This window comes from Thalassophryne amazonica, chromosome 3, assembly GCF_902500255.1.
Source record: "Thalassophryne amazonica chromosome 3, fThaAma1.1, whole genome shotgun sequence".
NCBI classification, from domain to species: Eukaryota; Metazoa; Chordata; class Actinopteri; order Batrachoidiformes; family Batrachoididae; genus Thalassophryne; species Thalassophryne amazonica.
In genome coordinates this window covers 68,684,906-68,973,263 of record NC_047105.1, presented here as the reverse complement: position 1 = coordinate 68,973,263, position 288,358 = coordinate 68,684,906, and the positions used below count along the sequence as shown (strand labels likewise).

General features: G+C 42.7%; 2 protein-coding genes, 2 long non-coding RNA genes and 1 other non-coding gene across 5 annotated transcripts; 1 reads left to right on the top strand and 4 right to left on the bottom strand.

Annotated features, from left to right (window-relative positions):
• Positions 1–29,739: 29,739 nt before the first annotated feature.
• On the bottom strand, positions 29,740–36,776 carry ip6k2b (inositol hexakisphosphate kinase 2b). The gene is made up of 5 exons (XM_034166638.1): positions 36,198–36,776; positions 32,068–32,299; positions 31,785–31,948; positions 31,485–31,660; positions 29,740–31,392 (listed from the first exon to the last, which is right to left on the bottom strand). The coding sequence occupies exons 1-5, from the start codon at positions 36,409–36,411 to the stop codon at positions 30,796–30,798; spliced, it is 1,383 nt and encodes a 460-aa protein (XP_034022529.1). The 5' UTR covers positions 36,412–36,776; the 3' UTR covers positions 29,740–30,795.
• An 11,610-nt stretch (positions 36,777–48,386) lies between these two features.
• On the bottom strand, positions 48,387–68,405 carry LOC117507928. Its single transcript, XR_004559893.1, has 3 exons — positions 68,374–68,405; positions 52,991–52,993; positions 48,387–48,604 (listed from the first exon to the last, which is right to left on the bottom strand). It is a non-coding gene; the product is annotated as an uncharacterized LOC117507928 (long non-coding RNA).
• Positions 68,406–130,535: 62,130 nt separating this feature from the next.
• trnaf-gaa lies at positions 130,536–130,608 on the bottom strand. The gene has a single exon. It is a non-coding gene; the product is annotated as a tRNA-Phe (tRNA).
• A 15,952-nt stretch (positions 130,609–146,560) lies between these two features.
• On the bottom strand, positions 146,561–277,649 carry LOC117506962 (G-protein coupled receptor 22). The gene is made up of 2 exons (XM_034166637.1): positions 277,409–277,649; positions 146,561–149,855 (listed from the first exon to the last, which is right to left on the bottom strand). The coding sequence occupies exon 2, from the start codon at positions 149,728–149,730 to the stop codon at positions 148,042–148,044; it is 1,689 nt and encodes a 562-aa protein (XP_034022528.1). The 5' UTR covers positions 149,731–149,855; positions 277,409–277,649; the 3' UTR covers positions 146,561–148,041.
• On the top strand, positions 232,652–250,930 carry LOC117506963. The gene is made up of 3 exons (XR_004559590.1): positions 232,652–232,663; positions 248,944–248,946; positions 250,705–250,930. It is a non-coding gene; the product is annotated as an uncharacterized LOC117506963 (long non-coding RNA).
• Positions 277,650–288,358: the final 10,709 nt, after the last annotated feature.

Genomic DNA, 288,358 nt, shown 5'->3' with positions numbered 1-288,358 from the left:
TATCCTTCACAGAGAGTTGGTTTGTCGTGTCCACCTGGGGGGTGTTTGGCGGTAATAGTGAGTCCAGAAGCGCCGGGCTTCGATCCTTTTGGGCGCTGGAGAGCGTGCCAGCCTTCACTCCACCAGAATGACGCTGTTTTAGTTTCTACACTTTGTTTAGCACCAGAGGGTGATTCAATAAATTGTTTTTGTTATTGGAACCGCTTTCTGGTTATTTTAGCACTGGGTTCCGTCAGACGCAGGTCCGCTCCTCAACCCGCGTCGACACATAACAGTAGTTCCCGGCCATTCCATAATGGACCCAGCGGCAGAGGCGGTTCCTTTTGCCGAAAAAGTTCAAGAACGCTTGGAGAAAATATGGGAGCAATTACAGCATCTCGCAAACCAAATTAAACAAACAGACGCCCGTGTTACGGAGCTTGCAGCGCAAGCCGTTCCGCTTCCTGCTGCTCCAGCTGCGGCACCATCGATACCGGTGCAGATAACTCTGTCACCCAGAGATTTGGCGTCCAAACCGATTATTTGTCATCCGGAGCCTTATGCGGGAGACGTTGAAGCTTGTGCTTCGTTTTTGATGCAATGTTCTCTGGTTTTTGCTCAGCGACCGGCTTCCTTCTCTTCTGATGGGAGCCATGTTTCATATGTGACAAATTTGCTCCGAGGTGACGCCTTAGCTTGGGTCACAGTGTTGTGGAGTAACAACTCGCCATTGTTAGGATCCTTTAAGGATTTCTCCCGGGAGTTCCGACTGGTTTTTGACCATCCGGTGAAAACGAATACCGTTGCCCAACGGTTGCTGAATCTCAGGCAGGGGAGGCGGAGTGCGGCGGAGTATTCCGTAGACTTCCGGATTTTTTCTGCTCAGTCAGGTTGGAATGCCGCAGCTTTACGAGGAGTGTTTGTAGATGGGTTAAATGAGTCATTAAAAGACGAGCTGGTAGTCTGTGACGAGCCAAACGATTTAGATGAGCTAATATCGTTGGTGATTCGTCTAGATGATCGGATGAAGGAGCGTGGACGCGAGAGAGGGCGGCCATCAGAGCGGGTTTTTTCGTCTCAGGGCTTTCCCCGACACAGATCTGGGCCGCCTCTTCTTCGCCCCACTGAGGCTCCTCCGACGGGACCTCTGGCTCCTCTTGCTGACGAGCCCATGCAGCTCGGACGAGCAGAGACCACTGTATTGCCCCGACATATAAGCGTCAAGAAAAATAATGGTGACGTATCTCCAGGTGTTCTGAGACAGGCAAAATAACACATACACAAAAAAAAACAAAAAAAAAAAAAAAACTTGTATGGGTTAATGTTTTGTTTTCTTTGAATAGGGGTTATAATTTGTTTGGGGAGTCAGAGGCGTGTCTGGTGGAGTGAACGTTAGGCGGTTAGAAGCTGGGCTCACTTGATCGTTATTTTTTTATGTGTTTTTAGGTATTTTCTGTTTGGGTTTTTGGGTCGTTTTATTTTGTTGTTTTTTTATTTCCCTACATCCCTAACCCCAACCTCACTTGCCCCAAGACCGTTCGTCTTGTGGGTTGTGGGGTGGTGCAGGTTGGTCACGCTGAGCGTTCTCAGAAGCCCTCTGCACCTAGGGGGGGGTGTTAGGGGCGTTTTTCTTGGTTTGGTTAGGGCCCGGTTCCACTCCAGCCTCGGTGAGCCTTTGTACCGTTCGTCATTGGTGTTGCCGGGGTGTGGTGCAACGGGAACATACCTCAGTCGGAGGGGTGGGCCGATCTGTTGCCGTTCGCCATTTCGGTAGTTCCACCCCTCCCGAGAGGCTGGGGTATGGTCGAGTTGGGGCACCGGACGTATTTCCGGTTTTCCGCTGCGCCTTGGGGTTGGGGCTTGGTTAGTTTTTCCTGTTCCCTTCCCCGGCTTAATGTTTTGAGCCGTTCGTCAAAATTGAGCTGCCGAGGGGCTCTGGGAGGGACCTGGGGTCTTTCAGGGTGCCGGGGAAGGTAACAGGGTTTATGGTTGTTTTATTTGCCCCCGGGGTTGTTTTAAGGTAGTTCCTCCGGGGGTTGGACTTTGATTTTGTTTTGTTTCCTTCCGGGTTCCACCTCCAGGGTTGATGGGACGGTCCTCTGGGGGGGAATTGGCTTGTGGGGCCGACTAGCCAGCTGTGGCCGGGTCTGGGGTTCCGGGGTTGTGGGGAGGGTGCCTCCTGGGGCTTGATGGTACGGTCCTCTAGGGGGGCGCCGTTTGCTCCATGTACACCTGGGGACCTTTGTGGGATTCCGGTTCTGGCTATTCCTCCTGGAACCGGCGGTAAAGGCCTTCTGGGGGGGGGGGGGGGGGGGGGGGGGTTGGGCTCTGCAGGTCGTTCTGGGGGGGTTGTTTGTTATTTTTCTTTTATGCATTTATGTTTGTATTGTGTTTGTGGGGCTGTGTTGGGTTTTTGCGTTTGGGAGTTTTTCTTTTCTTCCCGGGGTTGGATGGGACGGTCCCCTGGGGAGGTTTTTGGGTGGGTTTTATGTTTTTTCTTGTGTGTTGGATTGTACTGGGGACTATTTTGGGGTTTTTGTTGATACCAGCCGGCCTTCCAGCTGCGGTGCCCTGTCCTGCTGTCTGTGGTGGACCTTAGGAGCGTTGTGCTGTCTGCTTCCTGACGAGGACCCCAGAGGGAGGTGCTGTTCTCTGGCCTGGTCTGTTCGGTCGCCGGGAGGCTTCCCGTTAAAGGGGGGGTACTGTTGTGTGTTGGGGGGGTGTGGCTGGACATTTTGGTGTTCTTTTCTTTTCTTTGCTCTCCAGGTGGTATGAAAACTGATTTGTCTGTGGAGAAGGTGCTGGCTGAAGAGTCCTTCACCCTCATCAACATCATGTGCAGCACCTGTGGATGGTGCTCACATGCAACCTTAAAGACTTTCAGCTGAAGCAGATAATTGGATGGCGTTCTGCATTTAAGCCATGTGTGATTCAAGCAGAATTGCCGGGAACTCGACCTTGTGATGTTCGTTTGTGAGACGCTGAGGACCGCACCTGGGTTTGACACATCGTGCCTGTGAAGCAGGAAGGGTGAGGGACACATGCTGTCAGCACACATCAGAGGTGATTAATTGTTTGACTACTTGTTGATAGTAACTTGGTATTTTGTTACGCAGTAGATTTGAATTGTGATGAGAATTGTGCAGCTCGCTTCTCACTGCTGTGGCGTGCGGACAGGTGGATCCTCCACCTGTTGTGAGAAGCTGCTCATTTGCATAAAGCTTAAAATACAGACCTGAATGTGTTGCTGATGGTGTGTGTCTTTTGAAGGATATTGGTTGTAACTGCTGACTTACCTCACCTCTTCTATCCTTCACAGAGAGTTGGTTTGTCGTGTCCACCTGGGGGGTGTTTGGCGGTAATAGTGAGTCCAGAAGCGCCGGGCTTCGATCCTTTTGGGCACTGGAGAGCGTGCCAGCCTTCACTCCACCAGAATGACGCTGTTTTAGTTTCTACACTTTTTTTAGCACCAGAGGGTGATTCAATAAATTGTTTTTGTTATTGGAACCGCTTTCTGGTTATTTTAGCGCTGCGTTCCGTCAGACGCAGGTCCGCTCCTCAACCCGCGTCGACACATAACAATTTGGGTGTTAAGATAAGATAAGATAAGATGGGTCACAGGTAATTTCAAAACCTCACGCTTACTTATAATGCAGAGTAGATGTTACTCAGCAGTACATCAGCACATTAGAAATACTGCAAAGCATTTTATATCACCTATCCAGTAAATCATATTTTTTATGTGTTTTCAGCAAGTCAGTATGGGTAAGTTTGCAGCCCAGTAAACCCCATAGGCACTGGGGTAATGCATCCTTAAAAAATAAATAAAATATAAAATAAAACAAGAGCAAACAGAGATTTCTGATGTCCACCAAGTCCAAGCCGGATCACCTCCAAAATTCAGTGGAGTCTTCCATGCCCTAATATCTATCTGTGGTTCAAATATGATGAGAATCCCTAAAGTACTTTGATGTAATCCTTCAAAGCCTATATAAAGTGAAATCTTGATCCATAATCTGGATCCGGATCCATATTACCTCCAAAATTCGGTGGAGTTTTCAGTGCCCTAATATCAGTCTGGTGCAAATTTGGTGAGAATCTCTGAAGTAGTTTGACGTAATGCTTCAAAACCTCTGTTAGAAAAGTATCGGACCTTTTTATTTTTTTCAAAAAGCATATGGATTTGAATCACATGTGATTGCATCAGCCAAGCTTGAACTTTCGTGCGCATGCGTGAGTTTTTTTCATGCCTGTCGGTTGCGTCATTCGCCTGTGAGCAGGCTTTGTGTGAGCACTGGTCCACCCCTCTCGTCGTTAAGGAAATGTCTGAACGATATGGAGCTTTGCTGCATCAAATTTTTCCAGAAACTGTGAGAGACCTCCAGGTGGACACCATTCGGAAAATGAATATGGCTTTCAGGGACGATTTTATGGGGATTACACAGATTAAGGAGTGCTCCAGCCGGTTTAAAGACCGCCCACAGCGTCTGAGAGTGCGGCGCGCTCCGAGCGCCGATCGACAGGCTCAGACCCCGCTGCAACAACCAGATCATTTCCAACGTGAAGGCTTTGTTGATCCGGGACGTCATCTGACTTTCACAAAAAGGCGGAAGGCGTGGACATCAGCACTTTTTCGCCACATTCCACTGTTACAGGAGTTTTTTCATGGAAAAAGAAGCGGATGAATGCGCCACCGTGCCGCTCATGGCGCGGGACAAAACCACCTCCGTGTTGGTCTCACAGGACGGCTTTCAGGTGGCTTTCAGAAGGCTTCTTTTCAGTCGTGTGAATATCTGAGAAATTGAGCATGAGCTGGACATGCCCCAACATGTCCTGTGAGGCTTCATTATGGCTTTGCTTTGCGCCATGCGGCTCCGCTGCGATGCGTGGGATTCCTCCGCTCCTCTTTCCATGACAAAAACTCCTGTAACAGTGGAATGTGCCGTTCATTTCTAAACTGGACACTGTCTTGATCTGGTATGTCATCTGACTAGCACAGGAATTGCGGAAGATGTGGACATCAGCACTTTTTCGGCACATTGAGACAGACGTGTGGAGGAATCCCACGCGTCACGGCGGAGCCGCATGGCGCAAAGCAACGCTGGGATGAAGCCTCACAGGACATGTTGGGGCATGTCCAGCTTATGCTCAATTTCTCGGATATTCACACGACTGAAAAGCAAGCGGAAGCCGTCTGAGCCATCTGAAAGCCGTCCTGTGAGACCAACACGGAGGTGGTTTTGTCCTGCGCCAAATCGTTCAGACATTTATTCGCAATAAAAAAACGATGAGAGGGGTGGACCAGTGCTCACACAAAGCCTGCTCACAGGCGAATGACGCAACCGACAGGCGTGAAAAAACTCACGCATGTGCACGAAGGTTCAAGCTTGGCTGATGCAATCACACGTGATTCAAATCCATATGGTTTTTGAAAAAAATAAAAAGGTCCGATACTTTTCTAACAGACCTCGTAAAGGGAAATCTTGATCCAGTATTAGATCTGGACCCAGATTACCTACAAAATTCAGTGGAGTCTTCCATACCCTAATATCCGTCTGTGGTGCAAATTTGGTGAAAATCTGTGAAGTAGTTTTGACAGAATCCTTCAAAGCCTGCATGAAGTGAAACTTGATCCAGAATCACCTCCAGAATTTAATGGAGTTTTCCATGGCCTAATATGTATCTGTGTTGAAAATTTCATCAAAACCCGTACCAGTAGTAGTGATGTAATCTTGCTAACAGACAGACAAATAAATAAACACTGATAAATTTATTTTATTTATTTATTATTATTAGAGATTTTCAGATTTTATACAATTATGTCCAAGGATGTAATTATATAAAATCTGTCTAATATCCATGAAGTGGTTGTGTGCCTTGGTGGTTGTCATCCAGCACCCATGGTGGTTCCTTGGTGTGGTGGATGAGACGACCTAAAGCAACTGGTTTCTCTCCCACAGTCTGTGGGGGTGTGTGACACAGAGCACACACAGCAGCTCAGTGGGTGGTGCTCCAGCCCAGCTGGGTAAGATTACAGTGCTGCATGCCAGCAGGAGCCTGATCACACGAGCAGGTGGTTACATATCTGTCTGCCTTCATAGCTCCACATCACCACGGCCACATTCGGGGGCAGTTACGCACAGTGCCAGAATGTGCAGCGTACTGAAGAAGCCCAGAGTGTAAATAGTTTTTATCCTCTTAGCTTAGCTTGGCAACGCATCTTACCTGTTCTGGGGAGATAATATATAGAAACAAAACAACTTTTTTTAGGGTGTTTGTTCATGTTTGGTGCAAACGCTGAACTCCAGTGTTTTCTATTTCTATTATTTTGTGGTACTTCAAACCCATTAACTGACTAAAGCAGCAAATTTAAAGTCGGCTTCTTGTCCTTGTTTACAGTGAGGTGGGGTGGGGGAATATCATCTTGGTCAAAATAGCTTGTAGGCCAATTTATTTCCCATAATTATTATTTTTTTTTTCTGTATCTGGCTTAAGTGGCACATCGATGTGCAGCATTGTTGCCGGTTCCAGACTTTATGCAGAAAGTGGGAGTTCAGATATGTATGTACTACTGTGACATATGTTACAGATTTGGCCAGAATTGTGCACTTGGTGGTACAAGCATCAGATTTTGGTATGAATGTTCATCATAAATCAGTGTTTGAGAAAAAAGTGCTGGCCACTTGAAAATCCAATATGGCGGCCAGGTAGGGGTCAAAGAAGAATTACACAGGGGTCAAAATTTAAAAATGCTCCATTCATATTGAAAAGTATAACACATTATTTGTCTGATCATAAATATTCCAAAAAGGTATAGTTTGGACTATCTATGATGGAATGTTATGGAGTTTTGGGGTAAAAACAACAAGAATGGTGATGAAGGTCAGCTTCAAAAATGTTTGTACAGGTGTTAAAAGTTAAAGCTGCTCCAGTCTTTGTAAAATGTTATGCAAATTATTGGTTGAGTTAATATATTAACATATGTGCCATAGAATCAAATGTACGTGGACATTGTTTGACATGTACTTTGCAAACCAAGCATTCAACACAGTCAAAACTATTCCATTTATTAATACTATTAGTTCAACCAATAATTTGCACCACCATTTACCAAACTGGAGCAACTTAACTTTTGACTCCTGTACAAACTGAAATTGACCTTTGTCAGCATTCTTGCTGTTTTTACCCCATAATTCCATAACATTCAGTCATAGATGATCCAAACTACACCTTTTTGGAATCTTTGAGATCAGACACATAACGAGGTATAGCTTTCAATATGATTGGAGCATGTTTAAACTGTGTCCCCTGTGTAATTCTTCATTGACCCCTACCTGGCCGCCATATTGGATTGGATTTATCCAGAACATCATGACATATCTGATGCTTGTACCACCAAGTGAAGGATTGTTTCAGTTATTCAGTTGTTCAGTGATTTTGCACAACATGACGTGACACCTTAAAAAAACCAACAACTTCTTGTTGTAAGATTCACTTGATAAAAACTAAATTTGTAATGTGATAATTACATATATTCAGGATTTTATGGGGGATGGAGTGCATTGTCTCAAAACTTCTCTTTATTAGTACACACAGATGTGAACGTATGTAAATAAAGACACATATGTCGCATGACAGTGTTCTGTAACTGCCCTGTTTTCAACTCACGTGTCGTTATTTCGCAGAACTTCAGCATTTCCACAACAGGTTGACTTTCCACTGAAACTGGATACCTCACCACACCCATCTCACTGGTGATTACCATTTGTAAAGGACACACTCAGCCCTTGTTTTGTTTTGTTTATCTAGAGAGAGACAGGAAAAAATGCTGGCAGACTGAAAGAAGAACTCAGCACCACATTTTAATGTTCCCGTGGACAGGACAATGACCCACTCCATGGAGCAAGCACATGGTTACCTGAGGGCAGAGGGTTTGGTGCAGACATCAACATACATTGGGGGGACACTAAAGTCACAAGACTGACATCAGAGCAGGATGTCACAGCTGTTGTGGTTCTTGCAATGTCTGTCTTCTTTTGTCTGTGTCTGTCTTTTTCTATTGATCTGTTTTCATGTTGTCAGTCAAACAGATGTCAGATGTCTGCTGCAAAGGTCAGGAGTTGTGGTTTGGATTTATCGGTTTCTTTAAAAAGACAACTCTATAGTGCACGTCTATAATTTAGCAATAATGCCACAAGAGTTGGTCAGAAGCTGCAGCAGCAACACCTTACAAGACTCACACAGACTCATCCAAATTCATTCTTTGAGATTCCATAATTACATAATGTTATAGTTCTGTGTGGCTTTGACATTTGATCAGTTCTGTCCAAAATTTAACTACTATGTTTACTCAATAATGGCTTCAAACATTTTGAGTTAAACAGCTATGACCTGGGTTTAGACCTTTAGGGTCACCCAAGGTCAAAGGCCATATGATCAAGCAATCGTTGATGCATACAGTACCTCATGCTGTAGTGACCCCCGCCCCCCCCCCCAAAAAAATCATTTTTGTGATCAAGTTTGCGATCACGATTTCCTGCAGTAATTGACTGAAATCCATAAACTACTTAAACTGAAACACACACATATACATATATATATATATATATATATATATATATATATATATATATATATATATATATATATATATATATATATATCATGAATGATATTCACATTTTGCAAGACCTGCGTTCACGTTTTGGGAGATATTTTTTCAGTATTCACTTTTTCCAATTAATGACTTGCGGATAATTCATGATTTGCAGCCGATTCACGTTTTGGGGGTTAACAGAGCGTTCATGTGTTGTGATATGGACACATTTTTCCTTTTTTTTCATCCAAATGTTCAGGAAGGCTTAAGTGCAAGAGAGCAAAGAACTACATAGTAAAATCACCAGTGTAAAACTAACACTGACAGTGTTAAATTAACACTGTCGGTGTATATGGTCCTACTCTGGCCAGAGTGGGACCATATACACTGACAGTGTTAATTGAACAATGGTGATTTTACTGTGTATGTATCTATATATGAAGTATTTAAATGCACATCTATTTTTCTTGTTTCGAGAAATAATAAAAAATTATCTCATTGGTTGAAATTCAGGTACTCCAAATCCTCAGGTGGAGACATGGCACAAACAAACAATTGATGAGCACATACATGGAAATGGAGCTTTATTAGATGAAAAAAATACAAAATATTCACTGTTACTATCAATTACTGGTCTACATTGGGTGCCACACTAGTCATTTCTTCCTAGAAAGCCCGAACATTTTTGGTCACACCAATGCTATCAATCAGCTTAAGTACCCTCGGGGTTTCTTTTGCCTCTTTGACACAGTGGACCATTGGAAAAACACTGGGCTTAAAAGTTCTCCAATTTTTAGCCTTTAAATTCACCATGAAACCCAGGTTTGTCACTTCCAGGGCTTTTCCTTCAGTTCTTTTGAATTCACATTTCGTCTTTGTGAAACGTTTGACCTCGTTTGACATGGAGTACTCTGACAACAAAAAGGGTTGGCAGATGTTGCAATCTGCAACAAAAGACAAATCAGAACATTTAATTCAATTCAAATTTATTTATATAGCACATTTAAAACACAGCTGCAGCTGACCAAAGTGCTTCACAATAATAGCAATACAAAAGTGTAAAACATTAAAGGAAAAAAATAAAAATAAATAAATAATCTAAAAATACAGAGCAAAATAGCAGAGCAAAGCGTACACCACTTAGCCAGTGTTGAAAGCCAGGGAGAAGAGATGAGTTTTCAGTCTGGACTTAAACTGTCCCACAGACTCTGAGAACATGACAGTCAGCGGAAGATCATTCCAGAGTTGTGGCGCTGCGACAGAAAAGGCTCTATCACCTCTGGATTTAACCCTGGCTTTAGGAACAGCCAGGAGAAGCTGGTCAGCTGGCCTCAGAGCCCTGTGTGGAGTGTACAGCTGCAAGAGCTCACTCAGATACATCGGGCCTATACAGTGCAGACACTTAAAAACAATCAGCAAAACTTTATATTTAACATGAAAGCCGACAGGGAGCCAGTGTAAGGTGCAGAGCACAGGGGTGATGTGCTCATGCTTCTTTGTTTTAGTCAAAAGGCGGGCTGCAGCATTCTGTACACTCTGCAGGCGCTGTAGGGAGCGCTGGTCCAGCCCAACATAGAGAGCATTACAATAATCCAGACGTGACGTTATAAATGCATGGATGGCTCTTTCAAAATTAACTTGAGTAAAATAAGATTTAATCTTGAAAAGAGTCCTCAGCTGAAAAAGCCTGGTCCTGATGACAGAGCTGATGTGCTTATCAAATCTGAACAATGGGTCAACTATCACCCCTAGATTTTTTACAAAAGGGCGGCAAAAAGTGGACAGTGGACCAATAACGCTGTCTTGTCCTTGTAGAGGGTTATTTTGCCCGAACACCAAAATCTCAGTTTTATTTTTATTAAGATTCAGAAAATTAGCTCTCATCCAGACTTGTACATCATTTAGACAGTCCTGTAGTATTTTTACAGCAGCCTGGGTATCACACAAAATTACAGGAAGGTAAATCTGAATATCGTCTGCAAAACAATGAAAACAGACTTTGTGCATTTTAAAAACAGACCCAAGAGGGATCATGTACAAAGCAAAGAGAAGTGGTGCTAAAATTGAGCCCTGGGGCACGCCATATTTAAGAGGAGACACAGAGGAAGAGTACTGTCCTACATTAACAGAAAAACTTGTGTTGGAAAGATAGGACCGAAAATTTAGCGCTGAACCCTTAATACCTATGTGCGTCCCGAGGCGAGTCACAAGGACACTGTGGTCCACTGTGTCAAAGGCTGCAGATAAATCTAAAAGCAGAAGAACCGCAGTTCCCAGCATCAACAGTTAAAAGAAGGTCATTAAAAACTTTTAAAAGGGCTGTTTCAGTACTGTGTCTTAATTTAAAACCAGATTGAAACTTCTCCTCTATTTCATTAAGATGCAGATAAGCCTGCAATTGGTCATAAACAGTTTTCTCTGAACATGGCTAGTGCAAGGCTTAATTAATATTTTGACTAAAAACTTGCATCATTTTTGGATTTCTATTTTCACAAGCTGGGGAAAAGAGGTTTTTTTTCTCTATTTTGACAAGATGGCATATGGATCATTCAACTGAATATATACAGACCATCCAGAAAGTATTCCCAGCATTTCACGTTTTCCACATTTTGTTGTTACAGTCTGATTCCAAAATTGAGTAAATTCATTTTTTCCCCTCAAAATTCTACTCACAACACCCCATGAATACAACATGAAAAAGTTTTTTCTTGCTATTATTTTTTCTTTGTTTTTGCAAATTTATTAAAAAAAAACAAAACAAAGAAAAAACAAAAACTAACAAACCACATGGACGTAAGTATTCACACCCTTTGCTCAATACTTTGTTGATGCACCTTTGGCAGCAATTACAGCCTCAAGTCTTCTTGTACAGTAGTGTTCAGAATAATAGTAGTGCTACGTGACTAAAAAGATTAATCCAGGTTTTGAGTATGTTTCTTATTGTTACATGGGAAACAAGGTACCAGTAGATTCAGTAGATTCTCACAAATCCAACAAGACCAAGCATTCATGATATGCACACTCTTAAGGCTATGAAATTGGGCTATTAGTCAAAAAAAATAGAAAAGGGGGTGTTCACACCTAGCATCTGCTGTTGACGCTACAAACTCAAAACTATTATGTTCAAACTGCTTTTTTAGCAATCCTGTGAATCACTAAACTAGTATTTAGTTGTATAACCAGTTTTTCATGATTTCTTCACATCTGCGAGGCATTAATTTTGTTGGTTTGGAACCAAGATTTTGCTGGTTTACTAGTGTGCTTGGGGTCATTGTCTTGTTGAAACACCCATTTCAAAGGCATGTCCTCTTCAGCATAAGGCAACATGACCTCTTCAAGTATTTTGACATATCCAAACTGACCCATGATACCTGGTATGCGATATATAGGCCCAACACCAAAGTAGGAGAAACATGCCCATATCATGATGCTTGCACCACCATGCTTCACTGTCTTCACTGTGAACTGTGGCTTGAATTCAGTTTGGGGGTCGTCTTACAAACTGTCTGCGGCCCTTGGACCCAAAAAGAACAATTTTACTCTCACCAGTCCACAAAATATTCCTCCATTTCTCTTTAGGCCAGTTGATGTGTTCTTTGGCAAATTGTAACCTCTTCTGCACATGTCTTTTATTTAACAGAGGGACTTTGCGGGGGATTCTTGCAAATAAATTAGCTTCACACAGGCGTCTTCTAACTGTCACAGCACTTACAGGTAACTCCAGACTGTCTTTGATCATCCTGGAGCTGATCAATGGGTGAGCCTTTGCCCTTCTGGTTATTCTTCTAACCATTTTGATGGTTGTTTTCCGTTTTCTTCCACGCGTCTGTTTTTTTTTTTTTTTTTGGTCCATTTTAAAGCATTGGAGTTCATTGTAGATGAACAGCCTGTAATTTTTTGCACCTGCGTATAAGTTTTCCCCTCTCCAATCAACTTTTTAATCAAACTACGCTGTTCTTCTGAACAATGTCTTGAATGTCCCATTTTACTCAGGCTTTCAAAGGGAAAAGCATGTTCAACAGGTGCTGGCTTCATCCTTAAATAGGGGACACCTGATTCACACCTGTTTGTTCCACAAAACTGACGAACTCACTGACTGAATGCCACACTACTATTATTGTGAACACCCCCTTTTCTACTTTTTTTTTTTACTAAGAACCCAATTTCATAGCCTTAAGAGTGTGCATATCATGAATGCTTGGTCTTGTTGGATTTGTGAGAATCTACTGAATCTACTGGTACCTTGTTTCCCATGTAACAATAAGAAATATACTCAAAACCTGGATTAATCTTTTAGCAAGGGCGTAGGTTTGGTCTCAGCTTTGGTAGGGACAATACCACCCCCACCCCCCTGCCCACCATCACCCCCTAACCCACTCATACCATTAGACGCACAAGTACAGCATAATACATAACATATGATGACATAATGCTGAATAATTTAACACTTTATTTACAATATTAAGTGTGTAGGCAAACAAACAAATAGCTTAAATAACAAAATTGCACCCAAAATCACGAATCTATTCTATAGGCCTACACCTGAGAGAACAAGACAACAACAAAAAATATACTTGTGGAGCTAAAAAAAAAAAAAAAAAAGTTTTTGCAACCAAGATGTATAATCTATTCTCTTCATCAATAATGCAGTTGTAGGTATCTGGCAACCTAATTTGCCAAAAAAAAAAAAAAAAAAGGGATTTCCAATAACATATATGGTGTATTACGGTAAACGTAAGCCTGTGATGTCATAACGCAGAGGAAAAAACACGGAAGTTTCACACTAGTGCGCCGCTGATTCTCATTACCGTAAGTTCTCATGTAAGCCCTCACTCTGAAAAATTTCAACACTGACAGCAAGCCAAGAACCCGTGCTTTCCAACAGTGTGCTATATGTTGCATATATTACGGTAAAGTGCGTTCGGTGACATTTGAAACGAGGGAAAAGTATGAAAAAGAGTGCAAAAGTGACAGAAAAGTACATAGACAGACAGCAAACATAAATGTAGTAATTTTTGAGGAAAAGGCAGGGTGTTAGTGTCATTTGTGAAGATGTGTTTGTGTGCAGTTTAAGTGTGGCGCACAGCATTGTTCGCAAGCCCCGCCCTTCTTGTTTTTCTGCACCGGAGCAGTGTTGCCAGATATGAAATATGAAACTATTGTACCAAAACCGCAAAATTATCGTATTTTGGGAGAAATTATCGTACACAAACAAAACGCATACAACGTAGCTTTTTTTTTCTGTGAAGGGACACAAACGTGTCAATTACCAGACTAGAAAGAGTCGAATTCAACCTTGAGGTCGCTGTCGTCATCCGATGCCATGGCCAGATTTTGTTGAACACAGAAAAAATGTTGACACCTCCATAAGGAACTTGAACCTTTTTTCTTATTTTTCTTGTATATCTCTTTGCTCTTGTGTTTTGTTCGTTTGTTATTGCATTTGTTGAAATAAAGTTTCGAGAAAAAAAAAAAAGATGTTGGTTGGGGAATCTTCCTGTCACGGCAGAGATTGGATGGGAACTTTTATAGAGAGGGGGCGGGCTTTCAAATGACTTTGTCCCGGCAGCCCAAAGCCAGCAGCAGCCCTGTGTGTGGTGTGTCTTTGATGCCGCCTGAGTGCAACACCTGCAAAATGATTCTTGGGTGTCAGAGAGAGATGCGTGTTTGGGCAACCAACAGAAATTATCGTACATATTGGATTTTTTCCCATTATTGATCGTACAGAGGGCAAAACTATCGTACAAATACGATAATTATCGTACATCTGGCAACACTGCACCGGAGCCACCCATCCTCTGCGCTCTGGGACCTCCAACTTTACAAATGAAGCACTGCCTGCCACGAGATGCGCTTTGTTTACATCCATGTGAGAAGAACGTGAGCCAATGAAATTGCAACATGGGTAACCCTGTCACTCTGTCACATCGAAAACACAAAACGTGACGACTAAAATTATAGTATCAAGTTCGCAAAAAAATAGTGAATGATTTTGATATATAAAAAAAAATGCTAAATATTGGTAGGGACTATTTTGCCATCCCAAAATATTGGTTGTGACTTGTCCCTATAGTCCATATGCAAACCTACGCCCCTGCTTTTTAGTCACATAGCACTACTATTATTCTGAACGGTACTGTATGTGTTGCCACAAGCTTGGTGCACCTATTTTTGGGCAGTTTTGCCCATTCCTCTTTGCAGCACCTCTGAAGCTCCATCAGGTTGGATGGGGAGTGGCGGTGCACAACCATTTTCAGATCTCTCCAGAGATGTTCAATCGGATTCAGGTCTGGGCTCTGGCTGGGCCACTCAAGGACATTCACAGAGTCGTCCTGAAGTCCTTTGATATTTGGGTGAACCGTTGCTTCAGTCTGAGGTTACTGAAGTTATTGTACTTGGCCCCACAAATCTTAGAAACATGGTGTCTAACCAGATCCTTACTCTGGATGGCATTACCCTGACCTCTAGTAATACTGTGAGAAATCTTGGAGTCATTTTTGATCAGGATATGTCCTTCAATGTGCATATTAAACAAATATGTAGGACTGCTTTTTTGCATTTGCGCAATATCTCTAAAATTAGAAAGGTCTTGTCTCAGAGTGATGCTGAAAAACTAATTCATGCATTTATTTCCTCTAGGCTGGACTATTGTAATTCATTATTATCAGGTTGTCCTAAAAGTTCCCTGAAAAGCCTTCAGTTAATTCAAAATGCTGCAGCTAGAGTACTGACAGGGACTAGAAGGAGAGAGCATATCTCACCCATATTGGCCTCTCTTCATTGGCTTCCTGTTAATTCTAGAATAGAATTTAAAATTCTTCTTCTTACTTATAAGGTTTGAATAATCAGGTCCCATCTTATCTTAGGGACCTCATAGTACCATATCACCCCAATAGAGCTCTTTGCTCTCAGACTGCAGGCTTACTTGTAGTTCCTAGGGTTTGTAAGAGTAGAATGGGAGGCAGAGCCTTCAGCTTTCAGGCTCCTCTCCTCTGGAACCAGCTGCCAATTCGGATCAGGGAGACAGACACCCTCTCTACTTTTAAGATGAGGCTTAAAACTTTCCTTTTTGCTAAAGCTTATAGTTAGGGCTGGATCAGGTGACCCTGAACCATCCCTTAGTTATGCTGCTATAGACTTAGACTGCTGGGGGGTTCCCATGATGCACTGAGTGTTTCTTTCTCTTTTTGCTCTGTATGCACCACTCTGCATTTAATCATTAGTGATTGATCTCTGCTCCCCTCCACAGCATGTCTTTTTCCTGGTTCTCTCCCTCAGCCCCAACCAGTCCCAGCAGAAGACTGCGCCTCCCTGAGCCTGGTTCTGCTGGAGGTTTCTTCCTGTTAAAAGGGAGTTTTTCCTTCCCACTGTCGCCAAGTGCTTGCTCACAGGGGGTCATTTTGACCGTTGGGGTTTTTCTGTAATTATTGTATGGCTTTGCCTTACAATATAAAGCGCCTTGGGGCAACTGTTTGTTGTGATTTGGCGCTATATAAATAAAATTGATTTGATTTGATTTGATTTGAGGTCACGAGCACTCTGGAGCAGGTTTTCATCCAGGATGTCTCTGTACATTGCTGCATTCATCTTTCCCTCAATCCTGACTAGTCTCCCAGTTCCTGCTGCTGAAAAACATCCCCACAGCATGATGCTGCTACCACCATGATTCACTGTAGGGATGATGACTGGTTTCCTCCAAACATGACACCTGGTATTCACGCAAAAGATTTCAATCTTTGTCTCATCAGAACAGCAAATTTTGTTTCTCATGGTCTGAGAGTCCTTCAGGTGCCTTTTGGCAAACTCCAGGTGGGCGGCCATGTGCCTTTTGGAGTGGCTTCTGTCAGGCCACTCTACCATACAGGCCTGATTGGTGGATTGCTGTAGAGATGGATGTCCTTCTGTAAGGTTCTCCTCTCTCCACAGAGGAATGCTAGAGCTCTGACACAGTGACCATTGCGTTCTTGGTCACCTCCCTGACTAAGGCCCTTCTCTCCCAATCACTCAGTTTAGACAGGTGGCCAGCTCTATAGTCCTGGTGGATCCAAACTTATTCCATTTACGGATGATGGAGGCCACTGTGCTCATTGGGACCTTTGAAGTAGAAATGTTTCTGTGCCCTTCCCCAGATTTGTGGCTCAAGACAATCAAGATACCGCACTGAACCCTCAAACTCCAAGGTCTCTGGTAGATGACCTGAGCTTGTTCCTTGGGGGAGGTGATGGTCTAGTGGTTAAAGTGTTAGGCTTCAGACCAGAGGATCCTCAGTTCAAATCCCAGCTTGACCAGAAAATCCCTAAGGGCCCTTGGGTAAGGTCCTTAATCCCGTAGTTGCTCCCGGGGTGACATCGGGGTGAATGTGAGGCATTGATGTGTAAAGCACTTTGAGCGTCTGATTCAGACAAAAAAAGTGCTAGATAAATGCTGTCCATTTACCATTTAACACACATACCACCCTCCCCAGAGGGGGTGACAGGGAGATTTTTTTTAATCCATGATTTCTAAGAAAATGAGAACCAGGACACAATCCATAAAGTATGATTTAATAAACACCCATACTGAGCTTAACCTGTTGGCTTAGCTGGTTTGAACTTAGTGGTGTGTGAAGATAGGAGTGTGTTCAGGCTTTTTTCCTCCCACCCAGGTCGCATACAGTGTTGCCAACACTCCACTTCTTTATCCATTTGTCAGTTTGTCATAATGTAGGCAGAGTAAGTGTTTCCAATGTGGCGCCTCCCTGAACAGCAAATTCTGAGCTTCATATCAGCTCTTCTGGGTCACCATAGAAAACCTATTGGTGGCACCAACAGGGTTTGTCTAGTATACAGTCTATGGTTAAAAAGTAGGATGGAGATACCTTTCATTTCAAGATTATAAATTTTATTTTCATGACCCTTTGAATTGTCAGGTTTGTTTGATTGCACGTATTGATTGACAGATCTGTCTAAACTGTTATGACAAGCCAGTCTAGTTTATCTTTCTGGTGAAATGACAGCGAGGGGATACTTTACATTTAGGGATTCTAAATTCAATTTTCATGAGGCTTTCTGAGATCCAGGTTGTGATACAGTTCTAGACTGATACTGTACCAAGAGTGTCCCTGCTACTCTCGAGGCAATGCTGTGACACATTAATATGAAAATGAGAGAGCACCTGGAAGGAAAGAACACAGTGTTACTCTCCACTACAATCTCCTGTTGACCATCTGTCATTTGATCTCTTCTCACAGACCTGGCAGCTAAGTGTTTTTATCTCATTGATCTATTGACCAAGGTTCATCTTGACAATGAAAATTACACAATAAGCTTTGACATAATATTATTAAAGCATATGTGAAGAAATTCTGACTAATGATGAATTATTATGATGATTCTTATCTTAATTGTATTTCAGTTGTTATCTTAATCTATTCTTTTCAAGGGCCGTCAAAAAAAAAAAAAAAATCAGTCTACATCAGCTCAAACCTCCATGTGTTCTGGTGCCTTGCTATTTTATGGACACATATATTACTTTCAAGAGATATGAAGAGATATGCTTCACTGTTGTTCCTGCGGGGAAAGTGGAGAGTGCATGTGTTGTATTGCACAGATACCTCTGGTAACCCCGAGTGTGCCTTGATAGAGAGAGTGGCGACATGACAAGTCGAAAAAAAAAATGGTCACGTAACTCATGGTACCATTTTGGGTTCAAAACAGTGTTCACTGTTAATGTGTCTGCATGTAAATCCAGCTATTTTATTTTATTTATTTGCTGAAAATGACGGGTTGTGCGTTTGGATGCACAAATAGATACAACAAGGGCTTCAAGATGTACAGATTCCCTTCAGATCTGAAGAAAAGAAAATTTTTGGAAAATAAAGTCAGCCGTGTGGGGTGGAAGCTGACATCATCGTCAAAGCTTTGTGAGGTAAATTTATTGTTCAGTCCCATGTCCGTAAACAATTTCAGCTAAATGATTTTACTTACAGTGATGAATTACTCGTAAAGACAATGTGTCTCTGCAGTGAAACCCTTACATCTGCTGCGCATTCAAATAGACCCTTTGGTTATATTTTTTTGCAGCTCCAGAGTGGGAGAGTACATGTGCCTGTGCCCACATGACTATAGAGAACAGGCTATAAGTCAACAGAGACACAGTGGGTAGCTTTTTAGCCTTGGGTGCCCTACAACAGGTAATCAGGCCACAAATCAGGGGTGTGTGTGTGTGTGTTGGGGGAAATGAAAAGAACACAACTACATCCCAAAATGAGTGATGGACTAAGTGCAAGCAGCCGCCATTTAAAATCCAGCCTTAATCCAGCCTGTACCTCGCCCTCCTCCCTAGCTCCATATAGTATTATCCGCATGCAAGCCAGCGTTAAGAGGTGAGACGCAGACAGCATTGGAAAAAAAGAAGAGAGGGGAAATTAAAGTATACTCAGAAGGAGAGATTGTACAGACACGTAGAAAAATGGAATAAAAGAAGAGAGGGGAAATTAAAGTATACTCAGAAGAAGAGATTATACAGACATGTAGAAAAATGATTTCAGAGGAGGTGAACGCTGGCAAATTCGTGTTACAGTATTCATGACACACAGCAAGTTGCTGTCGGCAAGTCTCAGCTCTACTGGTGTGGACCATCAATACAAATAAAGATGGACGTAGTGCTCCTGTTCATCTCCACTCATGGAAAATGAAGCCAATTTTGAGAGAGCAATCTAATAATCCCTAATGAAAGGTGACAAACTGTGCAGAGTTTGTGTAGTTGACAAAGGATCTTGGAGCAACACCTACCCCTCCTCCATGTGTGGACTGCAGGAAATTATCAAGCTACTGGCTTGCAATCTCCCTCACTCACAAATTGCAAAACTGGGAAGATAATAAAGTACCTAATAACAGATGACAGACTTCAAGAATTAGAAAAAAATTGTCATTGACGGTGCACAGCAGCGATATGATGAAAATGTTATCCCACTGAGCACCATGCTTCCCAGAATGAAACAGATGATTGAACTCTGAAGATTATTGTACTGAAGTGACTGGTGGCTATGAACCTTCCAAATCAGAAAAGTTTGGAATGTAAGCTGTGTATATTAAACACCAAAAACCTAACGAACAGGGCACAGTAAAACTCATCTAAACCATCATATAAACCAGATATTTACAGTCACCGGACAAAAAGTCCCAAAGTTTTTGTATTGTTTTCTATGTAATAAACACCGTATATAATGGATTTTTTTACAACAGATTTTTTGCTCACATCTGATAAAATGTCCCGTCCGATCGCAATGTATTTCCATTAAAGCCCTCACATGTGGAATCTGAGTCATTTCTGTGATTAAAAGGCCGACCGTTTGTTATCACACCGTACTCAGACTCACAGCCGCAGCCTGACATGCACATGTTAAATCAGAGAGCGCAAAAGGCTGTGATTTGACACTTTGCTGCTTTCAAACCTTCGTGTGCCATCATATTATAACAGTTTTTACAGTGTGCATGCTGATAAATGGATCAGAAAAGTCCGCACATTTACAGCACGAAGTCGGTAAAAGAGAAAAATGTCCAGCTTACCTTTTTTCCCCTGTCTGCATATATAGTAATGGTAAATGCCACACTGGCAGAACCATTTATGTACATTAATATGCAATTTATTCTTGCAAGAAAGAAGGTATGTAGTGCATGAGTGAACGTGATGTGTGTGTGTGAGACCCCCATCCACCTTTCCCGATCAAACTACAACATCCTACTCAAAGCCAACCAACAACTTCTATCAGGAAGGGCCGACCACCCAAACAACACAAAGACAGACAAGAACGAAAGACAAGTGGTGAAGGTAGTAACTGAAGTGAGACACCAAGGAGATGGGGCCCCAACCATACAACTTACCAGGACAACCAACCAGGGCACAGGGCACTGGCATGGGCACACAAAAGGGGGGGCCCCAGAACCACACCACCCGGACCACGGCCCCCAAAGGGAGGAGCGAGCAAGGATGGGGGGCCCAAGGAGCCATTGGAATCGAACCCAAAGCGCGGACAGGGACCACTGAGCCAAATGAGGGTGGGGTCCGGCCCCCAGACAAGAGGCAGGACCCAACCCCCCGGGCCAGGAAGCGCACAAGACTCCCCCAGCACAGCCAGCAGGACCCCCCCAAAATCATCCCCCCCAGCACCCAATCCACTCCCCCACCTCAGACCCCACACCAAACACCAAAGCCCAAGATTGGGAGACTGCCCAAGCGAGAGCGGGGCAACACCCCACCCCACGGAGACCATGGCCCGCTAACCCCCAACAGCTGCCCACCATCTGCTGTCATATTATAACAGTTTTTACAGAGCGCATGCTGATTAAAAATGGATCAGAAAAGTATGCAACTTTGCAGCACAAAGTCAGAAAAAGAGGAAAATATACAGCTTACCTTTGATTTGGAGGTGATGATTGTAGAAACAAAAGCTTGTTGAGGGTCACATTAGTCCAGAATAAAGCATAACCCAGAGACGGAGAACTTTAAAACTGTCACGCGCGTCATTGAATGACAGAGTTACAGAGCTGCAGCTGCATAAATCAGGATTTAAATTAATTAAATAAATCATCATAAATTGTAAATTTATGTAAATTTGATAGATTAACTATTTTTGTATTTATTTTGATAGCACCTGTACCTGGATGTGTTGCAGTATGTGGTTACATGATTTTAAAAAATGTTGAAAACATTAAAGGTTCAATTAAGTTCATCAATGATCTATCTAGGTGCTTGGATCATGAGACATACACACACACACACACACACACACACACACACACACACACACACACACACACACACAACACACACACACACACACACACACACACACACACACACACAAAAAAGAAGAAAAAGAAAGAAGGTGATTTTGGGCCATGTTTTCCTTGACCTTTGACCAAACTACTCCAAAATCTAATCACCTCAAGACATCAATCCAAGTAATATTCCCACTAAGTTTGAAGGAAATACATCCAGCCATTTTTGATTTATCTTTTACACACACACACACACACACACACACACACACACACACACACACACACACACACACACACACACACACACACACACACACACACACACAGTTTGTATCTTTTCTTTAAAAAGAAAGCAAAAAGTTCAATTACTTATTTATGGAACAATATTTCTTCACCAGCACAGAAAACTTTGGAGAATGAATATTTTATTCTTTTACTCTTTTCTAATTAATTTATTTCGGGGCTGCAGCATCAGAATTGTGAACGATTTCAAAACGTATGCCTAGCAAAGAAAAAAAAATCTGTTTGAAAAAGGCAGTCGATGAGAAGCAGCTGTGCAGTTATTTTTAGATCTGAAAAGAGGAAATGTTAATCTCTCTCATCACGTACATGACACTCTCTCCAACAAGGCAATCTCCTCCCTATCTTTTGATGATGAAGGTCCTTCCACCAACAAATCCAGCCACTGTCATGCCGGGCAGGACATCAGAGAACATTGTCATATTGTGGAGAATCCCCTTTTTTAATACCTTACACTTCAATGTGGTTGGAATTTAATTTTTAAAACCCTCAAAGTTTCAGAATTCTATATCTGTGCATGTAGAAACTGCTCCGGTATTAAAAAAGATGTAAAAGTTGAAAATTCTTGTTTTAACATTCTGTACCTGGACTCTGATTTGTTCTGGCCCACTGAAGGTCCTTTTTTTCTGCACTGCTGTAAGTCCTAGTTAGAGGGTTAAACTAGACTTAGGTTCTAGATAACTCCTTTTGTGGTAGGGATGACACCTCAACTGTCGTGAAGCACTTTGGAAAACTCGGCAACGGAAAAGAAGAGCTCTTGTTTCCATATCGACAGGAGTAACTCTGCTGGTGCCTTCCATTGGAGGGGGCAAGTCAAAGGGATGGGAGAAAGTCATGTGGGGCCTCATCGCTAGACAAGATGAAGCCACAGGAGAAAACCAATTGTCTTATTTTTGGATGTTGCCGACTAGTGAGCTTGCTGGACCAGAGGTGTGTGGTGATGCTGATACCTTTACAGGAGAGCTGAATGCTAACCAGAAACTTGAGGTGATGACTGATGTCTCTTTAGAAGACCCTTGCCAATGTCCTCAGGAGCACTGTAGCTACTGGATTTAGCTTCCTCACATCATGGAAGCATTCTTACGAAAAGCCAATGAAACCGTGCAATAGAGCAAAATGTATGACAGAAAAATGTACGGCAAATAGTCCAAAAATACACACTAGTGATGTCACCTATTCAATGGGACAAATAATTAATACCATGTGACATATAATCCACCAGTCAAATGACAAGGACATATTAGGTGTCATAAAATCCTTTTTATATAATGGCTGAGTGGATCCTTGTCATTTGATTGGTGGATTGACAGGCATTATTCGTACCATTTGCCATTGTGTTTCACTGACCGTGCAATAGTGCTTTTTAGCGTGCAATTTTGGTGCTATATGAGATGTGCTATTGCACGCTCCGACCACCGCGCACACTCACACTGTTTAGCTAAACATGGCGGAGTTTGTTTTGCTGACAGTCCATGATTTGAAGGAGCTAATTGGCTAATTCTTCTAATACACACACACACACACACACATAAAACCAAATCCACTACGCTGTAAGACATCTGGAGGCATGAAGAGCTGTTACGATGAAATTAGGATGAACAGTTGGATTAATTTCTGACATGATTGTCCGCTGGACTGAGGAAAGCAGACAGCAGTCTGAACATTAACAGTCTACATCGTCAGAATTGTTTTTGAAATATCTGACTGTTTTTGCAAGTTGACTGAGAACAATTTTGGACTCCTGTTTAAAGTTTGTGTTGGACTGTTGACGTCAAAGCACCAGTGACGCACCAAAATGTAAGTCCCTTTTCTGCCATTTATCAATTAATAAAATATCAAATGATAAGGATCTATTTTAGCTGTTATATAAAGCAGATAATAAATGTTATTTCATTAATTCAATGAAACGAATATTTACTTTGGTAAAAAATGGAATGTTCCATCTTTCACATCATGAAATATTTGTACCATTGAACTCATAATTTTATTCATTATTGGTATAATATGCGAGTGGCTGAGACAAAGAGCTAAAACATATTTTCTTTTCTCCACCTCTCTGATGAGTGTCTCCAAGAAATTCTGTTTCTTCTGTTTTTATTTCAGTTTCATGTCTAATAACTTTGTGCACGCAGCAGTTTTATATGCATATGATTACTTGAGGGTGTTTCTACTTCCATTCATGGCTAAAGATGAAGGTGAAAAGCAGACTGTATGTGCATAGCAATTGAGCTTTATAAAGGAGAACTGTGCATACACTTGGCTTCGGTGAATGCACATGCACTTGCTCATGCATTTCTGCCTTCGTGCATACATAGTTTTAGTCGTGACTCCACACAGTTTTATAAATGAGCCTCCTGTCTGATTTTTTTTTTCCTGCCGTATGGTGCGCACACTGTATACTGTGGTTATGTGGGTCTCTGCTTTCTTTACAAAGGTAAAGATGAATTTGCTAACATCACACTATATCTGTGAGCACATTCGCACAGCTCCACTAATCTGACACATCAAGTAGTTTAATGAGGTAGCAGCCAGGTGTATGCTGCACCACCTGCATTTAAAGAACGCACTTTTTTGTCCCCAAAACATCCCTACCGTTTTATGTGGAGCAGGTGTTTCAGGTTGGTGAACAGTAATGCAGCATTTTCAGCATTCTTTCCACACAGCTGGTGTTTTCACAGACTTACCCTCCTCAGCTCAGCAGGTTTTGTGGTGCTGGAAAATGGATTACCAAGACCAGGGATGCTGATTTTGAAATATACCAACTCTTGTTGTGGAGCTCAGAGTACACAGTTTGCTCACACAGTAGTCATCTGAGGTTGACATTCTTGTGTTGGCACCTATTGTACTTCCTGATTAGTGTTCTTTTTGCATGTTTTTTTGTATAAAATGTTTAATCTGAGGAAAGCACAGATTGGGGACTGAAAAGCGGAGTGATCACCAACGTCTCCACTGAACAGCAACTGGGGCGAAAGCCTCAGTTTATGTGCTTCATAATGAATAATGATGCCTGCAAAGACCGGTTGTGTTTGTCACTTTCAGTTGTATGAATTTTACATAAACTGTGAAAATTGCACAAACAGAAGGAATAAACAGTAGAAGCTTTTAGTTCATGCATGAACAAAAAGGTAATCAAACATGTCAGCTTTGAATCACAGGTTGTTTGTTTTTTATTATTTCAGCTGTTTTACAAGTATTCAACTGGGCTGTAACCTACACTCATGACACTTACATATGACATCATCAGCAGCAATATCATGTTCCATCTTGCTCTTATCAATGAGCCCAGTCGGAAGAAATTCTTGGAAAGCCCAACCTGTAGTGTTGAAGAAAAACCAGTTCCACACTTGCATCTAAAAGCAAGCTTACACACATTTAGTCTCCTTTTGTAACTTAAATGTGGGCAATGTGCCAAATGGGGGCAGAGTGTGTGACCTTTACCCAGTGAATTCTGCAATTCATCAGAGATGGGACCTTGACTTTGTGAGTGATGTTGTGACCTTTGTGGAATTCACAGATGCCCTGACTGGAGTACATCAGAAGCTGAGTAATGTTGAGAGATTTTAATTTAACCTGGTTAGTCCCATTAAGATTGAGATCTCTTTTGCAAGGGAGAGCTGGGCAATTTTTAAAATTTCCAGTTTCACCTAACTGCATAGGGAGGAAACTGGAGCAACTCTGGAGGAAACCCACGTAAACACGGGGAGAACATGCAACTCCACACAGAAAGGCACAGGTGGCAATCGAACCCATGACCTTCTTGCTGCGAGGCAACAGTGGTAACCACTAATCCACCATGCCTGGATAGAGCTTATGGACTTTGCAGGAGAACAAAGGTCTAAATCTTTAGGGTCTTGGAGCTTCCTGTCTGACTTTGTTACAGTGAGACTTGCACTCTATCCACTGACTTTAAGGTAAAAGCTGGATGTCTGTGAAATTTGGTTCCTTTGGAAAATCCTTGGGTACAATTGGAATGCCTGTGCCAAATGTGCATTTACTGAGACAGACATGGATGAGGAGTTTTACATGCATTGTGAGGGAATGTCAGCTACTATATTTTGACCATGTGGCATGCTTCTCTGGCCATGATCAGCATATCTGATTAGACATGATTTGGAAAGGCACCCACCCACCTGTGTACATATAAGGTCCCACAGTTGACAGTGCATGTCATAGAAAAACCAAGCATGAAGTCAAAGGAATTGTCTGTAGTGCTGTGGATCAGGCCAGCTTGGGTTTACAACTCCAATTCCAATGAAGTTGGGACGTTGTGTGAAATGTTAATTAAAAACAGAATACAAGATTTGCAAATCCTCTTCAACCTATATTCAATTGAATACACCACAAAGAAAGATATTTAATGTTCAACTGATTAAACTGTTTTGTGCAAATATTTGCTCATGTTGAAATGAATGCCTGCATCTACATCTACACGAGCTGCTCGCTGCTGCATTCACTGCACCGCCGTCATTTCAAAGCGTCTCCGATTAGCGCTGTTTCTGCTTAAAAATGACTTTAGAATGATTTAAGAGGTTTTAACTTCTCATCTGATGGTTAACAATCCCATTAATCCATTTGATCACTTTGGGTGAAGAGAGTCCGTCTCAGATAAGATTCTGAGTTCCAAAATGACACATGCGCAGTGGAGTCAAGGCGGACCAATTTTTAGGAGTGGCGGGGTGTTCGGTCTGTGACACCAGCTTTTCCATTGTCTCTGATTTTACACCTGTTGTTCATTAGATGAGTTTGTATTTAAGCAGCACCTTGACTTCCTAATTGGCCGGTCAACTGTTTTCCGTCCCATGAATTGTTTGTCTTGACCTTGCACTCTTGTTTGTAAGTATTTTGCACCCCGCTGTGTTTTTGACTGCCATTTTGATTTTTCCCTCCTTCAGTTCCTCACCCAGTTTTTGATACAGTATATTGGATTGTTTGTCACGGTGGATTGCCCTGTCACTGTTGTTATATCACTGTCACTTTGGGTTACTAAAGCACCCTGGTTTTTGCCCATCACACCTGCTTCCCAGCTGTCTGCATTTGGGGTTCTATTTGACTCAATTTAGCTCCAATAATAACATGTAGTTCTCCGAGACAGAATTGTCTTGAGGCACAAATCTGGGGAAGGGTACAAAAAATTTCTGCTGCTTTGAAGGTCCCAATAAGCACAGTGTCCTCCATCATCTGTACATGGAAGAACTTCGGCTCCACCAGGACTCGTCCTAGCGCTGACCACCCATCTAAACTGAGTCATCAGGGGAGAAGGGCCTTAGTCAGAGAGGTGACCAAGAACCCGATGGTCACTCTGTCAGAACTCCAACATTCCTCTGTGGAGAGAAGAGAACCTTCCAGAAGGACAACCATTTCTGCAGCAATCCACCAATCAGGCCTATATGGTAGAGTGGCCAGATGGAAGCCACTCCTTAGTAAAAGGCACATGGCAGCCCGCTTGGAGTTTGCAAAAAGCCACCTGAAGGACTCTCAGACCATGAGAAACAAAATTCTCTGGTCTGATGGGGTAAAGATTGAACTCTTTGGTGTGAAAACCAGGCACCATCCCTACAGTGAAGCATGGTGGTGGCAGCAGCATGCTGTGGGGAAGTTTTTCAGCTGCAGGAACTGTGAGACTAGTCAGGATTGAGGGAAAGATGAATGCAGAAATGTACAGAGACATCCTGGATGAAAACCTGCTCCAGAGCGCTCTTGACCTCAGACTGGGGCGACAGTTCATCTTTCAGCAGGACAATGACCCTGAGCACACAGCCAAGATACTCGTATCAAAGGAGTGGCTTCAGAACAACTCTTTGAATGTCCTTGAGTGGCCCAGCCAGAGCCCAGACCTGAATCTGATTGAACATCTCTGGAGAGATCTGAAAATGGCTGTGCACCAACACTCTCCATCCAACCTGATGGAGCTTCAGAGGTGCTGCACACAGGAATGGGCAAAAGATAGGTGCGCCAAGCTTATGGCATCATATTCAAGAAGACATCAGGCTGTAATTGCTGCCAAAGGCCAGTCAACAACGTATTGAGCAAAGGGTGTGAATACTTATGTATGTGGTTTCTTAGTTTTGTATTTTTAATAAATTAGCAAATATTTCTTAAGATTTTTGTCATGTTGTCATTATCAATAAGGCTGTAACATAAAGTCTGGAAAAAGTGAAGCGCTATGAATATAGATCCTGGTCCAGAAAGTGACACATCTGGGCATCTCCACCCCCATCTGCCAGTGGATCAAGGACTTCCTCACAAACTGCCCACAGTCCGTGAAACTTGGCCCCCACCTTTCCTCCACCATCACACTCAGCACCGGTTCCCCTCAAGGCTGTGTACTGAGCCCCTCCTGTTCACCCATTACACGCACGACTGCTCTCCAACCCATCCCACAAACAACATCATAAAGTTTGCAGATGACACCACCGTGATTGGGCTCATCTCAGGGGGGGATGAGACTGACTACAGAGATGAGGTCAATCGACTGACAGCATGGTGTTCAGCTAACAACCTGCCACTGAACACCACAAAAACAAAATAAATAATACTGGACTTCAGGAAGAACAGGGCTGACATGCTGCATCACAGAGTGGTACGGGGAGTGCTCAGCAGCAGACAGGAGAGCGCTGCAGAGGGTGATCAAAACGGCCCAGGGGATCACTGGTTGCTCTCTGCCTAGCCTGGAAGACATTGCCAGCTCTCGCTACCTCAGCAGAGCTGCCAGCATCAGCAAAGACACATCCCACCCCAGCAACCACCTGTTTGACCAACTACCCTCTGGCCGACAGTATAGGTCAGTCAAAACTAGGACAGACTCAGGGACAGCTTTCTCCCCAGAGCAATCACTGCACTGAACAATAACAAATCACTGTTATCTGCACCTTTCAAGTTTCTTGTGCAATATCTGTAAACCATGTGCAATATGATTCCAGTTGTATATAATTCTCGTTTTACATTTTACTTGGTCCACATTTTATTTTACCTTATGTTTATATTAGTTGTACATACACTCTGAATAATTTACCGTTAAATTTCACTATCTTTTATTTGGCTAAAAATTACTCGCACCAAGGAAAGCACCTTTTTGGAGTTGCACTCAAATCTCGTTGCAATGCAAATTACAATGACAATAAAGGTGATTCTGATTCTGAATACTTTCCAGGTGCATGGTACTTTTGAGAGGTTGGGATAGACTATGGTTGGTTGTCTATTGGGTGGCTGTCATTCAGAACCCAAGGTGGTGAGCTACAAAAACCCCCTCAATGCAGCTGTCATCTCCTGTCTCTATGTCCAGAAGCACGTCAATTTCTGCCATCTTGGCCTTAGACAAGGTCTAACAGGCTTAAACTGCCTCAATGAGTAGCCTAAATTTCAGACCTTTGGCCTAGTTTGATGGGTCTAACTTGCCCAGTCTGTCCCATAGCATTCCACCATTTTGCATTGTGGCAGTTTTGTCCATGACAGTATTTGACCCTCAGTGGTATTTGAGAAGTGGGCTGAGAAAACCTGCTCCAAATCAGCACACGGCCAATTAAAATGGTTCCCTCCAGCATCTTTTCTGATTGTGTGAAGAAACCGGAGGGCCCAGATGAAACCTAGGCAGACTCCACCGAAAGGTACAGGCGGGATGTGATCCCACAATCTTCTTGTTGTGAGAGGGATCAGTGCTAACCACTAAACCACCATGCTGCCTTTTTTTTTTTGTACCAAGTGAAAAGCTAGATCCAAAACATCTAAAAACTGACCTCAGGTGTACAAATTCCGACATTCTCCTTGAAGGCAGAACTAAGCATCCATGTGTAACAGTTTGTCGCTACAAGTCTTCACTCTAAAGGATCATGTCAACAACTGATTTCACTGATGGATCCTCTGTTCACTGTGGCAAAGCCTTTAGCTGGAGAGAAAAACTGCAGTACTACCCTTTAATGCCATATGCTTATCAATCTCTATTAAAGAGAACTTTACGACACCAAAGTATTCAAATAACTTTATTTTTATCCAAAGTATCACACCATTATCGATCTGCTTTGACATTACTATCGTGTGTTCACTGAATACACATCATTCACAAACATGCTATGTACTGTAAATGAACACAAGATGGGCTACAGATTACCACAAATTAATGCCTTTATTTTCCAGGACACTAAACACACAGGTATACAAGAGGCATCTGCTCTTGCCATAACAAAATAAATCAAAGTTCATGTCACAACAGCGCACATAAAGTGGTAGTGTGGAATGTAATGTCCTTTTCTTTTTTTTAAACAAACATTTCAAATAAATAGTCTCTATATAGTCTTTGTAGCTTGGTTTATAAAATCAATATATTCTCTTTGCTTCGTCAGTTTTGGGAATGAAGCAGAGGAAGTAAGACAAAAAAAAAAGTGACAAAACAAGGAAAACATCCCCTCGCAATCCCCTTTTAAACATGTTTTCTGTTTCTAGGCAAATACAGTACAGAATAACATATAGAAAAAGGCAAATCCCTTCTAGATGCAAACTTATTCTTCCACCAAAAAAAAGAGTTGATGCTGTAAATCCACTTACCCAATGGACATGCACACTGTGTGCGTTATCAGTGTCCCACCGGACACAAAGATAAACACAAAATACCTGCATTCAAAGCTTAAATTGTCTATTTGGTACAAGGCTACTGACTTAGTTAGCCAAGGTCAGCTTCTACAGTCAGCATCCCCATTATTTTGTGCTGTGCTGTTGGGGATCATCAGTCCAAACATCAAAGAAAAACAGAAAAAGCACCTTGTCAGGCTCCTAGAACTACATAAGCTTCAATAGTCTCTGCCACAGTCCTTCTCTCTCAGAGAGAACTTACATTGAAGAAACATGTCTGCCTTACAGAACAGGGGGAGGAGAGTCCTAGTGACAGAACTCAATCTCACACAGTCCTAAATTAAAGGAGCAGTTCTTAGAAACAAAGAAAAGTGCAAGTGAGGGCAGAGGCAGCCCTGTTTTCTGGCAGGTTACGGAGAGTGCAGGAACGACCACACTAATCCTCTGACCCAGAGTCTTCTGAGTGTCCCCTGAGCAGAGGAGGGTCAGACCCCCATGCAGGCGTGAGGACAATGCACCTTGGAGACGTGGGGTTTCAGCTTACTGAGCTATTCCCAGGTTTGTAATTCAGACCGTGTTGGCTCGGGCCCACCCTCACTCAGTACTGTGATCCTCCAGCTGGGAGATGATGGTGATCAGGTTCTGAAGCCCAAAGATGAATCCACTGTCCTGACCTTCATGAACCACACTGTCTTCTCCATAGTGTCGACAGGTAGTGTGGGCAAAGTCAATCATGCGCACGTCCACCATGGAGCTGCTGGCTTCTCCTGTACCGTGAGATGAACGACTGTTACCACTGTTGTTGCTTCCTCCAGCCACACCCGCACTGCTACCTGCTGAGGATGAACGGGAGACACCGAAGGCACCTTCCTCCACATCATCCTCATCATCTGACAGCTCGTCATCATCACCCTCTTCCCCGCCACGATGTCTTGGTCTAGTGGAAGTTCTGGGGTGGTCTCCATCGTAGATGATGAGCAATGAGCTGGAGTAGAATCGGTAAGATTCACAGCTCTCCAGACCAGCCTGCATTTCTCTGAGTCTGCGAAGCACCGGTGACAACAGCTCACGACGCAGCCGCTGCCCATCATGGAAGAACTGGTACAGGGCTTCCTTGAAGCCTGCAAGAGTCAGCTTACGACCATGGTACTTATTCATGAACATGAGCTGGCCTGAGTCTGACTGGTACACCTACAGGGATCAAACACATGCATGAGCACCAATTATATGAGCACTCCAAGATAACATCAATTCACAGTAGCAGTGTTCCATCCATGTTATACCTGCATGCCACAAAGTCGTACTCCAATGGAGGCAGATGTACTCTGTTGACACTTGCGAATTTGATTGGCTTTCTTCTCCTCAGATGCATCATCACCATGTTGGCGTGTTCCCATCTTCAGGTCTAAGACACATGGTACTGTATAACGCCATGTCAGGTTCTCCAAGAGGATAAATTCTGAGGTAGCGTCAAGGAACAATAACAAAGCACTAACGTACATCAATAACCAAGGTCAATCCTTCTATTGCTCTGCACAGAACGGAGACACTGAGATGTTTACTCTTCAGTCAAGAAAGGATACTGTATTGGTTGCGGTGCTTCGCGTTCTCCTTCATCCTCTGTAAGTGCTGCTGGTGACATTTGAGACTCCAAGGGTTGTGTTTGATCTGTGGCACCATATTGCCTTTCTCGACGCTGTAGTAGAGTACTTCTGCTTGCTGCTGCTTCACCTCATCACGATTATAACTGCAAAAGCATCAAAATCAAAACACTTTACTGCTGCTGTCAAAGAACTTAAATCCCCCTGTCTCTTTGTTTCCATGAACGTCTAAGGTACATCAGTCTGCAGCAGTCAGCATTCTCACCTTAAGATCTTGTCGTCCTTACGGCTCTGTCGAGCTCTGTCTTTGCTGTAATTGTCGTTCTCCAAAAGCAATGAAGACTGCTTCTTCTTGCTCCACTTCAAGATCTTGCTCTTGGGCTCACAGTCCTCTGAAAGGTCCTTGTTTTCAAAGCCCCCTGGCTCATTGTGGAGAGGGTAGGCAATGAGGCACAGGTTACCCTCCTCATCTTCTTCAAAACTGACTGACACTACTCCTGAGAACAGACAGGACAAAAAAAGAGCCATTAGTGCTGCACAGTAGACTTCCAAGTAGAAATGATCGTAATAAATCTCTTGTCCCAAACAAATAAACCTCCAACAACAACCTCTAGGTTTAGTCCCATCTTTAAAAATGCATGTTCGTGTGTGTGTGTGTGTGGTGAGAATGCAGATGCATTACAATATAATATTAGAAGAACAGAAACTGAAAAGCATTTTATGTAAACACCATGGCCATTTAACTGCAAAGGGTGCCTGTCACTCATTACCCACAAACACTTAACATGAGCTGAATTCAATAAGACACTTAAACAACTACCAAATCTCTTTTAGGAATGAACATATCAGAGAGACAGTATAGGTAAGCAGTTTGGAGACAGTCAGAGAGGCAAGACTGAGATGGTTTTGATGTGCAGAGAAGGGACCCAGTATAAATAGGGAGAAGGATCCTGAGGATGGAGCCACCAGGCAAGAGGAGAAGGACGAGGCCAAAGAGGTTTATGGATGTGCTGAGGGAGGACATGCAGGTGGTTGGTGTGACAGAAGAAGATGTAGAGGAACAGGGTGAGATGGAAATGATTGATCTGCTGTGGTATCCCCCAACAGGAGCAGCCGGTCGAAGAAGATGATGACTGCTTTGGTATGCAATAGTTTCATGGAAATGGGGCAGGAAATTTGTATTTATAACTCTTTAAAATTATTTCAGTTTCTCAAGGGATCCTTTCAGACCTAAAACAATTAATACGATTTGAGCCAGGTCAAAATTGTCCAAAATGACAGGATATATACTACACAGGATATGCTTAGAATTACAATTTTATTAAAACAAAACATTATACCCTAAAATTATTTACATAATCTATAAATGCCACATCTGAAGATTCCCCCACCACAAGCTGCCATAGGAAAAGTCCCCAGAAAGGCCTGTGTGCAGATTGGAGATTGGTCACAACAAGAATAAACACACAAGCAGGATGGATGGAGGGGTGCAGAGGATGAATTCAGGAAAAGTGACCAAAATTTACCTACAGTATTCCATTTAAAGCACGCTATGATACAGGCCATAAATGTCACATTACACAACAAACACTAAGAAACAATTAATGAAGAAAAAAGTGACTAATGATAAAATGATCCAGAATATGTTCATATAATGTCAAGCTTGAGGACGTAGCACCTGAACTTCTTCCTGCAGCTTGAGGTGTGACTGATGTCACGTGCTGTTATCACGCACCATCCTGTAAGAAGCCCTGCCTTTTATGTCTTTCCTGATTGCCTTGTCAGAGCTGCACTGTCATCACACCACCTTAACGTGTGTGGGAATTTATGAGTCACTGATTAAATCTGTAAAACATGCTCAGAAATGAGTGCTATGTGAACGTGAGATTTTTAATGCCCATTTGTATAAAATGATGAACAACAATAACTTCAGGTTTCCCATGTTGTTTTCAGTATACACACTAAAACTCATGTTGTGACCAATATGAACCCTGTATTAAATAGATAATTGGAGAAAAACCCACAATTAAATTATGTCAAAATGCTGAAACCCTTTAAAATGCTTGCCCCTCAGCTTAACCGGGAAAATAATTGAAAAAAAACTGGATTTATGTCAGACGAGTGTTAAAATTGCAGTCTGTAAACAAGCCTGTTCCTACATTACTCATCCATGACACTGCACAACCTGCCAGAAGCGAACTGATACTGTTGAATTTCCTAAAATGCTGAATCAGAAACATATCTGTTCATACAAAGCAGCTTTTTGCTATTCTCCTTCAGTGTTGCGCACACCGCAAGACGCAGAAGGGTGTTACTGACAAGGAAAGCACCAGAAGTCTACTAGCAACTCTCCTCATCCTGGGTCTTTTTATAGGCTACTCTGCATTACTGAGGAGTCAGATACCATTATATCACCGTCACACAGACGTCTGTATCTGTGTCAGTCTGTACTGGGTGTCACTGTTTGTGGATGAAACCATGGTCTGCGACACAACCAGAAACAAGATATTCTACCTGCAGGATGTGTGCGTATGTGCATTTGGTCAAAAATGATGCATGTCTCTGTTATAGTCTTGAAAGCAGACAAGGAAAATGCATCAATTGATTTGTTAGCGACAGGCCATGTACTTTTAATCCCCATGTAACTGTACCCCATATTGAAACCATAGCCGAAAGCACAACATTCTAAAAGACCTCTGGCTACCCATCATCCTGGGAGGCATTTAGGAAATCAGCATGAAGGTTACTGTCTGAATGAGAGTGCCACACTCAGTGGCTGCAATGTCATTTGTTCAGACGTGACATGATCCACAAGTTATCTTACTGAGAATGACCTTTTTGAGCCACAGAAACAGCACTTATTAAAGTAGTTAATGATCTTCTGCGAGCAATGGACTCGGATACTACTACAGCATTGGTGTTGTTGGATCTCAGTGCTGCGTTTGATACAGTTGATCATCATATTCTACTTGATAGGCTAGAAAACTGTTTCGGGATTACTGGAACTGTTATCTGTCTGGTCGTTCCCATTGTGTTTTGTGCAATGACACTACCTCTGACTTTAAGGGCATGAAGTTCGGGGTTCCGCAGGGATCCGTTCTGGGTCCCTTGCTTTTTTCCCTGTATATGGCACCCCTTGTGAACATTTTGCGGCGTTTCGGGGTTGCTTTTCATTGCTATGCTGATGATACTCAGTTGTATATGCCGATAGCTGCTGGAAATCCTGTCCACATAAAATCTTTACAGGACTGTCTTGCAGCAGTGAGAAGTTGGATGTCTAGCAACTTTCTACTTTTGAACTCTGATAAGACTGAAATGATGGTTCTTGGCCCAGCAAGACATCGGCACCAATTTGATCAGCTGGCGCTTAGCCTAGGTTCATGTGTTATACATCATACTGACAAAGTGAGGAACCTTGGGGTAATCTTTGATCCTACGTTGTCCTTTGACCTCCACATTAGGGACATTACGAGGACTGCTTTCTTTCATCTGAGAAATATAGCAAAGATTCGCCCCATCCTGTCTATGGCTGATGCTGAGACTCTGATTCACGCATTTGTCTCTTCTAGATTGGATTATTGTAATGCTTTATTTTCTGGTCTGCCGCAGTCTAGCATTCGAGGACTTCAGTTGGTGCAGAATGCTGCTGTCAGAATTTTGACACAAAGTAGAAGGTTTGACCACATTACTCCCATTCTGGCATCCCTTCATTGGCTACCGGTTTCTGCCAGATTGGATTTTAAAGTTTTATTGTTGGTTTATAAAATTGTTCATGGACTGGCGCCTTCCTACTTGACGGACTTGGTTAAATCCTACGTATCTGCAAGGCCTTTGCGTTCGCAGGGCACAGGGCTTCTGTGTGTTCCGAGGATGAACAAAAAGTCTGTGGGGTATAGAGCCTTCTCCTACCGTGGTCCGGCTCTTTGGAATGATCTACCTGCTGTTATTCGGCAGTCTGACACGGTGGAGATTTTTAAATCAAGACTGAAGACCCACTTTTTTAGACTGTCTTATCATTAATTTTTTAAATCTGTTTGTGTTTGCTTTGTAATTTTTTTATTCTACTGTGTTTTATCTTTTAACTGTGCTTTTCTTGCTTTTAATTTTGAATTTAGATTAATTTGTGTTGTTGTGAATTATGTGAAGCGCCTTGGTGCGACTTTGTTGTGATTTGGCGCTATATAAATTAATAAATTAAATTATTAAATTAAAGTCAGTGATATTTTGTACGTCCTCTTGTGTGTAGGGTACATTATGTTCTTTGACTGCTTGCAAACAAAGCAACATCATTATTGCATATGCATATTTAACATAAAAAACAGCAATGAATGCATGCTAACATGAAACTAAATGATCAAAGAAACAGACTAATGCTTTTTTTTTATGTCCTCATACCTTTATACTGAGGCGTGAACTTCCTCATCTCTGGGGGGAGGCTCTTGTAGAACTGGTGCTCCCTGGGGATGAGGGGCTTGCAGATGGCTTGATCCCCAAATCGGAGCACACAGGAATGGCCTCCTACCTGGTGCACGAAGGGTTCAAGCATCACTCCTTTCCTGTGACAAGGAGTCCCGTCCGCCTGCATGAGGGCTTCCAGAGCGGGACTCATCCTCACTCCGCATCGGACAGCTGAGCTGGAAGGACCCACTGCGTACAGGACACGAGAAGCGCCGCTTCAGCTCCCTATCCTCTTGATATTCTGGATTAACTCGCAAGGGGCGCTGCTGCTCCAACGCAGCGGTGAAAACACAAAGGGCTAAACCAGGAGGAAGAGACGGAAAGAAATCCTTTATTTCCTTCCCTTGTCCGAAGATAGCTTGAAAAGGTTTTCCCTTAGGTTAAGATAGTCTTCGTGTGTACTTATAAAGCTTAAAAGAATGCTATAAAACTGCCGAAAACATTGCTTCTTAAATGTAGGGGCATAAATATACACCACCTACTGTTTGACTAATCCCGAAACTGACGACAGCAGCAACGAGCCTGCTGGTATAACAGTAGAGGCTCCTCCCTCTGTGCTACCAGCCAATCACAGCGCCGCAACTGTCGCTGGGAGGTGACAACATCAAGCAAACAAAGAGGAAGGCGAGAAGACCGGGGGGAGGGGAAGAGAACAGAGAAGTACTGCGCGCGCGTGTGTGTGTGTGTGAGAGAGAGAAAAAAATTTGTGTGTGTGTGTCAGTAAAAATGTTCTCAACTCATACGCACTAAAAATTTTCAAACATATTTTTAAATTTTTGATTTTAATAATTATGGTGGATAGCTCCTAAAAATAAAAATCACATTTTAAATGATTAAAAGGTCAATTAAAAACAACACCAACAATGAATATAGAAATGCCAAACTTCTTTTAAGTATGTTCATTTGTGCACTCAATACTTGGCAAAGCATGGAGGCGATGAGTGAAGCCTAGGTTGTTTAGACGACAGCCTTCAGTTTGTCTGTATTGTTGAGTCTTTTGTCTCTCATCTTCCTCTTGACGTCCCACTGACTCTCTGTGGGGTTCAGGTCAGGCTGGACAATCAAGTACAGTAGGGTTGCCACCTTTCAGAAATGAAAATAAAGGACGTCCACCACAGCTCCTGAGGGCCACTAGCACCATTAACACGAAACTGTTAATGATAAATTGTGCAGTCACTGAAGTGTGCAATAAAAAACATAAATAATATGTATATGTCGCGGACATGAAGGAGTGAAGCTTGTCAGCATCTCACCATGTCATTTAGGTCCTTCAGACTTTATTTTGAGTAAATGCTTCAGGGGAGCATTAGCATGACAAAAACTTTTCAGCTTCTGCCTTTTTAAGCATTTTTTCTTTATTTGCCTCTCACATGCCTGGAAAAGCTCCTCGCCATCTAAGCATGTCCTTTAGGTCCTTCAGACTTTTTTCAGTAGAATGGTTTTTGGGAGCATGAGCATGACTAAAACCTTTCAGCTTCTACAGCTGAACCCCCCACCTTAAGCATTTTCCTTATTTTGCCTTTCAGCTTATGGAGGGGCTCTGCCCCCTATACTCCCCACCTTTTCAAGCATTTTTCTTATTTTGCTTTTCAGCTACCCCCCCCCCCCCGCCCGCCCCCAATTACAGCCCCCTGCCACTTTAAGGATTTTTTTAAATGTACATGTAAATTAATATTCAAAGTTTTCAGTGAGTTGACAGTAGGGCTGTACAATATGGTCAAATTATCGTATTTCAATATTGTCATATAAATTGTCATGTAAATGTCACTTATATAAATGCTGTCCATATTCTTGAGCCGCTTAGGTGGGTAGGGAGAGTTCCCATGGGATAAAACAGCTTTTCAACCTACCATCCATGGTTCTTAAGACCAGGCACCTAAGTGACTCTATTCTCTCTCTCTCTCTTTTATTTTTTAAGATATTTCATGGACCTGGCGCCACAAGTGGGCGTTTGGGGGCGACGTCCCCTCACGTCATCAACCTCGCCCCCACGGATACAAAATATTATTCAGTAATATCACGTATTTAACAAATAAACCAAATTAATTAACTAAAGTAATAAATTTTAAAACAGATGGATATGGCGTGTGTCCGTGTTCAAACGATTTAATAGGTTGAGGGTTGCGCTTGTCAGTGCGGCAGAGGGCAAACTCGATTTATTCAAGCAGTGTCAAGGGCCTTTCACACTGGAAGCTTCAGCGCGACGCTTTAACGCTTCCCAACGCGTCGTAACGCCAGGCCGGTGTGTTTCCAACGCGTCGTGACGTCAGACGCTTCGCTTCGGAAGCGGCAAGGGGGCACAGATTGCGGCCACGTCACACTCTGGCTGTTTCCACAACCTGAAAAAAGTTCAGCATTCGCCATCTTGAATTTGGGTCACCTGAACCACAAAATAGCAGTAGAACGATTCTCCCATCATCCTGCTGGGAGAAGCTTTTTTTCAGCTACTTTTCGGAGTGACGCCGACCGAGTGAGGACTGATGACTTGGTGTGATATCGATCGAACCGCGACAGCGGGTCGACTCGCACAGAGAAGCCGGCCTTCAGGCATCATTCCTGGGCAGACCGAGGCAGGCAGCCGGGGTGATGGAGCAGACCCACTCAGTCCAAAATCTCCCACTTTTTGGGTATATGCGAAGTCTCAGTTTTCCCAACAGAGGTTAGTTCTGCAGCTTTATCGAGGTGAGGATAAAATAAAATGTGACGTTTCTGCACTGCTGTGAAGGTTTATTGATCGGCTAACGTTAGCTTAGCTTTTTAGCACAGTTGATCCGAGTGAACACTTTAATTTGTAGATGGTTCAGTCTCTTATTTTTACCAAATAAAGCTACAGCTTTTTTCAGACACCACAAAAGCTCAACTTTAAATAACTTATTTTTTCTTTTTTTTTTGCCGTTTTTTTTTCCCCCTTATTTATATATAACTGTTTAGTATTTCTTTATATTTAAAGAAATATTTTTATTTGTCCCAATCAGGAACATTTGCTGTGCAGACAACCAAACTTCCATTGATGAGCTGAACACCATGAAGTCCAGTCGAAAGAAAACATCTCTGCTCTTCAAAATAGGACAAAAGTGTCTTCAGCAACACCACCAGAGTTCAAAGCTGCAGAAGAGACCTTCATCTGGTCCCGAGAATCCAGCATAACATCACCTGCTTCTAAATAAAAGGCTCTTTCAACAGCACCTATTTTATTATTGTTTTGACGCACCTCATCTCAACAGAACACCGGCTCTGTGTGGTATGCAGGAGATCACTTCACCGAGGGTCTATATTTTCAAATAATAATAATTTAAAAAATACTGTCATCACTCTTTACTCTTAGTCAGTCTCTTACAACGGTGTAGCCTAAATACACGAGCTTCCCAGGAGCGCACCCAATTCATTATGCAGGCTCAGAGGCACGTCCCCTCAGGTGCGCACTTTTTTTGGGGGGGGGGGGGCGACCCCACCCCCTGTGATAAACTCATCAACCCCTTACTATTTTTTTTCTGGCGCCGGGTCTGATATTTCAGTGTACCTTAGTAAAACACTAGTAGAGTTCTACCTTATATTTCCTTCCCGCTGTGGCCAGGTGCTTGCTCACGGGGGGTCGTTTTGACCGTTGGGGTTTTACATAATTATTGTATGGCCTTGCCTTACAATATAAAGCGCCTTGGGGCAACTGTTTGTTGTGATTTGGCGCTATATAAAAAATTGATTGATTGATTGATTGATTATATTTGGAATGTATAATAGAAGATATACCTTACTGAACTGTCATATCAATATGATATATGATATGACTATGATTTGACACAAAGTGCAGCAACAGTGAAAATTAATCATTCTTAAACAAAAAGATAATAATACCACACTCATTTTGCACTCATCATCATAAGGTTGGGATACAGTGCACCTCCAAAAGTATTGGAACACTTGGAATTTCACACAATGTAATTTGTTTATGCCATTATAAATACAAGAAATACAAAAAAATAAAGAATAAAATTTCTAAAGTTATCTTCCTCAAACTCAAACTGAAAGCAAATGTCTAAAACTTAAATAATAATCAGTTTTATTGCCAGTTTTCTTTAGACAAGTCAGGGGATGGAAACATGAACATTTCCAAGTCAGTGAATATGTCTTGGACTTTATTTACATCAATTATAAAGAAATACAAAAGTTTCTTTCACAAAAACATCAAATCTAGGCTTTCATCTCAAATGTACTTTCTGTCAAATTGTAGCTGAAGTTTCAGGTCTTCTTTTTAACAAAATCCTCTACACCACTTCATCAGAAAGCTGGGTTTTATATTTTTAATTAATTTATATCAAGTTGTAGAGATTTGCTTTCAGTTTGAGTTAAGGAAGATAATTTTAGAAAAAAATGTATTTGAAATGGAATAAACAAATTCAAATGTGTGAAATACCAAGGTCAGTTTCAGTTTGTACAGGGGTCAAAAGTTAAAGTTGCTCCTTTAATTTTGCTCCAGCTGTATTTGTGCTGAATTTGATGCTTATATCACCATTTGAAGGATTGTTTCAGTTATCTGCTGCATTAATAAGCCATCAGAGCATGAACCAGGTGTTATCTTAAATGTGTATAAATGTGTGTATATAAGGCAACCTGAAATAAAGGAGAAATGCTGCTTTTAACAACCTGGACCTCATTTCTGGCATAAAATACAGTCGTTTACTCACCAATATAAGTTTGGTGTGATTAGAAGTCTATAGTTCAAATGACGTGTTCAGTTCAAATCTGAAGCAAACATTTTTCTTCTTCTACTATGGTGGATTAGAACTTTTTGTGGTACACAACACTAACTACTGAACAGGAGGAACCTAGCAGTCAGTGTGACTCACTGTTTTGAAAATGCAGGTCTTTCAACCAGACGTGTGGTGCCGTGACATGTCAATCATCTGTGTCCAATCAGACTTCAGGAGTCCAGTGAAAGCCTGGCCTCCACTCTAACTCCACCCATGCCAGGAACTGTTCAACAATGGATATTTCCTGTTTCACTGTGACTGAGAATTCTGCACTTCGGACACCCCAGACAGTTCTTTCTTTTTTTTTTTTTTTTTCTCATATTTATTTCATTCATTTAAAAGAAAAACAGAAAAGCAAAAAACAAAAGCACCACAATACCAGAATGAAAAGGAGCAGAAAGAAGAACAAGTCTTATGATTTCTGCCCCTTTTAACAATACAATCTTTCAATATACAGCATCATAGTCAACATTATTTAACAGATTGCATTTCTTTAACTTGTCACATACCACTGACCCATTTCATAATTATGACCATTAATTAATAGATTACATCACTGACAGGTTACATTTAAACTTAAGACACTCCAAACATTATTAACAGTTTACTTTTTTTTTTTTTTGACTTTCTTGCAGCCCACTGACTTACTTCATAGTTTCATACTTACTTAATACATCTAATTTAATATGTTTTTTAAATAATTTAAGCGACCTTAATTCTTTAATTTCTTTATTAAGATTGTTCCATAATTTGACACCATTTACTGCAATACTCCTTTCCTTTACTTTGGTTCTAAATCTTGGTTTTTTAAAGACTTCTATTCCTTTCAATTTATAACTACTTACTCTTTTTTCAAACATATTTTGAATGTTTGTTGGTAAAGTATTTTTATTAACTTGGTACATCGTTTGTAATATTTTCAAATCAACTAAATCATGAAATTTAAGTACCCTATACTTAATAAACAATGGATTAGATGGATCTCTAAACCACTGTTACTAATCACTTTTAAAGCTCTTTTCTGCAAAATAAATAAAGGTTGTATATAGGTTGTATATGTTGATCCCCAGATTTCTACACAGTAAGTTAAATATGGGACAATCAATGAATTGTACAATGTTAATAAACCATAACTATTTAATGAATATTTTACTTTATGCAAAACAGCAATGGCTTTCGCTATTTTTCCTTTTATGTAATTTATGTGCGACTTCCATGTAAGATCTTCATCAATCATGACTCCTAAAAATTTCATTTCTTTTACCCTTTGTATATCCATTCCATCTATTTGTAATGACACATTATTTTCTTTCGCTCTATCATTAAACAATATGAAATTTGTCTTATTAATATTTAGTGACAATCTGTTTATATCAAACCAATGTTTAACTTTTTCCAACTCTGTATTTATCACTTGTGCTACTTCCTGTATATCTGATCCAGAGTAAAACAGCATTGTATCATCAGCAAATAAAATGCTGCCAAGCACATTGGATACATTCACAAAATCATTGATATACAAAATAAACAGTTTGGGTCCAAGTACCGATCCTTGTGGTACTCCATAAATAATGTTACACAATTCTGATTTGGTATTATTTATCTGAACAAACTGTTTTCTATTTTCTAAGTAGCTTTTTACCCACTGATGTGCAACACCTCTTATTCCATATTGTTGTAACTTGTGGAGCAATCTTGAGTGGTCTATAACATCAAAAGCCTTTTTCAGGTCAATAAAAATACTTACAAAATAATCCTTATTATCTATTGTTGTTGATATTTTCTCTATTAGTTCCATAATTGCCATAGCTGTCAAATGTTTTGTTCTGAATCCATACTGAGCATTATTTAAAATATGATGTTTCTCAATAAATTTATCCAATCTTGTTACAAAAACTTTTTCCATAATTTTAGAAAACTGTGGAAGCAATGATACTGGCCTGTAATTAGAAAAATTATGTTTGTCTCCATTTTTATATAATGGGACTACCTTAGCAATTTTCATTTCATCTGGAAAAACCCCAGTTGACAGAGACAGATTACAAATATAAGTAAATGGTTCAATAACAATTTCTATTATACTTTTTACAGTCATGTCTAAATCTTCATGGTCAGTTGATCTTTTGCTTACACAGTTTTTTACAATATTTCTTATTTCATCTTTTTCCACATTGTCCAGGAAAATACTATTGACCGTATTTACCAATGTACATAATTTATCTTCTATTATTGGTTTATTTCCCACCAGACTTGACCCTACATTGAAAAATAATCATTAAACCCATTTGCAACTTCTTTTATATCATATATCTCTTTATTTTCCTTAACAAAGTAATTTGGAATAGTTTCTTTCGTTCCATCACTATCAATCACACTTTTTATAATTCCCCATGTTACCCTCATATTATCTTTACTCTTATTTAGTTTTTCACTGTAATAATCTTTTTTTTGTTTCCTAATTATTGTTAATAGTTTATTTTATATTTTTGTATTTATGTTCTGATTCCTTTGTTTGCAATTTTAAAAAGCACCTGTATAAATAGTTTTTCTTTGCACAAGCATTTTTTATTCCCTTTGTCAGCCATGGTTTATTTACTCTTTTCTTACTAATTTCAATTAATTTACAATTTTTATTGTATGATTTCATCAATATTTTCATAAATGAGTTATATGCTACATTAACATCACTGACATAAACTTCTTCCCAGTTTTGATTTTTAAGGTCATATTTTAATGCCTCTAAGGCTTTTACTGACTTATCTCTTTTAAAGTTTATATCAGTTTTTTTGTTGTACCTATTTTTATATTTAAATATTGAAAAAATTGGTAAATGGTCGCTAATATCTGTCATGAAGATCCCATTCTTGATAATTTCATCTGTTCTGTTTGTAAATATATTATCAATTACCGTTGCACTTTGCAATGTAATTCTGGTTGGTTTTGTTATCAAGGGGAATAACCCCAAACTATACATTGTATTCACAAAATCACTTAATCTTTGGCAGCTGGAGCTTTCTATGTTAATATTAAAGTCCCCACACATAAAAAGCGTTTTGTTTTTAATTTGATGGAATAATTCAATTATTTTATCTGTAAATTTCACAACACAAGAATCTGGTGCTCTGTATACACAACTAATTAAAATATTCTTAGATGTTTCATGTACAAGTTCCACTGTTACAATTTCTATGACATCATTCATAATTGTCATTTCTTCAACAATTGTACACATCAGATCTGTTTTTGTATACAGAGCAATACCACCGCCTTTTTTATATCTTCTGTTTACAAAATACAGCTCATATCCCTCCATTTGAACTTCATCCATGAGATCATCTTTAAGCCAAGATTCAGTGATTGCAACAATACTAAATCTATTTTTAAACTGATTTAAATAATCTTTTATTTGTGACATTTTACAATACAAGCTTCGACTGTTTATATGTATGAGTGACAGGGTATCTTCTGCAATTTTTTCACTATTCAGCTGTTCTACTGTATAATACTCACAACCAATCGTTTTTAAGTCAAATATACTTCATCAATATTAGTGTCTATGTCATATATTTTATCCTCTGTTTCTATGTTTGATCTGATTTTTTGTTGGTCCAATTACCAACAGATGTTATATTTGATTGTCTATTCAGGTCTGTATTTCGTAAGGTCCTCCATGTTTTTGATTTGTATACCGTTTGTTCCTTCTTTCACTCTAATCCACACCCTACAATTCCAGACCCATGTAGCAACAATATGTTTCTGTTTTCTTAGTAGTCTTGCTTCCCTAGCAATATCTGCATTTTTTTTGTTAGATGCTCATTTATATAGACACTCGTTCCTTTCAAATTCTTTACCTGTCTTAATAACTCATATTTATATTTTCTGCTTGTAAATCGTATAACAATGTTAGATAGTTTATTTTTTCTATCTTTAGTTGGAATAGTATAACAGTCTGATATTGTGTCTTGATGGATGACAACACCTTTTTGATATAAAAAGTTTGTAACTTGTTGTTCCAATGATTGTCTTTCTTCAGGTGGTGCATCCTCCCCACTGGTTCCACCAGAATCCACCACCCTTGCATATGTCCGATGCCTTGTTTCTAGTCCAGATATTATAACGTCATCTTTTCTAGTAAATTGTTCAAGTTCATCTACACGTTGCTCAAGTTTCTTAATGATCTTGTCCTTCTCTTTAACCAGATTTTGGAGTTCTTTAATTTCCACCATCAGTTTGTCTAGATTAGACATGTCTTTTGATATATGATTTAATGAGGTCTTTATCTCCTCTATATCTTCCTCGAGTTTATCTGTTTTCCTGGGTGGTGCCATGCCGACTGTCGTGGCTCAGTATGGCCACCACTGATTACAAAAACAATTCTCACCAGTAGCCTCCACCACCACAGGTCCGGTAGCCGCACCCCAACCCTCCCCGTTGCCAACCTCGTTCACAGCCGCCCCAGCCACGGTCGTAGCCGCCGCCAGCCCTGGATGTAGCCGCTGCTAGCCGCGGATGTAGCCGACGCCTCGGGCCTGGATGTATCGCCGCCACCGATGCCTCGGGCCTGAATGAACCGCCTCCACCGATGCCTCCGCTGCTAGCCTCGGACGTAGCCGCTGTTAACCTCGGATGTAGCCGACGCCTCGGTCCTGGATGTATCGCCGCCACCGATGCCTCGGCCTGGATGAACCGCCTCCACCGATGCCTCCGCCGCCAGCCACGGATGTAGCCGCTGCTAGCCTCGGATGTAGCCACTGCTAGCCTCGAACGTAGCCGCTGCTAGCCTCGGACGTAGCCGCTGTTAGCCTCAGATCTAGCTGACGCCTCGGGCCTGGATGAACCGCCTCCACCGATGCCTCCGCCTTTAAGATTCTTTGCACACTGTAAAGGGCCTTTCACATTGAAAGCGTCAGCGCGACGCTTCAACGCTTCCCAATGCGTCGTAACGCCAGGCCAATGCGTTTCCAATGCGTCGTGACGTCAGACACATCGCTTTGGAAGCGGCAAGGGGGTGGAGATTGCGGCTACGTCACACTCTGGCTTTTCGAGGGCGCGGACGAGAACTCCGACAGTCGCCATCATGGATTTGCTGCAGGAGAAAGCTTTAGCGCTTGTTCTGCCCTGTTCATCAAAATGATGTTCGCGAATGTTCTAGTGACCTGGAACGACCTCGCGCTGGAGTCATTCCACCACTGATGCTACCTTCATGAAAAAACGGGAATCTCACGTTTACACGATGAGCAACCAGAAACTGGTTGAACAACTGAAGTCGTACATCAAGCAAGAATGGGAAAGAATTCCACCTACGAAGCTTCAACAATTAGTGTCCTCAGTTCCCCAACGCTTATTGAGTGTTGTTAGAAGGAACGGTGATGTAACACAGTGGTAAACATACCACTGTCCCAGCTTTTTTGAAACGTGTTGCAGGCATCCATTTCAAAATGAGCAAACATTTGCACAAAAACAATAAAGATTATCAGTTTGAAAATTAAATATCTTGTCTTTATGGTGTATTCATCTGAATATAGGTTGAAGAGGATTTGCAAATCATTGCATTCTGTTTTTATTTACATTTCACACAACGTCCCAACTTCATTGGAATTAGGGTTGTACAGTGATAGCATGGTCAGCAAACCAGGTACTAGTAGTTTTACTGTGGGCAGGTACCAAGTCCTGATGGAAAAGGAAATCAGTATGTCCATGAAGCCTGTCAGTAGATAGAAGTATGAAGTGCTCAAAAATCTCCCAGTGGACAGCTTTGTTGACTTTTCCCTTAATAAAACACAGTGGACCAACAACAGCAGACAGCATGGCATCCCAAATCATCACCAACTGGAAATTTCACACTGGACTTCAAGCAATTTGGATTCTGTATCTCTCCACTCTTGCTCCAGACTGTGGTACCTTGATTACATCCCCAAGGATTTAATAAAATCATGAGCATTTATTTATTTATTTGTCTGCCTGTTTGCAGAATGGCATCAAAACTACTGCATAGATTTTGACGAAATTTTCACCACAGATAGATATTGGGGCATGGAAGAGTCCACTTAATTTTTGAGTGGATCTGGATCCGGATTCTGGACCAAGATTTCACTTTATATAGGCTTTGACGGATTACGTCAAAACTGCTTCATAGATTCTCACCAAATTTGCACCATAGATATTAGGGCATGGAAGTGTTGTGTGGGCCGCTGAAGACGAGATACTGCTGGCCCACCACCACCAGAGGGCACCCTGCCTGGAGTGCGGGCTCCAGGCACCAGAGGGCACTGCCATCTCACAAGAGCAGCCGGGGTGACAGCTGTCACCTACGACAGCTGTTACCAATCATCTGATCCGCAGCGGTATATCTGCAAGACGTCATCTCCACTTCTCTGCCGAGATATCGCTCTACCAAGGAGGTAACGTATCCAGCCAAACAGATTATCTTTTGACCATAAAATACTTTTTGCCTTTACACAGAAAGAGAAAAGAACAGCAGGAGACTGTATTTTGGATAAGTACTCACATTCCTGCACTACAGTGTTTTTCCTGACGAGAGGTGGAGGTGGTTTTTCCACCATACGTGTTGCTGGGTGCAGGCGCACCCACATCTGACTGTTTCTGTTCCTCGCCAGCAGTACCGGATCCGACAAGCGGAGGCAGTGGCCACCTGGGAGTTCGGGACTTGGCGGCTCCAGTATTCCCGGGGTTCGGTGGCGGAGGAAATCGTGTGGTTCCGGTTCTGCTTTGGACAGACGTCTCCTATCTTCGAGCCTGCCCACAGGACACCTTTGTGATTCGGCTTTATTATCTATTATTGTAATCGGTTGTGTTGGTTGTGCTTATTTCACAACAGTAAAAGTGTTATTTGACTTCCTCCATTGTCCGTTCATTTGCGCCCCCTGTTGTGGGTCCGTGTTCCTACACTTTCCCAACAGGAAGACTCCACTGAATTTTGGAGGTGATCCAGATCTGGATTGGTGGATGTCAGAAATCTTGGTTTGAGCTTGTTTCTAAATGAAATGCAAAATTTACTTTCATCTGAAAAGAGGACTTTAGACCATTGAGCAGTGGTCCAATTCTTTTCCTCCTTAACACAGGCAAGATGCTTCTGTTGCTGTCTTGGGTTCAGGAGTGGCTTGCCATTATAAATAAATAAATAAATAAAACCCTTAGTTGTCCATTTTCTGGGCATGCCTGTGTGTGACGGCTCTTGAAGAAGGAAGACTGCTGAACTAGTGGGCACGGGCCACTAGTTCAGCAGTCTTGAACTAGGAAGGTTCAAGACTGCCTGTGCCCATTCTCCATGTAATGTGGAGTTGTGTCAGGAAGGGCATCCAGTATAAGAACCTGTGCTAAATGAACATGCAGATCCATATTGGATTTGCACTGACCCTGAGTGAAAAAAGGGAGAAACTGAAGGGACTTACTTGTAGTACTCTGTAAACAGCCAGCTCTGTCAGCAAAGACCAGTTGCTTATCCTCCTTGTGGAGGGTGCCAATGACTGTCTTCTGAACAACTGTGAAGTCAGCAGTCTTCCCCATGATTGTGGTTGTGTGGACTGAACCACATTGAGAGATTCATGGTATTTATATTGTACAAACAGTGAGTTACTCAAAGTTTAAAGAGTTGATTAAGTACACACACACACACACACACACACACACACACACACACACACACACACACACACACACACACACACACACACACACACACACACACACACACACACACACACACACACACACACACACACACACACACACACACACACACACACACACACACACACACAAGTTCTCTATAACCAAGCCTTCAGTTCTTGTTTATTTGTATTGCTACTGGATGTCTTCATTTGCTGCCTTCTCTAAAAACCAGCCTGGGGTTAAAAACCCATTTATGTACCTTGCTTTAATGAATGTCTGTTTATTAAAAGAGTAGAAATTAGTTTTACATTTGAACACATTTTTCTGCTGTGTCCACTGCCTGATGTCAGCTTAAAGAACTACTAAAATCAATAAAATAAAGTCCTTGGTATTGTGTTTTTGGGTTCCAGTCTGCACACATTGTTGCTCAATGCTCAAAAAAGTTGTGAAGTTTGTTGTGTGACACAGCAGCCTTCAGTATTTGAGGAACCTGATAAGATTTGTTATGAGTAGTAGATGAGCTCATGAGTCTGACATGTGCCAGGCAACTCAACGGTAAGGTTCTATGGGAAGTCTTGGGGCACTGTGTCCTAATCGTGCACAAATCTTTGATGTTCCAATTCTGCACTGGGACAGGAAGAAATGTTGCAAAGAAAAGATCCTGGCAGGGAGGGTATTATGTGTTTTGCTCTTCTGCAGAGCATATCTGCTTCTTTTGCCATGGTTCCATAGACTCCCAGGTGCTTCAGTGTGAAATTTGGGTAAGACTACGTGTGGAGAAAGTATGCTGTGATATGTATGTTTACATAGTATACACTGAGTTTTATAGGCCGACTAATCCCAGGATCAACAGAACAATACCAGACTAATCATGCTTGTTCATCCTTCATGGTTGAAATACCTGGGTGGGTCATGTTACAGCGTAAAAGATTTCTGAATGTGATTTTAAAGGAGAGTTGGCCTCAGCAGTGAGATCAGGCATAAAACAGGTACAAGTCAGTTACAGAGGTGCAAAGCCCATTTTAAATAGGCTTTAAGTACTGTAACAATTACTAATGTAAACCATGGAAAAATTGAAACTGTCATAAAAATAATATTTTACACGCTTTTTGGTACATTGCAACTCATCTACCAAATGAAACAGTCATCAAACATCACAAGATGGCTCTCAAACTCTTGTCTTCCATTAGTCTAAAAAGGACATGATTTATTGAATATCAGCTATTGTATGCGTGATCTGGACATTCCACATGTGCACATGTGATGGAGGCCAGCAGGAGTCGCTGTGCAATAGAAGTCAGTAAAACCCTACTGCCTAACAGCCAAAGCCTGGATGTTATGCTTCTGCTCAGAGCACCTGCCTCCCATACCTTGTGCAGCAGCTAATTGAAACAATCCTGCAAATGTTGATAGAAGCACCAAATTTGGCACAAATACTCCTTAGACATTACTCTTTTGAAGAAAAAAAAAAAAAATGATTGGCCACTTGAATTTTCAAAAGGCAGCCAGGTAGGGGTCAATTGAAGAATTACACAGGGATCAAACATTAACAGATGCTCTAATCATATTGAAAACTATACCACATCATTTGGCAAAAATAAACAAACAAACAAATGGTGCAAATTACTGGTTGAGCTAATAGGATTAATAAATAGAATAGTTTTGACTGTGTTGAATGTTTAGTCTCCAAAGTAAAGGTCAAACAATGTCGACGTCCATTGGATTCTATGGCATGTGACATATGTTACCCCATAACGTGATAACTAAGCATGACACATGGTGCAAACTATTCCCTTTAAAAACCCTATTAACCTATAACTTGCATCACTTTTGGCCAAAATTAGAGCAACTTTAACTTTTGCCCCCTGTACAAACTGAAATTGACCATTGTCACAATTATTGCCGTTTTTACCCCATAAATGTGTAACATTCAGGCACAGGTAGTCCAAACTACACCTTTTTGGCATCTTTGTGATCAGACAAATAACATGCTGTACTTTTCAATATGATTGGAGCATCTTTTAACTTTGACCCCGGTCTAATTCTTCAACTGACCCCTACGTGGCTGCCTATTGAAAATACAAGTGGCCAATCGTTTTTTTTTTTTTCCTCAAAAGAGTAATATCTAAGGAGTATTTGTGCCAAATGTGGTGCTTCTATCAACATTTGCAAGATTCCCCTGTAAATATTCTGTTATCTGCTGCACTATAGTTGGAGATTGTGTGTTCATGTCCCAAGTGGAGCCACAGTGAAGTGAAAGTACATACAAAATGCAGAGGTTAAACATACAAGGTCTGTTAGAAAAGAATCCGACCTTTTTATTTTTTGCAAAAACTATATGGATATGAATCGTGTGCTCGCATCAGCCAAGCTTGAACCTTCGTGCGCATGCGTGAGTTTTTTCACGCCTGTCGGTGCGTCATTCGCCTGTGAGCACGCCTTATGGGAGGAGTGGTCCAGCCTCCTCGGCGGATTTCCATTGTCAGGAAATTGGCTGAGCGACTGCCGCTTTACTGCATCAAAATTTTTTCAGAAACTGTGAGAGACAGCCAGGTGGAAACCATTTGGAAAAGTCAGATGGCTTTTGGTGAAGATCTTATGGGGATCACACAGATTAAGGAGCATTACAACCGGATTAAAGACGGCCCACAGCGGCTGAGAGCACGCCACGCTCCGAGCGGCGATTGACAGGCTGAAACGACCAGATCATTTCCAAACTGAACGCTGTGTTGATCCGGGACGTCGTCTGACTACTACAGAAATGGCAGAAGAGGTGGACATACCACTTTTTTGGCACATTCCACTGTTACAGGAGTTTTTGTCATGGAAAGACGTGCGGAGGAATTTGCGCATCGGGACGGAGCCGCATGGCACAGAACAAATAGCAACACCGTGATGAAGCCTCACAGGACATGTTGTGGCATGTCCAGCTCGTCCACAATTTCTCGGATAGTCACACGACTGAAAAGCCACCGAAAGCCGTCTGAATCTTCCGAATGGTGCAAGAGCTGGGCATGTTACAACATGTCCTGTGAGACCAACATGGAGGTGCTTTTGTCCCGCGCCATTAGCGGCTCCGTGGCGAATTCCTCCGCTCCTCTTTCCATAACAAAAACTCCTGTAACAGTGGAATGTGCCGGAAAAGTGGTATGTCCACCTCTTCTGCCATTTCTGTAGTAGTCAGACGACATCCCGGATCAACACAGCGTTCAGTTTGGAAATGATCTGATCGTTTCAGCCTGTCAATGGCCGCTTGGAGCGCGGCGCGCCCTCCGCTGCTGTGGGCCGGTTGTAATGCTCCTTAATCTGTGTGATCCCCTTAAGATCTTCACCGAAAGCCATCTGAATTTTCCAAATGGTTTCCACTTGGCTGTCTCTCACAGTTTCTGAGAAAAGTTTGATGCAGTAAAGCCGCAGTTGCTCAGCCAATTTCCTGACAATGAAAATCCGCCGAGGAGGCTGGACCACTCTTCCCACAAGGCGTGCTCACAGGCGAACGACGCAACCGACAGGTGTGAAAAAACTCACGCATGCGCACGAAGGTTCAAGCTTGGCTGATGCAAGCACACACGATTCAAATACATATAGTTTTTGCAAAAACTAAAAAGGTCGGATTCTTTTCTAACAGACCTCGTACAATCTGTAATCTTTTGCCAGATGGGCAGAGCCCTTTCTTCTGTCACAATGACATTTTATAGAAGATTAGTATTTACTTACCATGAGGCATAGGTCCTATACATTTGTTTAATCCAGTAATAATAAAATGCTTATTTTACCTTGTCTCTGCTCCAGACATTTCTGCAGCCAGAATGATCTGTGACACCTGTACACAGAGTGACAGAAGAGCTGCTTTAATAAACACATTTAATTTTATTCCTCAGCTACAGGCCCATTTCTAGCATGATATTGTAGAAGTAAAACTGTATTTTATATGTCAGTATTTGAATTTTTGCTGTATGGGTCTACAACTGTCAAGAAAATCCAGACTTTTATTAACATCTGTGTGTTACTTTGGCCTTACACCATCATCAACCAGGATCTTTGGCACTGGACCAACCAGACCTCAGCAGAACTGGAAATTTGTAAATGAAGATCAAGGTGTCTTTGCCACATGCTATGCAAGCCAGCATCATACACCACCAGACAAGCACTCACTTGGAATCTACAGGTCAAGAGAAAAAGAGGCACCAAGATCAGCAGACATTCACCAAGAGGTTGGGATACATCTGGGGACAGATTGAAAACGTGGCACAGGATAGAAATGCTTGGGGAGCCATTGTCGATGGCCTATGTCACAGACAGGGTAGTGTGATTAATGACAGCATTTAACTTCTCACGCATTTTGAAGACTATCTAAAATCAGTGAAGGGGTAAATTTAACATTGGGGAAAACACAACACTTCGCATTTCCTGACCCTTGGAGAAAAATACAAAAGGTAAATATCATAAAATGGGACAAAGGACTAGGACACTTAGCCAGAACTAAGAGGAAAAGTGTCTTGGAAATCCTGAGAGGGGAAAACCACAGCCCTGCAGACGGATGTCTTGTTTTCCAGTGAATATGTTGGACCTGCCCCACATTGCCAGACATGTGAGAAAAAAAAAGGGTGAATATGAGAGCACAACACAGACAGGGATGGGCCCATGCAGTTCTTCATTTAGACCACATCCTGCTCTGTTAACTGTACCCATGTTTATTGTAATAAATGCTTCAGGCACTGATGTCCAATACTAGGTCAAAGACAACCTTGTTTTTTTTTTGTTTTTTTTCTGAACTCCACCACATTACTCCACATATCACTCCCTCTATCTCATCCTTTGGTTATCATGGAAAACAGGCTCATTTGATCAGACAGTGGCCCAATTTGATCCCTATAACCCAGTTAATCATTTAACAGTGTGTTCAGTCATCAATAAAAGCCAATTCCTCAGTTTTCACCCCAACACTGATGCAACTACAATTCACAGACTAGATGCCCTCATGTCCCAAAAGTCAGTTCTGGAATTCAAAGAGTTCCATGTAGACTTCAAATGTCTCAGTTCATAATGATCATATTCAGTCATGATGTGGCATTTCTTTGGGTCTCCCATGTGAAGTCTCCTATTCTGTTAGTTTAGTCAGGAAACTGTGAACCTCACAGTTCTTTTGCTTCTTTCTTGAGAGCAGCTGAGGAGCCTCCTGGTCCTGATGGCTCCTTGCCACCTACATGCTATATCTTCATCCACTAAGCAGACCCCTGAACAACTCCAAATTCTACAGGTAGGATCTTGGATAGAGAGCAAAGAAAGAATGAAAGAAAGAAATCGGTGAAATCCATCCACTCAATCAAAATGCTATTTTCTTCAACTGAAGGACAAGTTTGATATTTTAGCAATATATATGTATATATATATATATAGACACACACATAATATGAACATTGTGGATATAGAGCTATAAGGCATGGCTGCAAACAGTCTTACAGCCAACAGTGAGTATACGAGTATACCAGTAACACTTCCACGTCATTAACTAACTTACTCCAAAGAAAGTGAACTTATTCCAAAGTGTTTATACAAGAAGAGCTTATCCAAGACAGAAGGGAAAGGATAAAAATATAAACAGGCTCTATACACATCCTGGTAACTGTGAGGTCAATGGATTAATATAAACAGAGTAATTGTGTGAGTCATAGGTGCTAGAAGTAATTTGAAAGTTCAAGGCCAACACATTTACAAGCAAAGGGCAGAATTTTGAAATATAGATGAAATTAAAAAAACACCAATGAAAGTGCCCAACTAACTTCATTGGTGGTAACTTTTTGTACTTTTTAAAAAGGCTTTACTATGGAGTAAACCTCTAACGTTACGTGTTCAAACCATTTTTGAAGCCTGTTAACACATTCCTAGAGTGCATTCTTGAAGTTGAACATGGTTCACTGAAATGCAGTATATACCTGTGCACAAACTCTTTATGGCCACAGGAAGAAAACCTATTGGCCTGGCTGATTCCTATAAATCAGGGGTGCGGCGCTTTCAGCCTGTAGATTGTATAAGGCCCGCAAAACTGTTGGATCAGGCCTGCAAGGCAATTCATGAATTCACTTTTGTAAATACAAAATCAAAAATGGTGAAAGCAGTGATTACATTTTCTGAGAGCTGATATCAGTCATTAGGCATACATCATGAATCAAGGAGCTCAACATTCACTCAACCTCTCTCTTCTTGAATTCCATTAACAGTAAGTAATGGGAAATAATGCCCTATAGTTTGTGTCTATGATTGGGACAACATATTACTACTGTATTTACTCCATTAAAGGTGCCCTCCCTATTAACCCCCCCCCCCCCCCCCCCCCCATTTTCAATGGCCTGATAATGCACTTCCTCTCCCTACCAGGTAGCCGCTTTGCTGTTTTGGCCAGGGTTGCTAGCTTGTCCTTGTTCCTACACCACTCCCGCATGCATTTCCTATCAACATTTGCACAGAGCCATTTTATGTAATTGTGTACCAGCTACTGCATGCAGAAAAACATGTGTTTTGAGGCTGCACTGCTTCTGCTATATGCATGTCCGTACGTACCATAAGGCTGTACTGTGTACAACATGCATGCAAATGAGTCAGTAAATGCCCCCTTCATGAAAATTGCAGTATTAGTCCACAATTAAAGGAGTAAAACTAGGACACAGTGTAATACTGATTGAATGTTTTAAGTGTTAAAAATATATTCATTATTATTATTATTAGTAGTAATAATAATAATAATAATAATAATAATAATAATAAAAATAATAATAATAATAAGAAGAAGAAGAATTGGGGGCTTCCCACCCTCGGCCCTGCCTACACCAATGCCATGGACAGTCACAGTCTGTGAGCAAGAAGAAAACCCACATAAGGATAAACATGCTTACTTATGTGGAAAATGCAAAAGTAGAAAGTTTCCATCATGTGCCATCCAAGAGAAACACATGCAGTGCATATCTGAAGAAAAAGAGAATGATTATATATATAAAGTTTTCACCCAGGGGACAATGCCTATTATTTTTGCATCGTCACTGTGCTCTGAAACAGCAAACAGCACACTGTCTTTCAGCCGCTGGTGTGCACAAATAGCTGTTGCAACAGGTGTATAAGCCGTTGGAGGCAGCTACGATTTTACACGTATTGCATATGATTCCTGCTTCATGCATAATTCATGTGCAGTTTGACCACATTCGTACTATGTGTGAAGGGGCCCTTACTGTTGAGCCCTGATTTGAGTTTCATAGTAACCTTTGGTTTATCTGTAACCAGTTCCTCAAAATAGGCATTCTAAAAGAATTTAATATTTCAAGGGCACCCAAGGTCAAAGATCACATGAACAATGGAACAATGATATATGATTTTATATGTGTTTAATTGTAAGAAGATGCACATTTATTCCTTGAAATAATCATTCTAAATACCCTTATAAATAAGTCATGGTTTGCCTTTTGGCTGCTCCCATTCATTCAGGGTTGCCACAGGGGATCCAGCACAGATCTGCATTGGGATTTGACACAAGTTTGATGTCAAATACCGTTGACACAACTCCAGCTTTGCCTGGAGAGACACACACAGCCCCTGGTCTTCTACCCAGGTACTAAGCGGGCCCACCCTGTTTAGCTTCTGAGGTTTAGCAGGATCAGACTTAAGGCACCTTGACACTTGCTCGAAGTTGATCCCTGCACTGGCACGCATCTGGCGTGCCAATGAGTAAACTCAATGTAAACTGTTGTAAACTCTGCGTGACTGCATGCCAGAGCGCAAAGAAAATTTTGAAATGTTCAAAACTTCTGACATGCATTATTTTCATGAACTAGTTGTGAACATTGCGCAAACGTGCAGGAAATCTGAGCGATTATGACGAGATGTTACATCTATAATAATAAACATAATTTTACAGATACATTATCTAACTCATAAGAAGGAATGAAAATGCAAGTTATATATATATATATATATATATATATATATACATATATATAAAAATAAATAATTACCTTTGAAACAAGATTCCAAATGCATTCTCCACCGCACAACACATATGAGACAACCTGCAGCTGTAGATAATTTCTCTGTAATTCTGGGAGTGATGAGAGAATGCTTTCATCAGCCAAGTTCTGAGAGCAAATGCATCATCGGCTATGAAATGATTTTTTTATATAGTGTGGTGTGAAGCGGGACAAAGCGCGTCGTTGAGCTGGACAAAGCTGGATGCATTGGCACAACGAATTGTGCGGCAGTGCGGGGATCAAATTCGTGCAAATGCCTTTACACAGTGCATACTGCACAGAGCAGCACCTTTATAAATAAGTATGAGACCAAAATCTTGACCTTTGCCTGTGACCTTGACTTTTAATAGACTTTAATCAAATCACAATAAACTTTGTGCTTGACTGACCCTCAGTAATGTCACCAAATTTGGTCCTAATTGGGTTAAAACTGTGAATTATTTTGTTCAAACCCAGACAGAGGAACATAACGATACCCCTACATGCACTGCTTTTTACATGTGTGGTGGTGCATGCAGGGGTATTGTTATGTTCCTCATGTGGTTAGTCGGGTTTGAGCATACAGTTTAAACTGTATGCTCAAACCCGACTAACCACAATGTTAAAAACTTGTGAATGTGATCATGTTCAAATTTTCTCAAGTGAGAAGCAAATTTGGCCATCACATTAGAGTTTATAAAACACCTAATCAAAACAGGTAAACAAAAATTAATTATTCTGTATCATGCGTGAATAATGTTACAAAACCCAAATCATAAAAACTGAAAAGGCCTTTCAGCATTTTTTGATTGTTGAACATAATAACATAATACTGTGATGTCAGCCAGATGCTTTCATCCTGTCATTAAACAACCAGCCTGTTCTCTGGCTGACCCATTTAGAAAGAAGCAAACAACTGATTGGACTCTCACAGACTGGTTTAATTACCTCAGGGTAATTGTACACTTCACACTTTAACACAGAGCTATGCTAAGTCAATGTAATCATGGTTTAGTGAGCGTGTGAAAAACCAAATACAAGAATAGTCACTTTGTTTAATGTCTTGTGTATTCAGGCTATCACTCTCATGTTTGTGTTGAAAATATTGACTGTCTGACCATTGTGGTTCCATTTCTATACCAACTATATCAAAGCTAGCACATCACCACAGCCTCCAGAGGACACTGTTGATGTGAGCAGTATGGCAACTGATATTTGAGGCTTTATCGAGTTGTAGGCTGTTAAAACTAGACAGATTTTCTGAAGTGAAATTCATATTCCCAAGCAAGTTTTACAGTACTAATGTAGAATATTCAACAAATAGTTTGCATTTTGGATGGACTTGAGTTGGCTTGACATCAAACAACAGCTTACTTTATTTTATCTTGCAGCTAAAGATGCACAGAACACATCTCCAACACACAAGTCCAGCTCACGTTACAGTATACAGCACTTGTCACTTCAAACCAGTGATCAGTTACACACTCTACTCATATACAACCTGCCAAATTAACACCACACACCTTGCAAGACTCTGAAGCCCCAATGTACTGTATAACTCAAAGTGGGATTCCTTGCAGAAAAAGGTCATTTACTTTTTCAGCCAGCTAATACAGGTTACCAGGGGCATCACACACAAAACTGTGCAGAATCACTATTAAAACTGTGTACACAAAGGCACGAATGTGCATTTATGTTGTTTTCACTATACTTATAAAGCCATACATACACATGGTTCTCATTATGACACTACGCACATGCATAAGCCTGCTTTCTACTCTCATCTTTAGTCATGAATGGCTATAGACAGTGTTTGTAATAAAAATTTGCATATAAAACCTCTCTATGTCTGGCCCTGTTAAGACAGACCTGTTTCCTCACACAGTTCACTGAGAACAACACACTAATTAAACAAAGTGCAGAAGAAGTGCAATTTCACCAAATGTGAAAATTCAGAAGGTCTCCTGAGTGGGGAAAGTAATGGAGGTAAATAACTTACATGCAATGTACGGCTGCAACTATTTATAGCACGCTCAACAAAACAAATAAATACATCAATTACTAATATTAATGAGAGGACTGACGATATTTTTTCCATCACAGATTGCTGATGTAGAGAAAAATAAAATAATCAGCTGTATAAATGGTAAATGGACTGCATTTATATAGCGCTTTCCATCTGCATCAGACACTCAAAGCGCTTTACAATTATGCCTCACATTCACCCCGATGTCAGGGTGCTGCCATACAAGGCGCTCACTACACACTGGGAGCAATAGGGATTAAAGGCCTTGCCCAAGGGCCCTTAGTGATTTTCCAGTCAGGCGGGGATTTGAACCCATGATCTTCTGGACTCAAGCCCAACACCTTAACCACTAGACCATGTATAATTAGTGAATATCACTGGGTTGATATAAATAATAAATAAAAGGGGAAGCAATACAGAACCCTGCAGTTAAATAACCCTCGTTAAATAAAAAAATAAATGCCATGCATGGGATTCAAGCCTGCAAGCTCTGATTACCAGATGGAAACTTTACCACTGCGCTACAATCACTGTCTTGTAACAAGAGCGTGAAATGGCTAAAATCAACAAGCAGATAAATTAATTTTTTAAAAAGAAAGAAAAAAACACTGATAACTAACCAAACGGTTGTTACGGTGTATTTCCAAATTCCATTTTTTGGTAATTAATTGCATGGCCCCCAGGGAGTTAATTTTTTTCAACTGTACATTTTACATAAACTTTAAGACAGAATAAACAAATTCTGAAAATATCAAATTAATATCTTTTCTAGTTTTTGATTTATGGCCAAGTAAACATGGTCACAAACGGAACACAGGGGGTTAACACGGCCACGCCCCCTTTTTCAAACCCCCCACAGAATCTAAATGAAACAAGACATTGAGCCGCCACCAAGACCATTCTTCTTCTCTTAACATGAGCTACAAAATATATCAAAACCAGGCAATTCTAAAACTATAAAACTGGGACTTCCCCTTATTTTGGATGATTTCATATGGAATGACCCTGTTGGCTTGTCATATGGTCCTGCAGCACGCCGCTCACAGACAGACGTGACATTCAGATCACCTGCTGCGTGTCCACATAAACTGACGGTCCATTTCTCCAGCCCATCGCAATAGTGATATATGTTTTTATGTATTTCCACGTGAGGACAGCAAGCAGACACACGTGCATCACAGTGGACAGTTGTTAGTCCATGTTTGTCTCCAGCTGGGACGTCCAGAACAACAGATCTCCACAGCCACTCCTGTCGGCGGCCACACCCTCTGTCAGTTCAGCTCACACACCCATGTGTCACTGTGTTTGTTATGTGAGCTTTCAGTGAGTCTGTGGTCAGCAGCTGACAGGTGCCTCCCTGTGCTGTGTGCGCTCTGACCTGCCTGTCCGGCCCCCATATGATCATGTCTATGCAGCATATATATCAGCATTTTATGCAAGTGTGCCCTCCCCAGCACGCCACGTGTTGGGGGAACGGTGGGGGGGCACGCATTGAAGGCAGGGCGGACCAATTTCTAGGGGGCCCGTTCGGTTGGTGACACCGGCTTGCTTTGGGAGCCAGCCTCAAGCGGCTAGCCAAACAACTCCAAACTACTTGTTCTGGGTGGCCTTCATGTGAGCCCATCGACGCTTACTGCTTATTTGCAACGGACTCCTATTCTTTCTCCTTCAGTCTTCTGCCCATGCTGCAAAATGTGAAAGGCAAAGTATGTTCTTTGTGGGCTACTGTATGAACATGGCAGCCAACACAAGAAGGCTCGCTCCCATGTAGCTATGAAGGGATCATTGTAAGGTTATAAAAACACATCAGTTCATTGTTCATTCATTCACTGCTCTTGCTTGCCTCTACTGGTGGTTGGCTCTCACTGCGGTATTGTATCACTTCCTGTTCCGGAGCACAGCGGTGTTTTGCTGTATCTGTTAGCTGTTTAATCTGCGCAGTTAGAATGATCTAGTTAACTAGATAACGATTTGTTTCACAGTGTAATCTTCACATGCCTTAACTAAAGCACTCCCTCTGCTGAATCACCTCTAAATTATTTACACATTATTCACTTTGTGTGTTTTTAGGAATCCGCTAGCTTAGCGCAGCTACTAGCTCTTAGCCGGTTTAGCATGGCGGCTTCTCCTGTCTCTCCCGCACTTTTCTGCTCTGGGTGTGAAATGTTTAGTTATTCCTCGGCCTCCTTTAGCAGTAATGGTACTTGTAATAAGTGTAGCTTATTTGTAGCTTTGGAGGCCAGGCTGGGCGAATTGGAGACTCGGCTCCACACCGTGGAAAATTCTACAGCTAGCCAGGCCCCTGTTGGTGCGGACCAAGGTAGCTTAGCCGCTGTTAGTTTCCCTCTGGCAGATCCCGAGCAGCCGGGAAAGCAGGCCGACTGGGTGACTGTGAGGAGGAAGCGTAGCCCTAAACAGAAGCCCCGTGTACTCCGCCAACCCGTTCACATTTCTAACCATTTTTCCCCACTCGGTGACACACCCGCCGAGGATCAAACTCTGGTTATTGGCGACTCTGTTTTGAGAAATGTGAAGTTAGCGACACCAGCAACCATAGTCAATTGCCTTCCGAGGGCCAGAGCAGGCGACATTGAAGGAAATTTGAAACTGCTGGCTAAGGCTAAACGTAAATTTGGCAAGATTGTAATTCACGTCGGCAATAATGACACGCGGTTACGCCAATCGGAGGCCACTAAAATTAACATTGAATCGGTGTGTAACTTTGCAAAAACAATGTCGGACTCTGTAGTTTTCTCTGGGCCCCTCCCCAATCGGACCGGGAGTGACATGTTTAGCCGCATGTTCTCCTTGAATTGCTGGCTGTCTGAGTGGTGTCCAAAAAATGAGGTGGGCTTCATAGATAATTGGCAAAGCTTCTGGGTAAACCTGGTCTTGTTAGGAGAGACGGCATCCATCCCACTTTGGATGGAGCAGCTCTCATTTCTAGAAATCTGGCCAATTTTCTTAAATCCTCCAAACCGTGACTATCCAGGGTTGGGACCAGGAAGCAGAGTTGTAGTCTTACACACCTCTCTGCAGCTTCTCTCCCCCTGCCATCCCCTCATTACCCCATCCCTGTAGAGACGGTGCCTGCTCCCAGACCACCAATAACCAGCAAAAATCTATTTAAGCATAAAAATTCACAAAGAAAAAATAATATAGCACCTTCAACTCCACCACAGACTAAAACAGTTAAATGTGGTCTATTAAACATTAGGTCTCTCTCTTCTAAGTCCCTGTTAGTAAATGATATAATAATTGATCAACATATTGATTTATTCTCACAAACTCGCAGCTTAAAGCAGATAACCCGTAAGTTGGAGAGGAAATGGCGTCTCACTAATTTAGAAGATCTTCACTTAGCCTGGAAAAAGAGTCTGTTGCTCTATAAAAAAGCCCTCGGTAAAGCTAGGACATCTTACTACTCATCACTAATTGAAGAAAATAAGAACAACCCCAGGTTTCTTTTCAGCACTGTAGCCAGGCTGACAAAGAGTCAGAGCTCTATTGAGCCGAGTATTCCTTTAACTTTAACTAGTAATGACTTCATGACTTTCTTTGCTAATAAAATTTTAAGTATTAGAGAAAAAATTACTCATAACCATCCCAAAGATGTATCGTTATCTTTGGCTGCTTTCAGTGATGCCGGTATTTGGTTAGACTCTTTCTCTCAGATTGTTCTGTCTGAGTTATTTTCATTAGTTACTTCATCCAAACCATCAACATGTCTATTAGACCCCATTCCTACCAGGCTGCTCAAGGAAGCCCTACCATTATTTAATGCTTCGATCTTAAATATGATCAATCTATCTTTATTAGTTGGCTATGTACCACAGGCTTTTAAGGTGGCAGTATTAACCATTACTTAAAAAGCCATCACTTGACCCAGCTATCTTAGCTAATTATAGCTATCTCCAACCTTCCTTTTCTCTCAAAAATTCTTGAAAGGGTAGTTGTAAAACAGCTAACTGATCATCTGCAGAGGAATGGTCTATTTGAAGAGTTTCAGTCAGGTTTTAGAATTCATCACAGTACAGAAACAGCATTAGTGAAGGTTAAAATGATCTTCTTATGGCCTCAGACAGTGGACTCATCTCTGTGCTTGTTCTGTTAGACCTCAGTTCTGCTTTTGATACTGTTGACCATAAATTTTATTACAGAGATTAGAGCATGCCATAGGTATTAAAGGCACTGCGCTGCGGTGGTTTGAATCATATTTATCTAATAGATTACAATTTGTTCATTTAAATGGGGAATCTTCTTCACAGACTAAGGTTAATTATGGAGTTCCACAAGGTTCTGTGCTAGGACCAATTTTATTCACTTTATACATGCTTCCCTTAGGCAGTATTATTAGACGGCATTGCTTAAATTTTCATTGTTACGCAGATGATACCCAGCTTTATCTATCCATGAAGCCAGAGGACACACACCAATTAGCTAAACTGCAGGATTGTCTTACAGACATAAAGACATGGATGACCTCTAATTTCCTGCTTTTAAACTCAGATAAAACTGACGTTATTGTACTTGGCCCCACAAATCTTAGAAACATGGTGTCTAACCAGATCCTTACTCTGGATGGCATTACCCTGACCTCTAGTAATACTGTGAGAAATCTTGGAGTCATTTTTGATCAGGATATGTCATTCAAAGTGCATATTAAACAAATATGTAGGACTGCTTTTTTGCATTTACGCAATATCTCTAAAATTAGAAAGGTCTTGTCTCAGAGTGATGCTGAATAACTAATTCATGCATTTATTTCCTCTAGGCTGGACTATTGTAATTCATTATTATCAGGTTGTCCTAAAAGTTCCCTGAAAAGCCTTCAGTTAATTCAAAATGCTGCAGCTAGAGTACTAACAGGGACTAGAAGGAGAGAGCATATCTCACCCATACTGGCCTCTCTTCATTGGCTTCCTGTTAATTCTAGAATAGAATTTAAAATTCTTCTTCTTACTTATAAGGTTTTGAATAATCAGGTCCCATCTTATCTTAGGACCTCATAGTACCATATCACCCCAATAAAGCGCTTCGCTCTCAGACTGCAGGCTTACTTGTAGTTCCTAGGGTTTGTAAGAGTAGAATGGGAGGCAGAGCTTCAGCTTTCAGGCTCCTCTCCTGTGGAACCAGCTCCCAATTCGGATCAGGGAGACCAGACACCCTCTCTACTTTAAGATTAGGCTTAAAACTTTCCTTTTTGCTAAAGCTTATAGTTAGGGCTGGATCAGGTGACCCTGAACCATCCCTTAGTTATGCTGCTATAGACTTAGACTGCTGGGGGGTTCCCATGATGCACTGAGTGTTTCTTTCTCTTTTTGCTCTGTATGCACCACTCTGCATTTAATCATTAGTGATTGATCTCTGCTCCCCTCCACAGCATGTCTTTTTCCTGGTTCTCTCACTCAGCCCCAACCAGTCCCAGCAGAAGACTGCCCCTCCCTGAGCCTGGTTCTGCTGGAGGTTTCTTCCTGTTAAAAGGGAGTTTTTCCTTCCCACTGTCGCCAAGTGCTTGCTCACAGGGGGTCGTTTTGATCGTTGGGGTTTTTACGTAATTATTGTATGGCCTTGCCTTACAATATAAAGCGCCTTGGGGCAACTGTTTGTTGTGATTTGGCGCTATATAAACAAAATTGATTGAATTGATTGATTGCCTATAGGTATACACTAATTAACAGATGGTTATCAATTTGACATTATATTTCTGCAAATAAACACCTAAAACCTACACAGTGAAGCTTTAACTGTTGATGGGAATAAAGTTTTTTTTTCATAAAAGAATCCTTTACATGACATAAAAAGAGTTACGACATTGATATGTTTTGTTGCACTAGGTAGAAATTGTTTTCGTGTTTCTGTAAAGGGGTGCAATAAAACGTTTTTCCGCTTGTTTGAGTTCAAATTTAACATCTTACTACCTGCTGTCCAAAACAGTGTCAAAATGTTAGCTTTTTTTGAACACACCACAGGGTTTCTATGGTTTTCTGACATTCTCAAATACACACACACACACACACACACACACACACGCGCGCGCGCGCGCGGAAGAGGAGCAATAGTCAGAACTACGCACATGCACTAAAAAGGAATAAATGTACATTTCTGCTCCTTACCAATATGCAGATCCATGTCAGAATGAATGTTCAGCACCACTGAACTGTTTCTAAACTAAGGACACACTTTTCTTATCCTATTCAACTCAGCACAATCAGCAGTCCTAAATGAACACAGAAATAAATATTAGTTATTAATCTGTTTTATGATTGCTATGAGTTTTCACCAAATCTGCGTTGAGCTCACTATGAAGAGTGCATGAAAGGCCAAAAATCCTGGTGGGTAAAGACTAGAAAGCAATGTTTCTATCCTTGTGGCCTACAGTGTGTGTCATTTTTAATCTCCGGCATTTTCCTTAAATGGACTGCATTTATATAGCACTTTTCCATCTGCATCAGATACTCAAAGCGCTTTACAATTATGCCTCACATTCACCCCGATGTCAGGGTGCTGCTATACATGGCGCTCACTACACACTGGGAGCAATAGCAATATATAATAATTACATAATAATTCCTTGAGCTCTTTTGAAAACCTTGAATTAATAGACAACAATGGATGAATAGAAATCTGAAGTGCAGCTTACTTTTCACAAACATAAATAGTCTGCAATCAAGTTACAAGGATTATTGTGCAACTATGTGGCAATTAAAATGGAATAAATTTGTCAGACATGATCTGAACAGCAAGTATTTGAGTTGCAGAGAGCCACAGCATGTTTTGCAGATCTGCGTTCTCTCTGCAGCTCACAATATATTAATCATTTCCATATGACCTAAACAGGCTGAGTGAGCCAGAGAGTCAGAGTCACAAAAACAAACCCCCTCCTTCTGCAACACGTGTTACACAGGATGTCACGTGGAGCCTCCAAAACAGACAGCCACAACATCATGAGTTTGCGTGCATGCTTGTACACATACATACGCACGCTTGTAACATATTCAGTCCACAACCTTCTTCTCAAGATGTGCATATTTAAGTCTGCAGGATTTACTACTAAGCTCTTTTCCATTTTTGCAATGCAGCCCATGCTTTGGAAAATGCACAAGGTTATAGAGTCAGCGATGGATAAAGAGCTGACTCGGGGGTTATGGTCTGGCACCTGGAACATTATATATACATCTTTCTACTTCCAAAGTTCAAATGAATGAGACTCAGCAATGGGTTTCTTCTTGCTGACATTTTTTTGCAACAAAGCTGTTTATGTGCAAAAAATGACAAATATGTTCTCCAGTTCTCTACTTTCCAGGAAAAACTGGGTGTAGACATCGTCTGCTGAAAGTCAGAACTAGGACTCCTCCCCACTCGGCCACAGAGGAGGGGGAATGTTTTTTTTAGCCTGCAAATGGAAGGGTTTCTCCAGTTCCTCTACATACCAGCAAGTCAGCATATATGGGTGTACATGCAGTCTAGTAATTGTGTGTGTATGCATGTGTGTGCATATTTAATTATTCATGTTTTGGGGGCAGAAACACAATCACTCGTGGGTACACATGAGGTTTGTAGTTGGCGCTTGTTAGGCTAAAGGTTTGGTTTAGGAGAGGTTAAAGTACAGGGTTAAGAGCTGTTGAATCACTGTAAGGTCACACAAAGTCCCTTAGGGTGTGTGTGTGTGTGTGTGTGTGTGTGTGTGTGTGTGTGTGTGTGTGAGCGTGAGAGATAGACAGACAGAGAACTTATAGGTCGTGTTCAACTGTAACAGTTCAATGAACTGGCTCTGACTGTAAAATCCTGTCACCACAATGTAGAGTACACTTTGTTCAGAAATACAGAGCAGCCACTGTAGAAAACAAGAACACGGATTTATGACCGATTTTACAGTCAAAATTAGAGTGAACGCCAGCCTGAAGTATAGACACCCTATGTCACAATTTAAGTGCTGGCCACTGAGAAACAGGATCTTTACATATGACAGTGTCCATACTTGTAGGAACAGTGTCTGCCTTTGTGCAACACAACAATGGAGCTGAAATGAAACACTTGTAGCTGGTTAAACAAATAATATTGCATTAGCCACTTAGAAATTCTAAGCATTCTTATACAACCCCAATTCCAATGAAGTTGGGACGTTGTGTAAAATGTGAATAAAACCAGAACCCAATTATTTGAAAATCCTCTTCAACCTATATTCAATTGAATACAGCACAAAGACAAGATATTTAATGTTCAACTGATAAACTTTGTTGTTTTTATGCAAATATTTGCTCATTTTGAAATGGATGCCTGCAACACGTTTCAAAAAGGCTGAGACAGTGGTATGTTTACCACTGTGTTACATCACCTTTCCTTCTAACAACACTCAGTAAGTGTTTGGGAACTGAGGACACTAATTGTTGAAGCTTTGTAGGTGGAATTCTTTCCCATTCTTGCTTGATGTACGACTCCATTAGTTTAATGGTCCGGGGTCTCCGTTGTTGTATTTTGAGCTTTATAATGCGCCACACATTTTCAATGGGTGACAGGTCTGGACTGCAGGCAGGCCAGTCTAGTACCTGCACTCTTTTACTATGAAGCCACGCTGTTGTAATGGGCCTTTCATACCAGATGCGTTGGAAGCATCAGAGGCGTCAAAAATCGGTCTAAAAAGCATTATTTTCAATGAGAGGCGTTGCTTTTTAGAGGCGTCAGAAGCGTCGCTTTAGCTCGGCTTTTGACGCAATGGTTCTGACGGGAGCGCGCATTGCAGCTTGTCGACAGGCTGATGTCGACAAGCAAAGTTCAACCCAATCCAACTTTCGCCACTCTGAGCTGTGACGTAGCTTCACGCTGTCCAATAGGAACGACGCATCGGGCCAAAACATGGAAGACTAGTGGCAGAAACCACTGATCTCTACAAAACAGGTCAGTGCAGAAACCACTGATCGATACAAAACAGAAACGTGTCACAGGACTGCTCATTTTTCGAGCAGTTTTCTGAAGAAAAATCCTTGCAAATGTTTTTTTTTACCTCAAAATTTCTGATTACTGTAAAAAACGTTTAGAACACTTGCAATTAAAATATCTAAATAAATAAATAAATAAAAGGTTCTTTAGAAACCTCTCTTCATCTGTAAATTAAAACCACCTTGGACATTTATTTTTAGACAAATAAAACATGGAAATTTGCACATTTTTTAAAGTCTGGTAGATTATTCATATTTCATTTCAACCAGGAAAACAGACACTGTAAATAAATACAAATATTTATTAGAAATGCAACAGGAGATAATTTAAGAATGACTGCAGTGTGATTGTAAAGTAGGATTTCTGTGACATAAACCTCATGATGATTTTTTTTTTTTATTGAGCCATTTCAACTTGTAATTACATCAAAATTTGTGATTGCCTTTAACGTTGTGATCAGGACAGAGTAATTTCTAAAATATGAGTTTGACTAGTGATTGTGAATGTTTTAAAATTGTGCACAATAAAGGGAGAGTTTCAAATGGGAGGTGATGGTCTAGTGGTTAAGGCATTGGGCTTGAGACCAGCCTGACTGGAAAATCACTAAGGGCCATTCATTTATTGTTAAAATATAAAATTAAACAACAACAACAACAACACACACACACACACACACACACACACACACACACACACACACACACACACACACACACACACACACACACACACACACACACACACACACACCACACACACACACACACACACACCTCTCTCTCTCTCTCTCTCTATATATATATATATATATATACACGAGGTCTGTTAGAAAAGTATCCGACCTTTTTATTTTTTGCAACAACCTTATGGATTTGAATCATGTGTGCTTGCATCAGCCAAGCTTGAACCTTCGTGCGCATGCGTAAGTTTTTTCACGCATGTCGGTTGCGTCATTAGCCTGTGAGGACACTTTGAGTGAGCAGTGGTCCTCCCCCCTCGTCGGATTTTTATTGTGAGGAAAATGTCTGAACGATTTGGAGCTTTGCTGCATCAAATTTTTCCAGAAACTGTGAGAGACAGCCTGGTGGGAACCATTCGAAAGATTCAGACGGCTTTCTGGGACGATTCTATGGGGATCACACAGATTAAGGAGTGTTACACCTGGTTTAAAGACGGCGCACAATGGAGGAGGGCACGCCGCGCTCCGAGCGGCGATCGACAGGCTGAAACGACCAGATCATTTCCAAACTGAATGCTGTGTTGATCCGGGACGTCGTCTGACTACTACAGAAATGGCAGAAGAGGTGGACATACCACTTTTTCGGCACATTCCACTGTTACAGGAGTTTCTGTCATGGAAAGACGTGCGGAGGAATTCGCGCGTCGGGACGGAGCCGCTAATGGTGCGGGACGAAAAGCAACGCCGTGATGAAGCCTCACAGGACATGTTGTGGCATGTCCAACTCGTCCACAATTTCTCGGATAGTCACACGACTGAAAAGCCACCGAAAGCCGTCTGAATCTTCCGAATGGTGCAAGAGCTCGGCATGTTACAACATGTCCTGTGAGACCAACACGGAGGTGCTTTTTGTCCCGTGCCATTAGCAACTCTGTGGCGAATTCCTCCTCAGTGTGAAGCGTCCGGGATGAAAATCAGCACCTCCAAATCCGAGGCCATGGTTCTCGACTGGAAAAAGGTGCTTTGCCCTCTTCAGGACGGTGGAGTGTCCTTGCCTCAAGTGGAGGAGTTTAAGTATCTCGGGGTCTTGTTCACGAGTGAGGGACGGATGGAGCGTGAGATCGATAGACGGATCGGTGCAGCATCTGCAGTGATGCGGTCGCTGTATCGGACCGTTGTGGTGAAGAGAGAGCTGAGTAGGGGGGCAAAGCTCTCGATTGTCGGACTCTGTAGTTTTCTCTGGGCCCCTCCCCAATCTGACCGGGAGTGACATGTTTAGCCGCATGTTCTCCTTGAATTGCTGGCTGTCTGAGTGGTGTCCAAAAAATGAGGTGGGCTTCATAGATAATTGGCAAAGCTTCTGGGGAAAACCTGGTCTTGTTAGGAGAGACGGCATCCATCCCACTTTGGATGGAGCAGCTCTCATTTCTAGAAATCTGGCCAATTTTCTTAAATCCTCCAAACCGTGACTATCCAGGGTTGGGACCAGGAAGCAGAGTTGTAGTCTTACACACCTCTCTGCAACTTCTCTCCCCCTGCCATCCCCTCATTACCCCATCCCCGTAGAGACGGTGCCTGCTCCCAGACTACCAATAACCAGCAAAAATCTATTTAAGCATAAAATTCAAAAAGAAAAAATAATATAGCACCTTCAACTGCACCACAGACTAAAACAGTTAAATGTGGTCTATTAAACATTAGGTCTCTCTCTTCTAAGTCCCTGTTGGTAAATGATATAATAATTGATCAACATATTGATTTATTCTGCCTAACAGAAACCTGGTTACAGCAGGATGAATATGTTAGTTTAAATGAGTCAACACCCCCGAGTCACACTAACTGTCAGAATGCTCGTAGCACGGGCCGGGGCGGAGGATTAGCAGCAATCTTCCATTCCAGCTTATTAATTAATCAAAAACCCAGACAGAGCTTTAATTCATTTGAAAGCTTGACTCTTAGTCTTGTCCATCCAAATTGGAAGTCCCAAAAAACAGTTTTATTTGTTATTATCTATCGTCCACCTGGTCGTTACTGTGAGTTTCTCTGTGAATTTTCAGACCTTTTGTCTGACTTAGTGCTTAGCTCAGATAAGATAATTATAGTGGGCGATTTTAACATCCACACAGATGCTGAGAATGACAGCCTCAACACTGCATTTAATCTATTATTAGACTCTATTGGCTTTGCTCAAAAAGTAAATGAGTCCACCCACCACTTTAATCATATCTTAGATCTTGTTCTGACTTATGGTATGGAAATAGAAGACTTAACAGTATTCCCTGAAAACTCCCTTCTGTCTGATCATTTCTTAATAACATTTACATTTACTCTGATGGACTACCCAGCAGTGGGAATAAGTTTCATTACACTAGAAGTCTTTCAGAAAGCGCTGTAACTAGGTTTAAGGATATGATTCCTTCTTTATGTTCTCTAATGCCATATACCAACACAGTGCAGAGTAGCTACCTAAACTCTGTAAGTGAGATAGAGTATCTCGTCAATAGTTTTACATCCTCATTGAAGACAACTTTGGATGCTGTAGCTCCTCTAAAAAGAGAGCTTTAAATCAGAAGTGCCTGACTCCGTGGTATAACTCACAAACTCGTAGCTTAAAGCAGATAACCCGTAAGTTGGAGAGGAAATGGCATCTCACTAATTTAGAAGATCTTCACTTAGCCTGAAAAAAGAGTCTGTTGCTCTATAAAAAAGCCCTCCGTAAAGCTAGGACATCTTTCTACTCATCACTAATTGAAGAAAATAAGAACAACCCCAGGTTTCTTTTCAGCACTGTAGCCAGGCTGACAAAGAGTCAGAGCTCTATTGAGCTGAGTATTCCATTAACTTTAACTAGTAATGACTTCATGACTTTCTTTGCTAACAAAATTTTAACTATTAGAGAAAAAATTACTCATAACCATCCCAAAGACGTATCGTTATCTTTGGCTGCTTTCAGTGATGCCGGTATTTGGTTAGACTCTTTCTCTCCGATTGTTCTGTCTGAGTTATTTTCATTAGTTACTTCATCCAAACCATCAACATGTTTATTAGACCCCATTCCTACCAGGCTGCTCAAGGAAGCCCTACCATTATTTAATGCTTCGATCTTAAATATGATCAATCTATCTTTGTTAGTTGGCTATGTACCACAGGCTTTTAAGGTGGCAGTAATTAAACCATTACTTAAAAAGCCATCACTTGACCCAGCTATCTTAGCTAATTATAGGCCAATCTCCAACCTTCCTTTTCTCTCAAAAATTCTTGAAAGGGTAGTTGTAAAACAGCTAACTGATCATCTGCAGAGGAATGGTCTATTTGAAGAGTTTCAGTCAGGTTTTAGAATTCATCATAGTACAGAAACAGCATTAGTGAAGGTTACAAATGATCTTCTTATGGCCTCGGACAGTGGACTCATCTCTGTGCTTGTTCTGTTAGACCTCAGTGCTGCTTTTGATACTGTTGACCATAAAATTTTATTACAGAGATTAGAGCATGCCATAGGTATTAAAGGCACTGCGCTGCGGTGGTTTGAATCATATTTGTCTAATAGATTACAATTTGTTCATGTAAATGGGGAATCTTCTTCACAGACTAAAGTTAATTATGGAGTTCCACAAGGTTCTGTGCTAGGACCAATTTTATTCACTTTATACATGCTTCCCTTAGGCAGTATTATTAGACGGTATTGCTTAAATTTTCATTGTTACGCAGATGATACCCAGCTTTATCTATCCATGAAGCCAGAGGACACACACCAATTAGCTAAACTGCAGGATTGTCTTACAGACATAAAGACATGGATGACCTCTAATTTCCTGCTTTTAAACTCAGATAAAACTGAAGTTATTGTACTTGGCCCCACAAATCTTAGAAACATGGTGTGTAACCAGATCCTTACTCTGGATGGCATTACCCTGACCTCTAGTAATACTGTGAGAAATCTTGGAGTCATTTTGATCAGGATATGTCATTCAAAGCGCATATTAAACAAATATGTAGGACTGCTTTTTTGCATTTACGCAATATCTCTAAAATCAGAAAGGTCTTGTCTCAGAGTGATGCTGAAAAACTAATTCATGCATTTATTTCCTCTAGGCTGGACTATTGTAATTCATTATTATCAGGTTGTCCTAAAAGTTCCCTAAAAAGCCTTCAGTTAATTCAAAATGCTGCAGCTAGAGTACTGATGGGGACTAGAAGGAGACAGCATATCTCACCCATATTGGCCTCTCTTCATTGGCTTCCTGTTAATTCTAGAATAGAATTTAAAATTCTTCTTCTTACTTATAAGGTTTTGACTAATCAGGTCCCATCTTATCTTAGGGACCTCGTAGTACCATATCACCCCAATAGAGCGCTTCGCTCTCAGACTGCAGGCTTACTTGTAGTTCCTAGGGTTTGTAAGAGTAGAATGGGAGGCAGAGCCTTCAGCTTTCAGGCTCCTCTCCTGTGGAACCAGCTCCCAATTCAGATCAGGGAGACAGACACCCTCTCTACTTTTAAGATTAGGCTTAAAACTTTCCTTTTTGCTAAAGCTTATAGTTAGGGCTGGATCAGGTGACCCTGAACCATCCCTTAGTTATGCTGCTATAGACGTAGACTGCTGGGGGGTTCCCATGATGCACTGTTTCTTTCTCTTTTTGCTCTGTATGCACCACTCTGCATTTAATCATTAGTGATTGATCTCTGCTCCCCTCCACAGCATGTCTTTTTCATGGTTCTCTCCCTCAGCCCCACCAGTCCCAGCAGAAGACTGCCCCTCCCTGAGCCTGGTTCTGCTGGAGGTTTCTTCCTGTTAAAAGGGAGTTTTTCCTTCCCACTGTAGCCAAGTGCTTGCTCACAGGGGGTCGTTTTGACCGTTGGGGTTTTACATAATTATTGTATGGCCTTGCCTTACAATATAAAGCGCCTTGGTGCAACTGTTTGTTGTGATTTGGCGCTATATAAAAAAATTTATTGATTGATTGATTGATTGATTTACCGATCGATCTACGTTCCGATCCTCACCTATGGTCATGAGATTTGGCTCATGACCGAAAGAACGAGATCGCGAGTACAAGCGGCCGAGATGAGTTTCCTCCGCAGGGTGGCTGGGCGCTCCCTTATAGATAGGGTGAGGAGCTCGGTCACTCGGGAGGAGCTCGGAGTCGAGCCGCTGCTCCTCCACGTCGAAAGGAGTCAGTTGAGGTGGCTCGGGCATCTTTTCCGGATGCCCCCTGGACGCCTCGCTGGAGAGGTGTTCCGGGCACGTCCCACTGGGAGGAGGCCCCGGGGAAGACCCAGGACACACTGGAGGAACTACATCTCTCGGCTGGCTTGGGAACGCCTTGGGGTTCCCCCGGAGGAGCTGGAGGAGGTGTGTGTGGATCGGGAGGTCTGGGCGGCTTTGCTTGAGCTGCTGCCCCCGCAACCCGACTCTGGATAAAGCGGAGGAAAATGGATGGATGGATATATATATATACTCAAAAATATAAACGCAACACTTTTGGTTTTGCTCCCATTTTGTATGAGATGAACTCAAAGATCTAAAACTTTTTCCATATACACAATATCACCATTTCCCTCAAATATTGTTCACAAACCAGTCTAAATCTGTGATAGTGAGCACTTCTCCTTTGCTGAGATAATCCATCCCACCTCACAGGTGTGCCATACCAAGATGCTGATTAGACACCATGATTAGTGCACAGGTGTGCCTTAGACTGCATTTATATTTTTGTTGAGTATATATATATACGAGGTCTGTTAGAAAACTATCCGACCTTTTTATTTTTTGCAAAAACTATATGGATTTGAATCATGTGTGCTTGCATCAGCCAAGCTTGAACCTTCGTGCGCATGCGTGAGTTTTTTCACGCCTGTCGGTTGCGTCTTTCGCCTGTGAGCACGCTTTGAGTGAGCCGTGGTCCTCCCCCCTAGTCGGATTTTTATTGTGAGGAAAATGTCTGAACGATTTGGAGCTTTGCTGCATCAAATTTTTCCAGAAACTGTGAGAGACAGCCAGGTGGGAACCATTCGGAAGATTCAGACGGCTTTCAGGGACGATTCTATGGGGATCACACAGATTAAGGAGTGTTACAACCGGTTTAAAGACGGCGCACAATGGCGGAGGGCACACTGCGCTCCGAGCGGCGATCGACAGGCTGAAACGACCAGATCATTTCCAAACTGAACACTGTGTTGATCCGGGACGTCGTCTGACTACTACAGAAATGGCAGAAGAGGTGGACATACCACTTTTTCGGCACATTCCACTGTTACAGGAGTTTCTGGACATACCACTTTTTCTTTTTATATTTGTGTGTGTATGTATGTATATATATATATATATATATATATATATATATACATACATACACAAGGTCTGTCCAAAAAGTATTGTACCTTTTTATTTTTTTCAAAAACTATATGGATTTGAATCACATGTGATTACATCAGCCAAGCTTGAACCTTCGTGCGCATGCGTGAGTTTTTCCACGCCTGTCGGTTGCGTCATTCGCCTGTGGGCAGGCTTTGAGTGAGCACTGGTTCACCCCTCCTATCGGATTTCTTTTGTCTGAGAACTTGCTAAGAGACTGCCGCTTGCTCCATGAATTTTTTTTCAGAAACTGTTAGAGACAGGCAGTTGGAAACCATTCGATAGATTCAGTTGGATATCGGTGAAGATTCTGTCGGCGTCACGCGGATTATGGACTGTTAAAACCTTTTTAAAGACGGCCCACAGTGGCAGAGGGCGCGCGGTGCGCCGAGCAGCCATTCGACAGGCTGGATCGACCAGATCATTTCTAAACTGAACGCTGTGTTGATCCGGGACATCGTGTGACTACCACAGAAATGGCAACAGAGCTGGACATAGCACTTTTGCGGCACATTCCACTGTTACAGGAGATTTTGTAATGAAAGACGTGCGGAGGATTTCGCGTGTCGGCACGAAGCAGCTCAGGATGCGCAGCAAAAAACACCTCCGTGTTGGAAGTCTCACAGGACATGTTGGGGCATGTCCAGCTGTTACACAATTTCTCGGATACTCACTCGACTGAAAGCCATCGAAAGCCGTCTGAATCTTCTGAATGGTTTCCAACACGGTGTTTTTTTTTATGCATATTATTTATTATATTATTATGTACATTTTATACATTTTTTCATACATATATACATACATATATATATACACATATATACATACATATATATACATACATATATATTTTGCCTCCTTGCTCTCGGCCGAGACAGTTGCATTTGCCTCTTCTCCCTCCCTCATCTTTCCTGCTTCTGTGGCGTGTTGTCTGTGAGGCTGCCAGCTTTGCTCTTCTGAAAACAGCAAAAATGGATCTGTTAAAGTGGTCTCTGAAAGCAATTGACATTATTTTTTCTACAAGACACTCGGGAGCGGAGGACCAGACCTGTCCTGCCGGGACACGTGATGGGTTACGTGATGGACAGTTGGAGGAAATGGCAGGTCATGTGCCTTTACACGCTGTCTGTGGAGGACGTCGAAGATGTGTATATATTTGGCATGGTGGTGACCGGGTTCCTGCTGTGTGGAGTGGGCATAGCACTGGTTTACCGGAAAATTAAGAAAGTGGAAGCGCAATAATTGGCCCGTCCAGGCTGCCCCACGATTGATTCGATTGGAGTGTCAGCTCAGTCAGCGGGTGTTAACCGCGCATTGCATACCATCTCCAGAAGAATGGCTGCACTGGAAAACCGCATTGATCGTCAGTAATGACCACATCTCTTCTCCTAATGTAATGATGTATTGAAAGCCACTCTGTCTCAGGCTGTGGAATCTTTCAGGTGTCTGCTAATCTGGATTTTCATTCGGCTTCCCAAAACACAGCTGCACTTCAAGGCCGCTGTGATAAAAACCTCCTGGAGAAGAACAACGCTCATGTCTCACTCCCCTGGTCTCCCCACGCCCTCAGCTTCTCCAGCTCTAACGTTGACTGTGGACAGTGGACTGTTCAGGGCTGGGCCCCTCCTCCCTCCAGAATGGACGAACAAGGCCGTTGATGGCGCCTAAGGGCAGCCTCCGGGTGTTCTGTCTGATAACTGGACTCTTACAAATCTCGGTCATCGTCTCTCGTCCTGTTGTTGTGTGTGATCATTGTTCATTGTGCTGATGGGTTTTTTCCTGCATTGCTGCTGCATGATTCAATGCAGCAGCAATGAAGGTTTTTCTTTCCCAAGTTTTACCTTGTGTGTGCTTTTTATATGTGTTCACGTACCGGGCCGGCTTATGTGTGTTGTGTGTTATGTGTGTGTCATCTGTCGTCATGAGGCCGGTCATGGTTTGCTCAGCCCTGCTGTTGACCTAAGGCAGGATATACATCAGGAGCTGGTCCCCAGGCGCCTAAAGGCGACTTCTGCTCCTAACTGGCAATTAGGATGGGTTAAATGCAGTAAACACATTTCATTGTACAGGGAACATGTTCCTTTGTGCATATGACAATACAATTATTTTGAATCCTTTGAATCCTTGAATTCAAAATTGAGCTTTTATGGTCTCCGAAAAAAGCTGTAGCTTTATTTGGTAAAAATAATAATTAAAAAAACTGAACCATTTAAAAATTAAAGTGTTCACTCAGATCAACTATGCATAAAGGCTAAGCTAACATTAGCCAATCATTAAACCTTCACAGCAGTGCAGTAAATGTCACGTTTTATTTTTATATTATTCTCACCTCGATAAAGCTGCAGAACTAAACTCTGTTGGCCAAACTGGGACTTTGCATCAAAAAAGTGGGAAATTTCGGACTGAGTGGGTTTGCGCCATCACCCCGGCTGCCTGCCTCGCTCTCCCCAGGGAAGATGCCTGAACCCCGGCTTCTCCATGTGGGTCGGCCCACTGTCGCTGTTTGATCAATATCCCACCAAGTCATCAGTCCTCCCTCGGTCGGCGTCACTCCGAAAAGTAGCTGAAAAAAAAAAAAAGCTTCTCCCAGCAGGCTGATGGGAGAATCATTCTACTGCTGTTTTTAAAGCTTTTTTGTGGTTCTACATATGCAAATGCAAGATCGCATCGACTTTTTTCGGGTTGTGAAAACAGCCAGAGTGTGACGTAGCCGCAATCTCCACCCTCCCTGCCGCTTCTGAAACAAAGCGTCTGACATCACGACGTGTTAGGAGGTGTTGATGCGTCGGGTTGACGCATCTGGTTGACGCATCCAGTGTGAAAGGCCCATAACACATGCAGAATGTGGCTTGGCATTGTCTTGCTGAAATAAGCAGGGAAGTCACTCAAAAAGACATTGCTTGAGTGGCAGCATGTGTTGCTCCAAAACCTGGATGTACCGTTCAGCATTGATGGTGCCATCACAGATGTGTAAGTTGCCCATGGCATGGGCACTAACACACTCCCATACCATCACAGATGCTGGCTTTTAACTTTGCGCTGGTAACAATTTGGATGTTTTTTTTTCCTCTTCTGTCCAGAGGACACAATGTCCACGATTTCAAAAAACAATTTGAAATGTGGACTCATCAGACCACAGCACACTTTTCCACTTTGTGTCTGTCCATTTCAAATGAGCTCAGGCCCAGAGAAGGTGGCTGTGTTTCTGGATGTTGTTGATGTATGGCTTTCGCTTTGCATGGTAGTTTTAACTAGAACTTGTAGATGTAGCGATGAACTGTGTTAACTGACAATGGTTTTCTGAAGTGTTCCTGAGCCCACGCGGTAAGATCCTTTACACAATGATGTCAGTTTTTAATGCAGAGCCGCCTGAGGGATCGAAGGTCACAGGCATTCAATGTTGGTTTTTGGCCTTGCCACTTACATGTTGAAAGTTCTCCAGATTCTCTGAATCTTCTGATTACATTATATTAGTAGATGATGGAATCCCTAAATTCCTTGCAATTGAACGCTGAGAAACATTTTTCTTAAACTGTTAGACTATTTTTTCCACACAGTTGTTCACAAAGTGGTGATCCTCACCCCATCTTCACTTGTGAACGGCTGAGCCTTTTGGGGATACTCCTTTTATACACAATCTTGACACTCACCTGTTTGCAATTAACTTGCTCACCTGTGGAATGTTCCAAAGAGGGGTTCTTGAGCATTCATCAACCTTCCCAGTCTTTTGTTGCCCCTGTCCCAGCTTTTTTGAAACATGTTGCAGGCATCCATTTCAAAATGAGCAAATATTTGCACAAAAACAATCAAGTTTTTGAACATTAAATATCTTGTTTTTGTGGTGTATTCAATTGAATATAGGTTGAAGAGGATTTGCAAATCATTGTATTCTGTTTTTACTTACATTTTACACGATGTCCCAACTTCATTGGAATTGGGGTGGTATACAAACATTCCACTTTCAGAGCCCAAATCTAACAGGACAGTTTTACATATATAACAAATTTGCCATATATTATCATAATGTTTATATCTTAATGATTGATATAAATCGAGCATAAGAGTATTCAGTGATTTTGAAATGTTCATATGTCCATCCCCTGATTTGTCTAAAGAAATCTTATTATAACATGATGATTTGTATTCAACATAATCCTCATATGGAGTTTGTCCAACTACTTATAGACTGAAAATGGAGGGACTATGTATAGGAATGGCCATGACGTTTTCATCCAAGTCTGCTGTCCTACTATTGTAGCTCAAGAATTGGAATTAAATGAGCAGCACGGTTATATTTTCTCCAGTTTCTCAGAAATCTTTTATTTTGCTTTAATTACTCATGTACTCAAAATTTGTACTGGATCCAACTGATTATTTGCACTGAAAATTATCTTAAGTTCATTTATTGGCCTTCAACTGAAATTACATGACTACTCACTATATTTCAGTAAGATATAAGTAATTCATATTTGAAGTTGTATTAGAAATAAACTTAACAGAATGTAAAGAACCAGGGTTTAAGTGCCTGTATTTCAGAAGGTGACAGACTGCAGAAGTGAAATGAGTATTGGGAGTCATTTGACACCAAAATCAAGGTTATGTAATCACAACAAAACTTTGCTGGAAGGCAGTTAGTGATGTAAGGGGCCGTGTACTGTCGAAAAAAAATTGCCTGGTTTCAATTACCGTTGAAACATGTAGACCAAATTGGTGCATGTTTTTAGAGATTTTCCTCGCATTATAAAATCTCACCTCTGAGATTTTTGTAATTTTTCGGTGGATAACATGACTGTTTGTATGATTACACCTTTTGATCTTGTTAGGTATCTCCAGTGGAATGTGGTGCGCAAAGGGAGCCTTTCATAAATATACATTTTGAAAGTTGCATGTTCTAAAAAAGATTCACTGCACTTCTGCAAATGGCTTAGGTTTCCATGGTATTATTATTTATCTCTGCCAGCTAGGTTATGTCAGCAGGATAACTGAAGACACTAGAACAGCTCTTTTAAAAAACTGGTGAAAGGACTGAATCTTCCTCAGATTCATTACAACAGTAACAGGAAGTAACAGTATAGTAATAGGAAGACAGAGGATGGAAAGGAGAGGAACAGTTGTAGCCAGTAAACCAGTAGCGATCAGTATGTCTGGTATTTATATTTGCAATTTTTTTTTTAACTTTCACTTTTGAAACTCTGTGTGCTTCTTACCTGTGTGCTGCTATACAATGCTGCTGGAGCCTCAATTTCCCTGAAGGAGTCTTCCCAAGGGGTTAATAAAGTTCTATCTAATCTAATCTAATCTACAAATAAACTTCAAGGATGGATTCTTTCTCAAAAGTGATTTCTTAGGGTGGTATCTACTGGGCTGCGACAGCGTGACCAATATTTGCAAGGGATTTCATGTCACATTTGCTGGATGGTGCCATCCCCTCGCATAAATCGAAGGCTGTCGCTCATGTGTCGCTTGAATTTTGAACATTCGAAAGCTTCTTGCCAAGTACTCACAGAGCTGTCATGGGTGTCAGGAAGTCCTCTGATTGTAGTCTCCACGACTCATAACGTGGGTATCGTGAGACAACTTAGTAAGGGGTTGAGGATGGATGAAAATGCATTTTGAGTGATTGGAGACAAAACTGAGGATTTGACTTTCCTCAGAGTCCCACATGAGATGCCCTGGCAGCACGCCAAAATAGTGGAGATGATTGGAGAAAGACAGCTCTGCTGTTGACCTGCGTGCACATATGGTTAGCAGGATGGACACACCTGTGTGTTGTAGCTGGGATTATCTTTATTTTTCCTTCTAAATTAGAATCACAATGGGAAAAAATCTCATGCTGGCAGCCACGAGCCGTGTGCACACATGGTCAGCCTGTGCTCACAGAGGTGGACGAATACTGGCCATTCCCGACAACCAAGGAGGACATCTGTCCACAGGAGGATGTCACGTATCATCCACGCCTGAAGGTGCCAGGCGGGAACTCTTTGTGTGGACTGCTGGACATTACATATTTTAATTCTGCAGGCAATGGGTGAGTGCCCTGTTCACAGTTTTCATCCTGTTTTTTTTTCTCCTTAGTGGAGGAAAAAGGCTTTGTAATTATTTATTATTTTCTTTTCTTATTTACAGGGGTGTTACTGGATACAGTCAGGGCAATATCCATAGCATCTGTTCACGTGGATAATGGCAGGTTAATACCAACAGCACTTTGTGTGCAACATGCCGTTTGTACTTCAGTGAGATACCAACTGCGAATTTGCTGTTCACTCGCGTGTTTGGTTGCTAATTCACATCTCCAACTCTCCAACAGTCATGCCCAGTGAGATACTGGACTTACAGTTTCAAACAACTGTGTTTTTTAATTTGCATGTTTGCATTTAGCGTGCAAATATGGTTTCATTTACTGTGTAATTTGGTTCCATACGTTATGTACTGTTGCACGCTATGAACCCCGCCTACACACACACACCTGTGGGAGCATCATTTAGCTAAACATGGCAGAGCTTGTTTTGCTAACGGATGACGATTTGAATGAGCTAATTGACGGTGCTAATTCTTCTAACACACACACACACACAAACCCAAATCCATGACACCGTAAGCTGTCTGGAGGCCCGAAAGAGCTGTTAGGATGAAGAGAATGAAGTTAGGATGAAAAGATGGACAAATTTCTGACGCGATTTTTTACTGGACTGAGGAACTACACAAAGTCTTTTTTTTCTTTTTTGGACGTACACGGTCAGTGCACGGCATCACGGACTACATTGTCAGAATTATTTTTGGACTACTGTTTAAACCTTGTGTTGGACTGTTGATGTCAAAGCACCAGTGACAGACACCAAAATGTAAGCCCCTTTTCTGTTGTTTATGAATGAATAAAATATCAAATGACAAGGATCTATTTTAGCCATTATATAAAACAAATAATTAATGTTTTTACATTCTTTCAGTGGAACAAATGTTTAATTCAGTGAAAGCTGAAATGTTCCATTCATCTCTGCTTCACCTCGTTGAATGGAACATTCCATCTTTCACCTCATGAAATATTCATACCACTGAACTCATAAACATTCATTATTTGTATATTATAATCTCCAAAGACATTCAGATCATGGATCATTATTGTAACGTTTACATTGCAAAATGTAGTTTGTTTGTTTTTTTTATAATTTTTACTCAATAATGCTCATCTCTTGTTGAATTACGAGGTGCAAGTAATTCTCCATGACTGACGTACAGTAGTGTTCAGAATAATAGTGGTGCTATGTGACTAAAAAGATTAATCCAGGTTTTGAGTATATTTTAGTAATAGCCCAATTTCATAGCCTTAAGAGTGTTCATATCATGAATGCTTGGTCTTGTTGGATTTGTGAGAATCTACTGAATCTACTGGTACCTTGTTTCCCACTCATCTTGACCGCAAGGGCCAACAATCCATGTGTACATCTAACCAAATCCAAAAGAAGCTGTTTTTATTGACAATTTCATTGCTGCGATACAAATGTCCTAAAAGTATTTATCCACATGTAGGAACAGTGACAGTTAAAATCACTTCCCCAAACTTACGTTTGGGATCAGAAAACTTGATGTTCAGTTCCTAGTATTATATTACTTGAACTGCTGTTGACGTCCAGCACATGGATGGAGTGCAGAGTGGCATGTGTATCAGTTTCATGTCTGGGTCATTCCCGGGGTTCTGAGGGCCAACTGTGTTTATACACCACGTTTCCTACATTTACAACAGAAAAAAACATAACACAACAGCAATGTAATCCATCATTTTTTTAAATAAAGAAAAGAAATGCAGTGTCTTAGGGCCCCTTCACACATAACACGCTTGAAGGAGGAATTGCATGCCATTCGTGAAAAATCGGAGCTGCCTCTAACGCCTCGTACACGTCGCTACAGTTATTTGCGCACACCAGCGGCTGAAAGATAGAGTGTGCCCTGTGAGAGCCCATTTGATTCCTCTTGCGGCAGGTGTTGGCCAAATTCCAGGTAACACACACGAACATCCGACACTGCTTGCTGGACACTTAGAAAATGTGTGGCCATTCGCGCTGTCAACATGAAAACAATCAGCAGACGATCACTTTCGAGCTGGATGTGAAATTTGTCTAAGTGCCCCCACGAGTGTGATGCTGCAAAAAGCAACAAATTTGGCGTGCATGTGTATCGCACACAGCACACCTCGCCAGGCTGCTCCATGAAAAACGGACCGTCAGATCACGCAGCAGGCGATCTGAATGTCACACGTGTGTGGCAGAACACACGCGCCGCAGGACTATGACAAGCCAACAGCGTCACAAATATGCCACTTTCAGTCACGCATCACCAAAAATACATCGTAACAAAGGCTGTTTTGTTAGTTATTACAACGCTTTTTTCTTTTTTTTTTAAATAAAAAATATATTTATCTCCTTGTTGATTTTAGGCATTTTATGCTCCTGTTATAAGACAGTGACTGTAATGCAGTGGTAAAGTTTCTGTCTGGTAATCTGAGCTTTTGTAAATTGCAGGTTTGAATTCAATGAGTGGCATTTATTTTTTTTATTTAACCAGGGTTAGTTTACTGCAGGGTTCTGTATTGTGTCCCCTTTTGTTTAGCATGAACAAAATAAAAATAACCAGTCTTACCATGGAAGGTTTGCAGAGTTTCTGCTGAGGCTGATTAGATGTGAATCAGGTGTGTCGATCAGCCTGCGGCACGCCACCTGTGCAGGAGAGGGAGAGAGGAGAGAGGAGCAGCAGCAGGAACAGATCAGGCAGCCCACAACAGATAACTAATTACAAATGGACGTGTTCTTGTTGTTTATTCTTAAACAGCTTTGCTCAACCTATTAATTGTTGTATTAATTGTTACGATTACAGAAAGAAGATAAGTGTCAGACAGCACAACCTGCAGATATTTTGATTTGCATTCTTCATTTTGATTGGAGTCATCACTATTAGCCTGTATCTATAGTAATGTCACAAAAAACTTTGCTCATATTCCTGAATGCACCTGGTAGTGCGGTCTCATAAGCAGAATGAGGCTTATTCCCAGCACGTGTGACACTTTACAAATTGAATTAGCACTAAAATAGAACTGTCTTAAACTGGAATGAGTGGCATTCAGGACTTCGCCTCAGTATAATTAGTGTCTAAATGAGGACAGAATGTAATATAGAGCACCGGAGACATGCCAGTCTTCAATTCATGTGCCATATACTTCCCTATTTCATCAACCAGTTCTGAAACTATCTGCAATCTGTGCTCCTTGTCATTACTGCATGAGGCAAGTTGTTTTGAATCAATCTGTACTGAATAGATAGTCGAGAATGGCAGCAGACTATGACATCGGTATCTCATCTGTTAGTTTGAATGAGTCACTTTTTTTAGTATACATCAGCTTCTTTATTATTTATATAATCTGGCCTCTCCTTTAATGAGAAAATTATTTTTACTTGTGTGTTTCTTTGCTAGCATGATTATGCAAAAACTAATGAACCCATATCAACATAATGGGGAGGTATTTTAAAAAAGGACCAATCACACCTTGTTGCAGATGTTCATGGACGCTTAGAAGAAAAAAAAAAAAAAGACAGCAATGTGATTCATCTATAATATTCAAGACAGCAAAAGTTACCCCGAATGCTATAGGCGTTTGGAAAGCTGGGAGGGGGGGTCTGCAGAGGATGTCCCCCCCCCCAGAAAATTTTGAGAATACCAAGTGCCCTGTGGTGCATTCTTTGGACTAAATCTGGACCTGAAACAGCTGTTAAATTTCTCTTGTGATCTCATGCAGTAGTTCACAATTTACAAATATAGCTAAATCTTCATGAAAACTTTTTTTAGTTTGTTTGTGATTGGGCTCAAAGACTAGGCAATTAAAAATCATAACTCTCAAATAAAATGTTATAAATAACTCCATAACTGCTTTCAGACTAGGTAAAGAGATATCATATCATAATATCATACCATAATACTGAAGCCACTCGATTACTATTATTCATTCAATAATGCACAACAATAAAATGTTAAATTTGTTTAAATTATCCATCTCAGTCTGAGCCGAAACACTTAAGAATCTGAACCTGAATTTATTTATTTTTATTTTATACAGAAATTTATTTATTGATTGACATACCTTGATTAACATACCTTATAGTAAAAAAGCCACATATTCTTGTGTAAATTCCTGTAAATCCACTCAATGCCAGTGTCTTTTTCCCATGAAAAAAGTCTACATTAATAAAAACTCGTGTCAATTCATGCAGCCCAAATCCATTCAAAGCCAGTCTTTTTTCCCAATGAAAGAAAGTCTAGATTAATGAAAAAAGTCACATAATCTTTTCTAAAATCCTGTTTGAACAGCACAATGTTTATTTTCCAGAGAGAGAAAAATTCTTACCGTGTTTCCTGAGAGGGCACAGTTCACTTTTCCCGTTTCTTTTATCTTTCAGGTGTGTTGATGAAGCCAGCGACAATTCCACGGATTCTTGTCCTTATCAGACTTTTTCAAACAGTCTTTCTCACCATCTTCTCTCTGTCCGACGTCGGTCTGTGACAGAGACATGCTGCACAAGTCTTCTTTTAAAAACTTTAGCGCTCTAAAGGTTTGCGATGTCCACATGCTACCTTTAGATAAAGCTTCGTGCAGGAGACACACAGCGTCGCCGCAGCAACCAACCAGTCTCACTTTACAACTGTTGCAACAGCCAGGCTTTTTTTTCTCTGAGGCCGCGGTCTTATAAAACTTGCACGATGTCGTTAAAAGAAGAACACTTTGCGATAGACATTTTAAAAACTCAGTGACAATCATGATTACAGAGTAAAACACTAACACCTCTCCCCCATGATGAAATCCGCGGAATTTCACGGATCCACGGATTTTTCACAGCCCTGCATTTCTTTTAGACGGCAAGAATTTACAAAAAGATGGAAAACCGTCCAAAGACGGCGAATAAGCATCCCTGGTGGTTCCTGGGGGCATATCAAAGGACAACAAACAGAATTAAAATGATAGCAAACTGGATCAAAGGTCACAATCAGGATAAAAAAATGTGTTGGAGGAAGTGTAAAGACCTTCTCTTTCTGAGTACTCTGAGCAGCTTTGCAATACAGCACTGCCAGTACTTGTGATGTTAAACGTGCATGAAGACTGCATGGTCATCATGAAAGCATGAATGATGGATGAATTTGCAGGCACGTGCACAGAGCCATAGGCTAGATATACAGTATAATGGACAAAACCTCCATAACATCATCCATTAGTTTTCTGAAGCAGAAATGGGGTGGGGGCGGGTGGGGGGGTGAGCACAGTTCCAAAGGTCACCATTTTGGCATTGCATGACTCTGCCTCACTCTCAGCCAACCCACTAATAGACAAAGAGGTGGCAAGTGTGTAAAGGTGCCTTAACACTTGTATGAATTTGATCTGTTAACTGGTTCGCAATCTGCTGTGCAGGAGAGTAAACTCTTTGGGAACTCATTGTAAAATCGTTGCAAACCGTTGTAAACTGTGCGCGGCTTCATGCAAATGCGCAAAGAAAATTTCAAAATGCTCAAAATCTCTGGCATGCATTAATTATATGAACTTCACGTGAACATTATGCAAACAATTCAAAAACAGTGCGAGTCATTGCATCAGCGCAGTGCGCCACAGTGCAGCTCATCTGAACGATTATGACAAGATGTTAAATGTATCATAAACAGAATTTTACAGATACTCATAAGAAGGAATGAATATGCAACTTTTTTTTTACCAAGCTATTACAATATAAACATTACAAATAATTACCTTTTAGACTGTTCCAAATGCGTTCTCCACCTCATGAAGCGCAGGAAAGAGAGAGAAGAAAAGTTGCAGCTGTAAGGGTCCCCTGTGATTCCGGAAGCAATTAGAGGTCTTTTCATCACCCACACTCTGAGAGGAAATGATTAATCTGCTACAAAATAATTATTTTATATACGCAGTGTCCAGCGGCACAAAGCGCGGCATCAGCACAGCAGGTGGCACTGTCATGTTGAATTGTGTGGGAGTGTGGAGCCAAAATGCATGCAAGTGGCAAGGCATCTTAACCTTGGAGTAACATCACAGGTAACATTACCAAGCTCTCAATACCTGCTAACTACTCACAGACTTTTTAGACTGTCTGATTGCACTATAAACTGCACAGCAAACCATATCATCCTAGGCATTTGTGAATAAATACCCAGAAAGGGCAAACATGGTTGAATCCACAGCAGTTAGCAGCCACTGTTCATGCCTGGGCCTACCAGCACACACTAGCTGTAAATCAGAATGATTACACACATAATTATTCATAACGTCTTGTTTAATGTAGTTTAAACTTATGAGTTATTTAAAGAATACATAAAAAAAAATCACTCCCCCCGGCCCCGTCTAGTTGTCATGAAATGGGAAACTAGCTATCGAGACCAAAACCTTTTGTGTTCCAGGCTGCAAACATGTTTATTTCTGCTGTGAAGTTGGACATTTAAATGTAGGTGTGACTCGTTTTTGATGCCAGCTTCAAGTGGCCATTTTAAGGAAGTGCAAGATTTGGCACTTCCATGTTGGCTTTATTTTTCAGCATTGGAAGCTGCCACTTGGCCATTCACGCATTCATTTCCTATACCTACTTACCCCAATCAAGGGTCACGAAGGTGGGTGGCGGGCTGGAGCCTGTCTCAGCATTCATAGGGCAAAAGGCAGGGTACATCCTGGTTAGGACGTCAGACTATCACAGGGCCACATACAGTGAGGAAAATAAGTATTTGAACACCCTGCGGTTTTGCAAGTTCTCCCACTTAGAAATCATGGAGGGGTCTGAAATTTTCATCTAAGGTGCATGTCCACTGTGAGAGACATAATCTAAAAAAAAAAAAAAAATCCATAAATCACAATGTATGATTGTTTTAATAATTTATTTGTATGTTACTGTTGCATATAAGTATTTGAACACCTGTGAAAATCAATGTTAATATTTGGTACAGTAGCCTTTGTTTGCAATTACAGAGGTCAAACATTTCCTGTAGTTTTTCACCAGGTTTTCACACACTGCAGCATGGATTTTGGTCCACTCCTCCATACAGATCTTCTCTAGATCTTTCAGGTTTGGAGTTTCAGCTCCCTCCAAACATTTTCTATTGAGTTCAGGTCTGGAGACTGGCCAGGCCACTCCAGGACCTTGAAATGCTTCTTACGGAGCCCCTCCTTAGTTGCCCTGGCTGTGTGTTTGGGGTCATTGTCATGCTGGAAGACCCAGCCATGTCCCATCTTCAATGCTCTTACTGAGGGAAGGAGGTTGTTTGCCAAAATCTCATAATACATGACCCCATCCATCCTCCCTTCAATACGGTGCAGTCATCCTGTCCCCTTTGCAGAAGAGCACCCCCAGAGTATGATGTTTCCACCCCCATGCTTCACGGTTGGGATGGTTTTCTTGGCGTTGTTCTCATCCTAGCCAGCTCAATGACCAGGTCCTCCTGTGTAGTTCTGAGCTTTCTCAGAATCATCCTTACCCCACAAAGTGAGATCTTGCATGGAATCCCAGACCGAGGGAGATTGACAGTCATCTTGTGTTTCTTCCACTTTCTAATAAATAATCATAACAGTTATTGTCTTCTACCAAGCTGCTTGCCTGTTGTCCTGTAGTCCATCCCAGCCTTGTGCAGGTCTACAGTTTTGTCCCTGGTGTCCTTAGACAGCTCTTTGGTCTTGGTTATGATGGACAGGTTGGAGTGTGATTGATTGTGTGAACAGGTGTCTTTTATACAGGTAACAAGTTCAAACAGGTGCAATTAATACAGGTAAAGACTGCAGAATAAGAGGGCTTCTTAAAGAAAAATTAACAGGTCTGTGTGAGCCAGAATTCTTGCTGGTTGGTAGGTGATCAAATACTTATTTGCAGCAGTAACATACAAATACATTTTTAATAAATCATACATTGTGATTTCTGGATTTTTTTAGATTATGTCTCTCACAGTGAACATGCACCTAAGATGAAAATTTCAGACCCCTCCATGATTTCTAAGTGGGAGAACTTGCAAAATCGCAGGGTGTTCAAATACTTATTTTCCTCACTGTATAGGCAGACAAACACATTCACACACATCCACAGTCAATTTACAGTTTTCTATTCACCAAATATTTGGTAATAGAAATATTTGCTCCCAAATACCAAATATTTGCTCCCATTACCAAAGCCAAATATTTGGCTTTGGTAATGGGAGCAAGCCAGAATACCCAGAGGGAATCCAAATGAACACAGGGAGAACACAGAAAGGTGGGAAGCAATCCCACAACCTTCTTGCTGTGAGGCAACAGTGCCAACCACTAAGCCACAGTACCGTGACAACTGTAACAATAGCAAATATAATGGAACAGTATGTGAAGCTAAAAAGCATAGCTTCCATTACTGTGGTGGAGTAATGATAACTCAGTTATTATAAGGCTCTGTAAGTAAAAACACATAGTACATGTGTGGGACTGTGGGTGTGCATCAAGTTGCAGCCCACTCAGCGTGTGAGTGGCAGCTCTAAGCAGCAGTATCAGGGTACTGCAGTATTTTTCTGCTTATTCTCACAGCACGTGATGATGGACGCACGTTTCCAAAGAAGTGAGTGTGACGGAAAGCTCTTTAAAACGTCTCTCTCATTTGTGTAAAATGCATCTCTCCTCTCATTCATATTGTTCCCCATAACACTGTTCTGTATTACATTCATATAATCACATTTTTTGCTGAGAGTGCTGTAATGTCCATCTCTGTAAACTATCATGATTAATCATTCATTGTGCCAGTGTATCGCATGCAGCATCAACACATGCACTCTTTAATTACTGCAGAGGTGCAGAATGTCTCATTTCTCATATGCCGTTTGTGCATTTTTCAGTATTGACACGTCTCTGACGATATTGTGAAAAGTCATATCATTGATTACTTCTTTCGCGCTTACTCTCGTTCTTTCACCCCCCCATCCCACCTGCATCTCTACCCCCCCCCCCCACCCACCCACCACCACCACCACCACCACCACCACCCTGCTGCAGTGTGGAATTTTCCAACCAGTGCTGCAGTGTTTTGGCTCGAGTGATGGAGGAAAGCAAGATTAAAAGAAAGGGGGCAGGTTGAAGAGAGAAAGCTATTTTGTGTGCATTATTAGAAAAAATATACTTCTGAAAAGGACCCACCACGTTCATTTCTCACCACATTTTCAGTGGAAAATAAGAAGTAGAGTGCATTTTACAATGAAGAGCAAGATGCTAATTTAAAACTAATTTAGAGGTTACTGTTCATATCTATTAAATACAACCCCTGGCAAAAATTATGGAATCACCGGCCTCGGAGGATGTTCGTTCAGTTGTTTAATTTTGTAGAAAAAAAGCAGATCACAGACATGACACAAAACTAAAGTCATTTCAAATGGCAACTTTCTGGCTTTAAGAAACACTAGAAGAAATCAGGAAAAAAATTTGTGGCAGTCAGTAACGGTTACTTTTTTAGACCAAGCAGAGGGAAAAAAAATATGGACACACTCAATTCTGAGGAATAAATTATGGAATCACCCTGTAAATTTTCATCCCCAAAACTAACACCTACATCAAATCAGATCTGCTCGTTAGTCTGCATCTAAAAAGGAGTGATCACACCTTGGAGAGCTGTTGCACCAAGTGGACTGACATGAATCATGGCTCCAACACGAGAGATGTCAATTGAAACAAAGGAGAGGATTATCAAACTCTTAAAAGAAGGTAAATCATCACGCAATGTTGCAAAAGATGTTGGCTGTTCACAGTCAGCTGTGTCTAAACTCTGGACCAAATACAAACAACATGGGAAGGTTGTTAAAGGCAAACATACTGGTAGACCAAGGAAGACATCAAAGTGTCAAGACAGAAAACTTAAAGCAATATCTCTCAAAAATCAAAAATGCACAACAAAACAAATGAGGAACGAATGGAAGGAAACTGGAGTCAACGTCTGTGACCGAACTGTAAGAAACCGCCTAAAAGAAATGGAATTTACATACAGAAAAGCTAAATGAAAGCCATCATTAACACCTAAACAGAAAAAAACAAGGTTACAATGGGCTAAGGAAAAGCAATCATGGACTGTGGATGACTGGATGAAAGTCATATTCAGTGATGAATCTCGAATCTGCATTGGGCAAGGTGATGATGCTGGAACTTTTGTTTGGTGCCGTTCCAATGAGATTTATAAAGATGACTGCCTGAAGAGAACATGTAAATTTCCACAATCATTGATGATATGGGGCTGCATGTCAGGTAAAGGCACTGGGGAGATGGCTGTCATTACATCATCAATAAATGCACAAGTTTACGTTGATATTTTGGACACTTTTCTTATCTCATCAATTGAAAGGATGTTTGGGGATGATGAAATCATTTTTCAAGATGATAATGCATCTTGCCATAGAGCAAAAACTGTGAAAACATTCCTTGCAAAAAGACACACAGAGTCAATGTCATGGCCTGCAAATAGTCCGGATTTTAATCCAATTGAAAATCTTTGGTGGAAGTTGAAGAAAATGGTCCATGACAAGGCTCCAACCTGCAAAGCTGATCTGGCAACAGCAATCAGAGAAAGTTGGAGCCAGATTGATGAAGAGTACTGTTTGTCACTCATTAAGTCCATGCCTCAGAGACTGCAAGCTGTTATAAAAGCCAGAGGTGGTGCAACAAAATACTAGTGATGTGTTGGAGTGTTCTTTTGTTTTTCATGATTCCATAATTTTTTCCTCAGAATTGAGTGATTCCATATTTTTTTCCCTCTGCTTGGTCTAAAAAAGTAACCATTACTGACGGCCACAATTTTTTTCCTGATTTCTTATAGTGTTTCTTAAAGCCAGAAAGTTGCCATTTGAAATGACTTTAGTTTTGTGTCATGTCTGTGATCTGCTTTTTTTCTACAAAATTAAACAACTGAATGAACATCCTCCGAGGCCGGTGATTCCATAATTTTTGCCAGGGGTTGTATAATGCAATGCTACCATACCCTAAGCCATATGAGCATATAAATAGGAAAAAGAATGTGACCTTTTGACCTCTTAAAATAGGTCACGGTTAACCATCTTTAAACTTGTCCAAGGTCTGTGTCCCAAGAATGTTCCCTGTGAATTTGAAGACCCTGGCAGCAGTAGGACTGGACTTATGCTGAGCACAGACGGATGGATGGATGTGCAAACGCAAAGTCTTCGCAATATCCAATGGCCATATTTTGCCCTCAGGTAAAAACAAGATGCCATTTGGTCATCAGTCCCCACAAAGTTGTAGTGTAAGTGGTTAGCATTGTTACCTCACAGCGTGAAGGTCATGGGATCGATTCCCACCTGTGGCCTTTCTGTGTGGAGTTTGCATGTTCTCCCCGTGTTTGCATGGGTTCCTTCCAGGTGCTCCGGCCTCCTGCCACATCCGAAGACATGCAGGTTAGGTGGACTGGAAACTATAAATTGTCCGTAGGTATGAATGTGTTTGTTTGTCTATATGTGGCCCTATGACAGACTGGCGTCCTGTCCAGGGTGTACCCCGCCTCATGCCCCATGACTGCTGGGATAGGCTCCAGCACCCTGCAACCCGATCTTGGATAAGTGGTTGAAGATGAGTGTGTGTGTGTTTCAATTTTTTTTTTAATCATGATGGACAGGATTAGGAAGGAACATATTAGAGGGACAGCTCTGGTGGGACGGTTTGGAGGCAAAGACAGATGGGTGAGATTGAGATGGTTTGGACATGTGCAGAGGAGGGACCCAGGATATATAGGGAGAAGGACGCTGAGGATGGAGCTACCAGGCAGGAGGAGAAGAGGGAGACCAAAGAGGAGGTTTATGGACGTGCTGAGGGAGGACATGCAGGTGGTTGATGTTACAGAGGACTATACAGAGGACAGGGTGAGATGGAAACAACTGGCCTTTTGTGGCGACCCCTAACTGGAGCAGCCGGAAGGAGGAGAAGAAGTAGTCACATGACAGTGTTGTCAATTTGGTACTTTGCAGTATGAGAGTTGCACTCCCATGCAGAATGGGTCCAGCACTAAACAGATGAGCTATTTGTGATGAAATCAGACATTGTATTGATAATGTAATCAGTTCTTTCCTACTCTGGTAAGGAAACTGGATCAATACTTTGTCAACATTTTCAGAGGAACAGGAGAAAATAATAAAGATTTTAATGCTTATTGCTTTAATAATATTTTCTTTCATGTGCAGAACAGACTTTGCTCTTTCGTCCACCATCCCAGTTCCAGGAACTAACCAAGAGCTCTTCTTCCTCACCACTGAAGGATTGCCACAACAACGATTTTATTTCATGTAGCTCCAACATGGCTCCAGACAGTGACCTCTTATGCGCACTGAGCAGGCTTGGGGCAGAGTGTGAAGCAACTGGTATGAGAACCAGCACTTCTGAATCTGAGAGCATGGTGGGATGTAGCATTGTAGCATTTGTCTGAGTGAGGAGCTTCACCTATTGTTAGATCAGATGCTCATGCAGATGGAGAGACAAGATCAATGCATCCCTTTTCTGAACCCATTCATTCTAGCTAAGTAAGGGATGGAGCCTCTCCCAATGATCACTGGGCAAAAGGCCAAGTACACTCTGGACAGGCTGCCACATATAGACAGACAAACACACACCTGCAGCCAACTTAGAGTTTCTAATTCACCAAAACTGCATGTCTTTGGAAATGGAACCAAACCAGATAACCCTCAGCTAAGCCACGCAAACAGGGGCGAACATGCAAAGTCCAAGCAGAAAGGACCAGCTGGGAAACAATTCTGGGGACCGTCTAGCCACTGTGCTTCCCTGGAGACAAGATAATAAAAAAAATGTTTCACACAAAATCAGCCTTCATTTGTGTGTTTCAGTTCAACTTTTTTATAAATTGTTCAATTTAGAAAGGAATAAAGTGAAATAAAGCAGCACTCAAAAGTGTGTCTCGCAAAGTGTCGGTGTTTGATTCTCTGTTGAACTGGCTGTTAAGAAGAAATGAGTCTCCACACTTAATCTGGCAAATGTCCTGACAGAAACACAGTTACACACTGCAGTGCTTCTGGTGTGGAAATGGAGGAGGAGGTGACTGGAAATGTGTTGAAGCCATTCTGTTATTGTGACAGCTGTGCAGCAGCGTGGCTCTGTGGAGCTGAGTCGTAGTTAATGTCATTCTGAAGGTTAGTCAGTTCGATGTTGCTGCAGACCGCTGGGACAGAGTGCAACTGATGACGCTGTAAGTGGCAGTAAGACAGTTAAACTTCTTTTTTTTTTTGTTGCAGGTCATTGCTTTGCGTCAGCACTGACATAGAGCATTTAGGACATCATAATTTACAACAGGAACGTACAAGACCCTTCATCTCCACAAATTAATGCACAACAGATAATAAGACTCATTAATTAACCCTGTTCTCTGTAGCATTCAGGACTGCTACAAATGTACAAGAGCTCTGATTTTTTTTTTTTTTTTTTGTATATCACAATTTCCAGTTGTGTCATTTTAAGGTCAAAAGTTCAAATTTGCCACAGTTCAGTCACTGGAGTTGAAGTCATGTCTGCCTGTCTGTTGGCCTCCTTCTCCCAGGTACCTTTTCCTGATTTCTACCAAACTTAGGATGCCAGTGATGGTTGGCCCCAAAATTGTTGTTAAAAAAGGTCAGCCAGAGGGCAATCATTTGTGTGGAGGTCAAGGTCATTGAGGTCAAAAGTCAGATTGCTGTGAACATTGCACATTGAACGATGTCACTGGACATCCTTTCAGAATAAACCTTATTTGAGATTTTCATTTGAGTTTATGTAACGCTAATGTTGATTATACAGAATGACAATTACTGACATCATCCAGTGTGTTACGTTCAGTGCATGTGACTCACTGTTGCAACCTCTTGATTCATTCATATTAAGATGTGATACAGAAACAAAATACAACAAAAATGCAAGGGTAATTTTCTTTTGTTGTTGTTGTGACAAACTGAGCTGAGCTGAGGATGGAAAAGGACTTCAGAGGATGACGTGAAGACTGAGACTGTTAATGAGTGAAACACTGGCAATAGGTTGACAAAATCATTCATTAAACACACATGTGTATATACTGTATATATATATATATATATATATATATATATATCCAGATGAACAGATCTCAAGCCACACGGAACAATCTGGGTTACAGTCTGCAGCAATTCCTCTCCAATTCCCCCTCTTTTTAGTTGATCTCTTTTTCTGTCACATTCTGATGCCAACAAAAACCAGAACAAATGAGCTTTAGTGACAGGAGAGATTTTATAGGAATCCTGAGGGGCCCCAGATCTGGGCCACATTAGGTTCAGGCCTCAGGTGCCAATCATATTTTTTTAAGCACAGTCTCAGAGACACAATCGGGCTAAGCTCTACTAAAGGAGACAAAATAATATCAATAAGATGTTTGTTTTGAACTGAGCCTGTTCCATGCAGATTGACCATAACTTTGTATTTATTAAAGATGGACATGAAGCCACTTGGAAAGGTTCACGTATCATCGCCTGACTAGTCTCATTAAAAGTGGGTATAAAATTGATCATTTATATTACAAACAATCCTTATATTTGTTTGTCTACTTCCTTATGGGCTCTGAAAACAGAGGGACTATATATTTAAAAATGGCTGTAATTCCAAAATGGCTAATGTGATATTCTTGTTAGCCACCTTGAATTAAAGTTGAAACTCCATGCTACAAGTGCATCTTGACTGTTTAATTTCAACTCCATTGTGGTGGTGCATAGAAGCAAAGTTACAAACATTGTGTCACTGTCCAAATAGTTATGGGCCTGACTGTCTACACAGCCATTGTACACATACTGTAGCGCAGACAAATGCAGGCTAAAGCCTCGCTGCAGATATGTGGTAATATAATAAGTGAATATTTTATTTTGTATAACTCAGGCTACACTGTTAAACTGAACACTCCATTTTAATACAATAATACGAGGTCTATTAGAAAAGTATCCGACCTTATTTTTTATTTTTTTAAACCATATGGATTTGAATCATGTGTGATAACATCAGCCAAGCTTGAACCCTCGTGGGCATGCAAGAGTTTTTTCACGCCTGTCGGTGACGTCATTCACCTGTGAGCACGCCTTGTGGGAGGAGCGGTCCAGCCCCCTCGTCGGAATTCCTTTGTCTGAGAAGTTGCTGAGAGACTAGCGCTGTGCTTCATCAAAATTTTTTCAAAAACTGTGAAGCACATCCGAGTGGACACCATTCGACAAATTAAGCTGGTTTTCGGTGAAAATTTTAACGGCTGATGAGAGATTTTGGATTGTTTCTATCGCTGTAAGGACTTTCCACGGAGTGGGGCGTCGTGCAGCGCTCCGAGGCGACGTTGTCATTCTGTTTCAAGCTGAAAACCTCCAAATTTAAGCCTCTGTTGACCCAGGACATCGTGAGAGAACAGAGAACTTTCAGAAGAGGTCGGAATCAGCAGTTTATCCGGACATTCCACTGTTAAAGGAGATTTTTTTAATGAAAGACGTGTGGACGGATTGGCATGTCGGTTCGCAGCTGGCGCGGCGCGCCCGCCACAGGAAAAACACCTCCGTTGGAAGCCTTAAGGACAAGTTGGAACATGCCCTGCTGTTAAACAATTTCTCAGATACTCACTCAACTGAAAGCCACCAAAAGCCGCCTGGATTTTACAAATGGTTATCAACACGGAGGTGTTTTTCCAGTGGCGGGCACGCCGTGCCGGCTGCCAGCTCTCCACAAGTTATTTTATACTCACTCGACTGGTAAGCACTGAAAGCCGAGATAGACATGTCCCAACTTGTCCTCTGACACTCCGAAACGGAGGTGTTCCTTTGTCTCGCTTCATCAGCGAAGCCTCCGCGCGGCTTTCCATGACAAAATCTGTTGTTAAAAGTGAAATCTGCCGGAAAATGGCTGATGTCCAGGTCTTGTGATAACCAGAGAAAGAGCACACGATGGTCTCGTATCCACAGAGCCATCAGCTTAGAAATGATCCAGTGGTTTGTGCCACATCGTTGCAGCTTGCAGCGCGGCACACCGACCGTCCTTAAAGGGGTCCTTAAAGCTGTAGTTAAAGTCCTTATTCTTTGTGAAGCCCGTAAAATTTTCACTGAAAGCCAGATAAATTTTTCGAATGGTTTCTAGGTGCCAGTCTCTAACAGCTTCTGAAAAAATTCTGATGGAAAAAAAGTCCTTTTCATTCCGCCATTTCCAGACAATGAAAATCCGAAGAGGGGGCGGGACCACTCCTTCCACAAGGCGTGCTCACAGGTGAATGACGTCACCGACAGGCGTGGAAAAACTCACGCATGCGCACGAGGGTTCAAGCATGTCTGACGTAAAAACATATGAATGAAATCCATATAGTTTTTTTAAAAAATAAAAAGGACCGTTAATTTATGGACAGACCACGTATACGATGTCTGTTAGAAAACTATCCGACCTTTTTATTTTTTTAAAAAACTATATGGATTTGAATCATGTGCGCTTGCATCAGCCAAGCTTGAACCTTCGTGCGCATGCGTGAGTTGTTTCACGCCTGTCGGTTGCGTCATTCTCCTGTGGGCAGGCTTTGAGTGAGCACTGGTCCACCCCCCTCGTCGGATTTTCATTGTCAGGAAAATGGCTGAGCGATTGGAGCAGTGCTGAATCAAATTTTTCCAGAAACTGTGAGAGACAGCCAGGTGGAAACCATTCGGAAGATTCAGATGGCTTTCGGTGAAGATACTCTGGGCGTCACACAGATTAAGGATCATTACAACCGGATTAAAGACGGCCCACAGCGGCTCCGAGCGGCCATCGACAGACTGAAATGACCAGATCATTTCCAAAGTGAAGGCTGTGTTGATCCGGGACGTCGTCTGACTACCAGAGAAATTGTGGAAGAGGTGAACATCAGCACTTTTGTGTCACATTCCACTGTTACAGGAGATTTTGTAATGAAAGACGTGCGGAGGAATTCGCGCGTCGGGACAGAGCCGCTCATGGCGCACAACAAAAAGCACGTCTGTGTTGGAAACCATTCGGAAGATTCAGACGGCTTTCGGTGGCTTTTCAGTCGAGTGAGTATCCGAGAAATTGTGTAACACCTGGGCATGTCACAACTTGTCCTGTGAGACTTCCAACACGGACGTGCTTGTAGATGATTTTTTGCACCTGCGTATACGTTTTCCCCTCTCCAATCAACTTTTTAATCAAACTACGCTGTTCTTCTGAACAATGTCTTGAACATCCCATTTTCCTCAGGCTTTCAAAGAGAAAAGCATGTTCAACAGGTGCTGGCTTCATCCTTAAATAGGGGACACCTGATTCACACCTGTTTGTTCCACAAAACTGACGAACTCACTGACTGAATGCCACACTACTATTATTGTGAACACACCCTTTTCTATTTTTTTTTTACTAATAGCCCAATTTCATAGCCTTAAGAGTGTGCATATCATGAATGCCTGGTCTTGTTGGATTTGTGAGAATCTACTGAATCTACTGGTACCTTGTTTCCCATGTAACAATAAGAAATATACTCAAAACCTGGATTAATCTTTTTAGTCACATAGCACTACTATTATTCTGAACACTACTGTACAAACTGGGGATTAAGGACCTTGCCCAAGGGCCCTTAGTGATCTTCCGGTCACGCTGGGATTTGAACCGAGAATCCTCTGGGCTCAAGCCCAACATTTAACCACTAGACCACACCACCTCCCCAGCATGATTACGGTTAGGGTTAGGAGAAGAAGTAGGGTTAGGTTATAATTAAGGTTAGTGTTGGGGGGTAGGACTAGGGTTAGTAATAGTGAGTAAAATAAACCCTGTCACAAAAATTTGAATTATTTCATGACGGGAGGACGAAAACTAAATGTGAGACTGGGCTGAGTGATTCAGTCCTCAGACGTGGATGAAGCAGGAGGGTTTTTCGGTAGCTGCATCTGCGAATGAGCAGCCCTATTTAGGATCCGCTCTGCTCACCCTGAACAGGGAGAGGGCCAGAAAAGGTGCCCTAAACATAGTCTGCTTCACATTAACCTATCTAGATTACTGAGTCTTGAAGGTCACTAGCTCTGCAGGAGAAAAACAAAAAAGCACTCCCCTCTTGGATTTCGTGGGCGTTTTTTGAAATAGTTGTGTCCTAAATGGGCCTGCTATCTCATGAAAGTCAATGAATGTGAAACCGTAACAATGAGATTTTGGAAATCATGTATTTAGCGGATCACACCCCGTGCAATCGTCGTCTCTGTCGTCTCATTGTGTAGTTACAATTTTTGGGAGGTACATGTCAGGGTACAGGGTGGGGCACAGAGAGGGTTTGTAACAATGCAGAGGGCTCTGCATGGTTACGGAGTAGCGAATATGCAGTAGCATAAATTGGTCTTAAGTGTGAGCTCACATATATGACTGACTCCACATTGGATTATTACCACTCAGGTAAAGTAAAAGGTGAAACATTTATGTGCACGTCAACACAATGCACGGGTGCGTGCACACAGGCTGCGCTGCACTAATGCACTTTGTGTGTGTGTCAGAACAATTAAAACAGGATTGTGCTTGTGATAATGGTGAAACTTTGTCAGAATGCTGATTTGTTGACACTCATAAATACAGAAATCATCTGTTCTCATCTTGTGCTGAGTGGAATTATGAGATGGATCTCCTGCTCCCCTCTGCCTCCTCGACGACTGTGGTGTGTCGTGGGAGACACCTCGGCTGACAGCCCCTCCTCCTCCAGCCTCCTCCTCTCCCTGTCCATGCACTTGCAGTTACAATAACTGACCGGAGATCTGCTGTGTCCACTTTCTAATGTTTGGGCACTTCCTCAGTGGACGTCTGCTGTGTGTGACACCTCTGTCAGCAGCAAGCATAGGTGCCTGCAAAAATAAGAGGGCATGCCCACTCCCCACACTGTGACATGATATGGGTTAACTTGACGTGCAAATGAATAATCAAAACCCGGTGTTTGTCCAGCTGTTTCCGATTGCCGTAGTGATTAGCTGATATGAAATGAATGTTATGCTGCATTTCTGCAAATGAGAATTCCATATCTAACTGGCGTGCATTATTTTTGTGTATACGCACATGTAGTTCGGCAAGTTAAGTCACTGTTATAATCACTCCGCTCTGGTTGTCACCATAGCAACGCGCAAATCAGTTGGCGCAGATGAGCTGTGTTTTGACAGGTTAATGACAGAAACGCAATAAAACATGGATTTCCAAGTGAATTGTAATATTTTGGCCAAAATAAAACGTTTGAGGAATGGAAAGAGGAGGAGAGCAAACGAGAAGAACAGCAAAAGCAATGGCGTAAAGATTTAACATCGGACAAACTGGACAAGATTGAAGACGGGAAAGAACAAGAAAACGGTTCTATCCTTGCGGGCTGCCGAGCGCTCTGCATCAAAACAGGGAGCGTAGTTTCGTAGTTTTGCCAGAGTTTGCCACAGCTCCACATAGCGGAGAGGGGTCGGTGTGAGTGGCCCGCTGCGGCGCGAGCCCGCAGACACTGTAAGCGCATCGGAGACAAAATATAAAATAGTCCCAAATAATCACACATTTTTATCAAGTTCTGTTAACTTAAATAAATATTTGTGTGTTAGCTCACTGTGTGGGACCATGGTATAAGCGGATTAAACAACTCAAAGCCGTGCATTATACGGTTTGAATGCACTTCGCGGAGTGTTTTAGACTCCGCGTCGTGCATTCAAACCGTATAATGCACGGCTTCTCGTTGTTTAATCCTTACCTATAATTTTCTTACAACTTTAAGGAAACTGTATTTATATGCTTTGCTTCCACATGGTAGAAACATAATGCAGTGAAGGTGTTGTAGCCACAGTCCACCTGCTGTCAAGATGGGGCCCATGTGCATTGTGCGCTTACTTTAAAACTTGACATGAACATGATTCTGCATACCTGTGGACCCATGACATTACATTTTGGTGGCAGAGCCTTTGGTTGCACTGCAACACAAAGCTGTCATGAAATTCTCACAAAGCCAAAACCTTCTGTATTTGTTCATACGGACGAGGCTATAGTCCAACAACAAACTCCTTCCCACTTGCAAAGTCTCTAAAGAAATCAGCATTGACATAAATAGAATAATTTCAATAATATTTAAAAAAAAATAGCATTTTGATGTAATTAACCTCACCTAAAAAGTTGCATTGCATCACCAAAACCTCAAATTTAATAACCTAACAGGCTATTTTTTAAGCTCTAAAAAGTGATGGTAAGAATACAGAAAAGCAATCTTAAATCTGATCAGTGAAAGTAAATGAAAGGAAAATTAAGGTATGTCTGTCAACTGCAATTACTACTCAAGTTATTTGAGGAGGTTATTCATTTTAGACCATAATTTAAAATCTTATCCTCACTGAAAGTGCAATATTGTGGTGGTTCACTGGCTGCTGTCCCTGTTTTTCATAATTTCAAGTAAAAGCAAATGCAGTACATATTAAATACACAAAGACCATGAGGCAGAATGAAGATTTCATTTACTATGAAATAAATCAGACTACTGTCTAATGCAGCAGCACCATAGTCAACTTAACTTTGGTATCTAACTGTGCTCTCTCTCCTCTCTGGCTGGAAAGACGGTCTGATTTGTGTAAACAGAGGGCCGGGCCGGTGAATACATAATACTTAAGCTACTTAAGTGGGGGAGATGATTGGTAGGATTGCAGAGATGTGGTTGCTTCTCCCAGTATTTATAAAACCTCATATATGCTGAGCCGACAGTCCTACCTCACTTAATGTCACCTGTCAAAATTGGCTCTGGGTCAGTGCAGGCTGCCAGTAACTCCTCACTGGCCACAGAGTTTTAACAGATGACACCTCTGTCTCTGCAAATGGGTATCACTGGACTTAAGTTGGACCAGTGTCTCTATCATTAGCGGGTGAGTTAGTGCTGAATAAGGCAAAGGACTGTCGCAAAAAGACATGAACGTGTGCTATAACGTTAACATTCTTGCTGCGCGCCCTCCTGAACCAATCACCAGGAGCCAGCTATGAACGGAACATGTTGATCAGATCACTGGGAACCCCAGGCGCTCCTCCATGTGCAAGAATTCTTTTAGGGTTTGTTCACCAAGCTATAAATAAAGACGTTCCAGCACTGGTTAATGGGAATTCCTAACCTGATATAGAAGATCTAGTACTGCAAGTCCTATGTGCCATGGTTTTGCCACAATGGCATGCACCCCACTGGATCATTTTACACCGGTGACCATCAACAACGAGAAACAAAGTAGAGAGCAGGAGTGAAGACAAACCAGAGATCACACTTACAACAAGATAAACAACACCACGTCTCAGAGATTGGAGTGATATCCTATCAGTCCCTTTGCAATATTTACTGTCAAAGGTAGGTTTGGGACAAATGTTCTGCCAGCTTCTGCGCTGTCCTCAAACCTTCAAACGCCACTTTAGATCTCAGTATTGCAGTATGCGATGTACTTTGAGTAATCTTCAGTCAAACAAAACAAACAAAAACCAGGAACTAAAAAAAGACACTCCCACAGAACACCACGCTCACCTTACACGCCTGACACCATTTCATGCAAATTAAATCTTTGTTATTCTGTCATACTATAACTTGGGGTTCTGTGTGGTTTCTGGATTGGTTCAGTTCTGTACAAAATTCAACAACTTCATCTGTGACTAACACACAATCTTTCATCATGTTTTAATCCACACTGGCTCCAAACTGTTTAAACCAAACAGTTCTGATCTTATGTTTGACCTTTCAAGGTCACACAAGGCCAACGGTCATGTGACTTTGACCTTTGATGTGTCTTCATATTAGTGTGTAATGTTAATCATAGGTGTATCTTCATTCATTTCCTCAAATTCCATTCGAAATGAGTTTCACTTTTCAAGGTCACCCAAGGTCAAAGGTCTTGCGAATTTTGACTTTTGATGTGTGGCAGTGACATACATGTCTCTGGACCCTTGGCCTATTACATCGTGAGGTGCCTGGGATGATCTTATGGAGTAATGAGGTCACTGGACAGAGGTGTTTGGTAATGCCGCTATCTTTACAGGAGAATGAAGGTCCAAATCTTGAGGGTCCTGGTGTTGCCTGTCTTGCTGTATGGTTGTGAAACTTGGAAGCTAACCAGTGACCTAAGGAGTCCATTGGATGTATTTGGTACTAGGTGTCTTCAAAGGATCCTTGGTTACTGCTGGAATGACTTTGTACCAAACAAGCGTAGACTAAGATGAGGGGTATAACTTGCATTGTGAGGGAGTGCCAGCTATGACATTTTGGCCATGTGGCTCATTTCTCTGTGCATGATCCAGCATGCAGGTGCCTCAGTGTTGAGGACCCCAGTAGCTGGAGAAGGCCAATGGGATGCCCCCGATCACCTGGCTGCAGCGGATACACAATAAATTTTGCTGAGTAAAATTTACTCTGCTGGGATAACATTTGATCCCAGTCTAAATAGAGTAAAAAACACTCTATTGTAGAGTGAAATCAGCTCTACCGGTGTCGCCGACTGAGTGCCCCCCCCCCCCGACTGCGCATGTGTCATTTCGGAGCTCAGACGTTCTGTGGATGGACTCTCTTCACCCAAAGCAATCAAATGGATTAATGGGATTATTAACCATCAGCTGAGGTAAACCTCTTAAATCATTCTAAAGTCAGTTTTAAGCAGAAACAAGGCCATTTTAAGCAGGAGTGAAGCGTTAATCCATGATGCTTTGAAATGACGGATGGTCAGTGAACGCAACAGCTAGCAGCCATGTAGCTGCGGTGCTGTGATCGCTTCTTCTGCCTTTTCTGATGAAAGAATACTGAATTTATGTGGTAATGATTGTTGTACAAAAGCTTCAGATATCTGTCGCTGAGATAGATGATGACTGGAGTGCAGTTTTAAGCAGAAACGAGGTGATAATCTGTGAACCACAGCTGATGACACATGCGCATTGAATGCAGGGCAGACCGATTTTCAGGGTGGACCGTTTGGTATGCAACACCGTCTAGTCAATGCAAGTGGTTTTGCTCCAGTAAGTGTTGATTTTACACTATGTTGAGTTGATTTAGCCCCGTGATAGAGTATATTTAACTCTATTTAAAGTGGGACCAAATGTTATCCCAGCAGAGTAAACTTGACTCAGTAAAATTTCCTGTGTAGATGGTTATTTTAGAGATGTGGGAGTGGACCAGTTGTCTGCCTGGGTGGTTGCCATCCAGAACCCATGGCAGTTCTGTGATGTTGTGGATGTGGCAAAGTACAGCACCATGCATGCTCCCCGACTTGCTTGACTTGATTAATCTTCTTGCTTGACTTGATTAATCATGGGTGTATCCTTTTTCAGTTCCTCACATTCAATTACAAATTATTTTCACTCTTAAAGGTTATCCAAGGTCAAAGGCCATGTGACCAATAGAAAGTTGATACTTGAAAAGTTGATATTTATATTAACATTTAATGGTAATCATAGCTGTAGCTTTAACTGAATTCTGAGAATAGCCTTCTTCATTATCCACTATACACAAGCAGCAGGTCCAAATTTTGACCTTTGCCTGTGACCTTGACTTTTACCTGATTTTCCACTTTGTTGTTGGCTAACCTGTCACAGAGGACAGAAAGCAATACCCCCACATGTGCTAATGTGTGCTGGAGTAATAATTATTTTATTTTTTTAAAGGATAAAGATCAGAAAAACAGCCCCCACATTCTTCTGTCATACATGATTTTGGTCTTCAAACTTAAAAACTGGTTCAAGCACTTCCATTCACCTGTTGATCAACAATACTGATACCAAGCAATTACAAAGTGTGAATAAAGCTGTGCCTTTTTTCATCTGTACAAAATGTAGCATAATATTTAAGCAAATATATGATGGTGCACTTAACATTCCACGGCGACTCTATGGCAGCACAATTTGACAAAGTGTAATGCTGATGCAAAAGAGGAACTTGAAAAACTAAAAACAAAACTACACTGATACTGGTTACTTGGAAAGCGAAAGGAAAAGCAAAAAAAAAAAGCAAAAAAAAAAAGAAAAGAAAAAGTTAAACATGACTAAATTGCTTTGTCCTGATATATCTGACTAGCGTGTTGCTTGTGGAGATCCATGGGCTGCAGATTGGTTCGTGTTTATAAAATAGGTAGCTGAATGACGTGTGAGTCCAGAATATATAAACATACCAAACAGCAAAATGTCAGCTCTCCCCAGTTCCTCCCTGATTGAAGCAATACACACACATGCATACAGAAGCCACTTGGCTGTTTTTTTTATCTCGAGAAAGCGTACATGAATAATAGGAATGTAACATAAACTTGGACATGGTCGCTTATTTATCTACAAATAATGGTTCAAAGCTTTGTATCGACCATATATACTGAGAATGACATTCCATAAATACTCAGGAGCCGATAGCATTGGTCAAATATTTTCAAACAGGATATGAGCCAAAGCAAAATGTTATGTAAAAATATGTCACCTGCACAGAGATATGGTGCTGAAAAAAAAAAAAAAGACCAGGTCAGACTGACACAAAAATTGACATGATAAATTAACAAAGACAAAATTTCAGAGGTAAATTTTTCCATTTTTGAGGGCAAAATTCACTGAATAGTACAAGATATGGTGTAAAAACAGTGTATTTCTCTTAACTGTTGCAGACAGTATTTATCTAATGTCAGGCAGAGAACCGGTCCATTAATCACACACAATATACAGAAAAGAGCATCATGTGATGGCCATAATTATTAAAGTTTCACATCAGCATTTTGCTACTAAAATGATTTCTATTGTATGCAGTTGTGGCGGTTACGCCCATCGGTCCATTTGACCGTGATTTATAGTTCTTATATGATCTTGAGTTTTCATCTGTTGTTGTTTCCTGGCCCCATGTGTGGGTGTGTCTGTGCTCGTCTGTTGTGTTGCTTCCTGTGTGTATGTTGGTGTGCCGTTCGACTCCCTGTCTCCTATGTGTGTGGGCATGTCCTCCTTGCCTTCTGTGTGTGTTTGGGTGTGTCTCCCCTTGTCTGTGGCATGCTGTTCCTCCTCCTTGTATCTGGTGTGTGTGGGTGTGTCCTCCTTGAGTCCTCTGTGTCTTGTGGATGTGTTTGTGTGCTGATTGTCTCCTTGCCTCTGGCGTGTGTGTGTGTGCCGATCGTTTCCTTGCCTCTGGTGTGTGTGTGTTGCGTGCGTTACCTTTTTCCTCCTGTGTCTTGTCGATGTGTGGTGTCTAGTCTCTTGCATATTGTTTAATGAACTGTTTTGCCCCGATCCTGTGTCATGGTGTCATTTATGTATTTCATATGTGCTCTTATTATTCTGAGTTCCACGTTGCTTTTTGAGGATTTCAAGGGGTAAAAAGCTACATAAATTTCATTTGAAACCCAAAATGTATCATTTTAGGAAATACATTTTTATATACAAATAGTCCTTGCTTGGGATTGGATCAGTTGCCATAAGAACCACCCAGGAAGAACCAAGATAACATTAATGCAAACTTTATACCTGCTGTCGGTTGTGAATGACGCAACCGACAGGCGTGAAAAAACTCACGCATGCGCATGAAGGTTCTAGCTTGGCTGATGCAAGCGCACATGATTCAAATCCATATAGTTTTTGCAAAAAATAAAAAGGTCGGATAGTTTTCTAACAGATCTCGTATTTAGCGGTATTAATATTCGCGTTTACATTATGAATACAAGGGTAGGCTGAAAAGCTCTAAGGCTCCCCATGAAGGAGTAATGCATTAACTGCATCATAGTGAGCCTTAGAACTTTTCAGCCTACCCTCGTATGTACGTATATGTACGTTATGTATTAAAATAGCGGTATTTAATTTGGCGACCTTGTTTAACTCACGAAATTCGCATAATAAATCCCACGTGAATATTTGCACCTTTACAGTATTTGCAACAGGAAGGAGAAGCTCCCTTTATTTCTCAGCTTATACATACAAACATGTTTTTACAAACCAGACAAGAGTAATTGTGTGTCTACATGGGTATTTACAAGCCTACTAATCTGTTTGATATCAGAGGAGGATAGGGACCAGGGAGCAAAAATTCTCAACCCCCATGGGAAAAGTTTATCTAGCAGTTTCCCCTTTCATCACTTAAGGGATTACTCTGGCAGAGGAAATTGAAACTTGAGGTGTGTGTGATAATAGCTGTGCAACAGTTAGTGCTTGTGCTATTATCAATGAAAAGAAAATACTAACGTTGATATCCAGATCAGAAAAAAATCAGCAGAATTCACGGGCATGTTTATGCACACCTGTTTCTCTTGTTCCCTCTGCGGTTCATTGTTTGATTGCCTTTGTTGTGGTCATGCCTTTCCCTGTCTGCTCCGTGCTCGTATTGTGAGTATTTTTGGGATCTCGTGACATTCCCTGTGCTCGTCTAGTTTTTCCTGGTTTTTTGTTCGTTGTTCTCTCTGCTGTCATTTGGTCTTTTGCCTCCACTGTGTTTTTGGATACCCTTCTGTTCCCACAAACCGCTGTACTGTTGTCACCGGGCTCAGCCAATAAATCACAGAGTTTTTGTCACAGCCCCTGAGTTTTTTCATGTCTGCATATTTGGGTTCTACATTAACCACAATCTTAAGCAGCAGTGGCTCCAACCGCCCTATTTTTAATAAACAAAGGCTCAGCCCCTGTCACCCCTTCATCCTGTGCAACCACACATGCATGCACACAGTCACCACAAAAGAGTCAAGTGATTCAATCAAATACTTTTTTGTTTCTTTCTTTAAGACATAAACAACTTTAATTATATGTCCCTCTTTTCTCTGTTCTACTGTGCTGTACAGGAGGTTCATGCTCCTTTCAGTTCTCTTCAGTGAGTCAGTGGTAGTGGGGCAGCAGAGCAAAACAATTGTGCATTTTATGATAAAAGCATGGAATTTGGCACACATATTCTGAATTAACTAATGTTTATTTTCAGATATGGAACCATCCTGGAGCTGACCTCTAATGAGCTACAGGGGTCAATAGAGAATTACACAGGGGTCAAAATTTAAAAATGCTCCAATCATGTTGAAAGCTATACCACATTATTTGTCTGATCATAACAATTCCAAAAAGGTATCTATGACTGAAAGTTCTGGAGTTCTGGGGTAAAAACAGCAAAATGGTGACAAAGGTCAGTTTCAGTTTGTACAGGGGTCAAAAGTTAAAGTTGCTCCAATTTTGGTAAAAAGTGATACAAATTATTGGTTGAAATAAAAATATTAAAAAGTGGAATAGTTTTGACTGTGTTGAATGCTTGGTCTCCAAAGTAAAGGTCAAACAAGGTCATCGTCCATTGAATTCTAAGACGTGACATATGTTACCCTGTAATCAGTGGTGGGCACAGCTAACCAAAAAGCTGGCTTCGATGACAGATAATCAGCTAGCTGAAAAGTTATCTTTTATAAAGCTAAACCGATAAACCACCCAAAAATTTATCAGAAGCTACAGCTAACCAATAACTTCCAGCATTGTTTCTGGTGCAATTGCAACTACTAACAAGCTGATATTGAGTTTTAACACCACGATCGCTTCTGGTAGCATCAAAGGCGACCACAGACCCAAACAATGAGTCAGCACTTTTGTTTTTGAGCACCCTGCCCACTGCTGGATGCTCCTGTTTAGTACATAGCTTGCAGCAGAGAAGCAGTTGAAAGGAGCAGCAAAGCTCAACTCTCTACTCCAGGGGTGGCCAAGTTCGGTCCTCGAGAGCCACCTTCCTGACACTCTTAGTTGTCTCCCTGCTCCAACACACCTGAATCCAATGAAACAAGCCTTTCATTGGATTCAGGTGTGTTGGAGCAGGGAGACAACTAAGAGTGTCAGGAAGGTGGTTCTCGAGGACCGAACTTGGTCACCCCTGCTCTACTCAATAGCAGTGTCGCCGTGAGGCAAGATCTTGGAAGATAAATCAGTGCTGACTTATGGTTTTGATTTATGAATAAAATTAATACAGATAGAATAACTCCATTAATGTCAATTGTGTCATTTGTACAACGTTAAAATATAACATATCTTTTCATTTTAAATAATGCACTAATTCTAAAGTTTTGTAACAAACACAGACAGATGCCAAAGGGATTATGGGTAAAATGTGCCTCCGCTAACACTGATTGGTTGACTCATTCATTCTATGTAAAAACCAACACGCTATTGTGTGTGTTGGTGTTTACATATAAATGTGCTTTTGTAAAATATAGCATTTTTTTTATTTGTAAAAAAAAAAAAGGCATTTGTAAAACAAAGCCATGTTGTAATAAATTAGACAACCGTCTGATATAACCGGTGTCAAAACAAATAGAACACTGCCATCTACTGGTGCCCAGATGCTCAGTACTTAGGGTGAATACTGCCATGAACACTACTGGCCAGTAGATAGCAGTAGAGACCGTGAAAACTTGCCAAAACAAAATTCCAGATAATCCATGTCTACTACGTTTAAGATGCGTGGAATTTAATAAACGCAAACTGAATTTCAGACATTTTATATGTATTACTCTGGAACAAAGACGACAGACAGTGGTTGACATAAGCAGGACTCTAAAGCGCAAACAGGAATCAATTGCAACAATTCCAATTGAAAATAAAGGAGAAGCAACCTGGGCTTCTTCTGGCATTTTTACATAAAACAAACGCAATAACATCTATAAACCCAGAGAATATATTCACGAGAGTTTTAGACACAATATACAAAGAGTTTAATGCTGTTGTCCATGTGGAGCCTGATCAGAGCATCTCAAATGCATTTCTTCTGTCGTGAATGTACTGAGATTACCCATAATGCACCTGGACACAGCATGTCCACACTAAAACCTTCAAAGTTAGTGCATTACTTTAAAACTAAAACATATATCTGATATTTTCACTTTATAAAACTTCAGACGTGACGTTAATTTAAATAACTTGTCCGAAATTAGTTTGGTTAAAATTTTAACCATAAGTTAAAACTGTATGTCTTTGGATGACTTGGGTGATATTGCCGGCTAGTTACAACCCCAATTCCAATGAAGTTGGGATGTTGTGTAAAATGTAAATTAAAAACAGAATACGATTCACAAATCCTCTTCAACCTATATTCAACTTAATACACCACAAAGACAAGATATTTAATGTTCAAACTGATAAACTTTATTGTTTTTGTGCAAATATTTGCTCATTTTGAAATGGATGCCTGCAAGATGTTTAAAAAAAGCTGGGACACTGGTATGCTTACCACTGTGTTACACCACCTTTCCTTCTAACAACACTCAATCCACATCTACTACAAAACATTTAACAGCTCAGTACTCAACTAATTTTAGACTTAATAAATATTTGCAACTGTTGAGCTTTGTTCACCATGTCTGCAAAAATATGTTAGTGGTCTAAAAATGATCAGACCAAAACTTATTGGAAGATAATTGGTCCGATGATAGTTTTCAAAGTTATCTGAAAAGCAAATCCAATAATGAAAACAATACCTTTGATAATTAGCGGCTTAGTGGAACTGTGCCCACCACTGCCCGTAATGTGATAACTAAGCATGACAGATGGTGCAAACTATTCCTTTTTGAAATTGTTATGATCTGACAAATAATGTGGTATAGTTTTCAACATGATTGGCGCATTTTAAAATTTTGACCCCTGTGTAATTCTTTATTGACCCATGTAGCTCATTAGAGGTCAGGTCTTGGATGGCTCCATATCTGAAAATAAACATTAGTTAATTTAGAATATTTGTACCAAATTTGATGCTTTTATCACAAAATGCACAATTGTTATGGAAATTTTAGATAAGCTGCTCCAGTATGTCTCTAGACCTTGTGGTGCATTCTATGGCATCAGATCAGTGACAAAACCCCGTCGTGTAAAAAATGCGTTCACGCATAGTTATTAACTGTGCCCGCGCAAATAATCACTCCGCGCGCACAAATTATCTCTGCGCGAGCGTGCAAAGATGCTGCGTGGGAAGACCAGCGCTCCCTCGCCTGCTTGAACTTGATTTCTGCTCCCGCAAAGTTGATTTCTGCTTGCCCAAAGTTTATTTCTGCTTGCGCAAAGTTGATTTCGCTCGCTGGTGTTAGGTCACAGCGTAACACCAGATCCGTCAGAATTCCATCGCAAACAGTTCTCAGCGACCAATAGGGCACGGAGCTCCTCCACTTGCATAGCCAAAGATACTGCAAGTAGAAAGCCAGTTTTCACTGACACCCATTTAAGATCAGCACTTTCAACTGGTTTGAAAGGAGATAAGCTTAAATCCTCCAGGACTAGTGGAAGGTCCCATGAAGGTACGCGTGCAAGCCTTGGAGGCCGCAAATATAGAGCACCTTTCAAAAAACGACACACTAAGGAATGCAAACCCACTGACCGGCCGTCAATGTAGACGTGCCGGGCAGAGATTGCAGCAACATAAACCCTTAAAGCAGTGACAGAAAGTCCTTTCTCCAGCAGTCCTTGTAAATATTTGAGTAGAATAGGCACAGGGCAATGCTCTGGGTCTAATTTTCGGTTCTCACACCACCGGACAAACAGCTTTCATCTGTTGCCATACAAAGCCCTGGTAGAAGCAGCACGTGAGTTAAGGATAGTCTGAACAACAGACTGGTCACAAGAACCTAACAAGGAGTCCAGCCCTTCAACGGCCACACATGCAATTGAAGGCGTTCTGGGTGAGGGTGCCACATCCTCCCCTGTAGCTGTGACAACAAAGCCTTGTTGATCCCAATCTGTAGAGGACGCAAGAACAGAAGTCCCAACGTAACACTAGCGACACTGCAGTCAGTTTGCCCATCAACTGGAGCAGCAAACCAAAAGACAGTGTCACAGTCCGTTGAACGTGTGAAACGAGATGAATTACATCGCCCACTCTCTGCAGAGATGGCGATGCAGTCATAGTTAGGGAGTTGATGGCAATGCCGATGAATGTTGTTTGCTGACTGGGAACAAGAGAACTCTTCACAAAATTCACTGAGTCCTAACTGAGAGACATGGTTCAGTAGAAGAGCTGTATCGAGTCGGAGCGCAGACAAGCCAATCGTCTAAGAAGGTAGGATTCTTAATCCGAGAGCTTGCAGTGGGGCTAGTGCTGCAGCCATACATCTGATAAATGTACAAGGGGCGAGAGAGAGGCTGAAAGGAAGCACCCTGAAGTGGTATGCCTGTCCTTCAAAAGCAAAGCGGAGAAACTGCCTGCGACGAGGCGCCACTGGCACATGGAAATAGGCGTCCTTTAAGTCGACACTGGTAAACCAGTCTCCTGGTGTGGTAGCTTGAAGGACGTCTACTGTGCGGAGCATGTGAAACTGCAGCACCTTGAGATGTAGCTACTTAACTTCCAGTTCTGTGCTTGGTGGTTTCATTACCCCGGCAGACTGGTTTAGGTTAAGTTTTGATATGACACGTTTATTTGTGCCTGGTAATCTTCATATATGTTCCATATACTGTTTGTATATTATATACTTATTCCTAGCTATTCTTAATTTCTATTTTTTCCTAGCTTTTAATAATTTTCTATACTTTTCTGATATTATGATAACTACGTATAATAATAGTGCTATAATATAATATTTTTACCCTGTCCCTCATACATAAGTTATTATATATGATAGTTGCTTTTAATATGGGGCGGTCACTAGCCCTAAACACCAAGGTGATGGACTCTTACCCTAGTCCCTTAAACAAAGGTTTAAATATCATGATGGTGACGTATAAGAGGGAGCAGTCACTAGTCCGGCAAACCAAGGTGATGGACTCATACCCTAGTCCCTTAAAGAAGGGTATACCTCTTATTTCCAACTCGTCCTGTACTTATGACATTGCATCCCCAAACCCTACCTTGGTAGGAAGGGATGTGACCGATGCTATACAGGACACTAGAGTTGGTAAATGTGGTAGTAGTAAATGTAAAACTTGCAAATACATAGTAGAAGGAAATAACTTCAGGAGTAACACCACAGGCAGACAATACAAGGTTAGCTCACGTGAAACAAAAACACACATGCAACACAAAAATATAATTTACTTGATTAGCTGCAAAAAATGTGGTATCCAATACGTAGGAGAAACTAGCCAAACCCTTAGGAGCAGAATGAACAACCACAGACAGAGGCTTAATAAAATGTGTAATTTATTTTTATATCAACACTTTTGCTCATATGGTCATAATGTAGATGACATAGAGGTTATGCCTATAGAGGAAGTATTTTTGGAAGAGGGTGAATGCTTTAGTTTAGCCACTAAACAATTACAAAGGGAGGAATACTGGTACAAAGAACTAGCCACAATTTATCCGTATGGGCTTAATGACAATGTCAAAAAACTAGGCAACGTTTCTAAAAAAGATATGGAAAATATTGCCATATGGACATTTTTTAACAAAAAACAACGCAAGTTCAAAAAACGATCAGGTAAGCACAATAGACAACATGCAACTACAAAGATAGATTTAGAACTTAGATTAAAAGAACCAGTTAACAATTACAATAGACCTGGGTTAGTACATGAACTTATCACATTAATTTTTTCGGTTCTACAATGAAAACGTGGCATCCTAACAGCTTTAGCTAATATTATGCTTTCAGAACAAAGATTACCTAACTATATTCCACTTGTCATAAAAGATTTAACTAACTTTAGGTTAGGTTTACAAAAAATGGAAAAACTACAATAACCAAAGATAACAAATCTTTCTTGAAAATTCCTTTTCACAACAAAGGCATTGAAATGATCATAGCATACCATAGCAAACCAATCCAAAAAACTATACCAAATTTCATCAATGATAAACCCCCTCTGTTATTAGCTATTCATATACTAAATCTATAGCTGGTAAAGTTTTTAATTTCAAACAAAGCATAAAAAATTTAGACTTTGAATTAGGTACTACAAACCTTAGCTGTGACTGCGACTCGTCTAATTTCAAATACGAGCCAACAGGACATATAATAACCAGTAATCTCAGAATAATTGAGAACAGGAAGCTTAGAAAATTATTTAGCAAAGGACCATCATTTAGAGAACAAAATAATATTAACTGGGACACAAACCTCATAATAGTTAAAAAAAAAAGCCATTAAGGATTACAAAAAAACGGTGGGCTAAAAAAGAAAAAGTAGATACTAGAACACTGGACGAATGGGAAGGTTGCGTATTAGAAACAGTTCAAATTAAGATAGACAGACTTAGGAAAAAAGGAAAAATCCATATAAAAAAAACATGTACTGTCAGACAAGGTTTGCCAAGAATACCTAAATAACTATCAGACGTTTTGTTTTAATACCAGCAGATAAAGCCAGCAACAATATCCTAATAGTTTGCAAAAAATCTTACTTAGATGTAGTTTTAAAGGAACTCAACACTAGTGATGGGACTAACCCACAAACATATATGTCTTATAATAGTCACACAGAAGATATTGTTACAAAACACCAAGAATTTATGACTAAATATAACATTAAAATTACTAACGATATGAAACAATTACCATCCTTCTACTGGCTTCCCAAAATGCATAAAAATCCAATAGGGAGTAGATTTATAGCGCCCTCTAATGCATGTACTACTAAACCATAATCCCAGCTACTAACCTCTAGGCTTAAATTAGTTACAAAACATTTCAAACAATACTGCGAAGGCATAGCTCGTAACACTGGAGTTAATTGCTTTTGGATTATCGATAATGCTACAGAGGTTTTAAATAAACTAAAAAAGTTAAACAAAACTAAAGTAGCTACACATTTTGATAGGTTTGATTTTTCCACCCTGTATACTAACATCCGACATGACCAACTCATATACAGTATCAGTGAACTAGTCAGGGAAGGTTTTAGAATTAGAGGTTCTAAATATATCGTTATTAGAAATGATAGCACAACATATTTGTCTAACACTACATCAACACGGTATCATAATGTAACTGAGGAAAATATGATTGAGCATATAGAATTCCTTGTAGACAACATCTATATAGAGGTTGGCAACAGAGTTTTCAAACAAACAATAGGGATACCTATGGGAACAGACTGTTCTCCACTTTTAGCTAACCTTTTCCTTTTTATTATGAATACAAATTTATGAAAGATAAACTTAAAAATAACAGCAAGTCAGCAGAAACCTTTAATAATACCTTCCGTTACATTGATGACCTACTTACTTTAAATAACCCTAATTTTGAGAATGAAATTAAAAATATTTATCCATCAGAATTAGAACTAACAAAAACTACAGAAAACAATAAAAAAAACTCTCATACTTAGATATGGAGTTGAGCATTATAGACAGACAGTTTAGAACAGCCGTTTGATAAACCGGATGATTTTAACTTTCATATTGTAAAATTTCCTTGTATGAGTAGTAACATACTGAGTAAACCTACATATGGTGTTTACACCTCTCAATTAGTCAGAATTGGTCGCATCTGTGATAATTACCAACGTTTTTCCACTAGACACCATAAACTTAATAGTAGATTAGTTAGACAAGGGTTTCTGTATAACAAATTGGTTCTTCAGTTCAAAAGATTTTCTAATAGACATTAAGAAATAATATCTAAGTTTGTGGTTCCCATTAAAAAACATGTAGAAGATGGAATTTCTTCTACCTAGATTAGCTAACCATAACCTAACAAATATTTATGTGTAGGCTCTCAGTTGTCCAGGTGGTTTCCATAGTAGAGAAGCTTGAATCTTCGACTGGACTGGGTTGCTTGACGCGAGGACGTTTCGCTTCAAATCGCAGAAGCTTCCTCAGCTAAAATTCTTGCTCTGGTGGTCTGATTTCTGTCTTGACTCTTGTCAAGAAGAATGATCCAAAGTCACAAAAGCTGGAGTTTTAAACCTAACCAGACCCCTCCTACCGAGAGGCAGACTGCTAAGGCTAGTGACTAAACAATAGCTCTAATTAGAACCTATTGTGCTCTAGTTAGCACCCTCCTAATGACAAGGCAACTGTGGCTCCCTTGACGACTCTGCTGATGACGTGAATGACTCATTACCATGAACAAAAGACTGAAACTGCTTTGACCTGAGTACCCCAATGTAAACAGGGGATAAAGTGTGTCTCAGACCCCCTCCCCAGTTAAGGCTGGGTTTCAAACGTTTCACAAAGAATGCCTCCTTGACCCCTCTCTCAAACCATTTCTTCTCTCTGGCTAATATTTTAACTTCCTTGTCCTCAAACGTGTGGTTAGTGTCTTTAAGGTGGAGATGAACTGCAGACTGAGGTCCACTGGCACCCTCTCTGCAGTGCTGGTATAGCCTTTTGTGTAAAGGCTGCTTCGTCTCACCTACGTAGTGTTCGTTACAGTTTTCCTGACATCTGATAGAATACACTACATTGCTCTGTTTGTAACTAGGGATCATGTCCTTAGGGTGAACTAATTTCTGTCTCAAGGTGTTAACCGGTTTAAAGTAAACTGGGATTTTTGCTGTCTGAAGATCCCCTGTAGTTTTTCCCCTGCTCCTGCTAAATAAGGGAGAGACACTCCTCTTCTTCTTGTCTCCGTCTCCTGTCTATCTGGTCTCTTTGTTCTCAATTAAGCAACAGGAGGTTGAGGACTTTACAGAGCACATCAACTCGGTGGACTCCAATATCAAGTTCACACGTGGGGATGTCAGAAACAGCCATTTAGCCTTCTTGGACTGTGATGTTATGACTGGAGAGAACAGGCAGCTCCAGACAGGGGTTTACAGAAAACCAACTCACACTGACCAATATCTGCTCTTTGGCTCAAACCATCCCCTTGAACACAAGCTCAGTGTGCTCAGGACGCTTCAACACAGGTGCCCACAACTGCAGAGGGAAGGGTTAAGAACAACAACTTGTCCGGAAAGCCCTCACAGTATGTGGGTACCCACGATGGTCCCTGGACAAAGTGCAGAAGGCCCAGAGAACAAAGAGACCAGACAGACAGGAGACGGAGACAAGAAGAAGAGGAGTGTCTCTCCCTCATTTAGCAGGAGTAAGGGAAAAACTACAGAGGATCTTCAGACAGCACAAAATCCCAGTTTACTTTAAACTGGTTAACACCTTGAGACAGAAATTAGTTCACCCTAAGGACATGATCCCTAGTTACAAACAGAGCAATGTAGTGTATTCTATCAGATGTCAGGAAAACTGTAACGAACACTACATAGGTGAGACGAAGCAACCTTTATACAAAAGGCTATACCAGCACCGCAGAGAGGGCACCAGTGGACCTCAGTCTGCAGTTCATCTCCACCTTAAAGACACTAACCACACGTTTGAGGACAAGGAAGTTAAAATATTAGCCAGAGAGAAGAAATGGTTTGAGAGAGGGGTCAAGGAGGCATTCTTTGTGAAACGTTTGAAACCCAGCCTTAACCGGGGAGGGGGTCTGAGACTAGGGCTGTCACAATTATTACAATATTCGTCAATCGCGATTATTTTTCATATTCGCGATTACCGTGAATTATTTATTTTATCCACAAAGCATAAAACGACTCAGAATCTGACGTCATTGTGCTGCAGCCCCGCTCTCGTCTTAAGGCGGGACAATAACATGGAGGCTGAAGAGCGATCCGTCCTGCCGTTTGGATAAGACGGCCGATTAAAACAGTGGCCGTCTTCTTCAAAAGCCATCTAAAATGCGGAGCTGTCGGTGTGTGTGTCTGTGTGTGTGTGTGCGCGCGCGCACGGAGTCAACAGGCTGCAGACTGGGAGGGAGGGGGTGCGTGAGGGAGATTCCTGAATGCAGGCGCGACACGTTACAGTCTGAGAACCATCAGTGCGCAGCGAGCGCAGAACAGAGAGAGGATTTTAACCCGAGTGAACAAGTAAAAAAAAAAAAAACCCAAAACGTGAAGCTGCTTTTACTTCTCTCTGAACTTTCTCTAAAGGTGTGATTCTGCCGTTACTGTCCTGTTCACACCTTGTGCGCGTCGTATGCTGAATTTATGAGATCATGAGATGAAATAAACGGTCAAATAGCTTTAAAAACATATTTAAAAAATGAGAATATATGAATGAACTGAGCCACAAAAAAACAAAAACCCCTGACATGGAGAAGCTGTGGTGATGTTCAGACGCACAGATCACAAAAAGCAGGTGAGAACTCTGAACTTTAACAGCTGTTACTTTGCAAAGGTATTTATTTGTTCAATCTTGAGCTTAATGCAGTGTTTAAGCACAAAACGTGACTGATGAGGAGAAACAATTTCAGAAATGCAACAGAAACCACCACAAATCAGAAAAGTTGGGACTGTATGTAAAATGAAGATAAAAAATACAAATGTTGCACTAATTATACTACAATATGAAGAAGGGGGAAAAAGAAAAAAAAAAAGACAATATATTCGTCAATCGCAATTATTTGTCTGACAGTTAATCATCTCCAGAAATTCCTAATCGTGACAGCCCTACTGAGACACGCTTTATCCCCTGTTTACAATGGGGTACTCAGGTCAAAGCAGTTTCAGTCTTTTGTTCATGGTAATGAGTCATTCACGTCATCAGCAGAGTCATCAAGGGAGCCACAGCTGCCCTGTCATTAGGAGGGTGCTAACTAGAGCACACTAGGTTCTAATTAGAGCTATTGTTTAGTCACTAGCCTTAGCAGTCTGCCTCTCGGTAGGAGGGGTAAACTCCAGCTTTTGTGACTTCGGATCATTCTTCTCGACAAGAGTCAAGACAGAAGTCAGACCACCAGAGCAAGAATTTTAGCTGAGGAAGCTTCTGAGATTTGAAGCGAAACGTCCTCGCGTCAAGCAACCCAGTCCAGTCGAACATTCAAGCTTCTCTACTATATAACCTAACAAATAGGGTAAAACTTAGATAAAACCTATAACATATTATATCTGAGCATTTGTTTATACAGTTATACTGCTACAATTATAGCTTAGCGTATTAGCTATCAAATTCTGCACAAATACAGCTGGAGCAAAATTAATGGTGCAACTTTAACTTTTGACCCCTGTACAAACTGAAAACTGACCTTTGTCACCATTCTTGCTCATTTTACCTCATAACTCCATAACATTCAGTCACACATAGTCCAAACTATACCTTTTTTGGAATCTTTATGATCAGGCAAATAATGTGGTGTAGTTTTCTATATGACTGGAGCATCTTTTAATTTAGACCAGGGGTGGGCAACTTGTTCCAGAAAAGGCCAAGAGGGTGCAGGTTTTCTTTGCAGCCACTGACTCCACCCGATGATTTCACTGATTAATATCACTTTGAGCAGATGGAATCAGTTAATCAGTGAAATCACCTGGTGGAGTCAGTGGCAGTAAAGAAAACCTGCAACCTCTTGGCCCTTTCTGGAACAAGTTGCCCACCCCTGATTTTGACCCCTGTGTAAGCCTTCAGTTGACCCCTACCTGACTGCCTATTGAAAATTCAAGTGGCCAATCAGTTTTATTTATTTTTTTTCTTAAAGAGTTCATGTCTATGGATTATTTGTGCCAAATTTGATGCTTGTATCACCATTTGCAGGATTCCACTCTAAATATTCTCTTATCTGCTACACTATATATAAAAAGTAAGATGCTGCTTCTCAGTGTTTCTCAATTGCACTCAAAAGTATTGAAACACTTGGTATTTCACACATTTTAATTTGTTTATTCCATTTCAGATACTTTTTTTTTCTAAAATTATCTTCCTTAACTCAAACTGAAAGCAAATCTCTACAACTTGATATAAATTAATTAAAAATATAAAATCCAGCTTCCTGATGGTGTAGAGGAGGATTTTCTTAAAAAGAAGACCTGAAACTTCAGATACAAATTGACAGAAAGTACATTTGAGATGAAAGCCTAGATTTGATGTTTTGGTGAAAGAAACTTTTGTATTTCTTCATAATTGATGTAAATAAAGTCCAAGACATATTGTTCATGTTTCCATCCCCTGACTTGTCTAAAGAAAACTGATTATTTTTTACATGTTTTATCAAGTTTTAGAGATTTGCTTTCAGTTTGAGTTTGAGGAAGATAATTTTAGAAAATTATTATTTTTTTTTTGTATTTCTAGTATTTAAAATGGCATAAACAAATTAAAATGTGTGAAATTCCAAGTGTTCCAATACTTTTGGAGGGCACGGTATCCTAACCTTATGTTGAGTGCAAAATGAGTGTGATATTATTACTGTTTTGTTTAAGAATGTTTGTCACTGTTGCTGCACTGTGTCAAATCATAGTCATATTGTATATCATACTGATATGAAAATTCAGTAAGGTATATCTTCTATTATACATTCCAAATCTAAAGTGGAACTCTACTAGCATTTAAGTTGAGAGAACACATAGTACGTGAGTAAAAATAGTTGGGTATAGATATCTCAGAAACAGCATCATTTGGAGAAATACACTAAAACTGTTACTTTAACCAATACCAAATCCATGTTTATGTGTCTCATTGAGTTGATACAAAAGTGCCTACCCTGAGTAAATAACCCCATCACTCAATGCTTCAGTATTATTTTCTCTTACTGATGATGATGATGATTTGCATTTGTGGGATAATGACGCACAGCTGACTGTCCGCTGTCTGGGGAAGGTAAGGAGCCGGTTGTTTGCTGACATCAGGAAATCTGACTTTGGCAGCAGGTCCAAAGCTTACAGAGTGGATAAAGTCTGCAGAACATGCACAAACGGTCAAAACAAAGCCATCTGCCTCTTTCTTTTTGTGTGTCTGTCTCACAAACATCAGGTCATGTGTTACTCTGCCAGTCTTCCTGTTTCCAAACCACACTCACTGGCTGTCTTCACCAGGCCGCCTCTGAAAGCAGGCCTCACAAGAGGAAGTGTTTTAAGGAGTAGACTGCCTAAACACAGGAAGGCAGAGGCGGGGCTATTCTCTGTATCTTCTGAACAAGACAAAGAGCTCATCCTGTCGCCTGCCAGCACTGCTGACACGCAACTTTACTATAAATGCTGACATATTACACTTCTCATGTTTTATTCGCTTATGACTAAATGACACAACTCATAATGTCGTCTTTGAGGAACAGGCCATTTGGAAGGATGATAATCCAGCTCTGCTTTGAAGTAGATCCTGTAAATAATACTAGATCAATGGAATCCAAAGTCACACAAAGACCAGATCATCACACACAATCACAATTGCTCTTCAATAATCTCCCCCTGCCCACAAAATGATGTCAAAACTATGAATCATCAGTCCTACTGTGTCATGGAGCAGAAAAAGGATTTATAAAGAACTACTGAAACCAAATTCAGCTGATCCATTTGATCAGAGGCCACACTTCCAGTGGCCGAGGGCATGATGGAACACTTTCGAATTAAAAGGGAACGCTGACATTTTATAACTTAGGTTCCATGCTTACATGTCTTGGGGCTCATCTTTATACTTTGGGGGGGATAAACAAAATGTATTGGTGAACTAGTTATTTAGAACACAAACATTGTCACAAGCTAACCAGCTATATAATGTTACTGGATGGGACAAAACAACAACAACAAAAAAAAACAATAACAGCAGCAACAAACAAAGAGTAAACTGCTTCTTGTCACTCCTGAACAGGTGTAAATGGCAAAAGAAGTGTCTGGTAGCATGGAAACAGTCTCTATATTACGTACAATAGGCTGCTTATCTTAGCCTGCTAGCTGTCAGTTTGTGCTTCTATCCACTAAACCATTAAAAGTCAATTACTGATAAGGGACTCATTCTGTGAGGGCCCCTTCACACATAGTGCTAATATGTACAGCTCAGGGCGACTCACAGTGAAACAGCTCGTATGAGCAAACCATGAAACATTGCGTGGATGGGCAGGCGTGCACAATCCCGGTGCAACGGTGTCTTTCAAGCGGGAACACAGTGCGAGCAGCTGTGTTCCATGGGACGAGGTGCACCACATCGCGCCGCTGATGTGGAGGAAAATAAAATAAAAACCAGCTGTATAATTAGTGAATATCACTGGGTTGATATAAATAATAAATAAAAGGGGATGCAATACAGAAGCCCACTGTTAAACAACCCTGGTTAAATAAAAAGAAAAAAATGCCATGGGATTCAAACCCACATGATCTGATTTCCAAACAGAAACTTTACCACTGCGCTACAATCACTATCTTATAACAGGAGTGTGAAATGACTAAAATTAACAAGCAGATAAATGTATTTTCTAAAAAAGAAAAAAGCACTGACCAAACGGCGTATGGTACGGCGTATTTCTGCTGATACATGACTGAAAGTGGCGTATTTGTGGCACTGTTGGTTTGCCCTGGTCCACAGCCCTCATGGCCCGACACGCGTGTCCTGTCAAACGTGACATTCAGATTGCCTGCTGCGAGTCCAAATGAACTGACGGTCCATTTCTCCAGCTCATCACAAAAGCGATATATGTTTTTATGTATTTCCACACAAGCACACACGTGTGTCCGTCAAAACACAGGACATGTGCTGCAGCTGTGATGTCCAGAACCGGAGAGGTCTCAACAACTGTGGGCAGCCAGCCACGCGCCCGGTCCTGTCAGTGCACAGACCAAGGTGTCACTCTGTTTTCTGTCTTGATGTTAGTCCATATCCCCACATTCTGTAGAGTAAGGCAGATGAGAGTCTGGACAGGAAGCCAGTCCATTGTAATTTACTTCCTCAGCCAAGATCCAGTACCCATATACACTGGAGTGGACTGGGGCAATGCAGATGGAAGGACACAGTCAGGTATCAAACCAAGCTCAGCATTGTTAGTTCAACTCCTTACCCCAATGACCTGTGTGACACTTTCAGTAGCAAGACACTAAACTGATTTCATTATTATTGTTGTTGTTTCCTTATGATTTCAAGGCACATTGTGCTATTTCTTAGTTAGTGTTGGACTATGGTCACAGTATGTCCCATAACAGTAATCCCATGATTTCATGCAAGGTGGTATGCTTTCACAAGCAGCTAAAGTGTGTTATGCAATTAAATTCTTGCACGAGATGCATCATAAATCCTCCTTTTTTAACATCTTTTGGCAAATGTGTTAAATGAATAAATGTAAAAGGCTTCTACAAATCAAAGAGTTTATTGGTTAAACACAGATAATACCATAAAAGGCTGTGAGAGGACAGGGTTAAGTCTACTCAGGTGAAGGTGTGTACAAATAAATCACGGGGCGGGTTTGTAATGGTGGAATATCACTGACATAGAAAGAGATCTGGGAAGAAAATAAGAAAAGACGTCAGTCCATCATTTATACCCTCCTAACTCATCCAAGGTTACAATGATAGGAGGGCGTGGTTACTTGTAACTGGGTCATAAGAACAAAACACAATCACCAAACTGAAGCAGCTGTGTTTGGAATGTAGAAAGACGAGTATCCCCACACGTCAAGCAGTCAAAAAGTCCATACAGAAAGGTCACGAGTCAGATTCATTGGTAACCACGGCGTTTAAAAGTGATAAAACACTGAAATTATATTTTAATGGTGACATTAGACCCTTGTTGGGTTTTGGGGTATGAGCTCTGTGCATGTCCTTTAGTTTCAGTTCTGTGTACAATTACACAAATAGAACTACTTACATACAATTTTATGCTGAAAAACAGCAACCACAAACTAAAAAAAAAAACCTGAAAGGCCAACAGCAGGATATTTTTCCACTTGTTACAAGATACAAGTGAAGCTAAAAATATTAAATCAAATCAACTCAAAGCTATAAATAAAAATGCATAACCACTTTCAGCTTCTGTCATCACATCAGATCATCTGTGTCCAAACCACCTTGTCCTCTATATCTTCTGACACACAACAATCTCCATGTCCTCCCTCAACACATCTACAAACTTCCTCTTTGGCCGGCCCGAGTCCTGCCTGCAATCATCTTCACATCCTTCTCCCTATGTGCCCACCAGCATCCCTCATCTGCACATATCAAAAAAATCTCTGTCTCACCATCTCTCTCACCTTGTCTTCACACTGTCCTATCTGCACGATCCTAAACAATGCTATTTGTAAATCTCTCATTATTAGGTTGTGATTTGTAATATACTATATTTGAGTGGTAAGCAGACCTGTTGTTTTGAATATCTGGGGAATTAGGTGGTCCACAAGATTATTTTAATTAGCCTCCTCCAACTTCATTGGGAGAGGTATGTTTTTGCCCTGTTTGTTTGTTTGTGAAAAGCCTGGAGCCCACAATTTTTCATATATCATTATGCAATTTTTATTGAAAATTCATATCCTGACAGTCAAGAACTGTTTCAGTTTTCAAGATCATAGGTAAGGTCAAAGTCAGGAAAAATCTTGGAAAATTGGAAAAAAATCCCTATCTTTAACATTGAATGAATTTTGAAAAATTCATAACTCTGTCAAAAAAGGTCAAATTTCTTTGACAGCATTATGTAGGATGGCATCGTTTATCGCCTGATAAAGTTTGATCCAGCTCTGATCCAGATTACAGATTTTGTGGCCATTTATATTTAACATTGAAAATCCCGTTTTATGTATATTTTACATTAAATCTTAATCAAACGTGCCCCAATCACTCTCATATTTGAAAGTGAGGTGCAGACTGGCACTCATTATCGCCTGATTGATCCTGATGTGATCCAGATTGTGGATTTTGTAGACTTTTGAAGTTAACATTGAAAAGCCCATTTGGTGTATTTTGCATTATATCTCAATCAAAAGTGCCTCAATCACTCTCATTTTTCTGATTTACCTACACCACCAAAAATGGATGGAAGTTCCAATTTTATGCCTGTTTGTCTATCTTCCAATTATCAGTAGGAAGCCAAGTGCTAAAGATAACCAGTGCTCTATGAAAATGATTTGAAAAAGAATTCAGAAGTCAGCTCGTCAAAGCTTACCATAGCACCAGCATCTTCATGCCAAACTGGAAATTCTATGAGCAGACCCACAGAGTTCTCCATCTCATCAGCTGCATTGAGTAATTCTGTATCAGAATCCACATAAATACTTTCGTATGGTAGCTTAAATCCACGCATTTCGGCATCGACGTTGCTGCACTAGTTTATCTCGCTCTCAGCTGACAGCACCATTATTGACATCTGTGCAGCAAGGCGGTCAGGACGCGGAGTAATACATCAAATGTGAAACGGTCGAATATGTTGCCACCATCAACGCGATATTTTATGGTCTGAAATCTCACACGATTAACCAATTTAAATCAGTGTACACTGAATGTGGTAAAATGCTGGGATGGTGACTGCATGCCTATTGACAGATCCTCAGACCCTGAAGTGCATGTCATGGAAGACACCCTTCATTAGGTGGTCATCTGTAGTTCTGCACAATAGGAGTACTGAGGGGATTAAATTATCCATTTTACAAAACAAGACTATGCACTAACTCCAAATGAACTGGATATTATACAGTAGAAGTATACAATGGCTTTCAGATAGCATACATTACTGCAGAGCAAATACCCACTGGGATTTGGCTGCAGTCTTTGCCCAGCTTCTCTCATATCTCACTGACAAGGACGAGTTCAACCAACACAGCATATAGGTTATTAGGAACTATTTGTGTCCTTGCTCTTCCTCTTCCACCTCCTCCCCTGTGTGCTCTTGCTTTAACTTCAGGTCTTTGGGGGTCCATTGTTCTAAACCTAGTGAAGGGACCAGCCCTGTTATCTTTCTGATCTCAGGTTCTGATTGGTTTGTGAACAATTTAACTCATATTATTTGAGTTTGAGCTGTGATGGCTAGAACTACTGAAATTTCTAAAAGAGGGTGTGGCACAGCCAGTGATGTGTGACGTGAACTGCATCTCTCAAGCTCAAAGGCAGAGGTCGAGGATACATGAAACCTGCTGAGATAAGTGAGTCTCTTTCACCATCTTAAAATCGGGGCTATAATTTTCTTGTAATATCCAGTATGAAATTTGCCTTTCCATCCATGGGTGCCTTGGTATGAACAGGGGGTTGAATATGTCCAGACTTGATTGCATTGATTTGTTGGAAAACACCGCCCCCTGTTGACGATTAACTACAAGCATTTCCCTTTCCTGCTGCTGTCATTCACTTTAACGAAGACTCTGATTATTATATCAGGGCTAACATCATCCCCTCTCTTCCTACTGCTGTCCCATGTCTCACCCGGTCAACAGTACTGGACAGTTTCACACAAATATCAATGAAAGAGCTCATTAGTCTGGTTGAGAGAATGAAACCTTCTACCTGCCCACTTGATATCATCCCCATTTTACTTTTCAGTAAGGTTATACCCACCACTGGTCCGTATGTTTTATCAATAATTAACAGATCATTGATTTCTGGCTGCGTCCCTCAGTATTTTAAACAGGCTGTTCTTCACCCTCTTTTAAAAACACCTAATCTTGACCCTTTGCTTCCTCAGAATTTTAGCCCAAATTCAATGTCGCCTTTCATCTTCAACATTTTAGAAAAAGTGGTGGCCAAACAGCTTAACGAATTTTCAGCTGAGCACAATATTCTTGACAAATTTCAATCTGGGTTCTGTCACTTGCATTCTACTGAAACAGCTCTTCTTAGAGTTTTAAATGATATTTTAATGTGCAGAGATGCAGGTGAATATTCGGTACTTGTACTTTTGAATGTGTTTGCAGCTTTTGACACTGTTAATCACAGTGTTTTAATTGCGAGATTAAGGACATGGATGGGCATTTATGGGTCAGCCCTAGCTTGGTTTTTTATCCTATCTCTCCAATAGAAGTTTTTAGTTGCTGGAGCTAAATATATGTCTTCTTCTGCCATTCTGTCCTGTGGTGTGACCCAAGGTTCCGTTCTGGGACCTATTTTATTTGCATTGTACTTGCTCCCAGTTGGATATTTTGAGTTCCTTTAATGATGTATCATTATTATGCAGATTATGCAGATGACATACAGCTGTAAATATCCTTTTCTGCACAAAATGTTTCTAGGATATCTATTCTTCAAAACTGTATTGATGTCATAAAAAATGGATGGCTGCTAACTATTTGTCACTTAATACAACAAAAACTGAAGTCCTTGTTTGTGCCCCTGAAGAGTTTGTTCCCTCAGTGATTAAGAACCTTGGCTCTCTATCCTCTTTTGTTCACTCAGCAGTCAGAAATTTGGGGGTTATACATTTGACCAGTCTCTCAAATTTGACGCACACATTACCCGTCTTGTGCAATCTTGCTTCTTTCATTTACGGAACATTTCCCGCCTTAGAAACATTGTGTCTGAAGCTGAGCTGGAACAGCTCATTCATGCTTTTATTTCTTCATGTCTTGATTACTGCCTAGCCTAAGTAAGACTTTGCTGGACCTCCTACAAATGGTCCAGAATGTGTCTGCAAGGCTCCTTACAAGGTCTTCTAAGTGGTCTCACATAACACTCATTCTGTCCTCTTTGCACTGGCTCCCAATTCAGTTCAGACTGCAATTTAAAATATTGGTGATGACTTTTAGAGCTCTGCACGGTCAAATACCACTTTACATCAGTGAACTCTTGCACCCGTATGTGACAAGCAGGTCTCTGAGGTCCTCGGACCAGAACCTGTTGGTTGTACCAAGGTCAAGGCTGACGATGAAAGGAGACTGTGCATTTGAGGTTGTGGCACCCAAACTGTGGAAGACACTGCCACTACACTTATGTTCCATGGACTCAGCTGGAACTTTAAAGGAGAAGCTCAAGACCTATTTGTACAGACTTGCTTTTAACTAGTTTTATGTTATTGCTGTTTTTAGTTTCTGTATTTTTATTTCTGTGTTCTTAAATTCTTGTAAAGCACTTTGTGATTTTTATCTTGAAAGGTGATACACAAATAAACTTTACTTACTTACTTCTTGATAATATCATTGTTCAATTAGACAAATTTGTTGTGGAAAGATAATTTGAAGATTTTATTACGATCAGTGGACCTGGACTGTTTTCTTGGTGGGGTTATGGTGTGTTTAATCATTGGTGGGCAAAATAACATCACAACATACATGTCAAAAATACTAGTATGACAAAGACTATAGCCTACAACGACAAACACGCATAACATGAATGTCCTATATGATATGTTCTTTAGATTTCCTATAGGAAGCCTTGCTGTGCCACATGTTTACATAATTTCCATAGAAATGAACTTGAAGTTCTATAAAAGTTTTGTCTCTTCTCTACATAAGATTTCAACAAAATATATTCTAAAGATGTTCTTAAGAAATTTAGAGTTTTTTCTAAATAAAGTTCTACAGAACAAGATTTCTATATATGTAGAACTTTCTAAAGAATTTCTATAGCACTGTCTGTATTACTGTTCTAATGAAACTTCAGCATTACAGAACAAGATTTCTAGAAAGTATTTTCTAAAGAATTTCTATAGAGTATGTTTTCCATAAGAAAATTGGACAAAACAAGATTTCTACAATGCATTATCTACAGACTTTCTATAGAGAGCATCTCTACATTCCGTAGAAAAATCTATTCTAAAAAAAAGATTTCAACAGTTCGATAGGAATTCTATAAAAATTCTATAGAGCAGTTTTGGAGGCCAAATATAGGAAACCTACAAAAACAGGGCAAAGGCCTCATTTATAAACTAGAAGCACTCGGTGAGCGCAAACCTCCACCAAGGCCACAGGGTCAATGACACCAAAGTGATCCCCCCCAATGGCAAAGTGACCTATTTGATGTCATTAACTAAATATCATAACATAATGCACGTTTTCATATACAATTAATGTAATAAATAAACATAAATGATGGAAGACAAAATTTCAATTTATTCCTGTATATTTACCAGAGAGCATAACAAGTACAATAATCAGTGAATTGAATAATACAGGTTTATATGAAATACAACCAGACATATTCTGTGTCCATACAAACATTGTGCTATGACAAATGCTGAGTACAGTAAATACATAAAATACATGAAAAATAAAAAAAAATCCTGGATCCAGATTCTCTTCCGGATCATCACCAAAATTGAATCACCTCTAAGTTAGACCAAAATACACTTCTGGTAAAAATTTCACTGAATCCATTGAGAACCTTTTGAGTAATCCTGCTAACAAACAAACAAATAAACCAACCAACCAACCAACAAACAAACAAACGGACGCGACCGAAAACATAACCTCCTTGGCGGCGGAAATTTTTTTTCCACACACATTTATTCAAAACACACAGCAAACTATAATAAACTAGTAACACATCACTCCTACAAACAATCTTTGGTGTGTCAAGTGAGGTGAATCTGCCCTACGATTGGATTTTGGAAAACCGGCAACATGTGCCATTAATCGTAACGTGTGGTAACAGGTTGCAGCAGTTCCTGAGGACACCTGACGCCTCTGCCCAGAATCATCACATTTGTGATCAGCGGCCAAGAATGTGTACTTCGTGGGATTCGTGACTTGTTGTCATGTGTAAACGCAGCATTAAATTATTGTTGTGTTGTAACAATTTTTGTTCAGCCTTTGTGACCTGTCTTCATGAAGTTAGATGCAGAAATGTTGAAATTGGCCCTATCCTGCAATGATAAAGAAGCCTTAAAAAAATTACTGGATCTGGTTCGTGTTCTGTATAATTACCAAAATTTAATGACTTCTAAGTTAGGCCAATATACACCCCTGGTAAAAATTTCATTGAAATCCGTTGAGGATTTTTTTGAGTAATCCTGCTAACAAACCAACCAACCAACCAACAAACAAACGGACATGACCGAAAACATAACCTCCTTGGCGGAGGTAACTAGGCGCATGCACCAAAACCATGAGTAGGCCTATTCCTTTTCTGACACATGAAACTCAAAGAGACTTTATTTTGCCATTTGTACACGCACATACAGTTCAGGCACATAACTTGTGCAAAGCTCACGAGTCAATCAGACTAACAGAGAAAGAAACAATAAATAGAATAAATATACCATACAGTCAGTAAGAAAAAAATAAATTAAAATAAAATACCATAGTTAAAAACAAAATACAAACTAGAACTGTAGACTGCAATGCCTTCCAGTGGCTGCTATATGAGTGATTGTGTTACTGGGTCCTTATTTTGTGTTTGCCATCAGTCTCACTGTTGCAGGAAATAAGATGTGATGGAATGTGTTCTATGAGTGATGATGCTGTCTGCTCTGCTTCTTCTCAGATGATGCCGTCTGCTCTGCTTCTGTGTGCTTGTGTCTGAGAAGAAGGTGAGCTGGGTGACGTGTCCCTGGTCATGTTGTGGCCCTTTCTCTTGTGTTTTGTGTGCATTATGTCCATGGCTGGTAGGTCAGTCCTAATAATCCTTTCTGGAAGCCTGATGTGATGAGGTGGAAATAACTATCATGAGATGGAATTTAATATCAGCTGTGTGAGGAAATGGGTCTGGTGTTCGAGTGCCAGACATGTAGGCTTTTGTATGCAATTGTTTACTTGAGGGAGGGTCTGCATTCATGCATAACGTGATGTGAGTGGAAAGCAGATTTGTGCAGATACATAGAATTTCACAGTGAGTGAGATTTAAAAACATGAACCATATGTAAACACTACTTTCTGACTGGTGAAAAGAATGTCTGTGCAACATATCTGCCTTTTCGTCTCCATGGAGTTTCAGTTGCAATTTTACAGTTTTACAGATAAGGCCACGGATCTCTCAGAAAATATGAGAAAAGCAGGATGAACATACAGGATTTTGTGTGGCAATGTATTTATTTATTTGGTGTCATGATGGGGAAACTTAAATTCTAAAGTCATTGGGGGGCAACAGCCCAATCCTGCCCCAGTCTAGAACCTCCTGTGTTTGTTACATTATTTAGAGTTCATACACAGGTGACGATTTTACACTCAGGTGAGATTGTAGACATTTTAAACAGTACAGAAAGGATATTAAGGGTATTCAAGAATTGGAATTAAGTCATGTATTGTTTTAAAACGTTTTATGTCATAACAACTTGACTATGGATCATGGAGTATATACCAACAAAATGTTTTAAACTTTGAAGTGTATAAATTTTCTTTTGTAGCATTCTATAAATAAGATTTACGCCTAATGACGTGAGTAACATTGCAAAACTAAATGGTTTTCCATATAGTGGAAATTTAACAAAATGCCGAAACCCGGGATCGAACCAGGGACCTTTAGATCTTCAGTCTAACGCTCTCCCAGCTGAGCTATTTCGGCGCTAATGACGTATTACGGCGGTAGTTCCTTTATTTAAGTACTCTCTTACACGCTATGATTTTTATTTTCCTCACATACGCTTTGAGACACGCTAATTAACTTAAGTTTTAGTTGTAAATATAACTACACATAGCTAAGCTAACGAGACACGCGCACAGAGACATATCCCAAAACATGAATTCTCCAGGTTAGGTATCAGAAGTAGAGCTACAAGAAACATTTATACACACGGAAAAACACTTACAGGTTCCGTGAAACAGGGTTGGGGTTAGTATCAGGTTAGTGTTTTAAGGTTAGTATTCAAGTTAAGATTAACGAATCAGACGGCAAAGGAGTTGTCACATGACGATGATCAGCCAATCACAGGCATCCTATCTTCATTATCTGTAGTCACTGCCCAAAACTAAAAATAAAATAAATATAAAAAAGGGTACCAAAGCACAGTGAAAACCTTTGGACAAAAAGTACAATAACGTAACTCAATAAACAAACATATTTAGACAAATCGTTGAGGAATTGTGTGGCGCCGTTTGTGAACATAAGATGGCGGTATTGGACATCATAAATACCGAGGACGTCATGAACACAGTTTATGAAGTAACCACGCAAGTACAAATATTCTATATAATTTAGACTTCCACTTCCTTAGATTCAGTTTGCCTTTTGTTGTGTGTCAGTGTCATTTTTTTCCTCTTGATTGACCCTATTTTTCATTAATAAATAAATTAATGAATATTTACAAGATTATCGTTGGGGTGGAAGACTTTGAATGCAGTGACATTAATTTTAAAGTGGCAGTCCATTTTCTTTTAACCATCACAGTTGGACATCAATCAGGCAAATAATCTAAGAGCTTGCCCCAATAATTTAATACTTTATCTCCAAGTAACAAAGTCGAGCTGTAGAAGCCCCAAATACACTTGTGATGTGTGCTTTATCTCAGCCTTATATCTCAAAATATGGTTTAGAGATAAGAATGAAGATGAACATTGTTTCACAGTAGATTTATGTAAATTGTGGTTGTCTCAAAATTTCCCCCTTTATCAGTTGAAGAATTGGGAATTGATTTCATTGCTTTACATTCTATCTGTGAGGTCACAAAGATCTGATGGGGGTTATTGATCATAATTTTAACTGCTCTCTTTTGTCGAGGTCACGTAGGTAATAATGGTCAACCATTATTATGTGTAATATGCTAAACTAATCAGTCTGCACTTATCATGACTGTTCACTTTTTTGTTGTAACGGAGTTCTGCAGTGATGCAGTGCTGTTCATTTATTAGTCATATGATGTCCCGATGGCAGCTTCTGTGTCTCTTCTTCCTTCTCTGATTCCCCCAATCCCCTCTCCTTACTGACTCTCTCTCTCTCTCTCACTTGTGTTTTTGGTCCTCTGTCATCTTCCAAGGTGACTTTCATTCCCTCGCAGACGCTGCAGCTCTTTTTTGCTTTGTTCTGGAAGGCCTGATTGCAGAAAGAGATGCACACTGGTGGAATAAAGAGACGGAGAACCAAAAGAAGAAATGGGGGCACGAAAAAGGAGGCGACTAATGAGATTATCATATTGGACGGAATGATTGACATGGTTATCGAAATAAAGCATTGATATGACAGCGTCAAAACTGATTTTGTTCATGGCCAAATAAAAATTAAAAACTGTAGCATCATTATGGGAAGCAGCCGCTTTGGGCAGATGCTTTGGAGACTAAAAAATTTCATCTTCATTAGCACTGGTGATTAGAACTGTTGTCACATCGCAGTGAGGCATCGTGAGCATCACCACAGTCAGCATTAAATACTGCAAGGATCTGGGACACAGTTTCTAAATTTAGGGATCAGAGAAATGGGGAGTGGAAATAGGAGATTCAGAAAGGGAGGGACAGTTGAAAAAACCCTGTGAAGTCCAGAGAATGGAGGAATTCAGAGAAATTCTAAAGCTGCTTTTAGCAACATGGACTGGGGTACCACACTTACCTGTGTGTAGCTGTTTTCATCTTTGAAACCTGGTGACTAAATTAATGTATTTATACAGGCACTTAATATATTATTAGTTGTTAGACTACAAACACATAGACTGCGGTCAATTCCAGGTCTGCACTTGAGGTACCAGTATTGTTTCATCAGTATCCTCCAAGCCCACCCACCTCTGTAATTGGGTCCCAGTCTTAGCTGGGGAAGTAACCCAGGTCACACTACAGTCAGGTCCTGTCTGCAGAAGGTTATTACATCTGCCAAGGATGTAATAAAATCATCTGCATTTATTTATTTATTTATTTGTCTGTCTGTCTTTTAGTAGGATTACGTCAAAACTACGGCACGGATTTTGATGAAATTATCACCACAGATAGATATTAAGCCATGGAAGACTCCATTAAATTTTGGAGGTGATCCAGATCCAGAGTCTGGATCAAGTTCCACCTTATTTAGCAGAAGTCTCAAACTGATTCCAGAAAGGGTTGAAAGGGTGCAGGTTTTCTTTGCAGCCACCCACTGCACCAGGTGATTTCACTGATTAACATCACTTTGAGCAGATGGAATCAGTTAATCAGTGAAATCACCTGGTGCAGTGGGTGGCTGCAAAGAAAACCTGCACCCTGTCCGCCCTTTCTGGAATTAATTGAAGACCTCTGTTACATAGGTTTTAATGGATTTCATCAAAACTACTTCATGGCTTCTCATCAAATTTGCACCACAGATACATATCTGGCCATGGAAGACTCCATTAAATGTTGGAGTGGATTGGGATCATTCTGGATCATTTCTTAAATTTTCAGAATTTTGAAGACCATTTCAAATCTGCTTGATGGATCTTGACAAAATTTAAATCACATATGGTTATTGTACAAAGGAAGACTCTATTAGTGTTGGATGTTTGGAGTGATCAGGATCAATATGCAAGTTCTGCAGCAGAAAGATACGACATCACGATATAAAACCAAGATCAGGAAGACTATTTTGTTTCAGCTTGTGAATTAAATATCAGACTGCACTATCTTGATCAGTCAGACCATTCTGGATCAGTATGCAATTATTGCATTGTGTTATGGAATCTGGAGCCAGGTAAAGTCTGGGTCACAATGTGAATCACGTATCTTTTGAGTCCTCGTCAACCCTTGGCGGATGTCAGAAATCTTGGATTGCTTTTGTTACTCCTTGTTGCACTGTAAAAAAACACAAACAAAAAACAACCCATAATTGGAATAAGTGGGTGCAGCACGGTGGCTTACTGGTTAGCGCTGTTTCCTCACAACAAGAAGGTCATGGGATTGATTTCCACCTGCAGCCTGCCTGTGTGGAGTTTGATTGTTGTCACAGTGTTTGCATGCATTCTCTCTCGGGGTGCTCCGACTGAATCCCACATCCAAAGACATGCAAGTTAGGTGAACTGGAAACTTTAAATTGTCCATATGTGTGCGTGTGGGTGTGAATGTGTTTGTTTGTATGTGGCCTTGGGACAGACTGGTGTCCTGTCCAGAACATCGTGTGACTGCTGGGATGGGCTCCAGCCCCGTTGTGACCCTTAATTGGAGTAAGCGGGTATAGATAATAGATGGATGGAATAAGCAGGTTTAGAAAATGAATGTACCATCCTAGCATCCTATCATTTATTTTTCCTGTGTGGACTTTGATCATTTATCTTTTGATCCTGATTGCTGGGTAAAAGGAAATGGGGTGTATGTTCAGCACTCACATTCAAAGGTTGGGAGCATGGTCAGAGATGAGTGATTAGGATCAAATATCAGGATCAAAGTTGAGGGATCAGGATGAAAAGTCAGCAATCAGGATCAAAGCTCAGTGAGTCAGCTCAAAGTAATGCAGTCAGAATCAAAGGTCAAGAACATAATCAAAGACAAGTGCTAAGGATCAGGGATCACAATACAAAGCCAGCAATCATGCTGACCGGTCCTCCATCAGGAACAAAGGTAATTAATGACAAAGCATCACCTGTCAGGATCAAAGTTGAGTGTTGAGAATCTCATGATTGTTTGTCTGCACTTTAGACTAGCGCAAGCATGTCATTTCACACAGTGGTGTTCCACTAGAGTGGACTGACGATAAGAATTTGGTTTGGGGCATAACTTGAAATTATATATATTTGTAATTGGTACCAGACTCTACTAATGAAATTTTCACCTATTCAGTGTGGTTTATGCTGCATTCACGTCAGCTGTTAGCAAGGTTGGGTAGGATTACTTTGAAATGTAATCCAAAAGTAATCAGATTACAAGTAATCCAAATGTATGTACATACATACATGTAATCTACATGTATTCTTTCAAAGTAATCCTACTCCACCATGGCTGTTAGTGACAGATGGTAAACTGGATGTTTCATTGATTTCAATGAGATGTTGACAGAAAATTCTACCACCTCTGGCTGTGACAGTGGCAGCAGTGGTCGTCAAAAGTTAAGTCAAAAGTTTGTCGCTTACAGTAGCAACAATGACAAAGTGAATGTGATGTTCTGTCTTTGATGAGGAGGAACAAGGGACCAGAAGACTTGATCATTTAATTGCAGTCACCTGGTTATAATCAGGTAAACAGCAACAATTTTTGTGATATTACAGAAAGGAATTAATGTACGTCACAAAAAGGTAACTTTTTAAGCTGCCATCAGAGCCAGAGATTCCTGTTCACTTATAAAGCTGTACAAAGCTCTAAAGCTCTGCTGTAACTTTCAGTTAAGTAAATTATTGTCCACATTGTTAGCACTGAAAAATGACCATGCCTCCCGTTGTCGCCTAAAGTCTGCTGCTGCAGATGAGAGAAATTCTGCTATGATGACCTACTTGTACGACGTATTTAAGCCCCCGGACATACGAGGGCTGTCCATAAAGTATAGGTCCTGTTGTGCGTTACCTGTGCTGCTCCACAGCCTGTCTAGTGGATTTTTATTTTGTTTTAGCACTGTTGTCGTGCGTTACCTGTGCTGCTCCACAGCCTGTCCAGTGGATTTTGATTTAGCACTGTTGTCGTGCGTTACCTGTGCTGCTCCACAGCCTGTCCAGTGGATTTTGTTTTAGCACTGTTGTCGTGCGTTGCCTGTGCTGCTCCACAGCCTGTCCAGTGGATTTTTATTTTTATTTTATTTTTTAGCACTGTTGTCGTGCGTTACCTGTGCTGCTCCACAGCCTGTCTAGTGGATTTTTATTTTGTTTTAGCACTGTTGTCGTGCGTTGCCTGTGCTGCTCCACAGCCTGTCCAGTGGATTTTTATTTTTATTTTATTTTATTTTTTAGCACTGTTGTTGTGCGTTACCTGTGCTGCTCCACAGCCTGTCTAGTGGATTTTTATTTTATTTTAGCACTGTTGTCATGCGTTACCTGTGCTGCTCCACAGCCTGTCTAGTGTCGGATTCCCTGTTTGGGAATCCGCTAGCTTAGCGTAGCTACTAGCTCTTAGCCGTTTTAGCATGGCGGCTTCTCCTGTCTCTCCCGTACTTTTCTGCTCTGGGTGTGAAATGTTTAGTTATTCCTCGGCCTCTTTTAGCAGTAACGGTACTTGTAATAAGTGCAGCTTATTCGTAGCTTTGGAGGCCAGGCTGGGCGAATTGGAGGCTCGGCTCCGCACCGTGGAAAATTCTACAGCTAGCCAGGCCCCTGTAGTCGGTGCGGACCAAGGTAGCTTAGCCGCCGTTAGTTCCCCCCTGGCAGACCCCGTGCAGTCGGGAAGGCAGGCTGACTGGGTGACTGTGAGGAGGAAGCGTAGCCCTAAACAGAAGCCCCGTGTACACCGTCAACCCGTTCACATCTCTAACCGTTTTTCCCCACTCGACGATACACTCGCCGAGGATCAAACTCTGGTTATTGGCGACTCTGTTTTGAGAAATGTGAAGTTAGCGACACCAGCAACCATTGTCAATTGTCTTCCGGGGGCCAGAGCAGGCGACATCGAAGGACATTTGAAATTGCTGGCTAAGGCTAAGTGTAAATTTGGTAAGATTGTAATTCACGTCGGCAGTAATGACACTCGGTTACGCCAATCGGAGGTCACTAAAATTAACATTGAATCGGTGTGTAAAAACAATGTCGGACTCTGTTGTTTTCTCTGGGCCCCTCCCCAATCAGACCGGGAGTGACATGTTTAGCCGCATGTTCTCCTTGAATTGCTGGCTGTCTGAGTGGTGTCCAAAAAATGAGGTGGGCTTCATTGATAATTGGCAAAGCTTCTGGGGAAAACCTGGTCTTGTTAGGAGAGACTGCATCCATCCCACTTTAGAGGGAGCAGCTCTCATTTCTAGAAATCTGGCCAATTTTTTGGGATCCTCCAAACTGTGACTGTCTAGCGTTGGGACCAGGAGGCAGAGCTGTGGTCTTATACACCTCTCTGCAGCTTCTCTCCCCCTGCCATCCCCCTATTACCCCATCCCCGTAGAGACGGTGCCTGCTCCCAGACCACCAATAACTAGCAAAAATCTATTAAGCATAAAAATTCAAAAGAAAAATAATATAGCACCTTCAATTGCACCACAGACTAAAACAGTTAAATGTGGTCTATTAAACATTAGGTCTCTTTCTTCTAAGTCCCTGTTGGTAAATGATATAATAATTGATCAACGTATTGATTTATTCTGCCTAACAGAAACTTGGTTACAGCAGGATGAATATGTTAGTTTAAATGAGTCAACACCCCGAGTTACACTAACTGTCAGAATGCTCGTAGCACGGGCCGGGGCGGAGGATTAGCAGCAATCTTCCATTCCAGCTTATTAATTAATCAAAAACCTAGACAGAGCTTTAATTCATTTGAAAGCTTGTCTCTTAGTCTTGTCCATCCAAATTGGAAGTCCCAAAAATCAGTTTTATTTGTTATTATCTATCGTCCACCTGGTCGTTACTGTGAGTTTCTCTGTGAATTTTCAGACCTTTTGTCTGACTTAGTGCTTAGCTCAGATAAGATAATTATAGTGGGCGATTTTAACATCCACACAGATGCTGAGAATGACAGCCTCAACACTGCATTTAATCTATTATTAGACTCTATCGGCTTTGCTCAAAAGTAAATGAGTCCACCCACCACTTTAATCATATTTTAGATCTTGTTCTGACTTATGGTATGGAAATAGAAGACTTAACAGTATTCCCTGAAAACTCCCTTTTGTCTGATCATTTTTTAATAACATTTACATTTACCCTGATGGACTACCCTGCAGTGGGGAATAAGTTTCATTACACTAGAAGTCTTTCAGAAAGCGCTGTAACTAGGTTTAAGGATATGATTCCTTCTTTATGTTCTCTAATGTCATATACCAACACAGAGCAGAGTAGCTACCTAAACTCTGTAAGGGAGTTAGAGTATCTTGTCAATAGTTTTACATCCTCATTGAAGACAACTTTGGATGCTGTAGCTCCTCTGAAAAAGAGAGCTTTAAATCAGAAGTGTCTGACTCCGTGGTATAACTCACAAACTCGTAGCTTAAAGCAGATAACCCGTAAGTTGGAGAGGAAATGGCGTCTCACTAATTTAGAAGATCTTCACTTAGCCTGGAAAAAGAGTTTGTTGCTCTATAAGAAAGCCCTTCGTGAAGCTAGGACATCTTTCTACTCATCACTAATTGAAGAAAATAAGAACAACCCCAGGTTTCTTTTCAGCACTGTAGCCAGGCTGACAAAGAGTCAGAGCTCTATTGAGCTGAGTATTCCATTAACTTTAACTAGTAATGACTTCATGACTTTCTTTGCTAACAAAATTTTGACTATTAGAGAAAAAATTACTCATAACCATCCCAAAGATGTATCGTTATCTTTGGCTGCTTTCAGTGATGCCGGTATTTGGTTAGACTCTTTCTCTCCGATTGTTCTGTCTGAGTTATTTTCATTAGTTACTTCATCCAAACCATCAACATGCTTATTAGACCCCATTCCTGCCAGGCTGCTCAAGGAAGTCCTACCATTATTTAATGCTTTAATCTTAAATATGATCAATCTATCTTTGTTAGTTGGTTATGTACCACAGGCCTTTAAGGTGGCAGTAATTAAACCATTACTTAAAAAGCCATCACTTGACCCAGCTATCTTAGCTAATTATAGGCCAATCTCCAACCTTCCTTTTCTCTCAAAGATTCTTGAGAGGGTAGTTGTAAAACAGCTAACTGATCACCTGCAGAGGAATGGTCTATTTGAAGTGTTTCAGTCAGGTTTTAGAATTCATCATAGTACAGAACAGCATTAGTGAAGGTTACAAATGATCTTCTTATGGCTTCGGACAGTGGACTTATCTCTGTGCTTGTTCTGTTGGACCTCAGTGCTGCTTTTGATACTGTTGACCATAAAATTTTATTACAGAGATTAGAGCATGTCATAGGTATTAAAGGCATTGCGCTGCGGTGGTCTGAATCATATTTGTCTAATAGATTACAGTTTGTTCATGTAAATGGGGAATCTTCTTCACAGACTAAAGTTAATTATGGAGTTCCACAAGGTTCTGTGCTAGGACCAATTTTATTCACTTTATACATGCTTCCCTTGGGCAGTATTATTAGACGGTATTGCTTAAATTTTCATTGTTACGCAGATGATACCCAGCTTTATCTATCCATGAAGCCAGAGGATACGCACCAATTAGCTAAACTGCAGGATTGTCTTACAGACATAAAGACATGGATGACCTCTAATTTCCTGCTTTTAAACTCAGATAAAACTGAAGTTATTGTACTTGGCCCCACAAATCTTAGAAGCATGGTGTCTAACCAGATCGTTACTCTGGATGGCATTTCCCTGATCTCTAGTAATACTGTGAGAAATCTTGGAGTTATTTTTGATCAGGATATGTCATTCAAAGCGCATATTAAACAATATGTAGGACTGCCTTTTTGCATTTACGCAATATCTCTAAAATCAGAAAGGTCTTGTCTCAGAGTGATGCTGAAAAACTAATTCATGCATTTATTTCCTCTAGGCTGGACTATTGTAATTCATTATTATCAGGTTGTCCTAAAAGTTCCCTAAAAAGCCTTCAGTTGGTTCAGAATGCTGCAGCTAGAGTACTGACGGGGACTAGCAGGAGAGAGCATATCTCACCCGTGTTGGCCTCCCTTCATTGGCTTCCTGTTAATGCTAGAATAGAATTTAAAATTCTTCTTCTTACTTATAAGGTTTTGAATAATCAGGTCCCATCTTATCTTAGGGACCTCGTAGTACAATATTACCCCATTAGAGCGCTTCGCTCTCAGACTGCGGGCTTACTTGTAGTTCCTAGGGTTTGTAAGAGTAGAATGGGAGGCAGAGCCTTCAGCTTTCAGGCTCCTCTCCTGTGGAACCAGCTCCCAATTCAGATCAGGGAGACAGATACCCTCTTACTTTAAGATTAGGCTTAAAACTTTCCTTTTCGCTAAGTCTTATATGTTAGGGCTGGATCCTGGGTGACCCTGGACCACTCCTTGGTTATGTTGCTTTAGACGGATGACTGTGTTTCATAATTATTGTATGGTCCTTGCCTTGCAATGTGGAGCGCCTTGGGGCAACTGTTTGTTGTGATTGGCCGATATACAAGGAAAAAAAAGGTTGATTGATTGATTGATTGATTTCATTCATATGTTTTTACGTCAGACTGCATGAACCCTCGTGCGCATGCGTGAGTTGTTCCACGCCTGTCGTGACGTCATTCGCCTGTGAGCACTCCTTGTGGGAGGAGTCGTCCAGCCCCTCGTCGGAATTCCTTTGTCTGAGAGTTGCTGAGAGACTGGCGCTTTGTTTGATCAAATTTTTCTAAACCTGTGAGACACATCGAAGTGGACATGGTTCGAAAATTAAGAGCTGGTTTTCAGTGAAAATTTTAATGGCTGATGAGAGATTTGAGGTGACACTGTCGCTTTAAGGGAACTTCCCACGGTGCGAGACGTCGCGCTGCGCTCTCAGGCGGCGTCATCAGCCTGTTTCAAGCTGAAACCTCCACATTTCAGGCTCTATTGATCCAGGACGTCGTGAGAGAACAGAGAAGTTTCAGAGAAGTCTGTTTCAGCATTTTATACCGGATATTCCACTGTTAAAGGAGATTTTTTATGAAAAGACGTGCACGACGGGTCCGCGCGTCGGGACGCAGCCGCGGCGGAGCGGGCGGCACAGGAAAAACACCTCCGTGTTGATAACCATTTGTAAAATCCAGGCGGCTTTTGATGGCTTTCAGTGGAGTGAGTATATGAGAAATTGTTTAACAGCTGGACATGTTCCAACTTGTCCTAAGGCTTCCAATGGAGGTGTTCTTCTGTGGCGGAGCGTCGCGGTCGGCTGCGAGCCGACGCGCGGACCCGTCCGCACGTCTTTCATTAAAAAAAATCTCCTTTAACAGTGGAATATCCGGATAAAATGCTGAACCGACTTCTTCTGAAACTTCTCTCGTTCTCTCACGACGTCCTGGATCAATAGAGCCTGAAATGTGGAGGTTTTCAGCTTGAAACAGGCTGATGACGCCGCCTGAGAGCGCTGCGCGACGTCTCGCACCGTGGGAAGTCCTCTTAAAGCGACAGTGTCACCTCAAAATCTCTCATCAGCCGTTAAAATTTTCCTGAAAACCAGCTAATTTTTCGAACCATGTCCACTTCGATGTGTCTCACAGGTTTTAGAAAAAATTTTGATCAAACAAAGCGCCAGTCTCTCAGCAACTTATCAGACAAAGGAATTCCGACGAGGGGCTGGACGACTCCTCCCACAAGGAGTGCTCACAGGCAAATGACGTCACTGACAGGCGTGGAAAAACTCACGCATGCGCACGAGGGTTCAAGCATGTCTGACGTAAAAACATATGAATGAAATCCATATAGTTTTTGAAAAAAATAAAAAGGACCTATACTTTATGGACAGACCTCGTATAAACACAGTGCTGTTGTGAGGATTTGAGCTTGTCTTAAAGGCCTAATGTATAAATATTTAGCCCTTGACAGCATCAGCATTTTAAATCAGTAATGGATGGAAGTGAAAAAGTTGAACCCAAGAACATCTAAAACTACAGCCTAGGTTGAAAAATCCCAGTGTTCCCCTTCAATAGATGTTTCCCAAACAAATACCTTAAAAGCTTTAGGACACCAATAAATGTAACACTTTTAACTGTGTTAGAGCACCTTTTTAATAGTTGGTGTTCTGTCCTATACATTAACACATAATATAAATCATATACAATGCTGCTATATTTCTATACACGTGTACATAAATATACAGTCTACACATAGAGTATTAACACACAGATTTATATGTATCATCTAACAGCTTTCCACATTCAGAGTTTGTCACAAAAGCTGATTTTCTGTCCGGCAGATGATTGTGGAATAAAATAAATAATTAACTACAACCTTTAATTAGGTAGACACTTCAAATATTTACATCCCTGAAAATGTACATGAAAACACAATAATTATTGTCACCTGTTTCACTCACTAATAGTGAAAAGAGGATGAAGGTGAGATTTGCCCAAAGTTCAATAGGACCACTCCAAGACTTGGACCCATACAAACATCTATATACTTAGTGACATAAATATTTATATATGGTGCATCCAGAAAGTATTCACAGCGCTTACTTTTTCCACATTTTGTTATATTACAGCATTTTCCCAAAATGGAGTAATTTTTCCCTCAAAATTCTACTCACAACATCCCATGATAACATGAAATCAGGTGCATAAGTATTCACACCCTTTACTCAGTACTTTGTTGATGCAACTTTGGCAGCAGTTACAGCCTCAAGTATTTTTGGATATGATACCACAAGCTTGGTGCACCTATCTTTGGGCAGTTTTGCTCATTCTTTTTTGCAGCACCTCTCAAGCCCCATCAGGTTTGATGGGGAGCATCGGTGTACAGCCATTTTCAGATCTCTTCAAAGACGTTCAATCGGATTCAGGTCTGGGCTCTGGCTGGGCCACTCAAGGACATTCACAGAGTGCTTAGGGTCATTGTCCTGCTGAAAAATGAACTGTCTCCCCAGTCTGAGGTCAAGAGCGCTCTGGAGCAGGTTTTCATCCAGGATGTTTGTACATTGGCAGCAATGTACAGACGTCTCTGTACATTGCTGCATTTTCCCCCTCAATCCTGATAGTCTCCCAGTACCTGCCACTGAAAACATCCCCACAGCATGATGCTGCCACCACCATGCTTCACTGTAGGGATGGTGCTTGGTTTCCTCCAAACTTGACCCTTGGCATTCACACCAAAGAGTTCAATCTTTGTCTCATCAGACCAGAGAATTTTGTTTCTCGTGGTCTGAAAGTCCTTCAGGTGCCTTTTGGCAAACTGCAGCGGGGCTGCCATGTGCTTTTTACGAAGGAGTGGCTCCCGTCTGGCCACTCTACCATACTGGCCTGATTACAGTAGAATATAATAAAGCCTTTATTGTCATTGCACACACACACACACACACACACACACACACACACACACACACACACACACACACACCACACACACACACACACACACACACCACACACACACATACATATATATACGAGGTCTATTAGAAAAGTATCCAACCTTATTTAAAAAAAAAACATATGGATTTGAATCGCGTGTGCTTGCGTGAGCCAACCTTGAACCTTCATGCGTATGCGTGATTTTTTTCACGCCTGTCGGTTGCGTCATTCGCCTGTCATCCGCCTGTCATCCGTCCTCTCGGTGGATTTTCATTGTCAGGGAAATGGCTGAGAGACTGCCGCTTTGCTTGATCAAATTTTTTTTAGAAACTGTGAGGCACATCCATGTGGACACCATTCGAGAAATTCAGGTGGTTTTTGGTGAAAATTTTATGGGCTTCAAAGACATTAAGGGATGTTACTGTCCCTTTAAGGACGGCCCACAGCAGCTGTGGGGCGCGCCGTCCTCCAGCTGCCATCGACAGGCTGAGCGACCATGTTGGGAAAGTGTAGGTACACGGACCCACAACAGGGGGCGCAAATGAACGGACAATGGATGAGGTCAAATAACAACACTTTACTGTTGTGAATGGGCACAACAAATACAATCAGATTACAACAATAGACAAAGCCAAATCACAAAGGTGTCGTGTGGGCAGGCTCGAAGATAGGAGACGTCTGTCCAAAGCAGAACCGGAACCACACGATTCCTCCGCACCAGACCCCGGGAATACTGGAGCCGCCAAGTCCCGAACTCCCAGGTGGCCACTGCCTTCGCGTGTCGGACCTGGTACTGCTGGCGAGGAACAAAAGAACAATTAAATGTGGGTGCGTCTGCACCCAGGAATCCGTACGGCAGGAAAACTACTTCCACCACTCGTTGGAAAAGGAGTCAGCTAAACAACTCACAAAGTCACAAAAGATCACTGTTAACCAGTCAGCTGAGCACGTTACCTTCCAGGTAGAACGATATCTCGGCAAAGAGGTGGAGGCGTCGTCCTGCTGGTATTCCCCTGCTGATCAGATGATGGGTAACAGCTGTTGCAGGTGATGCGTGACAGCTGTCACCCTGGCTGCTCCTGTGAGGCGACTGCGCCCTCTCGTGCCTGAAGCCCGCACTTCAGGCAGGGCGCCCTCTGGTGGTGGGCCAGCAGTACCTCCTCTTCTGGTGGCCCACACAACAGACCATTTCATTTCTAAACGGATCGCTCTGTGGATCTGTGACCATCGTGTGCAATTTCTCTGGTTATCACAAGAGCTGGACATCAACTATTTTCCTGCAGATTTCACTTTTAACAAGAGATTTTGTCATGGAAAGCCGAGCGGAGGCTTCGCGCATCACGATGGATTCGCTGCTGGACCGACACAAAACCACCTCCATTTTGGTCTCACAGGACGGCTTTGAGATGGCGTTCAGACAGCTGTCGGTGGTTTTTCAGTCGGGTGATATCCAGAAATTGTGGACGAGCCTGGACATGCCACAACATGTTCTGTGACGCTTCATCACGGCGTTGCTTTACGCGTCGCGGAATTCCTCTGCACGTCTGTCTCAATTTGCCGAAAAAGTGCTGATGTCCACGTCTTTTCACAATTCCTGTGCTAGTCCAGACGACGTCCCGGATAAAACACAGCGTCCAGTTTGGAAATGAACGGCACATTCCACTTTTAACGAGGAGTTTTTGTCATGGAAAGGAGCGGACGCTTCGCGCGTCACGAAGGCAAGAGACAAAGAACACCTCCGTTTCGGAGTGCCAGAAGGACAATCTGGGACATGCCTTTCAGTGCTTACCAGTCAAGTGAGTATCAGAGAAATTGTCGAGAGCTGGACAGGTGTTCTTTGTCTCGCTTGACGTCGTGATGCGCGAAGCGTCCGTTCCTCTTTCCATGACAAAAACTCCTTGTTAAAAGTGGAATGTGCCGCGACGCGCAAAGCAACGCCGTGATGAAGCATCACAGAACATGTTCTGGCATGTCCAGGCTCGTCCACAATTTCTTGGATAATCACTCGACTGAAAAACCACCGACAGCTGTCTGAACGCCATCTCAAAGCCGTCCTGTGAGACCAAAACGGAGGTGGTTTTGTGTCGGTCCAGCAGCGAATCCATCGTGACGCGCGAAGCCTCCGCTCGGCTTTCCATGACAAAATCTCTTGTTAAAAGTGAAATCTGCAGGAAAATAGTTGATGTCCAGCTCTTGTGATAACCAGAGAAATTGCACACGATGGTCACGGATCCACAGAGCCATCCATTTAGAAATTAAATGGTCGCTCAGCCTGTCGATGGCAGCTGGAGCGCGGCGCGCCCCACAGCTGCTGTGGGCCGTCCTTAAAGGGACAGTAACATCCCTTAATGTCTTTGAAGCCCATAAAATTTTCACCAAAAACCACCTGAATTTCTCGAATGGTGTCCACATGGATGTGCCTCACAGTTTCTAAAAAAAATTTGATCAAGCAAAGCGGCAGTCTCTCAGCCATTTCCCTGACAATGAAAATCCGCCGAGAGGGCTGGACCACTCCTCACTCAAAGCCTGCTCACAGGCGAATGACGCAACCGACAGGCGTGAAAAAAAATCACACATGCGCATGAAGGTTCAAGGTTGGCTCACGCAAGCACACATGATTCAAATCCATATGTTTTTTTTTTTTTTTAATAAGGTCGGATACTTTTCTAATAGACCTCGTATATATATATATACACACACAACAAATTTGTACTGCATTTAAATCCTAATTACAGTTAGACACAATCCAACTGCTAGGGGCAGTGGGCAGCCACAGTCCAGTGCTTGGGGGCCAACTTCAGATATAGACTTGGTCAGGGGCAGAGAAAGGAGCAGACCCTAAATAAGCAGGTTTTTGATTGTGGGAGGAAACCAGAGTGCCCAGAGGAAACCCACGCAGACACGAGGAGAACAAGCAAACTCTACACAGAAAGGCCGGGAATTGATCCCATGACCTTCTTGCTGTGAGGCACCAGTGCTAACCATTAATCCACCATGCCATTTGGTGGATTGTTGCAGAGATGGTTGTCCTTCTGGAAGGTTCTCCTCTCCACAGAGAAATGTTGGAGCTCTGATAGAGTGACCATCAGGTTCTTGATCACCTCCCTGACTAAGGCCCTTCTCCACCAATGACTCAGTTTAGACGGGTGGCCAACTCTAGGAAGAGTCCTGGTGAAGCTGAACGTAGTGGCCGCTGTGCTCATTAGGACCTTCAAAGCAGCAGAAATGTTTCTGTACCCTTCCCCAGATTTGTGTCTGAAGACAACCCTGTCTCGGAGGTCTCCAGAAAATTCCTTTGACTTCATGCTTGGTGTGTGCTCTGACTTGCACTGTCAACTGTGGGACCTTATATGTAGACAGGCGTGTGTCTTTCCAAATCATGTCCAATCAACTGAATTTACCCCAGGTGAACTCTAATTAAGTTGTAGAAACATCTCAAGGATGATCAGTGGAAACAGGATGCACCTGAGCTTAATTTTGAGCTTCATCAAGTGATTTCTTAGTTTTTTAATTTTAATAAATTTGTAAACATCTCATAAAACCTTTTCCACATTGTTATTATGGGGTATTGTGTGTAGAATCTTGAGGGGAAACATTTCCTCCATTCTGGAATAAGGCTGCAACATAAAAATGTGGAAAAAGTGCAGTGCTGTGAATACTTTCTGGTTGCCCTGTAACACCCACTACATAATAGCTGACATCAGCCTAGTTTGTCAAATTATGTCCAGCACATTCTGAAAGGAGACATGAAGCCCTGAGCAAGAAGAGAGAGACAGACAGTGGGACATGTCCAGGACTGAGTCCAGAAGCTATTTGTCTCTGCAGTCATTCGGAATATTCTCCAACAACTGTCCATCAAACAGCTAACATGGGGACATGTATCATATCAACAGTTCCACGTGGGGGTTTCTTCGGTTGAATATGCTACTTTACCTGTAGTGACAGTTTTGATGGAGTTTTCACAAAATATTGCCCTTTAACCTGCTTTAAAACACAAGTGATGTCATTTCAGTAGTATTACAGTGCCTGTCAAATATACATAGTTACAACTGCTCCACATAATTTGCTTTTATGCCCAGCAGGCAGCTTTGCTGTGGCTAATCAGAAGATTAAGCCCACTTACTCTCGCTTTCTTCTGAAATCCAAACCACAAATAGAAGAGCCACAGTCCTGTGTTCACATTCTCTTTGTTCACATCCTATGGGGTCATCGCTTTGCACATCATTTATTGCACATACCTTTAAAGAGACACACTCATTAGTTCTCTCAAGCAGTCACACAGTTTGCACACAAGCATGCACCCATTGAGACACACACACACACACACACACACACGCTGACACACAAACAATCGCTGAACATGTAGTTCTTTTGGAGTTCAGCAAACAAAAAAAAAAAAAAGAAGCCTCTTGGCAATAACTTGCACACATTCTTTTCAAAAGTGGTGCTTATTTTAAATGAAATCTGAACTTTGTTTGTTGTTGCTGCAATTTCCTGATAATTTTGACTTGAGCCTGTAAACTTTGACTTTGACAGCTTTTACTAATTTGCTCTTTAGTTTGCAGCATGTGCAAATACTTTCATTCCCATACGTTGTTGTAAACATACAGCAGGACATTCAGCACCACGAGAATCATTTAATAACTCAAACAAGGCATGAAATATGAAGTCAAAGAGGAATAAATATCAGTTTCCATTTATAGTTTTGTCACTGAGAGTATCTGTGCATTAAGATTTTGTTGTGCTTTGGCAGATGATGGCAAAAATTCTGAATGTGTGTTTTAGAATTTTCTGTGCATATGTACATGCACATGAAAATTAAAAGTGTAATAGGAGCAACCATGTATGTCTTTCCTATTTCTAACCCTCAGAGTGCACATGAGGAACATGAGTAACCAATTTGCCATTTCGTTTGTGCAATCTGTGAAAGGAGCAGTTAAAAAGTTTGAATTAGATCCAAGGTCGTGACCTTTGTAAAGTGTCTGCTTTGCTTTTTTATCATACTGATACACAAATATGTGCATAATCTACCTCTTGGTATCATTCATACATACAAGTCTTCAAATTCACATACACACATGAAGGAGCATCTTTATTTCCTTACAGCTTCTGTGAGGCATCGATCTGTGCCATCACTGGCCTCCACTCGTGGTTTTCGACCCTTCCTCTGACCTCCCCCTTCAATCCATGAATTATGGATAACTGTCCCTCCGCTGGGAGCTGGATCCACCTGCAGGAGGGACACCACCCTCTTCTTGACTCTTGTTTTGAGGGCACGGCGAAGCTTCTGTCTGGTGAAAGCATATAACAGAGGATGGAAGATGGTCGTTCCATAGGCCATTGCTAAGAAGCAGAGGCGGAGTTGCACCAGGCCATCGCTGGGACCCAGACATAGGATCAGAATGTTGACAGCAGACAGTGGGGCCCAGCAGCCCAGGAAAGTGGAGATGATGATCAGGGACATTTTCAGGACTCTGCGCTGTCTCTCTCGGCGGTCCCGATGCCGACGCACTGCTCTCCTCAAGGCGATAATTGCAGATACAGAAGCCTGAACTCCCATGGAGGATGCATGCATTGCTGAGCTGGCGTTAGGTTGAGCTGAGGCTAAAGCTGGGATGGGAGAATTTGGGGTAGCTGGTGTAGTTGCGACAGGGGTTGTGGCAGCAGTGCTGATGGTGGTGACAGTTGCTCCACTGTCGGACATTGCCTGGGGCAGGCATGAAAGTGGAGGTGGTGATGTTGGTGTTGGACTGGGAGAGGGGATGAGAGTTGGATGTGTGAGGTGCTGGTTCTGATTAGAGAAGGCTCCCTGTGTTGGCAGGCTGAGGTCCTTCCTCCTCTGCCTCCTGCAGCGTATCTTACAGCTGGAGTCTTTACTGCGTGAACCCCTCATCATATGGGAGCCAATGCGGATGTTGAGGGCCTGCAGGATTCTGGAGTAGGTAAACAACATGACGACCACAGCAATGAAGAAGCAGGGCACTTGGAGCAACAGGTGGTAATACATAGCCAGGCCTGTGTAGTACCCCTGACCTCCAATGCAGAGCAGTGTCCGGTTCTGCCAAGCAGGAGGTAGGTCGTGTGAAGGGGAGGATGTAGGAGACCATGGCAAAGAGGAAGGAGAGAATGATGGCAAAATGCTGGTCAATCCAGTCGTGAGGTCAGAGTTATGGGCCTGGCCTTCATGTTCTTCAACCTCATTGAACCCAGGTCTTGAAGAAAAGAAGTCTCCTTCTAGAAATGGCAGGAAGAAGACAGCCAGAGACACTGCCCACACAGCTGCCAGGAGCAGTGTTGCTCGTCTCGGGGTCAAGAGACGACTGGCAGGACGCACTGATATGTCATATCGGTCCAAACTGATTACCAGGACGTTGACAGCTGTAGCCACACTGGTGAATGTGACACACGCTTCGTGGAAGCAGCAGAGTGTGGCCAGGCTGCTAACTTCACTCCCATTAGCCGGCAGCAGCAGCACAGCCACAGTCAGAGGCAGGCACAACACACAGACCAGTATGTCCAGCACATGAAGGTTGACAGTGACCAAGTTGCTGACTGAATCCACCAGATTAGACTGAGCACAGTAGAGTACAAGTACAGTAAGGTTGCTGCTGAAGCCCAACACCAGCTCCAGTATTAGGATAGTGGTCAAAGACACCTGGAAGCCCAAAGGGTAGGGGGTGCTCCAGTCCTCCACCATGTTCACCCCACCCTGTCCATCCTGCAGGCCTACCCCTTGACCATCATTGGTCTCCATGAGGTCCCGATAACCTTCGGTCTCCATTGACACCACAGCACTCCTTCACACATAGCAACAGCAACTGGTCCACCAGACCATGCCTTGTCCCTCCTTTACTCCAGGCTCAAATAAGACAGCAGTGAGGATGCTTGCCAGATGTGTTGGTGGGTCTATGAAAAACAGAAAAAGAGTAGAAGTAGATGAGTGAGATAGGATACATACGAAGTATGCTAAATTATAACACCAGAAAAGGAAGTCTGTGTTGAAGTGCTGATCATGTAAGCAAATAGGTGCAAGTTGCCCAAGGTGTAACACAAACATGAATATTAACAGCCAATTAATCAATTAATAGTCTCTGGTTGCCTCCCATCACGGGGTAATGACAAGGTGTTTAGCTGGTTGACATCTTTGAACAGGTGGCTAGCACAGTTTTGCAGGCAGCAAGGTTTTAGTTTTATAAATACGTAGCCCTCCTTTTGGGGTCACTGTGGCTTGCTGATGCCAGACAGCCTTTATCCTACTGGGGAAGGCACCGCCATCTTATCTGTGAACTTAGATAAGGTTTGACAGGAAGGGTAACATTAGGACTTTACAGGAGGCCACAGGGCAGGTGATTAGAGAACCTGCAGGGCCTACTATTATGTGGGTGTAGAGTCCATTAGCTTAGCGGGGAAACTAGCACAGGAAATCCACTATGGTGACAGTGTATTCTATGTGTCAGGAAGGTAAATTGTTCATGTTGAGACTGTGGCCTGTTTCCGCAGATGTACCCATAAAGAGTGTAGAGAGACATGTTTTGAAATTTTAGTGCCCATTATGACAATGTATAACACTAAAACTGAGGGTGCCCCACTGGCTGTTTCTGTAATGTCAAATATTCTGTGTCAGCTACCTGCAACCCATGTGGAACTTCATAAACCCAAACCTAATCTAAGACATCATACATATATTAGACTGGAACTGCACCCAAATCCTGACAGTCAAAATGCCAACCCTTGTGAGGTCCTTAGTTTGGGTCTCATTAATATAAGGTCACTGTCCTTAAAATCACTGTTGATAAATGATCTAATTATGGAACACCACTGAGACATGATAGGTTTAATAAGAAACCACGCTGAAACCTACGGTTGATCTCCCCTCAAATGAAGCCTGCTCACCTGTGTACACATTGTTACATTCCTTGCGATATAAAGCAAGGCGCAGGTGTTGCTTTAATTCATAAATCTGGGTTTCGCTTAATGGCTCAAGGGGGTCCAAAATATAACTCATTTGAACACTTAACTCTGCTCTGATCAGGATGCCATGTATAGTTAAGGTCAAAAGAATAAATCTGAAACATGTTACTTTGTCACCATATATAGGCCCCTGGGCCCATATTCTGAATTCTTAGATGAATTTGTTGAGTTTATTTGGCAACCTGTACAGATATCATTCGGATTGTTGGTGACTTCTGATTCCCTCTGCAAATCACTCATGGGCATTATAGATGTGTTAGACTTCCAGTGAAGCATTCAGGGTTCGACTCACATTTGTGGATCACAGTGGATTTGGCCATAGCTCGTGGTATTACTGTCTCAAATATTGATATTGTTTCTCTTACGGCAGTAGTTTCAGATTACTCACTTGTTAAGTTTACAGTTTCATTCCCTTGTCTACTGGTACAAGACACTTATTTATCATCATGACCTCACATCAACTCCTCAACTGCAAATAAATTTGGAGACAGACTGCCTGACATCCTAGCGTCACTTTTGGCACATGAGCATTTGGTAGATAGTCTTGTCGACCACTTAAATCCTGCACTCAGGAGCACATTGGACAAGATTGCTCCACCTACACTAAAACCATGCCCCCCCCCCCCCCCACGCCAAAAAACCCCAACATACTCACCATGGTTAAAAGATTATTTATGTGGCCTCAAGCATTGACCGAGAGGTCTACAGTAAAAATGGCATAGTTCAAAATTAGAAGTATTCCACCTTGCATGGCGTGGTGCTGTTCTGGACGATAAGCACGCACTATTGGCTACAAAACAGGCCTGTTACTCTGATTTGATTAACAAAAAACAAGTATAATTAAAAGTTTCTGTTTGACACAGTGGCAACAGTTATCCAAGGACAACCACCTGTAAACCACCTGTAAATCGTTTCTTTAGATTATTTCAAAAAGAAAATAGATGACATTAGGTCAAATATATCCAAGCATGCTTTAGTCCCCCCCACTGCATCCTGTTACTGGGGTGGAAGCCATCACTGATATGTCACCGAGATTTACTGAATTTGATACTATTTTGCTGGGTGTGATGACAAAACTTGTAACCTCTGTTAAATGTACAACCTGGCTATTTGACTGTATACAATAACATTACCTCAAACCTTCTTCTCGTGAAATACGGGGTTCCACAGGGGTCCATCTTAGGCCCCCTGCTTTTCTTGCTTTATATAGCTCCACTTGGGCACATACTTATGATGATATGGGATTATTTTTCACTGTTATACTGATGACACACAGTTTTACATGCCTATAACTACCAGTAATCTCATACAATGAAACACTTTAGAGGGCTGCCTTGCTTCAGTGAAAAGTTGGGTATCGAGCAATTTCTTACTTTTAAATTTGGAAAAGACTGAAAGGATGGTCCTTGGTTCAGCTAATGCTTAACCTGGACTCATGTGTCATACATCACAATGACAAAGTGAGGAAAAATGGCGGGCACCAGAACCTTCTGTTATCATGCATCTGTCTTGTGGAATGATCTCCCTGCAGAGATAAAACTGTCAGATTCTGTCCACAGTCACATTCAAGCCCAGAGTGAAGATGCATCCATTCTTCCTTTCATATGACTAGGATACCGGTGTAGTATGGAATTATGTTTCCTCTCCTTTTAAATTGATATCATTAACAACAGAACAGGTTTCAGCCTCACCACATCTAAATTTTGGTCTGTTAGTGAAGCACAGGGCTGGCTGCTGGTGACCACCTCAGTAATTCTGTCTGCTTCTCTGATGATTTACTAATAGTGACTTAAGCCCAGGTTACACATAGACGGTTTTGTCCGCGGGTAGTACGTAGACCGAAGTTCGCGGTAGTTCCGGCTGTTTTCGCAGTGGAAAGGGGAGGAGCATTTTGCCGGCGTTTTGAACGCTGTACTAGCCGCAAATATGCGGATAAAACGCCGCTAAATCCGCTGAATAAAGCGAAGTTTTGATGCCGTAGCATCCGGCACACGTCAGGCAACGGGGGTTAATACTCAGTTCTATCCTTTACAATCGCAGGTTAAGACGCGCGTGAGAATGGCGGTTTTCTGCTGCCGCCAATAATGCCCTGTGTATCGCTGGATTTATCCAGGCAAATCCTGCGTTACTCCAGGAACTTTTGCTTATAGGCACCGCCCCCAGAGTATAATAGGCTGAAGCAGCTGTCAGTGCAGGGGGAGGGAGTGACAAGGAGCTTATCTCTCAGCCTTTTCTTTTTCCCTCCTCAACGTGTTGCTCGTCTGCACCACAGGACTACCCTATGCTTCTGAACCAGACCTCTTGGTAAGTCCTTGCCGCTGCCAATTTTATTTTTGGAGGTATACTGGAGCTTCTCTGCAAAAATATCTGGAGCTGGCCGCGAGTGAGAGACCTGCATGCAGCGCGCTAGTGTTTTTAAACCGCCGCCTATCGGCCGTTTGGAATGCCGTTAACCGGGAGGTGGCGTTTAGAACAGCGTACTGTCCACTAGCACCGCCGTTTTGTCTGCCTGTTGCCAGTTAAAACGCCTTTGAGCCGATGTGGGCTCTATCGTCGTTTTACACACCGTTGGTTAGGGATACAACACCGGTCGCCAATTACGGCGGTGTAAACTGCGGGACTACAGGAAGGGGCGGGATGACACGACGATTAAAAAGTATCAAACGCCATTGTTCGCGTTGTCTCCGTCGGGCCACTTCTCCCGGAATTATTCGACATGTTGAATAATTTTTTCGACGATTCCCGGTGAAGCCGGAACCAAACCACGCCCCTGTGCGCCAGCGTTAACTATGGCGTGTGATCCCTAAAATGGCCCGGAGGGGGCAAAATCTCTGCCGGGACGCTTCCAGGAGAGTTTACCGTCTATGTGTAAATGGGGCTTTAATGCCTTAGGTGTAGTTATTTTCAGCCGACTGATTCTGCTCTTTTTCTCTCTGTCCGAGGCACTGATGAGATCGTAAATGGCTGCTGGCCCTGCACCCCAGGGCATCGGACTAACCTCAGGAAGCCCTACCGATTCGAAACCTACGTGTTCTGGACCTGGAGGCACAGAGATTAAAGATCTAAGATGGACTGCTTCTTAATTTCAATTAAGGACTCTGTTTTTGTTGCTCTTCTGTTTTTCTTGTGTGTTTTCTTTCTTGACTTGTGTGAAATGCCTTGAGGCAGCGTTGTGATTTGGTGCTACATAAACAAAATAAATTGAAATAAATTTAAAGCTAGGGTAGGTAAGTCTGTTCAGAAACACTTTTTGTTATATTGGGTGAAATGGTCTGTCTATCCTAACAGTCGTCAATAAATTATGTATTCAGAAAAAGGAACAAAAAAAAAAATCAGACGTCTGTAGCAGCTGTAGGATCGATAAAACTCAGACCAGTGTAAGTCCCGCAGTGTGCTCTCAAAAAACCAATCAGATGCCTTCATGTCTAGTTCTTCCTGCTCTCGTCACCGGGCTCAACGCCCCCCTCTGTCCCTTCCTCCCTCCTCCGCGCGTGCACACTCATCTCATTTCACCAAAGAAATTCATTTCGGTACAATGGCAGAGGGAATACAGCTGAAACTACCACTTCCACCAGATTGTGTCGTCGGATTAATCATTTTCTCTGCAAATTGGCCATTGAAAACAGCTGTAATCACTTCCTGAATCACAGAGGACCGCTCCAGCTTCAGTCGTTCGTCTAACAAGCTGCAGAAAGCATTTTGAGCCATCCAAAAAGGTAATTATTTGTCATGTTTACATCGCCATGGCTTGGTAAAACAGTTGTGTGTTCTTTCCTTCTTGTGTGCAGCTGTTAAAGTATGTTTATAACAGATTCCTCCCCCCCCCCCCCCCCACTGCATCCTGTTACTGGGGTGGAAGCCATCACTGATATGTCACAGAGATTTACTGAATTTGATACTATTTTGCTGGGTGTGATGACAAAACTTGTAACCAATCAGATGCCTTCATGTCTAGTTCTTCCTGCTCTCGTCACCGGGCTCAACGCCCCCCTCTGTCCCTTCCTCCCTCCTCTGCGCATGCACACTCATCTCATTTCACCGAAGAAATTCACTTCGGTACAATGGCAGAGGGAATACAGCTGAAACTACCACTTCCACCGGATTGTGTCATGTCGGATTAATCATTTTCTCTGCAAATTGGCCATTGAAAACAGCTGTAATCACTTCCTGAATCACAGAGGACCGCTCCAGCTTCAGTCGTTCGTCTAACAAGCTGCAGAAAGCATTTTGAGCCGTCCAAAAAGGTAATTATTTGTCATGTTTACATCGCCATGGCTTGGTAAAACAGTTGTGTGTTCTTTCCTTCTTGTGTGCAGCTGTTAAAGTATGTTTATAAGAGATTTAACTTCTTGTTCTAATGTTCAGACGAGCTGCGCTCTGATGCGATCCGCTGACATCACCACTTGCTCTGTTCACTTCTTTACTCCACTTGACAAGCTGCACATCGTGTTGTCAGAGAATTTTGAAATGTTCAAAAAATCTTTCATGCATAAATGTCGTGCTACATGGTGCAATCAAATTGTCAACATGATGTGGGATCATCACGGGTGGGATCATCACAACGACGTGCATGCTACTACGTGAATCAAAGACATGCTCATGTCAGGGGGCCTTAAGTCGGCTCTCCACTGCCCCACTGAGTCTCACAGTCAGATGCGCATTCAAGTTTGTGAGGGTGTGGCTTTGGACATAGCACTGACAGGGTAGGGGGGAAGGGGGTGGAACCTGGAGGAGGTGCTACTTTCAAATCTTCCTAACTCTCTTGCTCGTTCTCCAGAACTACCAACTCCAGCTTTAAATATTGTGGATAGAGTATAAAAAAGTTTTTTTTCCCCCTTTTGGAATGTTCAAGCACCGCCCTTTACAGTCAAGATGACACAGTAAAAATGGTCAAGCAATCTGTGGTTCAATATGATGTGATGAACGTAGGTGTGTGGGTCAAATGGTCTTGTGTTATATTTATGAGTTTCAAGCCACATATATTCAGATTTTTTTCAAAGGTTGGTGGGTTAGAAACTTTCTAGGGCAGGGGTGGCCAAGTTCGGTCCTCGAGATCTACCTTCCTGACACTCTTAGTTGTCTCCCTGCAACAACACACCTGAATCCAATGAAAGGCTCATTAAAAGCAAGCTAACGAATCTTTCATTGGATTCAGGTGTGTTGTTGCAGGGAGACAACTAAGAGTGTCAGGAAGGTAGATCTCGAGGACCAAACTTGGCCACCCCTGTTCTAGGGAGTGTCGGAGTTTGTTCTCAGGGCCAAGTGGTTTGTGCACTTGTTTCTAGTGCAGAAGATTCCTGGTTCAAGTCCACTCCTGCCCAGTCTCCATGTAATCTGGAGTTGTGCCAGAAAGGGCACCTGGTGTAACGCTCATGCCAAATCAACATGTAGATCCATGCTGGATCTGCTGTGGTGACCCCAAGTATAAACAAGGGGAAAAGCTGAAGGAACATTTCTGTTGCATATTTTGTTACTCATGTATTGGGCATACTGTTTCTCCCCAAAACTGTTATCTTAACAATGATGTTTAGCTGGCAATGATGGGAAGGTGGGTGATGGTACACTGAAGAGCACATGATTTGCCCTGTGTTTAGCAGGTAGCAGGCAAACTACATGCAAGTTGAACCACAGCTATTCATAATTTTCCAAAAACCAGCCAGCAACCACTAACCGTCCAGCAGGTGGCAGCCATGTCTATGGGATAAAACATAGGTCAAATAAAATCGCTTGTTCGACAGAAATGGTAAATGGACTGCATTTATATAGTGCTTTTCCATTTGCATCAGATGCTCAAAGCACTTTACAATAATGCCTCACATTCACCCCGATGTCAGGGTGCTGCCATACAAGGCACTCACTACACACTGGGAGCAATAGGGGATTAAGGACCTTGCCCAAGGGCCCTTAGTGATTTTCCAGTCAGGCGGGGATTTGAACTGAGGATCTTCTGGTCTCAAGTGTTTGTATTATATGTCCTTTAAACATGGTGGGTTACACAATATTAGCATTCATTGTTTCTGAGTTATTGTGCTAACAAGGTTAACTGATTAATTCACTGCATTTAATCACGTCAACTCTGGGAGCATGGGTTGGTGCATCCACAATGGATATGTCCTGGGTCCTAGATGACAACCACCCAGACAGCCAATCAGTCCATCCCCATCTCATGAGCATAACCATTTTGGAATTGCTGGGGTCCTCAACACTGAGGCACTTGTGTGCTGGATCATCTACAGAGATGCTCCCTTAGAATGCAGATGATACTCATCACCTGAGTTTCCCTAAGTAACTGTTATTTTGACACAGACTCATTTCAGAAATCCTCCAAAGAGACCTGGTACCAAAGACATCCAGTCACCTCACATCCATACAGTAAGAACAGTTCCTAAGAGCGTATCCCAAGCCTGGGTATACATGTATATGTCTTGTTGATTTGCCACAAAGAGCAAAACTGTTGGTTTCTACCTCCAAGAGAAATGCCGCACTGCATGTCAACATACAAGACACCAAACCGAGGAAGGCAGCAGTTAATAGTTCTCACAGTGAGACAGTGGCACATAAACAATACTATCATAGAGGGAGCAGGTCCTTTCTGCAGTGTATCCCTTCATCTCTCACATCACTTCTTATCCTTTAGATTTCCAGCTCACACTTGTGTGCATTGCTGATTGGTTCATCTCCTGTGCACTGGGAATTTAGCTGAAAGTGTGTGTTGTTTATTTAGACTGGAGATCCTGTGTCAAGATTCAGTGAGAAGCATGAATGAATGAAGAGCTCTCAGTGAGTCCTTATGCCCCGTTTACACCAGACTGAGACCCCTATAAGACCTACGAGACCATGGCATGGTATCACTTCTCACAGGTCTTGGCTGGTCTCCAGTTTGATCTATTATTTGCGTTTACACCAAGCATGCATTGTGACTGACTTGTGCAAGTGAAATATATGTTTATATTTTAATATGCACAGTCAATTGAGAGTCTATTATGACCAATAGGCTCAGGTTGGGAGTGGTTTGGCACCTGTGAGAGTTAACGAGACCGATTATGAGACCCTTGTATCTTTTAACTGGTCGCACAGCTGCTGCGAGCATTTTTAACAGTTCAATACACTTGCGCACCTGTTGGAGACTGATGGAGAGTGATAGAGTGTGAGGGATCTTTATCCGGACCATGGAGACCCCACTGTGACCAGCCTGCAACCCTGTCGAGAGCCAGTGAGAGTGATGGTGAGCAGAGGCTATTTTTCCATCGCAGTGCCAGAGTGGTCTGTTGTTTTTGCTGCCAACCTTTCCTCTGCCCTATTCTTCTCTCACTTACTGTATATTTATCATTTCTCTTTGTTTTAGTTCGTAGGTTTTTTTTCTGTCACCTGTGGGCACAACCATTAGTGTGAAGCAGTGGGCTATTTTAATTCAGTGATGGGTTCAATGGAGTTTGTAGTGTTGCTGGAACATTGATTTAAAGCACCATGGATCTGCCAATTTAACAAGCCTGAGGCAAGGCAGAACTCAGACTCACATCCTAGCTCATTCTCTCAAGAGTAGCTGCTGTCTGAATTTGAGGACTTCATGAAGTAGCTGCAGGAATATTAGTTTTTATTGTTTTATCACAACTGACAAAAAAGAAAAAGCTGCAGTGCACCAAGCAGTAATACCTGCCAGCCTTAAGACAGAGCTTTTTTGTTTTACACATTTAGACTTGTGGTCGGATGTTTCCATACACTCATCATCATGGGCATAAATGTCATGGCAATTTTGAGCTTTGAATGGTGTCTTTGAACTGTTTTACCAGGGTGGAATGACTGTACTGCATACACCAATAATGAGTTTAACAACAAGAATTGGGTGCACACATTTGAATTAATTTCGCATCTTATCTAACCCACACAGGGTCAAAAGTATACATACAGGCTCAAATATACATACATCCCCACTAATCTTTGCTTAATTGTCCCTTAGCAAGCTGTACCTCAACCAGATGCTTTTGGTATCAACAGGCTTCTGGTATAATTCTGGCTGGATGTTTGAGCACTCTTCTTTCCAGAATTGGTAGAGTTAATTAAAATCGCAGTTTTAAGTATATGATGTTCAGGAACAACCCAGGAACCATCCATGCTCAGAACTGCCATGAATTGGAAATTGCTGGAATGCCAGCATCAGTGTCCACAGTGAAGCGGGTTTTACATTGCCATGGACAGGGTCCCAACCAAGAAAGAAGCCCCTACTCCAAAGTCGACACCTTAAAGCGAGACTGAAATTTGCAACTGCTCACATGGCGGAATCCTCCTGGTGCTCACTTAAAGATTCAATTCGAATTCATTCTGGCCTCCACAGGTGATTTTCAAGATTTAGTTTGTGTAGTGTTATATAGCAGAAAATAAAATTTCAATGTGTTTGAGCTACCTCTAAAAATTAATTTACAGAAAGAAAATTTTACATAGCATGTTTTCTCATCAATTGGAACCTATTCAGGGGTCCTGTCAGGATTCGTCGTCGCGTGGCACAGAAGGTGGTGGACACAAAGTGAAAGCTCTCAGACAATGCGCAGGAGGTAAAAGAATCTTTATCTTATAAACAGTCCAGGGTCTGGTACACAGAAAGGCAGGCAGCGTGGCAAAGGTACAGATAAGTACAAGGCAAAAATGCGTGGTCAAAAACAGGCTGGGATCAAAAGGCACAAAGAGACATGATTTCATGGGCAGTGTTGCCAACTTGGTGACTTTCTTGCTAAATCTGTTGACTTTCCAAACCCTCTTGAAGACTTATTTTCTTAAAAGCGACTAGCGACAAATCTAGCTACTTTCCTGGCATCACTGCCGACTTATCTGGTGTTTGACAACTCAAAGCACGTATTGATCTAGTCTCTATTCTCACTGAGTGGCAGGCAGTCTCCCCTTCCACTCAGTCCACTGCTACTGCTGCCCGCAAAGCCACAGAGCCTGAAGCACTGAGCGGAGGGATATCTAGAATCCTCCGCATTCCAGCATGCATGTGCGATGCCTCCATGGCTGTTCACTCAGACTCGCTCAGCCAACTTACCTCATTTGCTGCACTGTGACTAATTAGTCTCCAGACTTTGAGGATCCCTGGCCTTGAGAAGTTATTTTATTTTGAGAAGTGATAGCCCATTTTAATGGCAAAATAAACAAACAAACCAACAATCAAGTTTATTTGTAGTTCTATTATGAAGGAGTTTTTGCGCACGTTTTTTGTCTTTCCCATGGTTTTTTTTTTTCAAAACTTTATTTTAACAAATATATTAACGGCAAATGAACAAAGGAGGACAAGGCCACAATAACATTCATAGTATTATCTTTTTAAACAGAAATAGATAAAAAAAAAAAATTGTACAACAACAAAAGTAAAGGGATTCTTTAACATTAATTCTCTTCAAAAAATTCCTTATATAGCGTGGCAGTTTTATGACATACTTCTTATATATTGTTCATATTCAGCCAGAAGTCTGTGTAAATTCCTTTTCAATACTCTGCATTTATGAATATGGAATTTACCAAACAATATTAAAAGGTTGATAATGTTAAGTAAGTGAAAACCGAAGCAGATCAAAAGCAAGAGGAGTCAGTGACAAAAAAACCCAATGGTGAAAATATAATGTGCCCAAAGACCAACAAAAGATAACATGAACAAAATAAAGGGGCAAACTAGGAAACAGAGTGACAGACCTATAAAGAGAACAAGAACAATAAAAGACTGATCAAAACTAGAACAGAACTGAACATGGCTGAAGTATAAATGTTATAACAAACACAGAAAATAAAATAGAAAAGACTATAACTGAACATGGCTGAAGTATAAATGTTATAACCATCTCAGAAAGTAAGATAGTAAAACAAACTATGGACTGACCAGAAAATAAATGATGAACAGAAACAAAACCAGAGCCTACAGTAAAACAGATAATGCAATGAATGACTAGAACAAAAGATAAATAACAGATAACAATACCACAAACAAAAAAAAACACAAGATAATAAAACGTTGAAGATACATAATAAACAGAACCAAAGATAAACATAACACAAACTGATCAACATTGGGCGACAAGGATGATCAAATAAGGGGAGACAGACGTCGACAGTGGACAAACCCATACCCTCGCCCCAGGCCAGGACCCACCCTGACAGGTCCAGAGTATTAAATTTCAAAACTGTGCAAAATAAGTCCCACTCTACTGTTCATTGGCCAAAAGAAGCAGTTTACTTGTGTTTTATGCCTTGTACAGGTTCAGGTTCAGGTGACTTTATTTGTACCCGTAGGTAGATTGTACAATAACATACATTAGCTTTTTAGCTTCTGATTGCTAATGCACAGAATGCATTCATTTTGTTTCTTATTGCATGAAACCATAACACTGTTAAAAAAAAAAAAGAGACTTGCATATGGTGCAAATTATTATTGTTTGGGATGCACCGATGGCACTTTTTTGCAGACTGAGTACAAGTACGAGTACATACATTTGGGTACTTGTCAATACAGAGTACCGATACGAATACGTAATGATACCATACAGTTTTATGATGACTTTGAAAACATGTTTTATTCATCAGTAGTTCCTTACTTGTTGACTGTAACTGCTACCAACATCATTAGCTTTGTTTTTATTTACAAACTGGACTGCAAACATTTCACTTAAATCATGTAACATCACTTTTTAACTACAACAAATTGTCCTTTAACATTAACTGTGTGTTTCCTAGGGCCCACTGACACATAACACAATTAAAGCCACTCATGAAAAATTGGAGCCACCTCAAATGCCTCGTACAGCTGTCGTTCACAACCATTCGCGCACACCAGTGGCCGAAGGACAGCGAGTGCCCTGCAAGTGCCCATTGGACCCCCTCTCGGCAGGCATCGGCCAAATTCCAGGTGCCACACACGAACATCCAACACCACTCGCTGGGCACTTAGAAAAGGCGGGACTATTTGTGCTCCCAGCATAATAGTGGAGTGTAGATGACCACATTCAAGTTGTCTGTGAAAACTGTGTAAGTGCCACATGAGTGTGCCATTACCAAGCAACACATATGTCAAGCAAGTGTGCCCCCTCAACACATATGTCATGCGTCTGTGTGTTGCACCCCCCAACACGTGGCGTGAGTGTGTGGTCCCCCCCAGCAACACATATGGCATGCGGGGGGAGGCACACTTGCATGACATGTTGATAATTATGTACGGACAAGATCACATTGGCCAGCCAAGTCTGAGTGCGTACAGCACAAGTCGCCTCTCAGCTGATCTCCAGCCAGCCACTCACTGACAGCTGGAAATGACGACTCAGTGCACACGACATGTTAAATTAAAAACACAGAGAACACAGTCAGGACAAGTATATGAATAAATACTTCAATAACTACATACATAATTACGTAACAAATACATTAAATGATAATCACAGAACATAGAAACAGAGAGTGACACTTTGTTGTTGTTGATGTGTGCCATTATTACGGTAAACAAGTAATAATTGTGGATTAATTGCTATATCTTGTCTGTGGCAATTTGAGTGTGGACGTAATCTCGTTGTTGTTGCACTTGTAATGACAATGACAATAAATCTCATCCATCCATCCACACTGATCGAAGAGGTGGGCGTGTCCGCAAACAGCTGCAGCTGTTGAGATCTGTGGATCTGCAAGTCACAGCTGGAGAACATGTACCGAGTTATGACGGACATGACATCTCTCCTCCATGAGGCACGTGCATGTGGATGGTGTCCTCTCATGGAAATACATAAAAACATATATCGCCTTTGCAACGGGCTGGAGCGATCGCACAGCGCGCACATTGGCAGGCTGTGCCAGGTGAAAAGGACCATCTGATCAGGTGTACACTCAGCTGGTGATCTGAATGTCATGTCACCCACGTGAGCTATGGTCCACATGATGCAGTGTCCTTCGGTGCACTGCTTGCTGGACACGCAGGGCCGGCTGGTCACATGCACGGGACCGGCTGGACACGCGAGCCCAGCAGATGTGGACATGATAAGAAAGCACTGCTTCATTCATGTCTAGGGATGGGTATTGATAAGATTTTATTGATATCGATGCCATTATCGATTCCGCTTATCGATCCGATTCCTTATCGATTCCCTTATCAATACCTCTTGTGAATTTTCTGTGTACTAAAAGTAGGCTTTACAGGTTTTCTGTCAACAACATTTTAAATTGGTCACTGGATCCTTGATCTCTGGACATAAACAAAAATTAATAACATCTGTAGTTTTTGTCAAAAGCTTTTCCTTTCAGACATTTTGGCATGAATGTCTCTCCATACCTCTGAGCTGAGCTCAGCCTGCTGCTGCACGTCAGCGCAGGACGTCTCGTTTTGGGAGGAAAAAACATTTTGATCGATTACAGTTTGTTTGTATTACAGTGTTTGGAAAGAGGTGTCATTTGATTTAAAGGGCGTTTCGCTTTAAATTTATTCATTCTGACTGGACTGTATCGTTCTAACTTGACTCGGCCGAGAGCCGCACAGCGTTTGGAGCTGTGTGAACAGAACGGAGGAGTGACTCACGATTGACATATTCAGGGATGAAAGTGGTGAAAACAAAAAAAGCTGAAACCCAAAATTACCCCCAACACCCACACGGAAATGTTTGAATTCCAGAAGCTCTGAAATACAATCTGGGACTATTCCAGACAATAAACTGCAGTGAGTGCAGCATCCATTTAGGTGAGGAAAAAAACAACTTTCCTTATTGAAATTCATTCCAGTAGTATTCTGGTCTTACTCGGACGCAGCAGTTTTCTAGCTTGGTAGATAGTTCTGGAGGAAATCACTGAAAAAATTAACAAATTGAAAATATGGTTTGACTGAAACAAATTGTCATTAAACTTAAATAAAACAGGGATGAAGTGGAGGTGTAGGAGTCACTAGGTGTTCACAGGAAACACTTATTTATTTATTTTCGTTGTTAGATGGTTCTATCTTTTCTGTTGAGTTTTGATCTTTGTTCTTGTTTGTGTTAGGTTCTTTTTGTCTCTTTCTCTAAAATTGTATTGTAACATTAGTCTATTATTATTGACTATTATTGTCTATTATGTAGACTATTATTATTGTTGCTATTATTATTAACATACGATGTCTGTTAGAAAAGTATCCGACCTTTTTATTTTTTGCAATAACCTTATGGATTTGAATCACGTGTGATTGCATCAGCCAAGCTTGAACCTTCGTGCTCATGCGTGAGTTTTTTCACACCTGTCGGTTGCGTCATTCGCCTGTGAGCAGGCTTTGTGGGAGGAGTGGTCCAGCCTCCTCGGTGGATTTGGCTGAACGACTGCTGCTTTGCTGCATCAAAATTTTTTCAGAAACTGTGAGAGACAGCCAGGTGGAAACCATTCAGAAAATTCAGATGGCTTTCGGTGAAGATCTTATGGGCATCATACAGATTAAGGAGCATTACAACCGGATTAAAGACGGCCCACAGCAGCTGAGGGCGCGCCGCGCTTCGAGCGGCCATCGACAGGCTGAAACGACCAGATCATTTCCAAAGTGAAGGCTGTGTTGATCCGGGACGTCGTCTAACTACCAGAAAAATGGCAAGAGAGGTGGACATAGCACTTTTTCGGCACATTACACTGTTACAGGAGATTTTGTAATGAAAGACGTGAGGCAGAATTCGCGCGTCAGGACGGAGCCGCGTAATGGCGCAGAACAAAAAGCACCTCCGTGTTGGAAGTCTCAAGGGACATGCCCAGCTCTTCCACCATTCGGAAGATTCAGACGGCTTTGGGTGGCTTTTCAGTCGAGTGAGTATCCGAGAAATTGTTGAAGAGCTGGGCATGTCACAACATGTCCTGTGAGACCAACACGGAGGTGCTTTCATTCCGCGCCATTAGCGGCTCCGTGGCGAATTCCTCCACTCCTGTTTTCATGACAAAATCTCCTTTAACAGTGGAATCTGCCAGAAAAGTGTTATGTCCACCTTTTCTGCCATTTCTCTGGTAGTCAGACGACGTCCCGGATCAACACAGCGTTCAGTTTGGAAATGATCTGGTCTCCGCCATTGTGCGCCGTCTTTAAACCGGCTGTACCACTCCTTAATCTCTGTGACGCCCATAAAATCGTCCCTGAAAGCCATCTGAATTTTCCGAATGGTGTCCACCTGGCTGTCTCTCACAGTTTCTGGAAAAATTTGATGCAGCGCTGCTCCAGCCGTTCAGACATTTTCCTCACAATGAAAATCCGATGAGGGGGGAGGACCAGTGCTCACAGGCGAATGACGCAACTGACAGGCGTGAAAAAACTCACGCATGCGCACGAAGGTTCAAGCTTGGCTGATGCAATCACACAATTCAAACCCACAAGGTTATTGCAAAATATAAAACGATTGGATAGTTTTCTAACAGACCTCGTATGAATAAAATAAATTTAGAAAATTACAATTTGACTCTTTTACGACAACGAACGCTGATCCATGAATTATACAGAAAACAAATCAACACAAACGTGTTGATGTGAACAGCTTAATGTTAACTTTAACAATGAAAACGCCATAGACATGCTAACGCGTTAGCATCGGTCCCGTTTTTAAGTTATAAAATACATCTATCAACTGTTTCAGAAGACCATAACAGGTCGGTTTAACATAAAAATTTTAAATATTACTCACAGACATATGCTCTTCAGGATTGTAGCAGGGAAAAATTAGGATAAAGTGAAATAAAACAATGAATCCACAAATCAGTAGATCGAAGTACTGCTTCGATCTGCGAATCACTGCTTCGATTGGTTCAAGGTTCAAAGCAAAGCCGCGCTGCAGAAAAGGTGATTACAGACCCGCTGCAGGTCTGTAATCAATGTAGAGAAATGATCATTTTCCTGACAAACACCCCTCAAAACAACAGCCACTCTGAAGGACCTATAAAGGAATCGTTAAGCAAAAAGCTTATTGATGTCGGTGGATCGAATCATTTCTTAACGATACCCGAAAGGAACTGGTTCTCGATACCCATCCCTATTCATGTCATTTCATGACTTGACGTCTATGACTATGGGTCATATACAGAGGAACAGAAGGATCATACTTGTATTGTCCACTCGATAAGTTAAATATTAGAGATTTCAGTGTTTTTTTTTGTGTGTGGTCCCCCCCCACAGCAGTGGCATGATGTGGTGCCACATGTTCTAGGTGCACGCACTGTGTTTGTGCATGAGCATATTGTGCACGCCTGTCTGAGCGTGTGTACCTCCTGACAGCAGGTGGAATGTTTTGCTGTTCCCCATTTTGTTTTTTGTTCGCAGTTTTTCAGCCGGTTTCTCCTTCTTTCGTCCAGTTTTGTGTTATGCATGATGGAGCCGTTTGTCTGTTCCACATGGAGGCAAAACTGAATAATTTTAATATTATTTTATTTTTTCTTTTCTTTGTGGATTATGGGATAATTTCATCGCATGCAGACAGAATCACCTGTTGCCTGTGGTAACTGAGACGTTAATGTGGCGCAGTGATTTTCAACTTGTAGCGCAACGTGCGGCCCATGGGACGAAGAGGAGACTCTGCTCGCAGTGCCACAGACATCCAACAAATGGATTACACCTGTAGCAGACTGAGCTTGTCTCACATTGGCCTGGATAGCCACACTAGTGGCTGCAACTCAGTCACCTGATGGACAACCTCCGCCGCTGAAACCCTGATCTGACGGAGCATCTGTGGCGCAAAGTGCGGTGTCAAAGAGGAACTTTTTTCAGTCACCACAAGGAATGAAAGTATTTTCAGATGTTGTTTTCCAAACTCAGGAGGCTGTATGTGGATAATTTTTCTTCAGGATCATGTGATAATGAATTCCACTGAAACAAACAGGTAAGACCTTTTATTTACTCTGTGTGTGAATTTAGTCCACATGAGGACTGCAGCTTTCAGCCAATCAATGGACAGCATTGATGGATGTATTTACATTTTCAGTAAATTACATGAAAGCCTGTAAAAATCCATAAATTAGCTGCATCATTGTTGAAAAAAGCAGTGGCTTTTAGTCCGGAAATTACGGAGCATGGTAGTGTGTGAAAATCCCACATAGAGAGGTTGACATCACGCTGCTGTAAAGCGGTATCAGGTGTCGTAGTATCGGACAACTTTTATGATTACAAGTACAAGTAAATAAATAAATACAGTAACTTGCAACTCATAGTCTGGAAAATATAGTAGCCTGATATAGTTTTCAGCAGGATTGGAGCATTTTTTAATTTTGACTCCTACTAAAAATGCCTGCCACTTTCAAATGGAACACTATGTTCACTATCCTTCAGGTAACTACCCCCCTCCCCCCAAAAAACCCCCTTCAAACTTAGTCTCTGTGAATTATGCATCACAGAACATGAAGCTTATTCCTCTACAACCCCTGGGAAAAATTATGGAATCACCGGCCTCGGAGGATGTTCATTCAGTTGTTTAATTTTGTAGAAAAAAAGCAGATCACAGACATGACACAAAACTTTTACTTTTTTAGACCAAGCAGAGGAAAAAAATATGGAATCACTCAATTCTGAGGAAAAAATTATGGAATCACCCTGTAAATTTTCATCCCCAAAACTAACACCTGCATCATATCAGATCTGCTCATTAGTCTGTATCTAAAAAGAAGTGAACACACCTTGGAGAGCTGTTGCACCAAGTGGACTGACATGAATCATGGCTCCAACACGAGAGATGTCAATTGAAACAAAGGAGAGGATTATCAAACTCTTAAAAGAGAGTATATCATCACACAATGTTCAATCAATCAATCAACTTTTTTTTTATATAGCGCCAAATCACAACAAACAGTTGCCCCAAGGCGCTTTATATTGTAAGGCAAGGCCATACAATAATTATGAAAAACCCCAACGGTCAAAACGACCCCCTGTGAGCAAGCACTTGGCAACAGTGGGAAGGAAAAACTCCCTCTTAACAGGAGGAAACCTCCAGCAGAACCAGGCTCAGGGAGGGGCAGTCTTCTGCTGAGACTGGTTGGGGCTGAGGGAAAGAACCAGGAAAAAGACATGCTGTGGAGGGGGGCAGAGATCGATCACTAATGATTAAATGCGGAGTGATGCATACAGAGCAAAAAGAGAAAGAAACAGTGCATCATGGGAACCCCCCCACAGTCTACGTCTAAAGCAGCATAACCAAGGGATAGTCCAGGGTCACCCAATCCAGCCCTAACTATAAGCCTTAGCGAAAAGGAAAGTTTTAAGCCTAATCTTAAAAGTAGAGAGGGTATCTGTCTCCCTGATCTGAATTGGGAGCTGGTTCCACAGGAGAGGAGCCTGAAAGCTGAAGGCTCTGCCTCCCATTCTACTCTTACAAACCCTAGGAACTACAAGTAAGCCTGCAGTCTGAGAGCGAAGCGCTCTATTAGGGTGATATGGTACTACGAGGTCCCTAAGATAAGATGGGACCTGATTATTCAAAACCTTATAAGTAAGAAGAAGAATTTTAAATTCTATTCTAGAATTAACAGGAAGCCAATGAAGAGAGGCCAACACGGGTGAGATATGCTCTCTCCTGCTAGTCCCCGTCAGTACTCTAGCTGCAGCATTTTGAATTAACTGAAGGCTTTTTAGGGAACTTTTAGGACAACCTGATAATAAAGAATTACAATAGTCCAGCCTAGAGGAAATAAATGCATGAATTAGTTTTTCAGCATCACTCTGAGACAAGACCTTTCTGATTTTAGAGATATTGCGTAAATGCAAAAAGGCAGTCCTACATATTTGTTTAATATGCGCTTTGAATGACATATCCTGATCAAAATGACTCCAAGATTTCTCACAGTATTACTAGAGGTCAGGGAAATGCCATCCAGAGTAAAGATCTGGTTAGACACCATGCTTCTAAGATTTGTGGGGCCAAGTACAATAACTTCAGTTTTATCTGAGTTTAAAAGCAGGAAATTAGAGGTCATCCATGTCTTTATGTCTGTAAGACAATCCTGCAGTTTAGCTAATTGGTGTGTGTCCTCTGGCTTCATGGATAGATAAAGCTGGGTATCATCTGCGTAACAATGAAAATTTAAGCAATACCGTCTAATAATACTGCCTAAGGGAAGCATGTATAAAGTGAATAAAATTGGTCCTAGCACAGAACCTTGTGGAACTCCATAATTAACTTTAGTCTGTGAAGAAGATTCCCCATTTACATGAACAAACTGTAATCTATTAGACAAATATGATTCAAACCACCGCAGCGCAGTGCCTTTAATACCTATGACATGCTCTAATCTCTGTAATAAAATTTTATGGTCAACAGTATCAAAAGCAGCACTGAGGTCCAACAGAACAAGCACAGAGATAAGTCCACTGTCCGAAGCCATAAGAAGATCATTTGTAACCTTCACTAATGCTGTTTCTGTACTATGATGAATTCTAAAACCTGACTGAACCTCTTCAAATAGACCATTCCTCTGCAGGTGATCAGTTAGCTGTTTTACAACTACCCTCTCAAGAATCTTTGAGAGAAAAGGAAGGTTGGAGATTGGCCTATAATTAGCTAAAATAGCTGGGTCAAGTGATGGCTTTTTAAGTAATGGTTTAATTACTGCCACCTTAAAAGCCTGTGGTACATAGCCAACTAACAAAGATAAGTTGATCATATTTAAGATTGAAGCATTAAATAATGGTAGGACTTCCTTAAGCAGCCTGGCAGGAATGGGGTCTAATAAACATGTTGATGGTTTGGATGAAGTAACTAATGAAAATAACTCAGACAGAACAATCGGAGAGAAAGAGTCTAACCAAATACCGGCATCACTGAAAGCAGCCAAAGATAACGATACATCTTTGGGATGGTTATGAGTAATTTTTTCTCTAAGAGTCAAAATTTTGTTAGCACAGAAAGTCATGAAGTCATTACTAGTTAAAGTTAATGGAATACTCAGCTCAATAGAGCTCTGACTCTTTGTCAGCCTGGCTACAGTGCTGAAAAGAAACCTGAGGTTGTTCTTATTTTCTTCAATTAGTGATGAGTAGAAAGATGTCCTAGCTTTACGGAGGGCTTTTTTATAGAGCAACAAACTCTTTTTCCAGGCTAAGTGAAGATCTTCTAAATTAGTGAGACGCCATTTCCTCTCCAACTTACGGGTTATCTGCTTTAAGCTACGAGTTTGTGAGTTATACCACGGAGTCAGACACTTCTGATTTAAAGCTCTCTTTTTCAGAGGAGCTACAGCATCCAAAGTTGTCTTCAATGAGGATGTAAAACTATTGACGAGATACTCTAACTCTCTTACAGAGTTTAGGTAGCTACTCTGCTCTGTGTTGGTATATGACAATAGAGAACATAAAGAAGGAATCATATCCTTAAACCTAGTTACAGCGCTTTCTGAAAGACTTCTAGTGTAATGAAACTTATTCCCCACTGCAGGGTAGTCCATCAGGGTAAATGTAAATGTTATTAAAAAATGATCAGACAGAAGGGAGTTTTCAGGGAATACTGTTAAGTCTTCTATTTCCATACCATAAGTCAAAACAAGATCTAAGATATGATTAAAGTGGTGGGTGGACTCATTTACTTTTTGAGCAAAGCCAATAGAGTCTAATAATAGATTAAATGCAGGCTGTCATTCTCAGCATCTGTGTGGATGTTAAAATCGCCCACTATAAGTATCTTATCTGAGCTAAGCACTAAGTCAGACAGAAGGTCTGAAAATTCACAGAGAAACTCACAGTAACGACCAGGTGGACGATAGATAATAACAAATAAAACTGGTTTTTGGGACTTCCAATTTGGATGGAAAAGACTAAGAGACAAGCTTTCAAATGAATTAAAGCTCTGTCTAGGTTTTTGATTAATTAATAAGCTGGAATGGAAGATTGCTGCTAATCCTCTGCCCCGGCCCGTACTACGAGCATTCTGACAGTTAGTGTGACTCGGGGGTGTTGACTCATTTAAACTAACATATTCATCCTGCTGTAACCAGGTTTCTGTTAGGCAGAATAAATCAATACGTTGATCAATTATTATATCATTTACCAACAGGGACTTAGAAGAGAGAGGCCTAATGTTAATAGACCACATTTAACTGTTTTAGTCTGTGGTGCAGTTGAAGGTGCTATATTATTTTTTCTTTTTGAATTTTTTTGCTTAAATAGATTTTTGCTGGTTATTGGTGGTCTGGAAGCAGGCACCGTCTCTACGGGGATGGGGTAATGAGGGGATGGCAGGGGGAGAGAAGCTGCAGAGAGGTGTATAAGACCACAGCTCTGCCTCCTGGTCCCAACGCTAGACAGTCACAGTTTGGAGGATCCAAGAAAATTGGCCAGATTTCTAGAAATGAGAGCTGCTCCATCTAAAGTGGGATGGATGCCGTCTCTCCTAACAAGACCAGGTTTTCCCCAGAAGCTTTGCCAATTATCAATGAAGCCCACCTCATTTTTTGGACACCACTCAGACAGCCAGCAATTCAAGGAGAACATGCGGCTAAACATGTCACTCCCGGTCTGATTGGGGAGGGGCCCCGGAGAAAACAACAGAGTCCGACATTGTTTTTGCAAAGTTACACACCGATTCAATGTTAATTTTAGTGACCTCCGATTGGCGTAACCGAGTGTCATTACTGCCGACGTGTATTACAATCTTACCAAATTTACGCTTAGCCTTAGCCAGCAATTTCAAATGTCCTTCGATGTCGCCTGCTCTGGCCCCCGGAAGACAATTGACAATGGTTGCTGGTGTCGCTAACTTCACATTTCTCAAAACAGAGTCGCCAATAACCAGAGTTTGATCCTCGGCGAGTGTGTCGTCGAGTGGGGAAAAACGGTTAGAGATGTGCACGGGTTGACGGTGTACACAGGGCTTCTGTTTAGGGCTACGCTTCCTCCTCACAGTCACCCAGTCGGCCTGCTTTCCCGACTGCACGGGATCTGCCAGGAGGGAACTAACGGTGGCTAAGCCACCTTGGTCCGCACCGACTACAGGGGCCTGGCTAGCTGTAGAATTTTCCACGGTGCGGAGCCGAGTCTCCAATTCGCCCAGCCTGGCCTCCAAAGCTACGAATAAGCTGCACTTATTACAAGTACCGTTACTGCTAAAGGAAGCCGAGGAACAACTAAACATTTCACAACCAGAGCAGAAAAGTGCGGGAGAGACAGGAGAAGCCGCCATGCTAAATCGGCTAAAAGCTAGTAGCTACGCAACCTAGTGGATTCCTAAAAACACGCAAAGTGAATAATGTGTAAATAATTTAGAGGTGATTCAGCAGAAGGAGTGCTTTAGTTAAGGCACCAGACAGGCCATGAAGCAGCACAAGTAACGCACGGCAACAGCGAACGCACGACAACGGTGCAAAAATAAAATAAAAATCCACTAGACAGGCTGTGGAGCAGCACAGGTAACGCACAACAACGGTGGCAAAAAACAAAATAAAAATCCACTAGACAGGCTGTGGAGCAGCACAGGTAACGCACGACAACAGTGGTAAAAAATAAAATAAAAATCCACTAGACAGGCTGCGGAGCAGCACAGGCAACGCACGACAACGGTGGCAAAAAACAAAATAAAAATCCACTAGACAGGCTGTGGAGCAGCACAGGTAACGCACGACAACAGTGGTAAAAAATAAAATAAAAATCCACTAGACAGGCTGCGGAGCAGCACAGGTAACGCACGACAACAGTGGTAAAAAAAATAAAAAAATAAAAAAAATAAAATAAAAATCCACTAGACAGGCCGTGGAACAGCACAGGTAACGCACGACAACAGTGCTAAAAAATAAAATAAAAATCCACTGGACAGGCTGTGGAGCAGCACAGGTAACGCACGACAACGGTGCTAAAATAAAATAAAAATCCACTGGACAGGCTGTGGAGCAGCACAGGTAACACACGACAACGGTGCTAAAATAAAATAAAAATCCACTGGACAGGCTGTGGAGCAGCACAGGTACGACAACAGTGCTAAAAAATAAAATAAAAATCCACTGGACAGGCTGTGGAGCAGCACAGGTAACACACGACAACAGTGCTAAAATAAAATAAAAATCCACTAGGCAGGCTGTGGAGCAGCACAGGTAACGCACGACAACAGTGCTAAAAAATAAAATAAAAATCCAGTGAACAGGCTGTGGAGCAGCACAGGTAACACACGACAACAGTGCTAAAAAATAAAATAAAAATCCACAGAACAGGCTGTGGAGCAGCACAGGTAACACACGACAACAGTGCTAAAAAATAAAATAAAAATCCACTGGACAGGCTGTGGAGCAGCACAGGTAACGCACGACAACAGTGCTAAAAAATAAAATAAAAATCCACTGAACAGGCTGTGGAGCAGCACAGGTAACGCACGACAACAGTGCTAAAAAATAAAATAAAAATCCACTGGGCAGGCTGTGGAGCAGCACAGGTAACACACGACAACAGTGCTAAAAAATAAAATAAAAATCCACTGGACAGGCTGTGGAGCAGCACAGGTAACACACGACAACAGTGCTAAAATAAAATAAAAATCCACTGGACAGGCTGTGGAGCAGCACAGGTAACGCACGACAACAGCGCTAAAATAAAATAAAAATCCACTAGACAGGCTGTGGAGCAGCACGACAACAGTGCTAAAAAGATGTTGGTTGTTCACAGTCAGCTGTGTCTAAACTCTGGACCAAATACAAACAACATGGGAAGGTTGTTAAAGGCAAACATCCTGGTAGACCAAGGAAGACATCAAAGTGTCAAGACAGAAAACTTAAAGCAATATGTCTCAAAAATTGAAAAATGTACAACAAAACAAATGAGGAACGAATGGGAGGAAACTGGAGTCAACGTCTGTGACCGAACTGTAAGAAACCGCCTAAAGGAAATGGGATTTACATACAGAAAAGCTAAACGAAAGCCATCATTAACACCTAAACAGAAAAAAACAAGGTTACAATGGGCTAAGGAAAAGCAATCGTGGACTGTGGATGACTGGATGAAAGTCATATTCAGTGATGAATCTCGAATCTGCATTGGGCAAGGTGATGATGCTGGAACTTTTGTTTGGTGCCTTTCCAATGAGATTTATGAAGATGACTGCCTGAAGAGAACATGTAAATTTCCACAGTCATTGATGATATGGGGCTGCATGTCAGGTAAAGGCACTGGGGAGATGGCTGTCATTACATCATCAATAAATGCACAAGTTTATGTTGATATTTTGGACAATTGAAAGGATGTTTGGGGATGATGAAATCATTTTCAAGATGATAATGCATCTTGCCATAGAGCAAAAACTGCAAAAACATTCCTTGCAAAAAGACACATAGGGTCAATGTCATGGCATAGGGTCAGTGTCAATGAGCAGATCTGATTTGATGCAGGTGTTAATTTGGGGGATGAAAATTTACAGGGTGATTCCATAATTTTTTCCTCAGAATTAAGTGATTCCATATTTTTTTCCTCTGCTTGGTCTAAAAAAGTAACCGTTACTGACTGCCACAATCTTTTTTTCTTGATTTCTTATAGTGTTTCTTAAAGCCAGAAAGTTGCCATTTGAAATGACTTTAGTTTTGTGTCATGTCTGTGATCTGCTTTTTTCTACAAAATTAAACAACTGAATGAACATCCTCCGAGGCCGGTGATTCCATAATTTTTGCCAGGGGTTGTACTAGCACGTCTTTGTCGATTTGCTTCAGTTCCATTCATAAAGCATGTAGCGTTTATTCCATGCTCATTTATTTTCTGTCTGATCCTGAATCAGCTATTTTCCATCACCCCATTGTCCTCAAGAGTGTACAGTCACGTGCGCACACACACACACACACAGACATACTCACACAGGTCAGTTGTAACACAAATGCATCATCAGCAGAATCCAGCAGAATGCATTAACTTCTGTTCACAGCCTGACTCAGGGCTTCTTTTAGGATTAAAAGGATCACTCGTTTAAACAAGTGGAGAATTGTCACAAAAACGAACATACTCATGACGATTGGAAATGTGACCTCCAGTTCAGGGACTTGTCTATATTTGCTGTCTAAAAATGAACAACATGTTTGGTGCCTCCAGGACTAAGTCGCAGCTGTTCGTATGAACATTTTTTGATGCTACACTCAAGCTAAGACAAACATTTTTAATGCTTTTGTCTACTGGTTTAATTTCTAATTTGTCACTGAGTACTAAATATGTGTAGTCACACACACCCTGAGGGTAACTGTTTCACTTAGTTGTAGAAATGCATAAATAACAGCGCTCTGAGTGCTCCACACTCACCCCTTTGTCATTATTAGCGGGACTGCCAAGTGAAGCAGATGACAGCATGATGTCTGATGGAAATTATTTACTGCACAATGTCATGTCTAATTTTACTCTTTAAAATTAATACACTGTGACTAGCTGTAGCATGGGAGCTAACCTCACTTCTCGCATGTGTGACAAACCACATGACAAGTAGAACAGCACTTGGACATTGACCTCATACTGCTGGGATCAGGGCTCTGGATGCTCACTTAGGTAATGTTTGAGTCTAGATGGAACCTTGAAGGATGAGTTCACTTATTTCAACAAACAGATCCAAATTCAAAATGCTTGTGTCAGCTTTGACAACAGCGTCATTTGCAAGCAATGAAATAATGTGAGAAACCTACTTTGCAGTCTTCTGCGTGTTCAGCGTCTCTCACAGAGAAGGCATGTGTGTGGCAGGTTAGTGGCAACCATTGGCACACTATACTCACACTCCAGCACTTGTCACTACTGGTGACAAGTGTGTGCACACTGTGTGTCCTCTGTGTGTGCATGGTGTTTAACATAATGTGTCATCTGGTGCTTCCTGGCCAGTATTTTTTTTAATTTTTTTTTTTACTTTGTCACTGTTTTCAACCATTTTCTCATGGATTTGGAGTCTCTGAACAGCTTTCCAGCTTGTCACACTGATGGCGTGCACTTGCCATGTGTATGGTGTGTGAGTGGCTTGTAAGGTGTCACCGGACAATGCGTAAATTTGAGGGGCTAGTGTTTTGAACATGGCCAAAACTACTGTTGCCAACTCCTCAGCAAGGAAAGTCGCAAATGGCTGTCACTAGAAGTCGTAAAATGATGTCATCATGTAATTTGCATAATTGGCCATGTGCATTTAATTGTTATTCATGCTGTGGGAGAGGAATAACATTGTGGGAGGGACAAAATATGAGTAAAAAAACACCCTAAATATCATTAGAACTACAAATTAACTTTCTTGTGTCAATTCTTGTTTTATTATTTTTAATTTTTTGGCAGTGGATATTCTTCAGTGACCAGAAGAGGACTTATTTTGGCTATTTGTCAAGAACACGCTGTGATTGGTCGAACACAATGACATCATCATGTGACCCACTTCAGTGGGTCACTGGGTTTTTAATATTTTGTGATGCTGTTTGTTTTTATTTTGCTATTTCTAATCCTACCCCTTCCCCCAAGCATAACCATAACATAATCATAACCCTCTCCCTTCTCCTAACCCTAACCATAACCCCCAGACCTCCGGCGTCACTCTGTCGTGTTCCTGTCACAGTGTATTCTGGAAAAATAATCAAAGTAAGTCCTCTTTTGGTCACAGAATATCCACTTTGTTTTTTATGTTGCAATTCCAACCCTCCTCCTTTATCTGGTCTTGGGGCCGACAGAGGTGTACCAAAAGAGACTCACTAGCGGAGTTACTTAGGTTTTTTTTTTTTTAAGTTTTTTGTTTGTTTGTTTTTCTTTAGTTTTCTTAAGTCTGATATTTAGTGCAGTAATTTATTTTAGACAAAGGCAGGCAGTTGGGACATTTATTTTGCTTTTCTGCTTTAATCTTTGTGTGTCAGTGAAAAAGCACAAAACTTGGGCTAAAAACGATTTATGTATAAAATTTTGCGTGGCAAAAAATAAACATGCACAGTCGTAAAGGAGGAGGCAGGAACCAGCCTGTCTTGTGTCTGTGTGAGCCAATCAGAAGTGCTCAGTGCAAAGAGCTCTCAGCCAATGAAATGAAGTAACTCGCTGCTGGTTGCCTGCCTCCATTTCCACGCAATTCTGGCAAGAGGACTGGTCAAGCATCCAGCCAGAATTATGCCAGGTGGTCTCCTGTGAGTGTTTTGGGATGGGGAAGGGTCCCAGTCCCATGGCAGCATCTCCTGCTCATCGAGAAGAAATACGTGCTGTCACGTCAGTCTACAATAACAAAAAGTCGCTAGATCCTCATCTAACAGAAAACTAAAAAATTGTACACTATTTTAATATTGCTGTGGAACAATGTCAGACAAGACACCTAAATCAAATCAAATCAATTTTATTTACATAGCGCCAAATCACAACAACAGTTGCCCCAAGGCGCTTTATATTGTAAGGCAAAAGCCATACAATAATCACAGAAAAACCCCAACGGTCAAAACGACCCCCTATGAGCAAGCACTTGGCGACAGTGGGAAGGAAAAACTCCCTTTTAACAGGAAGAAACCTCCAGCAGAACCAGGCTCAGGGAGGGGCAGTCTTCTGCTGGGACTGGTTGGGGCTGAGGGGAGAGAATCAGGAAAAAGACATGCTGTGGAAGACAGCAGAGATCAATCACTAATGATTAAATGCAGAGTGGTGCATACAGAGCAAAAAGAGAAAGAAACACTCAGTGCATCATGGGAACCCCCCAGCAGTCTAAGTCTATAGCAGCATAACTAAGGGATGGTTCAGGGTCATCTGATCCAGCCCTAACTATAAGCTTTAGCAAAAAGGAAAGTTTTAAGCCTAATCTTAAAAGTAGAGAGGGTGTCTGTCTCCCTGATCTGAATTGGGAGCTGGTTCCACAGGAGAGGAGCCTGAAAGCTGAAGGCTCTGCCTCCCATTCTACTCTTAAAAACCCTAGGAACTACAAGTAAGCCTGCAGTCTGAGAGCGAAGCGCTCTATTGGGGTGATATGGTACTAAGAGGTCCCTAAGATAAGATGGGACCTGATTATTCAAAACCTTATAAGTATGAAGAATTTTAAATTCTATTCTAGAATTAACAGGAAGCCAATGAAGAGAGGCCAATATTGGTGAAATATGCTCTCTCCTTCTAGTCCCTGTCAGTGCTCTAGCTGCAGCATTTTGAATTAACTGAAGGCTTTTCAGGGAACTTTTAGGACAACCTGATAATAATGAATTACAATAGTCCAGCCTAGAGGAAATAAATGCATGAATTAGTTTTTCAGCATCACTCTGAGACAAGACCTTTCTAATTTTAGAGATATTAGATATTAGAGAGACACCTATCAAATTGTATACATTATTGTAGATATGATCATTGCTATGTTTATATAGCAATGATCCATCCTTGAAGCAATGCGCTTCAAGGACATCTGCAAGAGAGACATGTCAATGCATGGGAGCAGTGTGCAGAGGACCATGCAGCCTGGTGCCTTACTGTCAGAACAGGTGCACAGAGAACTGAGCAGAAGAGAAACCAAGGCCTTGCTGAGCAACGAGCTAGGAGGAACGTCAGCAGGCATCACAGTACAGATACAACAAGTGCAGCAGAGACTGTCATTCGCACATTGGACTAATAAGTCATTCACGCAGGTGCAGACAGAAACAAAACACAAATTTCCTGTATATTTGTTTTGTCAACTGTGTCGGTAGCATTACCCAAGCAGAGGGTCACCCCTTTGAGTCTGATCTGCTTGAGGTTTCTTCCTCAAACCATCAGAGACTTTTTCCTTACCACTGTCGCCTGTGTGTTTGCTCTAGGGGTTGGTAAAGGTAGACTTTACTTGTGTGAAGCGCCTTGAGGCAGCTTTGTTGTGATTTGGCACTATATAAATGAAATAAATTGAAATTGAATTGAAAAAGTGTATAAAAAACAAAGAAAAAAGAAAACAAAAAAAGCAAAAACAAACTGGATGCTACACCATCATCTCCCACAGATGGACAGATGCCAGGAGGATGTTTATATAGTAGAACATCAAACATAATACACTCAACAAAAATATAAACGCAACACTTTTGGTTTTGCTCCCATTTTGTATGAGATGAACTCAAAGATCTAAAACTTTTTCCACATACACAATATCACCATTTCCTTCAAATATTGTTCACAAACCAGTCTAAATCTGTGATAGTGAGCACTTCTCCTTTGCTGAGATAATCCATCCCACCTCACAGGTGTGCCATATCAAGATGCTGATTAGACACCATGATTAGTGCACAGGTGTGCCTTAGACTGTCCACAATAAAAGGCCACTCTGAAAGGTGCAGTTTTATCACACAGCACAATGCCACAGATGTCGCAAGATTTGAGGGAGCGTGCAATTGGCATGCTGACAGCAGGAATGTCAACCAGAGCTGTTGCTCGTGTATTGAATGTTCATTTCTCTACCATAAGCCGTCTCCAAAGGCGTTTCAGAGAATTTGGCAGTACATCCAACCAGCCTCACCAGCCCAGGACCTCCACATCCAGCATGTTCTCCTCTAAGATCGTCTAAGACCAGCCACTCGGACAGCTGCTGAAACAATCGGTTTGCATAACCAAAGAATTTCTGCACAAACTGTCAGAAACCGTCTCAGGGAAGCTCATCTGCATGCTCGTCGTCATCGGGGTCTCGACCTGACTCCAGTTCGTCGTCGTAACCGACTTGAGTGGACAAATGCTCACATTCGCTGGCGTTTGGCACGTTAGAGAGGTGTTCTCTTCACGGATGAATCCCGGTTCACACTGTTCAGGGCAGATGGTAGACAGCGTGTGTGGCGTCATGTGGGTGAGCGGTTTTCTGATGTCAATGTTGTGGATCGAGTGGCCCATGGTGGCGGTGGGGTTATGGTATGGGCAGGCGTCTGTTATGGACGAAGAACACAGGTGCATTTTATTGATGGCTTTTTGAATGCACAGAGATATCGTGACGAGATCCTGAGGCCCATTGTTGTGCCATACATCCAAGAACATCACCTCATGTTGCAGCAGGATAATGCACGGCCCCATGTTGCATGGATCTGTACACAATTCTTGGAAGCTGAAAATGTCCCAGTTCTTGCATGGCCGGCATACTCACCGGACATGTTACCCATTGAACATGTTTGGGATGCTGTGGACCGGCGTATACGACAGCGTGTACCAGTTCCTGCCAATATCCAGTAACTTCGCACAGCCATTGAAGAGGAGTGGACCAACATTCCACAGGCCACAATTGACAACCTGATCAACTCTATGCGAAGGAGATGTGTTGCACTGCATGAGGCAAATGGTGGTCACACCAGATACTGACTGGTATCCCCCCCCAATAAAACAAAACTGCACCTTTCAGAGTGGCCTTTTATTGTGGGCAGTCTAAGGCACACCTTTGCACTAATCATGGTGTCTAATCAGCATCTTGATATGGCACACCTGTGAGGTGGGATGGATTATCTCAGCAAAGGAGAAGTGCTCACTATCACAGATTTAGACTGGTTTGTGAACAATATTTGAGGGAAATGGTGATATTGTGTATGTGGAAAAAGTTTTAGATCTTTGAGTTCATCTCATACAAAATGGGAGCAAAACCAAAAGTGTTTTATATTTTTGTTGAGTGTAGATAATTCAATGAGCTCAGTACTGTCAATGGTGTTGTAACATTGGAAACAGTAACTAGTTAGATTACTCATTACGGAAAAAATAATGCTATTAGTAATGCCTTTTATTGTAACGCCATTATTCCCATCAGTGATAATGACATCACTGTTGATCCAGGGTACCCTGCTGTAGTGGTTCTGATGGATCTCACAGCAGCCTTTGACACAATGGATCACACAGTACTTGTTTCCTGGTTGTAGCACTGTATGTATGTGGTTTAAATCCTATTTGGCTAATAGGGGTTTTTCAGTTATGACTGATGACCGCTCCTCATCAAATGCTCCTCTTTCTTGGCGCTATTCTATTTATATTGTACATGTTGCCGTTGTGGTCAATTGTAGCCGAGCACAACCTGTCCTTTCACTGTTATGCAGATGATCTGTAAATCTATCTGCCTATGAGGACTAATGGAAGTGATGCTTTGTCTTCATTATTTGATTGTATTCATGATATAAAGCAGTGGCTGTCTCAAAATTTCCTTTACTTGAATTATAGTAAAACTGAGATGATTGTGTTTGGACATTGTGGCATGCCAAATGTTGTACCGTCAAACTTTGGTGTTCTTGCTAATTATTTAAAACCAGCTGTTAAAAATTTGGGACTGATATTTGCTGTTTGATATTCGATCAACAGATAAACTCTGTTGTCAACCCAAGTTCTTCAAGGTACATCTGGCTAAAATAAAGTCCTTTCTCAGTGGATGTGATCTTGAGACAGCCATTCATGCTTTCATCAACTCCAAGCTTGATTATCATAATGCACTTTATGTTGGTGTTAACCATTTGTCTCAAGCACTCCACCAACTTGTGCAAAATGCTGCTGCTCATCTTTTAACAAACACTTCCAGACATCTGCGTATTACGCCTGTACTTTACTCGCTCCACTGGCTTCCAGTTCATTTTAGAATTGATTTTAAGATTTTAATCTTTGTTTTAAAAGCTATTAATGGCCTTGCACCTTCCTACTTGTATGGAATTTTAACTCACTGCACATTACTGTTTTAAAAATGTTATGTTGTTACCATTGTTATTTACCATGTGATTATTTATTTATGTCTTTGTACAGCACTTTGGTCAACCTTGTTTTTAAATGTGCTCTATAATTAAACTGGATTGGACTGGATTGTGGGCATTTGGTAAACTTTATTTAGAAGTTCTGAGGACAAAATATAAACTTCGGGGTGATCGTGCTTTTACAGTAGATAGCCCCAGAGTGTGGAACAAGTTACCTCCTGATTTATGCACTATTTCTGACCTATTTATTTAAACTGGATTTTTATACCTAGTGGTTCTGTGACATGTGACATGTTTTGCTGTTTTGTGCCTTTTTAATTCTGTTGTATGTTTGCTTTTATGCTTGTGGATTTTTTATTCCTTGATTTTACTGTAAAACTATTTGGACACCTTTTGCTGCTGTAAAGGGCTGTATGAATGAATAGTGATTGATTGATAACTAACATGTCCAAAGGCTCACAGCTGGGGTAGTAATACTCATTCTGCTTGTGTTTCTCAGTGTGTTTTTCTCATACTGAACTTGGCATTTTCAATGAGTATTTCTTTTTAGATTAAACACATACATACATACATATATACACACACACACACACACACACACACACACATACATATATATATATATATATATATATATATATATATATATATATACATACACACATGTACGAGGGGTGATTGAGAAGTTTTGAGCATGACCCAGAAAAAGTAGGGTGTGGTTCTCCATCTTCTGCATTCTGAGAAACCTACATTTCTCGAGAATGTGTGAGGTTTTGACTCACTGGGTGCAATGTTGAGAAATGCTGGTTTCTTAGAATGCAAAAGCTGGGAACCACACCCTACGTTTTTGGGTCAGGCTCAAAACCTCTCAATCACCCCTTGAACCTACATAAACAAATTAGTTGATAAAAGTAAAATGCAACTTAACCTTTAGCAAAATACCTAATAGTATAAAGAGTAAGGCCAGTTCAGTAAAGACATCAATATTATTCTTTGTTATGATGTTCCGAACAATAAACTTAACAGGTTGGACTTTTTGTTTTTTTTGCATAGTTACGGTAAGTGACATTATGTGTCTGATTCTTCACGAATGGACTTGAAAAGCAATATGTTTTCTGCTCCTGTGCACAGAGGAGAGTGAACAAGTCAGTAGCCTCTATGCAGGTCAATCAGTTGTGGACTTAAAGTTGTGGTATGTTTTCTGTATGACAATATACTTGTTTTCTGTGAAAGTAAAAATGAGACGGTAGGATATAAAAAGAGACAAACAAAACATTGTGCTATCTTTAGAAAAATATGCACAACAACGGCCCCATCAAGAGACTTGTGATCGCAGTAAAAACAGCAGCAGCTTGGTGATCTTAGTGCCAGCTTTAGCTCATCCACACTTTATTCTGCTCTTCTTCATTTCCTATTTTGGACTATTTTATTTTCTCCACTTGCAACCTGCTCAAATTCCAAAACGGAGCCTCACTGACTACATGAATGACCCTAAATAAAGCAGAAGCTGTAATCAGCCACATAGATCTCCTCCCCATCATGTGTGTAATCCTCACTAAAGTGCGCGTACATATTGGAGAGAAGTGTACTTCACTGAGAACACACCAGATGCACCTCAGATAGCATGGAAGCTATGCTTCCAGGCCAGTGCACCTGTCTCACTGTCTCACAAGCAGCATGCACATTCCCAGGAGGGTCTCAAATAAAGCAGAAGTGCGTTATTAAATCTGCTCCTACTCCTGCAGTCTTGTATAAATTACCCTGTGCTAAAAGTTTGGATCCTGTACCAGCCCTGAGGGAGCACTCTCATTCTCACCTCAGTCCTTGGTGACCTGGAGAATGTGGAACGTGCAAGATTTCAGTTTGCTAATTACACGGCCTGCTGTCACTCCACAGTTTTAGGTTGTGATGCATGGATGGAACAGTTTCCCCCACAGACATCTGCTGAATCCCCATCTGTTCTCAATCAACATTAGTGCTGTCTGTTTTATTGATGTGTGGTGTCAAAGTCTTAGCATTGCTGCAAGTTAGTTGTGCTGCCAACCTATCTTATTTTTTTAATCTGTAGTCCTGCTGCTCTGGTCTGTAGGTTTTTGGAAACTATCCAAAACTCTTTTTCCGCTCTGCATCTGAGACAAATTCAGGCTGCACAAAAAATGAGTTTTTGTACATGAAGACAACAAAAAATTGTGATTATGAACAATGACAAAAACCGGGTGTATCAGAAAAAAAAAAAGAAGAAAAAAACTAGTGAGGTGTCAGTGATAACAAAAATAAAGGTGTATTATCAGTAACAAAATAGTTGTCTGGATAAATGATAAAAATGATGGTGCATCAACAACATTTCAACTTGTGGTGTGCTAGGATTAAAAATGTGTATGAGAAAGACAAACTACTGGCACCTCAGCAATAACAAAACTAGCAGTGTATTATAAATAACAAAAATAGCTGTGTATCAGCAATTAAATTGGTGTATCTGTTATGTGGGCCGCTGAAGAGGAGGTACTGCTGGCCCACCACCACCAGAGGGCGTCCTGCTTGGAGTGCGGGCTCCAAGCACGAGAGGGTGCCTGACCCAGAGGAAGTGACAGCTGTCCCTCATCTACACCAGTACATAAGCCGGACTGCAACTCCACCTCCCCGCCGAGAAATCGACTATCATTGGAAAGGTAATTTCTCTGCTGACAGACACTTTGTGTGTAATAACCTGAACTTCTATTGCAGCCGTTTTCCTGGAGTGTTGCCTTATCTGGAGGATTGGCGTTTGGTGTGACAGCGACGGCTTCGCCTCACACCCGAATCCAGATAAGTGGTTGACCAGGAGCTGCACGAGTGTGTGTGATTGGAGGTGGAGGTGCTCCCTCCTAACTGTGTTTGGACTGTGGATTACTGAGTGTGCGGACTCACACTCATACATCTTATCTCTGCTTTCTGCCAGCAGTACCAGGGTCGACAGCCGAAGACAGAGGCCACCTGGGGACTCGGGACTTGGCGGCTCCGGTGTTCTTCAGGCCATTGGTGGTGGAAGCCGTGTGGGACGCGGCTTCTCTCTCATCGGGGGTCTTCTATCTTCGAGCCTGCCCACACGTCACCTGGTGTTAATTGACTGTGCAAATTCTGTGAATTTAGTTGTGTATTATCACAACATTAAATTGTTACTTTTTGGCTTACTCATTGTCCGTTCATTTGCGCCCCCTGTTGTGGGTCCGTGCTACGACACCTTCACAACAGGATTTCTCGGCCAATCGTCATGGACTCCGAGGGGCGTCAACCCGAGTTTGAACGGCCAATGGAGGAGCCAGGAGCGCAGGCGTCAGCGGGAGGCGTGTTGAGTGAGCTGCAGCAAATCTTAACCGCCTTCACAGCTCGGCTGGATTTAGTGGCCGAGCAGAATGTTCTCCTTAACCGGAGGGTGGAGGCTCTCACCGCCAGGGTGGAAGCGCGCGATCAGGGCGCTGCTGCAGCCACTCCTCTGGCTGGTCCTGGGCCCGTAACAGACGTTCCACTGGTCGTTCAACGACCCCCCCCACCGTCCCCTGAAGCATACATAAGCCCTCCGGAACCATATGGAGGCTGTGTTGAGACGTGTGCAGATTTACTCATGCAGTGTTCGCTCGTCTTTTCACAGCGTCCTGTCATGTACGAGTCAGACGCCAGCCGGGTGGCTTATGTTATTAGTCTGCTTCGAGGAGAGGCACGCGCCTGGGCTACGGCGCTTTGGGAGCAGAATTCACGGCTCCTAACGTCTTATGCTGAGTTTATACGGGAGTTCAAACAAGTTTTTGACCATCCCAACAGAGGCGAGACCGCTTCGAGCGTGCTGCTGTCAATGAGACAGGGGCGCCGCAGCGCAGCCGAGTATGCAGTCGACTTCCGCATCACGGCAGCGAGGTCCGGCTGGAATAACGTTGCGCTCCGTGCCGCCTTCGTAAATGGACTGTCTCTGGTCCTGAAGGAGCACCTGCTGGCCAAGGAGGAACCGCGGGATTTTGACGGGCTTGTCGATTTGGTTATACGCTTAGACAACCGTTTGAATGAGCATCATCGGGAGCAGGCCGGGGGGCGTGACCGGGCACGAGCCATCCCTCCCCCTTCCGGTTCCGAAAGGGTGACGTCGTCCCCATGCTGCACTGCCAGAGAGCTCCGTGTGGCTACAGCTCCCCCTGCTGAGGAGGCTATGGACACGAGCAGGGCCAAAATAAAAACAAACATCAGACAAAGGAGGCTGGCCCGCGGGGAATGTTTTGTCTGCGGCTCTTGTGAGCATATGCAGAAGGACTGCCCCAAAACGGTCAAACTACAACGCCCGTCCTTAGAAACTGGGCTAAGGGTGGGTCATAACACGCACGCGGGGAAACCCCGCAAATCTGCACGAATCCCAGTAATGATCCTTTGTGGGGATTTAACCCTTCACGCCCCAGCACTGGTAGACACGGGGTCGGAAGGGAATCTGCTGGATAGCAGATGGGCAAAGGAAGTAGGGCTCCCCCTGGTGGCTCTGCCGGCACCATTGCAGGTGCGAGCACTAGATGGCACCCTGCTTCCATTAATTACACATCAGACACAGCCAGTGACCTTGGTTGTGTCTGGAAATCACAGGGAGGAGATCGTGTTCCATGTAACACCTTCTACCTCCCGAGTGATTTTGGGATTTCCATGGATGGTGAAGCACAATCCCCAGATAGATTGGCCGTCTGGGGTTGTGACGCAGTGGAGTGAAACCTGCCACCGGGAGTGCTTAGGATCCTCGGTTCCTCCCGGCACGACGGCTAATGAGGCGGTTAAAGTCCCCCCCAATCTATCGGCGGTGCCAAAGGAGTACCACGATCTTGCTGACGTTTTCAGCAAAGATCTGGCACTCACTCTTCCCCCGCACCGACCGTACGATTGTGCCATCGATTTGGTCCCGGGCGCTGAGTACCCGTCCAGTAGGTTGTACAACCTCTCACGTCCAGAACGCGAATCAATGGAGACCTACATCCGGGACTCTTTAGCTGCCGGGCTGATCCGGAACTCCACCTCCCCGATGGGTGCTGGTTTCTTTTTTGTGGGCAAAAAGGACGGCGGACTCCGTCCATGCATTGATTACAGAGGGCTGAACGAGATCACGGTTCGCAACCGATACCCGTTACCTCTGTTGGATTCAGTGTTTACGCCCCTGCATGGAGCCCAAATTTTCACTAAATTGGATCTTAGAAACGCGTACCACCTGGTTCGGATCCGGAAGGGAGACGAATGGAAGACGGCATTTAACACCCCATTAGGTCACTTTGAGTACCTGGTCATGCCGTTCGGCCTCACTAACGCCCCCGCGACGTTCCAAGCTTTGGTAAATGACGTCTTGCGGGACTTCCTGCATCGGTTCGTCTTCGTATATCTGGATGATATACTCATCTTTTCCCCGGACCCTGAGACCCATGTCCAGCATGTACGTCAGGTCCTACAGTGGTTGTTGGAGAACCGGCTGTTTGTGAAGGGCGAGAAGTGTGAGCTCCACCGCACTTCTTTGTCCTTCCTGGGGTTCATCATCTCCTCCAACTCTGTCGCCCCTGATCCGGCCAAGGTTGCGGCGGTGAGAGATTGGCCCCAACCAACAAGCCGCAGGAAATTGCAGCAGTTCCTCGGCTTTGCAAATTTCTACAGGAGGTTCATTAAAGGCTACAGTCAGGTAGTTAGCCCCCTGACTGCCCTGACCTCTACCAAGGTCCCCTTCACCTGGTCGGATCGGTGCGAAGCCGCGTTCCAGGAGTTGAAACGCCGGTTCTCGACTGCACCAGTTCTGGTGCAGCCTGATCCTGATCGCCAGTACATAGTGGAAGTGGACGCCTCTGACTCAGGGATAGGAGCCGTGCTGTCCCAGAGCGTGGAGGATGATAAGGTTCTCCATCCTTGTGCCTATTTTTCCCGCAGGTTGACCCCAGCTGAACGGAACTATGACGTCGGCAATCGGGAGCTCCTCGCGGTGAAGGAGGCTCTTGAAGAGTGGAGACACCTACTGGAGGGGGCATCGTTGCCTTTCACGGTTTTCACGGACCATCGGAACCTGGAGTACATCCGGCCCACCAAGCGGCTGAACCCCAGGCAAGCCCGCTGGTCTCTGTTCTTCGGGCGCTTTGACTTCCGGATCACGTACCGCCCCGGGACCAAAAATCAAAAACCAGATGCATTGTCCCGGGTGCACGAAGAAGAAGCCAAAGCGGGGCTGTCGAACCCCACCGAGACCATCATCCCCGAGTCCACTGTCGTGGCCTCCCTCACCTGGGACGTGGAGAAGACCGTCCGGGAGGCCCTGGCAAGGAGCCCGGACCCGGGGACCAGCCCCAAGAACAGACTGTACGTCCCACCAGAAGCAAGAGCTGCCGTATTGGACTTCTGTCACGGGTCCAAGCTGTCCTGTCATCCCGGAGTGCGTAGGACCGTGGCAGTAGTCCAGCAGCGCTTCTGGTGGGCGTCCCTGGAAACCGACGTCCGGGACTACGTCCAGGCCTGTATCATCTGCGCCAGGGGCAAGGCAGACCATCGGAGGACCTCGGGACTCCTCCAACCCCTGCCGGTGCCTCATCGCCCCTGGTCTCACATCGGCCTGGACTTCATCATGGGCCTCCCGCCGTCCCAGGGCAACACCGTTATTCTCACGATAGTGGCCCTCCTGAAGCTCCCGACGGCCCAGGAGACGGCAGACCTCCTGGTCCACCACGTCATGCGGCTGCATGGGATACCATCGGACATTGTATCAGATCGTGGTCCCCAGTTCTCTTCGCAGGTGTGGAAGAGTTTCTGTAAGGAGCTGGGGGCCACCGTGAGTCTCTCGTCCGGGTACCACCCCCAGACAAACGGCCAGGCAGAGCGGGCTAACCAGGAGTTGGAACAGGCCCTTCGCTGCGTCACCTCTGCGCACCCGGTGGCCTGGAGTCACCATCTGGCCTGGATCGAGTATGCCCATAACAGCCAAGTCTCGTCTGCTACCGGCCTCTCCCCTTTTGAAGCATGTTTGGGGTACCAGCCCCCATTGTTCCCGCTGGTGGAGGGAGAGGTCGGTGTGCCCTCGGTCCAGGCCCACCTCAGGAGGTGCCGCCGGGTGTGGCGGACCGCCCGCTCTGCCCTGTTAAAGGCCCGGACGAGGGCCAAGACCCATGCGGACCGCCGGTGTTCCCCGGCCCCCACATACCAGCCCGGGCAGGAGGTGTGGCTCTCGACCAAGGACATCCCTCTTTGTGTTGACTCCCCAAAACTGAAAGACAGGTTCATTGGTCCCTTCCGTATCCTCAAGGTCATCAACCCGGCCGCAGTGAAGCTCCAACTCCCGGCTTCACTGCGGATTCACCCTGTTTTTCATGTTTCCCGTCTGAAGCCACACCACACCTCGCCCCTCTGTGCTCCGGGACCTACGCCGCCTCCTGCCCGGCTCATCGACGGGGAGCCTGCTTGGACAGTCCGCAGGCTCCTGGACGTCCATCGTAAGGGCCGGGGGTTCCAATATCTGGTGGACTGGGAGGGGTATGGACCTGAAGAACGCTCCTGGGTGAAGAGGAGCTTCATCCTGGACCCGGCCCTCCTGGCCGATTTCTACAAAAGACACCCGGACAAGCCAGGTCGGGCGCCAGGAGGCGCCCGTTGGGGGGGAGTCCTGTTATGTGGGCCGCTGAAGATGAGTTACTGCTGGCCCACCACCACCAGAGGGTGTCCTGCTTGGAGTGCGGGCTCCAAGCACGAGAGGGCGCCAGACCCAGAGGAAGTGACAGCTGTCACTCATCGCACCAGCTGTCACTCATCTACACCAGTACATAAGCCGGACTGCAACTCCACCTCCCCGCCGAGAAATCGACTACCATTGGAAAGGTAATTTCTCTGCTGACAGACACTTTGTGTGTAATAACCTGAACTTCTATTGCAGCCGTTTTCCTGGAGTGTTGCCTTATCTGGAGGATTGGCGTTTGGTGTGACAGCGACGGCTTCGCCTCACACCCCAACCCAGATAAGTGGTTGACCAGGAGCTGCACGAGTGTGTGTGATTGGAGGTGGAGGTGCTCCCTCCTAACTGTGTTTGGACTGTGGATTACTGAGTGTGCGGCCTCACACTCATACATCTTATCTCTGCTTTCTGCCAGCAGTACCAGGGTCGACAGCCGAAGACAGAGGCCACCTGGGGACTCGGGACTTGGCGGCTCCGGTGTTCTTCAGGCCGTTGGTGGTGGAAGCTGTGTGGGACGCGGCTTCTCTCTCGTCGGGGGTCTTCTATCTTCGAGCCTGCCCACACGTCATCTGGTGTTAACTGACTGTGCAAATTCTGTGAATTTACACAACATTAAATTGTTACTTTTTGGCTTACTCATTGTCCGTTCATTTGCGCCCCCTGTTGTGGGTCCGTGCTACGACACCTTCACAACAGTATCAGCAACAACAACAATAGCAATAGGAACAAGAGCAATCTGAGATTTCTGATGTCCACCAATCCGGATCCGGACCACCTCCAAAATTTAATGGAGTCTTTCAAGCCCTATGACAAGGCGAGCGGGTGCCAGGCACCCGAAGCGGTTGGAACCGCAATGCAGACTCCCAGATCAGTTTCATGTGTAAAAGAAGTCGTTGTCTTTATTTCAGGCTGAGGTATGGTACACAGGTGATCAAGCAGCGGAGCAGAGGTACAAACAGGGTCAGGCAAAAACGCAGTCATATTCAAGCAGGGTTCTGAGGCACGAGCAACCACTGACATCAGGGATGAGGTGAAGGCGTGAAAGGCGTAGTCAAAAACATTTCAAACACACGGCTAGGCAAAACAGGATGACAAACTGGCAGGGAAGTGATGGCTGGGAGGTGTTTAAATAAGGCAGGAATTAACATGGTGCACATGAGGAACAATCTATAAAGGGGGCGTGGCTAGTGAACAAAGATTAAACACTGTGCAAGATGGGGAGGAAGAGAGTGCACAAAGTAAAGTGATATAGGATACAGAGATGCGTGAGCAGGTGCCAAGAGTGAGAGTGAAAGAAAACAGAGAGCGGACAGAATCAAAGTGTGAGACAAAAACAATAGCAGGTGCAGTGCTGTGGAGTGAACATAATAAGAAGGATGTGAGGGCAAACTGAGAACAGAGCTAACACAGAATATAAAACTACTATAACAGGAACTGAAATCAAACATGAGCATGAGAACCAAAGAAACTACATGAGAACAAAAGGAAACTGCATGACTGATCAGGAAATCAATACTAAAGCAAAACTAAACAGGAACAGACTAAACAGGAACAGAAAGCAAAACCTGACATAAAAGTACAACAGAAAACAACCGAAATGAGAATTGCAAAAATAAACAGATGAAAGTTAAAGGAAAAACAATGAAAACACAATCCAACTGAACAGAACTATAACGGAACTGCACAATGTCTAACATATAAAAAGTGACAACAGAATAAATCATGATGAAAAATAAACAACTAATAAATCAAAGCTGGGGCATGTGAAGGTAAAAAGAAAGAGGAAAAACTGAATTGACGCCCCGCGCCGGCCAAAATCGTGACACCCTAATCTCTACCTGTGGTGCAAATTTGGTGAGAAACTGTGAAGTACTTTTGAAGAAATCCTTCAAAGCCTATATAAAATGAAATCTTGATCCAGAATCCAGATCACCTCCAAAATTCAGTGGAGTCTTCCATGCCCTAATATCTATCTGCAGTGCAAATTGGTGAGCATCCGTGAATTAGGGCCCCTTCACACAAAGTATGAATAAGTGCAAATCTGGGTAACTCACAGCAAAACAGCTCCTATGAGCAAACCACAAAAATATCTCGGCGACGGGCAGACGTGCATGATCCCAGTGCGATGGTTCGTGCATGCAGCGGTGTCTTTCGAGCAGAAACACAGTGAGAGCACCTGCACCACATCACGCCGCTGATATAGAGAACAGTTAAATAAAATTCAGCTGTATAATTAGTGAATATCACTGGGTTGATATAAATAATACACAAAAGGGGACACAATACAGAACCCCGCAGTTAAATAACCCTGGTAAAAAAATGTCACTCATGGGATTCAAACCTGGCAGCTTTGATTACCAGACAGAAACTTTACCACTGCCCTACCATCACTGGCCTATAATCAATGTGGAGAAATTCCTGAAATCAACAAAGACATGGACGAGGTGCGCTGTGTCCGGCCGCTGCAGCCTGGCACAAGGCGAAAGATGTTTTATATATTTCCTATCACGTCCACATCACAAACTAAAATAAGTTGTAGCGAATGCATACAGACTGGCCATGAACAAAGTGTTTGTATTACATCTGCTTTGTGGACAATTTGCGAATGCATAACAAACACTTCGCTTAAACCCAAAGTACTATATAAATGTGGTAGAAATCGACATACTTGCCAGTCATTGCCAGTCCAGCTGTGGAGACGTACAGATGTAGTTATGGATCCCCAAAGACGTAATGTGATAGTTGCTGCCATCCAAAAACATACCAATCAACCTGTCCAAGTCCAGCAATTGCAAGTTAGTTGTGTTGCCAACATATCTTATTTTAATCTGTAGTCCTGCTGCTCTGCTCTGTAAGTTTTTGGAAACTATCAGACACTCTCTTTCACTTTGCATCTGAGACAAACAGGCTGCACACAAAAATGAGTTTTTGATTTATACATGCATGAAGACAACAAAAAATTATGGTTATGAGCAATGACAAAAACCGGGTGTATCAGAAAAAACTAGTGACTAGTCAGTGATAACAAAAATAAAGGTGTATTATCAGTAACAAAATAGTTGCCCGGAGAAATGATGAATGAAAAATGATGGTGCATCAACAACAATTCAACTTGTGGTGTGCTAGCATTAAAAATGTGTATGAGAAAGACAAACTACTGGCACCTCAGCAATAACAAAACTAGCAGTGTATTATAAATAACAAAAATAGCTGTGTATCAGCAAACTTTACCACTGCCCTACCATCACTGGCCTATAATCAATGTGGAGAAATTCCTGAAATCAACAAAGACATGGACGAGTTGCACTGTGTCCGGCCGCTGCAGCCCGGCGCAAAGGTGAAAGGTGTTTTATATATTTCCTAGCACAGCCACATCACAAAGTAAAATAAGTTGTAGCGAATGCATACAGACTGGCCATGAATAAAGCGTTTGTATTACATCTGCTTTGCATCTGATTTGCGGACAATTTGCGAATGCATAACAAACACTTCACGTAAACCCAAAGTACTATACAAATGTGGCAGAAATTGACATACCTGCCAGTCATTGCCAGTCCAGCTGTGGAGACATACAGATGTAGTTACGGATCCCCAAAGACGTAGTGTGATAGTTGCTGCCATCCAAAAACATACCAGTCAACCTGTCCAAGTCCAGCAATTGCTCCAGAGGCTGTGGTGTTGGTGTGAATAGTGATGCCGGAAAGCCTGAGTGCGCTTCTGTTATTACCGCAATGGAGATGCCGCACAAGTGCAATACAACCACTGTTTGTGCAACACGTGCGCAATGCATTCGCAATACAACCATAATACTTCCGTGATAATTGCAATGTGCCCGATCCGTTTCCTCAATACATGCGTTATACATCCTTGATTGTTCGTCATATATTCGCTATACATTGGTAATATATCCATAATTCATACTGAGAAATTTGTCATTTTTGGCCAATTTTGTTGCGGACAACAACGAACGCCCAAAATTTGTATACTCAATTCATGCGCAATTAATCCTCTCCCCAGTGGGACCAGGCCTTTCGAGGCAGCTACAATTTTACGGTTTGCATACAATTCCTGCGCACTTCATGCGCAATTCGACCACATTCGCACTATGTGTGAAGGGGCCCTTAGTTTTCACGTAATCCTTCAAAGCGTATATATAAAGTGAAATCTTGATCCAGAATTCAGATTCGGATCCAGATCACCTCCAAAATTTGATGATGCCTTCCATGGCCTAATATGTATCTGTGCTAAAAATTTTGTCAAAATCTGTGAAGTAGTTTTGATGTAATCCTTCAAAGCCTATATAAAGGGAAATCTTGATCCAGAATCTGGATTTGGATCTGGATCACCTTAAAAATTCAGTGGAGTCTTCCATTCTCTGATATCTATCTGTGTTGCAAATTTGGTGAGAATCTGGGAAGTAGTTTTGATGTAATCCTTCAAAGCCTATATACATAACGTGAAACTTGATCTAGAATCCAGATCCGGATCCAGATCAAACAGCAAAAGTTAATGGGTTCTTTCATGGCCTAATATCTATCTGTGGTGAAAATTTCATCAAAATCCGTGCAGTAGTTTTGACGTAATCCTGCTAACAGACAGACAGACGGACAAATAAACACAGGTTATTTTATTACATCCTTGGTGGGTGCAATAAGACAAACAACAACAACAGCAAAACAGTGTATCACAAATAACACAGATAATGGTCTTGTCATCAATAACAAAATAGTGGTTAAGAGCAACAACAAAATTTTGGAACATCAGCAAAAAAAATAACTATATCAGAAATAAAAAATAATGAAATATCATCAACAACAAAATAGTGGTTATGAGCAATGACAAAAAATATGGTGTATCAACAATATTAAAAATTGTGTTGCATCAGCATTATAAAGATGCAGGCATGATAAAACAATAGCAGTGTTTCAGCAACAACAAAACTAGCAATGTGCCAATGGTTGTGTATTTGTAATAAAAGAACTAGTGATGTAACACCAATAAAAATTGTGGTGTATCAATAATAACAAAATAGTGGCTGTCATCAGTAACAAAATAGTAATCACAAATTTTAAAAACTGTGGTGTATCAGCAACATCAAAAATAATAATAAGAATAAGTGTGATGTATCATTGTGTTTTAGAAATGTTAATGAAGATAAGAAGATGCTGGTTTGTTTGTTTTTTAGATGCTACAAAAACATCTGTGAGATTATGTTTTTCATCACTACAGTTGCACAAAGATGGAAGTGACCATTGTGTTGTGGATTACTGGCGCTGCTATCAGTAGAGACACTGTGGATCTACGTATTCCTAATAGTTCCTAAATGTCAATTCAACATGGTGAGTCTTGAAAGAAGCTTTTGTTGTTTGAATTGACTCTGCGGGACAGTGAGGGAGTACAATGGGGGAAAGAGGACAATGGGGAATGCGGCACGCTGACTCATGCTTGTCTTACGTCTTCCTGATATCTGCAGTGAGACAATCGATGAAAAGCTTAATTTTCCCTTTCAATTCATCGGGCAGCATTAAAAGCAAGTGGCGATGGGTCACACAGCAGCATCCCTGGCAGGCTCCCAGCAAAGCATCCTATGTGTGCCAGCAACACCACCAGCTCAGTGATGGCTGGTCAGGACAGTTTCAAGAATTCCAACACAAACATAGTTCATTCTGAATTTGGTGAATCTTGAACACTCAATAATTCATCTCTAAATGACCACCGACAGTGTCCATTTGAGTTTTCAACTCCTACTAAAAGGGCCTAAAGCCCTATGGATCTGTATTACTCTGGGTCCGAATGATGAGGGCTCATACAGGGTGTGATACATAAACAGACGTGATAAGATATACATACGTACAGTCTATAAATAATATCATATGGAGTGCACTGAAACAGATAAGTGAGCTGAAGGGTTTCATAGTTGAGGATATTTTTGCGATGCTGTGTCATTCCTGCCACCCGCCCACTCAGCCGCCCACTATCGACCCACATCTCTGCACGCGTTCCCTGCTTGCATGCAGATAGAATGAAGGACAGATTTCCACATGAGGTGCCTGACATCTTGTGTGCTTAAGAAGCTGCTGAGCTGCTTCAGACAAGTAAAGGGAGGACCGTGGTGGTGGGAAAGACAGAGAGAAGAAAAAGGTATAATCCCAGAGATGTGGGGGTTTTATTTATGTTTTTGAGCTCAAAAGGTTCAGGGGATGGTTCTTATACAGAAAACTGTGAGAATTTCAAAAATGCAAGTCTTACAAACCTAAAGGTAGACACAACTTCACAATATGATTTGAAGTTGGGTACCTGACTGGCTCATTTTCAGCTTTGTTGTGGGATGGGTTTCATGGAAAAAGCTATTCGAATCTATATAAACAGGCAAATGGAATAAATGGACTTTCCAGGGCAATTCTATGGTGCTGATTTTGAATATTTTACTTTCCTTGCTATAAAAAAAAATTCTTATCACCTAATTTGCATTTCAAGATGGCCGTTGGAGTAAATGCCAGTACAATGCAAGGTCTCTAAATTGACAATTCCAGTAGCTGAAGTTCTAAATGAATGTTTTTGAAATCAGATTTCAGATAAGCTGAAGCGAAGGATGGTGAGAATAGTCATAGTCAACCCACAGACCTGCTCCAAAGACCTACATGATCTTGCTGCAGATAGTGTCTCTGTGCATTGTTCAACTATATGGCGCACTTTGCACGAAGTGTTAAGGTTTGGTTGCAACCAAAAAAATGCAGGCAGCGTGGACACAAAGGATAATATTGTCGTGTTTTTCCTTCCGGTGCGTCGGAGGTGCGTGGGTACAGTGATTCACACGACAAAGGATCTTCTTCTGCAAACTTTACTTGGCTCCGGGCAACAGGTTAGTGTACAATCACAGCTGATGATCAACTGGATAATACCTGTGTTGTTTTGGCCTCTAGCTCTGGCACAAACCGCGTTTTAGCAGTGTCCATGCAGTGAGCCACGAGCGCCATACAACGAAGAGAACTGAATAACAAATCTCGCAATGGTAAAACGTTACTTAGATAGTGATGCTGCATTCACTGACCCAACCTAGGCTTGGAAAGATTAAAACAAAATAGAACAGCATGCTTATAGGCTTATTAACAGCTTAACTGCTTTACAATATCACCAAGGTGATTTTATTGTGACATAGTTCCAAAAAGGTGCAAAAGGGTTTAACAGTCCCAAAATATTCCATACATACAGTGCAGCAAAAATACAACAAAGGCTGCAAAAGTGAAAAATCAAAAACCAGAGCCAGAAATGGAAAAAGTCAAAAACTGGAGAAAACACCAGAAACAGTACTTACACATAAGGATATACAGGAACCTGGGTGAGGAGCTTACACAGGAGACATACACTCAACAAAAATATAAACGCAACACTTTTGGTTTTGCTCCCATTTTGTATGAGATGAACTCAAAGATCTAAAACTTTTTCCACATACACAATATCACCATTTCCCTCAAATATTGTTCACAAACCAGTCTAAATCTGTGATAGTGAGCACTTCTTTGCTGAGATAACCCATCCCACCTCACAGGTGTGCATATCAAGATGCTGATTAGACACCATGATTAGTGCACAGGTGTGCCTTAGACTGTCCACAATAAAAGGGGCCACTCTGAAAGGTGCAGTTTTGTTTTATTGGGGGGGATACCAGTCAGTATCTGGTGTGACCACCATTGCCTCATGCAGTGCAACACATCTCCTTCGCATAGAGTTGATCAGGTTGTCAATTGAGGCCTGTGGAATGTTGGTCCACACCTCTTCAATGGCTGTGCGAAGTTGCTGGATATGGCAGGAACTGGTACACTCCTGTCGTATACGCCGGTCCATAGGCATCCCAAACATGCTCAATGGGTGACATGTCCGGTGAGTATGCCGGCCATGCACGAACTGGGACATTTTCAGCTTCCAAGAATTGTGTATAGTCCTTGCAACATGGGGCCGTGCATTATCCTGCTGCAAACATGAGGTGATGATCTTGGATGTATGGCACAACAATGGCCTCAGGATCTCGTCTCGGTATCTCTGTGCATTCAAAATGCCATCAATAAAATGCACCTGTGTTCTTCGTCCATAACAGACGCCTGCCCATACCATAACCCCACCGCCACCATGGGCCACTCGATCCACAACACTGACATCAGAAAACCGCTCACCCGCATGACGCCACACACGCTGTCTGCCATCTGCCCTGAACAATCACTCAATCAATTTTATTTATATAGCGCCAAATCACAACAAACAGTTGCCCCAAGGCGCTTTATATTGTAAGGCAAAAGCCATACAATAATTACGTAAAAACCCCAACGGTCAAAACGACCCCCTGTGAGCAAGCACTTGGCGACAGTGGGAAGGAAAAACTCCCTTTTAACAGGAAGAAACCTCCAGCAGAACCAGGCTCAGGGAGGGGCAGTCTTCTGCTGGAACTGGTTGGGGCTGAGGGAGACAACCAGGAAAAAGACATGCTGTGGAGGGGAGCAGAGATCAATCACTAATAATTAAATGCAGAGTGGTGCATACAGAGCAAAAAGAGAAAGAAACACTCAGTGCATTATGGGAACCCCCCAGCAGTCTAAGTCTATAGCAGCATAACTAAGGGATGGTTCGGGGTCACCTGATCCAGCCCTAACTATAAGCTTTAGCAAAAAGGAAAGTTTTAAGCCTAATCTTAAAAGTAGAGAGGGTGTCTGTCTCCCTGATCTGAATTGGGAGCTGGTTCCACAGGAGAGGAGCCTGAAGCTGAAGGCTCTGCCTCCCATTCTACTCTTACAAAACCCTAGGAACTACAAGTAAGCCTGCAGTCTGAGAGCGAAGCGCTCTCATTGGTGTGATTATGGTACTACGAGGTCCCTAAGATAGAGATGGGACCTGATTATTCAAAACCTTATAAGTAAGAAGAAGAATTTTAAATTCTATTCTAGAATTAACAGGAAGCCAATGAAGAGAGGCCAATATGGGTGAGATATGCCCTCTCCTTCTAGTCCCCGTTAGTACTCTAGCTGCAAGCATTTTGAATTAACTGAAGGCTTTTCAGGGAACTTTTAGGACAACCTGATAATAATGAATTACACTAGTCCAGCCTAGAGGAAATAAATGCATGAATTAGTTTTCAGCATCACTCTGAGACAAGACCTTTCTAATTTTAGAGATATTGCGTAAATGCAAAAAAGCAGTCCTACATATTTGTTTAATATGCGCATTGAGTGACATATCCTGATCAAAAATGACTCCAAGATTTCTCACAGTATTACTAGAGGTCAGGGTAATGCCATCCAGAGTAAGGATCTGGTTAGACACCATGTTTTTTAAGATTTGTGGGGCCAAGTACCAATAACTTCAGTTTTATCTGAGTTTAAAAGCAGGAAATTAGAGGTCATCCATGTCTTTATGTCTGTAAGACAATCCTGCAGTTTAGCTAATTGGTGTGTGGTCCTCTGGCTTCATGGATAGATAAAGCTGGGTATCATCTGCGTAACAATGAAAATTTAAGCATAGCCGTCTAATAATACTGCCTAAGGGAAGCATGTATAAAGTGAATAAAATTGGTCCTAGCACAGAACCTTGTGGAACTCCATAATTAACCTTAGTCTGTGAAGAAGATTCCCCATTTACATGAACAAATTGTAATCTATTAGATAAAATATGATTCAAACCACCGCAGCGCAGTGCCTTTAATACCTATGGCATGCTCTAATCTCTGTAATAAAAAGTTTATGGTCAACAGTATCAAAAGCAGCACTGAGGTCTAACAAAACAAGTACAGAGATGAGTCCACTGTCTGAGGCCATAAGAAGATCATTTGTAACCTTCACTAATGCTGTTTCTTGCTATGATGAATTCTAAAACCTGACTGAAACTCTTCAAATAGACCATTCCTCTGCAGATGATCAGTTAGCTGTTTTTACAACTACCCTTCAAGAATTTTTGAGAGAAAAGGAAGGTTGGAGATTGGCCTATAATTAGCTAAGATAGTTGGGTCAAGTGATGGCTTTTTAAAGTAATGGTTTAATTACTGCCACCTTAAAAGCCTGTGGTACATAGCCAACTAATAAAGACAGATTGATCATATTAAGATCGAAGCATAATTAATGGTAGGGCTTCCTTGAGCAGCCTGGTAGACATGTTGATGGTTTGGAGGAAGTAACTAATGAAATAACTCAGACAGAACAATCTGAGAGAAAGAGTCTAACCAAATACTGGCATCACTGAAAGCAGCCAAAGATAACGATACGTCTTTGGGATGGTTATGAGTAATTTTTTCTCTAATAGTTAAAATTTTATTAGCAAAGAAAGTCATGAAGTCATTACTAGTTAAAGTTAAAGGAATACTCGGTTTAATAGAGCTCTGACTCTTTGTCAGCCTGGCTACAGTGCTGAAAAGAAACCTAGGGTTGTTCTTATTTTCTTCAATTAGTGATGAGTAGTAAGATGTCCTCAGCTTTACGGAGGGCTTTTTTTATAGAGCAACAGACTCTTTTCCAGGCTAATTGAAGATCTTCTAAATTAGTGAGATGCCATTTCTCCTCCAACTTACGGGTTATCTGCTTTAAGCTGCGAGTGTGTGAATTATACCACGGAGTCAGGCACTTCTGATTTAAAGCTCTCTTTTTCAGAGGAGCTACAGCATCCAAAGTTGTCTTCAATGAGGATGTAAAACTATTGACGAGATACTCTATCTCACTTACAGAGTTTAGGTAGCTACTCTGCACTGTGTTGGTATATGGCATTAGAGAACATAAAGAAGGAATCATATCCTTAAACCTAGTTAAAGCGCTTTCTGAAAGACTTCTAGTGCAATGAAACTTATTCCCCACTGCTGGGTAGTCCATCAGAGTAAATGTAAATGTTATTAAGAAATGATCAGACAGAAGGGAGTTTTCAGGGAATACTGTTAAGTCTTCAATTTCTATACCATAAGTCAGAACAAGATCTAAGATATGATTAAAGTGGTGGGTGGACTCATTTACATTTTGAGCAAAGCCAACTGAGTCTAATAATAGATTAAATGCAGTGTTGAGGCTGTCATTCTCAGCATCTGTGTGGATGTTAAAATCGCACACTATAATTATCTTATCTGAGCTAAGCACTAAGTCAGACAAAAGTTCTGAAAATTCACAGAGAAACTCACAGTAATGACCAGGAGGACGATAGATAACAACAAATAAAACTGGTTTTTGGGACTTCCAATTTGGATGGACAAGACTAAGAGTCAAGCTTTCAAATGAATTAAAGCTCTGTCTGGGTTTTTGATTAATTAATAAGCTGGAATGGAAGATTGCTGCTAATCCTCCCTCGCCTCGGCCCGTGCTACGAGCGTTCTGGCAGTTAGTGTGACTCGGGGGTGTTGACTCATTTAAACTAACATATTCATCCTGCTGTAACCAGGTTTCTGTAAGGCAGAATAAATCAATATGTTGATCAATTATTATATCATTTACTAACAGGGACTTAGAAGAGAGACCTAATGTTTAATAGACCACATTTAACTGTTTTAGTCTGTGGTGCAGTTGAAGGTGCTATATTATTTTTTCTTTTGAATTTTTATGCTTAAATAGATTTTTGCTGGTTATTGGTGGTCTGGGAGCAGGCACCGTCTCTACGGGGATGGGGTAATGAGGGGATGGCAGGGGAGAGAAGCTGCAGAGAGGTGTGTAAGACTACAACTCTGCTTCCTGGTCCCAACCCTGGATAGTCACGGTTTGGAGGATTTAAGAAAATTGGCCAGATTTCTAGAAATGAGAGCTGCTCCATCCAAAGTGGGATGGATGCCGTCTCTCCTAACAAGACCAGGTTTTCCCTAGAAGCTTTGCCAATTATCTATGAAGCCCACCTCATTTTTTGGACACCACTCAGACAGCCAGCAATTCAAGGAGAACATGCGGCTAAACATGTCACTCCCGGTCCGATTGGGGAGGGGCCCAGAGAAAACTACAGAGTCCGACATTGTTTTTGCAAAGTTACACACGATTCAATGTTAATTTTAGTGACCTCCAATTGGCGTAACCGGTGTCATTACTGCCGACGTGAATTACAATCTTACCAAATTTACGCTTAGCCTTAGCCAGCAGTTTCAAATTTCCTTCAATGTCGCCTGCTCTGGTCCCCGGAAGACATTTGACTATGGTTGCTGGTGTTGCTAACTTCACATTTCTCAAAACAGAGTCGCCAATAACCAGAGTTTGATCCTCGGCGGGTGTGTCGTCGAGTGGGGGAAAACGGTTAGAAATGTGAATGGGTTGGCGGTGTACACGGGGCTTCTGTTTAGAACTACGCTTCCTCCTCACAGTCACCCAGTCGGCCTGCTTTCCTGGCTGCTCGGGATCTGCCAGAGGGAAACTAACGGCGGCTAAGCTACCTTGGTCCGCACCGACTACAGGGGCCTGGCTAGCTGTAGAATTTTCCACGGTGCGGAGCCGAGTCTCCAATTCGCCCAGCCTGGCCTCCAAAGCTATGAATAAGCTACACTTATTACAAGTACCATTACTGCTAAAGGAGGCCGAGGAATAACTAAACATTTCACACCCAGCAGAAAAGTGCAGGAGAGACAGGAGAAGCCGCCATGCTAAACCAGCTAAGAGCTAGTAGCTGCACTAAGCTAGCGGATTCCTAAAAACACACAAAGTGAATAATGTGTAAATAATTTAGAGGTGATTCAGCAGAGGGAGTGCTTTAGTTAAGGCACATGAAGATTACACTGTGAAACAAATCGTTATCTAGTTAACTAGATCAATCTAACTGCGCAGATTAAACAGCTAACAGATACAGCAAAACACCGATGTGCTCCGGAACAGGAAGTGATACAATACCGCAGTGAGAGCCAACCACCAGTAGAGGCAAGCAAGAGCTCGCAACCACATCAAACCATGAACAGTGTGAACCGGGATTCATCCGTGAAGAAAACACCTCTCCAACGTGCCAAACGCCAGCGAATGTGAGCATTTGCCCACTCAAGTCGGTTACGACCGAACTGGAGTCAGGTCGAGACCCCGATGAGGATGACGAGCATGCAGATGAGCTTCCCTGAGACGGTTTCTGACAGTTTGTGCAGAAATTCTTTGGTTATGCAAACCAATTGTTTCAGCAGCTGTCCGAGTGGCTGGTCTCAGACGATCTTGGAGGTGAACATGCTGGATGTGGAGGTCCTGGGCTGGTGTGGTTACACGTGGTCTGCGGTTGTGAGGCTGGTTGGATGTACTGCCAAATTCTCTGAAACGCCTTTGGAGACGGCTTATGGTAGAGAAATGAACATTCAATACACGAGCAACAGCTCTGGTTGACATTCCTGCTGTCAGCATGCCAATTGCACGCTCCCAAATCTTGCGACATCTGTGGCATTGTGCTGTGTGATAAAACTGCACCTTTCAGAGTGGCCTTTTATTGTGGGCAGTCTAAGGCACACCTGTGCACTAATCATGGTGTCTAATCAGCATCTTGATATGGCACACCTGTGAGGTGGGATGGATTATCTCAGCAAAGGAGAAGTGCTCATTGTCACAGATTTAGACTGGTTTGAGGGAAATGGTGATATTGTGTATGTGGAAAAATTTTTAGATCTTTGAGTTCATCTCATACAAAATGGGAGCAAAACCAAAACTGTTGCGTTCATATTTTTGTTGAGTGTACAATAAACCGGCAATGACTGACAAACAAGGAAGTGCTTAAATAACCAAACTGATTAAGGAACAGGTGTGTTGAATCAGGGGAAGGAGGAGGAGCAAGTGCACAGGAGGAGTTGACTGAACAAAATGGAGGATGGTGAGTGATGGGTCAAAGGTCATGTGATAACTAATAAAAGGTGATCAGAACTAAACAGAATCTGCAGGTAAGCAGAACATAGAATACAGAAAAGCTAAACCGGGAGCAAAGGTGCACATAAAGTAACTACAGAAAGTGTGAAAATAAAATGATTCACAAAATCATACCGAAAAGCAAAAGGTGCACTTAAGGTTACTGCAGAAAACAGAAAATAAGAACAAACAATTTGACAAAAATCACAGTGAAAACTAAACAACCAGAATGAAGTACATAACCAAAACTAGAGAGGAACTCAAACCAGTGAGGGACTGTAACAGAAAATTAAGACAGGACATGAGAACAGCACACAAAACCATCACAAATAAACACTTAAAGTGCACTAACAGGGGCAAATCACAACAGTACCCCCCCTCAAACAAAAGAACCCCCCCAAAACCGAACGGGAAAAAATGCAACAAAACCGGAACCGAAAGCAAAAACAAAATCCCAAAGACAGAAACCAACACAACACCCTGGTGGACGACACTGCAGCTGCCAGAAGGTCTGAGTTGGGTCCGGTGGGTGCCCGGGTGGCCAGCAGGAGACCAAGTCCATACTCCTCGACCAATTGTGTGCCCAACCAGGGCTGACGGCAGAAACCAGCAGTCGACCGAAGTATCCCATGCCTTCTGGAGGATGACCACGCCGCCAGTTGGAACGGAAGACTGCGTCAGGTGGGCGAGTATGCGAACCATCAGGGTCCATGGTAGAGACGAAGGTGGAGCCATGCAACTCTCCAGGATCCACCGCAGAAGCTGACTCGGGACCATGCGATCCTTCGGGGTCCATGGTGGAGATGGGGTTGGAGCCATGCAGCCCTCGATGGTCCAGAGTGGAAGCTGAATCGAGACTGTCACGACCCTCCAGGGTCCACATTGGCATCAGGTGGGTGGCTGTAGTCCCTTGATGAGCAGGCCAACTCACTGCATTGGAACTCGGCCACAGGTGGATTGCCGGATGATGCACTGAAACATAACTGACACCTGTTAGATGTCTCTGCATCCCACCCCATAACCATGAGGAGGCTCACCATCAGTGCATGAGAGGGCCTCCTGACAGGCACCGAGGGATCCTCATCATCCATGGCCGGACTGCTAGATGTCACCGTGGGCTCCACTTTGGCTGCAGACAGTTGGCCGAACGGCTTTACAAGAGTCCAGAGTTGCTGCAGGCGAGCGACAACCCCAACCATCGGGGACCAGAGAAGAGCCAGAAGTGGGAGCACCAGGGACAAGGAGCTCCACTGCTGGAGCTGAGAGGCGGCCACACCACTCATGGACTCATCGACATCAGGACAAGAAGGAGCGGACTGCACCCCACTGAAGCCTTCTCCAGGAGATGAGGTTGTTGACGCCATGACGACACCTGGCATGGCAGATGGTGGGTCATCAGGGTTCTCAAAGTCCCTGAGCCCAGTGGCGGACGGCTTATAGGAGCACAAATGCCTCTGGACTTGTAACCAGCTGACTCCTTCAGGACAGCGGTGACTGGCTGTTCAGGAGGTGCCTTATTTGCCTGCAGCTGAAGAAAATCAGGAGCGGGGCGCTCTGTGACCCCTCTCAAGCTGGAACACAAAGTCATAGTTAGTTCAGGAACTACCTGAGTTGCCACCTCTAATGGAGGAGGCAGCTGGAGAGCCGTGACCACCTCTGAAGACAGAAACTGTGGTTTCTGATGCCGGACGCAGCTCGGCATTTCTTCTTCTTCCGGGCTGGTCCTTCCTTGCCTTGGAGGGACCCCATAGCAAGTGGTGGTGTCTAGGGTCCCAGCAACACCGGAACTGCAGGAGGCGATCGAGGAGAGGAAGATGGAGTGTGAGGTGAGTAGGGTGCCAGCTGTGGGGGAGGTGTTATCATGGTAGAGCCAGTGATGGAGTGTGGAGAACTGGCATGTGGGCGAGGTGACTGACAGCAGTGACTGAACTGGCTACGGTGTTCTGGAGTGATGTGATCAAATTCTGCATAGCAGTCGGGCCAGTTATGGGATATAGTGTGTGGGTGGTGCACTGATGTATGATTGTGTTGCGCTGTATGATGTAGTGCCATGTACAAATGAGGTGGAGATATGTGGAATGAAGGAAGGTGATGTCTCTGTCATACTAGTCTGAGTGTCAGTCTGAGAGGCTATCAAACGTGGGTGTGACGTAACAGAGATGGGAGAAGAAAGTGAGCGTCTAGAGGCCAGGTTTGGTTCTGGGGTCATGTGTGTCATGTCTAATGGCTGCATCGTGGAGGCATGTGGTGTGCGCATTGATGTCATTTCAATATGTGTGTCAGTCGAGGGGGAAGGCAAAAGGTAGGCAGGGAAGGTTAAGGAAAGTGGCTTGGAAGTTGTACCAGTGGTGGGAGTCCAAGTGGTGGTCCCCAGGGAGGTTTTGCTACTGAGTCCTGCGAGACCTGGGGATCAGGTGAGTATAAAAAGTCCATAGGATCATCTATGTATGCAGGGACCTGTCATTGAATGAATAGAGTCCGAATGTGGTGAAGGTCAGGGTAGGCGGTCACAATGTCTGGTTCAGCCTGGGTTATGTTCTCAACAGATTGCAGGATAGTGTCTTGCTCTAAAGGATTAGTGCAATCTAAATAATTCAAATACAAGTCCCTGATCTGGAAAAAATACCTCGGCAGTGTTACGAAGATCCAGAGCCTCGGAGTCCTCTACTGGATCCAATATGCAGTCCCCCTCCGCATCTGACAAAAAGTCATCCTCAGTATCGAACTTAGGCTTTGAGGAAATAGCAGGCAGATGAGTCTCCGGAACCCAAAACCAATCCGGAAGCTTGTCTGCCTCAAAGAGAGAATCCAAGTCATAAAGTACTCAAATACCCAGGGATTACCCTCCACCAAGTCCCAGGCTTTATCCAAAGAGTCATATCTTTTTTCTTTGCAGATAGGGCCCTTTTAGAAAATGGTTGACCTTCCAGGAGCGAGGAACTGGAGGGCTCCCTATAGCCATCCACAATGGCACGTTCATAACCATGTGACCAAAAATAATTTTCTGGGTCCCCAGCCCATACAGGAAGCTGCTTTTGGTCAAACAGCCTCTTCAAGGAAAAAAGTTCTGGGAAGAGGTCAAAAGCCCACCCATTAGAATCTAATAAATCCCAGGTTTGATTTAGAAAGTCTTGCTTCTTACCGGGAGTGTCACAACAGTGATAACAAATAAAAGGAGTCAAAATTTTTCTCCAAAAGCTTTAAATGCCAGCAAGTTTGGAAAGCTGTCTGCAGGGTTGCTGATTGGCCTGTTAATTCTGTTAAGGTTTGATTGCAGAGTTCAATTGCAACCAAAAAATGGAGGCAGCGTGGACACAAAGGATAATATCAACCAAGGTGATTTATTGTGACATAGTTCCAAAAAGGTGCAAAAGGTGTTTAACAGTCCCAAAATATTCCATACATACAGTGCAGCAAAAATACAACAAAGGCTGCAAAGTGAAAAATCAAAAACCAGAGCCAGAAATGGAAAAAGTCAAAAACTGGAGAAAACACCAGAAACAGTACTTACACATAAGGATACAGGAACCTGGGCGAGGAGCTTACACAGGACTCAACAAAAATATAAACGCAACACTTTTGGTTTTGCTCCCATTTTGTATGAGATGAACTCAAAGATCTAAAACTTTTTCCACATACACAATATCACCATTTCCCTCAAATATTGTTCACAAACCAGTCTAAATCTGTGATAGTGAGCACTTCTCCTTTGCTGAGATAATCCATCCCACCTCACAGGTGTGCCATATCAAGATGCTGATTAGACACCATGATTAGTGCACAGGTGTGCCTTAGACTGCCCACAATAAAAGGCCACTCTGAAAGATGCAGTTTTACACAGCACTGTTATGTGGGCCGCTGAAGAGGAGGTACTGCTGGCCCACCACCACCAGAGGGCGCCCTGCTTGGAGTGCGGGCTCCAAGCACGAGAGGCGCCGGACCCTGAAGAAGTGACAGCTGTCATTCATCCCCTGCACCAGCTGTCACTCGTTCATCATCATCATCACCATCTTAAAAGCCGGATCGTGACTCCACCTCCTCGCCGAGAAATCGACTACCGTGAGGTAATCTCTCTGCTGATTAACACGTTGTGTGGGATTCAGAACTTCTGTTGCAGCCGGTATCCTGTGGTGTTCACCCTTATCTGGGAAGTGGCGTGGAGCGTGACGACAACAACCGCGCTACAGATAAGTGGTCACACTAGGAGCTGCACGAGTGTGTGATTCGGAGGTGGAGGTTCTCCTCCTAACTGTGTACAGACTATAGACCGCTGAGTGTAAGGATTTACACTCATTCATCTTTTCTCTGCTTTCTGCCAGCAGTACCAGGGTCGACAGCCGAAGACAGAGGTCACCTGGGGATTCGGGACTTGGCGGCTCCGGTGTTCTTCAGGCCGTTGGTGGTGGAGGCCGTGTGGGACGCGGTCTCCTCTCGTCGGGGTCTTCTATCTTCGAGCCTGCCCACACGTCACCTGGTGTTCATTGACTTTGTAATTTTTGTACGTTTAGTTGTGTATTGTCACAACAGTAAATTGTTACCTTTTGGCTTACTCATTGTCCGTTCATTTGCGCCCCCTGTTGTGGGTCCGTGCTACGACACCTTCCCAACACAGCACAATGCCACAGATGTCGCAAGATTTGAGGGAGCGTGCAATTGGCATGCTGACAGCAGGAATGTCAACCAGAGCTGTTGCTCGTGTATTGAATGTTCATTTCTCTACCATAAGCCGTCTCCAAAGGCGTTTCAGAGAATTTGGCAGTACATCCAACCAGCCTCACAACCGCAGACCACGTGTAACCACACCAGCCCAGGACCTCCACATCCAGCATGTTCACCTCCAAGATCGTCTGAGACCAGCCACTCGGACAGCTGCTGAAACAATCGGTTTGCATAACCAAAGAATTTCTGCACAAACTGTCAGAAACCGTCTCAGGGAAGCTCATCTGCATGCTCGTCGTCCTCATCAGGGTCTCAACCTGACTCCAGTTCGTCGTCGTAACCGACTTGAGTGGGCAAATGCTCACATTCGCTGGCATTTGGCACGTTGGAGAGGTGTTCTCTTCATGGATGATGCGAAGGAGATGTGTTGCACTGCATGAGGCATATGGTGGTCACACCAGATACTGACTGGTATCCCCCCCCAATAAAACAAAACTGCATCTTTCAGAGTGGCCTTTTATTGTGGGCAGTCTAAGGCACACCTGTGCACTAATCATGGTGTCTAATCAGCATCTTGATATGGCACACCTGTGAGGTGGGATGGATTATCTCAGCAAGGAGAAGTGCTCACTATCAGCCCCAAAACGGTCAAACTACAACGCCCGTCCTTAGAAACTGGGCTAAGGGTGGGTCATAACACGCACGCGGGAAACCGCGTTCCAGGAGTTGAAACGCCGGTTCTCGACTGCACAGTTCTGGTGCAGCCTGATCCTGATCGCCAGTACATAGTGGAAGTGGACGCCTCTGACTCAGGGATAGGAGCCGTGCTGTCCCAGAGCGTGGAGGATGATAAGGTCTCCTTGTGCCTATTTTTCCCGCAGGTTGACCCCAGCTGAACGGAACTATGACGTCGGCAATCGGGAGCTTCGCGGTGAAGGAGGCTCTTGAAGAGTGGAGACACCTACTGGAGGGGCATCGTTGCCTTTCACGGTTTTCACGGACCATCGGAACCTGGAGTACATCCGGGCCAAGCGGCTGAACCCCAGGCAAGCCCGCTGGTCTGTTCTTCGGGCGCTTTGACTTCCGGATCACGTACCGCCCGGGACCAAAAATCAAAAACCAGATGCATTGTCCCGGGTGCACGAAGAAGAGAAGCCAAAGCGGGGCTGTCGAACCCCACCGAGACCATCATCCCCGAGTCCACTGTCGTGGCCTCCCTCACCTGGGACGTGGAGGAAGACCGTCCGGGAGGCCCTGGCAAGGAGCCCGGACCGGGGACCAGCCCCAAGAACAGACTGTACGTCCCACCAGAAGCAAGAGCTGCCGTATTGGACTTCTGTCACGGGTCCAAGCTGTCCTGTCATCCCGGAGTGCGTAGGACCGTGGCAGTAGTCCAGCAGCGCTTCTGGTGGGCGTCCCTGGAAACCGACGTCCGGGACTACGTCCAGGCCTGTACCATCTGCGCCAGGGCAAGGCAGACCATCGGAGGACCTCGGGACTCCTCCAACCCTGCCGGTGCCTCATCGCCCCTGGTCTCACATCGGCCTGGACTTCATCATGGGCCTCCCGCGTCCCAGGGCAACACCGTTATTCTCACGATAGTGGCCCTCCTGAAGCTCCCGACGGCCCAGGAGACGGCAGACCTCCTGGTCCACCACGTCATGCGGCTGCATGGGATACCATCGGACATTGTATCAGATCGTGGTCCCCAGTTCTCTTCGCGGTGTGGAAGAGTTTCTGTAAGGAGCTGGGGGACCGTGAGTCTCTCGTCCGGGTACCACCCCCAGACAAACGGCCAGGCAGAGCGGGCTAACCAGGAGTTGGAACAGGCCCTTCGCTGCGTCACCTCTGCGCACCCGGTGGCCTGGAGTCACCATGGCCTGGATCGAGTATGCCCATAACAGCCAAGTCTCGTCTGCTACCGGCCTCTCCCCTTTTGAAGCATGTTTGGGGTACCAGCCCCCATTGTTCCCGCTGGTGGAGGGAGAGGTCGGTGTGCCCTCGGTCCAGGCCCACCTCAGGAGGTGCCGCCGGGTGTGGCGGACCGCCCGCTCTGCCCTGTTAAGGCCCGGACGAGGGCCAAGACCCATGCGGACCGCCGGTGTTCCCCGGCCCCCACATACCAGCCCGGGCAGGAGGTGTGGCTCTCGACCAAGGACATCCCTCTTTGTGTTGACTCCCCAAAACTGAAAGACAGGTTCATTGGTCCCTTCCGATCCTCAAGGTCATCAACCCGGCCGCAGTGAAGCTCCAACTCCCGGCTTCACTGCGGATTCACCCTGTTTTTCATGTTTCCCGTCTGAAGCCACACCACACCTCGCCCCTCTGTGCTCCGGGACCTACGCCGCCTCCTGCCCGGCTCATCGACGGGGAGCCTGCTTGGACAGTCCGCAGGCGGCCTGGACGTCCATCGTAAGGGCCGGGGTTCCAATATCTGGTGGACTGGGGGGGTATGGACCTGAAGAACGCTCCTGGGTGAAGAGGAGCTTCATCCTGGACCCGGCCCTCCTGGCCGATTTCTACAAAAGACACCCGGACAAGCCAGGTCGGGCCAGGAGGCGCCCGTTGGGGGGGAGTCCTGTTATGTGGGCCGCTGAAGATGAGTTACTGCTGGCCCACCACCACCAGAGGGTGTCCTGCTTGGAGTGCGGGCTCCAAGCACGAGAGGGCGCCAGCCCAGAGGAAGTGACAGCTGTCACTCATCGCACCAGCTGTCACTCATCTACACCAGTACATAAGCCGGACTGCAACTCCACCTCCCCGCCGAGAAATCGACTACCATTGGAAAGGTAATTTCTCTGCTGACAGACACTTTGTGTGTAATAACCTGAACTTCTATTGCAGCCGTTTTCCTGGAGTGTTGCCTTATCTGGAGGATTGGCGTTTGGTGTGACAGCGACGGCTTCGCCTCACACCCCAACCCAGATAAGTGGTTGACCAGGAGCTGCACGTGTGTGTGATTGGAGGTGGAGGTGCTCCCTCCTAACTGTGTTTGGACTGTGGATTACTGAGTGTGCGGCCTCACACTCATACATCTTATCTCTGCTTTCTGCCAGCAGTACCAGGGTCGACAGCCGAAGACAGAGGCCACCTGGGGACTCGGGACTTGGCGGCTCCGGTGTTCTTCAGGCCGTTGGTGGTGGAAGCTGTGTGGGACGCGGCTTCTCTCTCGTCGGGGGTCTTCTATCTTCGAGCCTGCCCACACGTCATCTGGTGTTAACTGACTGTGCAAATTCTGTGAATTTACACAACATTAAATTGTTACTTTTTGGCTTACTCATTGTCCGTTCATTTGCGCCCCCTGTTGTGGGTCCGTGCTACGACACCTTCACAACAGTATCAGCAACAACAACAATAGCAATAGGAACAAGAGCAATCTGAGATTTCTGACGTCCACCAATCCGGATCCGGACCACCTCCAAAATTTAATGGAGTCTTTCAAGCCCTATGACAAGGCGAGCGGGTGCCAGGCACCCGAAGCGGTTGGAACCGCAATGCAGACTCCCAGATCAGTTTCATGTGTAAAAGAAGTCGTTGTCTTTATTTCAGGCTGAGGTATGGTACACAGGTGATCAAGCAGCGGAGCAGAGGTACAAACAGGGTCAGGCAAAAACGCAGTCATATTCAAGCAGGGTTCTGAGGCACGAGCAACCACTGACATCAGGGATGAGGTGAAAGGCGTGAAAGGCGTAGTCAAAAAACATTTCAAAACACACGGCTAGGCAAAACAGGATGACAAACTGGCAGGGAAGTGATGGCTGGGAGGTGTTTAAATAAGGCAGGAATTAACATGGTGCACATGAGGAACAATCTATAAAGGGGGCGTGGCTAGTGAACAAAGATTAAACACTGTGCAAGATGGGGAGGAAGAGAGTGCACAAAGTAAAGTGATATAGGATACAGAGATGCGTGAGCAGGTGCCAAGAGTGAGAGTGAAAGAAAACACAGAGCGGACAGAATCAAAGTGTGAGACAAAAACAATAGCAGGTGCAGTGCTGTGGAGTGAACATAATAAGAAGGATGTGAGGGCAAACTGAGAACAGAGCTAACACAGAATATAAAACTACTATAACAGGAACTGAAATCAAACATGAGCATGAGAACCAAAGAAACTACATGAGAACAAAAGGAAACTGCATGACTGATCAGGAAATCAATACTAAAGCAAAACTAAACAGGAACAGACTAAACAGGAACAGAAAGCAAAACCTGACATAAAAGTACAACAGAAAACAACCGAAATGAGAATTGCAAAATAAACAGATGAAAGTTAAAGGAAAAACAATGAAAACACAATCCAACTGAACAGAACTATAACGGAACTGCACAATGTCTAACATAAAAAGTGACAACAGAATAAATCATGATGAAAAATAAACAACTAATAAATCAAAGCTGGGGCATGTGAAGGTAAAAAGAAAGAGGAAAACTGAATTGACGCCCGCGCCGGCCAAAATCGTGACACCCTAATCTCTACCTGTGGTGCAAATTTGGTGAGAAACTGTGAAGTACTTTTGAAGAAATCCTTCAAAGCCTATATAAAATGAAATCTTGATCCAGAATCCAGATCACCTCCAAAATTCAGTGGAGTCTTCCATGCCCTAATATCTATCTGCAGTGCAAATTGGTGAGCATCCGTGAATTAGGGCCCCTTCACACAAAGTATGAATAAGTGCAAATCTGGGTAACTCACAGCAAAACAGCTCCTATGAGCAAACCACAAAAATATCTCGGCGACGGGCAGACGTGCATGATCCCAGTGCGATGGTTCGTGCATGCAGCGGTGTCTTTCGAGCAGAAACACAGTGAGAGCACCTGCACCACATCACGCCGCTGATATAGAGAACAGTTAAATAAAATTCAGCTGTATAATTAGTGAATATCACTGGGTTGATATAAATAATACACAAAAGGGGACACAATACAGAACCCCGCAGTTAAATAACCCTGGTAAAAAAATGTCACTCATGGGATTCAAACCTGGCAGCTTTGATTACCAGACAGAAACTTTACCACTGCCCTACCATCACTGGCCTATAATCAATGTGGAGAAATTCCTGAAATCAACAAAGACATGGACGAGGTGCGCTGTGTCCGGCCGCTGCAGCCTGGCACAAGGCGAAAGATGTTTTATATTTCCTATCACGTCCACATCACAAACTAAAATAAGTTGTAGCGAATGCATACAGACTGGCCATGAACAAAGTGTTTGTATTACATGCTTTGTGGACAATTTGCGAATGCATAACAAACACTTCGCTTAAACCCAAAGTACTATAATGTGAGAAATCGACATACTTGCCAGTCATTGCCAGTCCAGCTGTGGAGACGTACAGATGTAGTTATGGATCCCCAAAGACGTAATGTGATAGTTGCTGCCATCCAAAAACATACCAATCAACCTGTCCAAGTCCAGCAATTGCAAGTTAGTTGTGTTGCCAACATATCTTATTTTAATCTGTAGTCCTGCTGCTCTGCTCTGTAAGTTTTTGGAAACTATCAGACACTCTCTTTCACTTTGCATCTGAGACAAACAGGCTGCACAAAAAATGAGTTTTTGATTTATACATGCATGAAGACAACAAAAAATTATGGTTATGAGCAATGACAAAAACCGGGTGTATCAGAAAAAACTAGTGACTAGTCAGTGATAACAAAAATAAAGGTGTATTATCAGTAACAAAATAGTTGCCCGGAGAAATGATGAATGAAAAATGATGGTGCATCAACAACAATTCAACTTGTGGTGTGCTAGCATTAAAAATGTGTATGAGAAAGACAAACTACTGGCACCTCAGCAATAACAAACTAGCATGTATTATAAATAACAAAAATAGCTGTATCAGCAAACTTTACCACTGCCTACCATCACTGGCCTATAATCAATGTGGAGAAATTCCTGAAATCAACAAAGACATGGACGAGTTGCACTGTGTCCGGCCGCTGCAGCCCGGCGCAAAGGTGAAAGGTGTTTTATATATTTCCTAGCACAGCCACATCACAAAGTAAAATAAGTTGTAGCGAATGCTACAGACTGGCCATGAATAAAGCGTTTGTATTACATCTGCTTTGCATCTGATTTGCGGACAATTTGCGAATGCATAACAAACACTTCACGTAAACCCAAAGTACTATACAAATGTGGCAGAAATTGACATACCTGCCAGTCATTGCCAGTCCAGCTGTGGAGACATACAGATGTAGTTACGGATCCCCAAGACGTAGTGTGATAGTTGCTGCCATCCAAAAACATACCAGTCAACCTGTCCAAGTCCAGCAATTGCTCCAGAGGCTGTGGTGTTGGTGTGAATAGTGATGCCGGAAAGCCTGAGTGCGCTTCTGTTATTACCGCAATGGAGATGCCGCACAAGTGCAATACAACCACTGTTTGTGCAACACGTGCGCAATGCATTCGCAATACAACCATAATACTTCCGTGATAATTGCAATGTGCCCGATCCGTTTCCTCAATACATGCGTTATACATCCTTGATTGTTCGTCATATATTCGCTATAATTGGTAAATATCCATAATTCATACTGAGAAATTTGTCATTTTTGGCCAATTTTGTTGCGGACAACAACGAACGCCCAAAATTTGTATACTCAATTCATGCGCAATTAATCCTCTCCCCAGTGGGACCAGGCCTTTCGAGGCAGCTACAATTTTACGGTTTGCATACAATTCCTGCGCACTTCATGCGCAATTCGACACATTCGCTATGTGTGAAGGGGCCCTTAGTTTTCACGTAATCCTTCAAAGCCTATATACAGTGAAATCTTGATCCAGAATTCAGATTCGGATCCAGATCACCTCCAAAATTTGATGATGCCTTCCATGGCCTAATATGTATCTGTGCTAAAAATTTTGTCAAAATCTGTGAAGTAGTTTTGATGTAATCCTTCAAAGCCTATATAAAGGGAAATCTTGATCCAGAATCTGGATTTGGATCTGGATCCCTTAAAAATTCAGTGGAGTCTTCCATTCTCTGATATCTATCTGTGTTGCAAATTTGGTGAGAATCTGGGAAGTAGTTTTGATGTAATCCTTCAAAGCCTATATACATAACGTGAAACTTGATCTAGAATCCAGATCCGGATCCAGATCAAACAGCAAAAGTTAATGGGTTCTTTCATGGCCTAATATCTATCTGTGGTGAAATTTCATCAAAATCCGTGCAGTAGTTTTGACGTAATCCTGCTAACAGACAGACAGACGGAAATAAACACAGGTTATTTATTACATCCTTGGTGGGTGCAATAAGACAAACAACAACAACAGCAAAACAGTGTATCACAAATAACACAGATAATGGTCTTGTCATCAATAACAAATAGTGGTTAAGAGCAACAACAAAATTTTGGAACATCAGCAAAAAAATAACTATATCAGAAATAAAAAATAATGAAATATCATCAACAACAAAATAGTGGTTATGAGCAATGACAAAAAATATGGTGTATCAACAATATTAAAAATTGTGTTGCATCAGCATATAAAGATGCAGGCATGATAAAACAATAGCAGTGTTTCAGCAACAACAAACTAGCAATGTGCCAATGGTTGTGATTTGTAATAAAAGAACTAGTGATGTAACACCAATAAAAATTGTGGTGTATCAATAACAAAATAGTGGCTGTCATCAGTAACAAAATAGTAATCACAAATTTTAAAAACTGTGTGTGTATCAGCAACATCAAAAAAATAATAATAAGTGTGATGTATCATTGTGTTTTAGAAATGTTAATGAAGATAAGAAGATGCTGGTTTGTTTGTTTTTAGATGCTACAAAAACATCTGTGAGATTATGTTTTCCTCACTACAGTTGCACAAATATGGAAGTGACCATTGTGTTGTGGATTACTGGCGCTGCTATCAGTAGAGACACTGTGGATCTACGTATTCCTAATAGTTCCTAAATGTCAATTCAACATGGTGAGTCTTGAAAGAAGCTTTTGTTGTTTGAATTGACTCTGCGGGACAGTGAGGGAGTACAATGGGGGAAAGAGGACAATGGGGAATGCGGCACGCTGACTCATGCTTGTCTTACGTCTTCCTGATATCTGCAGTGAGACAATCGATGAAAAGCTTAATTTTCCCTTTCAATTCATCGGGCAGCATTAAAGCAAGTGGCGATGGGTCACACAGCAGCATCCCTGGCAGGCTCCCAGCAAAGCATCCTATGTGTGCCAGCAACACCACCAGCTCAGTGATGGCTGGTCAGGACAGTTTCAAGAATTCCAACACAAACATAGTTCATTCTGAATTTGGTGAATCTTGAACACTCAATAATTCATCTCTAAATGACCACCGACAGTGTCCATTTGAGTTTTCAACTCCTACTAAAAGGGCCTAAAGCCCTATGGATCTGTATTACTCTGGGTCCGAATGATGAGGGCTCATACAGGGTGTGATACATAAACAGACGTGATAAGATATACATACGTACAGTCTATAAATAATATCATATGGAGTGCACTGAAACAGATAAGTGAGCTGAAGGGTTTCATAGTTGAGGATATTTTTGCGATGCTGTGTCATTCCTGCCACCCGCCCACTCAGCCGCCCACTATCGACCCACATCTCTGCACGCGTTCCCTGCTTGCATGCAGATAGAATGAAGGACAGATTTCCACATGAGGTGCCTGACATCTTGTGTGCTTAAGAAGCTGCTGAGCTGCTTCAGACAAGTAAAGGGAGGACCGTGGTGGTGGGAAAGACAGAGAGAAGAAAAAGGTATAATCCCAGAGATGTGGGGGTTTTATTTATGTTTTTGAGCTCAAAAGGTTCAGGGGATGGTTCTTATACAGAAAACTGTGAGAATTTCAAAAATGCAAGTCTTACAAACCTAAAGGTAGACACAACTTCACAATATTGATTTGAAGTTGGGTACCTGACTGGCTCAATTTTCAGCTTTGTTTGGGATGGGTTTCATGGAAAAGCTATTCGAATCTATATAAACAGGCAAATGGAATAAATGGACTTTCCAGGGCAATTCTATGGTGCTGATTTTGAATATTTTACTTTCCTTGCTATAAAAAAAAATTCTTATCACCTAATTTGCATTTCAAGATGGCCGTTGGAGTAAATGCCAGTACAATGCAAGGTCTCTAAATTGACAATTCCAGTAGCTGAAGTTCTAAATGAATGTTTTTGAAATCAGATTTCAGATAAGCTGAAGCGAAGGATGGTGAGAATAGTCATAGTCAACCCACAGACCTGCTCCAAAGACCTACATGATCTTGCTGCAGATAGTGTCTCTGTGCATTGTTCAACTATATGGGCGCACTTTGCACGAAGTGTTAAGGTTTGGTTGCAACCAAAAAAATGCAGGCAGCGTGGACACAAAGGATAATATTGTCGTGTTTTTCCTTCCGGTGCGTCGGAGGTGCGTGGGTACAGTGATTCACACGACAAAGGATCTTCTTCTGCAAACTTTACTTGGCTCCGGGCAACAGGTTAGTGTACAATCACAGCTGATGATCAACTGGATAATACCTGTGTTGTTTTGGCCTCTAGCTCTGGCACAAACCGCGTTTTAGCAGTGTCCATGCAGTGAGCCACGAGCGCCATACAACGAAGAGAACTGAATAACAAATCTCGCAATGGTAAAACGTTACTTAGATAGTGATGCTGCATTCACTGACCCAACCTAGGCTTGGAAAGATTAAAACAAAATAGAACAGCATGCTTATAGGCTTATTAACAGCTTAACTGCTTTACAATATCAACCAAGGTGATTTATTGTGACATAGTTCCAAAAAGGTGCAAAAGGTGTTTAACAGTCCCAAAATATTCCATACATACAGTGCAGCAAAAATACAACAAAGGCTGCAAAGTGAAAAATCAAAAACCAGAGCCAGAAATGGAAAAAGTCAAAAACTGGAGAAAACACCAGAAACAGTACTTACACATAAGGATATACAGGAACCTGGGTGAGGAGCTTACACAGGAGACATAACACTCAACAAAATATAAACGCAACACTTTTGGTTTTGCTCCCATTTTGTATGAGATGAACTCAAAGATCTAAAACTTTTTCCACATACACAATATCACCATTTCCCTCAAATATTGTTCACAAACCAGTCTAAATCTGTGATAGTGAGCACTTCTTTGCTGAGATAACCCATCCCACCTCACAGGTGTGCCATATCAAGATGCTGATTAGACACCATGATTAGTGCACAGGTGTGCCTTAGACTGTCCACAATAAAAGGCCACTCTGAAAGGTGCAGTTTTGTTTTATTGGGGGGGATACCAGTCAGTATCTGGTGTGACCACCATTTGCCTCATGCAGTGCAACACATCTCCTTCGCATAGAGTTGATCAGGTTGTCAATTGAGGCCTGTGGAATGTTGGTCCACACCTCTTCAATGGCTGTGCGAAGTTGCTGGATATTGGCAGGAACTGGTACACTCTGTCGTATACGCCAGTCCAGAGCATCCCAAACATGCTCAATGGGTGACATGTCCGGTGAGTATGCCGGCCATGCAAGAACTGGGACATTTTCAGCTTCCAAGAATTGTGTATAGATCCTTGCAACATGGGGCCGTGCATTATCCTGCTGCAACATGAGGTGATGATCTTGGATGTATGGCACAACAATGGGCCTCAGGATCTCGTCTCGGTATCTCTGTGCATTCAAAATGCCATCAATAAAATGCACCTGTGTTCTTCGTCCATAACAGACGCCTGCCCATACCATAACCCCACCGCCACCATGGGCCACTCGATCCACAACACTGACATCAGAAAACCGCTCACCCGCATGACGCCACACACGCTGTCTGCCATCTGCCCTGAACAATCACTCAATCAATTTTATTTATATAGCGCCAAATCACAACAAACAGTTGCCCCAAGGCGCTTTATATTGTAAGGCAAAAGCCATACAATAATTACGTAAAAACCCCAACGGTCAAAACGACCCCCTGTGAGCAAGCACTTGGCGACAGTGGGAAGGAAAAACTCCCTTTTAACAGGAAGAAACCTCCAGCAGAACCAGGCTCAGGGAGGGGCAGTCTTCTGCTGGAACTGGTTGGGGCTGAGGGAGACAACCAGGAAAAAGACATGCTGTGGAGGGGAGCAGAGATCAATCACTAATAATTAAATGCAGAGTGGTGCATACAGAGCAAAAAGAGAAAGAAACACTCAGTGCATTATGGGAACCCCCCCAGCAGTCTAAGTCTATAGCAGCATAACTAAGGGATGGTTCGGGGTCACCTGATCCAGCCCTAACTATAAGCTTTAGCAAAAAGGAAAGTTTTAAGCCTAATCTTAAAAGTAGAGAGGGTGTCTGTCTCCCTGATCTGAATTGGGAGCTGGTTCCACAGGAGAGGAGCCTGAAAGCTGAAGGCTCTGCCTCCCATTCTACTCTTACAAACCCTAGGAACTACAAGTAAGCCTGCAGTCTGAGAGCGAAGCGCTCTATTGGTGTGATATGGTACTACGAGGTCCCTAAGATAAGATGGGACCTGATTATTCAAAACCTTATAAGTAAGAAGAAGAATTTTAAATTCTATTCTAGAATTAACAGGAAGCCAATGAAGAGAGGCCAATATGGGTGAGATATGCCCTCTCCTTCTAGTCCCCGTTAGTACTCTAGCTGCAGCATTTTGAATTAACTGAAGGCTTTTCAGGGAACTTTTAGGACAACCTGATAATAATGAATTACACTAGTCCAGCCTAGAGGAAATAAATGCATGAATTAGTTTTCAGCATCACTCTGAGACAAGACCTTTCTAATTTTAGAGATATTGCGTAAATGCAAAAAAGCAGTCCTACATATTTGTTTAATATGCGCATTGAGTGACATATCCTGATCAAAAATGACTCCAAGATTTCTCACAGTATTACTAGAGGTCAGGGTAATGCCATCCAGAGTAAGGATCTGGTTAGACACCATGTTTTTAAGATTTGTGGGGCCAAGTACAATAACTTCAGTTTTATCTGAGTTTAAAAGCAGGAAATTAGAGGTCATCCATGTCTTTATGTCTGTAAGACAATCCTGCAGTTTAGCTAATTGGTGTGTGTCCTCTGGCTTCATGGATAGATAAAGCTGGGTATCATCTGCGTAACAATGAAAATTTAAGCAATGCCGTCTAATAATACTGCCTAAGGGAAGCATGTATAAAGTGAATAAAATTGGTCCTAGCACAGAACCTTGTGGAACTCCATAATTAACCTTAGTCTGTGAAGAAGATTCCCCATTTACATGAACAAATTGTAATCTATTAGATAAATATGATTCAAACCACCGCAGCGCAGTGCCTTTAATACCTATGGCATGCTCTAATCTCTGTAATAAAAGTTTATGGTCAACAGTATCAAAAGCAGCACTGAGGTCTAACAAAACAAGTACAGAGATGAGTCCACTGTCTGAGGCCATAAGAAGATCATTTGTAACCTTCACTAATGCTGTTTCTGTGCTATGATGAATTCTAAAACCTGACTGAAACTCTTCAAATAGACCATTCCTCTGCAGATGATCAGTTAGCTGTTTTACAACTACCCTTTCAAGAATTTTTGAGAGAAAAGGAAGGTTGGAGATTGGCCTATAATTAGCTAAGATAGTTGGGTCAAGTGATGGCTTTTTAAGTAATGGTTTAATTACTGCCACCTTAAAAGCCTGTGGTACATAGCCAACTAATAAAGACAGATTGATCATATTTAAGATCGAAGCATTAATTAATGGTAGGGCTTCCTTGAGCAGCCTGGTAGACATGTTGATGGTTTGGAGGAAGTAACTAATGAAAATAACTCAGACAGAACAATCTGAGAGAAAGAGTCTAACCAAATACTGGCATCACTGAAAGCAGCCAAAGATAACGATACGTCTTTGGGATGGTTATGAGTAATTTTTTCTCTAATAGTTAAAATTTTATTAGCAAAGAAAGTCATGAAGTCATTACTAGTTAAAGTTAAAGGAATACTCGGTTTAATAGAGCTCTGACTCTTTGTCAGCCTGGCTACAGTGCTGAAAAGAAACCTAGGGTTGTTCTTATTTTCTTCAATTAGTGATGAGTAGTAAGATGTCCTAGCTTTACGGAGGGCTTTTTTTATAGAGCAACAGACTCTTTTTCCAGGCTAATTGAAGATCTTCTAAATTAGTGAGATGCCATTTCCTCTCCAACTTACGGGTTATCTGCTTTAAGCTGCGAGTGTGTGAATTATACCACGGAGTCAGGCACTTCTGATTTAAAGCTCTCTTTTTCAGAGGAGCTACAGCATCCAAAGTTGTCTTCAATGAGGATGTAAAACTATTGACGAGATACTCTATCTCACTTACAGAGTTAGGTAGCTACTCTGCACTGTGTTGGTATATGGCATTAGAGAACATAAAGAAGGAATCATATCCTTAAACCTAGTTAAAGCGCTTTCTGAAAGACTTCTAGTGCAATGAAACTTATTCCCCACTGCTGGGTAGTCCATCAGAGTAAATGTAAATGTTATTAAGAAATGATCAGACAGAAGGGAGTTTTCAGGGAATACTGTTAAGTCTTCAATTTCTATACCATAAGTCAGAACAAGATCTAAGATATGATTAAAGTGGTGGGTGGACTCATTTACATTTTGAGCAAAGCCAACTGAGTCTAATAATAGATTAAATGCAGTGTTGAGGCTGTCATTCTCAGCATCTGTGTGGATGTTAAAATCGCACACTATAATTATCTTATCTGAGCTAAGCACTAAGTCAGACAAAAGTTCTGAAAATTCACAGAGAAACTCACAGTAATGACCAGGAGGACGATAGATAACAACAAATAAACTGGTTTTTGGGACTTCCAATTTGGATGGACAAGACTAAGAGTCAAGCTTTCAAATGAATTAAAGCTCTGTCTGGGTTTTTGATTAATTAATAAGCTGGAATGGAAGATTGCTGCTAATCCTCCGCCTCGGCCCGTGCTACGAGCGTTCTGGCAGTTAGTGTGACTCGGGGGTGTTGACTCATTTAAACTAACATATTCATCCTGCTGTAACCAGGTTTCTGTAAGGCAGAATAAATCAATATGTTGATCAATTATTATATCATTTACTAACAGGGACTTAGAAGAGAGAGACCTAATGTTTAATAGACCACATTTAACTGTTTTAGTCTGTGGTGCAGTTGAAGGTGCTATATTATTTTTTCTTTTTGAATTTTTATGCTTAAATAGATTTTTGCTGGTTATTGGTGGTCTGGGAGCAGGCACCGTCTCTACGGGGATGGGGTAATGAGGGGATGGCAGGGGGAGAGAAGCTGCAGAGAGGTGTGTAAGACTACAACTCTGCTTCCTGGTCCCAACCCTGGATAGTCACGGTTTGGAGGATTTAAGAAAATTGGCCAGATTTCTAGAAATGAGAGCTGCTCCATCCAAAGTGGGATGGATGCCGTCTCTCCTAACAAGACCAGGTTTTCCCTAGAAGCTTTGCCAATTATCTATGAAGCCCACCTCATTTTTTGGACACCACTCAGACAGCCAGCAATTCAAGGAGAACATGCGGCTAAACATGTCACTCCCGGTCCGATTGGGGAGGGGCCCAGAGAAAACTACAGAGTCCGACATTGTTTTTGCAAAGTTACACACGATTCAATGTTAATTTTAGTGACCTCCAATTGGCGTAACCGGGTGTCATTACTGCCGACGTGAATTACAATCTTACCAAATTTACGCTTAGCCTTAGCCAGCAGTTTCAAATTTCCTTCAATGTCGCCTGCTCTGGTCCCCGGAAGACATTTGACTATGGTTGCTGGTGTTGCTAACTTCACATTTCTCAAAACAGAGTCGCCAATAACCAGAGTTTGATCCTCGGCGGGTGTGTCGTCGAGTGGGGGAAAACGGTTAGAAATGTGAATGGGTTGGCGGTGTACACGGGGCTTCTGTTTAGAACTACGCTTCCTCCTCACAGTCACCCAGTCGGCCTGCTTTCCTGGCTGCTCGGGATCTGCCAGAGGGAAACTAACGGCGGCTAAGCTACCTTGGTCCGCACCGACTACAGGGGCCTGGCTAGCTGTAGAATTTTCCACGGTGCGGAGCCGAGTCTCCAATTCGCCCAGCCTGGCCTCCAAAGCTATGAATAAGCTACACTTATTACAAGTACCATTACTGCTAAAGGAGGCCGAGGAATAACTAAACATTTCACACCCAGAGCAGAAAAGTGCAGGAGAGACAGGAGAAGCCGCCATGCTAAACCAGCTAAGAGCTAGTAGCTGCACTAAGCTAGCGGATTCCTAAAAACACACAAAGTGAATAATGTGTAAATAATTTAGAGGTGATTCAGCAGAGGGAGTGCTTTAGTTAAGGCACATGAAGATTACACTGTGAAACAAATCGTTATCTAGTTAACTAGATCAATCTAACTGCGCAGATTAAACAGCTAACAGATACAGCAAAACACCGATGTGCTCCGGAACAGGAAGTGATACAATACCGCAGTGAGAGCCAACCACCAGTAGAGGCAAGCAAGAGCTCGCAACCACATCAAACCATGAACAGTGTGAACCGGGATTCATCCGTGAAGAAAACACCTCTCCAACGTGCCAAACGCCAGCGAATGTGAGCATTTGCCCACTCAAGTCGGTTACGACGACGAACTGGAGTCAGGTCGAGACCCCGATGAGGATGACGAGCATGCAGATGAGCTTCCCTGAGACGGTTTCTGACAGTTTGTGCAGAAATTCTTTGGTTATGCAAACCAATTGTTTCAGCAGCTGTCCGAGTGGCTGGTCTCAGACGATCTTGGAGGTGAACATGCTGGATGTGGAGGTCCTGGGCTGGTGTGGTTACACGTGGTCTGCGGTTGTGAGGCTGGTTGGATGTACTGCCAAATTCTCTGAAACGCCTTTGGAGACGGCTTATGGTAGAGAAATGAACATTCAATACACGAGCAACAGCTCTGGTTGACATTCCTGCTGTCAGCATGCCAATTGCACGCTCCCTCAAATCTTGCGACATCTGTGGCATTGTGCTGTGTGATAAAACTGCACCTTTCAGAGTGGCCTTTTATTGTGGGCAGTCTAAGGCACACCTGTGCACTAATCATGGTGTCTAATCAGCATCTTGATATGGCACACCTGTGAGGTGGGATGGATTATCTCAGCAAAGGAGAAGTGCTCATTGTCACAGATTTAGACTGGTTTGAGGGAAATGGTGATATTGTGTATGTGGAAAAATTTTTAGATCTTTGAGTTCATCTCATACAAAATGGGAGCAAAACCAAAACTGTTGCGTTCATATTTTTGTTGAGTGTACAATAAACCGGCAATGACTGACAAACAAGGAAGTGCTTAAATAACCAAACTGATTAAGGAACAGGTGTGTTGAATCAGGGGAAGGAGGAGGAGCAAGTGCACAGGAGGAGTTGACTGAACAAAATGGAGGATGGTGAGTGATGGGTCAAAGGTCATGTGATAACTAATAAAAGGTGATCAGAACTAAACAGAATCTGCAGGTAAGCAGAACATAGAATACAGAAAAGCTAAACCGGGAGCAAAGGTGCACATAAAGTAACTACAGAAAGTGTGAAAATAAAATGATTCACAAAATCATACCGAAAAGCAAAAGGTGCACTTAAGGTTACTGCAGAAAACAGAAAATAAGAACAAACAATTTGACAAAAATCACAGTGAAAACTAAACAACCAGAATGAAGTACATAACCAAAACTAGAGAGGAACTCAAACCAGTGAGGGACTGTAACAGAAAATTAAGACAGGACATGAGAACAGCACACAAAACCATCACAAATAAACACTTAAAGTGCACTAACAGGGGCAAATCACAACAGTACCCCCCCTCAAACAAAAGAACCCCCCCAAAACCGAACGGGAAAAAATGCAACAAAACCGGAACCGAAAGCAAAAACAAAATCCCAAAGACAGAAACCAACACAACACCCTGGTGGACGACACTGCAGCTGCCAGAAGGTCTGAGTTGGGTCCGGTGGGTGCCCGGGTGGCCAGCAGGAGACCAAGTCCATACTCCTCGACCAATTGTGTGCCCAACCAGGGCTGACGGCAGAAACCAGCAGTCGACCGAAGTATCCCATGCCTTCTGGAGGATGACCACGCCGCCAGTTGGAACGGAAGACTGCGTCAGGTGGGCGAGTATGCGAACCATCAGGGTCCATGGTAGAGACGAAGGTGGAGCCATGCAACTCTCCAGGATCCACCGCAGAAGCTGACTCGGGACCATGCGATCCTTCGGGGTCCATGGTGGAGATGGGGTTGGAGCCATGCAGCCCTCGATGGTCCAGAGTGGAAGCTGAATCGAGACTGTCCGACCCTCCAGGGTCCACATTGGCATCAGGTGGGTGGCTGTAGTCCCTTGATGAGCAGGCCAACTCACTGCATTGGAACTCGGCCACAGGTGGATTGCCGGATGATGCACTGAAACATAACTGACACCTGTTAGATGTCTCTGCATCCACCCCATAACCATGAGGAGGCTCACCATCAGTGCATGAGAGGGCCTCCTGGACAGGCACCGAGGGATCCTCATCATCCATGGCCGGACTGCTAGATGTCACCGTGGGCTCCACTTTGGCTGCAGACAGTTGGCCGAACGGCTTTACAAGAGTCCAGAGTTGCTGCAGGCGAGCGACAACCCCAACCATCGGGGACCAGAGAAGAGCCAGAAGTGGGAGCACCAGGGACAAGGAGCTCCACTGCTGGAGCTGAGAGGCGGCCACACCACTCATGGACTCATCGACATCAGGACAAGAAGGAGCGGACTGCACCCCACTGAAGCCTTCTCCAGGAGATGAGGTTGTTGACGCCATGACGACACCTGGCATGGCAGATGGTGGGTCATCAGGGTTCTCAAAGTCCCTGAGCCCAGTGGCGGACGGCTCTATAGGAGCACAAATGCCTCTGGACTTGTAACCAGCTGACTCCTTCAGGACAGCGGTGACTGGCTGTTCAGGAGGTGCCTTATTTGCCTGCAGCTGAAGAAAATCAGGAGCGGGGCGCTCTGTGACCCCTCTCAAGCTGGAACACAAAGTCATAGTTAGTTCAGGAACTACCTGAGTTGCCACCTCTAATGGAGGAGGCAGCTGGAGAGCCGTGACCACCTCTGAAGACAGAAACTGTGGTTTCTGATGCCGGACGCAGCTCGGCATTTCTTCTTCTTCCGGGCTGGTCCTTCCTTGCCTTGGAGGGACCCCATAGCAAGTGGTGGTGTCTAGGGTCCCAGCAACACCGGAACTGCAGGAGGCGATCGAGGAGATGGAAGATGTGGAGGTGAGTAGGGTGCCAGCTGTGGGGGAGGTGTTATCATGGTAGAGCCAGTGATGGAGTGTGGAGAACTGGCATGTGGGCGAGGTGACTGACAGCAGTGACTGAACTGGCTACGGTGTTCTGGAGTGATGTGATCAAATTCTGCATAGCAGTCGGGCCAGTTATGGGATATAGTTGTGTGGGTGGTGCACTGATGTATGATTGTGTTGCGCTGTATGATGTAGTGCCATGTACAAATGAGGTGGAGATATGTGGAATGAAGGAAGGTGATGTCTCTGTCATACTAGTCTGAGTATCAGTCTGAGAGGCTATCAAACGTGGGTGTGACGTAACAGAGATGGGAGAAGAAAGTGAGCGTCTAGAGGCCAGGTTTGGTTCTGGGGTCATGTGTGTCATGTCTAATGGCTGCATCGTGGAGGCATGTGGTGTGCGCATTGATGTCATTTCAATATGTGTGTCAGTCGAGGGGGAAGGCAAAAGGTAGGCAGGGAAGGTTAAGGAAAGTGGCTTGGAAGTTGTACCAGTGGTGGGAGTCCAAGTGGTGGTCCCCAGGGAGGTTTTTGCTACTGAGTCCTGCGAGACCTGGGGATCAGGTGAGTATAAAAAGTCCATAGGATCATCTATGTATGCAGGGACCTGTCATTGAATGAATAGAGTCCGAATGTGGTGAAGGTCAGGGTAGGCGGTCACAATGTCTGGTTCAGCCTGGGTTATGTTCTCAACAGATTGCAGGATAGTGTCTTGCTCTAAAGGATTAGTGCAATCTAAATAATTCAAATACAAGTCCCTGATCTGGAAAAAATACCTCGGCAGTGTTACGAAGATCCAGAGCCTCGGAGTCCTCTACTGGATCCAATATGCAGTCCCCCTCCGCATCTGACAAAAAGTCATCCTCAGTATCGAACTTAGGCTTTGAGGAAATAGCAGGCAGATGAGTCTCCGGAACCCAAAACCAATCCGGAAGCTTGTCTGCCTCAAAGAGAGAATCCAAGTCATAAAGTACTCAAATACCCAGGGATTACCCTCCACCAAGTCCCAGGCTTTATCCAAAGAGTCATATCTTTTCTTTCTTTGCAGATAGGGCCCTTTTAGAAAATGGTTGACCTTCCAGGAGCGAGGAACTGGAGGGCTCCCTATAGCCATCCACAATGGCACGTTCATAACCATGTGACCAAAAATAATTTTCTGGGTCCCCAGCCCATACAGGAAGCTGCTTTTGGTCAAACAGCCTCTTCAAGGAAAAAAGTTCTGGGAAGAGGTCAAAAGCCCACCCATTAGAATCTAATAAATCCCAGGTTTGATTTAGAAAGTCTTGCTTCTTACCGGGAGTGTCACAACAGTGATAACAAATAAAAGGAGTCAAAATTTTTCTCCAAAAGCTTTAAATGCCAGCAAGTTTGGAAAGCTGTCTGCAGGGTTGCTGATTGGCCTGTTAATTCTGTTAAGGTTTGATTGCAGAGTTCAATTGCAACCAAAAAATGGAGGCAGCGTGGACACAAAGGATAATATCAACCAAGGTGATTTATTGTGACATAGTTCCAAAAAGGTGCAAAAGGTGTTTAACAGTCCCAAAATATTCCATACATACAGTGCAGCAAAAATACAACAAAGGCTGCAAAGTGAAAAATCAAAAACCAGAGCCAGAAATGCAAAAAGTCAAAAACTGGAGAAAACACCAGAAACAGTACTTACACATAAGGATATACAGGAACCTGGGCGAGGAGCTTACACAGGACTCAACAAAAATATAAACGCAACACTTTTGGTTTTGCTCCCATTTTGTATGAGATGAACTCAAAGATCTAAAACTTTTTCCACATACACAATATCACCATTTCCCTCAAATATTGTTCACAAACCAGTCTAAATCTGTGATAGTGAGCACTTCTCCTTTGCTGAGATAATCCATCCCACCTCACAGGTGTGCCATATCAAGATGCTGATTAGACACCATGATTAGTGCACAGGTGTGCCTTAGACTGCCCACAATAAAAGGCCACTCTGAAAGATGCAGTTTTATCACACAGCACTGTTATGTGGGCCGCTGAAGAGGAGGTACTGCTGGCCCACCACCACCAGAGGGCGCCCTGCTTGGAGTGCGGGCTCCAAGCACGAGAGGGCGCCGGACCCTGAAGAAGTGACAGCTGTCATTCATCCCCTGCACCAGCTGTCACTCGTTCATCATCATCATCACCATCTTAAAAGCCGGATCGTGACTCCACCTCCTCGCCGAGAAATCGACTACCGTGAGGTAATCTCTCTGCTGATTAACACGTTGTGTGGGATTCAGAACTTCTGTTGCAGCCGGTATCCTGTGGTGTTCACCCTTATCTGGGAAGTGGCGTGGAGCGTGACGACAACAACCGCGCTACAGATAAGTGGTCACACTAGGAGCTGCACGAGTGTGTGATTCGGAGGTGGAGGTTCTCCTCCTAACTGTGTACAGACTATAGACCACGGAGTGTAAGGATTTACACTCATTCATCTTTTCTCTGCTTTCTGCCAGCAGTACCAGGGTCGACAGCCGAAGACAGAGGTCACCTGGGGATTCGGGACTTGGCGGCTCCGGTGTTCTTCAGGCCGTTGGTGGTGGAGGCCGTGTGGGACGCGGTCTCTCTCTCGTCGGGGTCTTCTATCTTCGAGCCTGCCCACACGTCACCTGGTGTTCATTGACTTTGTAATTTCTGTACGTTTAGTTGTGTATTGTCACAACAGTAAATTGTTACCTTTTGGCTTACTCATTGTCCGTTCATTTGCGCCCCCTGTTGTGGGTCCGTGCTACGACACCTTCCCAACACAGCACAATGCCACAGATGTCGCAAGATTTGAGGGAGCGTGCAATTGGCATGCTGACAGCAGGAATGTCAACCAGAGCTGTTGCTCGTGTATTGAATGTTCATTTCTCTACCATAAGCCGTCTCCAAAGGCGTTTCAGAGAATTTGGCAGTACATCCAACCAGCCTCACAACCGCAGACCACGTGTAACCACACCAGCCCAGGACCTCCACATCCAGCATGTTCACCTCCAAGATCGTCTGAGACCAGCCACTCGGACAGCTGCTGAAACAATCGGTTTGCATAACCAAAGAATTTCTGCACAAACTGTCAGAAACCGTCTCAGGGAAGCTCATCTGCATGCTCGTCGTCCTCATCAGGGTCTCAACCTGACTCCAGTTCGTCGTCGTAACCGACTTGAGTGGGCAAATGCTCACATTCGCTGGCATTTGGCACGTTGGAGAGGTGTTCTCTTCATGGATGATGCGAAGGAGATGTGTTGCACTGCATGAGGCATATGGTGGTCACACCAGATACTGACTGGTATCCCCCCCCCCAATAAAACAAAACTGCATCTTTCAGAGTGGCCTTTTATTGTGGGCAGTCTAAGGCACACCTGTGCACTAATCATGGTGTCTAATCAGCATCTTGATATGGCACACCTGTGAGGTGGGATGGATTATCTCAGCAAAGGAGAAGTGCTCACTATCACAGATTTAGACTGGTTTGTGAACAATATTTGAGGGAAATGGTGATAATGTGTATGTGGAAAAAGTTTTAGATCTTTGAGTTCATCTCATACAAAATGGGAGCAAAACCAAAAGTGCTGCGTTTATATTTTTGTTGAGTATACAATGAACCGGCAATGACTGACAAACAAGGAAGTGCTTAAATAACCAAACTGATTAAGGAATAGGTGTGTTGAATCAGGGGAAGGAGGAGGAGCAAGTGCACAGGAGGAGTTGACTGAACAAAATGGAGGATGGTGAGTGATGGGTCAAAGGTCATGTGATAACTAATAAAAGGTGATCAGAACTAAACAGAATCTGGAGGTGAGCAGAACATAAAATACAGAAAAGCTAAACTGAGAGCAAAGGTGCACATAAAGTAACTACAGAAAGTGTGAAAATAAAATGATTCACAAAATCATACTGAAAAGCAAAGGTGCACTTAAGGTTACTGCAGAAAACTGAGAAAATAAGAAAACAAGCAATTTAACAAAATCACAGTGAAAACTAAGCAACAACCAGAATGACGTACATAACCTAAACTAGAAAGGAACTCAAACCAGTGAGGGAGTGAAACAGAAAACCAGTGGTGGGCACAGTTCCGATAATCCGATAACAGATAATTATCGAAGATAATGTTTTCATTATCGGATTATCTTTTTAGATAACTTTAAAAATCATTATCGGACCAATTATCCTCCGATTAATTTTTGTCCGATAACTTTTGACCGATAAACAAAGTAAACAAAGCTGAACAGCGACAAGCATTTTTAAAATTTAAAATAAGTTCAGCACCTACCTGTTAAAAGTTTTGTAACAAATGGACAGTTATACCCCCTTTTAACAGAAGAGAGCTGCTTCTATGAAAAGTTATTTAAAATTACTGTCATGTCTGACGTTTTATAAAGTGAAAATATCAGATATATGTTTTAGTTTTAAAGTAATGTGCTAATTTTTAAGGTTTTGTGAGCACATGCTGTGCCCAGCAGTGCATTATGGGTAGGATGATGTAATCTCAGTACGTTCACGACAGGACAAATGCATTTCAGACACTCTGTTCAGGCTCCACGGACAACAGCATTAAACTCTAGTGCCTAAAACTCTTGTGAATATATTCTCTGGGTTTATAGACATTGTTATTGTGTTTGCGTTTGTTAAATTCCACGCATTTTAAATGTAGCAGACAGGGATTAGCTGGAATTTTGTTTTCAGGGCCTCTACTGCCATCTACTGGCCAGTAGTGTTCATGGCAGTATTCGCCCTAAGTACAACCCCTGGCAAAAATTATGGAATCACCGGCCTCGGAGGATGTTCATTCAGTTGTTTAATTTTGTAGAAAAAAAGCAGATCACAGACATGACACAAAACTAAAGTCATTTCAAATGGCAACTTTCTGGCTTTAAGAAACACTATAAGAAATCAGGAAAAAAAAATTGTGGCAGTCAGTAACGGTTACTTTTTTAGACCAAGCAGAGGGAAAAAAATATGGAATCACTCAATTCTGAGGAAAAAATTATGGAATCATGAAAAACAAAAGAACGCTCCAACACATCACTAGTATTTTGTTGCACCACCTCTGGCTTTTATAGCAGCTTGCAGTCTCTGAGGCATGGACTTAATGAGTGACAAACAGTACTCTTCATCAATCTGGCTCCAACTTTCTCTGATTGCTGTTGCCAGATCAGCTTTGCAGGTTGGAGCCTTGTCATGGACCATTTTCTTCAACTTCCACCAAAGATTTTTAATTGGATTGGACTATTTGCAGGCCATGACATTGACCCTATGTGCCTTTTTGCAAGGAAAGTTTTCACAGTTTTTGCTCTATGGCAAGATGCATTATCATCTTGAAAAATGATTTCATCATCCCCAAACATCCTTTCAATTGATGGGATAAGAAAAGTGTCCAAAATATCAATGTAAACTTGTGCATTTATTGATGATGTAATGACAGCCATCTCCCCAGTGCCTTTACCTGACATGCAGCCACATATCATCAATGACTGTGGAAATTTACATGTTCTCTTCAGGCAGTCATCTTTATAAATCTCATTGGAATGGCACCAAACGTCTTGACGCTTTGATGTCTTCCTTGGTCTACCAGTATGTTTGCCTTTAACAACCTTCCCATGTTGTTTGTATTTGGTCCAGAGTTTAGACACAGCTGACTGTGAACAACCAACATCTTTTGCAACATTGCGTGATGATTTACCCTCTTTTAAGAGTTTGATAATCTTCTCCTTTGTTTCAATTGATATCTCTCATGTTGGAGCCATGATTCATGTCAGTCCACTTGGTGCAACAGCTCTCCAAGGTGTGATCACTCCATTTTAGATGCAGACTAACGGGCAGATCTGATTTGATGCAGGTGTTACTTTTGGGGATGAAAATTTACAGGGTGATTCCATAATTTATTCCTCAGAATTGAGTGAGTCCATATTTTTTTTTCCCTCTGCTTGGTCTAAAAAAGTAACCGTTACTGACTGCCACAATTTTTTTTCCTGATTTCTTATAGTGTTTCTTAATGCCAGAAAGTTGCCATTTGAAATGACTTTAGTTTTGTGTCATGTCTGTGATCTGCTTTTTTTCTACAAAATTAAACAACTGAATGAACATCCTCCGAGGCCGGTGATTCCATAATTTTTGCCAGGGGTTGTACTAAGCAGTACTAAAGTACTAAGCAGTGTTCTATTTATTTTGACCCCAGTTATATCAGATGATTGTCAAATCAACTTTTTGGCTTTGCAAATGGCTTTTTTTTTTTTTTTTTTTACAAATGAAGTTTAAAAACAAAACAAAACAACAGCAAAAAATAAAATAAAATAACATTACAAGACAGCTCTGCGGTGTTTGCACAGGCACAGTGCGAGCGGTTGGATGCTTGTAGCTTTTCAGTAGCAGGATACCCTCACAACGGCCGACTAGAATAATATCAAACAGGTTTGATTTTCATTGGACCATACGATCGGCAATCAGGAGGTGGTCCTGAGATGTTAAACGCAGCTTGTTACTCCATGTACACTACACGATGCAGGACGCGAGATTAACCTGGAACTAGGTCCAAAAAATTCCTGCATGAAAAATCATCTCGCACAGTGTAAAGCACGTTTTACAACATCATAAAACATGCGCACATTCTCTCCACATGCAAAACATTTTGCGATGACACTTCCAGGGCTCCATAAAAATACCTGTTTTTACAAATAAAAAAAACTGAATATTTTACAAAAGCAAATTTATCTGTAAACACCAACACACGACAGACATCACATTAACGTGTTGGTTTACATAATGAATGACTGAACCAATCAGTGTTTAGCAGAGGCACTTTTACCCAGAATCTTTTGCAATCTGTCTGTGTTTGTTACAAAACCTCAGAATTAGTGCATTATTCAACATTAAAAGATATATGCTATATTTTAACTTTGTACAAATGACAGAATTGACATTAATGGAGTTATTCTATTGGTATTAATGTTATTTATAAATCAAAACTGTAAGTCAGCATGACTTTATTTTTCAAGACCTCCGCCTGACCGGAGCGTTGTGATTGATAAGATTCAAGATTCAAGAGTTTTATTGTCATATGTACAGCAGAAACAGGCAGTTACACTATACAATGAAATTCTTACTTTGCTATTCCTCCATTCACCAATATAATCTTAAAAAAAAGAAAGAGAGAGAAAGGAAAAGGCGAAATGTTTAAAATAAAAAAACACTTAAGTTATTGTGCAAATTGTGCAAATATGTGGAGCAGCGATTCAGAGACTGCAAATCACGAGTAACAGATGTGGACAGTAGTATTCAGAACAAATATAAATAAACCTATGTAAACAGTATTTTAATAGCAGCAGTACGGTGTATTTAAGGTTCAATCTAGTGTAAACAGGCAAAAGTTAAAAAACAGTTCAGGGTGGGAGGGGAGAGGAGGTAGTGTATGATGTGTTTATAAGCCTGATGGCCTGTGAATAGAAACTGTTTGTTAGTCTTGTGGTCCTGGACTTCACACTCCTGTAACGTCTGCCTGAAGGTAGGAGTGTAAAGAGGTTGTGCTGGGGGTGAGTGTTGGCTTTATGACTGAGAGTTGGCTTTATGGCTGCTCTCAGAGTGCCTCTGTGCTGGGAGCTCTGTAGTAAACAAACGCTTCCAGCAGGGGCAGAATGTTCAAAGATGAAAGTGTGATCTCATTGTTTGGGTCTGTTGCTACTTTTAATATTACTAGAAGCTATTGTGGCATTAAAACTTAAATTTGTTTTATTAGTAGTTGTAAATGTACCAGAGACAATATTGGAATTTATCGGTTATCTGTAACTTCCGATACATTTTTGGGTGGTTTATTATTTTATCTTTATCGAAGATAACTTTTCAGTTATCTGATTATCTGTTATCGAAGTTAATTTTTTGGTTATCTGTGCCCACCATGGCAGAAAACTAAGACAGGACATGAGAACAGCACACAAAACGATTGCAAATAAACACTTAAAGTGCACTAACAGGGGCAAACCCCAACACAAAGCGATGTTGTATGATGCTGTAATGCAGAGGAAGCCTTTTCTGTGTACATGCCACAAGAGTCAAGACAGAAGTCAGACTACCAGAGCAAGAATTTTAGCTGAGGAAGCTTCTGCGATTAGAAGCGAAACGTCCTCGCATCAAGCAACCCAGTCCAGTCGAAGCTTCAAGCTTCTCTACTATGGAAACCACCTGGACAACTGAGAGCCTTCACAGAAATTTTTGAAATTCTCACAATTTTCTGCATAAGAAGCATCCACTGAACCTTTTTGGCTCAAAAACATAAATAAAAGCCCCACATCTCTGACACTAGTAGGTGGCAGGAGGAATGAGCAAGTGATGGATGGGAAGGAGGCTTAGAGGTGTGCAGATGGATTCCGAGTTGTGTTCTATATTTGTTCCCTGCTCACTTGCTCTAACATCTTTCTTTTGCTGTTTTATTTTAATTTATTGCATTATTTATTTATTATTATTTTTTTGTTTTGTTTTGTCTTTTACACTTTCCAATATATGCAGAATTGTGGGGAATTCTGTATTTTTACAAGAACTGTTGTGTCACGGTGTCCACTTTATGTCAGGTTTGGCCCCGGCTCGGGGTTTAGGTCTGAATTTATGGCATAATTTCCTTTGTGGTTTTCCGATTTTACTTATGTTTATACTTTATCATGTTTGTCTCAATTTGGTTCTGTTTATTGCTTTTCTTTGTTTATGCTTTAGTCACTGGTTTTATCCTTTGTTTATCATTTAGTTTTGCAGTTATTTGTTTATTCATGGTCTTCTGTAGTAATTATGTATTCTCTGGTTTTGCTTTATTAATCTTCAGTGTCTTATTGTCAGGTCGTATTCTGTTAGTCATGGGTTTTATTTTCTGTTATCATTTACTATTAGTTCAGTTATTCGTTGCTTTATTCTGTAGTCACCGGTCTTGTTTTCTGTTCATTATTTATTCTCTGTTAACCAATAACTTGTTTTGCCATTTCTATCATCATTTATTGCAGGGCTGGATCCAGAGTGAAAATCTGACAGATGCATTTTTGCCCAATGATAAAATAAAAATCGTACGCGTCTTGTTATTCAATAATCTTCATTCTTTTATTCATGTGCAACATACACTGTCACACTTCTTTGAATATATTTATTATACTTCATGGACCATAGTGAACACTTCTTATTTGTATAAATACTGTATGATGTCCTATAAAAACAACACTATAACAAAAATTGACTGTAAACAGGATCAAATTTATTGTCAGAATCTTTCAGTTATACCTGAATCTATATATGATTTTTTTTTCAATTGATAAAATCAATAAAAATATGACTGCATATATTCTTAATAATAATATATTGAGATACAGACAGTTCACAGAAGACATTTTCCATTGATACCAATCAAAATTAGAAACAGTCCAGCAGGTAACAATATTCATCATGTCCATGATGTCCACAATTGTGATATGTGTACAACTGTGATGCATTTGTTTTAGTATATTTAGATTTTGTTGTGATTTGGCACTTTATAAGCCGATTAAATTGAAATTGAACATTTTATTGAGTCTTAAAGTAAATAAATATGAAATCGGTCACTGGATCCTTAAACTTTGGACATAATAAACTCTACATGGTGGATCCTTGATCTCTGGGCATACAGTAGTGTTCAGAATAATAGTAGTGCTATGTGACTAAAAAGATTAATCCAGGTTTTGAGTATATTTCTTATTGTTACATGGGGAACAAGGTACCAGTAGATTCAGTAGATTCTCACAAATCCAACAAGACCAAGCATTCATGATATGCACACTCTTAAGGCTATGAAATTGGGCTATTAGTAAAAAAAAGTAGAAAAGGGGGTGTTCACAATAATAGTAGTGTGGCATTCAGTCAGTGAGTTCGTCATTTTTGTGTAACAAACAGGTGTGAATCAGGTGTCCCCTATATAAGGATGAAGCCAGCATCTGTTGAACATGCTTTTCTCTTTGAAAGCCTGAGAAAAATGGGACGTTCAAGACATTGTTCAGAAGAACAGCGTAGTTTGATTAAAAAGTTGATTGGAGAGGGGAAAACTTATACGCAGGTGCAAATAAATTATAGGCTGTTCATCTAAATTGATCTCAAATGCTTTAAAATGGACAAAAAACCCAGAGACGCGTGGAAGAAAATGGAAAACAACCATCAAAATGGATAGAAGAATAACCAGAATGGCAAAGGCTCACCCACTGATCAGCTCCAGGATGATCAAAGACAGTCTGGAGTTACCTGTAAGTGCTGTGACAGTTAGAAGACACCTGTGTGAAGCTAATTTATTTGCAAGAATCCCCTGCAAAGTCCCTCTGTTAAATAAAAGACATGTGCAGAAGAGGTTACAATTTGCCAAAGAACACATCAACTGGCCTAAAGAGAAATGGAGGAATATTTTATGGAGGAATATGCAACTGCATCGGTCCAAACTGGTCTGGATCCGGGCCTGTATTGTATTCAATTTTATGACTCAGCCAGCATCAGTCCCATTCCAGTTTTGGTTTATTATTAGTATTCTTGTTTTCCCCCTTTTTCCATGAGTCACGTCATTTCTTAGTTTTGCTCCTTTTGTTTTGCTCACGCATTATTGTTTGTCTGGAGCACTTCACATTTTACACCATTAGTATTTCTGTCACTTTCTCCTCTTGCTTTGCACTGCTTTGTTTTTCACTCATGCGCTCTTGCCTCTTTTCTCTCTTCTTTGATTCACTAAACCACACCTCTTTCCAGAACCTGCTACACACCTGCATCTCATTACACCTTGATGAGTCTGCCCCTTATTTAAGCCCTCACAGTTCCACAGCTCATTGCCCAGTTGTTGACTTTGTTCACTCTCTCGCCTTTTGTTCATGTCCTGTTTGCTTCTTAGTGTTACGACCTTGCTAGTTTGCTCCGACCTCCGCCTTGCCGTAATCCTGAACTCAGCCTGTTTTTTGACTCTCCCTCTGGTTTTGCCTACTATATTCCACAACACCGTTTGTATGACCTCGTTTTTTGGACCACGTCCCAGCCTGTACCATGCCCGATACCTCTGCCTATTTATATGACCACCTGTGTACTGAATCTCCTGCCTGGTTACTAGACAAAGCCTTTTTTCATTACAACCAGCCATGCCTGTGAGTCGGCAAGTGTCTCCTACTGCTTCAAGCCACCACGAGCCCTGACAACTTTACATTCTAGTTCCTTTTCCAGATCCCGTGCAAATCCTAATGAGGTGTTATCAAAAAAATAAATAAATAAATAAATAAATCTTAGCCTTCAGACATCCTTAATTCATTATTTCATCACATATAGTTTGATGGATTTCATCAAATGGTTCCACTATTCATTAAAACACTCAATATCCTGCAATCAGTGACGATGTCTGAAGCCTGTAATTTTGCTATTACTTGTGCTTTCCCATCAGTAAGGAATAATGGAGGCTGCAGTGCAATCAAAGTTCATTTAAAGAAGAAGAAAAAAAATCACACTCCTGTGTGAAATTTAGTAAAACTGAGTCACAGCCAGTGTAGACGCTTACATAAATCACCACTTCAGAAGGCTCTTCACTTGCTTCCAACAGAATAGTAGTGATTGGTAATAATGATGGTAAGACAATAGAATATGATCAAATGGAACATTCATGAAATTTCTAATATAGCATTAATTAGTCCTGCATTCCACATTGTGATGAGCATGTCTCCCTCCATTTTGTGTGGTAGCACTCGTCAAGATTTAATGGATTGGATGCAGACTTCAAACTAATGTAGGCCGTGAGCTGCAGTTGCAGTGTATTGATCTGTGTTGTGAGGAAAAAGTCACGAGGCACTTCACCGGGTCTCTGGACACTTCAGTGTAGCTCACGTAAGGCCCATCAATGGGCCTGTGATCACATCTCTTCTTGAAGAGTCCCAAATGACTTTTAGTGGACATGTGTAATGATGATGCAATCCAACATAGATCTGCTTCAACTTCAGTTAGCAATACTCCTCAGTTGTACAGGTCCTGTGTTTATAGAGCAGTTGTTTTCTGACAAAAAATGCTGGCATAGTGCTGCGGAGCTCTTCATCCCAGCGTTTTCATAAAACAAAGTGCTGTGCATGGGCTTTGTTTCTATGACAACAATAAATAACTGGCAACAAGCTTACATATGTATGGTTTATAAAAAAGACAACACTCATCAGCAGCATTTAGAGGCCGTCCAATCTGCTCCCGTAGAACGTTATGTGTTAAAAGTTTATCTTATCTTATCTTATGGGGTGGGTCACTTCAGTCCTGGGGGCATATTCATTTCACGGGATGTGGATTTATTGACATGTAAAAGTCTTGACCCTGAATATAAAATGGCCCCATATTTCAGATGTATTTCCAAATAAATAAATAAAATACTGTTTTATATTCAGGCAGGACAGTATATTTTTATGGAATTTCTGTTGCTTATAAGAAGTGAGCAAAATGTTGCTGCATTTTTATGCATCAATGTAAAATGGTATCAGTCAATCAATCAACTTGTGAACTGTTTATAATTAGTTCACAACCATATTACATAGTTTTTCTTGAAAATTCACAAATGGTCCACATGCAGACTGACTGTTTTGTTCTACTTCATCTTCCATTACTTTTATACCAATAGTGAAATGAAAGGTTTAGGCTGATTTTATGTGTAAGTCCCTTCAGGTGCTCTCTCGTTTTCACTCCAGGTTACCACAGAAGATCAGAGGTGGATATGCACGTTAATTCGGCACAAGTTTTACACCGGATGCCATTCCTGAAACAGCTCTGTATTACATGGAGAATGGGCAGGGGTAGATTTGAACTGGCAACCTCCTGTGCTGGAAACAAGTGCATTTTACCACTTGGCTACCACCCCTGCCCCTGATTAAATGTGTTACTGATTAAAAAAGATCAGTAAAGTAAAGAGCACTGTGATCACGTTTCACTTTTAAATACAAGCAGGGCTGGTTTCAGTGGGAAAGACAGTGACAGAATGAGAGAGAGACAGAGAGCAACAGACAGAGACAGAGAGAGAGTGTGATTTAAGAGTGACGTGGAACATAGCCGGCGCCACAAGGGGGCGTTTGGGGACGACGCCCCCTCATGTCATCAACCTCGCCCCCTCGGATGTTAGAGTTATCAAAAAAATAAAAAAGAAAGAAAAAGAAATACTGGAAAATATAGCAAAATATTAGTTAGTTATTCAATAATATCACGTATTTAACAAATAAACCAAATTAATTAACTAAAGTAATTAATTTTAAAACAAACGGATATAGCGTGTGTCTGTGTTCAACGGATTTGATAGGTTGAGGGTTGCGCTTGTCAGTGCGGCAGAGGGTGGTGCGTTTCCAACACGTCGTGACGTCAGACACGTCGCTTCGGAAGCGGGAAGGGGGCAGAGATTGCTACGTCACACTCTGGCTGTTTCCACAATCTGAAAAAAGTTCAGCGATCGCTGTCTTGAACTTCGGTCGCCTGAACCACAAAAAAACCTTTAAAAAACAGCAGTAGAACGATTCTCCCATCACCCTGCTATACCATATACCATACGGTGCATCTGGAAAATATTTGCAGCTCTTCACTTTTTCCGCATTTTGCTATGTTACAGCCTTATTCCAAAATGGATGAAATTCATGTTTTGCCTCTAATTCTACACACAATACCCCATAATGACAGTGTGAAAAAGTTTTTTTTAAGATTTTTGCAAATTAAAAAAAAAAAAACAACTAAGAAATTACATGTACATAAGTATTCACATCCTTTGCCATGAGGCTTAAAATTGAGCTCAGGTGCATCCTCTTTCCAATGATCATCCTTGAGATGTTTCTACAGCTTAATTAGAGTCCACCTGGGGTAAATTCCACTGATTGGACATGATCTGGAAAGGCACACACCTGTCTACATATAAGCTCTCACAGTTGACAGTGTATGTCAGAGCACAAACCAAGCATGAAGTCAAAGGAATTGTCTGTAGACCTCCAAGACAGGATTGTTTCGAGGCACAAATCTGGGGAAGGAAATAAAAACATTTCTCCTGCTTTGAAGGTCCCAATGAGCATAGTGTCCTCCAAAGCAGCATAAATGGAAACTAAACTTCTGTAAATGGAAGAACTTTGGATCCACCAGGACTATTCCTAGAGGTGGTCGTCCGTCTAAAGTGAGCAATTCGTGCGAGAAGGGTCTTAGTCAGGGAGGCGACCAAGAACCCGATGGTCACCCATCATTTCTCTGTGGAGAGAGAAGAACCTTTCAGAAGGACAACCATATCTGCAGCAATCAACCAATCAGGCTTGTATCGTAGAGTGGTCAGACAGAAGCCACTCCTTAGTAAAAGGCACCTGAAGGACTCTCAGACCATGGGAAACAAAATTCTGGTCTGATGAGGCTAAGCTGAGATTAAGCTCTTTTGCATGAATGCTTGGTGTCATGTTTGCAGGATACCAGGCACCATCCCTACAGTGAAGCATGGTGGTGGAAGCATCATGCTGTGGGGATGTTTTTCAGCGGCAGGAACTGGGAGACTAGTCTGTACATTGCTGCCAATGTACGGACATCCTGGATGAAAACCTGCTCCAGAGTGCTCTTGACCTCAGACTGGGGTGACGGTTCATCTTTCAGCAGGACAGTGACCCAAAGCACACAGCCAAGATATCAAACGAGTGGCTTCAGGACAACTCTGTGAATGTCCTTGAGTGACCCAGCCGGAGCCCAGACCTGAATCTGACTGAATATCTCTGGAGAGATCTCAAAATAGCTGTGCACCGACGCTGCCCATCCAACCTGATGGAGCAGGTGAAGTGCTGCAAAGAGGAATGGGCAAAGCTGCCCAAAGATCGGTGCACCAAGCTTGTGGCATCATATTCAAGAAGAGTTGAGGCTGTAATTGATGCCAAAGGTGCATCAACAAAGTACTGAGTAAAGGGTGTGAATACCAGTGGTGGGCACAGTTCCGATAATCTGATAACAGATAATTATCAAAGATAATGTTTTCATTATCGTTTTATCTTTTTAGATAACTTTAAAAATCATTATCGGACTAATTATCTTCTGATAAATTTCTGTCCGATAACTTTTAGACCGATAACGTAGTAAACAAAGCTGAACAGCAGCAAACATTTTTAAAATTTAAAATCAGTTGAGCACCTACCTGTTAAAAGTTTCCTAACAGGTGTATAGTTCCACCCTCTGCAAACAGAAGAGAGCTGCTTCCAGGAGAAACCACTCTATCCTGTGCAGATAAAGAAGAACTGGTCACACAAAAAAAAAAATCATTTCCTTTAACGCCACACTGATACGCTGGCAATATCACCCAAGTCATACATTTGTAACTTATGGTTCAAATTTTAACCAAACTAATTTTGGAAAAGTTATTTAAAATTACTGTCATGTCTGAAGTGTTATAAACTGAAAATATCAGATATATGTTTTAGTTTTAAAGTAATGTGCTAATTTTTAAAGTTTTAGTGAGCACATGCTGTGCCCAGCAGTGCATTATGGGTAGGATAGGGTAATCTCAGTACATTCACGACAGGACAAATGCATTTCAGACACTCTGTTCAGCCTCCACGGACAACAGCATTAAACTCTAGTGCCTAAAACTCTCGTGAATATATTCTCTGGGTTTATAGACGTTGTTATTGTATTTGCTTTTGTTACATTCCACGCATCTTAAATGAAGGAAACACAGATTATCTGGAATTTTGTTTTGGCAAGTTTTCAAGGCCTCTACTGCCATCTACTGGCCAGTAGTGTTCATGGCAGTTCATGGCAGTATTTGTCCTGAAGCTGAGCAGACACTGTATAATATTTTTAATCACTGTACTCGGTTTCAGTTCAAAATGTACAACAGAACCGCACGGTGTAAAAGTTCAGAGTGCCCGATTTATGTTCTCACACACATTGTACGTTCAAAAACCACACGTCGGAGTCATGTTTCCAGAAGCAAAACGTAAGCTTTTTTTCCAAACTTAATTTACAAAAACTCTCAATGGGAGACATCAAAGTATAAAAACAAAACAACAAAAAAACATTACAAGACAGCTCTGCGGTGTTTGCACATGCACAGTGCGAGCGGTTGGATGCTTGTTGTTCTTCAGCAGCAGGATACCCTCACGATGGCCGACCAGAAAATATAACAGGTTTGATTTTCATCTGACCATATGACCGGCAATCAGGAGGTGATCGTGAGATGTTAAACGCAGCATGTACGCTACGCATGTACGCTACACGATGCAGGACGCGCGACAAACCTGAAACTTGGTCCAAAAAATTCTCGCAAGAATGAAAAATCATCTGAAAAAGGGCCAAAACTCGCACAGTGTAAAGCCAACATTTATGTGTCAAAACAATATTGAGTGCACGTTTTACAACATCATAAAATGTGCGCACATCATAAAGCGTGCGCACGGCACTAATAAAATGAGCGCACAGTCTCTCCACATGCAAAACATTTTGCATTGACATTTCCAGGGCTCTGTAAAAATGCCTGTTTTTACAAATAAAAAATGGAATATTTTACAAAAGCACATTTATCTGTAAACACCAACACACAACACACGTCACATTAATGTGTTGGTTTACATAATGAATGACTGAACCAATCAGTGTTTAGCAGAGGCACTTTTACCCAGAATCCTTTGTGCTCTGTCTGTGTTTGTTACAAAACCTCAGAATTAGTGCATTATTCAACATTAAAAGATATATGTTATAGTTTAACTTTGTACAAATGACAGAATTGACATTAATGGAGTTATTCTATCAGTATTCACACCAAACCATGTCAGCATGACTTTATTTTCCAAGACCTCCACCCGACCGGAGCATTGTGATTGGTAGAGAGCTGGCTTTGTGGCTGCTCTCAGCTTGCTTCTATGTTGGAAGCTGTGTAGTAAACAAGAGCTTCCAGCGGGGGACAGGATGTTCAAACATAGAAGTGCGGGCTCATTGTTTGGGTTTGTTGTCGCTTTTGATGCTTCCAGAAGCGATCGTGGTGTTAAAACTCAAATTCAGCTTGTTAGTAGTTGCAAATGTACCAGAGACAATACTGGAATTTATCGGTTATCTGTAACTTCCGATACATTTTTGGGTGGTTTATCGGTTTATCTTTATCAAAGATAACTTTTCAGTTATCTGATTATCTGTTATCAAAGTTAATTTTTTGGTTATCTGTGCCCACCACTGGTGAATACTTACAGTGAGGAAAATAAGTATTTGAACACCCTGCGATTTTGCAAGTTCTCCCACTTACAAATCATGGAGGGGTCTGAAATTTTCATCTTAGGTGCACATCCACTGTGAGAGACATAATCTAAAAAAAAAAAAAAAAAAAAAAATCCGGAAATCACAATGTATGATTTTTTAATAATTTATTTGCATGTTACTGCTGCAAATAAGTATTTGAACACCTGTGAAAATCAATGTTAATATTTGGTACAGTAGCCTTTGTTTGCAATTACAGATGTCAAACGTTTCCTGTAGTTTTTCACCAGGTTTGCACACACTGCAGCAGGGATTTTGGTCCACTCCTCCATACAGATCATCTCTAGATCTTTCAGGTTTGGAGTTTCAGCTCTCTCCAAAGATTTTCTATTGAGTTCAGGTCTGGAGACTGGCCAGGCCACTCCAGGACCTTGAAATGCTTCTTACGGAGGCCCTCCTTAGTTGCCCTGGCTGTGTGTTTGGGGTCATTGTCATGCTGGAAGACCCAGCCATGACCCATCTTCAATGCTCTTACTGAGGGAAGGAGGTTGTTTGACAAAATCTCGCAATACATGATCCATTCATCCTCCCTTTCAATATGGTGCAGTTGTCCTGTCCCCTTTGCAGAAGAGCACCCTCAGAGTATCATGTTTCCACCCCCATGCTTCACGGTTGGGATGGTTTTCTTGGGGTTGTTCTCATCCACTAAACATGGTAAGTAGAGCTGATTCCAAAAAGCTCTATTCTGGTCTCATCTGACCATATGACCTTCTCCCATGCCTCCTGTGGATCATCCAGGTGGTCATTGGTGAACTTCAAATGGGCCTGGACATGTGCTGGCTTGAGCAGGGGGATCTTGCTGCTCTGCAGGATTTTAAACCATGACAGTATCATGTGTTACTAATGTAATCTTTGTGACTGTGGTCCCAGCTCTCTTCAGGTCATTGACCAGGTCCTCCTGTGTAGTTCTGAGCTTTCTCAGAATCATCCTTACCCCACAAAGTGAGATCTTGCATGGAATCCCAGACCGAGGGAGATTGACAGTCATCTTGTTTCTTCCACGTTCTAATAAATAATCATAACAGTTGTTGTCTTCTACCAACCTGCTTGCCTGTTGTCCTGTAGTCCATCCCAGCCTTGTGCAGGTCTACAGTTTTGTCCCTGGTGTCCTTAGACAGCTCTTTGGTCTTGGCTATGGTGGACAGGTTGGAGTGTGATTGACACTGTGTGTGAACAGGTGTATTTTATACAGGTAACAAGTTCAAACAGGTGCAATTAATACAGGTAAAGAGTGCAGAATACGAGGGCTTCTTAAAGACAAATTAACAGGTCTGTGAGACCCAGAATTCTTACTGGTTGGTAGGGGATCAAATACTTATTTGCAGCAGTAACATACAAATAAATTATTAAAAAATCATACATTGTGATTTCTGGATTTTTTTTTAGATTATGTCTCTCACAGTGGACATGTACCTAAGATGAAAATTTCAGACCCCTCCATGATTTGTAAGTGGGAGAACGTGCAAAACCGCAGGGTGTTCAAATACTTATTTTCCTCAGTGTATGTTCCTGTTATTTCTTTGTTTTAATAAATTTGCAAAAATAAAAAAATAACCTTTTTCATGTCATTATGGAGTGTTGGAAGTAAAATTTTGAGGAAAAAAAATTGCTCCACTTTAGAATAATGCTGTAACATAACAAAATGTTGAAAAAGTAAAGCGCTGTGAATACTTTCCGGATGCACCATATATCCTCTGTGTGACTGCCTGAACTGAAACAAAACGTCCATGCCATAAAGGTCTGATTCGAAAATATATATGTACCGTTCCACCCGTAACATTTATCTGTTGAAATTGTCAGTTTGTCTGATATCCACACCTGTTCTTAATCCATCAGCAATCCAACATATGCATGAACCATTCATTTGGTGGCAAACACATCAATGGAATATTCACATCAACATTCACCAGATTTTATACCCCCGTCACACTAGAGGACAAATGAGCCCGAATTGTGTCTGAATGAAAATTTGACCCACATTCCTGGAGTATCGAGGTGCATTCGCGGCCGTCGGACAGCATTCTGGGTGTCCTGCAGCCACCTAAAATGTTTTGCACATGTTCAAAACATTCATGGTGTAGTCTAAGTGGAAAAACTATAAAACCGCAGTCTGACTGCATTCTAAACAATTGGGCATCATTTGTGATGTTCTGATCATATTTTGTGGGGGGTCGGCATGTTTCCAGCACAGCCGAATGTCCTGACTGTGCCTGAACACGCTACGAGCGTACCTCGAGTCCTGCTGGATTATATTTCTTCCAGCTGCACTCATGCTTCACTCGTTCGGCAATGTAAGTGCATTCATCATATTTGCCCTGCATTTTGACAGCTGACTGGGTAATCTTGTGTTCCACCAACATTTGTACTGTATTCGGAGGCTCATGTGCATGGCACATGCATGAATCAGTCGGGGCGGGTTGGAGCGCAGTCTGGGTATTTGGACGGCTGTCTTCCACAATTCTTATTCCCCCCAGATGTGCCACAAATCCTGATTTTTGACATTCTGCCAGATTCGGCTTAGCTCATGCTCAATAGTACTAAGTGTGATGGGGGCCTTAATGTTTCCCCTCATTTTGTGCTCTTTAACCCTCTGGGGCCGATGGCATCGTATACGAGGGCTAAGACCAAGCTTTACTAAATTATAAATAACTTTTGTATGATATGAGATAGAAACTTACTTTCTTTTTGCTGAAAAGTTAACTCTGCGGACTTTCGAGCCAGCCATCGGCCATCTTTGTACTCCTCATAGAAGCTGTGTGATGACGTGCGCAATGTGAGTGTCCAATCGGAATTGGTTCACCATCACATGGTTTTCCAAAATCCAATCGTAGGGTAGATTCACCTCACGTGAAAAGCCAAAGATCGTTTTCAGGAGTGATGTGTTAGTAGTTGGACCGTTTGAATACCCCCTGGGTGCTCCAATGAGTACACGCTATTAGTACATACTCAGTGCGCCCTGTGCCATTACGCACAGTGATCAGTGAAAGCAGGAGGAGACAGAGAGCCTCTGATGACAATCTCACATGCTCAAACAAAGAGTGTGTAACTATCAGTATTGCTCCACTAGTTTGCATGTGAATGTTACTGGATAACTCTTTCTTTCTCTGCATAATGCACTGTTTACCATATCAATGGACAACAAAACGCATAGACCATTTTGTATATATTGTTCAAAATGTGCATTTGTGTTTATTGTTTGAACCTTTTTGTTGTTCAGTCTTTCACACAAGACCTCAAATTACCTTTATAAAGTCTCAAAACAGTTGTTTATTATAGTTTGCTGTGTGTTTTGAATAAATATGTGTGGAAAATTATTTTTCGCTTTATTTTTTCCTTGCCTATTTTTGATTGTAAACCTTTATTACACTTATAAAAAACAACAAAAAACATATATATTCTGAAAGCACAGGTTGTCCTGAAAAAAGAGACATAAAACTTGACTGTGGGATGCGGGGAGAGCTGTTAACAGCAATAATAAAATATTTAAGCCAGGCAAGTGAACTGTCCAAAAAATGTCCTCGGACCCCAGAGGGTTAAACTTAATGAGTTAGAAGATGAGGTTTGAGCAGTGGTGCGCACAGTTCCGCTAATCCACTAACCGCTAATTAGCAAAGCTAACTTTTTGTTAGCAGAATAACTTTTCAGCTAACTTTGAAAACCATCAGTGGACCAATTAGCTTCCACTAAATTTTGCTCTGCTAACTTTCAGTCTGCTAACATTTTTGTTGCTGGCACAGTGAGTAAAGCTTAATGGTCAAAAACATTTGTAAACCCTAAAATCATACATGTTAGTTCCTGTCTGCTGTATATTTTGCAACAGTCAGACTGCTGTAAGCTCAGCCCTCCCCCAGCAGAAGGGAGTGGGCTGGCGGCCTGGCGGGCTGGCTGGCTGGCGGGCGGAGGTGGTGGCGGTGGCTGCTGCTGATGCAAAAAGTGTAATTTACTTTCCACATGCAACAACACAGACAAGGCACTTTTCACTCATGATTTCATTTATAAAAAAAACTAGTTCTGGACAGTTTATTGACATTAACGGCAACTCTGTCATTTTTACAAAGTGAAAATATCACACATATCTTTTAAAGTAATGCCTTAATTCTGAAGGTTTGAGTGTTAACAGACATATTAACAGGCATTATGGAAAATTAATCTCCTCTCAGTCACAATCCCCCCCCCATCAAAATGCAGAGAACACTGCCATCTACTGGATGGGAGTGTGACTAGCAACCAACGTGTGCTCGTTGGTCGCTATTTGTTGTGAATCACATTTCACCAACAGAATTTTCAGTTTTGCAAATGCCTTTTTTTTTTTTTTTTTACAAAAAAAAGACATATTTACAAATAAATAAATAAACCAAGCAACCAGTGATTGAGAGGAGACTCATTTCCCATAATGCCTTTTGGCATGTGTGTCTGTTAACGCTCCAACCTTCAGAATTAGTGCATTACTTTAAAAGATATGTGCGATATTTTCACTTTGTAAAAATGACAGCGTTGCCATTAATGTTGATGAACTATCTGGAATTAGTTTTGTTTATGAATGAAACCCTGAGTGAAAAGTGAAAAATGTGAATTTTCAAATGTGATTTTCTGTTGACACACTGTTGACAGAAGAACAAACCCCAACACAACACTGTTCTGAAATAGCTAAGGTGCACTAAAGTTTTGCACAATACAAGCTTTTAGTGGGTATTTATTTACTTATTCTGACTGTTTGGTCATACATTTTAAAAGTAGCAAATGGAATTGTGTAAAATAAAGTTAAGTTGAATGGTTTTTCTGCTGAGCAGTGTTGCACAGTTACTTTGAAAAGTTACTTTATTGGTTATGTTTTACAGTTACATTTTACAGTTACTTTATACAGTTACTTCATTAGCAGCTGTGGACAACGTGTTGGCAGCTGCTGAATGTAACTAATAAAGTAACTAGTAATCTAACTTGGTTATTTTTAGGACCCCTTCACACATAGTGTGAATATGTACAACTCACGGCGACTCACGTCGGAGCAGCTCGTATGAGCGAACTACACAAACATCACGCTGACGGGCTGGTGTGCAAGATCCCAGGTGCAAAGGTTCGTGCACGTGGGAACACAGTGTGAGCAGCTGTGCGATGTGGTTATACATTGAGCAGCTGCTGTGAAGAAACAATAATAAAAAAAAAAAAAATACATGCTGCAACAGGTCCGTGCACGCGGGAACACAGCAGCTTTTCACAGCAGTGGCGCGATGTGGTTGCACATTACGCAGCTGCTGTGAAAATAAAAAAAAAATTACATGCCACCCACGGGAATCGATCCCACACTTTCCAAAAGCTCTGATTGCCAGTCAGAAACTTTACCACTATGCTACCATCACTGTCCTATGAAAGGTGCAGGGAACTGCCTGATATCGGGAAGCACATGGACGTATTTAAAAAAAATAAAACCACACACCATATAAAAACACCACATCTTCTTGAAACCCTCTTATCAAGTGGGCAATACAAATATGATCCATCTGTTCCTCTGTAGATGACCCATGGTCACAGACATACAGTCATGACATGACATGAATGAGAAGCAGGGCACTCTTATGCCCATATTTTCTGTCGGTGTGTGCAGCCGGCCTTGTGCGCGTGTCCTGCCCAATACATGTATCTTGTGGACGGTGCGCCGCAGGACAGCCATCCCCAGCCGTAATGTTCTGGACGTCCACAGCCGTGACGTTCAGATCCACAGCTCCCCACAGCTGCTCCTGTCGGCAGCCACACTTCCTGTCAGTTCAGCGCACACACCAAAGTGTCACTGTCACTGTATCTGTTTGCAAAGCCACACTCGTGGGGACACTTAGACAAATTTCACATCCAGCTCGACAGGGAATGTCTGCAGACTGTTTTCATGATGATAGTACAAATGGCCACACATTTTCTAAGTGGCATGCAAGTGGTGTTAGATGCTCATGTGTGTCAGGTCAAATTTGGCTGACACCTGCCGCAAGAGAGTTTGATCAGCTTGCAGAGTGCACAGTCTGTCTTTCAGCCGCTGGTGTGCACAAATAGTTGTAGCAAAAGGTGTACGAGGTGTTCAAGGCAGCTACGATTTTACACATTTTGCACACACTTCCTGCTTCATGCACACTTTATGTGATAATCGACCAAATTCGCACTATGTGTGAAGGGGCCCTTAAGATTGAGTATTCAGAAAAGTAACTATTATTTTTACTTTGCTGATTAGTTACTTTGCTGATTACTTAATCTTAAGAGTAACCAAGCTAGATTACTCGTTACCTTAGTTACATTAGTTACAAGTTGTCGGCAGCTGCTAATAAAGTAACTGCATAATGCTGCTAATGAAGTAACTGTATAAAGTAACTGCATAAAGTAACTAAGAAAGTAACTTTTCAAAGTAACTGTGGCAACACTGTTGCTGAGGGAGCACGGTGGCATAGTGGTTAGCACTGTTGCCTCACAGCAAGAAGGTCATGGGATCGCGTCCCTTTCTGTGTGGAGTTTGCATGTTCTCCTCGTGCCTGCGCGGGTTCTTTCCGGGTGCTCTGGCTTCCTCCCACATTCAAAGACATGCAGGTTAGGTGGATTGGAAACTTTACATTGATCACTGGTGTGTGTTTGTGTGTGTGCAGGAGTGAATGTGTTTGTCTGTCTATATGTGGCCCTGCGACAGACCAGCGCCCTATCAAGGGTGTACTTAACTTCTCTCCCTATGGCTGCTCGCATAGGCTCCAGCCCGCCATGACCCTTAATTGGAGCAAGGGGGTATAGAAAATGGATGGATGGATCTGATTGCTGAAAGCATCACTGTCCACAACCTACTGTTGAGTTGAATTTACACACATTGTGAAGTGCATATATTCACAAAATACATAACATCTGCATCAGGAGTGGAAAAGATAAGGTCTTCACTTTCAGGAGTGTGCCTTTTCCTTTTAACTCCTCCCACAAGGAAAGACAAACTCGAGCCAGTCCAGTGACTCTGGTTGACATCCAGGAGAGAAGTGAGTTTTTGTTAATTTCCAATCCCTTTAACAAGGACAATTTCACACTTAATGCACACCTTCAGCTGAAATTTAATCAAACCATGTCCTTGCAGCTTAGTGCCTGACAGAAGAAGACAGAAGGAATACTCCATGAAGCAGAATAGAACAGAATAGAACATAGCTTTTATTGTCATTGTACACATACATACAATGAAAATAAATTTGTCCTCTGCATTTAACTCATCATAATTACAGTTAGACACAATCCAACCACTAGGAGCAGTGAGCAGCCACAGTCCGATACCCAGGGACCAACTCCATATGTAGAGACGCTGCCTTGGTCAGGGGCAGAGAAAGGTACAGACCCTAAATAAGCAGGTTTTTGATTGTGGGAGGAAACCCACACAGACATGGGGAGAACATCCAAAATCCACACAGAAAGGGCAGGAATCGATCCCACAACCTTCTTGCTGTAAGGCATCAGTGCTAACCACTAAACCACCATGCTGCCAAAATATCATGTTTTAACTGTCTGAAGCCCGGTGTCGCAGACTGAACGGCCCCCCCCCCTAAAAATCGGTTTGCCCTGCCTTCACTGTGCATCACCTCGTTTCTGCTTAAAACTGCAATCCAGTCATCATCTATCTCAACGATAGATATCTAAAGTGTTTGTACAACAATCATTTCCACATAAATTCAGCATTATTTCAGCAGAAAAGACAGAGGAAGCGATAAGAGTGCTGCAGCTACACAGGCTGCTAGTTGCTGTGTTCACTGTGCGTCCGTCATTTCAAAGCGTCAGGGAATATTGCCTCGTTTCTGCTTAAAACTGACTTTAGAATTATTTAAGAGGTTTTACCTTTATCATCTGATGGTTAATAATCACATTAATCCATTTGATCACTTTGGGTGAAGAGACGCCGTCTCAGACGTGCTGCTGTGGTCCGAAATGACGCATGTGCAGTGGAGGCAGGGCGGACCAATTTTTTTGGGGGGGGGGGGGGCAGTTCGGTCTGCGACACCGGTTCATAAACCATGGAGTCCCACAATATAAAGAAGAAAAAACACATAGAATTAGAGCAGATGACTACGTGGAACTGGCAGGTTTGGACTAGTATTGTCTGCAGCACATTAAAATAATTAACCTACGTCGCTCCACAAAACAATTAGAACTCAATTAATGCCATTTATCTGGTGCAAACAGGACATCATCCAGTCAGAGAGAATCACAGTATTGAGACAGAAAAGGGGCCAACAACAGTGTGCCACACAAACAACACATTTCTCTCTGCCTAGTTTAGCATTTACATAAATAATTATCATGTTAAAAGCTGTTTTGCAGCAGATATTTCAGAAGGTAACCATGTAACCATCATCCTGCATTTTAAATATGTTTTGTGAGAAATCAGAGAGAATGCATCATATTTAATATCTGCAGATAAGGTGAAGTTATTTTATATGATTGTGTTCTAAATTTGTTGGATCTTCAAGACGTTGCGCGTAGAATCTCTGTATTTTTTCCAGTGAATGGTATACAGTAAAATCAGTCAGAGTGGAACCATATGTACACTGTCAGTGTTAATTCAACACAGTAATGTTAGTTTTACACTGGTGATTTCACTGTGTAGTATTTTTCCCTGTAACAGTACAGTTGGTCAGAACAACAGACCAGCTCTTCACTCTCATAAGGAACCTGGAGGGTACCTGGAAGTATGCCCAGCCAGTCGACACGTGTTTTGTGGACTTGCAGAAGGCGTATGATCCAGCACACAGGTGCCTCAGTGCTGAGACCCCAGCAACTGAAAAAGGCCAAGAGAGCACCCACATTTCACCAGGCTGTGGTCTAAAAATGGGTATTTTGGAGAGGTGGTGATGGACTGGTATGGAACATGCCAAGGTAGTTCTGTCATACGGTGATGAAAAGGTGGGGGGATGGGGGTTAAGCTCCCAGACCTGACCTCACCTGATGTGAACATAATGTACCCAAGACTGATGAACAGGATAAATCCAACCGTTACCCTACGGTCAGATTAGCTACAAATGAGGGTGACAAGCAGCTGGCATTTATCGCTTGATGGGTGATAAAAGCCAACAGCTCATAGTTACTTGACTATACTGTGCACAATGTTTAATGATACATTATAAAATAGGGAAAATCTAAAACTCTCACTACCCAGTGGGTTCTCATTTCCAACAATGCACCATGGGCGCAATTTGGTGGGGGATAGTGGGGACATGTCCCCCCCCACCTTTTCAACCGGGGGGACAGAATGTGGTATGTCCCCCCCACCTTCTGACATATACGAGGTCTGTGAGAAAAGTATCCGACCTTATTATTTTTTTAAAAAACCATATGGATTTGAATCACGTGTGATTACATCAGCCAAGCTTGAACCCTCGTGGGCATGCGAGAGTTTTTTCACACCTGTTGGTGAAGTCATTCGCCTGTGAGCACGCCTTGTGGAAGGAGTGGTCCAGCCCCCTCGTCGGAATTCCTTTGTCTGAGAAGTTGCTGAGAGACTGGTGCTGTGCTTCATCAAAATTTTTTCAAAAACTGTGAGGCACATCCGAGTGGACACCATTCAAGAAATTCAGCTGGTTTTTGGTGAAAATTTTAATGGCTGATGAGAGATTTTGGATTGTTTCTATCGCTTTAAGGACTTCCCACAGAGCGGGACGTCGCGCAGCGCTCCGAGGCGACGTCGTCATCCTGTTTCAAGCTGAAAACCTCCAAATTTAAGCCTCTGTTGACCCAGGACGTCGTGAGAGAACAGAGAACTTTCAGAAGAGGTCAGAATCAGCAGCTTATCCGGACATTCCACTGTTAAAGGAGATTTTTTTAATGAAAGACGTGTGGACGGATTGGCGCGTCGGCTCGCAGCCGGCGTGGCGCCCGCCACAGGAAAAACACCTCCGTTGGAAGCCTTAAGGACAAGTTGGAACATGCCCTGATGTTAAACAATTTCTCAGATACTCACTCAACTGAAGGCCACCAAAAGCCGCCTGGATTTTACAAATGGTTATCAACACAGATTTTTTCAAAAAAAAAAAAAAACACAAGGAGGGGAGAAAAAAAAAAACTCAGACACCGTATGGACAACAGCACCACCAATGCATCAAGACCAAAGCTCCAACACCATCTCCTCTCCTGGCAAAAATAATTCTCCTAAATACCCAAAGCCCCGCCCCTGGGCATACCAAGAGATAATCAGAGGGGGATGTTTTTAACACTGCCCAAACAATCTATAACGCCAAACCAAAACTAAATCACAATAATAGAATTTCCTTACCCATCTTTGGTACCCAAAAATAAACAACAAAATGTAACAAATCAGACAACAAATCTACACACACAAGAATGGTTCAGCCCGAGGTTAGCTGACCGCTTGAAGCGCACCACAATGTGCTATTTAAAGCGCAACCAGAAAGCGCTTCGGTTTAGCCCCAAAGGATAGCTGAGAGCTGCGCAACAACAGGTAAGAGAGTTTGTCAACATTCAATACCCCAAATATGAACATATAGACCCAAAGTGTGCACCCTCAACCGTGCTACAACTGGGAGGAAGTGTATATGAATTCAAGCAGAGAACCAGCGCTCTGTAATCACACAGTCCCTGAGCACAGAGGGAGAGAGAAGGAGGGGCACGCAAGGCAGAGAGGGACACGGTGCTACAAGCACCCCGTCACAGTATCCTCCTCCTCCCCAAGGTTGACGCTGCGTGGCAACCTGGAGAGATAATCAGCCACCACATTGTTCCTGCCGGCCCGATGATGGATTCGAGCCCCAGAAAGGACCTCACCTCCTTCTTCGTGCAGGGCCGTGGACAACTGCGGCTCGCCTCCACCTTGTCCAGCTGCGGATGGACCTCACCATGCCTCAGCCGATAGGTAAGGTATTTAACTTCCTCCTTGGCCCACTCACACTTGGCTGGATTCAGCATCAGGCCCGCCTCTTGAATCTGGCTCAGGACCCGTTCCAGGTGCCGCATGAGCTCCTCCCAGGTGGCACTGAAGATGACAACATCATCCAAGTAAGCAGCGCAGCAGTCTTCACATCCATGCAAGACACAGTCCATTAGACTCTGGAAGGTGGCAGGCACTCCATGCAGCCTGGAAGAGGCCCGCGGGTGTCCGGAAAGCAGTGTAAGGGCAACAGAACACTTCCAACGGCACCTGCCAATAGCCCTTGCAAAGGTCCAACATTGTAAAGAACCGGGCCCGTCCAATCTTCTCCAGCAAGTCATCAATGCGAGGCATTGGATAGGCATCAAACTCTGACACTGCGTTGAGCTTCCGGAAGTAAATGCAAATGCGCAGCAAGCCATCCTTCTTTACCATGATGACCACTGGACTGCACCACTCGGACCGTGATGGTTCGATCACCCCCAGACGCTGCATTTCCTCTACTTCCTTCAGAAGCTTCCCCACCAGATGTTGTGGCAGCCGGTAGGACCGCTGGCGGATTGGACCCCTCTCTTTCAGATGGATGGCATGCTTGACCAGGTCGGTCTTCCTCGGGCTGGTCGCAAACAGCTTTGACACCCGCTGGAGCACCTCGCCGAGTTGACTGGCCTGAGTAGTGGAGAGGTGGTAGAGCACAGGCTCGGCAGACTGGATGGAACTGGCCACAGATGATGACTCCTCCTCCTCATCACTATCCACCTCCGTCACCAACAGATAGGCCACCGGAACCAAGGCAGGTGCCTCCTTTCACTCCTTCAACAAGTTAACATGGTACATCTACTTCGCCTTTCTCTTCTCAGGATGGTGGATTTCATAAGTCACGGGGCCCATCTTCCAAAGCACAGTGTAAGGGCCCTGCCACTTGGCAAGTAACTTGCTGGTGGAGGACGGCAGTAGGAGCAAAACCTTCTGGCCGGGCTTAAATTCTCTGTGTCGGGCTTGGGGGTCATACCACAACTTCTGAGACTGCTGGGCCCCCCGTAGGTTGCTCTCCGCTTCCTCCCGGTACTGGGCCAACCTTCCCTGCATCTCAAGCACAAACTGGACCACACTCCATTCACTAACTGCAGATGAAAGGGCCTCCCAACTCTTCTGCAGCAGGTCCAGTGGCCCTTGGACATCCCAGCCATACAACAACTCGAACGGGGAAAAACCCGTGGATGCCTGAGGGACTTCACGGTAGACAAACAGCAGGAAGGGTAACCATCGATCCCAGTCCCACCCGGTCCCGCCCACACGGGACATGGTGTGACATGCTCACCTCTTCCACAATTTCTCAGATAGTCACATGACTGAAAAGCCACCGAAAGCCATCTGAATCTTCCGAATGGTGGAAGAGGTGAGCATGTCACAACATGTCCTGTGAGGCTTCAACATGGTGGCGCTTTTGTTCCGCCATCAGCTTCGTGCCCAAGCCATCGGCATGAATTTCTCCGCCACTCTTTTCATGGCCAAATCTTCTGTCACAGTGGAATGTGCCGAAAAAGTGCTGATGTCTACCTCTTCCATAATTTCTCGGATAGTCACACGACGGTCCCACATCACCACAGCATTCACTTTGGAATGGTCTGGTCATTTCAGCATGTTGATGGCTGACCGGAGTGCGGCGCGCTCTCCACCATTGTGCGGCCGTTTAAACCAGTTGTACCACTCCTTAATCTGTGTGATGGCCATAGCATCGTCACCGAAAGCCGTCTGAATAATCCGAATGGTTTCCACCTGGCTGTCGCCCAGTTTCTGGCAAAATTTGATGTAGTCATGCTGCTCCAGTCGTTCCACCATTTCCTTGCAAAGAAAAAAACGACGAGAGACTACACCCATCCTCACACAAAGGCTGCTTACAAGCAAATGACGCAATCGACAGGCGTGAAAAAATTCACGCACGAAGGTTCAAGGTTGGCTCATGCAAGCACACGTGATTCAAATCCATCAAGTTTTTGAAAAAAATAAAAAGGTCCGATAATTTTCTAACAGACCTCGTATACAGTCTATGGTTTCTAGCCTGTTAGCACTGCATAAATAAATAGCATTGCATAACTTTCCCATTCTGAACAAGTATGAAAATATTGAAAAAATCAGAAACTAAATGTAAAGTTATAATGGGTATATTGATCTGTTTTGCTGCCTACCACTGTCAAACATGTTGATTTTGTTTTTACCTTGCAAAGTCAACATTCCTCTGGCAACTCTCACGATGACCTTTGAACTTTAATGAGTATAAAGATGCGGAACTAGCAATAGCTTAACTCAATCAAATTACAACATTAGAACTGAGCAGAGGTGTCAAGTAATGAAGTACAAATACTTCGTTACTGTACTTAAGTACACTTTTTAGGTATCTATACTTTACTCCATTACTTATTTTTCTGCCTACTTCTGACTTCTACTCATTACATTTTCACACAAGTATCTGTACTTTCTATTCCTTACATTTTTAAAACAAACAACCTTGTTACTCTTGGCTTCAGCGCCAGTGGATCCACCGGCGCGGCTCCACCTGAAGCCTGAGGTGCCAGCACAGTTCCACCGGCGCGGCTCCACCTGAAGCCCGAGGCGCAAGTGCAGTTCCACCGGCGCGGCTCCACCTGAAGCCCGAGGCGCCAGCGCAGTTCCACTGGCGCGGCTCCACCTGAAGCCCAAGGCGCCAGCGCAGTTCCACTGGCGCGGCTCCACCTGAAGCCCGAGGCGCAAGCGCAGTTCCATCTGCGCGGCTCCACCTGAAGCCCGAGGCGCCAGCGCAGTTCCACCGGTGCGGCTTCACCGAGGCGCCAGCGCACATCCACCAGCGCGGCTCCACCTGAAGCCCGAGGCGTCAGCGCAGTACCACCGGCGCGGCTCCACCTGAAGCCCGAGGTGCCAGCGCAGTTCCACCGGCGCGGCTTCACCGATGCGCCAGCGTACATCCACCAGCGCGGCTCCACCTGAAGCCCGAGGCATCAGCGCAGTACCACCGTCGCGGCTCCACCTGAAGCCCGAGGCGCCAGCGCAGTTCCACCGGCGCGGCTTCACCGAGGCCTGAGGCGCCAGCGCACATCCACCGGTGCGGCTCCACCTGAAGCCCGAGGCGTCAGCGCAGTACCACCAGTTTGTTAATTTCTTCAGTGATTTCCTCCAGAACTATCTGCCAAACTAGAAAACTGCTGCATCCTAGTAAGAGCAGAATACTACTGGAATGAATTTGAATAAGGAAAGTTGTTTTGTTTTTTTCCTCACTAAATGGATGCTGCAGTCACTCCAGTTTATTGTCTGGAATAGTCCCAGATTGCATTTCACAGCTTCTAGAATTGAAACATTTTCGTGCAGGTGGTGTTGGGGGGGTAATTTTGGGTTTTGGGTCTTGGGCCACATCTAGAACGAATCAGTTTTTAAATTAAGCTTTCAATTCATATAGTGGCATCTACCTTTTTTTTTTTAAAGGTTACTTTATACTTTTATACTTTAAGTAGGTTTTGGAGCACATACTTTTTCACTTTTACTTGAGTAAAGAGGTCAAGTTGATACTTCAACTTTTACCAGAGTGTTTTTAAACTGCAGTATCTATACTTCTACTTAAGTAACAAATGTGTGTACTTTTGACACCACTGGAACTGAGCCACAGACTGGTTTGTAGTACATTTAGACTGATTCAGGGGTCCATGCATTGATGTTTTAAAACTGATTTCCAACTTATAATGCAAACTGTGTGTCCCTAGTGCTTATATATATATATATATATATATATATATATATATATATATATATAAACACACTGTATATTGGAAGTTCCATAGGAGTTATCGCAGAATTTATCTTTGCATTTTTAAAGGAAAAATTTCTTTCAAAGGATATGAATAACTAACATAACTGCAGTTGAGAGTGGCTCCAGCTTTCTGCTGGAGGCTTGACATCAGTGGTATGTGGTTTTTTGTCTCAGTTTGCCGACTGTAATTGCCATTATCTCAGTGAGATTTTTGTATGTGATGTATATCATTCCTCATACACTGTTCTGTTATTAAGTCAATATGAAACATTATTATCACTTTACTGGGGCGTTGCTGGGCCGGTATTGTAGATTTACGTCGACGCTATCTGGCTATACCCGCCCGCTGTGCGTAAACAAATGACGTCATAGCGCGCAGCCCAAGAACTGCCCACAGAGGGAAAAAAAAACTGTCCGCAAAGGAGAAGATGAAAAGGCGAGAAGTGTGTTTTGGTCCCAATATGGATATTGGATATGATTTGCTCATGGACAGTACGACAATGAACAGCAGCTAAAGCAGCCAGCTTGATGAGGACGCACTGCCGAATTTGGAGAGCAGCGCGTGCCAGGCGACATGACAAAAGTTAAGTGAGACAACTTTTTATGTACGCGTGACGTGTTGTGTATCTCAGTAAAAACTGATAATAATGCAAATAACATACTGTTGTTGTGCGGTATGCATTTTTCTGAGTCCCTCCATCCATCCCGTCGCCCGCAATGACAGATACTCGCGCTCGTCTAACTCGGGCAAATAGCTGTCATTTTGGGCGACTGGGCATGGACGTCGGGCCTCTTGAAAATACATACCGCCCTCCAAAAGCATGTTATTGTATTATTATTATTTAAAACATGTTTGAATGTGATTTTTCAAAAAATGTGTTTGACACTGCTGATAATGCCTGCAAATCATAAATGCACATGTGACATCAGTCATTTGTGTGCTGTGCGAGTGTCACACAGCGGTTTGCACAGCTATGAAACCAAATGAAATTATAAATGCACAGGCAGCATAACTGTGGAAACCTTTTATGATGAGGAAGCTGTTGTTTCATGAATCTTGTTTGCTTTTCACACAGTGTTGCTTTTCAATGATGTTGACACCAACATTGTTTCCTCACATCAGTGCTGTTACGTAAGTGGCTAAATGAGGTCATTCAATCAACACATCAGTTCAGATTGCAATAAATAAATAAATAAAGCAAAGTGTGACAGCTTCCCTCAACTCCATCCTGGCATGGAACTGGAAAGCCCCTACATGTGGTGGAATATTTCCCCACCGGCACTTTCAAAGTCTCTAAAAATACATTTACAGAAACAAACACACAATGACCCACATGCAAAGTGAACACATGCTGCAACCACAAGTGCTGGAAATGGGCACGTATTAAAACAACGGTCCATTAGGGAATCCAGAGCAAGTAATCAACGTTGACTCGGGGCGAATATCAGTTCAGCTGTCTCACACACACACACACACACACACACACACACACACACACACACACACACACACACACACACACACACACACACACACACACACACACACACACACACACACACACACACACACACGTCTCTTCAAAATAAAGTTTTGGTTTATGTAGGTAGTTTCCTCTTTTATGACAACTGATTTATCTATTTAGAACTCATGACAGTTATTTTAAGCTATAAAATTGTGAATAATTATGTGTGTTGTCACGTCTGAGCCACCTAACCTCCGTTTGGGTGTTTATTAAATCATATTTGCAGGATCCATCACATGCTTTGCACACTGCATTTGAGTGGCTCCCCTCAGGGTGCCGGCTTCAGTGTCCTGGGTGCAAGACACAGAGGAGAAAAGTGACATTTGTTCCCAGGGCTGTTCACCTCTTTAACTCCTCTTAATCCCTCTGCTTTATTTCCCCTTGCAGGAGTGAATTTTGTTTGCAATCCCCTAATAATTTACAATATAACTATTTTATTTCAGAAGTACTTATAATTGTATTGATATTTATTTATTGTGGTATTATTTCATTTTTATTCATTTATTCATTTTTGTTGTTGTTGTTGTTTGTCTGAAATATTGCTGCTTTTGGCGTTTGAATTGCCCCTTGCGGACAAATAGTTTTTTTGAATTTTAATTTTTTGGTGACTGCGCTTTGGTTCTCCTAACAGTTTACTTTGTTGTGGACATGAAAAGTTATGAGCTGTGTATTTTCTCAGTAATCATACACTAAGTGGACCTAAAGGGTGAAGCTACCAACAGCTGCTCAAAGTGCTAACACCATTAGCATACAACATTAAATCCGAAGAGAATTTCACTCAGCAGGAGTATTACAGCAGAGATGTTTAATCCATTTGGATGCTTCACAGCACATGAAGCCGTATTATTCCAGGCGTTTGTAATGAAATACTCCAAAACCACAAACATAGTCTCCGCTACCAGCCGTAGCGAGTGGACACTGACCTAAAGATGAGAGGAAATGACGCGTCGCTCAGCTGTTGTTACTCAAATCGACCACGACCTTCAATTAACAGAACTTTACATCTTAAAATGTCTTAAACTAAGAAGGTAGAGAAAAATTCACCTCCTATAGAGTTGTCATGGAGGAGGAAACTATCTATAGAGATGAAAACCGTTCATGTACCAGGCTGTAATCATGTTTATTTCTGCTCTAAGGATAGACATTTTAACATTGAGTCCTGTGGGAAAGTGCTGTGTTTCAAGCAGACAGTTAAGATACTGCACTTCCACTTCGGTTTAATTTTTAGCGGCCTCAGGTTGTCGCTTGGTTTCTCCAGTTGACACTGGAGCTGCATCAGGAAAGGGATCTGGTGTAAAACTTGTGCCAAAACCCAAAGCGGATCTGTGCTGCATCCACTGTGGTGAACCTGAACAAAACGGGAGCAGCCGCAAGACAAACAACAATGGGCGTGGTCACTTTGAGTGACAGCTAATGTGTGCTGGCTCAAAGCAGTGGCTGCTAGCTATTATGTACTCAATTGGGCTTGTTCTTTCTAAGCTTTTTATTACAAATATTTAAGATAATATGGCTAATTGTGCGGGCCGGTTAATTTTACAAATGGAACACCTAAGACATCAGTACTCCAGTATTTCTGTTGAGTGAAATTTTAAAGTTATTTAGTTTGTGTGTCAGCACCATTCAATTTAGCTTAGTTAGCAGGTATGGATAGCTTGGTGACATTAGCTCCATTACCACATACCACAGTTACTAAGGCAATATGCCGGTCATAGACTTTAATTCCCACACCCATCATCCTGTACAATAGCCATCACCAAATGTACAAACATTCATTAATCAAATACCAAAACCAAAATGAGCCTGTCAGCCTTATCTTGCATTACTAAGATGTGGAGCATTCATGCTTCATTCATTCTACACGTCACACTAGTCCTGCTCGCGTTCCACCTCTTTGCCCATTTTTGGGTTGGCTGAGTGTTACACGGAGTCAGGCACGACCAACATGGTGACATTTAGAAGAATCACCCCATTTGTGCTTCAAACCAGCTCTTCAGAAACCCTATCTGTGATAGAATGAAGAGTGTGTCCAGCATATATGCAGTTTATGATGAAAGCACATTACTGTCAAGACACAACATTAGTACAGCTTTAATTCTGACACATGATTTTATATAACTCATCACTTTACAGTCTTTTTTTTGTTGTTTGTTTTGCTTTTTTGCCATGTCAGAGGATGGATAATGAACATTTCCAAGTCAATGAATTGCTCTTCCGCTTCACTGACATCAGTCATTAAGAAATATAAATAGTAAGATGCTGTATGGAAAATCTGTCTGCAGAAGTCAGTTCTAAAAAAACAAAACAAAAAAAACAAAACAACAACTGAGTGATGCACAAAAAGAGGAGGAGTGAGGAAAGCCATCAAGACACCAATGACAACTCTGAAGGAGTTACTGGCCGCACCAGCAGTTGCACACACACACACACACACACACACACACACACACACACACACACACACACACACACACACACACACACACACACACACACACACACACACACACACACACACACACACACACACACACACACAAAGCATGTCAAATCTAGGCTTGAGTCTCCCATGTGCCTTCTTGCAAACTGTGATAGAACTGCATGTGACATCCATCAGTCATCATGAGTGTCTTGGGGACTTCCCTCACTAGTCTACACCACTCACTTTCATGGATATGCATCCTAGTGTTGTGTGCTGGGGTGTTTGGCTGGCTTGGTTTTTGTTTTTCTGTTTCTCCCACCAGGTGGTATGCATTCAGGACTGAGTGGCTGAGTATTAGGACCTCACCCTGAACACCTGAGGCTTGTTTTCACGTGCAGGTCATCAGGGCTCACAGCTGTGGTGTATTCTGTCTTGATCAGAGATTGCTGCACTTAAACCTTGAATGCACAGTGTGTGATTGCCAGAGACTCGACCTTGTGAGCAGACGTGTGAGATCGACGTCAGGAGAACAATCTCACCATTACGGACGCAGAGACCGCTCCAGGTTTGACGCCACAGTCTGTGAAGGAGGACTGGGTGAGGTCTCCCGCTCTTCAGCACACTTCCTGAGGTAATTTGGTGGAGGTAATGACAGTAGATTTGGTGTCCCTCACACCTTGTGTTATTGAGCTGTCACGTTATGCTAATTGTCTAATCAGCTTCTGCTGCAGTGGAGATTTGAACTGAGTTGTTCCGTGCCTGCAGGGTGAGAAGCTGATATATATTTAAGCCAGGAAGTGTTTGCTGATTGTGTGCACCTTTTGAGCTGTGTCTCTCTGGGTGGAGAGTGTTGGACTCACCTCATGTTTTCTTTCTTCACAGACTCGGTTTGTCGCGGCCACCTGGGGGGTGTCGGCGGGGTCCCTGGGTCCGAACTGCTGTGGCTCCGGACCGTTTGCGCTGCTGAGAGCGCGCCGTGTTTTCACCTCACCAGAACGCGGACATTTTTGGTTGTTTATCACTGCACTCATTATGATTATTAAATTCTGTTATCTTTTGAACCGTGCTCTGCTTATTTCATGCTGGATCCTGTCAAATGCTGGGTCGGTGGTTCGACCGCGTCCGACACATAACACCTAGAAAGTCATAGTTTGAAACCATGCCCATACTTGCAAAACCATAGAGGGTCCAGGTGTTATTTTAACCAATTTTCAATTAAAAACCTTTTGATTTTCAAGCTGTTTAAAAAGTTGTTTTCATTGCAAACTTTGGAGTACTTTAGTAATCCCTTGCATTTCTGTGTAACCTATAACATTGTCAAATATACCAAGCCACTGGGAGGTTTTACAGAAGAGTCAAATTGTGCTAAAGTATACAATGGATGTTTTACTGCTGTTGTTCTGCACATCACATGGTACAAGTCCAGCACATTACATCACCAAACTACTAGACCACATTTCTGAGCAACCATGAACCATGATACACCGTTACCTTCCAGGATGCATGTCTGTGAAAGTGAGAGTGGAGTTTCGTTCTGTTTTTGAGAACTGCCTAAACAACACAGATTATCATGCAATATCACAGTGCTTGCATTTATTAATGATGATGTAAATGAGTGCAAGACATATTCATTGACTTGGAAACATTCATGTGTCCACCCACTTAAGAAAACTAGCTGTGAAAGTGATGATTTGTGTTCACGGCAATACCTATATTTCATTTTTCCAATTACTTGTGGCCTCTGAAAATGGAGGGACTATATATAGAATTGGCCACAACTCCTCAGAAGTGAATGGAATGTGTTTGTTAAACATGTGCACGGCAAGCACATTTTGTTTTGACTCCATTGTGGTGGTATACAGACTCGTGCGTCACTGTCCAAATACTTATGCACCTAACTGTATTTGTTGTACACCACAGTGTGTTTCAATGTAATGAACCAGGAAATTTATAAAGTATTGTGTGATAAGACAGTAACAGTTGTGAAAGAATGTAAAAGTAACATGTGCCAACACAAAAGGAAATATTAAAGGGTTGTCAAAGGGTAAACATTGAAAAGGAAAAGCTTTTAAAAATTACACAGACTCTAATAAACATTCAGGCATGGAACCTTCTGCAGCCTTCAATTCCAAGAAATGAAGGCTGCGTTCATTTGAAAGATCAGCTGCAGAACTTAACGCCACTTTGATATTCAAATGATTGGAACATAACTCACACATTTGCACTAACCTTAACCAGAGAGTGCAGACATGAATCCATCACACTGTCATCCACCACACATGCAAACATCAGTGGTGGGTTGATTCCTGATTAAAATCCAAGTGCATTCATGCCAAAGCTGAATATCAATAATAATAAATTATTATTCCAATTGATTTTTCTTTCATGAAAAACAAACGGTGTAAACTGACTTTTGTGTCTTAGGTTGCTGCCCCTGTTGAACAAGGAGTCTTAATCAATCAATCTGGTTGGTTTTAATAGTTTTCTTGATTATATAGATCACGATGAATCAGATTCTGGTCCAACTGTATTGTGAGCAAACTGTAACATTTTGTAATTCATCAACAACATGTTGAAGCAAAGTAAAGCTGGATTGAATGATTACATTACATTTTAAAACAGCCACAGCCAAAAGATTTTTAAGTAGGGGTGACAAAGTGGGGTAGGGGGTGGGGGTCAAGCATTTCATGAAAAGTGCTATTTGACGTTTGTTTGCATTTGTGCATAATCTAAATACAGCACACACAGTAAATATTGCTCCATTTATGAAGGAGGTCATGTTATGTGTCGACGCGGGTTGAGGAGCGGACCTGTGTCAGACGGAACCCAGCGCTACAAATAACCAGAAAAGCGGTTCCAAAAACAATATATTTATTTCACCCACTGGTGCATAAAAAGTGTAAAAACAGAAATAGCATCCTTCTGGTGGAGTGAAGGCTGGCACGCTCTCCAGCGCCCAAAAGGATCGAAGCCCGGCGCTCCTGGACCCACTACCACCGCCAAACACCCCCCAGGTGGACACGACAAACCGACTCTCTGCGAAGCATAGAAGAGGTGAGGTAAGTTAGCAGTTACAACTAATATCCTTCAAAAGACACACACTATCAGCAACATATACAGGTCTGTATTTTAAGCTTTATGCAAATAAGCAGCTTCTCACAACAGGTGGAGGACCACTTGTCCGCATGCCACAGCAGTGAGAAGCGAGCTGCACAATCCTCATCACAATTCAAGTTTACTGCGTAACAAAATACCAAGTTACTATCAACAATTAGTCAAACACTTAATCACCTTTGATGTGTGCTGACAGCATGTGTTCCTCACCCTTCCTTGCTTCACGGGCTTGATGTGTCAAACCCAGGCGCGGTCCTCAGCGTCTCACAAACGAACATCACAAGGTCGAGTTCCCGGCAGTTCTGCTTGAATCACACATGACTTAAATGCAGAACGCCATCCAATTATCTGCTACAGCTGAAAGTCTTTAAGGTTGCATGTGAGCACCATTCACAGGTGCTGCACATGATGTTGATGAGGGTGAAGGATTCTTCAGCCAGCACCTTCTCCACAGACAAATCAGTTCTCATGCCACCTGGAGAGCAAAGAAAAGAAAAGAACACCAAAATATCCAGCCACACCCCCAACAGACAACAGGTCATTCGTTGTATGATAGTTAAATTTGACAAACATTATTGAAAAATTGCATCCATCTTCCTCTTCTTCATCTTATGGCTTTTCCTGCTGGGGTCGTCACAGCAGATCAATCGTTTCCATCTCACCCTGTCCTCTGTAACATACTCTGTCACACCAACCACCTGCATGTCCTCCCTCAGCACATCCATAAACCTCCTCTTTGGCCTCCCTCTTCTCCTCCTGTCTGGTGGCTCCATCCTCAGCATCCTTCTCCCTATATACCCTGGGTCCCTCCTCTGCACATGTCCAAACCATCTCAATGTCACCTCTCTGACTTTGTCTCCAAACCGTCCTGCCTGAGCTGTCCCTCTGATATGTTGATTCCTAATCTTGTCCATTCTCGTCACTCCCAATGAGAATCACATCTTCAGCTCTGCCACCTCCAGCTCTGCCTCCTGTCTTTTTGTTAGCACCACTGTCTCTAAGCCGTACAACATAGCTGGTCTCACTACTGTCTTGTAAACTTTCTACTTCACTCTTGCAGATATTCTTCAATCACAGATCACTCCTGGCACATTCCTTCACCCAATCAAAAAAAAAAAGTTCCATCCATATTTTGAAAACTGATGATTATACTTCAGAGTGGCTCCAGGTCAAGGATACATCCTGAACAGTGTTGCCACAGTTACTTTGAAAAAGTAATCCAATTACTGATTACTGATTACTCCTTGAAAAAGTAACTTAGTTACTTTACTGATTACTCAATTGTAAAAGTAACTAAGTTAGATTACTAGTTACTTTTTTAGTTACTTTTCCCAGCTGCCGATAACAACCCTCTGCCACCTCAACATGACAATACCTGTTTTGCCAAAACTCACTTTATAGTCACCCTTTCTTGACTTCAATGAAAATAAATACTTGTTTTATAAAAAGTAAAATAAACACCTCTTTCTTGACCTCATATTTAACTGTTGACAGCACTGTAACAGTAAAACTTGCAATTTCGAACCTACATTGTTTATAAATGTAACTATTAAATTCTAACATTTTTCTAACATTTAAATTCTCTCTAAACATTTTACTTGTCGAAATTATTATTATTTTAAGCAATATTAGTAGTTGTAGTAAAAAACAGCTTCAAAACTGGACCTTTAATCTAGGGGTGTTGTGAGGGGGGGAGGAAAAAAAGTATAAAAATGTCTTGCAGGTGTGCTGATCACCGCGCTTTAAGAGGTGAGGACGAGTCGAGCAGCTGCAAAAAACCGTGGATGAAAAGCTCACAGCTCGCTTAAAGTGGGCAGTTCAGTCGAACCCCGACCTCCTGCCCACGGACCAAGTTTAATGCTGCTATCGACCCACAATAAAAAATAATAGTAACGCACAGTGACATGGAGAAGTAACTTTAATCTGATTACTGATTTGGAAAGATTAACGCGTTAGATTACTCGTTACTAAAAAAAAGTGGTCAGATTAGAGTAACGCGTTAACGCGTTACCAGCATCACTGATCCTGAAAAAGTTCAAAGAATTTCTAACATCTGGAGGTTGGATACATGTTTCAGAATTTTTGCGAATTACACACAAAAATATGCAGAGGAGATGGGTCTCAGTGATGTTGCAGAACTCAAAGTATCTTGTTTGATAGGCTTGAGCACTGGGTGGTATCTTTGGGTCAACATTGCAATGGTTTTCTTCCTACCTCTCTGAAAGGAGTTTTATCATTTCTGTGGGCAATTTCGCCTCTTCATCTGAAACTCTATTTTGTGGTGCGCCTCAAGGCTTCGTCCTTGGCCCCATTTTCTTCCCACTTCATATGCTTCCCCTTTGACAATTAACTGGGCACTTTAAAGGTATTTCCTGTCGAGCCCAGTCTCATGTTTTAAAATTTTTTTTTTTAATGATACTGTTGTGAAGGTGTCGTAGCACGGACCCACAACAGGGGGCGCAAATGAACGGACAAAGAGTAAGCCAAAAGGTAACAATTTAATGTTGTGATATTACACAACGAAACGTGTCTTAATCTCACAGTCAATAAACACCAGGTGAAGTGTGGGCAGGCTCGAAGATAGAAGACGCCCGACGAGAGAGAAGCCGCGTCCCACACGGCTTCCACCACCAACGGCCTGAAGAACACCGGAGCCGCCAAGTCCCGAGTCCCCAGGTGGCCTCTGTCTTCTACTGTCGACCCTGGTACTGCTGGCAGAAAGCAGAAATATGATGTGTGAGTGTGAGTCCGCACACTCAGTAATACATAGTCCAGACACCGTTAGGAGGGAGCACCTCCACCTCCAAATCACACACACTCGTGCAGCTCCTGATCTACCACTTATCTGGGATGGGGTGCGAGGTGAAGCCGTCACTCTCACACCAAACGCCAATCCTCCAGACAAGGCAACACTTCAGGAAAACGGCTGCAATAGAAGTTCAGTTGGTTACACAATGTGTCAGTCAGCAGAGAAATTACCTTGGTTCTGGTAGTCGATTTCTCGGCGGGGAGGTGGAGTTGCAGTCCGGCTTATATGGTGGTGTAGATGAGTGACAGCTGGAGTAATGAGTGACAGCTGTCACTTCCTCTGGGTCTGGCGCCCTCTCGTGCTTGGAGCCCGCACTCCAAGCAGGGCGCCCTCTGGTGGTAGTGGGCCAGCAGTACCTCGTCTTCAGCGGCCCACACAACAGGACCCCCCCCTCAACGGGCGCCTCCTGGCGCCCGACCAGGCTTGTCCGGGTGTCGTCTGTAGAAATCGGCCAGGAGGGCCGGGTCCAGGATGAAGCTCCTCTTCACCCAGGAGCGTTCTTCAGGTCCGTACCCCTCCCAGTCCACCAGATATTGGAACCCCCGGCCCTTACGACGGACGTCCAGGAGCCTGCGGACCGTCCAAGCAGGCTCCCCGTCGATGAGCCGGGCAGGAGGCGGCGTAGGTCCAGGTGCACAAAGGGGCGAGGTGTGGTGTGGCTTAATACGGGACACGTGGAAGACAGGGTGGATCCGCAGTGAAGCCGGGAGTCGGAGCTTCACTGCGGCTGGGTTGATGATCTTGAGGATGGGGAATGGTCCGATGTACCTGTCCTTTAATTTGGGTGAGTCCACACAGAGGGGGATGTCCTTTGTTGACAGCCACACCTCCTGCCCGGGCTGGTACGTGGGGGCCGGGGAACGTCGGCGGTCCGCATGGGTCTTGGCCCTCGTCCGGGCCTTTAACAGGGCAGAGCGGGCGGTCCGCCACACCCGGCGGCACCTCCTGAGGTGGGCCTGGACCGAGGGCACACCGACCTCTCCCTCCACCAGTGGGAACAATGGGGGCTGGAACCCCAAACATGCCTCAAAAGGGGAGAGGCCGGTAGCAGACGAGACTTGGCTGTTATGGGCATACTCGATCCAGGCCAGATGGTGACTCCAGGCCGCCGGGTGCGCGGAGGTGACGCAGCGAAGGGCCTGTTCCAACTCCTGGTTAGCCCGCTCTGCCTGGCCGTTGGTCTGGGGGTGGTACCCGGACGAGAGACTCACGGTGGCCCCCAGCTCCTTACAGAAACTCCTCCACACCTGCAAAGAGAACTGGGGACCACGATCTGATACAATGTCCGATGGTATCCCATGCAGCCGCATGACGTGGTGGACCAGGAGGTCTGCCGTCTCCTGGGCTGTCGGGAGCTTCGGGAGGGCCACGAAGTGGGCCGCCTTGGAGAACCGGTCCACTATCGTGAGAATAACGGTGTTGCCCTGGGACGGCGGGAGGCCCGTGATGAAGTCCAGGCCGATGTGAGACCAGGGGCGATGAGGCACTGGCAGGGGTTGGAGGAGTCCCGTCGTCCTCCGATGGTCTGCCTTGCCCCTGGCGCAGATGGTACAGGCCTGGACGTAGTCCCGGACGTCGGTTTCCAGGGACGCCCACCAGAAGCGCTGCTGGACTACTGCCACGGTCCTACGCACTCCGGGATGACAGGAGAGCTTGGACCCGTGACAGAAGTCCAATACGGCAGCTCTTGCCTCTGGTGGGACGTACAGTTTGTTCTTGGGGCCAGTCCCCGGGTCCGGGCTCCTTGTCAGGGCCTCCCGGATGGTCTTCTCCACGTCCCAGGTGAGGGTGGCCACGACAGTGGACTCGGGGATGATGGTCTCGGTGGGGTTCGACAGCCCCGCTTTGGCTTCTTCTTCGTGCACCCGGGACAATGCATCTGGTTTTTGGTTCTTGGTCCCGGGGCGATACGTGATCCGGAAGTCAAAGCGCCCGAAGAACAGAGACCAGCGGGCTTGCCTGGGGTTCAGCCGTTTGGCGGTCCGGATGTACTCCAGGTTCCGATGGTCAGTGAAAACCGTGAAGGGCAACGATGCCCCCTCCAGCAGGTGTCTCCACTCTTCAAGAGCCTCCTTCACCGCAAGAAGTTCCCGATTGCCGACGTCATAGTTCCGTTCAGCCGGGGTCAACCTGCGGGAATAAAAGGCACAAGGATGGAGGACTTTATCCGCCTCCACGCTCTGGGACAGCACGGCTCCTATCCCTGAGTCAGAGGCGTCCACCTCTACTATGTACTGGCGATCAGGATCAGGCTGCACCAGAACTGGTGCAGTCGAGAACCGGCGTTTCAACTCCTGGAACGCGGCTTCACACCGATCCGACCATGGCGAAGGGGACCTTGGTGGAGGTCAGGGCAGTCAGGGGGCTAACTACCTGACTGTACCCCTTAATGAACCTCCTGTAGAAATTTGCAAAGCCTAGGAACTGCTGTAGTTTCCTGCGGCTTGTTGGTTGGGGCCAATCTCTCACCGCCGCAACCTTAGCCGGATCAGGGGCGACGGAGTCGGAGGAGATGATGAACCCCAGGAAGGACAAAGAAGTGCGGTGGAACTCGCACTTCTCGCCCTTCACAAACAGCCGGTTCTCCAACAACCGCTGTAGGACCTGACGTACATGCTGGACATGGGTCTCAGGGTCCGGGGAAAAGATGAGTATATCGTCCAGATATACGAAGACGAACCGATGCAGGAAGTCCCGCAAGACGTCGTTAACCAAAGCTTGGAACGTCGCGGGGGCGTTAGTGAGGCCGAACGGCATGACCTGGTACTCAAAATGACCTAACGGGGTGTTGAATGCCGTCTTCCATTCGTCTCCCTTCCGGATCCGAACCAGGTGGTACGCGTTTCTAAGATCCAATTTTGTGAAAATTTGGGCTCCATGCAGGGGCGTGAACACTGAATCTAACAGAGGTAACGGGTATCGGTTGCGAACCGTGATCTCGTTCAGCCCTCTGTAATCGATGCATGGACGGAGTCCGCCGTCTTTCTTGCCCACAAAAAAGAAACCAGCACCCATCGGGGAGGTGGAGTTCCGGATCAGCCCGGCAGCTAAGGAGTCCCGGATGTAGGTCTCCATTGATTCGCGTTCCGGACATGAGAGGTTGTACAGCCTGCTGGACGGGTACTCAGCGCCCGGGACCAAATCGATGGCACAATCATACGGTCGGTGCGGGGGAAGAGTGAGTGCCAGATCTTTGCTGAAAACGTCAGCAAGATCGTGGTACTCCTTTGGCACCGCCGATAGATTGGGGGGAACTTTGACCTCCTCATTAGCCGTAGTGCCGGGAGGAACCGAGGATCCTAAGCACTCCCGGTGGCAGGTTTCGCTCCACTGCGTCACAACCCCAGACGGCCAATCAATCCGGGGATTGTGCTTCACCATCCATGGAAAGCCCAAAATCACTCGGGAGGTAGAAGGTGTTACATGGAACACTATCTCCTCCCTGTGATTCCCAGACACAACCAAAGTCACTGGTTGTGTCTGATGTGTGATTAATGGAAGCAGGGTGCCATCTAGTGCTCGCACCTGCAATGGTGCCGGCAGAGCCACCAGAGGGAGCCCTACTTCCTTTACCCATCTGCTGTCCAGCAGATTCCCTTCAGACCCTGTGTCTATCAGTGCTGGGGCATGAAGGGTTAAATCCCCACAAAGGATTGTTACTGGGAGTCGTGCAGATTTGCGGGGTTTCCCGCGTGCGTGTTATGACCCACCCTTAGCCCAGTTTCTAAGGACGGGCGTTGTTGTTTGACCGTTTTAGGGCAGTCCCTCTGCATGTGCTCGCAAGAGCCGCAGACGAAACACTCCCCGTGGGCCAGCCTCCTTTGTCTGATGTTTGATTTTAATTTAGCCCTACTCGTGTCCCTAGCCTCCTCAGCAGGGGGAGCTGTAGCCACACGGAGCTCTCTGGCAGTGAAGCGTGGGGACGACGTCACCTTGTCGGAACCGGAAGGGGGAGGGACGACTAGTGCCCGGTCATGCCTCCCGGCCTGCTCCCGACGATGCTCGCTTAAACGGTTGTCTAAACGTATAACCAAATCGATCAGCCCGTCAAATTCCCGCGGTTCCTCCTTGGCCAGTAGGTGCTCCTTGAGGACCGGGGACAGTCCATTTACAAAGGCGGCGCGGAGCGCAACGTTATTCCAGCCGGACCTCGCTGCCGCGATGCGGAAGCCGACTGCATACTCGGCTGCGCTACGACGCCCCTGTCTCATCGACAGCAGCACGTTCGAAGCGGTCTCGCCTCTGTTGGGATGATCAAACACTTGTTTGAATTCCCGTACAAACCCAGCATAAGACGTTAGGAGCCGTGAATTCTGCTCCCAAAGCGCCGTAGCCCATGCGCGTGCCTCTCCTCGAAGCAAATTAATAACATAAGCCACCCGGCTAGCGTCTGATGCGTACATGACGGGGCGCTGTGAAAAGACGAGCGAACACTGCATGAGGAAGTCCGCGCACGTCTCGACACAGCCCCCGTACGGTTCCGGAGGGCTTATGTATGCTTCAGGGGACGGTGGGGGGGTTCGTTGAACGACCAGTGGAACGTCTAATACGGGCCCAGGACCAGCCAGAGGAGCGGCTGCAGCAGCGCCCTGATCGCGCGCTTCCACCCTGGCGGTGAGAGCCTCCACCCTCCGATTAAGGAGGACACTCTGCTCGGTCACTAATTCTAACCGGGCCTTGAAGGCGGTTAAGATCTGCTGCAGCTCACTCAACCCGCCTCCCGCTGACGCCTGCGCTCCTGGCTCTTCCATTGGCCGTTCAAGCTGGAGTTGACGCCCCTCGGAGTCCATGACGATGGCCGAGAAATCCTGTTGTGAAGGTGTCGTAGCACGGACCCACAACAGGGGGCGCAAATGAACGGACAAAGAGTAAGCCAAAAGGTAACAATTTAATGCTGTGATATTACACAACGAAACGTGTCTTAATCTCACAGTCAATAAACACCAGGTGAAGTGTGGGCAGGCTCGAAGATAGAAGACGCCCGACGAGAGAGAAGCCGCGTCCCACACGGCTTCCACCACCAATGGCCTGAAGAACACCGGAGCCGCCAAGTCCCGAGTCCCCAGGTGGCCTCTGTCTTCGACTGTCGACCCTGGTACTGCTGGCAGAAAGCAGAAATATGATGTGTGAGTGTGAGTCCGCACACTCAGTAATACATAGTCCAGACACCGTTAGGAGGGAGCACCTCCACCTCCAAATCACACACACTCGTGCAGCTCCTGATCTACCACTTATCTGGGATGGGGTGCGAGGTGAAGCCGTCACTCTCACACCAAACGCCAATCCTCCAGACAAGGCAACACTTCAGGAAAACGGCTGCAATAGAAGTTCAGTTGGTTACACAATGTGTCAGTCAGCAGAGAAATTACCTTGGTTCTGGTAGTCGATTTCTCGGCGGGGAGGTGGAGTTGCAGTCCGGCTTATATGGTGGTGTAGATGAGTGACAGCTGGAGTAATGAGTGACAGCTGTCACTTCCTCTGGGTCTGGCGCCCTCTCGTGCTTGGAGCCCGCACTCCAAGCAGGGCGCCCTCTGGTGGTAGTGGGCCAGCAGTACCTCCTCTTCAGCGGCCCACACAACAGATACTGCCAGGAAATACAGTCACTATTTTTAACCCTAACCATAACCCCAACAGTGCCCCCCCCCCTCGTATCACCATCAAATTTCATCATATCATCACAAAATAATTGTGTGATACTGCCATGACAATGTAACACATTTTGTGACTATATCGCAAATTAATAGATTTAATCACTTATTGTGACGCCATCACAAACTTGCTGTGACATTGGGTTGTTCCTGTAACTGTCAAGTGGGTGATAATTAATTGCATTTCTCATTTAAACCACAAAACACAGCTAAATTGACAGCCTTAATTAAATGTCAAGATGTGATACATTAGATGGCTGCTAATTTCTAAATGATTAATGTTAAAAAGGACACAAAAACAAACAAAGAAACAAAAACAGACAATGTAGTTTGTGAAGATGCTTGTGAAGCTACTAAACTCTGAAACTCTATCCCTTGGGTTTTAAGATCAGTGAACATAGAAAAACCTTTAAAACACTTCCTTCAAGAGTGACTTGTTTAAAATAGACTGTGGAATATATTTGATCTTATCATTTCATTCTTATTTTTATTACGCAGGCTTTATTTATCTTCTTTTTGAGGCACTGTGACATATTTGTTCTTGAAAAGTGTGATATAAGTAAATTACTTACAGTCATGAAAAATGAGCAAATAAAGATAAAAAAAAAATCAAATGTGTGTTAGTGCTGAATTATGATGGCTAATCAATTATTTAGAGGAGATTTTGGTCTTCATTTGACCTAAAAAGGACAAGCATCACATCAGTGAATACTGACTGATGTCCAAAATGGTATCCCTGGTCACACTGTAAGAAATACTATAAATGGGAACGTGTAGCATGTTGTTATGGTGCTGTGCTCTGAAAATGTTCCTCAAAAGAACTATGGGTTTGGCACAAACATCAAACCGTCATGGTCAGTGCTCACAACAATCACCACTGTGAGAGAACAAACATGAAGGTCGCAATAGTTAATGCAATCAGGACTCACTATGCTGGGACCCACACACAAATCTTACCCACATCACACCCAACCCACTGAGTTGTGAGCACACAATATGTCACATACATTACATGTTGGTAAGCCCTGGTCAGGCTCAGTGACATGAAAAAAATGAGGCCGCCAGGCATGTGGCATCTACAGAGCCCTCTATAAGAACTAGAGAGCGCACTTCCTATACTGCTTCTATAGTACGAATGTACCTGTAAGGAGCAGGCAAAAGATGATGCAAAGTGCCCGGATGTGAAAGGTTGCATAGACAATTTAATTGTGGGAGTAACAATACAAGTGTTAACTGTGATAATAAAGCCACGAAAAAGCGAATCACACGTACATACATATTCACACTCTTTGCTCAATACTTTGTTGATGCACCTTTGGCAGCAATTACAGCCTCAGGTCTTCTTGAATATGATGACACAAGCTTGGTGCACCTATCTTTGGGAAGTTCTGCCCATTCCTCTTTGCAGCACCTCTCAAGCTCCATCAGGTTGGATGGGGATCGTCGGTGCACAGCCATTTTCAGATCTCTCTAGAGATGTTCAATCAGATTCAGGTCTGGGCTCTGGCTGGGCCATTCAACGACATTCACAGAGTTGTCCTGAAGCCACTCCTTTGATATCTTGGCTGTGTGCTTAGGGTCATTGTCGTGCTGAAAGATGAACTGTCGCCCCAGTCTGAGGTCAAGAGCTTTCTGTAGGAGGTTTTCATCCAGGATGTCTCTGTACATTGCTGTATTCATCTTTCCCTCAATCCTGACTAGTCTCCCAGTTCCTGCCACTGAAAAACATCCCCACAGCATGATGCTGCCACCACCAAGCTTCACTGTAGGGCTGGTACCTCATTTCCTTTGAACATGACGCCTGGCATTCATGCCAAAGAGTTCAGTCTTTATCTTATCAGACCAGAGAATTTTGTTTCTCATAGTCTGAGAGTCCTTCAAGTGCCTTTTGGCAGACTCCAGGTAGGCTGCCATGTGCCTTTTACTAGTGGCTTCTGTCTGGCCACTCTACCATACAGGCCTGATTGGTGAATTGCTGCAGAGATGGTTGTCCTTCTGGAAGGTTCTTCTCTCTCCACAGAGGAATGCTGGAGCTCTGACACAGTGACCATTGGGTTCTTGGTCACCTCCCTGACTAAGGCCCTCCTCCCATGATTGCTCAGTTTAGACGGGCGGCCCCCTCTAGGAAAAGTCCTGGTGGATCTGAACTTCTTCCATTTATGGATGATGGAAGCCACTGTGCTCATTGGGACTTAAAAGCATCAGAAAAGTTTCTGTACTCTTCCCCAGATTTGTGCCTCAAGACAATCCTGTCTCAGAGGTCTATAGACAGTTCCTTTGACTTCATGACTGGTTTGTGCTCTGACAGGCACTGTCAACTGTGGGACCTTATATGTAGGCGGGTGTGTGTCTTTCCAAATCATGTACAATCAACTGAATTTACCCCAGGTGGACTCAAGCTGCAGAAACATCTCAAGGATGATCAGTGGAAACAGGATGCACCTGAGCTCAATTTTGAGCTGCATTGCAAAGGCTTTCTGTGTAGGCTCTCAGTTGTACAGGTGGTTTCCATAGTAGAGAAGCTTGAATCTTCGACTGGACTGGGTTGCTTGACATGAGGACGTTTCGCTTCAAATCGCAGAAGCTTCCTCAGCTAAAATTCTTGCTCTGGTAGTCTGACTTCTGTCTTGACTCTTGTAGAGAAGAATATAATCTATTAACCTATAAAGAATAGAATCTATTTTTTTTTAGAATCTAGTTTCTCTACTATTGCAAAGGCTGTGAATACTTATGGACATGTGATTTATTTGTTGTTTTATATATATATATATATATATATATATATATATATATATATATATATATATATATATATATATATATATATATATATATATATATATATATATATATATATGCAAAAATCTCAACAAAAACTTTTTTCACATTATCATTATGGGGTATTCTCTGATTCCTACATCTATAACAAGTACAGCCCTCAGGTAGTTTAGCTGTATTTTGCAGCAGGAAGCTTACAGCCATGTTGTTATTGTTTAAACTGTGAAAAATGGCAGCGCCATGTCCTTGCAGGTGCGTGAGACTGGCTGACATATATAGGCATCTGTGGTGCCAACAAATCCCCCCTCTCAAACGTGGCTCGAGAAAGGAGGTGCAGTTTCTGTGAGGTGGTGTTATACAACATTTTCTGGTTTTTGGTTGGACACCCTGGCCAGAGACCAGTTTGCCTGTAGACACGCCACAGGTGGCCCCCAAGAAAGTCCCTGTCAGGTTCACAGTGGCACACAAGTCAGTCTATCAGGACAAGGCAGAAATCCTTAGGGGTGGGGGGTGGGGGGGGGTATCCCAGGAGGACTTGGAGGATGTGGCTTTGAGTCTAATGCAAATATGGATGCTGGTCACACACCTGCTCTTTAACATGGAATGACCCAATGATTTAATCTAAAAGTTTGGGTAGCATGCATCGTGGCCACCTAAATCGAAGGGTTGCACTGGCCCCTCTGGCCACCCTTCTGGATCCACCTATGACAGTTACTAAACATTGCATTACAAAAATGTGGTGAAGAAGGAGTTAATAGTGCTGCAGTGTTTATAGAGATTTAAACCCTGATTATACTGTAAGGGGTGAAATTATCCTCGAAATGTGACGAAAAAATCCGACATAAAATGTCTCTAAAAGAAAATATTTGTTTTCAAAGATCCCACATATTTCTAAATGACGTGTATTTTGAATGTAGAAAGCTGATGGAGACTGAAAAAAATAACCCGATGGGTAAATATTTATAACATCGACTACAGTTTGATTAAAAAAAATGTTTAAGGAGCAGTTAAACGGGACGTTTGCTTCAAAACACCACGTCCCGAACACGATCAGCGGCTCCACGTTTACGCGTGGCGCATCCATGTGACTGAAGCGCACAGCAACAATTACTCTGAACGTGTAGAAAATGGGAGACTTGGACAAATGTGACAAATTATATGACTGTAGGTCTGCTAAGATTACACTTTTAAATGATATCTAATGCTCACCGAGGCGTTTTTTGTTACTGGACAGGATGAGGCGCAATTTGGACAGTTTTTCATTACGCAGATTTACATTTAAATTAAACGTACTCAAGTTAAGCTTGTAAAATGAGAGCTGAAATCATTCTGGCACTATCTGAAACTAAAACTCTTTTAACTTACCAGATTGCTGAGTAGGATCTCCCTTTACGTGTCACTGCAGGTGTCAGTGCGCTGCGCTTTGCTCCAGGACAGCCGGCTGTCAGCCAAAAAACGTGACCGCGATCATTCCCTCCGTTTTCTCATAAATATTTCACGGGAAGAGGGGTGGGGGTCCGGGGAGTGGGGGGAAGCCCTCCACGGCTGCACGCGCAGCGCGCACAGTCACAAGTCAGGTAACATCACAGTTGGCGGGTGATCATGGGGGTGGGGGGGTGAGGGATGTTGCGCCGAATTTCGCACTCCGAGCTGCGTGTGCTCTACGACTGTCCGCTGTGACGCTGCAGAGACTTTGCACAGCTGTCCCGCACGCCACGCGACCAAAAACTACGCTGCAGGAGGAGAGGAGAGGAGATGAGATGAGATGAGAGGAGATGAGATGAGATGAGCGGAGAGGAGAGGAGAGGAGAGGAGAGGAGAGGAGAGGAGAGGAGAGGAGAGGAGGAGAGGAGAGGAGAGGAGAGGAGAGGAGAGGAGAGGAGAGGAGAGGAGAGGAGAGGAGATGAGCGGAGAGGAGAGGAGAGGAGAGGAGAGGAGAGGAGAGGAGAGGAGAGGAGAGGAAAGGAGAGGAGAGGAGAGGAGCGGAGAGGAGAGGAGAGGAGAGGAGCGGAGAGGAGAAGAAAGGAGAGGAAAGGAGAGGAGAAGAGAGGAGAGGAAAGGAGAGGAGATGAGATGAGATAGGAGATGAGCGGAGAGGAGAAGAGAGGATTGAAAAGGAGAGGAGAGGAGAGGAGAAGAGAGGAGAGGAAAGGAAAGGAGAGGAGAAGAGAGGAAAGGAGAGGAGAGGAGAGGAGAGGAGAGGAGAGGAGAGGAGAGGAGAGGAGAGGAGAGGAGAGGAGAGGAGAGGAGAGGGGAGCAGTTTTTTGAGAAGGAGGAGGAGATAGTGAATGGGATGATGGGGAAGAGGGGGAGGAAGAGAGGAGGACTGTGATGGGCTCTTCACAAGGACGACCTGAGACTCCTCAAGGGTGAACATACTGTGCAGCAATTCAAAGAGATTTCCCAATCTCTCTCTCTCTCTCTCTCTCTCTCTCTCTCTCTCTCTCTCTCTCTCTTTGTCTGTCTGCCTGTCTCTCTATCTCTCTCTGTCTGTCTCTCTCTACCTCTTTCTCTCGTGTTGCACATTACACATACTTCATATGGTCACCATCAAAAGAAAAAGTAGACAGAGGGCTTGATAACATCAATTCTGCAACTTTCATCCCCCCCTCTCTCTTTCATTTCAGTGGAGCTTTACTGACATGGGAAACATACGAGGTCTGTCCAAAAAGTATCAGACCTTTTTATTTTTTTTAAAAACTATATGGATTTGAATCACGTGTGATTGCATCAGCCAAGCTTGAACCTTCGTGTGCATGCGTGAGTTTTTTCACGCCTGTCGGTTGCATCATTCACCTGTGAGCAGGCTTTGTGTGAGCACTGATCCACCCCCCTTGTCGGATTTTTATTGCAAATAAATGTCTGAACGATTTGGAGCTTTGCTGCAACAATTTTTTTCCAGAAACTGTGAGAGACCTCCAGGTGGACACCATTCGCAAAATTAATATGGCTTTCAGGGACGATTTTGTGGGGATTCCATAGATTAAGGAGTGCTCCAGATGGTTTAAAGACCACCCACAGCTGCTGAGAGCGGGCCGCGCTCCGAGCGCCAATCGACAGGCTCAAACCCTGCTGAAACAACCAGATCATTTCCAACATGAAGGCTTTGTTGATCTGGGATGGCGTCTGACTTTCACAAAAAGGCAGAAGGCGTGGACATCAGCACTTTTTCGGCACATTCTACTGTTACAGGAGTTTTTTTCATGGAAAGAGAAGCGGAGGATTGCGCCACCGTGCCGCTCATGGCGCGGGACAAAACCACCTCCATGTTGGTCTCACAAGACGGCTTCCGGTTGCTTTTCAGTCGTGTGAATATCCGAGAAATTGAGCATGAGCTGGACATGCCCCAACATGTCCTGTGAGGCTTCATCACGGCATTGCTTTGCGCCATGCGGCTCCGCCGCGACGCGCGGAGTTCCTTCGCTCCTCTTTCCATGACAAAAACTCCTGTAACAATGGAATGTGCTGTTCATTTCTAAACTGGATGCTGTCTTGATCCGGTATGTCATCTGACTAGCACAGGAATTGTGAAAAGACATGGACATCAGCACTTTTTCGGCACATTGAGACAGATGTGCGGAGGAATTCCGCGCGTCAGGACGGAGCCGCATGGCGCAAAGCAACGCCGTGATGAAGCCTCACAGGACATGTTGGGGCATGTTCAGCTCATGCTCAATTTCTCAGATATTCACACGACTGAAAAGCAACCGGAAGCTGTCCTGTGAGACCAACGCGGAGGTGGTTTTGTCCCGCACCATGAGCGGCACGGTGGGAGATTCCTCCACTTCTTTTTCCATGAAAAAAACTCCTGTAACAGTGGAATGTGCCAAAAAAGTGCTGATGTCCACGCCTTCTGCCTTTTTGTGAAAGTCAGACGACATCCCGGATCAACAAAGCCTTCACATTGGAAATGATCTGGTTGTTTCAGCAGGGTTTGAGCCTGTCGATCGGCGCTCGGAGCGCGGCGCGCTCTCAGCAGCTGTGGGCGGTCTTTAAACCGGCTGGAGCACTCCTTAATCTGTATAATCCCCATAAAATCGTCCCCGAAAGCCATATTAATTTTCCGAATGGTTACCACCTGGAGGTCTCTCACAGTTTCTGGAAAAAATTGATGCAGCAAAGCTCCAAATCATTCAGACATTTATTCGCAATAAAAATCTGATGAGAGGGGTGGACCAGTGCTCACACAAAGCCTGCTCACAGGCGAATGACGCAACCGACAGGCGTGAAAAAACTCACGCATGTGCACGAAGGTTCAAGCTTGGCTGATGCAATTACACATGATTCAAATCCATATGGTTTTTGCAAAAAATAAAAAGGTCCGATACTTTTTGGACAGAACTCGTACGTATACATTGTCAAAGCAAGTGTTACAAAATAAAAATTAAGAAGATGCACATACAGTTAACAATATTCTACAGTAAATATATGTGTAAACAGGAGATGCAGGATTGAAATAATAATAAAAATTGTGCTTTCAGTGTAAAAGTATACTATCCTACACTGAAAAAAGTGAAACACAGTGCACTTCATTCAAAGTACTTATTTACATTGGTCTAATGGAAAATTGTGGTTTCTAGTTTAAATCTGCTGGAATCACTTTACAAATCCTAAATATACATTGTGATAAACTAAAGAAATTAGCTGTAACAAATTACATCAATTTTTTTAAGTTGATCCAAAGTAGCATTTTTTTTTCAGTGTATAAAATGTCTTATATTATACATAGATAAAGTGGCACAGCAGTTCAGTCTCCTGTTTTGGGTTTACGGTGGTTTATGTCCGTTGCTCCTTCTTTTTGTGTCACAGCGGCTCACAAACCTAGCTGTGTTAACACATTGTTGTATCTTCACCCAACAGATACAAAAGTTTGTCGATGTTGGTCATGCTCTCAAAGTGTTTTTGGGTGTTTGTGATCTGTGGGAAGTACGTGTCTCTGATGTGTTGGTACAGCGGGCAGGTGGTTAGGAACTGCAGTTCAGTATCCACCTCGTGTTGTGAGCAGTGGGTGCATCATCTGGATTCTCTGGGGAGCCAGGTCTGTCTGTGGCAGCCTTTCTCCACGGCGAGGCTGTGCTCACTGAGTCTGTACATGGTCAAGGATTTCCTGAGCTTTGGGTTAGGCACAGTGTTCAGGTATTCTGCCACAGAGTAGACTGTCTCTCTCTCTCTCTCTTTCTGTCCTGCGCAGGAGGAGTCCTCTCCCATGTCACACATGACTTCCGCAAGATGTGGGACAGGTGATTTTTGGCCCAGTGTTGTCATATGGCTGTGTGGTACAGATTGGCATTGCCATCCATATGCTGCCAGGTGTGTGCAGAGTTCAAGGTCACCCTGTGTGAGAGGTGGGACCTTGACAAGTGATAAGGTGCTTCCATAGGGCTGTAAATGATTGTGGTGGACAAATACAGGTGAAGGGGATGTGTTAGGAAAAGAAATGAACACCAGTGGGGTCTGAGGAGAGCCAGGCTCTGTGCTGTCAGCTGTTTACATCAGCTGTCACAGTGGAGGGTTTGCGAAACATCGTCTCATAATTTAAAGGGGTCATATTGAGCAAAAATTGATGTAATCTGCCGTCTAAAGTTAAATGTGAGTGGGGTGTTACAACCTCAAATGAGAAGAAGTTGGAACAGTGTGAAAAATGCAAATTTGCACAAAACAAAAATTCAGTGATTCTTACATTTACTTCTATTTCAGTCTGAAAAAAGTTTGTTTTATTTACATGACTTAAATATACTCAACAAAAATATAAACGCAACACTTTTGGTTTTGCTCCAATTTTGTATGAGATGAACTCAAAGATCTAAAACTTTTTCCACATACACAATATCACCATTTCCCTCAAATATTGTTCACAAATAGTGAGCACTTCTCCTTTGCTGAGATAATCCATCCCACCTCACAGGTGTGCCATATCAAGATGCTGATTAGACACCATGATTAGTGCACAGGTGTGCCTTAGACTGCCCACAATAAAAGGCCACTCTGAAAGGTGCATTTTATGCCACAAATGGATGTAGACACTCCCTCAAGTAATCATTTGCATATAAAACCTGTCTGTGTGTGGTGTTCCACAACCAGACTTGTTTCCTCACACGGGTCACGGAGAACAACACATCAAACAAATAAACAGTGCAGAAGAAAAGCAATTTTACCAAAAGTGAAATTGAGACAGTCATTGAAACAGTGGAGAAAAGGTAATATGTTTCCTTTTGGCATCTCAAACAAAAGAAAAGACACAAATAAGGAAAAAAATAAAATAAAGAGAGGAATCAACAAAATAAATAAACAAATCACAATATAAAAAAAGGAGTAGCAATTACAGTGAATTTTGTGAATGTGTGTTTGTGTGTGTGTGTGTGTGTGTGTGTGTGTGTGTAGCCCACCTTCACATTGCACTGAGCTCCTTCCCCCTCAGAAGTCTATAGCCACCTCTTTTCAAACAAACATTAAGTCCCCTGTGCAGGAACCTTGAAAACAGAAACCTTTTTCAGCTTTGAACTGTGAGTAAAAACACTTACTTGCTAATGGAAAGCATCAGCCCCACGCCGCATACCGTATGTGTGTCACTAAAACAAAGACACAAAAACACATCTCAACATGCACAAATGTGACTGGAGAGCAAATAAAATGTTGAAATATTTTTTAACAGTTATAATTAATTATAATAAAAAAATAATAGCTTTTTATAAATTATATACATTCTCTAAATGTACTGAATTGATTTGAATTTTCATTTGTTATTAATATCAGTTTACATACACCTTGGCTAAAAACTTTGCACAAATGCAGTCTATCCCATAAGCTAAAACAGTATAATTCCTTCAATTCCTGGAATCTTTTATAATCTTCCATGCTATATAAAGAGGCCTCACCTTGGTACGTGTAATCTGATCACCCACTGAAAAATCTGACATTGTGAATAAAAACTGAAATATCAACTTGCTGTACGCAGCTATGATGTGTCATCAATACAGGGAGTCAAAAAATTATCATTCTACAATAGATTTTGTTTAAAAATCTCATCGGAAACTGCTAAGGCTAGTAGCTCACTGATGCATGACTGGTGGAGAGGAGGTGAAGACGCAACATCATGCAAAAGTCAATTACTTTCTCATGTGGAATCTCATTGAAATGGCCCGCTCGACACGTGCACATAGTGGCCGACTACCTGCTGAATGCTGCCTGGAGTGACGGTCAAAATAAGCCACTGGCAGTGCTGCACAGCGCACGTGTGAAAGTCAAGTGTCACTGTCACGGCCTTTGTAGGTGCAAGGATTTGTGTATGAATACACATGGCACACTTGTTCAGTGCCACTGATGTGGCTGAGATGACCACACATTTGTGCACATAGTGCTCAGGATGGATGTGGACTATTACATAGTTATTATGTGAAAGAGGCTGTGAAAAATTCCAGACTTTAGGCAGAAAAAGCACTGAAAATATTAAATAAATAATAATAAACAACTGAAGAAAAGCATGAACAACCACTTATGGACTTACACAATGATGTCCACTGAGCTGCGTCTCTCAAGTTCCATTAACATCCTCACAGACAATGAAAATTAAACAATAAATTTGGATCGCCCCATCCACATTCTCCACACAGGTGAAGTCCACTGTCCCTGCATCTGGCCAGCAGCATTAGATTGCGGTCCTCAGACAAATAAATAAATTCAATTCAATTCAATTCAATTTTTTTTTATATAGCGCCAAATCACAACAAACAGTTGCCCCAAGGCGCTTTATATTGTAAGGCAAGGCCATACAATAATGATGTAAAACCCCAACGGTCAAAACGACCCCCTGTGAGCAAGCACTTGGCTACAGTGGGAAGGAAAAACTCCCTTTTAACAGGAAGAAACCTCCAGCAGAACCAGGCTCAGGGAGGGGCAGTCTTCTGCTGGGACTGGTTGGGGCTGAGGGAGAGAACCAGGAAAAAGACATGCTGTGGAGGGGAGCAGAGATCGATCACTAATGATTAAATGCAGAGTGGTGCATACAGAGCAAAAAGAGAAAGAAACAGTGCATCATGGGAACCCCCCAGCAGTCTACGTCTATAGCAGCATAACTAAGGGATGGTTCAGGGTCACCTGATCCAGCCCTAACTATAAGCTTTAGCAAAAAGGAAAGTTTTAAGCCTAATCTTAAAAGTAGAGAGGGTGTCTGTCTCCCTGATCTGAATTGGGAGCTGGTTCCACAGGAGAGGAGCCTGAAAGCTGAAGGCTCTGCCTCCCATTCTACTCTTACAAACCCTAGGAACTACAAGTAAGCCTGCAGTCTGAGAGCGAAGCGCTCTATTGGGGTGATATGGTACTACGAGGTCCCTAAGATAAGATGGGACCTGATTATTCAAAACCTTATAAGTAAGAAGAAGAATTTTAAATTCTATTCTAGAATTAACAGGAAGCCAATGAAGAGAGGCCAATATGGGTGAGATATGCTCTCTCCTTCTAGTCCCCGTCAGCACTCTAGCTGCAGCATTTTGAATTAACTGAAGGCTTTTTAGGGAACTTTTAGGACAACCTGATAATAATGAATTACAATAGTCCAGCCTAGAGGAAATAAATGCATGAATTAGTTTTTCAGCATCACTCTGAGACAAGACCTTTCTGATTTTAGAGATATTGCGTAAATGCAAAAAAGCAGTCCTACATATTTGTTTAATATGCGCTTTGAATGACATATCCTGATCAAAAATGACTCCAAGATTTCTCACAGTATTACTAGAGGTCAGGGTAATGCCATCCACAGTAAGGATCTGGTTAGACACCATGTTTCTAAGATTTGTGGGGCCAAGTACAATAACTTCAGTTTTATCTGAGTTTAAAAGCAGGAAATTAGAGGTCATCCATGTCTTTATGTCTGTAAGACAATCCTGCAGTTTAGCTAATTGGTGTGTGTCGTCTGGCTTCATGGATAGATAAAGCTGGGTATCATCTGCGTAACAATGAAAATTTAAGCAATACCGTCTAATAATACTGCCTAAGGGAAGCATATATAAAGTGAATAAAATTGGTCCTAGCACAGAACCTTGTGGAACTCCATAATTAACTTTAGTCTGTGAAGAAGATTCCCCATTTACATGAACAAATTGTAATCTATTAGACAAATATGATTCAAACCACCGCAGCGCAGTGCCTTTAATACCTATGGCATGCTCTAATCTCTGTAATAAAATTTTATGGTCAACAGTATCAAAAGCAGCACTGAGGTCTAACAGAACAAGCACAGAGATGAGTCCACTGTCCGAGGCCATAAGAAGATCATTTGTAACCTTCACTAATGCTGTTTCTGTACTATGATGAATTCTAAAACCTGACTGAAACTCTTCAAATAGACCATTCCTCTGCAGATGATCAGTTAGCTGTTTTACAACTACCCTTTCAAGAATTTTTGAGAGAAAAGGAAGGTTGGAGATTGGCCTATAATTAGCTAAGATAGCTGGGTCAAGTGATGGCTTTTTAAGTAATGGTTTAATTACTGCCACCTTAAAAGCCTGTGGTACATAGCCAACTAACAAAGATAGATTGATCATATTTAAGATCGAAGCATTAAATAATGGTAGGGCTTCCTTGAGCAGCCTGGTAGGAATGGGGTCTAATAAACATGATGATGGTTTGGATGAAGTAACTAATGAAAATAACTCAGACAGAACAATCGGAGAGAAAGAGTCTAACCAAATACCGGCATCACTGAAAGCAGCCAAAGATAACGATACGTCTTTGGGATGGTTATGAGTCATTTTTTCTCTAATAGTTAAAATTTTGTTAGCAAAGAAAGTCATGAACTCATTACTAGTTAAAGTTAATGGAATACTCAGCTCAATAGAGCTCTGACTCTTTGTCAGCCTGGCTACAGTGCTGAAAAGAAACCTGGGGTTGTTCTTATTTCTTCAATTAGTGATGAGTAGAAAGATGTCCTAGCTTTACGGAGGGCTTTTTTATAGAGCAACAGACTCTTTTTCCAGGCTAAGTGAAGATCTTCTAAATTAGTGAGACGCCATTTCCTCTCCAACTTACGGGTTATCTGCTTTAAGCTACGAGTTTGAGAGTTATACCATGGAGTCAGACACTTCTGATTTAAAGCTCTCTTTTTCAGAGGAGCTACAGCATCCAAAGCTGTCTTCAATGAGGATGTAAAACTATTGATGAGATACTCTATCTCCCTTACAGAGTTTAGGTAGCTACTCTGCACTGTGTTGTTATATGGCATTAGAGAACATAAAGAAGGAATCATATCCTTAAACCTAGTTACAGCGCTTTCTGAAAGACTTCTAGTGTAATGAAACTTATTCCCTACTGCTGGGTAGTCCATCAGAGTAAATGTAAATGTTATTAAAAAATGATCAGACAGAAGGGAGTTTTCAGGGAATACTGTTAAGTCTTCTATTTCCATACCATAAGTCAGAACAAGATCTAAGATATGATTAAAGTGGTGGGTGGACTCATTTACTTTTTGAGCAAAGCCAATAGAGTCTAATAATAGATTAAATGCAGTGTTAAGGCTGTCATTCTCAGCATCTGTGTGGATGTTAAAATCGCCCACTATAATTATCTTATCTGAGCTAAGCACTAAGTCAGACAAAAGGTCTGAAAATTCACAGAGAAACTCACAGTAACGACCAGGTGGACGATAGATAATAACAAATAAAACTGGTTTTTGGGACTTCCAATTTGGATGGACAAGACTAAGAGACAAGCTTTCAAATGAATTAAAGCTCTGTCTGGGTTTTTGATTAATTAATAAGCTGGAATGGAAGATTGCTGCTAATCCACCGCCCCGGCCCGTGCTACGAGCATTCTGACAGTTAGTGTGACTCGGGGGTGTTGACTCATTTAAACTAACATATTCATCCTGCTGTAACCAGGTTTCTGTTAGGCAGAATAAATCAATATGTTGATCAATTATTATATCATTTACCAACAGGGACTTAGAAGAGAGAGACCTAATGTTTAATAGACCACATTTAACTGTTTTAGTCTGTGGTGCAGTTGAAGGTGCTATATTATTTTTTCTTTTTGAATTTTTATGCTTAAATAGATTTTTGCTGGTTATTGGTAGTCTCGGAGCAGGCACCGTCTCTACGGGGATGGGGTAATGAGGGGATGGCAGGGGGAGAGAAGCTGCAGAGAGGTGTGTAAGACTACAACTCTGCTTCCTGGTCCCAACCCTGGATAGTCACGGTTTGGAGGATTTAAGAAAATTAGCCAGATTTCTAGAAATGAGAGCTGCTCCATCCAAAGTGGGATGGATGCCGTCTCTCCTAACAAGACCAGGTTTTCCCCAGAAGCTTTGCCAATTATCTATGAAGCCCACCTCATTTTTTGGACACCACTCAGACAGCCAGCAATTCAAGGAGAACATGCGGCTAAACATGTCACTCCCGGTCTGATTGGGGAGGGGCCCAGAGAAAACTACAGAGTCCGACATTGTTTTTGCAAAGTTACACACCGATTTAATGTTAATTAAATCGGTGTGTAAAAAGAGAAAATCCGGTTTGTGGCTGGGCACGACGTACAAAGCGTGCCTGTATAGCCAGACTGTACATTCACAGCCAGGCCACACATAAAACTGAGTTCCATTTGATAGCACAGCTCTGCTGTGGCAGGGCAGGATGCACAGGCACAGTGATCCTTTGGAAGTGCTGCGATAAAAATAAAATAATACAAAGCAAATACAGCTCGTCTGGCTGGACAGGATATGTCCAGTTCACTCACGCACATGCAAGTGCACCCAATGTGCCTATGCACACACTCAAGGTGCAGAGTGGGGTGACTGGAAGCTGCTGGCGTATTCAGTCGCTTCCAGAAGTGTTGTTTCTCTCTGATCATATAAAAGGAAATGTGCATCAACCCTTCAGAAGTTGTTTCACATGTTGTGCATGTTCTGAGCTGCAGAGACGACGTGGTGAGGGGTACAAGGTGCATGCCTGAGCATTTGGCGAGGGAGGTCATCGTGGCAGTTTTTTTGGTTTGTTCAAAAATCAAGCGATGCATAGGCGTCGCCCCATGACTGAGACAAGGAGATGGTGAATGGCTGCGAACCTCACACTGAACTGCACAAATTTTCTAGTGGATGCCATTCGCAGTTTGTCGCAGCCCAGTGAGACACTAGTCTAAGGCTACAAAAATGTGGATTTTGAATTGGTGATATTTACGCTTCTAATATTCTCAAAATTATGTAAAAACTTTACTGTCACACTCCATTTTTCCTTTTCAAGATCAATCTGTGTTCATCAAATACAGTCACACAGCTCATGCTGGTTCACATTTCCTGTTAATATCAGGAAGGTAAATCACAATCTGCGTGAT

Bases quoted from the DNA above. Each gene is read 5' to 3' on its own strand.
- LOC117506962 (XM_034166637.1), bottom strand. From the start codon at position 149,730: ATGGAGACCGAAGGTTATCGGGACCTCATGGAGACCAATGATGGTCAA.
- ip6k2b (XM_034166638.1), bottom strand. From the start codon at position 36,411: ATGAGTCCCGCTCTGGAAGCCCTCATGCAGGCGGACGGGACTCCTTGT. The intron at 32,300-36,197 runs GTATGAGGACAT...GTCTGTTCTCAG, and splicing joins GTTCACGCCTCAGTATAAAG to GAGTAGTGTCAGTCAGTTTT. The intron at 31,949-32,067 runs GTGAGAATGCTG...ATGCTTTTGCAG, and splicing joins AAGGACGACAAGATCTTAAG to TTATAATCGTGATGAGGTGA.